A 288358-nucleotide genomic window follows, 5' to 3' on the forward strand; every position below is an offset into this window, starting at 1 on the left:
GTCATCTGGGAATAAAAGACCTTCCAGAGATCTTCTGAGGATAGAAAACCTTCCCCAAGTCTTTTGGAATTGTACAGTTATTTTGACCGATAAAAGACCTTCTTCTGTGTATAGACGACCTTCCACAAGTCTCCTGTAAATAGAAGCCCTTCCAAAGGTCATCTATTGACTGAGGCTTTTCGACAGGTCTTCTGTGGATGAAATACCTTTTCAGAGGTCTTCTGAAGATATTATTCCATTCCACAGTTCTTCCGTGGATGGACGACCTTCCACAGGTCTTCTATGGACAGAAGACCTTCCACAGCTCTTCTATTCATAAAAGATTTTTCACTGATCTTCTACAGGTCATCTTGGAATAAAAGACCTTCCAAAGATCTTATGAGGATGGAAATCCTTCAACAAGCCTTCTGGGAATAAAGGACTTTCCACAATTCTTCTGCTGATAAAAGACCTTCCAAATATCTTCCGTGGATAGAAGGTCTTCCAAAGGTCATCTATAGACAGAGGACCTTCCACAGGTCTTCTATAGACAGAATACCTTCCACAGGTCTTGTATTCATAGAAGGCCTTTCACAGATCTCATTTGGGAATAAAACACCTTCCACAGGTCTTTTGAGAATAAAGGGGCTTCCACAGTTCTTTTGGCTGATAAAATAGTTTCTACAGGCCTTCTATAGAGAGAATACCTCCTACAGCGGTTTGTCTAAGCATAGAACTCCCCTACTGTCTTTTAATGATAGAAGACCTTCCACAGGTCTTCTGAGGATAGACAACTTTCCAAGGTCTTCTGTTGATAGAAGACCTGCTACTGGTCTTCGGTAGACAAAAGACCTTCTGCAGGTCTTCTGTAGAGAGAATAACTTCCACAGGTCTTATGACGATAGAATACCTTCCACAGTTCTTCTATATACAAGAAAGTCACAGGTCTTCTGAGGGTAAGATACCTTCCACCGGGGTCTGTATGGGGATAGAATATCTTCCTCTTGTCTTCTATAGACAGAGCTTCTGCAGGCCTATTACGGATAGAAGACCCTCCAAATGTCCTCGATATAGGGCCGTATACATAGTCTTCTGTAGACACAGGTCTTCTACGGACTGAAGACATGTATTTTATTAATGAAAGACATTTTAAATAAATTCTATGGCTACATGAGATATCATTCCATTTTCCTCCCGAAAATTCCCATACAACGCTCGTGCTGCTGCTGAAAAGTTGAGGAGCTTGTTGTTCAATATTCACTTTTATTAGTGAAACGGTCTTGCCATTTGCCACCGTTGCCAGTCTCAGCTCTCAGCTCAGAAATAAATGCATATTTAAGTATTATTTCCAGACATCAAAACTCGTAGTTGAGTAACTCGGTACCCCGATGATCGTGATGCTGATGCTGATGATGATGCATTGGATCTTCGATTGGTGCAGAACACTCAGTGGCCGGCTGGCTGGTCGTCATGTAACGGCCGTAGTTGTATCTTTTTTTTCGTTATTCACTTTTCCATTTTTTTTTTCATTTTGCCAAGAGTACTTAAGTGAAATTTAAGTCAAGTGTTTTTCTTTCTTTCGTTCGTTCGTTCGTTCATTGTTATTGATGCCTGACCTGTAGCTTTGTAGTTGTTGCTTTTCAATAGCATGCAATTGTTGTTGTTGTAATTTTCTTAAAATACAACAACATCACAATATTTTATATGAGTGTTCTTCCTTGCTCGGATCGGTTGCAACATTCTCAAGCGATCAATGACATGTGTGTGTGTATGTGGAAGTCGCACACACAAATCTACATATGTACCTTCAATCCAGCCGGGCCTGGCTGACTGTTGTGTAGACCATTCCGGAAATTGATTTCCAATTGAATTGCATATTTCTCAGCAGCACTCAAATATTGAAGTGCCTTCCTTTGAAGTGGCAACTGCACTTTGGCCTCCCCTCACATGGTGTCGACGATCAGTGAAGGGGCATCTGTGGAGATTAGGTGAGAGAGCGGCCGAGATGATGCTGGTCATAATTAATGCAATTGAATGAGAAATTGGAAAAACAATTAAAAAGAAATATTAATAGAAAGAAAATAAATAACCAATGGCAGGTTCAAATGTTTAAATTCAACGGAAATCTACAATGACCAGTTTTAAGTGTTTCGAAATAGTATTGAATTTCTATTTTTTTTTCTGGGGAAAATATTTGTGATTCATGATCAGGGCACACACACATGGTTGTGTGCTATTGTGTGTTATTTTTGTATAACAAATATAGAGATTAATAATTTTTTAAAGAATATCGATTATTTAGGAATAGTTTTTTCTCCGACACTCAGACCATAAAACATGGAATTTCAAAGAATATTTTTTGCTGATCCTCAGATCTTCAAAGTTGATTTCTTACAGATTTAGTTTTCACCGAGATTTAGTTTTCACCGATGCCTTGGAATATCGATTATTTAGGAATAGTTTTTCCCCCACCCTCCATTAAATATGGAATTTCAAAGAATTGTTTTACTGATCATCAGACTTTCATAGGTAGATTTTTTTGACATATTTTTTTCGCCGACCCATTGGATGGATGTTTTTCTCCTCCACTGGAAATGAATTACATGACCATGGTGTGCTAAGGAGGACAGAAGATTGGACACTTTTTAGAGGTATCCTATGTTAGGAGGCTTTCTACAAGTCATTTGTAGAGAGAAGCCCTATTAAAGGTCTTCTATAGACCGACGATCTTCGAAAGGTCATTTTTAGAAAGAAGTCTCGAAACAGGTCGTCTTTAGACGACCAAACAAGTTTTTTGCAGACAGTATACCTGTGTCCTGTGAACATCTGCAGGTCTTCTGTCAGGGGGACAGGGGGACAGGGGCTTTTTACGGGTCTTCTGTGGATAGGATACCCTCCCAAGAACTTCTATGGATAGAAGATTTTCCACAGGCCATCTATAGACATAGGCTCTTCCACAGGTCTTCTGGGGTTTAACTACCTTCCAGAGGTCTTGTCAGGATAGAAGACCTTCGCCAAGTCTTCTGGGAATAAAGGACTTTTGAGATATTTTTTCGCCCACCCCGTGGATTGATGTTTTTCTCTTCAACTGGATATTAATTACATGACCATGGTGTGCTAAGGAGGACAGAAGATTGGACACTTTTTAGAGGTATCCTATGTTAGGAGGCTTTCTACAAGTCATTTGTAGAGAGAAGCCTTATTAAAGGTCTTCTATAGACCGACGATCTTCGAAAGATCATTTTTAAAAAGAAGTCTCTAAACAGGTCGTCTTAAGACGACCAAACAAGTTGTTTGTAGGCAGAACACCTGTGTCCTGTGAACATCTGCAGGTCTTCTGTAGACAGGGGGCTTTCTACGGGTCTTCTGTGGATAGGATATCCTCCCAAGAACTTCTATGGATAGAAGATTTTCCATCTATAGACATAGGCACTTCCACTGGTCTTCTGGGGTTTAACTACCTTCCAGAGGTCTTGTCAGGATAGAAGACCTTCGCCAAGTCTTCTGGGAATAAAGGACTACCACAGTTTTTAGCTGATAAAAGACTTTTTACAGGTCGTGTGGGGATGGACGACCTTCCACAGGTCTTCTGTGGATAGAAGACCTTCCACAGGCCTACTATTTATAGAATACTATTCACAGATCTTCTACAGGTCATCTGGGAATAAAAGACCTTCCACAGATCTCCTGAGGATAGAAAACCTTCCCCAAGTCTTTTGGAATTGGACAGTTCTTTTGGCCGATAAAAGACCTTTTACCACTATTCTATTTACGAATAGTTTTTTCCCCCACCCTCAGACCATAAAACATGGAATTTCAAAGAATTGTTTTACAGATCCTCAGACTTTCATATGTAGATTTTTTTTTAGATATTTCTTCGCCGACCCCTTGGATGGATGTTTTTCTCTTCTTCTGTAAATGAATTTACATGAGCATCTATGATGTCACTCTTTTCAAAACCACAACTAAAAATTGAAAACTGTTTAAAGTTATTCAATAAATTTACAATGGAATGGAATGAGACCGTGTTACAGATCAGTGACATTTGATCTTTCCCATTGGAAAGATCTCTAACACAAAAAAATGGAACATTTCATGTGAATGGTACATTTCACTCGATTAGCTTCAGTCAATAGCTATATATTATCAATTCTATGCCCAAAATAATAATGGGTCATTATTTTCCTATCATCAATATTCGAAAAAAAAATTAAACAGTGGTACAAATTAAGAAAAAACAAGTTAAAAAGTATGAATCGGTTCTACAGACAGACGTATACCCTCAGCCAATGTTCGCTTATTTAAATACATTTTGACTTCTGTTATGATTATTCAGATTGTTGACCCTATATGGAGAAGGGTTAATATGGAATGGCCAATATTGTCCATTTCGCATAGGACCTACATAAATTTTATATAAATATTTCAAAGTGGCAGGATTGCCCTATACAGGGTGAAATAAAATGAATGAAAGCAAAAAATGTCGGAAATAGCATAAAATTTTAGAATAAGTTTAGATTTGTTAGAATTGGTCACCTTTGGCATGAATTATGGTCTTCAAACCAAGCCAATGAAACCTCACTCACACGCTGTCCGAATGTTGCTGTGCGGTATTTTGGCCATTCCCGGCGAAGCGCTTGCTTGAGGTGATCGACACCTTGGTATTTTTTAGTGTCAACCTTGCTTTCGAAAATACTCCACTCACAATAGTCCAACGGATTGGTATCCGGAGATTTTGGTGGTCATTGTGCTCTGGAAATGAAGTGAGGAACTTCATTTTGTAACCATTCTTGGGTGGCGCGTGCTGAGTGCGATGGTGCTGAGTACTGTTAGAAAATCCAAGGCCTGCGGCCAAAATTTATGCCTGCCGAAGGCTTTAATACACCCTCCAGAATATTTTCGCGATAATATTCGGCATTTATTCTGATGCCACGGTCGATTAATACGAGCAAAGAGCGACATACACCATCACCATGGCCGGCGCTCGAGTTCTGGTGTCTGGTGGCCAACCGAAGGTGCACATTTTCAGCTGACTTCATTGGCAATTAAACACGATCATTATGTTTGTTTACAAACTGCTGGACAACGAATGTTTTCTCAACGGAGAAAACCAAATTCGGCAGTTCACCACTTTCGGCCAAGCGAAGCACCTCTTTAGCTCTTTTGAGTCTATTTTCTCTCTGTTGCGGTGTAAGGTTCTTGCACTTTTTGGAATTTCAATGGCTTTACCCCGAGCTCATTTTTCAATATTTGCCGAATGGAATATTGCGATATGTTCAGCTCACGAGCCATTTTTCGTCCACTGCAACGCGGGTTTCGATCAAGTCGCTTATTTCTTTTCGAACCATTTCTGCTGATTTTTTCTGGTAAAGTCTCACCAAAATGCTTTTGTACGCTTGTAAACAATATAATGAGCTGTCAATGGAATAATTTTAACAGCTGTCGGACGAGTGGCTTAGCAATTCAGACAGCAGTCTGAATTTGGTTGCAGTTTTTTCATCTTACCTTGTATTATTGATCAGCGTAGAATTCTAAGACGATTAAGCCTTGTCCGTCCGTCTGTTCTAATCACGCTAGAGTCAAACCGATCTTTTTTCCCCTGCAGAAAGGTCAAGTTCGAAGATGGGCTATATCGGTCGGTATAGCCCCCATGTATCTCGATATTCGGTATTTTGATGATTTTAATCACATTTTTCACTTTCACTACTTTTCCCCCTGAAAAATAATTGTCCAAATAGGTCCACGATATCGTTTATCCCCATATAACAGCACCTTCCGATATTCGATATTTTGATGATTTTAGCCACATTTTTCAATGTAATCATCTGAAATTCTACACAAGCAGTTCTTTGTGAGTACTTTACTCCTAAAATAAAATTTTCTATATAGGACCACTATATCGTATATCCCCCATATAACGGCACCTTCCGATATTCGATATTTTGATGATTTTAGCCACATTTTTCAATGGAATTGTCTAAAAATCCGCACAATTAGTTCCTTGTGAGTACTTTATACCCTGGAAGAGAATTATCTATATATATATTTACGATATCAATATGGTATTTTGATGATTTCAGCCAATTTTTTATGGGATTGTCTTGAAATCCACACAAGGGTTCCTTCTGAGTACTTTATCCCCTAGAAGAGAATTGTCTAAATAGGTCCAAGTTTTAGTAAAGACCCCATGCAACGGTACCGCCTGATATTCGCTATTTTGGCCACATTTTTTAATGTAATCATCTGAAATTCTACACAACGACATCCTTGTGAGTACTTTACTCCTTGGAAGAGTATTGTCAATATAGGTCCACGATATCGTACATCCCCCATATAACGGAACCTCCCTACATTTGGTATTTGGATGATTTTAGCTACATTTTTCAATAGAATTGTCTAAAAATCCACACTAGCAGTTCTTTCTAAGCACTTTACCCCCTGAAAGAGAAATGTCCATATAGGTCCACAATATCGTATATCCCACATACAACGGTACCTCCCGATATTTTTGACGATTTTAGGGACATTATTCACCGGAGTTGTTTCAAATTTCGAATTTAGAATTCGTAGTGGGTACTACACTCTATGAATGAAAATTTTCTATCCAGATCCAGGTCTTCGTATAGGCCCCATATATCAGTACCTCCCTATATTCGGTATTTTGAAGATTTTAGGTACAATATTCAACAAAATTGTTTGAAATTTCGCATTTGAAGTTCCTAATAGGTACTACAGCCTATAACAGAAAATTGTCTATGCAGATCCAGGTCTTCGTATTGTCCGATATAACGGTACCTCTATTCGGTATTTTGATGATTTTAGCTTTATTATTAACCTGATCTTTTTTTCTACCTTCGTATTTGAATATTGTAATGGCTTATGACAAAAGTTGTCTATGCAGGTCCACATGTTTGTTTAGGCAATATTGCGGCTATATTCGGTATTTTTAAGATTTTAACAGAATTTGTTAACGGTTTTTTTTTGACATTTTTTAAATTCGCTCCAAATCGTGGAGGGCATTAAATGTTTAGCCATTTTTTACTTGTTTTCGTTACACTGTGCCCCAGCACAGTAATTCAGCGATAATTCGAAAGACCACTACAATTTTTAAAACTGTAATCGAACTCATTCTGAATACCTACTTTGTGGTCGTTTTGTGCGCCAAATATTTCATTGCCTCATTTTAACGGCAGTTCTCTCCAGGGATCAATATTGACTAACTGTTCCGCGTTGCCGTTTGTGAAGGGGGGTTGGGAAGATAACGTTCGATGGCTGGCTGTCTGTCTGCCAGCCAGTCGGTTATCAATTGTAAAAGTAGGTTTCAATTTGAACTCACAAAAACACGACAACAACAACGAAAACTCAAACCAAGACATACCCAAATAGATAGCCCACGGCTGAGCGGGCAGACAACAAAAACGTGTAATGTATAAATAAATACAACAATGTAATCATGAAATGTTTGTATATAACGCAATGTTGACATCCCCCCCTCAAAACAAAAAAAAATAATATTACTACTGTTGCAGCAACAACAACAACAATCCAAAAGGCAGACTAATGAAAAATGTCATAAATTACAACAACAACAGCGAAATATTTTTTATACCTACTTCGTTTCGTTATAATTTACTTTAAACGGGAATTGAATTGGGTCAAACATACACACAAATAGACCAGGAATGGGAAAATGCGACACACATACACCCGGACTTGCATGGAAAATATGAAATATGTCATGCATTCCGAAAGCATCCGATCAGCGGATTTTGGGGGGGAACGATGATGGAACCATTGCAAGTGCAAACATATGTTTTAACGGTACATTGATAACAATGTGTGTTGGCTATAGGTCAAAAGGTGCTCTGCAGCAGGAAACTCAAATAAATTTCGAAAAAAAAAAATATTTTTTACAATATGTAAAAGCGGCGACAGTATCCCCCCACACCATGTAAAAACTTGACTTATGGTCAAATCGCATATCTTTAAAATCCCTTACATTTGGAAGTTCCTTAAACTGCAAATACCAGTGAGATCGGTTGAAGAAATCGGTTAAAGTATTAAAATAAAATAAAGTAGGTGGAATCGCAACCATTTTCTACTGCAAGAATCGATTGCGAATCATAAATGCGAAATACATTATACCGTGAAAAACGTGGATAGGATCATAAAAATACCGAATATTGATGGCTACCTTTATATAGAAATCTTTGACCAATATGAACAATATGTTGACACCGTTGGTGGAACCCACAACTACAAATACTGAATTTGAAACAAATCCGATAGAAAATCTAGCCTAACTCGTAAAAATACCAAATATCGGGAGGTACCGTTATATGGGCGCTATAGGAAAACGTGTACCTATATGCAGAATGTTCTTCCACCGAAACTGGAACCCATTACGAACTACACATACAAACTTTTAATTAAATCGTCAAAATAGCGAATATCGGAAGGTACCGCCGTCATATGGGTTCAGTCACCAGAGGTAGAACCCGTTACAAACTCTAAATACCAAATGTGGAAAAATGTGATTAGAAATAAAAATCCAGGATATCGGAAAAGACCAATCACGAAAACGTTCACCGATATACCTCATTTTTAATTTCCAATACAAATCATTGCGCCAAATTTCAAAGTTCGACAACAAATAATGTGGACTGTATCGCGAAAGGCTGACATCGACTTGGAATTTTATGCCGATCATGAATAAATACTATTTATGGGGTCTACGACGAATATTTAAATGTGTTAGAAACGAAATGACAAATTTTATGTACCCTCCTTTCTAAGGAGGAGGGTATAATTAGGCGATATTGTTGTACATGGTAAGATAAAAAAAACTGCAACGAAGTCAAACGCCATAATTTTTACATTTTTTTCATTTTTATTGAATGAAAGCAAAAAATATCGGGAATAGCATCAAATTTTAGAATAAGTTTAGATTTGTTGGCACAAATTGTGACCTTCAGACGGCCAATGTAACCGTCACACGCTGTCCAAATTTCCGGCGAAGCGCTTGCTTGAGGTGATCAACACTTTGGTATTTTTTAGTGCCAACCTTGCTTTCCAAAAAACTGCAGATACAGCAGTCCAACGGATTGGTTCCGGAGATTTTGGTGACCATTGTGCGCTGGAAATGAAACGAGGAACCTAATCGTGTAACCATTTTCGGGTGGCGCGCACTGAGTGCGATTTTGCTGAGTCCTCTTGGAATGTCCAAGGCCTGCGGCCAAAATGTTTGCGTGCCCAAGGCTTTAATACACCCTCAAGAATATTTTCGCGATAACATTCGGCATTTATTTTGATGCCACGGTCGACTAAAACGAGCGGAGAGCGACCATCGGCTGTTATGGCGGCCCATACCATCACCATGGCCGGCGCTTGAGTTCTGGTGTCTAGTGGCCAACCGAAGGTGCACATTTTCAGCTGACCTCTTTGGCAAGTAAACACGATCATTTTGTTTGTTTACAAACTGCTGGACAACGAATGTTTTCCCCATCGGAGAAAACCAATTTCGGCAGTTCACCACTTTCGAAGCAACTCTTTAGCTCTTTTAAGTATATTTTCTTTCTGTTGCGGTGTAAGTTCTTGCACTTTTTGGAATTTCAATGGTTCGGGGTAAGCTCATTTTTCAATATTTGCCAAATGGAATATTGCGATATGTTCAGCTCACGAGCTCGGCCACTGCGGCACGGGTTTCGATCAAGTCTCTTCTTTACTTTTTGAACCATTTTTGCTGACGTGGCTGTTTTCTTCCGTCCACTTCCTACGCTAGCAGTATCACGGTAACGAGCGATGGTACGAGACACAAAAGATTCATTCACATTTAAATGCTGGAGTGCTCCAACGATAGCCACTTGTGGTTTTCCAGCCAAATATAAAGAAATCACACTATCACGCTTAAATTCCATCACGAATAACTTTTTTTTTGGAAAATTCTCACCAAAATGCTTTTGTGGAATAATTTTAACAGCTGTCGGACGAGTGGCTTAGAAATGACAGTTTGAATTTGGTTGCAGTTTTTTCATCTCACCCTGTAATTAGGCGGTACAGTTAAATGCTCCATTTTCAATAGCCAACTTCATGACCTGAAGAATTTTGGAAAACTATTCATTAAAAATTCCTAATTTCATAGCCCGAATGTCTTTGAAAAATAATCTATTAAAAATCCACATTTCCTGGCCTGGGGTTCTCTAGAAAAAATATTCTTAAAAAATCCGCGTTTCGTGGTCTGGCTGTTATTATTATGTTAATATTCTTTAAAAATTCACAAATGTTGGTGTGATTGCCTTTGAAAAATATTCTTAAAAAGTCGTTTCATGGTCTGAGGGCCGGAGAAAAAATATTCTTAAAAAAATCTGTGTTTTATAGTCTGAGGGTCGAAGAAAAATATTCTTTAAAAAATCCACATCTCACGTTCTGAGGGGGTCGGTGAAATAATATGCTGTACAAACTCCACATTCCATAGTCTGAGGATAGAGTAAAAATTCTCGTTTTATGGTCGGTGACAAAATACTCCATAAAAATTCACGTTTTTGGTGCTGATGGTCTTTGAAAAAATAGTTTTTAAAAATCCACATATCATGATGAAGGTAGGGGAAAAAGTCTTTGAAAAATCTACGTTTTTTGGTCAAAGGGTAGGTGAAAAATATCTAATAAAATATATAAAATATTTAAACGATTGATGGTCTGAGGCTTGGTACAAATATTCTTTAAAAAAAATCCATGTTTCATTAACCTGTTACTGGTTAAAAAATATTATTTGAAAAATTTACAATTGAAATACGATTTTTTTCAAATCACCAAAATACTTACTACATTTCAAATTTCTTTCAAATCGAAAAAAAATTGTTTTTTTTTTTTGTAAATTTTAAAAATTTTGTTTTATTGATTTTTTTTCGTTTTCGCTTTTTGTTTTGTTTGTTTTTGATTGGCATGTAAAAATAAAACTATAATTTAATAATAAACTTAGCAAAATACATTTATGTTAGGATATATACTATATATAAATGTATGTATATTTATAGAGATGGGTGTTTTTTGTTGTTGTTTTTATATATAGAGATAGGTAAGTATTACTAACATTGTTTATGATTTCGTTTTTTAGGGTTTTCCTTTGAAATATAATTTCATTTCATATTTTAGATTTATTGGGATGTAAGTTAAGCTATTATTAAAATATATAATAATAATAATTAAGTTAAATTAAAAGAAAAATGATTTTTAAGAACAGTAAATTTACAGAAGATGTGGGTGGTTTTTTTTTAGATTAAATATATATTTATTGTTAAATATAAACTAAAGTAAATTTAATATTCGCTTGACATTTGTGGAAATTTAAAAGGTAAGAGAGTAGTGAAGGAAACTTGAAATTCATGGACATTTTCTTGTTTTGGGAGGATGGAATTGAATCGGAAATTATCAACAGAAATGAAACTTGAGAATAGGTAGCACATCAAACGCTGTCTTTATATATTGTTTAACTAATTAAATGGAATTTTCTCATTTTTTTATATTTGTAATTATAAATGCTATGGTTTGTAAAAAATAAAAAATATATTTTCTTCCATGTCTATCATTGAATCCACATTTTATCAAAAAATATAGTTAACAATAATTAATTAATTTATTAATGCCTTTTGTTTGGGTTAACTTATTGTAATTTACTTTAGTTTTCTTTTCTTTATTTTACTTTTAGGGGCTTCTTATAAAAATAAATCACCTAAATTTATTTCATTAATAAACGTGTTTTTCTTTTAAATTATAAAAAATCACTTTTCTGTGTAGTTCATAAAAAAAAAACAAAAAAAAAATAATTTCTATTTACTCTTATAAATATTGAAAAAAAAAATTAAATAAAAATTAAACCAAAAAAAAAAATAAATTGTTTATACATTGTTTCTTTTGCAGAAGAAAGACATACTGTGTTCAATAGTTTCTGTTTCGTTTTTTTTTAGAGTACAGCAATACATTTGAGTTTGGGAGCAAAGCTCCCACTCGTTATCAAGTCTTTTTGTTTTCGTTTTCTATTTTTCTTTCTTTCCTACTGTCGATATTTTAAATTACACATTTGTCTTCTAAGATATGTCTGTACATCATAAATTACTCATCTTGCTTTGTTTCGTTTGGAAGATCAATCAATTCCTTAATTACATTTTGTGTTTTGTCTATTGTTTCTGTTCTTCTATTTTTCTTGTCATTTCATTTCGTTCGTTTTGTTCTATGTGGAGGGGGAAACATATATTGCAAGCTATGTGTCTGCGTGTGTATCTTTGTCTTTTTTTCTTTCATTCTTTCGTTACTCATGTTTCGTTTTCGTATCTTGGTGTCTTCCTCTTCTCGTCAATTGCGCTCAGATGCGCCAACCCTGATCGTCATCAACATTTGAATCTGTATCGGATGGCTCTTCACCATACATATCAGCCAATTTACGGAAACGCGGCCCAAAGTTGGACAGATAATCAAAATTGAGATCACCATCATCTGTACAGGAGGCCAGCGAGGAGAGTGAACCATCCGAATTGCCATCACCCTCATAGGCATAGTGTCGTACATCGTCCACGGGGAAGGAGAGTATTTCACGATCACAATTCTCCTTTTTATCGCCCAGGAAACCACCAATGTCCGGTATCTCCTGCGGTTGGCTGGTTGGCATGGCATGTAAACTATGCGGATCTTTGTAGAGCGTTTCGCCATAATACGGTTGCGTGGTACGCAAAACATTCAAATCATAATCGGTATCACGTTCGCCGCCACCTTCATCCTCGTAATTGATGATGGTTTCGCGTATGTCATCAATGTCCTTTTCATGCCAGCCATTCTTCTGTTTCTTCTGCACCACCACAGCCAGCAGAATTATAAGCAGTAGAACTATGCACGATATTATGGCAATCAGGAAATTGCGATTTATACCCAAGGTAACGGCCACGGCCACCGCTCTCTGACATCCGGAATCCACATTTCGGAACACAGCTGGTGTTCCCAGATTGTAGGTATGCTCATTGATGGTCAGATTTTTAATGCAACCAAAGAATCCCTGCTGACCCGGAATATAGGTCCAGTTCAGCTGATGGCCCAAATTCACCAAATCCACAGGAGTGCCACCCAATTGCAGCGGAGAATTAACATTCAAAAACTCATTGGGACCCTGCGGTGCACCCAAACTCATGCAGGTCGATAAACGGCAATTGTCCACCGTCATTTCAATGCTTGACCTCTGCAGCACAATGTCCAGTTGATATGATTTGCCTGCCTGCAGTTGTATATGGCGATGATCAATGCGCACGGCGCCCGAACCATAATCCACCGTCAACACCGGATAACCCTTGACCAATTCCAAAGCCAGAAAGTCCGACAACGGCAACAGGGGATTGTAATTGATGGGTCCCAAGTACATAATCAAACCATGATCGGTTTGAGGTGCAATCTCCAAGCTAATGCGGGTATTATCACAGGCCGATATGGGTTCATAGAAGGCATAACCATTGCCATAGAAACCCACCGAAACCAACTCACAATGGGGTCCCGTAAATCCGTCTATACAGTCGCAGGCATCATCCTCACCAATCTTGGGTGTGCCACCATTCAGACAATACTGCCGGCCCTTGACCTCACAAACACACTGGGCCTCAATGAAGGCATTCACACCCACAAACGAGGTAGTATTCGAGTAGATCATATACGGCACAGATGACTTGTGCAGCGTATTGGTACAGGAACTTTCACATTTGTACTTCTCAATGAGACACTCGTCAATGTTGACCATCAGAATTTGCAAGTCCAATTCATTTTCCAATTCCATTTGATGTTGGGCCACAATACCATTGAGTTTCTCCGGGGCGTAATACGGTGAGCCATGGGCCGAGAAACGGACATCCAAGGTGTTGTTGGCATTTTGCAATACCGTGAATACGTCAACATTTTCCACCGAGGTATTGAACAAACGGGCCAAATAGAACTGTAGGCGATCTTTGAGCGACAGAGCACTATCTCCCTGGGCATCGCGAGGTACACTAATGAAATCTTCTTTGGTTACATTAAAGAAACGTATGCTACCGCTTTTGTCCACAGCCTCTTCGGGCAATTCGCGCACCACCACCGTCACATCGGCATCCACCGAGTGGCGTGGTATAAATGTCGATTCTTCCGTGACCACAAACTGCAGTTCATAAGTACCACCTGGCGTGCCCTCCAAATAGGTTATCATGCCAGAACTGGGATTCAAACGGAAATAATCATGGGGTATACCCTGGGCCCATTGGAATTGTTTGTCATCCAAATCCCAGTCATCCAAGTCGTCAACAAATACCCGACCAATCTCGGTGTCCGGAGCTTCACCCTTGTAATTGTAGAAGGTGATGCGGGACGAACCCTCCGACATGGCATTGTCGTTGACATCACCAATAATCAAATGCAAAATGCTTACTTGACTCATTTTGGGCTGGCCCGAATCACTGATGCGTATCGGTATGAAATATTCCTTTTGCTGTTCACGATCAAACTGGACATTGGCAAAGAGGTAGTCGTTGTCAATACTAAATTTATTCTTAATGTCCATTGAGGCTTCGGAATCAATGCCAAAGGTAAAGGGTGGTCCATTTTGAGGTTCATCATAATCATTGGCCTGCAGCTGGACGACTTGTCCGGGATTGCGATTCTCTTGCCAAATGACGGGCATTTTATTGACCAAGAAGGGAGCATTGTCGTTGATGTCTTGCAGATTGATTGTGACGGGAGTAATTAGCTTCAAACCCGCACCATCTTCATCCACGGCCGCTATGAGCACCTGCCATGACTTGTGACCATTAGGCAAATCGCGATCCAATGGCTGTATCAGCTTCAAACAACCATTGTCATCAATGCTCAACATTTTCTTGTGCTCATCTTTTACCACAAAATATTTGATATGCTGATCTGCATTGCGATCCTTGATGTCCGGATCATAGGCCTCAATGTTCAAAATGCAATGATCAAAGGTCTGCTCTTCGCGTATGGTTATTGAATAGTTTTCCTTGAACATGGGCGGATTGTCATTGACATCTTCCAGTTTTACAATTACCGTGGTGTAATCATCATAGATGCCATCGAATGCCCTGATCTGCAGCATGTATTCGGTGATGTTTTCATAATCCAATCTCGAGTTGACGGTGATCTTGCCCGTTAACTCTTCAATTTTAAAGGCATTGCCCACATTGCCACTTTCAATGGTGTATTTGATTTGCGAGGCATTATCTTCATCCTCGGCCGTCACCTCAATGACAATGAAATTAATGTTGGCATCTTCGGGCAGTTTGTCGGCCACATATTCACGCATTTCAAAATGCGGTTCGTGGTCATTCTTGTCGGCAATTTCAATGCGAAACACCTGGTGGCCACGATTGGGTTCGCCGTTCTTTATCAACGAGGAGGGTGAGTTATCACTGGCAATGACTTTGACATTATAGAAATCTCTGGCTTCACGATCGAAGGACGTCAGTGCGGTAATGTTACCCGTCTGGGGATCAATTGCAAAGAAATCCGTATTATCAGCCAATTCGAAAGAGACAATATTATTGGCCTCCGTGCCATCCATGTCAAAGGCACGAACCTGCATAACCGGTGTACCGGCCGGTTCATTTTCCAAAATAGTACCGGCCTTCACTTCCGTAAAATACGGTATATTATCATTGACATCTTCCACCCTGATTTTGAGAACATGTTCCGCCACCAAATCATAGATATTGCGGGCACTCATGGTCAAAGTGTAGTCCGTGACGGACTCATAATCCAACGATTTACCCAAACTAATTGTCACCGTATTGTTTTTGATTTGATTGAATACAAATGTTTTCTTGCTATTCGTTTGCTCCGTTCGTCCGGTAATTAATTCGAATATAACTTCCGGCTTATCTGGCACATTGGAGACGGCTTTCAGTGTAACAATGGGCGCCGAGTAATTGTTGAAATCTTCCTTCAGGTAAATAACATCGTCGCCCAACTCAATGAACATTGGCGGTTTCTTGGACGATTCGACGACACGTATGCGCACTTCGATTTGGGCATCTTGTGGAGGATCTGGTACAATATTATAGGCTCTTACCGTTATGGTGTAGGTGATGCCAGGCTTACGATCGATTGGACGGGAAAGGGAAATAATACCAGCTGTCTTGTCAATTTTAAAGTAGCTGTAATCGCGTTCCTGCAAAATTTCATATTCGATAATACTGTTGTTGCCATCGTCCAAGTCGCTGGCCGATATGCGCATTACAGCTGCATTGGGCTGGAAAGATAGAAATAAAAAATTGGAATTTTAGTAAATTGTAATTAAATAAAAAGTTAAATAAAAAATAGAAGATTATAACTCTTAAAAGGTCTATTTTTCTCTGGGAGTAACCTCTCTCTCAAGCGACGTGTAGTTTTACAGGCTATCAAATTATCGAAAAATTAGTATTTTAAACTTAAAATTGCGAAATAGGAAAATATACTTCTTAAACCCCTATTTTACTATGAGTGAAGCCACCCTCCTAGGCGAAGTCTGGTTCAACTTACTATCAAAATAAACCACATCCAACACATTTTACTTTCCTTTGCATCAACTTTTGTTTGTTGTTTTCCCCGTTTTCTTTTCGTTTTTCAAATGTATTGATTTTCTTTTTTGCTTAGCGTTTTCTTTTTTTGTTGCGTTGCTAATAATACCGTGTCACGTCCGTTCAAGTGAAACTTATCTATTTCTTAAGAAGAGGTCTAACAGTCTAATAAGTCGACTTTCCTACATGCCAGTTGATTGCACGGCAACGCTTGTGGTGGGCGAGAAAGATACGTAATAAAAACTAACAGTATTAGGGCATTTAACTAAAGGGTTTCAAGGTTCTTCTGTGTTTTCGCCGTCCAAACTGTTGTGCGCCCAAGCGAGCTTTATTGTGAGTGAGTGCAGTGAACTCAATTGGAATGTTGGAACAAAGGAGAATGCGAAATTGGATGGAAATTTATTTACACTACCCAGTAAAAGGTAGGAAGCTACAGAAATCCGGTAGGATTCCACACCCACATTTAATGGGTGTTAAAACTGCAGAAGACTTCACGGAGGTCTTGCAGTTAAAGACGACGCCCAAAAGGTCTGTTATAGATAGAATATTCAAAGCTCTATCTACAGAGATCGATAGATTTTTATACCTCCCACCATTCCTATGGAGGGTATATTGGCTTTGTCATTCCGTTTGTAACTCCCTGAAATTTTCAAGATGGACCCTACAAAGTATTTGTATTCTGGATCAGCGTAAAATTCTAAGACGATTTAGCAATGTTCGTATGTCTGTATTTCCGCCTGTCTATTGTAATCACGATATCTTTCGAATCGAGATAAAATGCTAAAATATTGCACACATGTTTGAAAATGGGTCATGTCGGTCCACGTTTTCTTATAGCCCACATATAACGATACCTGCCAATATTTGGTATTTTGATGTTGTTAGCGATATTTTTATAGGAATTATTTAAAATTTCATTTAATGGGTACTACAGCCTGTGACAAAAAATTACATATGCAGGTCCACGCCTTCGTATAGCCGCCATATAACGATACCTTCCAATATTCGGTATTTTGATGATTTTGGAGACATTATTCATTGGAATTGGTTCAAATTCAAAGTCCACGTCTTCGTATAGCCCCCTTTTAACGGCACCTTCCGATATTCTGTATTTTCATGATTTTTGCGACATCAATCGCCGAAGTTGTTGCAAATTTCGTATTTGAAGTTCGTAATGGGTACTACAGCCTATGACAAATGCAGGTCTTCGTATAGTCCTCATATAACAGTTTTCAGTTATGTGGTGGTCTTCGGATTTTTTTTCTATTTTGAAAAATTTCAAGTTCCTTCCATATGGTGGAGGGTATTAAAAGTTCGGCCCGGCCGAACTTAGCTTCTTTTTTACTTGCTTTCAGCAACATACACTTCTAATGTATATGTTGAAATATGCCTACTCGGAATTCTTTAATTTTTAGAACACACAAAAATACATACATACATAATACAACTGAATTCTCCAAAATCAAATGTAGTTTTTTTATATCAATCCTTTCCGATTTTATTGCAGATTTATTGATTTAACACAGAAAATGTACACAACAACAGAGGAGCAGGTGGGATATAGGGTGAATTCGGAAGTTTTGTAAACTCTGTGAACCTGAGATGGATATAACGTAATTCTTATATTCCTGATCTCATCCAAAATCAAAGAAGCCATATGAACCGAATTTGCCTAAGAAAAGAAAAACCTTGCGAATTCCCAGCAGAAGTAGTTGCCTTCATGAAGGCGGCTTAATTGATGTAAATGCAAGTGAACTTTTCAAATAAAATTGTGGTATTTAAAAAAGACTCATCGCAGGCAAAAACACCTGAGGTGTATGTAGGGTGAATAATGTTCCTAACACTTTGAAAAAAAAAACAAATTTGCACTGCTCAAATGTCCAAAAACGTGACCCACCTTTAAATGAGAAAAGAGAAGAAAAAACTATAGAAATAGAATTCGTGGAAAATTGCTATATTGGAATAATGTAAACAATTTGTTGTTTGTTATTTGAGGTGGCACGCTATGGATACAGTGATTCACAAAAATATACGAAAGGTTTGGTTAAAGATCTGACAATTGAAAGCAAATCTTTACATGAAGAGTAATTGCTAATTTTGAGAGAATATTATCGTCTTCTGGAAGACGTTAATGCAATGTTAATTTATGCCGAATTCTAGCTTTCTTTCGAGGTCTTTTTTCCTGGAGGGTAACAAGTGAAAACAACAAAATGGCTATCATGATAATCTCTGAAATTTGCAAATTGCGTTATATGGGCGCCATTCATACAGTGATACGAATAGCAAGAAACAAAAAATTAAAGGTTCAGTTTGCAATACCTCTAAATATTCCTCAGAGATTCATAAAGTTTCGATTTCCGTCTGTCTGTCTATTGAAATCACGATACAGCCCACATTATTTGACGTAGAGTTTCAAAATTTGGCACAACAATTTGTATTGCGTCTAGGATAGTGGTATTGAAAATGAGATATGTTGGTCCACGTTTTGATATAAACGCAATATAACGGTACCTCCCGATATTCGATATTTTGATGATTTTCGCCACATATTTTCACGGAATTGTCTAAAAATTGGTGTTTGCAGGTTATAATGAGTTCCAGCTCCAGTGGCGAAACATTGTACGTATAGGTCCACATTTTTGTATAGCCCCCAAATGACGGTACCTCCCGATATTCGGTATTTTGATGATTTGGGCCTATTTTGTCCACGGAATTGTCTAAAAATTGGTATTTTTAAGTCAAAATAGGTTCTACCCCCGTTGTATGTGTAGGTCCAGGTTTTGGTATAACACCCATGTACATCTCGATATTTTGATGACATTTGTCGCATTTTTCCACGGATTTTTCTAAAAATTAGTATTTTTCAGGTCATAATGGGTTCTAGTTACGGTGGCGAAACATTGAATATTTTTGATAATCCTAGTCATATTTTAAATTTGGTATTTAAGAAGATTTGGTGGATGACAATCCTCAAAGTATAAAATTGTCTATAGAGGTTCCCGTTTTGATATGGTCCCACCCAATTTATGGTTTTTTTTTTTTTTTGAAAAGGTTAACAGTATCATCCAAATGGTCTTACTGGTATTAAAGTTTAAAGTGGAACACGTTCGAAATTATCCAAAAGGTCTATCTGTAGTTTGTAGTTTATAGTGGAACGCGTTTGAATTCAGAAACTTTTATATAAAAATGTTTTCTTTACCCAATGGTCCGAATGGGCCGAATTTAATGTTTTTTCTTACTTGTTATTCCTATTTTTTTTATCTACATGTATAAGTATGGTCATCCTTGACAAACATTTCTTGATAAATTCACGATTGTACAAAATAAATATCTTTGAAAAATATATATATTTACAAAAATATATATTTTAAAATGTAAAAAAAAATATTTTAGAATGTATGTTTCTATTTGCTACATTCAATACAATTTCCATTAATAACTATTTTTTTAATGAAAAATGAAAAATTCTTGTAATTTACTTGCCAATTCAAATTAAACACTCCTTGTAGAATATTTATAATCATGTAAAACCAATCATTATTATTTTTGAACCCATCAATCATTGAGATAAGAAAATATAGCTTCAGAAATGTGTGTTTACATTTTCAACAACAATCATTCACACAAAGTTCCATAAATATAATCATCTGAATGGACAAGGAAAAATAAAAACAACACTAATATTGATTTATGAGATTTAAGTTCAAACACTGTTAACAAGATAAGTCCATCTTACTATCTGTTGCATGATGCTTTTGTTGCCAATTTCCCTCCTCTAGCAATGAGAGTTTTCATTTAATCAATCACAACCACAGGGGTTTCCATTAAAGTACCAAACATAATAATACCCTTCTTAGGGGAAGAAAAATTTATAATAAACGATCATCATCCATCACAGGGTTATTTTATTGTGGAAAACTAAAACAAAATAGGAAAAAACTACCCTTGATGAAAAAAGAGAATTATGCCTTTGTTGATTCGGAAATTAGTTGCACAAGATAAGAATTTTCTGCTGGAACGCAATGTATCAGAATCCGGGTGGTTATTTCATGGGAAAAAAAGATCATAGCACCTGTGGATTTCTGGGAATTTTTTTGTTTGAAGGTCACAACATTTTTAAAAATGGAAATTAGCATTTTTTTTCTTGTTAGTTATTCTCTGGGAAAATGGAAATTCGTAAAAAAAAGTGTCCTTTGAAGAAAAAATAAATAAAATTCTAAAATTAGTAGAATGTCAATACACAACTTCAGCCACCTATATTCAGGTGAAAAAATAATATGGAATTCACAAGAGAAAACCCCTAACAAGTAAGAGCAGAATTATTGATTGATTTAGCACATGCCACAAGTAAAAAACATTAAGTTCGGCCGGCCGAACTTTCAATAACCTTCACCTTTGATTAAAAGAGATATTTTCATACAAAATTACCTGGATTCAAACGTGTTCCACTTTAAACTACAAACTACAGATAGACCTTTTGGATAATTTCAAACGTTTTCCACTTTAAACTACAAACTACAGTTAGACCTTTTGGATAATGCAGTTAAACTTTTCAAAAAAAAATGGTTGAGGACGTCATATGAGGGGGGGGGGTCATACCAAAATGGGAACCTCTATAGACAAGGATTCAAGGATTCCCATCTAGCAAATTTTCTTAAATATCACAAAAGAACACATTTGTGCCATTGGAAAACGTGGACCTAAATAATCAATGTTCTGCCACCGGAGCTTAGACAAACCCGTGGAAAAATGTCGCGAAAATCATCAAAATAGCGAATATGGGGAGGAGGGCTATACAAAAACGTGTACCTATTCACACAATGTTTAGCCACCTGAGCTAGAACCCATTGCGAACTATAAATACCAATTTTTAGACAAATCCGTGGAAAATGTGACGAAAAATCGTAAAAAATCCGAATATCGTTATATGGCGGCTATACAAAAAACGTAGACCGATATATTTTATTTTCAGTACCAATCATCCTAGGCACAATTCAAATTGTTCTGCCAAATTTTGAGCTCTACGTCAAATAATGTGGGCTGTATGTGATTTCAACAGATAGACAGACAAACTGACATCGTTAAATCGACTTAGAATTTTATGCGGATTATGAATATATATGCTTTATGGGGTATACGACGAATATTTAGATATGTTACAAACGGAATGGCAAAGTTAATATAGCATCCTTTTCAAGGTGGAGGGTATAAAAATTCTGAACAGATCGAGTGACAATTTTTGTGTCGAGGTCTTCACAAAGGTCAAAATTATAGTAGCACCCAGATAGGCATATTTATAAGAAAAGATATTGGGCCATTTAAAACCTGAAATATCAATTAATAAAAAAAATTGTCCCATAATATTAAGAGTACATTAAACTTCTAACTCCGGATTTCCTTGAAATATTTGAAACCCCATTAATTATAAAAATGCACGATTAGCTAAAAATTCTGTCTGTCTGTACTATAGAACTATTACAGATAGTTTTTAGATTTTGAAGTTTTGCATAGACACTGTTATTATTTGATATTAAAAGTGAAAAATATATCGGCGTTTGGGCTTATTGGAACGTAAGTCCACTTTAGGCATAGCCCTAATTTCAAACCAAATCTGCTGTAATTTGATGTTTTGGGCCTTTTTGGTAGAAGCGTTCAAAAGATGTATAACATCCATGTAACAGAACTTTTAAATTTTAGAGATTTTGAATGAATTCTGCCATAGGTAAGAGAGAAAAATTTCGATTTTGCCAAACCTAGCTACCAGCATTTTAGTTTTACTTCAAATGATAAAGCATGAACTTAATATGTTAGTGAAAAGGGTAATTTTCCTTTAACGCCTATTCCAAAATCCTGTTTATTATGAAATTTTCTTAAATGATTCTGAATTCATTCCCGGTTTTAGAATATCTACAATTGAGTTTTTATTTAAAGACTATTTAGTTTTCTATAGGATTAGAAAGGATTAAATCAAAATACAAGAGTATTTTTTTATTAATTTGCCTGCGTCGTATTTATGTATTTGTATTTATGGTTCTTATGACCGTAAGGTACTTGGAATAAAGTTAATACATGTTTTTTGTTACGAAGAATTTCCCAGATTAAGAAGGAAAAATATGTTTTTTTATAGAAACAACTCTATAGTTATGGAAACGCCGCAATATTCTTTACCTGTTAAGAAAAACTCTCCCCAATTAGAGAATTTCCAACACACAAAATTCCTAATAAAAAAGGATTACTTTAAAAAACGATAATCTTATAATTTGGGAAACTCCGTTATGGTATTTTTTAATTGCTACATATATAATCATATTTATGGTTCTAATGAAAGAAAAAATTAACCATTACAGCTGTAATTTTATTTGGGTCATAAATATCGAAAAAATAGATTCTAGATATTTTCGTTACTAAAACTGATTCATATTTCCATATCATTGAAAGGTATGGTAACATTTCTATATTTCAATGAAGAAATCTTATCAAATAAAAAAACTCATATTTTTCAATTTTTTAGGGCATTGTTTTTAAATTAACTCGATACCTACTCGAATCATTTCAGAATAGATTTACTACAAAAACAATAGAGAAAAACAATAAGAAACACGACATTGTTAAACAAAATTTTCGATGGGCGAAGGTAGTCTGGTTTGTTAGGATATCATAACGGAGTCAAAAATGTTTGAGCACACTACACTATACAGGCATTTTTTCAAAATTCGAATTGTCTTTGAATCTGTTTTTTAGGACTTACAAAAGATAAGCGATGGCCACTGACATAAATTTCGGAAATATAATAGCATACAAGGACCTTTGGTGTTCTTCTATCTACAGTGGTTTTCGAAGCTGTTTTCCATTTTTCTTTCTTTAATTGTAGATTTCCTTAAAAAAGAAACATTGAAAACAAACTTGTTCCTCTACTTAAACATGGAGATCTCAAAATATACATAAACAGAATCTTCATATTTCTGGTTTTTTCTCTGGTATCCTAAATTTCATATACACTTGCCCCAAAATATATCCATTGGAAAAAACCATCCAGATAATAAACGTTCTAAAAATAATAAAAAATTTTAAACTACCACATATCTAAACATAATTACCTCAACACATTACGAATTTATTAACCCAAAGAGAACCTTTTCCCACACCAATTAGCAGTAATCCAGGGGTCCGCATAATTGGCCAAGAAAAGGTCTTCCTAATTTTATTTTCTACCAAAAAAATATTCTCACAAAACATAAAAATATAACAAAAAAGTCAACTCACCTGTATGTCTTCCGACATGGATTCATCATAACGAGCCTTATTGAATACCGGCGGATTATCGTTAATATCCTCAATGGTAACTTTGAATGTACAAATATCATCCAAGGGTGGACGACCATTGTCGGTGGCTTGGACAGTAACGTAGACAGCTTTTTCATGAATCGGTTCATCGCGATCGAATGTGTGTTCGGTTGTAATAACGCCCGATATGGGATTTATACGAAATTTTGGTCGCTCCGCAGCCGATTGAACGAGATTATATACGATTTCTTGTCCCGGATCGGGATCTTCAGCCTTGACCGTAATCACAAATGAATTTTCCGGTTGTTCTTCCTTAACCGATGGCTTATAGCCGGCACAGTTTTTAAATGCTGGCTTACGATTGTCCGTGTAGTTTTCATTGGAATTGACATTGTTGTTGTGGGTTTGCTGTACAAAGTATTGAACGCCGCGAGACGATTGGGATGGCAGGCTACCCGAGTACAATGCCGATACGGAATCACGTTTCAAGCGGAGAACATTTTCTAAATCATAGGCGGTTGTTTGATTTGAAACGAAAGCAGCAGCATAGGAGGAATGATGATTGTTGTGATGCTGTTGTTTGTGGCATAAAACATAGGCGGGTAAAGTAGAGGTGAAACAAAATGCTATTAACGCCACAACACATGTTGTTAGAACATTTTGTTGTTGCGGCAGCAATGGCAGGTGGTATTTCCTTCTTCTACTGCTGTAGATATGCTGAAGCTGATGCTGTTGTTTGTTGCGGAGGATGTGATCTGCATGCCTCAAACAAGATCTGGAGGAGGATACTGATGCCGGTGTTTGGAGGGACGAAGACGCCAAGGCGGAGGATTTTGTCTGTGTCGTTGTGGATTTGTCTTCTGTTGTGGGTGGTGGCTGTAGGCGTGCTGCCATTGTGTTCAAGTGATTGTTGTTTGTGTTGTTGGTAGGGTCAGGCGAAGCCATATTTATTGTATTACCATTCTCTTCGAGGACATGTATTATGGATGGAATTGAAGTTGGGTGTCGAAAATTTTCCATAGAAAAACTGGATTTTTCACCGTGGGCGAAGTGTAGATAAATGCAGCTGCTGTGCTTTCTTCTTGTGTCTCTTTTTTAAGTTGTCCGCATTTTGTCAAATCACGGCTTCAATTCGTATGAGTCACCCAGTATTTATGAAACCTTTGGAGTTTTATTATTTTAAGCTTTTATTTTATTAAATAATCACTGATTTTTTCTGATTTTTCAAAAAAAAAATTACTTTGTTCCGATTTATTTTTCCAAGATGGTAGAAAATTTTGTGCTGTTTCGTGTTTTATTCAGACTTTTTTTGTGCACCAACAATTGACGTTTGTTAACGTCATCGTATTTTCATGGCAACCAAACGACCGGTACAAAAAATAAACGGTAATACACACGGGAGAGTTGGAGATAATAGTAAAAAACTATCTTCTTCTTCTTCTTTGGCTCTCACACTCACAATGTTTTATTTTTATTATAAATTGAAATCATTTGTTTATTGTTAATAATATTTTTGTTAATATTTTTTAATTGAAACCAATTGATGTTGCTCTTGCTTCGTTAGGTGGTTTCTTGCTCTTGAGTATTTCGACTTGAATTGCTGCTGTTAACGTATTTTTTTTTTTGTTTCTTTCACAGTTGCCGTTGTAGTGGTGACCCTGTATTGACACAAAGCCACCAAGAAAACAGGTAAATCCAGGTAAAAATAGTGGTTTTACTTCACTCACTCACACTTATCTATGCCAACGTTTTTACAATGGCCGAAAAGCTAGGTAAATGCAAGCCAATTGTTGTTATATGCGGCGTGTTTGTGTGTGTTTAGATATTTTCTCTCAACAATAGCTGGCAGTAGGCTTGTGCATTTGTAGTGGTTACCAATAAAGCAACCAACAACAATGCGCCGTAGATGAATAGATTAAAAACTACAGGTATTTCTCGATTTAGTTTTTAAAAAGGCACAATTTCGTTTAATTTATTTATATTTCGTTTAATTTATAATCCAATATTTAATTTATTTTCTCGTTACTTTTATTTTTCTCTTGTATCAGGTTTTAGTTGATGGAGTAGCAACAAGTTTCTTTCTTGTAACGTTTTTTATGTATGCGATCACTCGATCTTGCTCTCTCTGTCGACACGAACTGAAACTGGTGGCGCGCGCTAACTCCGTCCGAAAACGACAACCAACAACACCAAAATCAAAAACAAAACTAACTGAGCACGCAAACACAGGAGTCCATTGTAGTCGAATTACAGAGCAGCGGCTCGCTAACGCCGTTCTTTTTGGGATTTTGTCGGCGTTGTTTTTGGCAATTTAAAATCGCCGCCAAAGGAAAATAATAAATAAAGTAAAAGTCCAACAGCATGGTCCAATATTTAGAGGCAACATTTTTGTAAAATGTATTCAAATTGTTGTTTTTTAATGTTTATTTTCCTTGGTCCTAAAAGAGTGGTTTTCCAACGAAAAACGTCGCCGTTAAAAAAAAGTTTCCGCTTCGTTGTGTTAATTTTTATCGTAACAATGCAGAGTTGTATTTCATTATATGGTCTATCGGAGACGACAATTTTACGAATATGATTAAAAGGCAAAACCCGCAGAACATGTACAACAGTTATAAATTTGCTTGGATTTCTGCCGTTTGTTTTTTTAATATTTTAAAATAAAAAAGGATGACAATAATTTATAGATGGCTTTATGACGAATGAAGTTCAAAGGGAAAACAGAACGGAGTTTACATTTTCAACGCCATCTGGTGGAATATAGTATTACAACGCACATTATGACTGTCAACAACATTATATGTATATCGTAAATTTATCGTAGAAACAGACTTGTATTTCGTCATGTTGCCTACTGGGTTCGAATAGGAATGAAAAGTTATTGGTACGTAACGAGATCGGCTTTTAAAATGTGGGCTCCATTTCTTCTAATCATTTCTTTAGAAATTATATTGTTATAATTACACTAACATCAAAATTGTCCCGTTTGGTCTTAAATTAAAATATTTTATGGAACACATTAGGACAACTTTGGAGTTGTACTTATATGAAAATGCGCGTTTGAATGTGGTTATAGTGAATATTGAGTGATACGATTTATTCCTTCTGAAATCCAAATATGCCAAAATATCATTAAAATTGAAGCGAATGGATGATACTTAACAATACTAATTATAAGGTGGCTACATCCAATGGAAAAATGTGACTTTGACACTTCCGAGATGGGTAACATTTTATGGGTGGTATGTAGTGGGACTATATTGAAGATATATGTTAACCAAGCTAGAGGAAATAATAATTTCAATAGGACACTAAAATACTATGTCCATTTAAAGTATTGCTAATTGTTCACATAATTGGTTTCTCTTTTACAAGCACCTTGTACCAAAAAACCACTAATAATTTTATAAGGGAAAATGATTCTTTATATTTCTTGAAAATAAAAACCTTCTGTAATATTTTCCGAATTAGAATCAATTGCATATGTTTAAAGTACCATAATTTCCATATGTAAAATATAAAAGATGAGCAAATCCATTACACAATGGGCAAATATTTCCCCATAATTTAATTTCTTTATTTTATTTAAGATGTTAATAGTTCAGTTGTGAACATAGTTTTATTGATTCTACTCACATACTATTTAAGAATCATTCAACATCAGAGCATGGAGGTTTGCCAATCCATTAATGTTCATTTTCCCACAGTAACACCAACATTAACATTTTCTTACTCTAATAACATAAATAAAACGTTTCTCCACAAGCCCTCATTCCTCTTTCTTTGGTGGCGTTAGCATTTGTTGGAACTCCCAAGGAGTCTTGAAGTAATTTTCCAACACCAACGATGTTTTCTTGCCCAATTTATATGTAGATCCATTCCATGGACTGAAGAAATATGTTACTTCTCTCACATCGCCTTGGTCGAAGTGATGATGTGTTATACCGCCAGGAAATTGTGAGTGATACACAGCTAAATATCTAAAGAAAAATCAATCTTAAATAAATAAAAGACTTAAATTGGTTGGCAGGAAGTAAAGAACATACTTGCCCTCGTTGTTTTTATATATTCTCAGGGGGAGTTTGGAAACAACTAAACGCAGCACAGCATTAATGGCCAAAAATCCAAGTGCAAACACATAAATATCCTCAGTGTGCATTACCAAGGTGGTCTCCACCAGCTGAGGGTCCATTAAGGGTGTCTTACTGGCATATTGATAGATTGCAGCACCACCAATCACAGCCGCTGTCAAACTCGAGACGTGCATTGACCAGGCAATATAATTCTCCATTGCCGTCCGATAGATAAGGCTGTAATTTGGAGGAACCCGGTCGTTTTTCATATATTGTTGTTCTTTGGCTTGTGATGTTGCTGAACGCGGCAGACTACTAACGTTTCTTATTTGTTGCAAATTTATTAAGTCTATCCTCCGCGATAAACATTTTGTTGCACTTGGAAGTTGTTTCGTTATTTTTAAAAACGCCGACATTGTTATGTGAGAGGAAACCAACTGTCTTTCTTTTCCCTAAGAGAGTGTCCCGGGAGTGGATTGAGGTTATGCGTCGAGGGGTTTGTTTACATTTTGCATTGAACAGCTGTTCTTCAATAGTAGATGTGGTAAATACAATGAGGACGCATAGCGTTTTGCGTTTCTTTGTCACAATGGGTTAAAAATGAATAATCAAATAAATTGCAATTAAACAGAATTAATCCATGGTACGTACAATAAAAACAAGGTACGCAGACTTGGAAAAAGTTGCACGTAATGATTGTAATCCTGTAAGGATTGCAATGTCAGAATTACTACCAAAATAAATGCAAGTAGTTGCACTGCTTTCGAATAAGTAATGAAAAAAAGAGAAAACTCTACAAAAATTGATTTTTTTCCTTGCACACGTTGAAATAAGAAAGTTCTGCCCATGGTATAATGAAGTTGACCTACCAACTTTGAAAAAATTGTAAATATAGAGGTCTACCTGTTTGGCTTGTAATGTCAAAATTAGTATCAAAACAATAAAAAATCAAACAACTTGTTGCAATTATTTTGAATAAATAATTGAAAACCGCGATAACTGAATGAAAGGTCAACAATTATTTTCAAAATCATGTACTATCTCTAAAGGATTATTTCGCTACAAAACCTCTAGATTTTGTGGATGCATACGTTGAAATAAACATTTTGAAAACATCCGAAGTTGAATATTTTCTGAACATTTTTTTTTTGTTATTGAAAAGAAAACACATACATAAACAAATAAAAATGAAATATTAAGCCAAGAAAATAAACAAATTAAAATCATATGGCATCATAGCCCTACCTTGATATCATTGTACCATGGTTCTGCCCTTCCTTGATTTCATTGTACCATGAATTAATCTAAATATATGGACAACCGTGAGAGGTAAAACATTTATTAATAAATTATAGAATTTTGCATACGATTATGTTAACCCATTGATTTTGGATAAATAGTGAAAAGGAATTAAGAGAGTCAGGCGTTTAACCGTTGGTTAACTGGTTCAGATTCAGATATATTTGATGTCGATGATGACAGCCGCTATTATCAAAATATATTTTTATTTTTATCTGTATATCACTCAGATCTTTTTTCTTCGATGACAATTTTTATAACTAATTTGTGGATTTAATCGATGGTTTCATTTAAAACTGTATTCAAAAAATGAAGCGCAGAGATTTTGCCATGGTAGAAGAGTATAGGTAGACGCATCGACACAGCTGCTGAGACAATGAACTGTCAAACCAATTTTGGAATTGAAAATGTTGAATGAAAAATTTTTTAAATTTATAAACATTGTTGAAAAACACGAATTATAATAACCTCCGAATGACGTCGTATAAGAAAAAATATATAAATCTACTTATATTAAAAAAAAAACATTTAAAATTTTTTGACATATCAATGCTCCCAAGCGTTGATGCATCTACCTGTATACTTCTGCCATGGATTTTGCTTTCAGTTTATTTGTTATCAGACATGTTTTTTTTTTCGTTTCGCCGGGGACGTTTTTTATGTTGGTGTGTCGATTACGTTTTCGATCTAAGGAACAACAATGCTATCGGCCACTCTGTTTTGATTCCACACATTTATTCAGATATCTTTCTGTGTCGTCTTTAGTTTCAGAGTTGCCATGTCGCAGTGTCTTCATTTTATTTCTGTTTCGGCAGCATCTGTTGTTAAACGTCCCGACTCTGGACTCATGCCTGATTCCCAGCATTGGATGGAATGAATGAAGCGTCGTTGTCCAAGAAGTGGCAGCAGATCGACTGGATTACAATGATGCAGTTCTGGGTAAATCAACATCTGTACATTTGCTCATATAGAACAATTCGTTAATTAACTCAACTTTTTACGTTTTCTAAACTTGTTGCAGTTATTGATTTGGAATCTCCAAGAGGACTGTATTTAATATATGTTTAGAATTTGTTTGGTGACTTGTTGCTTTAAAATATATACAGAATAAGTTCTATCAGTACTCTTAAAGTATTATAGCCACACAAATTCAAGGAAATCCCAACAATGTTTCGACAAAACGCTACTGGAAAATAATAGACTCTACCCAGACTCTTCATTGGATTGATTGACAGGGAGAAAAGCTGTTTAAAATGAATCAGCACAATCAATATCCGCCTTGCTGGCCATCATCGTCATCCGGCGGTGGAAGACCTTACTTTTCTAATAATAGAAATTCCCAAAACTCTGGTATGGCTTTTAATTATGCACAAAGGGGTGTTCGTTTTGGGGGATCAAATAATTCGATGGCGTTTGACAACAGTTTTTCCCAACACCCACAACATTATCAAGGCAACACCTTTATGTCAAACCGGTTCCCGTCCTCAAACCAAAATATGCGCTTCCGTGCACAAAACAACACCAGCAACAATCGGAATTTCTCGCCTAGATTTAAATCATCCCAAGCTCCTCTGTGGAATCATAGAAAGTTGCCGCGGAATCCACCGGTTGGCACAGATCCGAAACTAAAGACCTCACCATATCCACCAAAAACCAACAGCTATCGGAATTTCTCCCCCAATGTTAGGTCTGTTAGATCTCCACCAAGAAACCTATCAATATTGACATCAAATTCCACAGTGCCGAAAGGTCCAAGGACGCCGCCATATCCTCCACCAGATTCCCCATCTAATGAAGCTTCATCGTCTCATGCAGAAGGATCGCCCAAAAAGCTTTTGCATAATCAGACGAACACTATACCAAATTCTCACAATGTCAGGAAGAATGTTAAGCAAAAGAAAATCTCTGAAAAAAGCAAATCCAGTACCACAAAATCGAAAAAATCCTCGCCAGAGAAAAAATACAAGCCCAAGACACAACCATCCCCTTTAAATGCTGCAGTTCAGGAGTATTTATTGCAGGTTTTAACTGCTAAACCTCAAAGTGTTTCAACACAACTAGATGTTCCATCACAGTATGCCTTGCCTTCGGCAGCTTTACTGAGTCAGCCACCACCTCCCCTAAATACACCTCCGCCATTGCCACCCACACCTGAGGCTCCACCGCTACCACCATTACCAGCGGAAGAAGAAACGGAGAAAATAGATACTGTAGGATCCTTAATTGCCAATGGTGACCATTGTGATGGAACAAAACCCACATCTTTAGAGGGAGACAATCAACCAAAAACGAGTGTGGACAAATCCAAAATAAGTCAAGAACCTACCGCGGCAACAGAAAAACTGTGTCCAGACAAGCATAAAAAACCAAACACGAATATGGGTAAAACTAGTTTGGATAAATCTAAAATAGATAAAGACCCTGTCGCTGGGGCAAAAGAACTGCCTCAAGAGGTAGAAAACCAAGGAAAAATGAGTGTGGACAAAACCAAAGTAAACAATAGTCATTGCGATTCCACAAAAGCAGCAATTTTGCAGGAAGTCAATCAACCAAAATCAAGTCAGGAGGTGGCCAAAGGTAAAATTTAAATTTTAAAATAAATTAATTTTTTATTTAATTTATGTTTTTCTTTGCAGTTGCCGTTACTAAAATAAAACTAAAAAACAAAAGAAGAAAACTTGCCTTGTCCAAAAATGCCAAAAACGATTGGAATTTTGAAGATGCCCAATTGGCGCTCAAGACAGAAGAAGAATTGTCCAAAGATTACAGCAAAGAAACAGTATTGCATTTACGTTTTCCCGATCCTCCACTTAATCGTGAAATAGTTCAAAACTATAGCGACGCCATAGATTCGGTACATTTTCATCAAAATTCAGCGCCGCGCTATTGTTTTGTTTACCTCAAGGAAGGTGTTGATGTCCAGGAAGTTATGAATACAATTTCCAAAATTCCATTTGGTAATGGCTTTGTTTCTGCTGAGATACGCAAGATAATAAAACCGAATGACCACGAAAACAAAAAAATTATAGACAACATTGATCCATACACATTGTATGTGGGTAATTTGTCGCCAACAGTGATGTGCAAAGTTTTAAAGGAAAAATTTCCCGGTTCAGCACGTATAGACATTGGATACGCTCAACGTTTGAAAAGTACCCGTTATGCCTTTATACGTTATCATAATGTTGCCGATGCCATAGCTGCCTATCGAAACATGGTAAATACTGAGATTGAGGGTCGTTCCTTGATCATACGTTTTCGCCGTTTCGATTCAGTTTCAAAAGAAGATATTTTGGATAATACTTTGCATGAGGATGAAACCAATGCTGATGCTTTTAGTACGATAAGTGATGGTTCGTTACACTCCGTAATATCTGGAACTGTAATAGCTAATGTGAATAATGAGCCAATAGAAAAGGAATTAACTACAACAAGAGAAGGAGAAAGTATCTCACAATTATCGCAGCTAAACAATGATGATGTTGCATTACCCAAGAGTGTAGTTGATCAAAAGGAAACGGAACAAAGTGAGGCTATTGAAAGTGAAATGAGCATCACATCAACGATTATTAAAGTTGCTCAAGAAAAAGAAAATCAAAGCTCGGAAGATTTTCAATCAAATTCTACAGCACCAAGAAATGAATTTATTCCGGAAAGAGAGGAAGATATTCAATCAAATTCTACGTCACCAAGAAATGAATTTATTCCGGAAAGAGAGGAGGATATCTCTTTGTTAAATAACAATGAAATGAATAATTCTGTCAATTTTAGAGCCGATGAAGATCCATATTTAAATCCACAATTAAATAACAAAACGATAGACATTGTAAAAGAAAATACAACAGAATCATCGACAAGTTTAGATGCTCATTTAAATACATGTACAATTGCTTATCAAACAACAACTTCTTCCGAACCCAGTGAAGATCAGGCCTCAACAGAATATTTAAATACTAACCATGATGTTGACAAAGTATTCAATGCGGGTCAAATAAATAAATCTACATCACTAATTGAAAACACAAGAGACACTGATTTAAATGCACAATTAAATTGTTCAAAAACAGATTTTGCTGTGAAACAGCAAAATGAATCCACAACAGTTTCGGAGAATGAAACATTAGATCAACATCAAACATCCAATGCAAAGATTTTGGATTCTAATGATTCTTTGAATGTAGAAGAAAATGTTGATGATGTGACTGATAAGGAATTAAAAGAACCCGATTCGATTGAAGTATCCAAGCAAATTGAAAGCAGATGTGAAACTGATGCCAGCCCATGTTCTGATAGTTCTCAAACACTAGAAAGTCTTGGGGGAAATCAATTAGATTCCACACAGATTACAGAGAATGATTTAAATATCTGTTCCCCTACTTCCCGAACATTAACATCCGAAAATACAGATTCTGTTGTTCAACCAACATTGAAAAATGATAATATAGTTGATGATCAAGTCGCTGATATGGAATTAAGCAAACAAACTGCGGCTAGTGTAGTTCAGCCCATTAAAAATCACACTGTTGATTACGCACCGTTCACAGAGAATCAAAACGAAACAAACAATTCGGGAAGTAATTTAAATATTGAATGTGAAGGCGAAAAAGAATGCTCTTCGATTGAAAACAATATCTCGTTGGACATTGATATGGAAAGGGATGAAAATCGCAAAGAGTCCGGTACTGAGCCAGGTAGTGGTTGTTCCACAAACTTTGGCAGTGATATAGGTAAGATATATTTATAATTATATACTGTATCTGTCTCTAAATCAACAAAATAGCAATATTTTCAAGACAATGGTCCCAGACAGCATTTTATAAACTCTTACTGAGAAATTTAATTATGAGTGGAGAGCGTTGAATTTCCATATTTATTTTTGTCAACCATGTAATATTCGGCCACTCCCATGGCAAGGTCTTGTTAACTTCGACGCACCCCTTTTGAAGCGCCTAGGTATCAATATTGCCCCTGCGTTTGACTGTAACTGTATTAGGACGCTGTGTCTTTATTCTTAATTATAAGAGAATTGATTGATTAGTTTTGGAGCATCAACTCTTCGCCACATTTATTTAATCCATTTTTATGGTTCTTACCATTAAATGTCGCAAAAGTTTTCATATGCCAACAATCACACAAGCCAAATTGGCTGCAAGCACCTCTTCGCTTCTAAAAATAGCTTTCATATTTACGATTACATATTAACATATTCGTTTATTACAGATAATGAAGCAAGGAGCGGCGAATGCATAACAAATAATAAAAATTGTGCGAATAAAGAAACGGAACAGCTGCAAAATCTCCATCAGGGTAAGGCCAATTGTAAAACAAAAAATAGATTTTGTTAAATTATGTTATTTTCCTCTTACAGATAATATAAATCAAACTATGGTCCCCAATATTGAAATGGAAAATATTAAATCGGAACACAATGCCGAGGATGATATGGTGGCAAACAATGTGGAAACACTTGAAGCAAATTGCAATCTTCGTATAAAAGAGGAACCATCTAGATTTGATGAAGATTATGAATTCTATTCGGTGTGTGGAAGTAGTCACAATGAGAAATCATCAACTCATATTAACTCTGCAAATGAGGACATAAATTCAATAGCCTCAGAGAATAGTAATTCCAGCTGTGATTTGAATTATTTCCTACGCTTATGTGAAAGTAGTCATGATAGTGGCGATGAAGGTAGTGATCGACATCCGCCACCTACAAAGAAATTGAGAATTGTAGAAAATAAACAATTAGCAAAATCAATGTCTAAGGAAAAAGAAACTCCCAACGAAGTTAAGTTGGAGAAAAATGCAGATGAAGATCTAACGTTAGTTGGAACTTTAAGGACACAAAGTGACTCAACAAAATCTAGGGGAAATTTTATTTCAAATATTCAACAAGACACTGAAACCCAGATCAAACAAGAATGCTTAGAAGATGCAATTGACAATGATATCCTGACAATAGATTCTGATGATGCATTTTTATCTGCCATAAATATTAAGTCGGAGGATGAAGAGTCAGTAATTAATAATTCCCAATCGATGAAACCAAAAAGCAATAGCAATCACTCTGAAAATAACGAGGATGATGACGATGATATTGTGCCACCAAATGCATTTTCAGTTCCTAGTACACCTTTGCAGAGTAATGTTTTACTGAATCCCTTACAAATTAAAGAAGAATGGGATGTTGATGCCGGAGCTAGGCAGAAAGATTCCAAAATGCTCACAAGGTCTAACAAAGTGGATAAAAAAGAGCTGAAATCAAACATCTTAAAGGATAAGGCAAATAGTAATAAATCAACAACATTCAGCAGAGGGACTCAATCTAAAAAAGAAAGCAAAACACCACAAAGGAATACGCGAGTGGAAAGACCTGTGGAAGATGATGATCTAGTACCTGCCGACAATGCCTTAAATTCCCGTTCCAAATCATTGGGTTTTTGCGATTTGACATGGGATGATGATGACGACAAAACAACGGTAGTTGTTATAAAAACTGAACGTGAAACAGAAGATCTCTTTCTTTTACCTACGACAGCTATTAAGAAGAAAAGTAATGAAAGTAGGGAAAAGCCCACAGAAACCATATCAAGAAAGGAGACAAATATTAAAAAGCCAACACATCGGAGCAAAGGGATTCATAAAAATAGCTGTACAACGCAAAGGAATATTGACCAAGGAAGGAAATCTACAAAAGCTACTATTTCCAATGATATTATAGATTGTACAGATGATGGAAGCGATGACGATGATGGTAAGTGGATTTGTTGGACCGAATTCAGTATAGAAGCAAGTACACTTAATTTGGTGAAAATTGATTCAAATATAGCTATAGCTCCCATATATATGTTTCATCCGATTTGGTGTTTAAGACCCTCACATTCATAATATGCATTCGACAACAATGATATTTGGTACCAGATATCATATACAGACCAGAAATACCTCTGCCAAATTGTATCAAGATCGGTTCAGATTTAGATATAGCTTCAACCGATGTCGGGTTAATTGTGCATCAAATGGCCAATATCAGTCCAAATGACCTGAATTTTAATACATCAGACCGAATTAAGTCTAGAAGTAAGCTTCCATATATATCTTTAATCCGTTTTCAGGTTTATGGTCACATAAATGCTAATATCAACCCAAATAGAGTGAATTTCAGGACCTTCGTTTCCATTTTGTGGAACTCGGCTCGGATATATATTTTTTAATATAATCCTTTTCGAAGTAATATCATGCGCTCTACAGCAATGTTATTTGGTACAAACGATTAAAATGTCACCGTCAAATTTAGTGGAAATCGATTCAGAATTGGATATGCCTCCCATATATTAATTAGTTCCCTCTGAAATCAAACTATAACTGCTCCAAAGCCAAATGCTGATAGGTGTTATTGTCTACTTCAAATAAATTCTTTTGTTACGGGAGCTCTACTAAATATACATAGTGGTGTAGGGTATCATATAGTCGGCCCCGCCCGCCTTTTGGCGTTTCCTTACTGGTTTTAGTGTGTTGGTAACCATATGTGTAATGAGTATTTTTGTTGGGAATCTTCCACAAGGCAACTTTTCTATATAGTGGGCGAGAATCAAACGGACATTATGGTTACAATGTGTGTAGAAGTTGTTTTTTTTATCTCAAAAATTCCGTGGTAGAATTGTGATACTATGTTAAAATTCTAGGTTTATTCCTATCAACATTCTTATTTTCAAACATTCCCTTTCGATCTCATTTCAGATGTCATCATTGTTTCTTGTGACAATGGAAAAGCGGCAAAAACAACATCCTTTCCTAAACCCATGCCATGTTCTCAAACCTTAGTTGGTGAAGTCAAACGTGAAACGTCAACACCAGACTTAAGGACAACAAAAAAGAATTCATTTTTCGGCGAATCTAAAAAGTCGAACAGCCATGGTGATAATCTTGATCGTCTGTTTAAGTTACTCGACTCAGATTCTGATGAAGAGTTATGATATGATCAGGAACATTTTCATTTTTTTTACCAAAGTTTAGACTCAGATTTAAAGTGTTTTTTATTCATTATAATTGATTCGAATATCATGTAAGCACGTTTTAAGCCATATTTTTTATTATTGTACAAAGAAACTAGAAGTTTTAGGACTGAAAATAAAAACATATTAATATCTATTTCAAATATGTGCCGTCTGTGTGTATCTCATTCTTTTTATAAGGTTTGATTTTGATTTTCGTTATCTTATTAAATTCTTTGTCTATGTATATATTATTTAATATATTTGTCTAGCTTTGATATATCTAGCTTTAGCATGGTATTTAAGTTTTAAACTGTCTCGGTTTTAAATAGGCGTTAAGAATTCTATACTACTGTTCGAATAGATTATGACAAATTCTGATATAAAAAATAATATAAAAAAACTGCAACAAAGTTAGGGGTATTTCCACTAAACGTGCATAGTAGTGTAGAGTATGATAAAGTCGGCCCGCACGACTTTTGACCTTTTGTTTTGGTTTTTTAAGATATAATAAAAAGCCTAATTTATGTAATTGTAAATACAAATAAAAAATCTTTCACAAATACCTATATTTCCCAAAACTTGTGTTTTATTTCTAACAGATCTAAACGGTTTTTAAGGAATGCCATAAAGAAAATTAGAGAAACAATGTCCATCCCATCAAAATTGTATTTAAATATTTTTTGTACATTTTCTTTTCAATAACATTTTCAAATCAAAGACCATTTATGTATTTTTTTTCAAATATTTTTTCTTTATTTTTTTTTTGTTCCATTTTTCGTTTTGCAATACATTTTGTATGATATTTTTAATATTTTGTTGTTGTTTTTTATTATTATACACAATTATAATTTAAAATTATTTAGATTATTCGTTACAAAAAAAGAGCGGATTATAAAATAAAAAAAAAATAATAATAAAAAATACATGAATACAATAATAATATTCGGAGTTAAATATTAATTCCGACAATAAAAATTGCGACGAAAATGAGAACTGTGTTTGGCAATTATACATAAACAAAATTAAAAAATTTAAAAATAAAAAAAAAAACACAATGCCAATGACATTTTCTTGACGTTCACGTGGTTTTCGCTACTTCAACGGGGAATTAAATTAACAAAAATGTTTTAAATATTATAATTACAAGCTATTTTACAAAGATCATATTTTGTGCAAGGTTTTTGTTTTTCTAGTTATATTTAAAAAAAAATACATATTAAAACAAAAAACAATCTTTTGAAAAAAATTCTTTGCAATTTTTTTTTAGAGAAAAGGAAATAATAAACTTAAAAACTATTAAATGATTATGTTTTAAAGCTTAACTACGATTTTTTTTCTTTAAAAAAGTCTAAAGCTATACAACAGTTTATTTTTCGCTTTTTTCATTATATTATAAAAATTATTTTGAATTGAATTGTTTCATATAAGATTCGGAAAATTTAGATATGTTTTTTCTTCGATGGTGATGTGATTTTTTAAGAAAGTGGGAATGTTAATTTTTTTTGCAAAAACTGATGTAGTAATAATAAATTGTTTAATTATAATTATCGTAAAAAAGTGTTATATATTTACATTATAGTGCCTATTAAAATTTAACATGTTTTTATAATTATATATAAAGAAGTCACTTTATGTTCTTATTCGTATATGACTAACTGACTTCGTATTGTTTTAAATATGCGCTATGACGTTTGTCCAATTCTGTTTTTTCTCTCATTCTGGTGGTAGATTTTATGGGTTAAGGCACCAATTTTAAGATTTTTACAAGAAAGTGCAAAAGGAAACTTTTTTTATTTAGAATCAATTAAAAAAAAAAAACTTTGGAAAAAAATATTTTTTGCCTAACCAAATTTTTTGCCTCTAATCTGCCCACATGTAATTTATTTAATATTTTATATTGTTTTTTAAAAAATATTAAAAATATTTCTTAAAAAATGTTTGAAAAAAATTAAATTTTTTGTAAATTCCTTGTTTTTATAACAAAAAATTACACAAATGAGCAGAATTTTAAATAGCATTTTTATAAATTATAATTTTCCAATTTTAAAATTCCACAAAAACTAACAAGTAATTAATTGTTTAAAAAAATCACACGGAATTTTTTGTGAGCAAAAGATTTATTTAAAAATTAATTTTTCCCCAAAAAAAAAAGTTTTAAAAAAAATTAAATAAAAATATTTTTTAATAAATAATATTTATAAAAAAATATATTTAAAAAATATATTTTTTTTTATCCAAAAAAAAATATTTTTTCTACAGAATATTTAACAAAAAAATAAAAAAAATATTTCAAAAAAAAAAATGTTTTGTTAATTTTTAAAACTTACACAAGTGAGCCGATTTTTAATACCATTTTTTTCTAAAATTAAATTTTCCCAAATTCTACCAAAAAAAGTATTTTTTATTAAAAAAATATTTAATAAAAAATATTTTTAATAAATAATATTTAAAAAAATATATATATTTTTTTATTATTCATAAAAACATATTTTTTTTCTACAAAATATTCAATGAAAAAATATTTTTAAATAAAAAATTATTTGTAATTGCACGTGTGAGCAGAAATAGAGGAAACTTTAACTACCTTTTTTTCAAAAATTATAATTTTCCAAATTTCAAAATTCCACAAAAAATGAAAATAATTAATTTTTTAAAAATTTAAAAAAAGTTACATGGAATTTTTTTGAGAAGTATTTAAGACAATTAAAATAAAAAAATGAAAATCTAAAAAATATTACAAACTTTTCTAAAAATATATTTAAATATCTTCCATTTTTCAGCAGGTTTTCCAGAATCTATTTCATATTATTCAAATTAAAAAAATTAAAATAGAATATTTTTTTTTTAATAAAATTCTGAATTTTATTTCCACTTGTTTGCCATATTTCTGATTTTGTTTGTTGTTGTTTTTAAATATTTACAGTTTACATAATATTTGCTTTTTTCGTCAATGGTTTTTGGGTTTCCTTTCGCTTGCACTGATGAATGTATTATTATCTATGTATGTATTTATGTTTTTCTTTCTTTCTTGCTTGCTTCTTATTTTATGTTTCCTAGATTTGCTTACATAACAACGCAACAATGCATGATGGATACTCGACCACCACCATCATCTTCATCCACAAAAACAGCAACAACAATAATGAGGATGATAATAAAAATACCCGAAAAAATTTGCTTTTAGCTAACAATGAATTTCGTTATCAAGAACATGGCAAGCGTTGCCAAAATCGGTGCACCAATGTTTATCGATTCCGCTGAATTGGACATGACAGAACGATCGGCTTCGGAGGCTTCATCGTGGGCTTGATGATCATCAACACCTGCAGGGGGGCGGAAGAGGAAGAAACGAAAAGAAAACAGAAATTTGTAAATAAATATTTTTTTTCAAATGGCAAAACATTCAAAATCGAATTTATGATTGAATTGAAACTGTGTGAAATTTTGTAAATAATAAAAAGTTGCATTTTCAAGTGAAAGAAGAAGAAGTATAATAACAATACAAAATACTTGTGAATGTAAACAAATTGTAGATATAAAAAAATTAAATATACAAATAAATATTATGATCCATTTGCTGGTTTATCACACAATAGTCCATAAAAATCATAAAACCAGGGGGTCTAAAAATCGAATCATGTAATTAAAAACGAAAGACCAATTGAAATAACAATTAAAAAAGCCATTAAGTTTTTTTGTGTTTTTTTTAACAATGCAAATAAAACGAAATTACAAATAAAATCGAAATAAATATTTCAATTACAATTTTGTAACAAATTTCTGGTGGAATTGAAGTGATTTTTATGTCCGAAATGAAATATTTAGTGTTGCATTTATTTGTTTTGAAATTTGTCCCAATTCGAAATTCGTTTTTTTTACCCACCAAAAAACAGAAGATGGGGTGGGGATATAAACATATTCAAGTTAATGCCTAAAATTAGTGGCATTAAAGTTAGGCTAAATTGGTCTACATTCAGAGGTGGTCTTTTGTTTTTCGATCCCTGAAAAATTTGGCATATTGTGTTCTAAGTAGGTGAAAACTTTCTCTGCTGATTTTAAAATTTGGTGTAAATGTCAATTCAAACTTGCGCCCTCTACTTAGTTGACTTGGAGAAGAACATTTTTAAAACAATAAGCGGGTCTTTCATTTTTAACTCTACTTTCATAATGGGTTGGATTTTGAATTGTGATGTATATGACATACTTTTTCGACGCATAAGACACACGTTGAGGAAGTCGTAAACCTGGATAAATATTAAGGGTTTTAGGCCGAAACAGGTTGATTGAATATCTCGATTCCTAATCTATGAAATAAAAACTTTAATAAGGGCGAAGATTTCAAATGAATTTTTTATAGAGAAATTATTTTTCATTTCATATTTTCATAGAACAGAAATACAGTCTCAGGTTTTAAGCTCTCTGATTTACAATTTACACAAGGAAACTATCATCACAAGGAAACCATCATCGGCCAGGTTTCAATAATACTATCTAAATGTGAGTTATTACATTATTTTATAAGTTTATGACGTTTTCTACATTTTACACAGGTATATGCCGTTTTCGACGTTTACAACTTTTCGACAGTCGCAAGCCTAAAAAACTGCCAAAGAGACCATCTATGTTAATATTTTTAATAAAAATTCCATCTAGGGCAGCAGGGCCAAGAATATGCAGCTACGCCTGACTTCAATGAAAATAATTCTCACTCACAATCACACCCATTAAAAAAATATAATCAGGGAGTAAGGAAATTGGTAGAACTATGCCCGGACCTGATCGGCGTGCTTGATTTTACTCGTGAGTAAAAAATACTCATAAGCGAATGTACTCAAAATTTCATGAGTTTATAAAAATTTACTCGATTGGAATGAACAAAGCATATTCGTTTGACATGACATCAAAAATAGAATATACTCGATTCTCTTTTCTTACTCGTTGTGAGTTTGATCGATTTTCACTGTTACTCGAATTCGAACGATCATTTTCAACACACTCACAATCGGACGCATTGAAAAAATGTAATCATAATGAAAAGAAATTGGGAGAACCGGGCGATTCTCTGCTCGGCCATGATCGACGTGCACGATTTTACTCGCGAGTGATAAAAATATACTCACGATCGAAAGTACTCAAATTGTATGGGTTTATAAAAGTTTACTCTCCATTCGAATTTTAATTTTATTTTAAAACGAGCAAAGCATATTCGTTCATATTTGAGTGATACAAAAAATAGAGTACACTCGATTTCAAATTGCATGAGTTTTATAAAAATTTACACTCCACTGTAATTTTACTCCCACTCGAAATCGAGCCAAGCATATTCATTCTTATTTAAGTGGCGCCAGAATAGACTTTGCTCGATTTCTATTTTTTACTCGTAGTAGAGTTCCGCTTGAATTTGAACAATTTTCACTCTTTATCTTTGAAATGTGGCATTCTGAAAAGATTTTGATATCTAAAGAGGACCTTGCCGATGCATTGTTTTCCTGCCCGGATGTTATGGGGCCACGTGTTTGGAGTTACTACTTTTTGGATTACATGAAACCCTCAGATTCCATATCTTCCGGGCTTTGAAATTTTTAAGCCAAATAATTTAGAACAAATTCGTGAGGATTTCTCTTCTTCTCTTCTCTTTTTCTCGATGGACTACTCCCACTCCCGCTTTTAAAAGAGAATGAAATTAACTATAATTTCAAAGTTCTACTCACTACCAAAAGGCATGTGAATCTTAGAAATGTTTGCTCTATGGGAGGCAGACCTGAGTGTGATATAAATATTACGACGAGTCCGGTTTGGACAATATCAAGTACTTACGTAAATGTTGCTATGTTCCAGTACCTACAAGAATCTAATAGTTTTGAAATTTTCTTCGATATCGTAAGGGAAAAATCGGTTATTGTTTAAAAAAAATTACATTCTTGCAGTTCTGGAACAGACCATTTATCTGAAAGATATGAGTATAATTTTTGGGAATTGTTGAAATTCTGAGCGATTTTTGGGACCTCTATATTCCCATTGAACTATAATTAATATTTTTTTTTCATTCATTTCTATTTTAGTATCTTTTTTTCAAATTTTTGGCTATGATTTGAAAGAAATTATCCAAACACCACATAGCGTATGATTAACAAAAATAACCCAAGATGCGTATGATTAATATTCATAGTTCAACATATAACGCATACGCCACGCTCAATGTTATTCATAAGTTTGTTGTCTTTTGTACAGAGTTAACAAAATTTTAAAATTAATTTTCAATCTTCTCTTCAAATTAGTTAGATTATGATTGCTTTTGATTATATACAAAAAATATATTAAAATAAAATTTAATGAGTAGAAATTTACAATTGTGTGATAAACCACCTGTTATTAATAAATATGGAAAATAAAAAAAAAATAAAAATAATTTTTTATAATAATAAAAATTAATAACTTTTTTTTAAATAATATACAAAAATAAATAAATATAATTTTTTTACACTAAACCGAACTTCAATGAATCAAGAAAATCTCAAAAAATTATGAAAAAGAAAAACAAAATAAAACGTACTCTTTTCGAAATGTGTTTTGCTGTTTTGGTTGGTAGTTGGTTTGCTAGGCAGTTGTGGTTCGAAGATATGGCAAAGACTTGGACAAGAAACTATTGCATTTAGCTCGGTGACCCCTTGGGGCAATAGTTTCCTTTACAACAGAGTGGTAATGATGCCTTACAGCATAAGCAGCATAGTAAGCGATATATTGTGAGAGAGAGAGAAAGGGCAGGCGGGCAAACGCACACACACGCGCTCAGGACGCAATGGACAAATGACAAATACGGGCTTTGATGATGATTTGATGAAGTTGTGTGTTTTCATTATTTTACATTATTATTACAGATGTCTCGTCTTGATTATCGTTTTTTGTTTTTTTTTTTTGTTTGTTATAAATACATGAACAGCAAGTTTTGAGTTGTCGTTTGTTAAATTATTTACACAAACTGGTCGGGGACTAATTGCAGGAATATCACGCTATTTCCATTTCTTTTTTTCTCTTGTTGGCCTTATATTAGACTACGAAACACTGGGTGAAAAATATTCGTTCGTATTGCTTGGCGGCGGCGGACTGTTCTACATTTAGAACCAAGAACGAGCTATATTCCACATCCAACCGGGTAAATATCTTCGTTCCTTATTTACATCTTTAGTGACATCTTTAGTTGTTGTTTTATATAGTTTCATGTCGGTTAATTTGTTTAATTGTTTTTATTCGTGCGTGTGTATGTGTGTTTGGGTGTAAATGTTTATATTTGGCAAAAAAATCGTTTGTTTGTTTTGTTTTCGTTTCAGATGTGGTTGAAAAAATAACAAAAGAAAAAAAAAATTTTTACAAAATTTAATTTTAAATCAAAATATAATTGAAATTGTATTCAACTACGTGCAGTTTCTATGCAAACTATGATCGGCCACAATATAACAGTTGTATATGCAGAGAAGCAGATTAATAATTTTTTTCAATGCATCACCTTCAATCTCTACACAAAATTTTGGAAATGTAATAAAATATTTAAAGTTTGAAGTGAAAACAGTGCAAATTGAAGTTATAAGACTTGTAAAACGTATTATTTTTAACGAAAATTGAAAAAAAAAATGGTAAAAACATGATATGAGAGTTGTATAAGAGTTGTGTAAGAATAATATAAGAGTAGTATACGACTCATAATAACGGTTTAGATTCGTTTATAGTGTGCGCATGCAAATAAATGTTGCAGTGATGATATTTTCTCTACTTACGGAGAGAATAAGAGAAAGAATATGCTTGTACAGAAGTTTTGCATTGGAAACTCAGGGTTCTATGCTAGCTTCTGTAGGTGGAAATATGTGTACGCAAAAATGCCAAAATGCAAATTACTGGGCATACCTACTTCATTTTTCTATGCATATAAGATCAGTATAAGAGTTGCTTAAATGAAGAAAATACTTATTGCATGCATGGGAAAATTGTTTGAATATTTTAATTAGCACCATAAAAGATAGTCGGAGCTTGGAAAGCGAAATGCCACACTAGACTTTGAAGTTAAATTTCAACTTATTTTATACTATTTAACTAGAGAAAATAGACTCTTTAATTTTTCTAAGAGTTCCAGAGAATTAATAAAAGTGTATAAAATGAATAAAAGGTCACTTCCTGTCACTTTGGATGTGTGTTTTGATGAATTTACAACAGTATAACAGTTTTAATCCTGTGGTATAACACTTTTATTGTGGTGCTTTGCAATAAAATTGCTAAGTTCCAAAGAACGATATGGAATTATAAAAATTTTAACGTTTTTCGGATTTTTTAAAAATTATAACCGTTATAAAAAGGTTGTATAACACTTTTATTCGAGTCCTTTGGTAACAAAATGGTCTTATTTCAAGTAAAATTAAATGAAAGGGGATTATTACTAGATATTTTTATGGGGTTTGGAAAGTATAACAGTTATAAAAGTTTTGTATAACACTTTTTTCGGAGCGGTTTGCCATAAAAAACGAATTAGGAATAATAAAAAGAAATTTGATTGCATTGGGACTTTTATAAAACGCTGAATTTGTAACTTTTGGAAAATATAACAGTTATGAGAGCCTTGTATAACACTTTCATTAAAATGACTTGGCATAAATTTGGAATAATAAAAGAAATTTTAACTGAACTGGGACTTTTATAGATACAGGATTTAAAAAAGTGTAGTATAACAGTTATATAACACGTTTATAAGGGTGATTTGGCAATAAATGGATCAACAAAATCAAATGTTGATCGTATTGTAATGTACGTTTAAGCATCTGAAAAGTATCACCGTTACCTAAGTGTTGTATAACAGTTGTGTAACACTTTTATATCTTTTGGATAAATAGTTCGATCTGTATTAAGGAAAAAAAATTGACCATATTGTTGAGTTTCCAAACACATGCGTTGTATAACACTTCATTTGATTAAAACTACAGATCTCAAAGTTTTTTATAACACTTATGAGTGACATTTTAAACTCTATTGCAGAAAATTTGGTTATATTGATTTAGTTCAGGTTTCATTGTTTCGCTTTGTAGACAAGAGACATATAAGTGTTATATAAAAGAAAAAAAAGCTTTTTGATTATCTATACATAAGGCAAGTCGAAACTCTTATAAAACTCTCTTATGTTATTTTGAGTAGCAAAAATCATGACTACAATGAGTAAAACGTTGTTTTGTCATATAAGAGTATAAGAGTCATTGTCGAAAGATTCTTTTAAACTAAAACATTTGAGGCAAGTTATAATAGTATTCTTTAAACCTATTTCAATTTCCAATATTTTATGTAGAATAATTTCTTTTTCTCTGTATAAGAGTGATACACATAAGCACGACTGCTCTAAAATACACACATTAAAACTAACTACTACATCTAATATAAACTTAAAAAAACAAAAACAAACATTGATTGATTTGCAAAGCGTATAGGTTTTTTTTTCAATTTCTTCTACACAACTACACACATATAACAACAATTAACAATGATGTCAAAAATTTGTTGGCTATGTCAAATGTAGAATTGTTTTAATGTACACATGTAGGTATGTATGTATTTTTATTGTATTGTGTTGTCGATTTGTGTATCGTTTCCTTATAGTATTTTATATTTATAAAAAAATAATTTATTTTTTGTTTTCCTTAAATATTTTATTATTTGAGTGTGTTTGTGTGTTCTGTATGAGTGTATTAACATGTTTATCCACGTTTACGCACGCCTGTAAATATGCAGTTTAATAGAGAAAATAAAGGGATAAAAAAAATCATAATTTTAATTTGTTTTTCTTTTTGTTTTGTTACTAAACGTGTTCACAACAAAAAACATGCAATAAATAATCTGCTAAATCCATGAAAGATTCAAATGTATGCTCATGTCATAACCGAATAAATAAACAGGGAACGTGATGTCTTGACCGTGGAAAATAATGATGGTTTGTTTGCCATAAGAAAGCTACCAACATTTGATAAGCTTTTTAAAGATTTGATGGTGTATAACAGTGATATAATACTTCTATTCTTATATTTTTTGTTTTTTATTTTTGGAATTTTGGAGAGTATAACAGTTATATTTTAATAGTATAACAGTTATATTTTAGCAGTACAATACTTATATTGTTCTCTTGAGCGATTGTTTTATGGTATAACAGTTATGTCGAAATCGTATAACAGTCATGTCTCAATCGAAAAACAGCTGCATAACTCTTTTGTGATGAAATTTGTCTGCTAATGAACCTATGATCAACTGCACGAATCTTGCTAGCATTTTTAAAGAGTATAACGGTTCGTATAACAGTTGAATAACATTTTTTAGATATGATTTGCAAAAATTTTAAGAGTTATTAAGTATGCTAAAGATTTTTTATGCGTATAGCAGTTATAGAAAAACTAAACATGAATCAGAAACAGTTTAAGGAATTTTTGAAGAGTATAGCAGTTGTAATAACACTTTTATTTTGGAAAAATTATGCAAAATTTTGAGTCTCATTTAATTTTCTATGCTATGAGGGAATGTAAAAAGTGAATTAGAAAAGTTTTAAAAAAATGTTTAAAGAGTATAACAGTTACTCAGGTACCGTATAATAATTCTATAGCAATTTTTTAAGAACGATATACAAAATTATTGGGCCCTACAGACATTTCTAAGGATTTTTAAAGAGTATAACAGTTAATAACATTATAAAAACGCTTTTTAAAGAGTATAACAGTTATACAGGGACCATATAATAGTTCTATAGCAATTTTTTAAAACGATATGCAAAATTCTAAGTTTTTTAAGGAGTATAACAGTTATAAAAGTTTTTTTAGGACTTTTGCTGTGCATAATAGTTATGGACGCGTGTATAACAGTTGTATAACACTGTATTAGAAGTGTATTGCACAATAATGACAACTTCATAAATTTTTAAAGGGTAACAGTTAATAACAGTATGATAATAATTTTTAAGAGTATAACAGTTATACAGGGAACGTATAATAGTTCTGTAGCAAGTTTTTTACAACGATATGCAAAATTAATGTGCCCTTCATGGAATTTTTACGGATTTTTACAGAGTATAACAGTTTTAAAAGTTCGTTGGCTATGTATTACAGTTATGGAGGTTTGTATAACAGTTGTATAACACAGTATTAGAAGTGTATTACACAATAATACCTACTTAATGGATGCGTTAAGAATTTTTGGAGTATATAACAGTTATAGAAATTCGTATAACAGTTCTTAAACACATCTATTAGAAGTGTGTTGCAAATTATTGGGGAATTAATGGATTTGATAAGGATTTTGCTGTGTATAACAGTTATGGAAGTTTGTATAACAGTTGGATAACTCCTGATTATGAGTAGTTTTGTAAAGTTTGGGGTATTTAAAGAACATGAGAGTTGTAAACTGTGTCACTCCACTTTGAGAGTGATTTTAAATTACTATTTTTCAGACATCTGTTTCAGAACCTGCAAGAATCTTCTTTTTTCATTTTTTTTTTCGAATCGACTATCGCAGTTAAAACTTTTCCATTCTTGCAGTTCTGGAAAAGACCGATTGTTTTCAGAGTTCTCTTTCTGACAATCTACCTCTATCCTCCTTGGAGGAATATTTGTATTCTTATGGCAAACAAATTTGTGTTTTTTAAAGGTGTATTTGGTTTAGACAAGTGTATGGTTAGTAACAAAAATTAAAATTTAGATTCATTTTTTATGATTTTTTTCTCCAGATATGTTTATTTTTCAAAAATATGTTGTTTTTGTTTCAAATCCGAACCTTTATCCATGGAACGTCGAACCCATGTTAAATGAATCTTTATTTTGGGGATTAATTTCTTTTTCTTTCGAGTGGTTAACGTGCAAACATTTAATAAAAAATACCAAACAAAAATGTTCATGCAAATTTTGAGCCATGAGAAAACATTGCAGGCTTCTCTTATATATAATGCCAAAAAAAGTTTCAATTTATTATACATGCATACAATATTTTTTGTTGGACTACAACTGCATAATATAACAACAATTATTTTTTTCGATTGGTTTGTGCCCAGTGTAATGTGAGAGGGAGTATATTTTCTCAACAATACAAACAGGCATAGAGCATAGTGAGAAAGTGAAGAGAACACATTTGGTGAAAAGTACTACAACTAAGGAGAACGAACAACAAAGAGAGAATACTACATCAACCAAAGGGCTTTGTTGGTGGGTGGTTGGGTGGCAACAAAGAGCAAAAACAAATTACAAAGAGTAATTTTGTTTTAGATAAACAAAAGAGAGGGGGAATGCTACGTTCAGGTTTAGTGTAAAAAATAATAAAAATAAAAACATTATAAACTAAATTAAAATGGGGGGAAAAGAACAACATACAAAAACAATAAAAAATAAATATTTTTTTTACCAAAAATTGATCCCCTATATGATAATTATTTTTGAAATTTAAGAAGGAAATGAAGTGTTATTTTTAATATAAAAAATATTGTTAGTATGGAAATTAATGAAAGTTATTTAGCATTGCTTAAAACCCACAACAAATTTATAAAAATTGTGTTAGAACATTTGTCATGTGTAAGAAAATTTAAAATAAAAAATATTGATCAATAAATTATTATGCATATAAACTTTAAAAGGTTAGTAACATGGTAAGTGGCATTCAAAGTGCTGCTATAATATTTCGTACAAAAATTTCTATATAATATCAGTAATTTGTATCCAATTAGGATTAGTGGAAACCGACCAGTTGACCCGCGACAAAAAACACAAATTCTCCATCTTGAGAGTGTGTTTATTGGTGTGATTGTTGTTGTGGTTTATTATTATTTTTTTAATGGGAAAGGGGGGTAGAATTTGAAAATTTTAGTTTTTAACTTTTAAATACCAAAAATTTCCTATTAGTTTGTTTTTAATATTTTTCTTTTTTTTTGAGGGGGGTGTTGCAGTTTCTCATTGCCAAAACTGTAATGGATGTTTTTAGTATTTTTTTTTGTGGTATAAAAAATTAATATTTGTTTTGTCTTTTATTTTTGTTTGGAAATGTACATGGTATGCTAGATTATGTGTTATATTTATTATATAAACAAGTTTTTTTTATATTCTTAAAATTAAGGTTAAGTTTTATGATTGCATTATGGTATTAATATGATTTTTTTAATTCATATATATTGCGATGATATTAAGAAGAAATTTGTAATGAATTTATTCCCCAAAATTAAAATTAGAACAGGATCTGAAAGTTACTTACCCCATTTACATAGGCACATGAGTTAAGAAAAAAACATGGGAAAAAATAAATATTTACATACATGTAAAGAATGCTAAGCAACACAGGTACTATATCCAAAAATATATATTTAAATTATTTCGAATCTTTTGCTTAGCAAACTTTTGAAATCAGCGATACCTATGGCACATATAAGAAACCAAAACCTCGCATGAAACATTTTATTTTCAAGGATTTTTTCTTTAAATTTCAAAACAATAAAAATGTAAAATGAAACGGAGAGTTAATGCAATTGAGGGATGAGCAAAAAATGAGCCCTCGTTGCGTATAATTAATAATAATAATTATGGTCATGGGTGCGTATGATAGATTTGTAACTACGATTTAATCATACGACTTAAAATCAGAGAAATTTCAATATTTTTACAAAGGCTAGTTGATCCCTAAGAAAATATATGTATATATATATAATATATTTAAGTAATATTTTTCCAAAAACTAGCAGACCCACAATCGTGGATATGAAAAAACATTTCTCCAATTCTCTGAGCTATCGTGGATTACGAAAAAAATTTCCTCCGATTCTCTGAACTATGGTGGATTTGAAAAAATAATAATATTTTCAAAGACTATCACATTGATTTTTAAAATATTAATTTAAAAACTATTGATTTAAATGTTAATTCTTTGACCTTCCGAACTCTCAGGGCTAAAAAATATATTTTTAAAGACTATGGCTGCTATACCGGAAAGATTGATTTTTTAATTTTTCACAGGCTATAAGAGTTATATTCATGATTTTTATACCCTCCACCATAGTATGGTATATTAAGTTATATATTCTTGATGAGCATAAAATTCTATGTCAATTTAGCGATTTAGTGATGTCCGTCCGTCTGTGGAAATCACTCTAGCTTCCGAACGAAATGAAGTAGATTGATACAATTTTACTCAAATGTGTATTATATCTGCAGGACTTTTGGTATTGAAAAAGGGCCATGTAGGTCCACGTTATGTTATATCCCCCATATAACGGTATCTCTCGATATGCGGTATTTTGATGATTTTAGCGACATTATGTATCGGAATTGTTTCAAAATTGGTATTTAAAGTTCATAATAGATACTACGGCTTAAGACAGAAAATGGGTCATGTAGGTCCACGTCTTCGTATATCTCCCATATAACGGTACATCCCGATATTCGGTATTTTGATGATTTTAGCGAAATTATTTACCGGACTTGTTTCAAATTTGGTTTTTGAAGTTCGTAATGGGTACTACAGCCTATGACAGAAAATTGTCTGTGCATGTCCACGTCTTCGTATATCTCCCATATAACGGTACATCCCGATATTCGGTTTTTGATGATTTTAACGAAATTATTTACCGGAATTTTTTCAAGTTTGGTTTTTGAAGTTCGTAATGGGTACTACAGCCTATGACAGAAAATTGTCCAAAGGTCCACGTCTTCGTATATCTCCCATATAACGGTACCTCCCGATATTCGGTATTTTGATGATTTTAACGTCATTATTCACCGGACTTGTTTCAAATTTGGCATTTGAAGTTCGTGATGGATACTACAGCCTATGACAGAAAGTTTTCTGTGCAAGTCCACGTGTTCGTATAGCCCTCATAAAACGGTACCTCCCGATATTCGGTTCTTTGATGATTATTATTCGGTTTTTTAAAGATTTGAACAGAATTTTTAGCGGAAGTTATTTTTGAGAATTTCCAAATTCGTTCCAAATGGTAGAGAGTATTTTAAGTTTAGCCCGGCCTGTTTTTTACTTGTTTTTGGTTATGTAAGATTTCAAAATATCTGATATATTTATTTCTACTTGTTGATTTGAAAAAAAATTTGAAAAAAATAAATAATTTTTTAATTTAATTAAATAATTTAAATTATTTTGGGTATAAACAATATCTTTAAATCTCGATACATATATTTTTTGTAATAAATATACATTTTTTTATTTTATTTTTATAAAAAACATTAATTTAAAAAAAAGATTAATTTTTTAAATAATTTTAATTTTCAAAATATTTTTTATTTTCTTTTATTTTTTTAAGTATTAACTTGATTTATAAAGCTTTAAGAACTCTCTTCCTATGAGGTATATGGAATATTTCACTTCCGGTAATCATACGCACCCAAAATTGAATTGAAATAACTTATACGCAACTCAGGCCTTAACTCAATTTCCTATGACCTTTTATACATATTTTTTATAATTTTCGAATGATGTAAAATGGAGCAAGAACAAAAAAAGAAGAAATGATAAAAATGAAAGAGATCAAATATGAGAGTAAATGAAAAAGCACAACTAAACTCCTTTACAGAGACAAACAGAAAGAGAGAGAGCAGAGCGCGAGAGAAAGAGTAAAGCAAACAAATGTAAAGTATCGAAGAAGAGTTAAACAGGCACAGAGAGCAAAAGAAAAGGAAAACAGTAACAGTGAAAAACATTCGATATTAATTTTCTTTAAGAGAAATTTTTAATATTATTTTTTTCGTTCAGGAAAAATAAATAAATATATAAAAAATGCATAAATTCACTCGTTTTAACATTATTAGTTGGTTTTTTTATGTATAACATCATTATATATATGTATGTATAGTAATAAACATTTATATGTATTTGAATTATGTTATGCTGTTGTATGTTGTATGCTGGGACTAAAATAACAATCTAATACTTATAAAACTTAATTTAACATACCACTTTTTGTTTTTATTTTTGGGGTTTTTTTAAGAGACTGGGATAGTTTTTTTTTATTTTTTTAATTAGCAAGCAATTTGAGAGATCACATTAATTTTTTTAACTTTCTTTTAGAAAAAAATTGGAATATTCTTTTAATATTTTGGCCTAGTTCTAAAGATTTTTTAAATTATCTTTATTTTTATTTGTGTGTGTTTTGTTTTTTATAATTTAGTCCTTGGTCGGTTCCACTCACCTGCATCGAATACATTATCACCGTTATCATAATCAAAGAATGATGAGGCAGACTCTTTTTCCTCTGAGTTATCCACAATATTACCTGTTGATGAGGGCGTGTTCTTGCAGCCGAACCACCAATGGGCCGAGGGGCGGGGGAATGGAGGATCTGCAGAGTCAACCTAGGTGGAAAAACAAAAAAAAAAATATTTAGAAATTTATGTTAAAACCCAAATCTGGAACTTTTTGAAAATCACATCCCCCAAATACTCACTGCAAATGTCCTATCATTAAACCGATAGTATTTATCACCCTTAAAGAAGTAGGTATAACCATTCGTATACTGTAGAGCGGCATCTAGGCTATTTGGCAAACCCTCCCAATTTGAAATGGGTTTGGGATAGCTGGATTTGACCGGTGGTCTCTTAAGGGGATCGAAGCGCCAGAATTTACTGCCCTTGTAGAAATAGATTTTACCATTACCGCCCCAAACCATGGCGGCATCCAGATGGTCGGGTATGCCAGTAAAGCCCTCGCTAATCTCTTTGGGATAGTCACCATCCATTTGGCGGCCATTGTAACGCCAGTATTTGGTACCCTTGAAGAAATAGGTCTTGCCATTTTTATAGGTAAAAGCGGCATCAATGTCACCTGGACAGAAAAAAGAAACAAAAAATTAATAATTTGTTTAAAAAATAATTTTTATTTTTCATTTACCGGGCAATCCTGGCCATCCTTCGGCAATCAGTTTGGGATAACCCTCAGCTATGGAATTCTCCGTCAACTTATAGTATTTGTTACCCTTGAAGGCATATGTCTGACCTTCGGCTGAATTGAAGAGGGCATCAATTTTGGGATCCTTGCAAATCACATCGTCACGTGGTGCCCGCGGTGGTGTGAAAGCCGGTCGCTGTGTTGTCCTTGGGAAGGCACCACCACTTGTGGGATTCAAACCATTGCCGTTCTGTGTGGACTTCTTACCATACAATGCCTGTATGGCCAAAACATCATCGGTATCCAGTTTGAAGACAGGTTCATAGCCACGATAGAATGGAGCCATGAGGGCAGAGCGTACATCGGAATGTGACAAGCCCAAGGAGTGGCCAAATTCATGGGCGGCCACTTGGAACAGATTGGTGCCACGTGGGCTGTTTACGGTCCATTGTTCGGCATCGTCAAAATGAGCATCGCCCCCGAAGACGGGGAAGAAGGCATGGGCCAAGGTACCGCCAACACCATCGAAAGCATCGCCATCACCGTGTTCACTTTCCACAAATCTGAAGAGAGAAAAAAGGGAGAGGGAGAGAAATTGATAAATTAATAAATAAATAATAAAGGCTTATAAACAAAACAGAATTATTAGGAATTAAATAAATAACACTGTGCAACACAAAAAAAAAATCACGGGGAAAATCCTGCAGTATTGAAATCAATAAACATGTATATCAGAATTTTGAAAGTTTTCATCGTCAAGTTTCCCCTCTTCTCCACACTTTTGGAAAATTTCGGATTAAGTTTCCTCGGAATCCGTGCATTTTAGTAGAATTGTGTCTTTGGCAATATTGCTGATAAAAATAGGAGGAATATTGGAAAATATGGTTAAAAATCCATTTAAATGGGTTCGTAGCAAGTCAAAATATTCTACAAAATTATTTGTCATAAAATTCTACTATGGGTCCTAGAGGATGTCAAAAGTCTAAATCTTACCCAAACGCCAGGAATTCAACCCAAAATCAATTTTAGGGTTAAATCTGTACTTTATGTGAGTTTGTGCCAAAATCTCCAACAAAGCATGATTTTAGAATAATGACGTCAAGACAAAAAGATTCTTCATCAATTTTCACTATTAGTTACCAAAGGAAAGATATCTCTATTTTCATTGTATATTTAAAAAACATCGAAGTTCCCATAAAAACCGAAATTATTTCCTAATATTTTTCATCAATTTTCTCTCGACCTTTTTTCGAATAGACGCATGAAAGTGACATTAAATTACGTTTTAGGCAGAAGATATCAAAAGAAGAAATATTCTAGACAAAATTTAATTGTAAATCTCAAAATAAACTATAGGTCTAGGCCCAGTAATTTTCATAAGAATTACATTCGATATTTATGTACTTAAAGTGCAAATTATGCATTTTTTACTCTTAATTTAAGACGTTTCCAATCCAGGTCAAAATCTCCCGTTATACTTCAGTTTTGGAGGAAAGTGTCAAAGGAAGAATTAATCTATATAAAATTTCATTGTGAGTCTCTGAGCAAAAGAAATTTGTGGATACAATATAGGCCATGAAAAAATATCATCAAATCCTCAAACCTTGTTTATTTTTGAAAAAATAGTACTATTTCTTAATTCGCCGCAAAGTTTTTTATAATTTTGCTATGCAAGAACCAGTCTGGATTTTGGAAAATTCCAAGTGGACTTATTGGAACTACTTGGTGGATCAAACATCCAAAGGAGTTTCGGGGTTTTAGGCTATACTTTTTTAAGTCCTTTACATGTTGCTACGAACCCTGTTAAAATGGAGTTTTTAGCCATATTTAAAAAAAACGACCGAAATTAAATAAATTAACATATCAATTTTTCTTTTTGCTATTACCACCCCATTCCCACTTACTTGATTTCAATATGTACGGGTCCCGACGCTTTGGGCGTAAAGGTCAAATCGGTATATTCACTCCACACACTGAACGCCTTGGCAACTTCAGTATCAACATCGGATCTCTTCAAACGTTTAGGATATTTGGAAATTTTATAGGTCAAAGCCTTGACACGCCAGCGGCTGCCCTGGAGAGCGTAACGCTTCGAACGACTATCGGTACCGAAGCCAACCTTGTCACGAACACCGCAACGTGGCATTGACATTAGCCGCATGGTTTCGTCGTCCAATTCACCGGTCACATTTAGGCCGGCAAAACTCTGGAAATCCTGTACAGCTTTGGTCCAGGTGTTGGCATCCAAGAGACCACCATTGGCGGGATTGCGGGCGGAGGCGGGTAGATAACCAAATTGTGATAAATATATCTGTAAAAATGGAGAGCAAAAGAAAGGGGGAATTTATTAGTTTATAATTGAGAAAGTTTGAGGGAGAGAGACAGAGACAGAGAGAGTGTTATGAGTTACAAATTGTGAATGGAGAAAAGGAGTTTTTATCATAAGGAATTCTACGTATATAAGAGATGTGGTAGGTCATAAAAAAGAGCATGGGCTCTCTCGCCAGTCTAATTTCTCTTAGTTTTTTTTTTAATTATCAAAGTAAGTGTTAAAACTTCATTTATACAATTTTTGTATAAATACGTTTTATAAATAATCTTGGACACCATTTATGTTAAAAAAAAACAATTGAAATAAATCGTTAAATATAAAGAAATATATTATTTTTCTTTTCCCTTAAATGATCTCTTTTTTGGACAGTGACACCAGTGGATAGTCGTATCCGCCATTGTTTCAAATGGCCTGATTGTGAGGGTGGAAGGAATTATGCTCAGTGGAGACACGAGTTGGCTGGGCTTGATCTATGGTTCATAGCATCCTTATATTAGGTAATTTCGGTGATCATAAAATTCTCTTTGTTTCCTTCTTCCAATTGAATTCTAATTCAATACCTTTTTCTGTGAACACGTGTAACTGACATTTTTATGATTAACATGATGAATATTGAATATTTTTTTATAGTTTATGTTTGTTCACATTAGAATGTGATAAATCGACTTCATGATGAACGTGAGGTCGGAAGCATTTTTTTTCAAATTGTAATGCTGCACGTTTTTTATTGTAAATTTTATTCTAATTTTATCACCATTAAATAATTTACATTTTTTATCGTAGATTTGTGACAAACGGAACCGGTTTTTTTTTGTAAGGGTGAAAAGGGTATTGGACACATTTGATTAAGCATCTATTTATATTTTATTATTGAATTGAATATTGTCGATATCCAACATGTGGTAAGGTATCAGGTGCATTTGTAGTTTTTCACAAAAACAACAATTTCTATTCTGTTTGTTTCTAACTTCTTATAATAATATAAAAATATTAATAACGTATAATAATTATTTATTAATATTACTTATACGACTCAAAACCGAACATCTTTTTTAGATGTAATTCGAAATATTTCAATTATATTTTGAGAATTCTATTCTTGAATTACAACAAATCATTCGAATTATAATTCAAAAATTACAAATGAAATTCAAATTATTTCAGTTGTTATTTGAGAATTCCAATTTTAATTCGAATTATTCTATTGTAGTTTTAATAATTCGAATTATTTCAATTTTAATTTGGATTATTTCATTCGTAATTCCATTTATTCCTATTCTAAATTGAAATGTTCCATTTAAAAATCGAAGAACAAATTTAGAAAATTTGAATTATAAATTGAATAATTCGAATTACAAATGGAATAATTCGAAATACAAATTGAATAATTCGAAATACTAATGGAATTATTCGAATTACATTTGGGATTCCCGATTTACAACTGAAATAATTCGAATTGAAATGTTACGAATTAAATAAAAAAATATTGGAATAACATCTAAACAAAGGTAAAAGAGCAGATAAGTTCCGCCGGGCCGAACTTTCAAAACCCTCCACCATTTTAAAGGATCTTGAAAAATTCCACAAAAAACATCCGCCGAAAAAGTACCACTTAAATGAATACCATTATATGGAGGCCATACGAAGACGTGGACAAGTGCATAAGTAATTTCATAGGCTGTAGTACCAACTCCGGACTTTAAATACGAAATTTGAAACAAAATGTCGCTAAAATCATCAAAGTACGGAATATATGGGGGGTGGAGGGTCTATTTGTGGAATTTTAGACATTTCCATTGAATCAACAAAATACGGAATATCGGGAGGTACCGTTATATGGGGGATATACAATATCGTATACCTTATGGACAATTGTCTTCCTTTTTAGACAATTCCATTGAAAAATGTGACTAAAATCAAAATATCGAATAACGGGGCTATATTGGTCCACGATATCGTCTAGCCCCCATATGACGGTACTTCCCTATATTCGGTATTTTGATGATTTTAACCACATTTTTCAATGGAATTGACTATTCTACACAAGGAGTTCCTTCTGAGTATTTTAACCCCAGGAAGATAATTGTTTACGATATCGTATATCCCTCATACGGCGGTACCCCCCGATATTCGTTATTTTGATGATTTTAGCAAAATTTTTTTTTACCAGAATTGTTTAAAATTTCGTATTTAAAATTCGTAAAGGGTTATACAGTCTTCGACAAAAAATATATATACCGGACCACGTCTTCGTATAGCCCCCATATAACGGTTTTCCTTTGAGCCGTATTTTTTTGAAATTTTTCAAGTTCCTTCAGAATGGTGGAGGGTTTTAAAAGTTCGGCCCGGCGGAACTTTGCTGCTTTTGTACTTGTTACTTGTTGGAATTTCTCATAAATAAAAAAAATCATAAAATTGCTTGACACAAACTCTCATAAATCGTTGAAGAAATTCAGAAAAATTTATAAAATTGTCTCTCACAAACTCTCAAAAATCGTTGAAGAAATTCCAAGAAAATTCTTAAATTTTCCTAAGTAAAAAATGGAAGTTATAAAAATATGTTTATTAAAAATCCAGAATTTAAGCTTAAGTAAAAAAAATTAAAATCCTATATTTTATCGCTGATTGTTCTTAAAAATTATTTCTATAGATATTATTCAGTTTTAGATCTCAAAAATTCTTAAGAAAAAATTTTCGAAATATAAATTTTAAATTTTGTAAAAATTTGTTCATTCCGATGTCTTATGGTTTTCAATATGGAAGCCACCGAATAAAGATACTTTGTAAACTTATGTAAACTCCCCTTGGTTGGCTTTTCCAAAGCCTCTCAAAAGTCCTATCCTGTCATAGCAACGAGTTAATATACCTCTTCATATCTTATCCATCAATCCGTTGATTCTCCCCTTAATTTATTGCACTCTAAAGTTTTATTTAAAATGGAACATGATCAATTGCTTGACAAAAAACTATGTTTTACATGGAATTCTTTAAATAAATCACACAACGTTGACAAAAAAAAAAAAAAAAAGAATCAGGCTTTACAAAGTAAAACCAAATACGCCTGCTGCTACTCCTTTTTGTGGGGGGAGGGGCAGAGAGAGGGAGAGCGGGAGGGAGTTGTGTATTGTTCATATGAAAGTGAGAATAATTTACGATGATCAGATAACCGAAATAAAATAACAAGCCAAGGAATACGCCAACGAGGCACGCTGTCGGCTGGGCGCTGATTTCAGAATTTAAAGGTGGGGGTATTTTGCGCGCCTTTGGAAAAAACCCAGCACCACAGAGCTACGTTTTCTATATATATGACATTGAAAGGGGCTACACAAATAAGGAGCTGTTACAAGTTTTGTTTTCCTCTTTTTTTTGTTGTTTCTCAAATAAAAGCTAAGAAAAATGCGGCATTTTAGAGAGAAATTTTTGCGGTGCAAACAAAAGGTAAAAAAGGAATAGAACAAAAAAGCCAATCCTTTTTTGATAAATGATTGTGAAATCTGCCAAGGCGTCGTCGTCGCATTTGTGTTTTGCAAATATTCCAAATGTGAACCATGACATGCTTGGAATTTATGTGTTATGAGAAAGGGATTTGTTTTTGTCTGTTGAGGTATGGAATTTTTTTTACGAAAATTCCTTTGGCAATTTTTTCGATTTTAAAAGGAGTCCAAATGTTAAAAAAATAAAAAAAAAAATGTTTTTTTTTGAAAAAATATAGAAAAATTGGACTATAGACCAGAGCTATATACCAATTCTTTTAAGAATTTCCTTTGCTTTATACCAAATTTCTTAGAACTTGATTTTTTAGATATCAATCTGGCCCCTTTGAGTTTCTTCCACAAAATTCTTTTTAAAACAAGTAAGAAAAAGTCAAAAGTTGGACGGGGCCGACTATGTGATACCCTACACCACTATGCATATTTAGTAGAGCTCCCGTAACAAAAGAATTTATTTCAAGTAGATCATACCACCTATCAACATTTGGCTGTAGAGCAGTTATAGTTTGCTATAGAGTGCACGGAATCACTTGGAGAAGGATTATATTAGAAAAATATGTATCGGAGCCGAGTTGCACAAAATGGAAACGTACGTCCCGAGATTCGCTCCATTTGGGCTGATGTTAGCAATTATTTGCACAATAAATCTGAAATCGGACTAAGGATATATATGGGAGCTATATCATATCTTACTCGTTCCCGATAAAATTTGGCAAAAGCATTTCCGAGTTTTATAAGCAATTTGGTACCAAATATCATTGTTGTCGAATGCACATTACGAATGTGAGGGATTTAAACACCAAATCAGATGAAACATATATATATATGGGAGCTATAGCAATATCTGAACCGATTTTCTCCAAATTTGATGTACTTGCTTCTAGACTGAATTCGATCGAATATGCCAAAATTCAGGTCATATGCACTGATATTGGCTATTTGGTGCACAATTAACCCGAAATAGGTTGAGGATATATATGGAAGCTATATCCATATCTGAACCGATCTTGACAAAATTTGTTACACTTATTTCAGAGCTGTATCTGATTTCTGGTACCAAAGATCATTGTTGTGGAATGTATATTACGGTTGTCAGGTACTTTAAACCGCAAATCGGATAAAATATATATATGACAGCTATAGGTATATCTAAACCGATTTACACCAATTTTAAAGCACTGGTTTATTGGATGAATTTAGTCATAATTGCCAAAATTCAGTCCATTGTGGGCCGCCATAACAGCCGATGGTTGCTCTCCACTCGTAATAATCGATCGTGGCATCAGAATGAATGCCGAGCAGAATTAATGATGTCCGATGCCAAATATCATTCTTCTGGAGTGCATATTACGCATGTGAGGGACTTAAAACCGCAAATAGGATGAAGCATATATATGGAAGCTATAGTTATATCAGAACCGATTTTCTCCAAATTTGATGTACTTGCTTCTAGACTAAATTCGGTGGAATGTATCAAAATTCAGGTCATTAGGGCTTATATTGGCCATTTAGTGCACATTTAACCCGAAATCGGTAGAAGATATATAGGATCTATTTCTAACTCTGATCCGATTATCACCAATTTCTAAAGGGTTCGTCCTTGGGACAAACAAATATTTTTTGGAAAATTTCATCTCAATCGAATAGTAAATACGACCTGCATTTTGTTCACAAGAATACATGGACGGACTGACATGCATAAATCGAATCAGAAAGTGATTCTAAGAAGACCCTCAAAAGTAACTATGGGTCTATCTCGCTTGCTTCTCCATGTTACAAACAAATGCACAAGGACATAATACCCTTACCGCGATGTGGTGTAGGGTATAAAAATCGCGGCTATGCTCAATATAATTTCAAAACCTCATTTATGAAACTCCACCATTTTCGCATGATAAACACTTGACACAAAGGCTTCCCCCACCCGACTCAACGAAATGTTCTGGACAATTAAAATGAAAACTGATCTGAATTAATTTTGATTGGTTTTCTCACAATGTAACTGGGTACGCACGCGTGTATCGGCTTTGTTAATAGAATTCTAATTCGTTTTTATAATTTTTTACTACCCTCATCCCCAGATTAATGATGAGCCAGATAGATAGAGCGTTTGGTACGCCAATTGTTTTCACAATTCCAGTTACACACGCACACACAGGCCTTAATACTCCGGTCGCGTTCGATGCCATTCCGTGATTTATCAGCCGCAGTGAAATTAATTAAATAATGTTGATGCTAATTTTTTTTGTGTCTCGTTCTGTTTTTTCTAGGAAGTCATTTTCAATTGTTTTGTGTGTTTTGAAAATTAGAAATCATTTGACGTTTGTTTTGTTTCGGGAAATTAAATTGTAACCAGTCACCGAAAGCGTTTTGAACATTGATTGTAAGGAAGCTCCATTTGTTAAAATGCTGTTTGCTTTCGGCACAAGGTCTGGTTACGGAAGACAGGTGGACAGACAGTCAGACATTTTGTAAGTCGTCGTTTTGTCAAATCAAATGTGTTGGGGCCATTAATTTAATAACGGAATTACTGACACTTTAGAAGTGTGAGCCAACAATGCTTCCCGGAGAATGACAGGTGATTAATTACCGGTATCAGATGCTAATTTGAGATGTTTATGTATTGAAGCGTAAAGATGAGATCGAAAACGAGGATAAGCGATTTTGAAGGAATTTTTTTAAAAATATATCGATATTTATCAATGCCCAGAAGAAATGACTGAAGCCAGAATCAAGAAATTTTGCACGAGACTCATTCTTGGTACGTGTGATATAGCTGGATTTTTAGAAATTCGTACTTAAAGGGTACGAAAACTACTAAAAAAATTAAAACTTTGTATTGGACACGCAGAATTAGCAAGAATTCTGAAATCACTGACGCAGTGCAGGATAAATGTATCAAAGAGTTTTTGGGAAATTCGATCATTAAGGTTGCGAAAAGTTCTAAAATGGTACTAAACTTAAAAAATGGTACCATTATGGTATTATGTAAATGGATAGAGCAAACAACTCGAAATTTTCTATGAAAATCAAGGTTGGAAAGCAAGTTTGATATATGAAGGTGGAGATGTGTACTAAGGGTGAGACCTGTACTAAATAGTATCAAATTTAAAACACATTGGCTTAGGGTGAACGGATGGAGCTAGAGTTTTAACATGTTTTATTGGGGTCCCTGTTGGTGTTAGAAGAAAGAAAGAAAGGCATGCTTATGAAAATGTGTACTTCAAGTGCACGAAAAGTACTAAATTGTACTATATTTGGTACAATTTTGTATTGGGTGAATATCAAGTGCTTGAAGTCTGTAATTTGGTATTAGACTTCATATATAGCCGGGACATTTGGAGGTGGTTTTGGGAATTTGCACTAAAATTGTACGAAAAATATTAAATGGTACTAAATTGAGTACTGGGTGACGAGATAGGGCTAGAAGATCAAAATTTGATATTGATGCTTCTATTGGTACGTGGAATTGAGATATGGAGGTGGTTTTGAAAATCTGCACTAGAATTATACGAAAAGTACTAAACGGTACTAAATATGGCATTGGGTGAAGTGAACGAATGAAGCTGGAGTTTTAGCATTTTGTTAAAAATGGTGTGGTTATGACCATGTGTACTTCAAGTGCAAAGAAAGTACTAAATAGTATAATATTTGGTACAATTTGGTATTGGGTGAAAATATAGTGTTTGAAATCTGAAATTTGGAATTAGAGTTGCTGTTCATGTGTAGCCTGGACATTTGGAGGTAGTTTTTGAAATGTACACTAAAATTATACGAAAAGTTCAAAATGGTATTAAATTGGGTACTGGGAGACGGGAAAGGGCTAGAAGACTCAAATTTGATATCGAGGCCTCTATTGGTATTTGGAATTGAGTTATTGAGGTGGTTTTGAAAATGTGCACTAGAATTGTACGAAAAGTACTAAATGGTACTAAATTTGGCATTGGGTGAAGTGATAGGGCTGAAAGCCTCAAACTTGATATTAAGGCATCTATTGGTATATTGAATTGAGATATGGAGGTGGGTATGGAAATGCTTGTTAACGTTGTACGAAAAGTACTAAATTGTACTAAATTTGGTATTGGGTGAAGTGATAGGGCTGGAAGCCTCCAACTTGATATTGAGGTCTCTGATGGTAGCTGAAATTGAGATATGGAGGTGATTATGAACATGGCTGCTATAGTTTTACTAAAAGTACTAAATGACACTAAATTTGTTATTGGGTGAAGGAATAGAGCTGAAATCCTGAAATTGGACATACATGTCACTATTGGTGTCTGTGATTAAGATATGAAGGTGGTTTTGGAAATGTGTACTACAAGTACACGAAAATTACTAAGTGGTTATGGAAATACCTACTAAAGTTGTACAAAAAATACTAAATGGTACTAAATTTGGCATTGGGCGAAGTGATTAGGCTAAAAGTCTCAAATTTGATATTGAGGCCTCTGATGGTATCTGGAACGTGGTTATGGAAATGCCTGCTAACTTTGTGGGAAAAGTACTAAATAGTACTATATTTGGTACAATTTGGTATTGGACGAACAGATAGTATTTGAAATTTGATATTTGATATAAGGGTCATTGCTTATGTGCAGCCTTGACATCTTGAGTTGTATTTGGAAATGTGTACCATAATTGTTTAAAAAGTACTAAGTGGCTCAAAATTGGGAATTGGATGAAGGAATAGAGCTGAAATTCCGACATGTGATATTTTGGTCTCTGTTGATTTCTGGAATTGAGATGAATAGTACAAAATGTATACCCTGAAATTTGATATGGATGTCAAAATTGGTGGTTGCTGTGCTAAATTTCGTACTGGATGAAGGGGTAGAGCTGAAATCCTGACATTAGATAAGGAAGTCTCTATCGGTATCTGGAATTGAGGTGGCTTTGCAAACGCGTACTATGAGTCTACGAAAAGTGCAAAATGCCACAAAATATGCCGTTAAGTGTTGGGATAGTGATCGATTGGTATATCGTGATCACAGTTGATGTCTAGGGTGGTGAAAAGGAGAGGGTTTTTGACATGTGTAGCATAACTGTATGAAAATTGTAGAGAGAAGGAGGTAAATTTGCTTTTGATTTCGAAAAGTTCTAAATTGTGCTAGACTTCGATGGAGATAAAATTCTGGAATTTGATATTGAGGTCACTTTTGGTTTCTAGGTTTACATATGGAGACGTTGAGAAGATTTTGAAGTGAGAAAAATTGGTTGAGGGTCTATTAAGCAATAGTTTTACTATCATCCTCCTCTGTAAACCTCAAAATGAAAGATTTTCAAGAATATGTTTTAAAAGTTAAAATTTGTGCTTTTATTCCTTTCGAAAAAGGACAAACTTGAATAATACATAAAACCCGATGTATGTCGTTTTGATTCAACAATTTTGTCAAACTGAATAAATGGTGCTGTTTGAGTACTAAACTAATGGAACGAGTCTAAAACTTTAGGATCGATTTTTAAAACTTACGATTGTAGCTGTCGAATTATTGTTTTTTATTTCTAAAATTCTTAACTCTTAATAGTTAGTAAAAAATTCAAAATTAAATAAAGATTTTATAAAACAAATCCACATTTGATGATTTTTCTTTATTCTCCGGAAGACCAAGCATCATCCTGCTTTTGCCTGCCTAAAAATAAAAACTTTCCACAAAGAAAGTGCATTGCATTTGCATATTTTCTCCCCAATTAAGTCACGCTTCTTTTCACTTAATAATGTCCAATAATGTAATCCGAAAAAACTTCTGAATGAAACAACAGTTTCACAACTTAACAACGCAATTTTGTACAACAAAATTCTACAACATCCTCATTTTGGTATAACACCCCCCCGCCAATCGCCGGACACACACAATTTATATTTTGTTGACAACGCCGCTGTAGTGGATGGCCTGTTTTATAAACAAAACTTGACCAAAAACCACAAACTCAGTTCATTGAACTTTATGGTAATTCAACAAATGCGTAAATAAAACAAGTGACCGATTTCGAGCGAAATCCCATTATAAAATAAACTAAGAATTATTGAAAGACCCTAAACGATCAAAATGATAAAGCAGCACACGCTCACCAAATTCGAGCAACTCTCCCTCATTCTCACCCCCAACCACCCCATTTGGTTTTATTGTTGTCCCAAACGCATAGCTGGCTGATCAATAATTCGAGTACATCCCAAAGAAAAACACTTCCTTAGTGAAATAAATAAATAAAACAAAGATTTTTGTTGTTGATGTCGCTGGTGTTGTTGTTATTGTTGTTAGTGTTTTGATGAATATCCAAAAAAAAGGCACACAAGTACGTGTTTCAGTGAATCAATGCGTTCGCTGCTCAAAATGCATGTGTACGTGTACGTGTGTGTGGACGGATGGGCTTTATTTTGTTTAAAGCCAGAAAACCACAGCACAGTTGACTAATGCTTAAATTGGTCAAAACATACTCACACCCACACATACACACATGCAGTAGTATACTCTCGTTCATATTATGGATTATACAACTTTGAATTCTTATCAGCTGATTTTTTGGTTTTGTTGTCTATGATCGGATAGCCCATAATTAGTATGGGCCGCACATCCCATCCGCCCAACACGAGTTAATAATTTTGAAATCAATTTCGGTTTTATCTGAATTCTATTAAACTAGTCTTTAGAGAATTGAAAATGAAATTCAAAAGTTTCAAAGATGTACAATAGAAATAGAAACACAGATACTCTTTTTTCATAGAAAAATTCACCAACGCATGGGTCAAAAATTCGCCGGAACATTAGTACGTGATTTTTCTATAGAAAAGAATCTCTTAGTTTTTTTCTTTAGAAAAAAATGCACAGCCCCAATTGGGGTCTCTAATTTTTTTCTATAGAAAAAAATGCACAGCCCCAACTGGGGTCTCTAATTTTTTTCTATAGAAAAAAATGCACAGCCCCAACTGGGGTCTCTAATTTTTTTCTATAGAAAAAAATGCACAGCCCCAACTGGGGTCTCTAATTTTTTTCTATAGAAAAAAATGCACAGCCCCAACTGGGGTCTCTAATTTTTTTCTATAGAAAAAAATGCACAGCCCCAACTGGGGTCTCTAATTTTTTTCTATAGAAAAAAATGCACAGCCCCAACTGGGGTCTCTAATTTTTTTCTATAGAAAAAATGCACAGCCCCAACTGGGGTCTCTAATTTTTTTCTATAGAAAAAAATGCACAGCCCCAACTGGGGTCTCTAATTTTTTTCTATAGAAAAAAATTCACAGACCCCGCTGGGGTCTCTAATTTTTTTTTACAGATCCCGCTGCGATCTCTAAGTTTTTCACAGAAAAAAATGCACAGTTCCAACTGGGGTCTCTAATTTTTTTACAGAAAAAAAAATGCACATTTCCAACTGGTGTCTCTAATTTTTTCCTATAGAAAAAATGCGTAGCTCCAACTGGGGTCTAAAATTGTTTTTCTATAGAAAAAAAAACACAGCCCCAATTGGGGTCTCTTAATGACAGACTCCAAATGGGTCTCTTGTTTTTTTCTATAAAAAAATTTAACAGATACCTTGGGGTCTGTAGTTTTTATACCATCATCCATATGGCTAGGGAGGGTATATATCATTTGATACGGCCAAAACGTGCCTCATCAAAATAGCGATTGTAGACCATAGGTCGATCTAGCGATGTCCGTCCGTCTGGCTTTTTGTTTGTCTGGCTGGTGGACACGATAGATCTCGAATGAAGTGTTCGATTTGGTCCAAACTTGGTACATCGTAATATTATTATCAAACATAGATCGAGTTCGAAGATGGGTCCACTCCTTCTGGTACCTCCCCCACAAAAGGTCGAAATTTTCAAAGAAAATATTTTACTGCACAGATAGATTAAGGATAATACGATTTTGCTCCAACTTTGCAAATCCTAATATTTGCATCAGTTGCTAGGTGAGGTGCGAACATTGACAATGTCGGTCCACTCAATCAAGCACCTACCCACACAAAGGGTGGAAATTTTGGATATTTATAACTCTTACAAAAGGTGATGTAAGAATTAATAATACACGGTCTTATGTGAACATGGAGTATATCGGCCCACTCCTTCTGGTACCTCCTCCACAAATGGTCAAAATTTTGCATATTCATGAAGCTCATAAAACCCGAAATTAATATCCGTTTCTATTCAGACTAGGTAAATCTCAATATTTCCACCAACACAAGAACTGTTATAAAGATGGAACAGATCGGAACATTCCTTCTGGTACCTCCCCCACAAAGGGTCAAACCAAAACGATTATAAAATCCAAAATAAGCATCCGATTCTCTTCATATTTCACATCTTTCATTATTTCTACTAACACAAGATCTGCTGTGAAGATGGGATATATCGGTTTACTCCTTCTGATAGCTCACCCACAAAGGGTCAACATTTTCAATAACCACGAAGCTCATAAAACGCGAAATTAACATCCGATTCCATTCAGACTTGGTGTATCTCAATATTTCCATCAACACAAGATCTCTTATAAACATGAGCATCGGACCATTTCTTCGGGTACCTCCCCGGCGTAGAGTTCAAGATTTTCAAAAACAAAACGTTCAAAGAATGCGAAATAAGCATCCAAATCTTTTCAAATTTCACACACACAAACATTATTGCTAACACAAGATATGTTGTGAAGATGTTATATATATGCGAACCCCTATCTGGTACCTCACAACCAAAATCTCCGGATACCAATCCGTTGGACTATTGTGTCTGGAGTATTTTCGAAATCAAGATTGGCACTAAAAAATACCGAAGTGTCGATCACATCAAGCAAGCGCTTTGCCGGGAATGGGCCAAAATACCGCAGAGCAACATTCGTTCAGACGGATGCATTGGCCGTTTGAAGGCCATAATTCGTGCCAATGGTGACCAATTCGAACAAATCTAAACTTATTCTAAAAGTTGATGCTATTTCATGATTTATTATTTTTGCTTTCATTCAATAAAATTGAAAAAATGTAAAAATTATGGCATTTGTCTTTGTTGCAGTTTTTTTTTATCTCACTCTGTATCTAAATATATTTCTCTCAACGAGAGACCTAAGTTAAATATGGAATTTATGATTTCGCATAAAATTGGAAATAAATGTTCGATTTTCTTATAATTTTGCCCATACCAATATTTTTTATCTGTATTAGAGGAAATATGAAAATTGATTATGGGTTTTACCTCAAGCAAATTTTACCATTTTCGGGAGAACCCAGAAAAAATCAAAAGTAATTTAAATATTTAAACATGTTTTTTTTTTTGCTCTACCTTTTCTCCTTTCATACCAATTAATTCCTTAATTTGTTTTAAATATTATTTTAATTTCTAATGGAACATTCATAGATCAAATGTTAATTAAGGAAATTAATTTGTTTAGAAATTCAAGAGAAGTCTCGGATGCAGCCACTTTCAAAAGTGATTAGAAAACAATGAGTGGGATCTGTTTTATGTGGCCTTTATTATGCCACCCTGAGATGCCAATACGAATTCCATCTAATTCTACAATAACAATTTGCCTTTGTATTCCATTAAAAAACCTAGTCTGCATATGCCAACTTTTGAGGCGATAGACTTAAATTTTGTTTGTTTCTGTTTTTTTTCTAAATATTTAATTTTTCAATATGTCAATCATAATTAATAACACACCAAATTACTCTCTGTCAATTCCATGTAAAATGACTCATATATATGTATGTTGTTTGAAATCTCTTTCTAATTCTATTCAGTTACAACCAACTGACAATTGTTTTCGAACATCAGTCATGACGAACTTATCTAGCCGAGTAACGAACATGCAATAACATTTACACACACACACACATGTACAGCTAACTAAAATCGTGGCATGCAACATTTCTATGCGATATGGTATAGCTTTGGAGAAGTCCGCGTGACGGACACATTGGCAGTGAGATGTAAAGAGTGAAGAGTCTATTCGAAGAGAATATCAGAATCTTGAAACTATCGGGATGAGAATAATGTCTGTGGATACAATGTTTGTAATTGGCATCGATTCATTGATAGAGGGAGGTTTATACATGGGAAATAATGTAATTAATTTGATAACAGTGGGACGGCGATAAAACGAAATAGTTTTTATTGGATTTATTCGGGGGTGTGTTCTAAAGGTTTTTAAAGGCAAGGAAATATTAATTGTCAAGATAATTTAAATGATATTGGCCTTACTTGTTATGTTGACAATTTTCAGAAATATATATTAAAAAAAAATATTAATTAAACCTCTAACATGGTCATACCGTATATTATGGCCTGTAACAGAACATCAACAACTGTTGCTATGTATGTATGCAGATACATGGCTCAGTGCAGCATTTAATGATACGTTCAACGTCATATCGATAGTAATGAAAGTTATGATATTTATTTTCAAATCAAATGAATTGAAATCATAGAAAACTGAGAAAAATGCAAAAATAGGCCACTGGGAATATGGTGGCTCTTTAATATTCTATGGAAGCCATTGTTTCATAATTTTTTATGGTATTTCATTTTTTTTATTAGACTTGAAAAATTATGTGAGAATTTCTTATGGAATATTTTTTCAAGGGCCATTGGAAAGTAAACATGTTTTTAATAATTTTTTTTTTTTAACATGACTTTTTTAAAGAATATTTTTTAAAGGCTTTATTTTAACGCTGGGATATTTTTAAAGAACATTTTTTCAAGGCGTGGAACTTTGTAAAGAATATTTTAAGAACAATTACAGCGTGGACTTTTTAGAAAATATTTTTAAGGAATATTCTTATATAAAAGGCGTGGATTTGAAAATAATACATTTTTACAGGCTTGGATTTGTTAAATAATATTTCTTAAAGGATTTTTTTTAAATAATATAATTTTTTAGATAATAATAATACTTTTTTTAAATAATATTTCTTACAGGCGTAGATTTTTTAAATAATATTTTTTTAAAGGCTTGGAGTTTTTAAATATTAATTTTTTAAGGCGTGGTTTTTTATTTTAATAATATTTTTAATGGCTTGGATTTTTTAAATAATATTTCTTAAAGGCGTAGATTTTTTAAATAATATTTTTTTAAAGGCGTTGATTTTTTAAATAATATTTTTTTAAAGGCTTGGATTTTTAAATAATATTTTTAAAAGGCGTGGATTTTTAAATAATACATTTTTACAGGCTTGGGTTTTTAAAATAATATTTCTTAAAGGCGTAGATATTTTAAATAATATCTTTTTTAAAGGCTTGGATTTTTTAAATAATATTTTTAAAATACGTGGATTTTTAAATAAAAAATTTTTACAGGTTTTGATTTTTTAAATAACATTTCTTAAAGGCGTAGATTTCATAAATAATATTTTTTAAAGGCTTGGATTTTTTAAATATTAATTTTTTTAAGGCGTGGATTTTTTAAATAGTAATTATAAAGGCGTGGATTTTTTAAATAATATTTTTTAAATAATAATTTTTAAGGCTTGGAATTTTAAAATAATAATTTTTAATATTTTTTAAAGCTTGGATTTTTTAACCATTATTTTCGATAAATTTTTAAATATTATTTTTTAAATACTTGGAATTTTTAAATATTATTTTTTACAGGCGTGGATTTTTTAAGTAATATTTTTAAAATAATAATTTTTAAGGCTTGGAATTTTAAAATAATAATTTTTAATATTTTTTTAAAGCATTGATTTTTTAAACATTATTTTCGATAATTTTTTAAATATTATTTTTTAAATGCTTGGATTTTTTTAAATATTATTTTTTAAAGGCGTGGATTTTTTAAATATTTTTAGGCTTGGATTTTTTAACCATTATTTTCGATAATTTTTTAAATATTATTTTTTTAATTCTTGGATATTTTAAATATTATTTTTTAATGGCAAGAAAATTGTGTTACCGGCGATTTTATTTCTAAAGCAAAAAAATCGTGGTCCCAGGTTCCCGGCGAATTTTTTTCTGTAGCAAAAAATTGTGGTCCCAGTGTCTTGGTCCCAGAACCCGACAAATTTTCTTCTATCAAAAAAAATCTTTGCCCCAGGGTCCCGACAAATTTTTTTTTAATAAAAAAGGCGTGATCAGTGTAAAAATTCTTAGCGATGTCCGCCTGTCTGTCTGTTGTAATCACGTTATCTTTGAAATGAATTGAAGGAGAAGGCAAAAATTCTGCACACATGTTTATTTTGCCAGTAGGCAGGTTAAGTTCGTAAATGGGCCATGTAAGTCAACGTTTTCATATAGCCCCCATAAAACGGTACTTCCTGATATTTGGTATATTGTTAATTTTACCGACACCTTTTTACGGGAATTATTTGAAATTTCCTATTTGAAGTTCGTAATGCAGACTACAGCCTATTGCAGAAAATTGCAGGCTATGGAGGTCCACGTCTTCGTATAGCCCCCATGTAACGGAACCTCCCGATATTCCGTATTTTGATGATTTTAGCTCCAGTACTTATGAAAGACCACGTCGTCGTATAGGCCCCTTATAAAGGGGGTTGTCATTCGGGAGGTATTTTCCTATGGATTGAATATTTCAAGTTTCTTCAAAATGCTGAAGGGTATTAAAAGTTCGGACTAAGCAGTCTTTTTACTTGTTTACTTTGGAAAATGATGTTACCTTTTAGTCATGCTTTCTGTCTCATCAAAAAGGACTTTCCCATGCTATGATTTTTAATAGTTTTAGATTTTTTTAATTTTAATTTTTTTTATTACAAACATCTTCCATAGCCTTTCCAGAGAACTGACCTTATACACCTATTTTTGTAACGTACATTAATATACATTTGAATGGTATATGTGATGACAATGATTTATTAGAATTTACGTTCCAGTTTTGTGTGTTTTTTTTTTTGTGGCCAGTGAATCGTTCTGACACTAATTTTAGAGTCTATTTTTTCTATAACCGACTGACATTTTTAGACCATGTCCAAAGGGCATTAATTACGGCTGACAATTTATAACCCAGAACTTTGCAATCTGCAACAAATAATTACAATAATTACGAAATGCTGAAAGTGACAGCAAAGTTTGTTTTTTTATAAAAATAAAACAAACAATCCTATTTTTAAAAAAAGTACTTCAAAATAAAATTCCACATTTCATTCAAAAAAATGATTTGTGACCAGAAACGAGTTGCACTCTTATCTAACTTAAATTATTAAATTTTGCACCAATGCACGGACATTGTATTCCCCAGAAGGTGGAGAGGGGAGATTGACTTTCTTTCATCTCACGTGCAAATGAGTTGGGTTATAGCCGCATTTTGTTTTTGCGACTAACCCAGTTTTGTTTTATTTGCTTTATTATCCAACAGTAATTTGAAATAATTTATGGAAAGGTATTAATCTTTTTCCGTTTCATTAGGGGAAAATTTTTCATTTACACGTAATTATGGCTGTGGAAAAATCATGTCAAGGGAAAAAACGTAACCAAATTGAGAATTGACACAGTAGCAGTAATTTAATGGAGATTTGTCAGGATTTGAAAAAAAAATAGAACAAAAGGATCTCAAAATTTGTTGTTATAGATAAACAAACGAGCCATGAATTTTCTATTCTTTATTAAAGAAGTAAAATACAGGGTGAGATGAAAAAAACTTATACCAACTTCAGACTGCTGTCATTTCTAAGCCACTCGTCCGAAAGCTGTTTAAATTATTCCAGCGACAGCTCATTATTGTTTATAAGCGTAAAAAAGCATTTTGGTGAGAATTTTCCAGAAAAAAAAGTTATTCGTGATGGAATTCAAGCGTGATAGCGTGATTACTTTTTATTTGGCTGGAAAACCACAAGTGGCTATCGTTAGAACACTCCAGCATTTAAATGTGAATAAATCTTTTATGTCTCGTACCATGGCTCGTTAACGTGATACTGGTAGCGTAGCCCGACTTCAAGGAAGTGGACGGAAGAAAACAGCAAAATCAGCAGAAATGGTTCGAAAAGTAAAGAAGCGACTTGATCGAAACCTGCGTCGCAGTGGCCGAAAAAAGGCTCGTGAGCTGAACATATCGCAATGTTCCATTCGGCAAATATTGAAAAATTACCTCGGGGTAAAGCCATTGAAATTCCAAAAATTGCAAGAACTTACACCGCAAAAGAAAGAAAATAGACTCAAAAGAGCTAAAGAGTTGCTTCGCTTGGCCGAAAGTGGTGAACTGCCGAATTGGGTTTTCTTCGATGAGAAAACATTCGCTGTCCAGTAGTGCTGGTCGTGTATACTTGCCAAAGAGGTCAGCTGAAAATGTGCACCCTCGGTTGGCCACCAGAACTCAAGCGCCAGCCATGGTGATGGTGTGGGCCGCCATAACAGCTGATGGTCGCTCTCCGCTCGTGTTAAACGACCGTGTCATCAAAATAAATACCGAATATTATCGCGAAAATATTCTGGAGGGTGTATTGAAGCCATGGAAACGCAAACATTTTGGCCGCAGACCATCAACAACCATTCACGCGCCACCCAAGAATGGTTAAAAAATGAGGTTCCTCGCTTTATTTCCAGCGCACAATGGCCACCAAAATCTCCGGATATCAATCCGTTGGACTATTGTGTCTGGAGTATTTTGGAAAGCAAGGTTGGCACTAAAAACTACCAAAGTGTCGATCACCTCAAGCAAGTGCTTTGCCGGGAATGGAACAAGATACCGCAGAGCAACATTCGGGCAGCGTGTGACGGTTTGATTGGCCCTTTGAAGGTCACAATTCGTGCCAAAGGTGAACAATTCGAACAAATCTAAACTTATTCTAAAATTTGATGCTATTTCCGACATTTTTTGCTTTCATTCAATAAAATTAAAAAAAATATGGCGTTTGACTTTGTTGCAGTTTTTTTGTCTCACTCTGTATATACAATGGAGGTTTTTATACCCTTTTTTATAGCGGATCAAGAATTTTGATTTTCTATAGAAAAGGGGTCTGTGTGTTTTTTCTATTCAAGGGTATGATTGTTTTCCATTGCAAAAAAAATATCGACACATGGATCTGTGAATTTTTCCGATTTTTTTTCCACAGAAAAATTATTTTTTCTATTTTACTTGGAACTTTTGCAATTCTAAAAAAATATTTCCTTTTCACTTTCTATGCCATGTCCAACCAACAAACCCTTTGGCCATGGCCATCATTTCGATACCATCTTCCGGTATATGTTTGAGAACTTTTTCATTATTTTCTTTTTTAATGTATCGTGAAGAAAAACAAAACCTCTTTTATGTGCCAAGTTAAAAGGGCATGGCTTAAATGCCTGGCTTGGTTTTCACTACAGCTACTGTTGAATTATTTAAATTGCCAACGAGAAGGAGAAAAGAAAAAAATGTCAACAAAACTGTCCATTAACTTTGTTGCCTTTGCTTTGCTTGCTAGCCAGCTATTCAAGACAACAATATTCCGTCCATATCAGTGACAAAAAAAACAAACTGTTTATATTGGCCTCAAACATTACAACAACATCTGCTGTCGTCCTCAGCCAGCCTATACGGAATTATTAAACGGCTAGCAGCCGTAACAGCAAGAAAAACAAACAACGGCTCATTTTCCGTATTACTTTTGAAAAGTCGTTTTTTTCCTTTTGCTTTGCTTTGTGCACGGAGGTACTTTTCTTCCTTCGAGTTAAAAATAGGGTCAAATGTTATGTTTGGCATTTGCGTTTTTATTTTGCTTTTATGTTTCGCTGTTGGTGTTTGTTTTGCCTTTTTTATCAGCGTTAATGGTGGTCATGGGTTTTTGTAAACAAGGCAGGCGAGTTTTTTTGCAAACTGTCTGCAGGAAAACTTAAAAAGGGCATGGAGAGAATATTCTAAGTCTTTAAAGGCTAAAGGCTTGAGGCTCTTCACAAACTCAACTATCATCCCAAAAGCATGCAATGGAAAAGTGTTAAGCCTCAATAGAAGCATTTTTCTATGGAAATTATAGAAAAAAAAACTTGGTCCTAAGGTCCTGCGAATTTTTACTAACGAAAAATCTGGATTCTTAAGTTTTGTGACTTTTTTTCAGAAGAAAAATCTTGGTTTTTTAAGTTCATAATAAGTTTTCCCTCAAAAAAAAATTTGCACTACATCAGGACCCAGATTTTTTCGATACAAAAAAAAAAGTTGTGCCAGTTTTCATACCCTACACCACATAGTAATAAGGGTATTACGTCTTTGTGAATTTGTTTGTAATATGGAGAAGGAAGCGCGGTAGACCCATAGTTACTTTTTGAGGATCTTCATAGAATCACTTTCTGAATCGATTTATGCATGTCAGTCCGTCTGTCCACGTATTTTTGTGACAAATGCAGGTCCGATTGAGATGAAATTTTCCAAACAATATTTGTTTGTCATGAGGATGAACCCTATTGAAATTGGGGAGAATCGGTTCAAATTTAGATATAGCTCCTATATATATATTTTCAACCGATTTCGGGTTAATTGTGCACCAGTTGGCCAATATAAATCTAAGTGAACTGAATTTTGGCACATCCAACGGAATTCAGTCTAGAAATAAGTCCATCAACTTTGAAGAATATCGGTTCAGATATAGCTATAGCTCCCATATATATGTTTCATCCGATTAGGTGTTTAAAATCCCTCACATGCTTAATGTGCACCCCACAACAATAATCTGTGGTACCAGATATCAGATACATCTCAGAAATAAGTGTTTAAAATGTTGTCAAAATCGGTTCAGATTTGGATATACATAGCTCCCATATATATCTTTATTCGATTTCAGGTTTTTTGTGCATCAAATAACCAATATCAGTACAAATGACCTGAATTTTGCCACATCCGACCGAATTCAGCCTAGAAGCAAGTACGTCAAATTTTAAGAACATCGGTTCGAATATAGCTATAGTTCTCATATATATGTTTCATCCGATTTGGGGTTTTAAATACCTCACAAGCGTAATATGCACACCACAACAATGGTATTAGATACCAGGCATCAGATACTGCTAGAAAATACCGCTGCCAATTTTTATGGAGATCGGTTCAGATTTTTATTTAGCCTCGATATCTATCTTCATCTGATTTTACGGTTATTGCTCACTATATATGTAATATCAGCCTAAGTTGAATAGATTCAATCGAATTTTACAATTTGGTGACACTCGGTCCGGCATATCTATTGCTCCAATTAATATTTTTTAATATTATCCTTATCGAAGTCGTATCATGCACTATATAGCAATGTTATTTGGTCCATAGTTGGTAGGAACGACTTTCGAAATTCCCAATATACGGTTAGCTCTTCTAAATACGCATAATGGTGTAGGGTATCATATAGACGGCCCTGTCCGACTTTTGAACTTTCCTTACTGGTTTTTAGTTAGAAAAAAAATCGCAGGAGCTCAGGAAAATCTTCATTTTCATTTCCACATAAAATTGCTTCATTTTAGGCTTAAACATTTTTTATTGCATACTTTTAGGATGAGTGCTTAATTTGCGAAGAACTTCAAACCTTTAGCCTTTAAAGACATAGAATTTATTTTTCTATAAAAAAAATAGTTTCGTGGGCGAGACGATCTTATAGACAAAAAAAAAAAACTCAGATCTGCAATCATTTTTCCGGTATAATTTTTTTTTTCTTGAGCTTACGATCTCGTCGCTTGGGTAAAAAATGTTTTTTGTCATAGAAGTTAATTTTTAAAATAACTTCTGAGGAGAATATCCCAGACAAAAAACAAGGGAATTGATGAGGATTGGTGTTTCTTTCCGAAACCTAGGTATTTCCTGCCTTACCCCCTGGTAAACATTACCATCGTTCTCCACTAATAAACAAACGTTGTTTTTATAAAAACAACAATAAAGGGATTGAGCCTGAACATTTTGCAATAACAAAATACTATGGTATCTATTTTTGCTAAGAAAACTGAACTTAGCACGATAAATTGAAAATTATTCAAATTATTTCTTTTGCAACAAAAACCGCCCACAAAAACAACAACAATATCCTCCCTAGTTCGTGGACTACATGCGGTTAACACAAAGGGTCAAATGTTTTTGACACGGTTTTTTTCCTCTGTGTTGATGTGGCATTTTATCAAAATGTGTGTGTATGTGTGAGGGTGTGAAAAGCTGTTTTTTGTTTCGAGTTCCCGTCAAAACTTTTCATAACAAACTAACCATGACCTTTTTCAACATCATGCAGGCGGCAGGTGTTTAGAAGCTTTGGTTTTTTTCTTAATTTTTTAAAGGTGTAAAACAAACTGGCATTTTTCAACTTCAAACGGATAGTGTTTTAGGATTAAATGAAAAATTTGTATGCATTAGGGGGAAATTAAAAAAAAAGTATTTGAAATTAAACAAAAAAATTGAAAAAATTCCCTTTCAATTATATTTTAACAAAACTTTGATAACTAAAAGATTAAATATGTCAAATTCGAACAATTTAATCTTTTTCTGCATTCCCAATAACCCATAAGGTTCCGTGTTCCATATTTTATTGATTATCTTTTATTAGTATCATATTTAAAAGATCATACGAGCATTCCTGGGAATGAATTTAATTCTGTTTTCAAATAATTCAAAGTCCAAAAAACAAAAATATTCACCTCTCTTCCTTTTACCACAGGATCAACATTTAAATCCCTTAAAATGTCCTCATTTTTACAACTTGCAGTAAAAAGTATATTTTTATCTCCCCTCAATCTCTTTCTCCTCTTACATTTCTTTCTACACCCGAATTCTTAAGTAATTCCTCCATTTCACAAGCCGGAATTTTCTTTTCCATCACGTGTGAATGGGTGCTGTCAGAAATCTGCGTCAACATTTTGACACTAGAACACATCAATTTGTCACTTATGAAATAATTCCGGAATTCCATCACATTCCATTCGTTAAAAAATTGAAAATACATTGTTTTTCCATCAAGATATGAAAATGAAGGAAAGCAACAAAGAAGAAGAAGAAGAACAATTGTTTTATTATTTTGCGCTTTCCATCGATCACAACAATCAGTGACACATAACAGCATAAGAATTATTGACAGCCCCATATTCGACACCTATTGTCCATACTTGAATGCACACACACACACTCAGATATACTCAAGGAGTAATTATATATTAAGTGTTACCGTTATTAAATTTTATTTGGTCAAAATCGACCAAAAGGTACGAATTTGGGAAGGATTTCAAATAAAGAAGAAAATTAATTTTCTATAACAGCAGAAAAGTACATTCTCGTATAAAAGAAGAACTCTGAAAGAAGATCTCAAGATCATCTCGCATAGAAGAAATCCTTTTAAAGGTTTGGAGCTCTCCGCAAATGTTTAAGCCTAAATAAAAGCAATTTTATATGAAAATTACTTATTATATAGAAAAAACTTGGCCCTGAGGTGGTGCGAAAAAATCTGGGTCCTTAAGTTTTGTGAATTTTTCTATAGCAGGATACCAATACCAGTTTTTTGGATGGAAACAAAACGCAGCACCTCAAACCATATAAAATTGCTTTATTTTAGGCTTAACCATTTTCCACAGCATACTTTTGGGATGATTGTTTAATTTGCGAAGAACTTTAAACCTTTAGCCTTTAAAGATTTAGAATTTATTTTTCAATAGAAAAACTTGGTTCTGGGACCCGGCGTTCTTGTAGGAAAAAATGTTAACTCAGATCTGCAAAGAAGAAGTTATCTAGGTTTTTGGTATAGAAGAAGACCTCTACTATACTATATAGTATAGAGAACCATAGTATAGAAGACCTCTGGATCTTCTATATAGTTTAGAAGACCTCTGGGTCTTCTATATGGTATAGAAGACCTCTGGGTCTTCTATATGGTATATAAGACCTCTGGGTCTTCTATATGGTATAAAGGACCTCTGGGTCTTCTATACGGTATAGAAGAACTCTGGGTCTTCTATGTAGTATAGGTCTTCTATATGGTATAGAAGACCTCTGGTTCTTCTATACGGTATATAAGAACTCTGGGTCTTCTATATGGTATAGAAGACACCTGGGTCTTCTATATGGTATAGATACCTATGGGTCTTCTATATGGTATAGAAGACCTATGGGTCTTCTATATGGTACAGAAAACCTCTGGGTCTTCTATATGGTATAGAAAACCTCTGGGTCTTCTATATGGTACAGAAGACCTCTGGGTCTTCTATATGGTATAGGAAACCTCCGGGTGTTCTATATGGTATAGAAGACCTCCGGGTCTTCTATATAGTATAAAAAATCTTTGAGTTTAGAATACGTCCTTTTAGCGACATTTCGACCAAATTTTCGTCCAAAAATTTCCCCATTAACAACATCACCTATTGTCCATAACAATAGTCAATCCCTCAGTCAGTCAGTCAGTCGGCCTGTCAGTCATTCATATTGCTTAGACTGATGACAACGTTCATGATCATGATGTTGATGACGATAATGACAAATGTGATTATCATAAATCTATGTTCGCCCTGTCGCCACACGTTAGCGTTTTAGCCAACACGTTCGGATGATTATTATTCCAAACCTATATTGAAATGTCATTGATTGTGAAAGGGACCATAGAAAGAACACTTTATTGTTGTTTTTGTTGTTGGCAATGGATGTTTTGTTGTTGTAATTGTTACTGACATATTGAACATTGGAAAAATTGCCATCAAATTGCCGGGCACCATACAGTACAACCCAGCAAACTCTTCAAGTCGGACGCCCAGAATATTTAAAAAAAGGTTGAGATTTCATCGGATTAATCTGTCAGACTTCGGTGCGAATTCGGTTAATGTGGTATTATTCAATTTTTTTTCTCTCTTGAAGAGAATTTTTTTTTGATTTTCTGAGAGTGGTATATTTGCAAGGTATTTTTCTCTTTGAATGTTTTTTTCTCTTTAGCTTTTAAATCTGTGAAAAGATATGTTATTTTTGTTGGGATTTTTTTTTTCCGTCCGTTTATGTGTATTTTTGCCTCTAAACATGAACTGATGTATTTTTGTGCACCAGTTAGTAATGCTGATAAATTCAAGAGGTAAATTTATTTAGTGAGCATACAAAATGTGAACCTTTTTCTGCCTGAAGAGATTTAAAACATTTAGCCGACATTTCGACCAGGAAGCACAGCGATTACCCATTATAAATTGCGTTAAAAATGAGTGGAAACTTCTGCCAACTTTTGTGTGGATGTCTCTCCCAACTCGGCCATTTTGGTTTGCTGGGTAATTCTGTGTGCTCTTATGTGTGAGAGAGTGTGTGTCCGTTTTGCTGTGTCTACCGCATAATGTGCAAATAAAAATTGATTTATCGCTGGCATATCCTTTTTATGGCACGCTCACTCACTCACAAACTCAAATCGCTTGATTGCTTGTTTATTAGTATATCGGCTCACATAGAAAAAATGGCGAAAAAAGCCCCAACTAGCGGTTTAGACACTAACCAACCACCAAACTAAACATCAAGTGCAGGTCAATACCCTAGTGGCAGGAAATTAAGCTGTAATCAAAAATAAATTGAAAAACGCGGTCATTTGGGGGACTCACACCGAGAGAGGATTTTTTGCACTTCTCATGGAGATGACAGGCATATTGCCGATATTCCCTCAAGATACCATCGCAAATCAAACACTTGTGTCAATAACAAATATTTGGTATATTAATTTTTAAAATATATACTTAACACATATATATGTGTGTGAGTGTGTGCTTACATTCGGTAAGCCTGCTGTATGTTGTTTGTATTTAAAAATATAAATATATTTCCATAGAATATGTTTTCATAATTCATTTTCCGACAGAGCATATTTATCAATTTTATTGATTTCATTGTTTTATTTCATTTTTATTTGTTTGAATGCGGTGGGTTTAAAGTGATTTCATTTAAAATCAATAATGCTGTCAATAACCAGCTGCCATATTAAAAAAGGATGGAGGGGGGGGAAGGGGTGGACAGGGGGGGAAGGATGGACGGCCCATTTTTAATATCAAATCATCTTTGACATAATAAAAACTATTGTCAAAATTTTTATCAAAATAAAATGGTTTCAATATTGCTTTCAATAGATCAAATACTGGCTTAAAATAATTGACTTGGAGATCTTTCCTGATCAGTTTTTAGACGAATATTCCACGGTGTTGCAAACGGAATGATGAATTCTATATAGCCGTCTTATCTGGCGAGGATTTTCCTTCAAAACCATATTACTAAAAATCCAAAAGCACCAACAATTCTATAAGAAATCCAAAAAAAAAAAAAAACTGTGATATCAGCTGAGCCCTAAATTCAAAAAAAAAAAAAAAAATCCGATGATCCCAGACGATGATCGAAGCGTTTTAGTGGCCCTAAAAATTGCTTCTTTATAGTCCTTTGAAATATATATTCCTAAAATTCAATCGGATGGCAAAAATAGTACTGGAAGTTTTCAAAAACTATCCTTAAAAAATTTACAGACCACATAAATACAAGCATTGGTATTAAAAGAAGTATCAGTCGGTTGTACCGACAGATGGAAAATCCAGGCATATAGTTTACGATTTCAGCATTGATACTCCTTCGAAAAATGTGTCTTAAAAAGTTCAGGAAAATAGCTTTGAAACTCCTCTACCCTTACTTCTTAAAAAATACAGGATTTTAGCTTAAATAGCATACCAGCTATTCTTTGAAAATATGCAAAAATCCTGTCACTTATGAGTATAACTTTCCCCTACACAGGGTTGCCCACATTCGACGGACCCATCTGGCAACGCCATAACTTTTGACAGAGATGTCACATCGCTTAATGACATACCGTTTGAAGCGTCAGTCCAAGCAGATTTTTACCATCAACCAATAAACGCCACGCGAGCGCTCTGTAATAGTTGAAATTTACAAGAAGTCAATTGTGATAACTCAACGTGCTTTTAAAACATTAAAAAATGTGAGAAGTGCGCCTTCTAAGAACACCATTCGGCATGGCTCGGTCCACTTTACAACGGATTATTCGCATTGATTTGCATTTGTTCCCGTACAAAATTCAATTGACGCAAAGAATGTTGCCTGCGGACAAGCCTCGTCGATTGGAATGGGCCCAAAGGTCCGTCGAATATGGGCAACCCTGTATGTATACAGGGTGAGATGAAAAAACTGTAACCAACTTCAGACTGCTGTCATTTCTGAGCCATTCGTCCGACAGCTGTTAAAATTATTCCAGTGACAGCTCATTATATTGTTAACATGCCTACAAAAGCATTTTGGTGGTATCTTCCAGAAAAAAAGTTATTCGTAATGGAATTCGAGCGTGATAGTCTGACTTTTTTATAATTGGCTGGAAAACCAAAAGTGGCTATCGTTGGAGCACTGCAGCATTTAAATGTGAATAAATCTCTTGTGTCTCGTAACATCGCTCATTACCGTGATACCGGAATCGTAGCCCTACGTCAAGGAAGTGGACGGAAGAAAACAGCAACATCAGCAGAAATGGTTCGAAAAGTAAAGAAGCGACTTGATCGATACCCGCGTCGCAGTGGCCGAAAAATGGCACGTAAGCTGAGCAAATCGCAATATTCCATTCGGCAAATATTGAAAAATGAGCTCGGAGTAATGCCATTGAATTTCCAAAAAGTGCTAAAGAGTTGCTTCGCTTGGCCGAAAGTGGTGAACTGCCGAATTTTGTTTCCTCCGATGAGAAAACATTCGTTGTTGTCCAGCAGTTTGTAAACAAACAAAATGATCGTGTTTACTTGCCAAAGAGATCAGCTGAAAATGTGCACCTTCGGTTGGCCTCCCGAACACAAGCGCCGGCCATGGTGATGATGTGGGACGCCATAACAGCCGAAGGTCGCTCTCCGCTCGTATTAATCGACAGTGGCATCAAAATAAATGCCCACTATTATTGCGAAAATATTCTATAGGGTCTATTAAAGCCTTGGGGACACAAACATTTTGGCCGCAGACCTCAGACATTCCAAAAGGACTCAGCACCATCGCACTCAGCACGCGACACCCAAGAATGGTTACAAAATGAGGTTTCTCGCTTGATTTCCAGCGCACAATGGCCACCGAAATCTTCGGATACCAATGCGTTGGACGATTGTGTCTGGAGTATTTTGGAAAGCTAGGTTGGCACTAAAAAATACCAAAGTGACGATCACCTCAAGCAGGCGCTATGCAGGAAATGGGTCAAAATACCGCAGAGCAACATTCGGGCAGCGTGTGACGTTTGAAGGCCATAATTCGTGCCAAAGGTGACCAATTCCAAAAAATCTAAACTTGATCTAAAATTTGATGCTGCTTCCGACATTTTTTGCTTTCATTTAATAAAATTAAAAAAAGGTAAAAATTAAGCCATTTGATTTTGTTGCAGTTTTTTTTTTATCTCACCCTGTACTCCATAGCCACCAAATCCAAAACATCTGAAATCGTTTTAAAAATTGACACAATAGAACTGCTCACATCACTCATTATTCGTGTGAATCTAAATCATTTGACAAAGTGTTGCAATAATGTATTTTTTATTATTATTTTATTGTTTTTTGTTTTATGTATAACATGTGTAATGCAGGAAAAATGAAAATAAAAAACAAAACAAAACAAGTTGTCGATATATAGGTTAAATAGCAGCAACTTTTCTCTTTGCCACACCATAGTGGGGATGAAGAAAAACAAAAGAAAAGTAAGATTTTCCCAAAATGAAAAACGAAAGCCATAATTACGAAACAGGTTCGCTATGAAAACAATACTACCAACAGCTTTAAGACACACTCACACACACACAAACAAACAATGTGATGTAATTCAATGCAATATCTTATGGAGGAATGACAGTTATGGTTTTTAAAGGCAAACTAGATTCATAATAAAATATTTAAGATTTATGTGGGATTTTTTGGAAAATTCGAACTAAACTAGGTTACGTTCTTCATCACTTCACTTTTCCCTTCTAATCTCCTCCTTCCCTTTCTTTCACGGCAACAAACAAAATTGAGACCCAACAAATTGCTGTTAATTAAATATTTATTCTACTGTTAATAACCATCCACTTGTAGTTAACCTTCTACCATTTCACTGTTTGGGGTTAATTTAAATCCATTTGGCCATCCTTACCATCGAAACACCACAGCTACAAATAAACCAAGACTTAAGTCATTGACCCACACTTGAATAAAAATTCGACCTAAATTCACTAGCTTGCTTTTGCTACAGAGGTAAGGGGTGGGAAAGCAGAAGCAGAGGCATTCTAAAAATATTTTACATGTAATTTCGATTCCTTTTGCCTTGTTGCTTTTTGAAGTTGCAGGTAGAGCCGAAATGAGGACAAAAGAGAAGTTCTATGTGAAAGCAAAATTTTCAATTCTTAGTAATTTATATCCTCACGCGTGTATTTGGCCGGAAAATTTTATCAGAAAGACAACAAATACAGAGATAGATAAATAGTGACTCACACACACATATATATAGACAAAGAAGCCGTTTCCACTTGACTCAAAGTTTGAACGTCAATCAGTAGAAAGTTTATGGGTATTGGGGCAACGAGGGGTGGATGGAAAAGATGAAGTAAAGAAATCTGGAAAAATAGAAGGAAATGTAGTTTATGGCCATACGTTGGGAGCCTCTTTAGTGAAAAATACGTTTATGGTTAACTCCGAATACCAAGGGAGAAAAAAAATTAAACGGAAGTAAAACACTATATTGCCACATGTTGGGCGCCAGATATCTAAGTACGTTCTGTTCCCGAGAGAAGTAATTTACGTTGGACGCCCCATAAATAAACTTAACACGATTTTATAATATTTCGAATATTTTGTTTAATAGTAAAATGGACGTCACACACTAGATCCGGAATATGCTCGGAGAAAGAAGCAATTCAAAAATTGGTTTGACAAAAAAAAAAAAAAAAAAAACAAAAAAAAAATGCTCATATTTTTGGCAACGAGGTTGTGAAAGTTCACAAATAATATATTATATTACAATTCCGATTGCACTTACTGAGGTCTGAAATATGCTGGAATAATGCTTTTCAAAAAAAAAAAAAAAAAAAAAAAATAATAATAATATGAAAACGTTGGGCGCCACATATCATTTTCAAAATATTCCTATCGTATTTACCATGCCTTATGCCTCATATAAGTTTCCTAAAAGGATATGAAGCCTTTACCAAGCTAAAAAAAGACTCATAAGAAAATAAAAAGTCACGTTGGGCGCCATATGTTGAATTTAAAAATCCCAGATCTTTTTTGATGAAGTAATGTTATAAATGTTGTGTGTTAGATTAGAGGACATTAAAAGCCATATTCCCGAATTTTTTAAGAATATTTTTCCAGCAGTATCTTTGCTGAAATTGTGTGGATTTTTAAAGAATATTTTACGAATTTTATCCAGGGTATAATTTTGGAAGAATATTTATATTCTGAACAAATATTTGGGGAATAGGCGTGGATTCCTATATGTATGTTTTTTTTTAACATATTTTTTGTGGAATATTTTTCAAAGAATGCCTTAACTCTAATATTAGATTTTTTGAAAAATGTTTGGACAATTTTTATGAGCGCTTGTTATCTTCACTCTATGGAAGGACCAAATAGAAAACGGCTAATAAACAAGTAAAAAAGCTGTAAGTTCGGCCGGGCCAAACTTGAATACTCTCCATCATTTGAAAAGAATTTGGCAATTTTCAAAAAGTAAAATCCGTTAAAAATGCTGTTAAAATCTTAAAAAACGAACGTAGCCGTTATATTAGGGTTTATACGAGGACGTGGACCTGCATCAACATAAAACCGAAGATAGGGAGGTATTATTATATAGGGGCTATACCAAAACGTGGACCTGCACAGCCAATTTCCTGCCATAGGCTGTAGTATCCATTAGAAACATCAAATAACAAATTTGAAACATTTCCGGTGAATAATGTCGCTAAAATCCTCAAAGTACCGATTATTGGGAGGTACCGTTATATGGGGGCTATACCAAAATGTGGACCTAAATGACCCATTTTCAATGCCAAAAGTCCTCCAGACATAATAAACATTTGAGTAAAATTTTATCAATCTACTTCATTTCGTTTTTTATGGTAGTGAGGATATAAACGTCTCAGAAACTATATTTTATATCTTGGACGCCAAATAATTAGGTCTGCAATACTAAGTAAAAGAAATTTACGTTGGGCGCCACGCATGGAATTTATGTTATTTCCAATATTTTTCCCGGTTTTATATATTATTGGAATAGAAAAGTATGTCATGAAAATTATAAGGAAGTTAAGTAAACTCCAAGGCTTAATGGGGACTATTTTCGGGTTGTCCAGCATCTGAGGATGTCATATAAGAAGTTTTTGGCCTGTACTTACTTGATTTAAAATTAATTAATTAATTATACCTTGAATCAAATAAATCTTACCTGAAATGACAAAAAGAGAAGAAAAATTTATTAAATATGTAAATAATAATAATAATAATAATAATAATAATAATAATAATAATAATAATAATAATAATAATAATAATAATAATAATAATAATAATAATAATAATAATAATAATAATAATAATAATAATAATAATAATCATAATAATAATAATAATAATAATAATAATAATAATAATAATAATAATAATAATAATAATAATAATAATAATAATAATAATAATAATAATAATAATAATAATAATAATAATAATAATAATAATAATAATAATAATAAGCAGAAAGAAGAATCTGAAAGAATTGGAAGGCAATAAGCACTTTCTAGGGGAAAATATAGGTAATGAAGCCCAAAAGGGTATTTCAGAGACCTCAATATTCCTTCACCAAATCTGGCATGATATCATGAAAAAAATATAAATTTTCTCTATCATAGTTCTGAAATATCCCTCAATTGTATTTCTCCCCAAACTTTTCCAACCTTTCCCCGGAATAACGAATCTCTCTTCAAATAAGCTCAGCAACAGTCGGTTAGAAAAAAAAAACAAAAAATAATACCGCATAAAATATATAGATCTATTTCATGCCATTCATTTATTCATTCGTTCAATGCTACCAACCGACACCAAGCAACCAACAACAACACTCTTGCCCTGGTTTGCCGAGCAACAACGGCAAGGAATTTCATCAAAGTTAAGGTTCTAGCCCAAATACATAAGCAGCAGGCAAGTTTACGATACGATTGTGTGGTGGTGGTGTTGCACAGGAAACCTAAATAAACGTGAATAAATTTTCAACAGAATGGAATTCTACCCACAAAATTCACACACACACACACACACTTACAACGGCAAAGGAAATGTAAGACCTACAAACACGCACACACACTCAATGATAGAACGTCAATAAATATATATGTAGTTGTTAGGAGCTCCTTTTTAACATTATCACGATGGTGAAAAGCACCGCTTAACAAGCTGGGAGGCATTTTTTTTTGCTTTGGCCAAGCTAGCGCTAACATCGAAGCATTTCTAAGGCAGAACTTATTGGAGTTCAATGGCTTTGAATATTTTTTCGATGCCGTTGCTGTTGTTTTGGTTTCTTCTTTTCAATATATATATTTTTTGAACAAATAATATCCTCCTTAGAGGACATGTGAGGTCCAAACCCATAATCAAAGTGTCTAAATGTGTGGGAATGTGAGTGGATATTTTAGTTTATTGGCGGGTGTTATTGCCGTCTGTTTTTTTTTTTTTTTTTTTTTTTTTGTGGAATTGTGGTAATTTAAACTATAAATTTTGTGTAGTAACAAGTTGTTTTCTTCTATACTGCTTTAGATTGAGATCGTAGAATGATGAAATGGTTGATTGTAGGAAATTGAAGGCATTACTTTCTAAATTTGGGGGAGAACGTTTGTTGGGAAATTGCAGGGGTTAAGAGGAAAGGAGGCCAGTTTATAAAAAGGGAAAGTGAAGTGGTTTTAAGTGACCTAATTTTTTGTTAGTGGTGGAAATTGCTGAAAAGGCAGTTTGATAGAATGCAAGATTTAAGATTATCGGAGCATGGATATATTTGGAGAATTTTAGCAATGGCAAGGATGTAGATAAATGAAAAAAAAAAAAAAAAAAAAAAAAAAATGAAAAGTAGAAGAAATGAAATAGGTTTCTTTATGCGTTGGGCGCCATACAGCTTTGGATTGTTCGTGGCCTGTCTCTTTGTACGAATAAGGGTTGTGTTAACATTGGACGCCATATCATCAACAAAAGAAATTTCTTAAAATGATTCAAGTTCAAATTTGAAATAAAATATGTTTTTTAGCACGTTGGGCGCCATCTATCTCTTTTTTTGTACCTACAAAATCAGTTTGAAATTATTCCCAAAAATTCCCAAATTTTATTTTATTTATAAACTACAATGGGGCATATTATTATAAATACTTTTCTCTGGTTTCTAAAAAAATTACAGTTCATGTTGGGCGCCATATAATCAAGAATATACTGTTCTTAAAATTAATTTAAAGCCTTGGTTATCGAAAAAGTGCCAAAGTGAAAAGTGCTGCGAACTTCAATTTAAAAATTTAAATAAACTACGTTGGGCGCCACTTACCTCTAGTTGACAATTGTATGTTATTATGTGAATATATATTTTGAGAGAAAAATTACATATTGGGCGCCATTATTTTGGAACAAGTGGGTCTCAAAAAAAAAAATCATTTAATTTTTAGATTGCCTTTTACAACCACATTACTCTTCTCCAGTATAAAAAATTTTGCTACGCCTTGGGCGCCACTTGTACAATTATGAGGAAGAGTTTTAAACATTTTTTTTCTGACCAATATCTCGTTTGGTGTGGAAAGAAGTGACCTCAGGAACATTTGTTCTTTCGAAGATCGAAAAATTTTGCTGTTCTTTGGGCTTCATTTTTGTATGATCATTTTTATTTTCTTTAAGATTCTCCATTCACATCATCAATATTTCAATACACGTTGGGCGCCACTATTGCTATTTTTGCAGCCATGCAAATAGTGGAAGATTATTTCACCAGAAATTGTATTTGGTAGCAATTAAAGTATTGGGAATGGGGCTCTAAAAACTTTGTTGTTTTTGAAAAAAAGCTCTAAAAACTTTGTTGTTTTTTTTTCTGACCAATATCTCGTTTGGTGTGGAAAGAAGTGACCTCAGGAACATTTGTTCTTTCGAAGATCGAAAAATTTTGCTGTTCTTTGGGCTTCATTTTTGTATGATCATTTTTATTTTCTTTAAGATTCTCCATTCACATCATCAATATTTCAATACACGTTGGGCGCCACTATTGCTATTTTTGCAGCCATGCAAATAGTGGAAGATTATTTCACCAGAAATTGTATTTGGTAGCAATTAAAGTATTGGGAATGGGGCTCTAAAAACTTTGTTGTTTTTGAAAAACATTTAAAGATTGTGACACATTTTTCAAATGTTTATTCAAGGACCGATATGGACTTTGAAGAGAGCTGGATGCTTATTTCGCTTTCTTTGCGAGTTTTGTTTGTCAAAATTTTGAACCCTTTGTGGGGGAGGTACCAGAATAGATGGTCCAATCTCTACCATCTTTATACCAGATCTTGTGTTGTTGGAAATATTGAGATGTCTGAATGTTAGTTTCGAGTTTTAGGAGCTTCAAGGATATTTAAAATTTTGACCCGAGCAGATCTTGTGTCAGTAGAAATAATGGGATGTGTGAAATATTAAGGAGAACAGGATGCTTATTTCAGATTTTATAATTGTTTTGGTTATTCAAAACTTTGACCCTTTGTGGGGGAGATACCAGAAAGAATGGTCCGATATCTACTATTTTTAAACCAGAACTTGTGTTGAAAGAAGTATTGAGATATGAATGGAATCGGATGTTATTTTCGAGTTTTTTGAATATTCAAAATGTTGACCCTTTTGTGGGGGAGGTACCAGAAGTAGTGGACCGATATATGCCATATTTACATCAGACTTTGGGTTAATAAAAATATTATGATCTCTGTTATTTCGAGACAGTCGGGCTCTTACATCCCATTTTATAACAGTTATAATTATTCAGAATATTGACCTTTTGTGGGGGAGGTACTTGATGAAGTAGACCGATATTGTTCATTTTGGCACCTGGTTAGGATGAGGCACGTTTTGGCCGTATAAAATGACATATACCCTCTTTAGCCATATGCCTGAGGATATAAAAATATAAAGTTTCTTCTACACCCTGCTCTTTACTTAACTCTGCAACAATTATCAAAGAGGGTTTCGAAATATATTCTGCTTGCATACATAATTTGCTTCTGATACAACATTTTGCCTAAGCGTTTAATTCTTCAGCGATATTTTCAATTCATACATTTCAAAGTTTTTTTTCCGGAAATGTCCCTTCTTTATGCACGTTGGGCGCCAATATTTCCTATTATGAATTATTACGATTTATTTTGCCGTATCTTTCTTTTTCGAAAGAATATCTTATTTTGGAATAATATTTGCGACAATGTTTTGGTCCTTAAGGTTTTCCACGATCAATAATATTAATTATTATGAAGCAATCAAATTGGGCGCCACTTCTCATTTGAAAGAGAAAATATTTATAGACGTCCTGAAAGGAAAAATAATTTATTCCACTTGGGGATAATTTTACGGCAAATAATTCAAACGTCCACAAATATATTCTTAAATTTTTACGGGATTACATTTTTTTAGTACTTCGATATAAACAAAAAAACATTTTCCCATGTCCTGCGTCATGAAAATTAGGAAAAAATAAATAAATTATACAATATTCCCTTGCAGGGTGGCTGGTCAACCATCTGCCATTCAAGGGATTAAAGAAATGCGTGACTCACGCAATTTATGAAAAGTTCAACCTCTTCAAATTATTTTAATATGGAAATTAAGAAAACGACTACCACAACAACAAAAAACAATAATAAGTATAAGAAACGCACATTCCCAGTCACATAACTAAATAAAAAAATAAAAAAACGCTTGGACGTCCGAATCATTATTCATTGTTTTTTGTGGGCCTGTTTTTTTTATTTTTTGGTGTTGATATGTCATTGTGGCCCTCATCATCGCTCATTTTCTACCACCCTCCCCCCCAGAATGGTGTGTGGAAATAAATCTTGCTGCCAAAGTATGAAAGGTAAGGAAATGAATAAAAGGAAAACAAAAAGATTTCCTTGACTTTTCTCCGGCTTTGTTTATTGGTTCAGGTGTGGTGGGTCTTGTGTGGAGATCCATAGCAGAAAGGAAGCTTAAATTAATAAAAAAGGCACATTACGCATGGCATTATTAGTCATTACTTTTAAGTGAAATAAATATTGGATTCATTTTTCTTTTCACTTCAATCAGAACGCTATTGTGGTTGTTGTTTACGATAAATCTAAAATTCAAATGTGAATGTAATGGAAATATAGCTATAAAAGGGAGAAAGAAGGAAGTATGGTTATCAATAGCCGCCATTTAATGATTGTAATTATTTTTTATTTCAAATGACTGCAAAATGCCATGTTTTATTTCCAATTTAAACTAGATTTTCATAGCTGTTCTAAAATCACGATTTCCATTGGTGAATTGGTGTAACTTGTTGCCCAGTTGTGATACACGAGCGGTTGTTTTTTTCTGTTTTTAAAATAGATTTTTCAGATTAGCCAGAACAAAGTCATAAAAGAAATGTGACTGTGACAGACCCATGACAGTTATTTATGAGTTTTATGCTCATTTTTAATTGTCTGGACTGTGAAATGAGATGTGTCAGTGTGTTAAATTGTAAAGTGGGAGACACGCTTTTTGTAGAGGGAGTTATGCGAAGTTTGGTTTTCCAACACTTTTTAATGCTCTTAGCATCTAGTGAAAATATAAACACACGTTGAGCGCCACCTGTTATTAATACCAATTAAAATTAACTCATATTGGAGAGTTTTTTTTTTTTTTTAATTGTTCTACATGTTGGACGCCATTCCCATCTATGTAGAACCTACTCTTTTTAATGTTTCTAGAACCTAGTGAAAATATGAATTCACGTTGGGCGCCAGCTGCTGTTAATATCAATTAATATAAAATGCTATGGGAGAGTTTTTTTAAGAAAATTGTTCTACATGTTGGACGCCATGCCCATCTATGTAGAACCTACTCTTTTTAATGTTATTAGAACCTAGTGAAAATATGAATTGACATTGGGCTCTAGCTGCTATTAATTCCAATTAATATATAATTTAATATGAAGTACTATCGGAGAGTTTTTGTTTTAAGAAAATTGTTCTACATATAGGGCGCCACGCAAGCCCTTCTCTCCGTAGAACCTATTAAAAAATTCTATAAAAAAACTACAGTTTTAACAGGGCTTTTTATAATAATTTTTCCTAGGTTCTACGGATAGGAATACTTTTCCCCGTAATTTATGCTGTATTTCAATAAAAATAATATTTTAATAGACAGCGTTTTATATACGTTGGGCGCCACTAAACAAATTTTCAAGTAAAGTAAAAAGAAGGACGACCCCTTTTGAAATTGGTGAGAATCGGTTCAAATGTACATATAGCTCCCATATATATCGTCAACCGATTTCGGGTTAACTGTGAACCAAATGCCCAATATCAGTCCAAATGACCTGAATTTTAGCACAACCGACCGAATTCAGTCTAGACGCAAGTACATCAAATTTGGAGGAAACCGTATATATGATTCATCCGATTTAGGGTTTTAAGTCTCTTACATGCGTAATATGCTTTCCACAAGAATGATATTAGGTACCAGACATGAGATACTGCTCGAAAATACCTCTGTCAAACTTTACCGAGATCGGTTCCAATTTAGATATAGCTCCCATATATATCTTCAACCAATTTCGGGTTTATTGTGCACAAATGGCTAATATCGTCCCAAAATGGACTGAATTTTGGAAATTCCGACCGAATTAAGTGTAGAAGCAAGTGCATCATATTTGGGGAAAATCGGTTCAGATATAGGTATAGCTCCCACATATATGTTTCATCCGATTTGGGGTTTTAAGTCCCTCTCATGCGAAATATGCGCTCTACGACAAAAATATTTGGCACCAGATATCAGATTAAATATAGTTCCCTTGTATATCGTTATCCGATTTCAGGTTTTTGTTGCATCAAATGGCTAATATCAGCCCTGGACTGCATTTTGGCACTTCACAGGGAATTTAGCCTATATACAAGTACTTCAAATTTGGTGAAAATCGGTTCAGATATAACTATAGCTCCCATATATATGTTTCATCCGATTTGGGGTTTTACATCCCTCACATGCGGAATATGCACTCTACAAGAATGATCTTTGGTACCGGGCATTAGATACTGCTCGAAAAGCCTCTGCCAAATTTTATCGAAATCGGTTCAGATTTTTATATAGCTTCGATATATATCTTCATCCGAATATTACGTTTATTGTTCAACATATATTCAAACGAATTTTACCATTTGGTGAAACTCGGTCCGGTATATTTTTTGCTCCAATAAATGTTCTTTAATATAATTCTGATGGAAGTCATGTCATGTACTATACAGCAATGTTAATTGGTTCTCAGTTGGTATGATCCATTTCACATATATTCCCAATAAAAACTTTTTGTTACGGGAGCTGTACTAAATGCTGATAGTAGTGAATGGTATCATATAGTCGGCCCCACCCGACTTTATTCCTTTCCATACTGGGTTTAGAAAAAAAATGATGGGCGTTAATAACCCAAAAAAAAAAAAATAAATAAATAAATAAAAAATTGGTAATTTTTTGGCAAGATTTCCACAAATCAAAAATTAATTTAAGAGAAGAATGGTGTAGCACACGTTGGGCGCCATACGAAGTTTCTACTCTAGAAACTATTCCCGTAGAAGACATTATTATGTTTTATGAATTAACAACAACGTTATATGAATTTACAACACGTTGGGCGCCACATTTTTTATTTATGTCTCAGAGAGTTTTTCTAATAGTAGGCTATGATTTTGATAGGAATTTCCCAGTGCTTACTATTAAAATACCTTTTTTTTTTGCATACGTCAAATAAAAATACTCCCTGTAATTGCAAATTATTTTCTCTCGTAACAATTGTCGTAATAATGCCCGTTTGTTAACAACATATAAAACAAAATATGAAGCCGAACTCCCAAACAAATATGTTTTTTTTTTTGCTTTTATTCTAAATATTTCATTAAAGTGTGTATAAGCGTATGTCAGAGGCATAAGCTTGATTCAACAAAGCAAAAAAAAAAAAAAAAAAAAATCGATTAACACGTTCATAAAGCGGAAATAAACCTTGATGGAAATTTTAGTGAAAAAAAGCCAACAAAAAACAATTGAAAACAAAAATCCATACACACGATTGACTGTTATGGCAAAACGAACGGAGTTGAAAACAATGCAAATGTAATAGAGTGGATGGGCTTACTTTGATAAGAAATTTTTCCATTCATTGAGTGAAACTAAAACTCAGAGAGTTTCTGGGTATTTGCCCAGTGCAGGTCGTCGAAAACCAGGAAACAGAAAAGAAGATTTTATTTTTTCTCTTTTGCCCTTTCTACCATAAGCTTTATGCCTTTTCGTCTTTGCAAAATTTTAATTTAGATGGCGTGGGTTATATCAGTCGGAATATAAGACAATATTAAGCCTCAAAAGCCAGCCTTTTCGCTTAGTACAGATTTTACTTCCAAGCGGGCAATTTTTCACTTATTATTATCTTAAGTGTCAAATGTTTTGCCATGTTTGAGTTTCTCTCAACAATATCAGTAGGTAATTCGCAAGCAATTTAAATTAATTAATTTAATAAATTGTATAAATATATATTTTAAGAGACATATTGAGCGCCATTATTTTCAATTGAACAAGTCGGGTCTTAAAAAAAAGTATATCATTTAATGTTTAGGCTATCGTATACAGCGACATTTCTTTTCTTAATTATCATTATTTTCTTATGCATTGGGCGCCACTTGCTTATGAGGGAGAGTAATGGGGAAGAATTTTATAAAATTTTATTTTGTGACCCACTTCTCGTTTCGGGTTGGAGATTTTGACCTCAGTAACATTTGTTCTTTCGAATATGGAAACATTTTCTGTTCATTAGACGCCGTTTTTTACATGATTTTTTTTTTATTTTCTTTAAAATTCTCCATTCATTTCATCAACATTTCAATACACGTTGGGCGCCACCTTTGGCATAATGCAGCTATGCAAATAGAGGAAGATTTTTTCTTTTGAAATAGTATTTGATAGCAATTAAAGAAAAGGGAATGGGGTTCTAAAATTTGTTGTTTTTGAAAAACCCTTTAGGATTGTGACACATTTTTTAAATATTTATTCAAGGACCGACAAGGACCCTATTCTTATTCCTTCGCAATTTAGACAGTAGCTTTCTAGGGATTTGATATCCAATGTGGTATTCGGAAAGAGATTTAATAAAAAGTACCAGCCCCACTCTCCCCCTAGCACTGAGCCTTCTGTATAACATCAGTTTCCTGCCGGCATTTGCAATAGGAATCCGTAGATCCATGAGGCAGCTACAATTGTTTCAGGTATCCGATACAAGGTTTTCGATTGATTCTCCCGTTGTCACCTGTAAACTTTTTTGATGATTTGTAACGTGGTATTTACTTATCCACTCGTCCGTGGGTCTGAGGCATATGGCCGCCTCGTACCGTATCTGAATATCTATCTCTAAAACTCTAGTTGGTGTTGTCCTCATTGCACCGCAAATGCTTAAGCAGCACATTTGTTGGACTTTTGCATAATTTTTACTTTTTTAAATTCTTAATGAATGGCAGCAAAAAATTGCGGAAATAGCTTGAAATTTTGAATAAGTTTAAATTTGTTAGAATTGGTCACCTTTGGCACGAATTATGGCCTTCGAACGGCCAATAAAACCGTCACATGCTATCCAAATGATGCTCTGCGATATTTTGGCCCATTCCGGCGAAGCGCTTGCTTGAGGTGATTGACACTTTGGTATTTTTTAGTGCCAACCTTGCTTTTCAAAATACTCCAGACCCAGTAGTCCATCAAATTGATATCCGGAGATTTTGGTGACCATTGTGCGCTGGAAATGAAGCGAGGAACCTCATATTGTAACTATTCTTGGGTGGCGCGTGCTGAGTGCGATGGTGCTGAGTCCTGTTGGAATGTCCAAGGTCACCCTCCAGAATATTTTCGCGATAATATTCGGCATTAATTCTGATGCCACGGTCAATACAAGCCGAGAGCGACCATCGGTTGTTATGATGGCGCACACCATCACCACCATGGTGTGGTGGCAGTTTTTTTTTATCTCACCCTGTATTTTGGTATTACATGTTTTATCCATTGCTGTCCACCAGACTACTGATGCATATGTTAGAACAGGTCTAACTACGCTTTTGAATAGCCAGGCTGTCATCTTTGGATTGAAACCCCATTTTGAGCCCCTAGCCCTTTTGGACGTTGCCCAGCATCTATGAGTTTTGGTTTGCTCTTTCTTGGATGTGGTCAAAGTTAAGATGTAGGTGGCACTCGTAAGTGTTAACTTCGAAATCCGCAGATTTAACTCTAAGAATGCGGCTGGGCACACTGAACCGTCTTTCCGCCGTTAAAAAAAATCTTTAAAAGTCAACTCATCCTTCAAGCGGTCACAAAAACACTACATTTTAAATATTTTAACTGAAATGTAGGTGGCGTTCGTGTTAACATTTTGGGCAATATCAGAACTATTTTTGCAACTCTTGTAGCATTATCTGATGTATGTTCTCGTCTGGATCTTTGCACCAAAATAAATTCTCCCCAATTCCGCGGTACATCCCAATAAGTATGTAAATTCTATATCGAAAATATGAAAAAAGATTGTCCAAAAAATCCCATAATTAATTTTTAAACCATTTTTCAGACACTTAATGGGAGAAGTACACGTTGGGCGGGAGGAACTAATTGAATATGCTATTAACGTAGACGAAAGCAAAAAAAAGAACTATGACAATATGCTTGTCTCTTTTTCTGGGTAAGTGAGTGAATTCGGTAATGAAATTATGTGAATAAATGTAAAATTTAAAAAAAATTGGTCATAATTTATTTCATTTCATTTCTACGAAACCATTTATGATGCAACTTTAACGATGCGACTGGCCACAGCAATAAAATAGCATTTAGTTAATTGTCATTTAATGTCTAGATTTCAAATAGAACTGTCAACACACAACATAGACCTACAACGTTGTAAAGACTTCCAAGAAGTAGGACCACAAGAAAAACCTGAAGTAATTGTTGCGACGATTTGAGCGCAAAGTACAATCTTTGCGAGTCGGGGGAATTTATGTATAATCTGTCTTATTCATACAAATTGGAATATTGGTTAGATGGGCGCTCAAGTGGTAATCAGTGGTAGCACCACTAACCGAGCAACCAAGCCAGCTAGCCGGCCAGCCAATAATGTTGCTGTTCATTCAGCAAATCAATAACAATTCGAAATTAGCATAATATGTATTTAGAAGCGTGATATATTTGAAATCTTCATATGTATGCAGGTTTGTTAGTCAGTCAGTAATTCTGTCTGTCTGTCTGTCTGTCTGCCCGCCTGTCGCTATGTATTGTTGAGAATTTTTTTTTGTGAATTCAAAGTTTTTTAATCGCCTGGAAACGGCCAGCACTTTGTTGAATTGTTTGTATTTTCATGGATAATTCCAAAACCACTCCCCCAGCCAACCTTTCGAATCTGAATGTTAGCCATTCTATGCAACCTTTCACTAACCCACTCGAATAGAACAAAAAAAAACTCCCAACAGACTGTGATCAATCGTTAAAATAAATTGCACATTCAAAATGTGCGTAATTTTCTAATCATTCTATGAATATTGATAGTCATTTGATTAGGGTAGGTAGGTTTATTAGGGTGGAACGAGGGGAAACAAAAAAGGTAATGTTTTATTAATAACACCAGATTTGGCAACTCATACTCTCTGGAAAAGACCTCATATATGAGAAGCTTACCGATGTGATACATAAGTGGTGCATACTTTGAGGCGAAACAGATGATTTGAGTTTTGTTGGAGCACAGAGGGCGTTATAAATAGTTTTTGATTCTATAATATAATTTTCAGCTTTACAGGAGCCCAATAATTTGGATTTCAATTTTTTTTACAGAAATAAACATCGAATGTATAACTGATTCTATGGTAGTAACGTATTATATAGAATTAAAATAGATGGCGCTCTCCAATATAATGTAAGTGCAAAATATCAGGAATAAAACACTATTCTTGTTTAAGTTTAAACCCTTTCGTGCAGGGATTCAGATTCATTCAGTAAAATAGTCAAATAGTCTATTAGTTCCTTGGTTTCAAAATTAAAGGTATAGTATTTTTGCATGGGAATTAATAGATCTGCAACCACTCAATGAAATACTTAATAGATCGAACATGCAAAGCTTCTATTTTCTACCATCCTAGAATTTGAATGTAGATGGCTTTCACCAAAAGTAAATCGAATGCCCAATTTTAAGATCTCCGCTTCAGCTTTTTCGGGTGGTGAATAAAATGTAACAAAAGGGGAATATATTTGATGTATGGATGGCGTTAATAAATTTCATTTATAGACAAGGCACGGTCGACGAAGGGGTTTTTGTTGTAACAGACAAAACCAACTTACATGGTTATGCTACTTTGTTCAGGTTGAACGAAAGCATAACAAGTGGAGAAAGATGAAAATGTTTATAAGTGCGGTTGTAAGATTTAGAAGACTTTCCAAAAGAATTTTAGTTTTATATAATTCTTTGGTTCCTCTTCTATTGAGCATACGATCTCGTCACTTGGATAAAAAAAAAAAATGTTTTTTGTCATAGAAGTTATTTTTAAAATAACTTCTGGGGAGAATATCCCAGACAAAAACAAGGGAACTGATGAGGATTGGTGGCTCTTTCCGAAACCTAGGTATTCCCTGCCTTAACCCCTGGTAAACATTACCATCGTTCTCCACTAATAAACAAACGTTGTTTTTATAAAAACAACAATAAGGGATAAGCCTGACCATTTTGCAACAACAAAAAAAAAAAGTTAATAAATTTCTCAATCCTGTAATGAATTGAAATTATATTTTCTTGCCCCCACGAGTATGCTCTATCTGCAATAACGGATTATAATTGTATACTCCAAGTTCAGAAAAAGTGTCGAAATTAATCGGTTACTGATTCTCTAAAAATGACATTGAAGTATATTTCAAAGTAAGACCGTCAAAGTTGACACAAATTTTTACTGCAGACATGAGTAAGCTATATAACTTATCGTTGAACGATAGATGGCGTTCAATGAAGCTCGAATGCAAAATTTCAAGATTCCAACATTTCAGCCATTTCTCATGAGAATCCGCTCATCCCTTTGATTCTGTAATATACAGAAATTCGTTTCTTAAGGGCTCACAAATATGTTTTACCTAAGAATGTTTTTATAACAGACATGTAGATGGCATTCACCTAAAATTTAACGAATAATAAAGTTAAAGATAGTGTGAGTCGCTCTGGTGTGAATTATTAACTTGTTACAAGAATTAAAGATTTTTTTTCGTTTCTTAAGGGAATAAATATTCGGTCTGTCTTTCGATACCGTAATAAACTGAGATTCGTTTTCCACCTGACAAAATTCTGCTGACTTATAGATGGCGTTCAATAAAAAAGCAAATAGTGAATGCAAAATTGTAAGATCCCACGGAATTTGTATTTTGTCCGCCTTTTAATCCCGCAAGATACTGAGATTAGTTTCTATAGCACTTAAAAATATGTTCTACAAGTTGTTTTTGATCCCTCAATAGACTGAGATTAATAACGTAAAAACGTGTTCTCATATAAAAAGGGATTGTTTCTGCAATGTAGGTGGCGTTCACCAAAAATAACTTGAATGAAAAAATTCAACTGATCAGAATTACGGCCTTTTTTGGTGGGAATTTTTATGTGACTTCGATTCCCCAATTAATGGAGATTCGTTGCTCTGGGGCCTAAAAATATGCCATCTGCACTTCACGTCGTCTATTCAAAATCAGACCCTCTGACAGGCCATCTAAAGAGTTTTTCGAATAATCACCTAAAATCGATGCAATGCATCTCATTGTTGTTGTTGCTGCAATTTTGTCATCATTATGGTTATTGCTATATTTGTTATTGTTGTGTGCACAAAATATTAATTAATTATTTATTTATTACAACAATGCCAAACATATCGTCACTATATCAATACCGAAAATAAAACAATGGACGGAAAAAATCGAAACAAAAACTTGTCAAACACCAAAAAGCCTATCGAATAAATAACACCATCTATGGACGTGCTGCGGCCGAACTGAATGAGATGGGCCAATTTTCAAAGGTTAGATGGAACATAAATGAAATAAAAATGAAATGTGATAAAATTTCAAAAACACAATGCTAGCAATGCCAACAATATGCATAATAGCCATAAATGAGGAGGATATACATGTCATTGGGGGTTTTAGAATTATTTTTCTAATTTCATTATTTTTGGCAAAGAAAGCAGTTGGAGCGTAAAAATGTTCAAACAAATTAAATTAACAAAGAAGTGACCGTGAAATAGACCTTGCCAAGGGAACAGGGTCACAAAAAAACGCAAAAACAAATAATTCTGACAATTGTTTAATAGGTCAGGATGACTAGTCATCAGTATGTGATTTTTGAAATAACTAAAACCAAATGCCCAGATATAGTGGCCTTTCAACCAAGTCTGGTGCATACTTTGAGGCTTCATAGTTAAGAATGAAGAAGTGACATAGAAACATCGTGTGAAGTAGGCCTTGTGAAGAGAATAAAAGTGAAAAAAAAATAATATTTTATAAGTCAGGATGACTAGGCCTCATCGTATGCTTTTGGATATAACGCTGAAGCAATTGCATAAAATTATGTTTTGGAAACCAATCAAATTTGGTTCATACTTTCAGGATTCATTGGTATGAAGGTAAGTAGATCAAGATGACGAAGCACCTGTAGATGATTTTGAATATAACTTTAAATCAGTGGCAAACAAACTATGATGTGTTAACAGTTATCAAGTTTCCTTTTCTCATTTAGCCATTTGTGGTGCATATTTTTAGGCTTTACTGTTAAGCATAAATTTAAAGAGATATTTTCGCCAATAAATTTCGCAAAAAATGGACATTTTAACACTTTCTACCTAAACCTTAATCATGAGCTTACAAGAGATGAAATCCGGTTTCTCTTTTTCACAATTAATTTTTGTTTTTCAGTTGTTTTTTCTATTACGAATGTCAGTTATTTTGCTGTTAACTAATTCAAATAATTGCGCATTTTTTACTTAAAAAAATTTCCCTTAACAATTAAAGTGATGTGAATTGACAAATTAGTGATTTGACAATTTTTTTCTCTAGGCTTGTAATTACTTTTGATAATTATTTTAGTCACGTGTCATTTAGAGGTCAATGTTGGATGGGTCTTAACGCGCTACACCGCCACATGTAATATAAGCTAGCTGTAATTTGGTGTTAAGGTTATTGAACTGGTCAAGAATGTGGGGTTTATGTAAATATGGTAGTTAATAAATATTATTTTCCAAGATTCGGGTAAATTTGTAAGAGCTTTTGAGCCAAATATTAAAATTGGACCTTCGATATGCCCTCGAAAACAAAAAATAATTGCAAATTTCAATTTTTTGTAAAAAGTTTTTTTTTTTTAGGAAAATTTTACGATCGTCGGAATATTTTCCATGCAAATTTTGTTATTCACAATTTTTTATTTACACTGTGCAACACAAAAAATAATTACGAAGAAAATTCAGCAGACGGTGAAAGTAAAGTTGAAAATAGAAGACACGTGTATTGAATGAAGGATCAAGGGAGATTTTGACTCGGATTGGATACGAATTTAATTAACTTTAAACAAAAAATTTAAATGTAATTTTCATAACAACTATTGCACTTAGACATATGATTTACTCTGAGAATTTTGTGTATTTCTTCTTTTGAGACCTACCGCCTAAAATAAAATGTATAAGCCCTTCAGAAGTCAACTCGAAAAAAGTGTGAAGAAAATTTACCAAAAAAATTAGGGAATATTTTCGAATTTTTTTTTATACCCTCAGCCATACGGTTGCAGAGGGTACATATCATTTGATACGGCCAAAATGTGCCTCATCGAAATAACGATTTTATACCCTATGTCTCTTTGGACCAAATCCATTTCAGGACATTTGAAGTCGGTCTAGCGATGTCCGTCTGTCTGGCGAAAATGGACAACATTTGCGCACTGCATCAAAAATTTTCGTCAAATTTTTGAATGATTATAACTCTTATAAAATGCGATGTAATGGTCCGATTGTCGTCAAATTACATTCATCCTTCTGGTACCTCACCCACAAAGGGTCAACATTTTGAATATTCATGAAGCTCATAAAGCAAGAAATTAACATCCAATTCCATTCATACTGGACATATTTCATTATTTCTATCAACACAAGATCTTTTCTAAATATGGTAGAGATCGGACCATGTTTTATTTTGGCACCTGACCCACAAAGGGTCAAAGTTTTGAATAACCAAAACTATTATAAAATCCGATATAAGCATAAGACTTGATCGAAACCGGCGTCGCAGTGGCCGAAAAATGTCTCGTGACCTGAACATATCGCAATATTCAGTTCGGCAAATATTGAAACATGAAAAATTAGCACGGGGTAAAGAAAAAGAAAATGGACTCAAAAGAGCTACAGAGTTGCTTCGCTTGGCCGAAAGTGGTGAGCTGCCGAATTTTATTTTCTCCAATGAGAAAATATTCGTTGTTCAGCAGTTTGTAAACAACAAAAAAAAACAAAATGATCGTGTTTACTTGGCAAAGAGGGCAGCTGAAAATGTGCACCTTCGCTTGGCCACCAGACCTCAACATAACAGCTGAGCTCTCCGCTCGTATTAATCGACAGTGGCATCAGAATAAATACCGAATATTATCGCAAAAATATTCTGGAGGTTGTATTAAAGCCTTGGGCACGCAAAGATTTTTGCCGCAGACCTTGGACATTCCAACAGGACTCAGCACCATCGCAGTCAGCTCGCGCCACCCAAGAATGGTTACAGAATGCGGTTCCTCGCTTCAATTCTCGCGCACAATGGCCACCAAAATCTCCGGATATCAATCCATTGGATTATTGTGTCTGGAGAGTTTTTTGAAAAGCAAGGTTGGCACTAAAAAATGCCAAAGTGTCGTTCACTGCAAGCAAGCGCTTCGCCGCTTGTGGGCCAAAATACCGCAGAGGATCATTCGGGCAGCGTGTGACGGTTTCATTGGCCGTTTGAAGGCCATAATTCGTACCAAAGGCGACCAATTCGAAGAAATCAAAACTTATTCTAAAATTTCCGACAATTTTTGCTTTCATTCAATAAAATGCGATACGATTCCATTTAAAGGAAATTTTTAATTATATTTTAAAAAAGGACCTAGAAGACCCTTTTGTTGAATCGATTGAGGGTTAACATTTTCTACCGAAATATTTCTCGTATTGCCGAGGACACTATATACCTAAAATGTAGGGATCCCGGGGCATCATAATACGAAAATTTCCAAAAGTTTGGAAAAGGAAGGAACTGATTACTCTTCGGTGTAATCTTTCAAAACGCTCTGCTTTCATAGTCTGCTGGATATGCCCCGGAAATTATTAAAAAAAAATAATTTTGTCGCACAGTGTTATTTTTATACCCTTCACCATAGTATGGAGGGTATAATAAGTTTGTCATTCTGTTTTAAACACTTCGAAATGTACATTTTAGACCCCAGCATAAAATTCAATGTCGATTTAGCGATGTCCGTCCGTCAGTCCACCTATACGTCTGTGGAAACCACTCTAGCTTCCGAACGAAATGAAAAAGGTTGCTAAAATTTCACTGAAATGTATATTATGCCTGCAGGTATTTTGATATTGATAATGGGCATGTAGGTCCACGTTTTGGTATAGCCCACATACAATGGTACCTCCCGATATTCGATATTTTTATGATTTTAGCAACATTATTCACCGGAATTGTTTCAAATTTGGTATTTGAAGTTCGTAATGGATACTACAGCCTATGACGGAAGATTGCCTGTGCAGGTCCACGTCTTCGTATAGCCCCCATATAACGGTACCTCCCGTTATTCGGTATTTTGATGATTTTAGCGATATTATTCACCAAAATTATTTCAAGTTTGGTATTTGAAGTCCGTAATGGATACTATAGTCTATGAAAGAGAAGTGTCTGTGCAGGTTCACATTTTGGTATAGCCTCTATGGTACCTCCCTATATTCGGTATTTTATGATTTTAGATACATTATTCATCGATTTTTTTTTCAAGTTTCGTATTCGAGTATTATAATGGCTTATGATAAAAGTTGCCTATGCAGGTCCACGTCGTCGTATAGACCCTAATATAACGGCTACATTCGGAATTTTTAGATTTTAAAAGCATTTTTAAGGGATTTTATTTTTTTATTTATTTATTTTTTCTTTTTTTTTAATTTTAAAATTCGTTCCAAATGGTGGAGGATATTCAAAGTCCGGCACTGCTGAACTTACAGCTTTTTTTCCTTGTTTTTAATTTATTTGTTATATATTATTTCATATATATTCAATGTTACTTATTATTCCTTTGCAAAACATATCAACACTAAAAAATTGTTCTCCTTTAAATTTACTATTTGTAACTTAAATATATATCTCATCATTGGTTTGAGTTTCAAATACTATATCAGATTTCACGTAGGCTTTGCAGAGATTATATTACCAAAAACCATAAAATTTATACTCTAACATTAGACACGAATTTACCCTTTGTTCTATTTTAAATAATATTTACTCATGAATTCATTCACTAAACAATTGTTGGTTAATATTTTCTTAACGATTAACTCGATATTATCCCAAATTAAATAAACGACATATGTTATATGGAAAACAGGTTATATTTTCTAGAGAATGATGACAGGGCTAATTTTTATCAGATTAATTGGTGACTTGGAAGACCCAAAGATAATTATTTTAAAATTAGCACAAATGTCTCTCAACCAAAACAAAAAAGAAAATAAATAAATAAACTGTAAAGCAATTTGGGCGAGAAACAAACAAACATTTTCGAATACCGCCGTTCGCAGATCTCCACCGTTTCAATATTGTCTTATATGAATCATAAAGATGAATACATTTTGGAAGAGGATTTTTCCCCGCTACCATACCACAGATGATAAAGCTGCCTATAATGAGGCTTATGATGATCACAATAAAGTCGGTTTGCCAAAACAACAACAATAACCACCAAACGATGGCTAATAATAATTTGTTTATTTAAAATATGACTAAAGTCACATTCAGTATTAATTATTATTGTTATTGGCATTAGTATTGTTGTTGTTGCTAAATTTCATTTTATACTCCGCTGTAGCGGGAAAACGAAATTTGTCAGAAAACACCTCAATTTGATTCGCATTCGCTTGGTACGGTGTTGCTTCTAATCGAATTTTATCAGTTACAATTACTTCCGATTGTTGTTAATGTAATGACAGAAACTGAACAACAACAACAAAGAATGAATTATTAAATGTAATAAAAAACGTTGATTACCGGTGCATGTTTGTAATGATTTTGTTTGTTCAATGAAATGACCCAGACTCAACCGTTTCCCATGAAATGAGTCAAAATGTAATTTTTATGAAAAACAAGTAAGCAAAGGCTACAGTCGAGCGGGGCCGACCGTTGAATACCCTACAACACTATAATAAACCATACAATTTATATTGGCGAGATACTCGAAAGAATTCCACAAGATATTGTGACAAATAATAAAAGAAAACCATCAGTTTCCGTTCTCTAATTTTCGAATAATAGCAACTTAAACTAATTTGCTCATTTCCAATTTATTGGTAGATGTTGCAATTTATTGTGTGTTGTTGTTCCTAGATCTGGAACCAATATTTCCCAAAGACCTATAATCTCTCAGAAGTGGCAACAGATTAAAATTTATTATTGGTTTTTGACTGAAACGCATCTATATGAGATACAGTCATTTGACTATAATCTTCAACGAAATCAGCGTTAACGAAATAGTCAGAAGTGCGTCTTTCCTGTATTTGTGAATTCTCCAAAAAGTCTCTGGAATGGACATTTTCGTATTTTGTCTACAAAAGTTGGCAAACTATTTCACACATTGAATATTTTTGGATGGCCATCCAAAACTGCTTGGCTTTTGTAATGTCCGGTAACCCCCATTCAAATGTGCGTGAGAATCGGGCGATAATTACGACCTGCAGACAATTTTGCAGTTTTTTGGTCCATTTTAACCCCTAAATATATGGCGATCATCTCCAAAAAGAGTAAGCTTCTATTCTGACCCTCATCTTATCTCCATGCAAACTTTCGTAAGGATCGGGCCATAAATGCGATCTGTATATGATATCCTGATATCCTAACTACTTAGTTTTGTTAGCTGTAAAAATATTACCAAATGTTTAATTCAAAATGAAAATATGCCAAAAATATGACAAAATTGAAAAATTATGAGAAAATTTTACAAAATCCATACTTTCATCTTTAGAGAGATATTTTTATGCGATTTTTTTAGACGTTTTTTCTTTCTTGTCAAGAGGCCATTCTGAATTAATGAGAACTGTGGAAATCAGTTCAGCCGTTCTCGACATATAAGAGATTTTTCAAGCATATCTTCTTTGATAAACGTATATATCGCACATATTTTGCTATATATCCGTTTTGTTGGATGTTAACATCAATGTAAAGATCAGAAGTAACCTTGTCATGGCTTTGTGATTTCGCCGGGATTTAAAGTATTCGCGGTTTAATGAAAAATTTTGAATTTTTTCAACACAAAAGATATGGTCTATTTTACCCGCTAAATATTATCCGATGACCACCCAAATTGGTAGGCCTCTTCCCCGCCCTAAACTCTAGCTACATGCGAAATTCCGCGTCGATTGGTCTATAATTGCGACCTGTATAGCTACTGCAAAATCCGAAATTTTTTCAGTATTTGGTCCATTTCAACCCCTAAACATTTGGCGATCATCTCCAAAAGAAATAGGGTTCTATTCTGACCCCAGACCCACCTCCATTCTAAATTTCGTGAAGATCGGGCCATAATTGCGACCTGTAGAGTGATTACAAATTAACATTGACAGACGGACAGACGGACGGACGGACATACATTGCTAGATCGACTCAGCTCGGCGAGCTAGGAAGATCCATATATACTTTCCTATGTGGGAAACCAATATTTCGAGGTGTTACATAATTTTTGGGCCAATCAAACTTATAATACCCCCAACACATAGTGTTGTAGGGTATAAATATGCCAAAAAATATGAAAAAATTAAAAAAATATGAGAAAATTTTACAAAATCAATATTTTCATCTTTAGAAAGATATTTTTATGCGTTTTTTTAGACGTTTTTTCTTTCTTGCCAAGAGGCCATTCTGAATTAATGAGAACTGTCGAAATCAGTTCAGCCGTTCTCGACTTATAAGAGATCTTTCAAGCATATCTTCTTTGATAGACATATATATCGCACATATTTTGCTATATATCCGATTTGTTGGATGTTAACATCAATGTAAAGGTCAGAAGTAACCTTGTGATGGCTTTATGATTTCGCCGGAATTTAAAATATTCACGGTTTAATGAAAAATTTTGAATTTTTTCAACACAAAAGATACGGTCTATTTTACCCGCTAAATATTATGCGATGACCACGCAAATTGGTAGGCTTCTTCCCCGCCCTAAACTCTAGCTACATGCGAAATTCCGCGTCGATTGGTCTATAATTGCGACCTATATAGCCACTGCAAAATCCGACATTTTTTCAGTATTTGGTCCATTTAACCACTAAATATTATGCGATCATCTCCAAAAGAAATAGGGTTCTATTCTGGCCCTAACCCCACCTCCATTCTAAATTTCGTGAAGATAGGACCATAATTGCGACCTGTAGAGTGATTACAAATTAACATGGACAGACGGACAGACGGACAGACGGACGGACGGACATACATAGCTAGATCGACTCAGCTCGGCGAGCTAGGAAGATCCATATATACTTTCATATATGGGAAACCAATATTTCGAGGTGTTACATAAATTCTGGCCCAATCAAACTTATAATACCCCCAACACATAGTGTTGTAGGGTATAAAAATTATCGTAGATTTTTCTACTAAAATATTTCTTTTGAAATTAATTTTGTTTATATGGAAAATGTTACGAAGATCGTAAAAAATTCTGTATTAATAACAATATTACTATGATCGTAAAATTTTCTATCTGGAAAATTTCTTTAGATGTCTTCTATTCTATAGAGGACCCCTTCAGAGGTCTTCTATTCTATAGAGGACCCCTTCAGAGGTCTTCTACCCCATAGAGGACCTCTTCAGAGGTCTTCTACACTATAGAGGACCTCATCAGAGGTCTTCTACACTATAGAGGACCTCATCAGAGGTCTTCTACACTATAGAGGACCTCATCAGAGGTCTTCTACACTATAGATGACCTCTTGAGAGGTCTTTTATTCTATAGAGGACCTCTTCAGAGGTCTTCTATTCTATAGGGGACCTCTTCAGAGGTCTTCTATTCTATAGAGGACCTCTTCAGAGGCCTTCTATTCTATAGAGGACCTCTTCAGAGGTCTTCTATTCTATAGAGGACCTCTTCAGAGGTCTTCTATTCTATAGAGGACCTCTTCAGAGGTCTTCTATTCTATAGAAGACCTCTTCAGAGGTCTTCTATTCTATAGAGGACCTCTTCAGAGGTCTTCTATTCTATAGAGGACCTCTTCAGAGGTCTTCTATTCTATAGAGGACCTCTTCAGAGGTCTTCTATTCTATAGAGGACCTCTTCAGAGGTCTTCTATTCTATGGAGGACCTCTTCAGAGGTCTTCTATTCTATAGAGGACCTCATCAGAGGTCTTCTATTCTACAGAGGACCTCTTCAGAGGTCTTCTACTCCATAGAGGACCTCTTCAGAGGTCTTCTACTCCATAGAGTACCTCTTCAGAGGTCTTCTATTCTATAGAGGACCTCATCAGAGCTCTTCTATTCTATAGAGGACCTCTTCAGAGGTCTTCTATTCTATAGAGGACCTCTTCAGAGGTCTTCTATTCTATAGAGGACCTCTTCAGAGGTCTTCTATTCTATAGAAGACCTCTTCAGAGGTCTTCTATTCTATAGAGGACCTCTTCAGAGGTCTTCTATTCTATAGAGGACCTCTTCAGAGGTCTTCTATTCTATAGAGGACCTCTTCAGAGGTCATCTATTCTATGGAGGACCTCTTCAGAGGTCATCTATTCTATGGAGGACCTCTTCAGAGGTCATCTATTCTATGGAGGACCTCTTCAGAGGTCATCTATTCTATGGAGGACCTCTTCAGAGGTCTTCTATTCTATGGAGGACCTCTTCAGAGGTCTTCTACTCCATAGAGGACCTCTTCAGAGGTCTTCTATTCTATATTTTCTAAGAGCAACATCTTCAGAGGTCTTCTATTCTATATTTTCTAAGAGCAACATCTTCAGAGGTCTTCTATTCTATGGATAAACTTTTCATCTGTTTTCTATTCTCTAGAGAACCTCTTTGGAAGTATTCCGCTTAAAACTCGACCTCTTCCGATGAGGACTTCATCAGAAGTCTTCCATTAAATAGAGCATCTCAATCAACGGTCTTTTTTATTGATAGCCTCCCCAAAGGTTTTATATTCCATATAGGACTTTGCTGAGATTATCTGTTCTAAATACGGCTTCTTCTGAAATTTACTTTTGTAAATAAAAATTCTTCAAATAAGTTATATTCTCTAGAAGGCTTCCTTAGTGGACTTCTTGCTTGTAGAGGACCTCTTCTGAAGTCTTCAAGTATTAAGACAACCATCTCCAGGTTTTTTCCGTTCTAAAAACGAATTCGTCAGATATCTTATTTTCTAAAGAATGTCTCTTCCGTTTGGTCCTACTTTCATTTTAGGACTTTCTCTTCTGTGCGTCTCCTGTCCGATAGCTGTCTTCTGGGAACTCTTAGTTTGCATATATGTTATCCACTGCATTTAGTAACACTCTCCATTGCGTGTTCCAATATTATACCCTTCATTCGTATAATTTTTTGTGTGTCCATCCATGAATGGTCAGTCAGCTATGTGACATTGCTACCACGTAATATCTGGTATTGTAAACTAAAAATTTTAACCCCTACGTTAGATCGACAAGATTTCCCCTTGGCCAGTCTATTCTGTCCCTTTTTCGTCATGCGCAGTTTTTTTTGCAGATTCCAAACAATGGCTTGCGGATAATTTACACAAAAATTGCATGTTTTATTGTGCACACAGTTCATGTGCGGGTGCTATTGGCAGATTCTGTTAACAATTTGTGATAACCATTAGAAAATCTAACCGTTTGTTTTACTGCCGTCCCCTCCCACTCTCTGAGTTTTGCTTAATTATTTACACACACACGGCGAGTTGTGACCTTAGCCTTAACATTTGTTGGATACAGGCGAGCTGATAAAAAATATATTTTTTTTTTATTTTCAGAATTATTAAAAAAAAAAAACTTCCATAATAATAGCCAGTCCCCAATGGTCGTGGTTGGATGCACGTCTGACTGTGGGGCTTGAAATAATTATGGAAAAAAATATTTCGTTGGATGGCCATAAAAATCGAATGGGAGTTTCAATGGTTAAAAATTATTGTTTTGAATATTAGTGGCTTTAATAATTGGAAAGTCGGGATTGGGAGAACCTTTTGTTTTCTAATCTATGTCCCTTCCCTTTTGTTTTAAATCTTATCACAGAAGATAAGAATGGAAATTCCTCCTTCTATCATCATTTATGGTTTGCCTGCATTGGCTTAGAAATTTTCCAAAATCGTGCTCACAATAATCAATTGTTTGTTCGCATTTGATTGCTATTTCGCTGCATTTAATTCCGTCAATTATCGTTTTTTTGATTCTAATCATAATTGTCGTTTTCATCGCGCCTTTACTTTTATAGCTGCTGCTTCGTAGAGAATTTTCTGTTGTTAAGGCCTGCCAGAGGAGGATCATCCATCCATCGATTGATCGATCGATCGATTGATGGCTAGATCCATTGCTTAATGCTATTGTTGTTGGCTTGATCGTATGTTAATCGATGCAAGGTTGTCACGTTCTTATGTTTTAATATCTCTATATGTACACACAGACAGCCAGTGTTGTCCGGCGGACAGACGACGTCGGACAGAGAGACAGACAGACAAATGTGTCTATACCCAGTGCGGCCCCAAAAACCATCATCAACCTGTTCTCACATACCAACTGAATTGTTTGCTGTGGAAAAAAAGGCTTAAACTCCTCCGGTTGGCCGACAGTGGCTTTATTTGGTAATGCCACGAAGAGGCAGATATACTTCTCCAAACACTCCCCTGCCTTTGTCGTGGCTGGACAATAGCTGGCCATTACTGGCAAATATCGTATTTGGAAATCACGTGTCCCCTTTGTAATCGAACGTCACATTGCAAAGCAAACAAAAGAACAATAATTTTTAAAAATTATCTTTTGTTGTTGATGTTGTTGTCTGTATAACAACAACACTCCTACTTCATTTGAATAAACAACAAAGTGAGAAGGAAAGTACAAAAAAAAAAATGGTTGACTTTGTTTGCCTAGTGTTCTACACAAAAATTGACCTTAGAATGATGGTTAATTCTACAATTATTTGCTAATGATGACAATTGTTGCTTGGTTGTTGGGAAATTCGAAACAAAAAATAAATAAATAAAAATATTGATAAATAAAAAGGTCGGAATTTTTACTTATAATTTGGGAACCCCATTTTTAGGTTTTTCTACTAAAACATTTCTTTTGAAATTTATGTTGCTTATATGGAAAATATAACGATGATCGTAACATTTTCTAAAGGGAAAATATTACGAAGATCGTAAAAAAAATTCTGTATTAATAGAGGACCTCTTCAGAGGTCTTCTACTCCATAGAGGACTTCTTCAGAGGTTTTCTCCTGCATAGAAGACCTCTTCAGAGGTTTTCTCCTCCATAGAAGACGTCTTCTACTCCATAGAGGACCTCTTCAGAGGTCTTCTACTCCATAGAGGACCTCTTCAGAGGTCTTCTACTCCATAGAGGACCTCTTCAGAGGTCTTATACTCCATAGAGGACCTCTTTAGAGGTCTTCTATTCTATAGAGGAACTCTTCAGAGGTCTTCTATTCTATAGAGGACCTCTTCAGAGGTCTTCTATTCTATAGAGGACCTCTTCAGAGGTCTTCTATTTTATAGAGGACCTCTTCAGAGGTCTTCTATTCTATAGAGAACCTCTTCAGAGGTCTTCTATTCTATAGAGGACCTCTTCAGAGGTCTTCTATTCTATAGAGGACCTCTTCAGAGGTCTTCTATTCTATAGAGGACCTCTTCAGAGGTCTTCTATTCTATAGAGGACCTCTTCAGAGGTCTTCTATTCTATAGAGGACCTCTTCAGAGGTCTTCTATTCTATAGAGAACCTCTTTAGAGGTCTCCTATTCTATAGAGGACCTCATCAGAGGTCTCCTATTCTATAGAGGACCTCTTCAGTGGTCTTCTATTCTTTAGAGGACCTCTTCAGAGGTCTTCTATTCTATAGAGGACCTCATCAGAGGTCTTCTATTCTATAGAGGACTTCTTCAGAGGTCTTATATTCTATAGAGGAACCCTTCAGAGGTCTTCTATTCTATAGAGGAACCCTTCAGAGGTCTTCTATTCTATAGAGGACCTCTTCAGAGGTCTTCTATTCTATAGTGAACCTCTTCTATTCTATAGAGGACCTTATCAGAGGTGTTCTATTCTATAGATTACCTCTTCAGAGGTCAAGATCGGTTCAGATTTGGATACAGATGCCGAATATATCTTTAACCGATATCAGGTTTTGTGGTGCACCAAATGGCTAATATTGGCCCAAATGGACAGAATTTTGGCATTTTCAACCGAATTCAGCCTTAAATCAAGTGCTTCAAATGTAAGTGTAAATCGGTTAAGATATAGCTATAGCTCCCATATATATATATGTTTCATCCGATTTGGTGTTAAAGTCCCTCACATGCGTAATTTTCACTTCACAGCAATGATATTTGATACCGGACACCAGATACTGCTCGAAAATACCTCTGCCAAATTTTATAGAGATCAGTTCATATTTTTATATAGCTGCGATACACATCCTCATCCGATTTTACGGTTATTGCTCACCATATATGTAATATCAGCCCAAATTAGTTTTTTTCATATGCAATCGAATTTTACTATTTGGTGAAACCCGGTCCGGTAGTCATTATCGAAGTTATATCATGCACTATACAGCATAGTTAATTGGTACTAGAGGTACAAAAGCTTCCGTGAAAATTGTTAAAAATCGATTCAGAGTTGGATATAGTTCCGAAATGGTGAATATTCCAAATCCATGATATGCATTCAAATGAGGTTCATAGGTGGTATGATCGATCTACTTCACCTAAGTTGCCATTACAAACTTTGTTGTTACGGGAGCTCTACTGAACACGCGTAGTGGTGTAGGGCATCATATAGTCGGACCCACCCGACTTTTGACCTTTCCTTACTGGTTTTATCTAGACAATTTTGTTATTTCCCAAGAACTGCGATACGACAAATAGGAGTTTCAACTTCTTGACTATTTCTCAAGGCAAGAGAGTTTTCCCAGAAAATGTATATTTATCAAAAATTCCGAATTTATCTAACATTTTAATTTAAATTCTAGGATACAACTTAAAATTAAATTATCTCCCGCTTGTACTCACCTCAGCTTGTGTGGTCGTTGAGACGGGTCCCGATTGGACCGTGGCTACAATTGCTAACAATACGGCTAAACCTAAGAACACATAATTTTGGCGGGTAGACATTTTTGCGGAGGTGGTCTGGTTTCGACTCGGAACAATTGTCGATGTTGATGATGTGTTGTTGTTGTTGGTTGAAATATTTCGTCGCTTTGTTGTTGGTGGTGGTAATTGTTCTCTATTTACCATAATTTGGATTGGGTGGAAAAAATGCGTTTGTGTGTTTAACGACGTCTTTGTCTCTTGGTTATTTACAAATTACGAGTGAGTGTGTTTTTATGATAATTATATCTGCAACGAGAGAGAGAGAGAGAGAGAGAGAAAAAGAAAACGATTAGTTGTAATGAAATTTTTTAAATTTTTAATTTTATTTTTTATACCCTCCACCATATATAGTATGGAGCGTATATTAAGTTCCTCATTTGGTTGTTTGTAACTTAGACCTATAGTATACCAGCCCTAAAATTCTATGACGATTTTGCCCCTTCCTTCCGTCCGTCCGTCTGTTGTAATCACGCTAGAGTCAAAACGAATTAAGATAGGAAGCTAAAATTTTGCATAGATCTGTCTTTTTTCTAGATGTCAGGCAGGTCAAGTTCGAAGATTGGCTATATCGGTCCACGATATCATATAGTCCTCATATAATGTTACCCCCGATATTCGGTATTTTGATGATTGTAGCCAAAATTTTCAATGAAATTGTGTGAAAATCCACACAAGGAGTACCTTCCAAGTACTTTACCCGCTGGATGAGTATTGTCTATATAAGTTCACGATATCGTATAGCCCCCATACAACGGTACCACCCGATATTCGGTATTGATTTTAGCAATGTTTTTCAATGGAATTGTCTGAAAATCCACACAAGCAGTTTCTTCTGAGTACTTTAACCCCAGGAGAAGTGTTGCCCATATAGGTCCACGATATCGTATAACCCCCATACAACGGTACCCCCGATATTCGAAATTTATATGATTATTAACCGCAATTATTTCAAATTTCGTATTTGAAGTTGCTAATGGGTACTATAGCCTGTGACAGAAAATTGTCTATGCACGTCCAGGTCTTCGTATAGACCCCATATAACGGTACCTCCCTATATTCGGTATTTTGATGATTTTAGCGACATTATTCACCGGAATTATTTCGTATTTGAAGTTCCTAATGGGTACTATAGCCTGTGACAGAAAATTGGCTATGCAGGTTCAGGTCTTCGTATAGACCCCATATAACGGTACCTCCCTACCTCCCTATATGCGGTATTTTGATGATTTCGTATATTTGTATTGGGTTATTGTAATGGCCTATGACAAAAGTTGCCTATACAGGTCCACGTCTTCGTATAGCCTCCATTATAATGGCTATATTCGGCATTTTTAGGAATTTACAGAATTTTTACCGGATTTATTTTTTTTGGAAAATTTCCGAATTCGTTCCAAATGGTGGAGGACATTCAAAGTTCGTATAGGCCCCATGTATCGGTACCTCCCAATATTCGGTATTTTGATGATTTTAGCGACATTTTTTACCGGAATTGTTTCAAATTTGGTGCTTGAAGTTCGTAATAGATACTACAGCATAAAACAGAAAATGGGCCATGAAGGTTCACGTCTTCGTATAGCCCCCACATAACGATACCACCCGATATTCGGTATTTTGATGATTTTAGCGATATTTTTTACCGGAATTGTTTCAAATTTCGTATTTGAAGTTCCTAATGAGTACTAAAGCCTGTGACTGAAAATTGTCTATGCAGGTCCAGATCTTCGTATAGCCCCAAATATATCGCCACCTCCAATATAACGGCTATATTCGGTATTTTTTTTAAGATTTTTACAGATTTTTAAGGGATTTTTTTTTTTTCAAAAATTCCGAATTCGTTACCAATGGTGGAGGGCATTTAAAGTTCGTCTCTGCCTTACTGCTTTCCACTTGTTTTCAGTATAAACTATTACCTAGCCCATAGGGCCAAAGACGGTTCATAGATTTGAGATTGAGATTGAGGTACGATAGATTTGAGATTTTTTGTAAGTTGTAGATAATACTATTTAATCCCAGCTAAGTAAATTGAATATGAACATTGTGGCGAGCACCTAAAAGTATGCTACAAATAAATAGGGGAAACAGTCAATTTACACATGATCCTTACACAATGTGTAAACTGGCCTTGACCATTTCCTCCCTGGCATTTAATGTCCTAATTTTAATTAATTAACCTTTAAAATTTGTGCAAAAATTCGAAACAAAGTTCTGACTTCGTTTTTAGTTGCCACCAAAATAGATAAAAAATATTCCACACACATGCAATGAAAAAAAAAAAAACGAAATTAGAAAAAAAGAACTAAACCAAAAAAGAAAAAATATCAATAAATCCTAAAATTGCTGTATTTGAAAAGTTTTCCGTTTCAGCGGAACTCAACAGCGAAAAAAAAAATCCTTAATTATAACTTTTCACTTCATTTAGTGGCAGAAACATGCAATTTGGCATACATGGGAGAGGAGAAGTGGAGATAGAGAGACAGAGAGATAAATGGAAGGAACAAATAGCAAATTAAGCTTATTATAAATATCTATGTTAAACCCCCCCATCAGTTTGGGTAACTATGGATTCGTGTTGTTTGGCATTTTTTTGCAACATGCCACACAACAGACACATCAGTCGTGGCATTTCGAAATGTCTAACTCTCTAGGGGCAGGGCGGCGGTAAAGGCCAACAGGTTGAAGTTATGGCCAACACAAATGCCAGGAATTTAAAGGCTGCTAAAGACACAAAACCAAGACGACAAAAATAACTTTGTATTTGTATTAACTTCCTGTTGTGGCCTTAAAATACTTTTGAAATAACATAAAGTGGCTGAAACCAGCGCGAACCATGTTAACCTTGGTCAACTGGCACTTGTGGTATTCTTTTGCACATTCTTTTGGGCCAACACACATGAAGTTTGTGACACTTCCTTTCTTTTGCGCTGTAAGGCCGTAAAGTTGTCATAAATTGTCTCATATTCATGTTTCATTTGAAAAAAAAAAAAAAAAAAAAACAAATGGCGCCCAGTAATTATTTTCGTGAACCTAATGGTTACAAGGCCAAATTCCAAAACTGATGTAACCAAATATTGAAAGGGTGGTATGTCACAAATTAAAAATACGGATTTTTTATAAACCAAAATTGATGGCATTTTTAAGGTTTATGATCAGACACTCATAATGAAATTAATTTTAGAATAAAATAAAATTAAGTATTATGGGAGACTCATGACTCAAAAACGTCAAAACGGAGGACACATAATTTTTACATCTATGGTAATAACAGAGTAAAGTAATTGACTCATTGAATGCTCTAGGGATTCATTAACGCCCAAACGAAAGGGCTGAAGCTAGAATCTAGAAATTTCGGGTGAGGTTCACCCATGGTCCGAAGGAGTCAGATATGGCTGGGTTTTTGGAAATTCGTACTAAAACCGTACGAAAAGTATTAAATTGTACTAAATTGGGTACCGTTTGTATTTGAGGAAACAGTAAAGCTAGACCTCTTAAATTAGGGATGAGGTCACTGATGGAGCGTATGATAGATGTACCAAAGGATTTTTGGAAATCCCTATTATAAGTGTACGAAAAATACTAAAGTGTACTACATTTGGTACCATTTCGTATCATGTGAAAGGAATTTGACATTTGGAAGGAGAATCAAGGTTGAGGAATAGAGTTGATTTAAGGAGGTAGTTTTGAAAGTGTATGCTCTTGTATACGAAAAGTACTGAACGGTACTAAATTTGGTACAATTTGAATTTGCAGGAACGGATGGAGCTGGAATCCTGAAATTTGAAGTTAACATTGCTGACGGAGTACAGGATTGGGATATGGAGAAGTTTTCGAAATTTGTGCACAAAAATACTAAATGGAACTAAATTTGGTACGATTTCGATTTGGGTGAACCGATAGAGCTGGAATTCTAAAAATTAGAAACAAGATTCTAGAACTGAGGTTGTTTAGGAACTTTATACTTGTACTTATGTGCACAAAAAGTATTGAATGGTGCTAAATTTGGTACAATTTCGATTTGGGTGAACCGTAGAGCTGGAATTCTGAAATTTAGGTTGTTTAGGAAATTCGTACTAATGTGTACTAAGTGGTACTAAATTTGGTACAATTTAAATTTTGGGATAACCTATAAAGTTGGAATTCTGAAATTTGAAAATAAGATGTAAGTAGTTATGAAAATTTGAACGTAAGTGTACAAAATTTGGTACAATTTGAATTTGCGTGAACCACTTCTGTCGGAGTGTAGGATTGGAAAGTGTAGGTAGTTTTGGAAATTTCTACTTATATGTACTAAAATGTACTAAATAAAGTACAATTTGTATTCGGGCAAACCAATAGGAATGGAGTCTAAAATTTTGACTTGGGATTGCTGTGGGAGTGTAGGATTGGAGTATGTAGGAAACTTTGGAGATTCGTACTTATGTGTACTAAAGGTACTAAAATTATTACAGAAAATTTGGAATTGTGATGAGTCGATGGAGGTGGGATCCTGAAATTTCGAATGAGTGACACTGATACATGCACCAAAGGAGTTTTGGATTATTCCAACTTTAAATTTAAAATTTTACAAAATTTCGAAAATGGTACCATTTGGTATTTTGTGAACGGATAAATCTGAAATTTAGCATTAAGGTCGTTGTTCAAGCGTAGCCTGGACATATGACAGTGATTGCGGAAATGTGTACTTTAATTGTAAAAAAAGTGCTGAATGTTACTATATTGTGTATTGGGTGAAGGGTTAGATATATATTTTTGCTTGAGATCTAGCGGTGGTGTGGAAATGTGTCCCATATTTGTTCGAATAGTACTAAATTAGGTATTGGTTGAAGAGATATGGCTGGGATTCTCAAATTTGATATTGAGATCTCTGTCGGTATATGGAATTGAGAAATGGCGATGGTTTTGGACATGTCTACTATAATTATACGAAAAGTACTAAGTGGTACTAGATTTGATATTGGGTGAAAGAATTGGAAACAAATTTATGCAATTTAATATTTAGGTTATTGATGGTAGCTGTGATTTGAGATTTGGCGTTGGTTCTGGAAATGCGCCCTATATTTGGACAAAAAGTACTATTACTTGGTATTGGGTGAAGGATAGGTCTGGAATCTCTATATTGATATTGAGCTCTCTGTTGGCACATGAAATTGAGATATGGCGATGGTTTTGGACATGTGTACTATAATTGTACGAAAAGTACTAAATTGTACTGAATTTGGTATTGAGTGAAGGAATTGGAAAAAATATTAAATTTAGGCTACTGATGTTAGCTATTTTTGAGATTTGGCGTTGGTTTTGATAATACGTCCTATATTAGTACGAAAGATGCAAAATGGTACTAAATTTGGTATTGGGTGAAGGTATGGGTCAAAAATCCTCAAATTTAATACTGCGGTCACCGTTGCTATCTGGAATCCAAATATGGAGGTGGTTTTCCAAATGCGACCTATATTTGTACGAAAATTACTTAATGGTACTAAATTTGGTAATGGGTGAAGAGATATGCCTGGAATCTTCGAATTTGATATTGATTTCTCTGTTCGTATCTGGAATTGAGCTATGGCTGTGATTTTTGAAATGCGTCCTATATTTGTACGAAAAATACTAAATGGTATTAAATTTGTTAGTGGGTAAAGGGATAGGTCTGAAATCCATAAATTTGATACTGAGGTCACTGTTGGTATCTAAAATATGGCGGTGGTTTTGCAAATGCCTACTATAATTTTTCAAAAAGTACTAAATGGTACCAATTTTCGATCAATGTCTGTGGGAGAAGGGATAGAACTGAAATTCTTGGACTTACAAAGGGAGAAGTTAAAACAGTTTTGGAGAGAAAAATTGGTTTTTTGGTTGGGTTTTTCCTAATATCCTCTTCGGTAAACTTTAAAATGTAAGATTTTGAAGATTTTTTGGAAAAAAGTAAATATTTTCTTATTATTCCTCCCGAAAAAGAAAAAATCTGAATAATACATGTGAAACCTTGGAAGTCTGAGGATTTAGTACTGTGTATAAAGTTTGGATTAAAAATGTCCTAAAAATGAAAAAATTGTGAATTTTCAGTACTGTAAAGCACAACACGAACTGTTGAAACGGATCTACAAATTTAAGGTGGACTTTTCGCAAATGAAGTACCTTGAATTTGCTTGAGGGTCTAATTTCATAAAAATGTATTTAAAATCATCTTTCTATCCTCTCGATTTTATCCACCCGGTTTTCCTCCCCCTTGAGAATATATTTTTCATAGCATTATATTCTCCTGAAACAATGTTAAAAGTGTGAATATTATTCTGTTCCTTGTGTTTTTTTTTTTTAAATTGTGATATTAAATAAATATTTACTTCCTTTCAAAATGCTGACTAAATTGACGAGTAATGAACTTGACATTATTCACAAAAAAAAACCATTGTAAACGAGTGGTCATTATCAGTTGCGGAACAACAAAAATATCGATTCTTATTATGTTGTTGCTTTTGTTTACTTTTTTTTGAGTATTTCACAGCGTTTTTTGTCGCTCACAAAAAGTGCATAAACTCATAAAACAAACTGTTCTTATCTTAGAGCAGTCGCGTTCAATCGAATGCCATCGGAGCGATGTGTAACAAAAAAAAAAAAAAAAAAAAAATCACATTAGACCCTGAACATGGTCATATTTAGAAGAGGAAGCATGGCCCATGTGAGTAAATTGCCGTGAGGAAACACCTTTGTGCGGGGGCATTGTAAATAAATTATTAACAAAATATTATATTGACTTATTATCTATAAGGTCAAGTTCCTGGCGGCTAAACAGAAATGTGTAATTCAATTTCGGTGTTGTTGTTGTTGCTGATTTTAGGTTGGAAATCCCTTACCAAGCCAAACTAACCAAAGCACCTGTATTTGAATAGAATTTTTGTTTCCCAAAAATTTTCGACACCATTGAATCATATCTTGGAATTTTCGAATCTTATCTTATCAAAAGGTTTAGACATGGCTACGAGAGGGAAGCAGCCACAAAATACGTTTACGAAATTTACTCGTAATGACAGTGGAACTCATATAAATGGAAAAATTCTTCAATGCAATAGCGTATTATGAAATGAACGTAGAGGTCCGCGATATTGAGCTATTTTTTTAAATAAATACTAAAGGGGTATCTTATGTATGCTGAAATTCTCCAAACAAACAGGTGGTGGGGAGGGGAAGGATTACCAGACAGGGTGGATGGATATTTTCGAATTCAATACATAATATTAAGAAAAAACAATGAAAATCAGAAGTGGGCCGACATATCCCACATTTACATAAGATACAGATTGAGATAAAAAAAACTGCAACAAAGTCAAATATCATAATTTTAAAATTTTTCTAATGTTTTGAATGAGAGCAACAAATGTCGGAAATAGCATCAAGTTTTAGAATAAGTTTAGATTTGTTGGAATTGTTCACCTTTGGCACGAATTATGGCCTTCACATGGTCAATGAAACCCTAACACGCCGCCCGAATGTTGCTCTGCGGTATTTTGCCCCATTCCCGGCGAAGCGCTTGCTTGAGGTGAGGCCAACCTTGCTTTCCAAAATACTCCAGACACAATAGTCTAACGGATTGGTATCCGGAGATTTTGGTGGCCATTGTTCGCTGGAAATTAAGCGAGGAACATAATTTTGTAACCCTTTTTGGCTGGCGCGTGCTGAGTCCTGTAGGAATGTCCCTACACCCTCCAGAATATTTTTGCGATAATATTAGGCTTTATACTTATGGCCAAGGCCTGGGGCCAAAATGTGCCCAAGGCTTTAATAGACCTTCCAGAATATTTTCGCGATAATATTCTGGCATCAGACATTGGTGATTAATACGAGCGGAAAGCGACCATCGGCTGTAATGGCGGCCCACACCATCACCATAGGTGGCGCTTGAGTTCTGGGGGCCAACCGAAGGTGCACATTTTTAGCTGATCTCTTTGGCAAATAAAAACCGCTAGACAACGAATGTTTTCTCATCGGAGACGAGAAACCAAATTTTGCAGTTCACCACTTTCGGCCAAGCGAAGCAACTCTTTAGCTCTTTTGAGTCTATTTTCTTTCTGTTGCGGTGTTAGTTCTTGTACTTTTTGGAATTTCAATGGCTTTACCCCGAGCTCATTTTTCAATATTTTCCCGAATGGAGTATTGCCATTTTTTCCATTTTTCGGCCACTGCGAAGCGGGTTTTAATTAAGTCGTGATGTTGCTGTTCCGTCCGTCCACTTCCTTGATATTGGGCTACACTACCAGCGTCACGGTAACGAGCGAGGGTACGAGACACAAAAATTTTATTCGCATTTAAATGCTGGAGGGCTCTAACGATAGCCACTTGTGGCTATCCAGCCAAATATAAAGAAATCACACTATCACGCTTGAATTCCGTCACGAATAATTTTTTTCCCGGGAAATTCTCACCAAAATGTTTTTTGTACGCTTGAAAACAATATAATGAGCAGTCACTGGAATAATTTTAACATTTGTCGGACAAGTGGCTTAGAAATGACAGCTCTCTGAAGTTGGTTGCATCTCACCCTGTATATACTTTTTGAGGCCTCCGACAAATATTTTGAGGTGTTGATAACGAAACCACAAATTTAATATATCCTCCATTCTGTGGTGGAGGTTATAGCAATTTTGTAGAATATTTTTTTGTTATTTTTACAATTTTGTTTAAATGGGTTTTTGAACCATGCTCTGATAAATAGACCAAAAAGACTAAATTGGTGACTCGTCCGAGGATTAAAATTTCTAAATCTAAATCTAATAAATTTTTAGGTTTTTTTCTATTTTTAAAATTATTTTTTTTTTAATATTACTATTCATTAATTCAAATGGAGCCAAAAATCGAATGAAATAAATTTTATATAATTTTTTTACTACTCCCAATATTTCACTTCATAAAAATCACAAAATAAACTTTATTGGACTTTAGCTTTGGAATTTTTTTCATTTAAAAAAAAAAATAAATTTTTTCCACTTTTTGTTAATCTCAAATAAATTGTTATAATATAAGCGGATACTAGAATTGGTGGATGGTGTATTTTTGGCCAAGCCACAAAAAAAAAAAAAAAAAAAAAAACAAAATTAAATAAAAAATAATTATTTAGAAATTTTCAACACGTTTTCAGGCCGACCAGAATAAAGCAATGTTTAGAACAGCAAATAGAGGAATCCGTAATGTGTCACCGGGAGATAGATACATATAAACACACACATATGTACATACATATGTACAAATGAATGTAGATGATGGTCAGGTATTTTTTTTTTGCCAAAAAAGATCAATTAATGACTCTGAACGGATGCCTGGATGAATGTGATGGCTGGCTGACTGACTGATTTGCGGGATAGGTGGCTTTGCCATAAAAACAAATATAAACTTGAAATAAAAGAAGTACCAACTTTATAAATATTTATTTAACGTAAAATGCATTATTGCTTTTGTGAAATTGTTAAATTCCAGCTCCTTATACATAAATAACAATGTGATGAAGATCGCAATAATATTTGGCCAATAACAACAACAACAATAATAATGCATTGTTGTTTTGTCTCTCCATCAAAATTCAAATTTTAAAATATTTTGTTGTTTTCTTTGATTGTCATTGTTTTTTTTTCTTCGCTGTGTTTTTAAATATTTTTTAATGTTTTTTTTTTCGGGCATAGACACACACACACATGAGAGCGGTCTCATTAGAAGTAAACGAATGAGTCATTTGAAATTTCGGGTAGTTTACAGACACGTCCACTTCATTTCTAACGAATTTCTTTGGAAATGCTAATTTAGTTATGACACCTCCTCCCTCCTCTTGACTTTTAAGAAAAAAAGGGAAATTAATAAAGGGTTTATTTATTTAATTTTTCTTAAATTACTGTTAATTGTTTTTATTGAGAACTGTGTTATTTTACAATTATTTCCCATACATTTCTCCATGATTTTTATGATTCTATGGAAAAATATTTTTTTGTCTGTGGAGAAATGGGAACCACATAACCATGGTTACCTGGAAAACTTATTATGGACTGCAACCAGACAGACGGTTGGTTGGGCAAAAAATAAATATTGATTTAACAAGGGTTTGAAATTCAGGGCGATTTTTGAGAAATTTTAGATGGAGCCTTAAGATGCGACCCATAAATACAAGCAATTTTTTCAAAATTCACAAAATTTCGAAACAAAACTTTTTTTATGAAGTTTGAAATTTATTCATATTACACTGTGCAACAGGAAAAATATTATGAATTAAAGAAAAACTCAGTAGATTTTGAAAGTAGAGCTAAAAACTAAAGACATGTGTATGGGCTTTTTTTGAGAGCTACACAATGTTATCTAACTGGAGGTGGAATTTCACACACCCCCTCCCCACCTTCAAGATTTTTTTTTGAAATATTTGGATTAAGATTACCTGGAATCCTTGGATTTTAGGTCTTCTTACTGTTTACAATACGAGAATTATTTTGCTCAAACATTTTAACCCACAAACAAATCATCAAAGAGGTTTTTTAGGTACTTTTTTAAAATATGATAAAAAAAACTCAATTTAAGCGGGATCGTAGCAAGTCAAAATATTCTACAAAATTATTTGTTATAAAATTGTACGATATGTTCCAGAATATAAGAAATGTCTAAATCTTACCTAAATGCCAGGAATTCATAAATACTTTATAGATATTTTAGGGTTAAAACCACACTTTATGTGAGTTTATGCAAATATGTCCCATAAAACATCATTTTACGAGGATGACGTCAAGGACAAAAATATTCCTCATTAGGTCTATTTTCCTCTTTAGGTCTCTATATCTCTATTTCCATTATATATTACGAAAATATTTCCATTAATGTTGCCCAAAAAACGCGAAATTAATTCCTAATTTTTCGATCAATTTTTCCTCGGACTTTTACCGTGTTAACGCCTGAAAGTATCGTAAAACTTTACTTTAGGCAAAAAAATTCAAAAGGAAAAATATTCTGCACAATATTTCGTTATAAATCTCAGAATAAATAATATATCTAGGTCTAATAGTTTTAGAGAAAATTACATTCCAAATTTACGAATTTTAAGTGAAAATTATGTTTCATACATTTAAGGGTTCAAATTGTACTCCATGTGAGTTTATCCAAAATTCTCCTACAAAATGTTGATCTACAAAAATGCAGTCAAAGACAGAAATATTCCTCACGAAATTTCACTATAGGTCACCAAAGAAAATAAATCTCTATTTCCATTATATATTACTAAAATATTTCCATCAATGTTGCCTAAAAACCCCGAAAATATTACCTATGTTTTTTTATAAATTTTCCTCGGACCTTTTTCGAGTGAACGACTGAAGGTAGCATAAAATTTAATTTTAGGCAAAAAGTGTGAAAACAACAAATATTCTGCACAAAATTTAACTATAAATCTCAGAATAAATAATAAATATAGGTCTAATAGTTTTTAGAGAAAATTACATTCCAAATTTATGTATTATAAGTGAAAATTATGTTTAATAAATTTTAGGGTTCAAGTTGTGCTTTATGTGAGTTTATGCGAATGACGTCAATGTCACAAATATTCCTCATCAAATTTCACTATAGGTCGCCAAAGAAAGAAAATATCTATTTCCATTATATATTAAGAAAATAGTTCTATCAATGTAGGCCAAAAATATTCCTCATCAAAAGCAAAAATATTTCCTAATTTGTTTTTTTTTTTTATCAATTTTTCTCCTTTTTTCGAGTTAACGCTTGGAAGCACCCTTAAATTTCATTTCGGACAAAGAGTGTCAAAAGAAAAAATATTTTACACAAAATTTCATTATAAATCTCAGAACAAATAATGTATCTACGTTTAATAGTTTTTAAGAAAAATACAATCCAAAATTAAAGATTATAAGTGAACATGATGTGCCATAAAGCCGTACTTATTGTGAGTTTATGTAAAATTTTCCCACAAAGCGTCGTTTACAAATAATGACGTCAAAGACAAAAATACTCCTCATCAAATTTCACTATAGGTCACCAATGAAAATAAATCTCTATTTCCATTACATATTATGAAAATATTTCGATCAATGTTGCCCAAAAAGCACGAAAATATTTCCTAATTTTTTTAACTTATTTTAATTTTTTTCGAATTAACGCCTGAAAATGTCGAAAATTCTCATTTAAGGCGAAAATTGTCAAAAGAAAAAATATTCTGCACAATATTTCATTATAAATCTCAGAATAAATAAAATATCTACATTCAACCGTTTTAGAGAAAATTACATTCAAAATTTATGTATTATAAGTGAAAATTATGTTTTATAAATTTTTGGGCTCAAGTTGTACTTTATGTGAGTTTATGCAAAATTCTCCTACAAAACGTTGGTCTACAAAATTGACGTCAAAGCCAAAAATGTTCCTCATCAAATTTCACTATAGGTCATCAACGAAAAGAAATCTCTATTTCCATTTTATATCAAAATAAATTTTCAATCAAGGTTGCCCAAAAAACCCGAAAATATTTCCGAATTTTTTGAAAAAAAAATTTCTTCGGACCTTTTTCGTATTTATTCATGAAAGTATTGTAAAATTTCATTTTGGACAAAGAGTGCCAAAAGAAAAAATATTCTACACAAAATTTCACTAAAAATCTCAGAAAAAATAATGGATCTTGGTTTTATAGTTTTAAAGAAAATTGCATTTCAAATTTATATACATAACAAGTGAAAATTATGTGTTATATTTTTACTGCTAATTCATCATGTTTTCCTCCTAAGTCAAGGTCTCCCATAGCTTCATTTTTAGGGGGAAAATTGTCCGAGGAAGAAATATTCTAGATTATATTTCGTTATGTGTTTGTGGACAAAAGATAATTGTAAACTTAATATGTACCATGGAATACAATAATCAATTTTGGTTTATAAGGAACGTTTTTAGAGTTTCGACAAATTTAGCACTTTTTCGAATTTTCACATTTCTTAAAATTCTAGAATTAGAATTAAGATCCAGGAGCCAACATTTTATGGGAGCTATAGAAAGTATAGAACATTTTCTGATACCTATTTAAAAAATAATGGGTCCACAAGTCATTACTTAAAAGAAGCGTAATTCGATTCTGCTCATTTCAAAAAAAAAAAAAAAACAAAAATACTATTTTTGACCTTGACTTATAGACACATTTGGAAAACAAAACAAAATTCTAATCAAATAAATTGATTGAGAACTAACTACCTTGTTCTGAAAACTTCCCTTGATGATAGTGGGAATTCCTCCAGCAATTGTGTAGTCAGAGGTGTTCGAAAGCCTCATAGATTACAGGATTGATTATTAAACCTATAATGAATGTTTGTATATTTTTTTCTTAACAAATAATTAACCATTGCGCAATATTAATATATAAATTTTTTGTTGATTAAAAATCAAAAGAAATTCATAAGAATTTAAAAAGAAAAATGCATTTTATCAGTTTATAACAACAAAAAAAAAAGGTTTTTGAACTTTACACATAAAGAGTGTGTGTGTGTGTGTGCGTGCGTTTTTGTTATTTTGAAAGGAAAATCGAAACATGTGGGTAGTTATAAAAAGTGAAATAATTAAAACAAAAAGAGTAAAAATAAATAAAAAATAAAACAATAACAAAAATCTTGATATTACCAAAAATAAAAAAAAACTGAAACAATTTGCCATTTAATTCACGTCTACCAAATCACACATAAAAAATATATGCTGCCCGACCGCCCGTGTGAGTCTTAAACGTTTGTCATAGTGTCGTCTGTCTACTCACTTACTGGCTGTTTGGTATGCCAGAGATAACAAAAAATCACAATTGAACGTAAAATAAAAACATACATAGACACAAATCAATATGTGACATCACCAGCAGTATACACTTTTATTTTCAAAAAAAAAAAAAAATAAATAAATAAATAAATAATAATAAAAATAATAAACAAATAATAAAACAAATTGATTGGTGTAAAATTAGAACATTGCCAAAATTCCAGTAATGGGGGGAGGGTGGAAGGGGTGCTCGAGATAGTATTTTCCTCTGTCCAACCTATTTTCTTGCATGATTCATAAGAAGAGTAACATTGACGTTTCAGCACCCAAAAGCCCACAGGAAGTTCGTTGTCCACGACAAGACAAGACAACTAAACAGATAACAGCAAATACTGGCGATAAAAAAAATTAAATAAAATTTAAATTTTAACACCCTCCACATTTGCAAAACCTTAAAATATTTGTCGGAGATCCCAAAAAGTGTATATATTTCTGATTAGAATAAAATTATAAGGCGATTTAGTGATGACCGTCTGCCTGTCTATTGAAATCACGATAGAGTCCACATTATTTAGAGCAAGAGAAATTTGACTTTATATTATATGCAGGTCGATTTATATTGAAAATGAGCATTATTGGTTCACGTTTAGGTATAGCACCCATTTAACGTGCCTTCCGATTTTCGGATTTGTTTGAGGTTTCTGCCACAATGTCTAAACAAATCAGCTGAAACTTGACAATGGGGGTTCTCTATAGCTATGTTATCTCACTGCAGAAAATATTCGCCACAGGCCTACCAATTGGTATAGCCCCCATATAACGGTACCTCCGGATTTTCGATATTTGGAAGGTTTTTATCATAATTTCCAACTAAATTAGATTAACCTTTTCATGTGAAACTTGACAATTGGGGTTCTTGGTAGGTGTGTTCTCTCCTTGCGAACAATTTTCAATTAAGTATACGAATTGGTATAGGCCCCATATAACCGTATCTCACGATTGTAAATATTTGGAAGGTTTTTGTCACAATTTCCAATCAAATTAGCTGAAACTTGACAATTGGGGTTCATGGTAGGTCTGCTCTCTTCCTGCAGAAAATATTCGTTACAGGTCCACTAATTGGTATATCCAACTTGACACGGGACCTGCAGATTTTTGGTACTTGGAAGCTTTTCGCCACAATTTCCAACCAAATTAGATGAAACTTTAAATTTGGGGTATTTGATGGGTGTATTCTCTCCCTGCAGAAAATTCTCGCTACAGGTGTACTAATTGTTATAGCCTCCATATAACGGTACCTTCCGATATTCGGTATTTGGAAGGTTTTTATCACAATTTTCTAACAAATTGAAATGAAACTTGATAATTGGGGTTCTCGATAGGTCTGTTCTCCCGTTGTAAAATTGTTGGATTCGGATTCATTAATAGGTATAGTTCCCATATAACGTTACCTCCCGATTTTCCGTTTTTTGAAGATCTCTGCCACAATTTCCTAACAAATTAGGTGCAACTTGACAATTGGGGTCCTGCAAAACCTGATCGGTAAAGATCTACTGATTGGTATAGCCCCCATACAACGGTACCTCCAGATTTTCGGTATTTTGAAGGTTTCTATCAAAATTTCCAAGCAAATTAAATGATAACATGGCTTTCGTCCATTTGGGTTATTTTTATACCCTCAGCCATATGACTAGAGAGATATCATTTAATAGGTCAAAACGTGCCTAGTCGAAATAACGGTTTTAGACCGTAGGTCTCTTTGGACCAAATCCGTTTCAGACCATTTGGAGTCGATCTAGCGATGTCGAAGGGAGTATCCGATTTGGTCCAAACTTGGTACATCGAAATATTTTCATCAAACTTAGATCGAGTTCGGAGATGGACAAATATCGCTCCACTCCTTCGGGTACCTCCCCCACAAAAGGTCGAAATTGTCAAAAAATATATTTTCTGCACAGAAAGAAAAAGGACAATCCGATTTTGCTCCAACTTTGCAAATCATAATATTTGCGTCAGTTCTAGGTCATATGCAAAAATGTATAATATCGGTCCACTTGATGGATCAAGTGCCTCTCCCACAAATGGTCAAAATTTTGAATAATTATAACACTTTTAAAATATGATGTTAGAGTCCGATTGTCTTTAAATTTCACACATCCTAATATTTTTATTAGCCGAAGATCTGCTGTGAAGATGAAATATATCGGTCCACTCCTTCTGGTACCTCCCTCACAAAAGGTCGAAATTTCGAATATCCATTAAGCTAATAAAACGCGCAATTAAGATCCGATTCCATTCACACTTGGCACATCTGAATATTTCTATCAACAGAAAATCTGCCGACTCACAAACTTCAGCTAGGTAATTAGACAAACATACTCTTCCACATAGTAACCCATTACTTGGTAAGGTGTAGGGTACGTTATTTTTTTAAACAAAAATAATCAATAACATTTTTTTCATTTTTTATTATTTTTTTTGGAAAATCAATCATTTTCTGTTATTTTCAAGGTTACCAGTTTAAACTGCTTGAAATTGAAGTGGACAAACTCTCAAAATTTCATTTCGTTTGGTTTTGATTTTTTGTATCGTATGTATTTCCTCCCTCCCTTTATGTCCGGTCAAGTTCTTTCAAGTTCATATAATATTGATCGAAAAAAAACGAACGAAACTTATTCGAATATTCCAATCACGTTGCGGGTTCAATGTTCGTATTTAGTTTTTGGTTTCGTTGCGGTAAGTTTGATCAAACAATTTTTATACCGTGGTTCCGTGATGTTTCCTCAAACAACAGTGGCCAACAATGTTTGTTTGGGTGGCCAGTATGGGGTGACAAAGAACAATCAATTTTGGAAATTTTTAAAATATTGTTATAAAAAGAATATTAAATTTAAATAGAAACTAATTGGAATACTTGGAGAGCCATACATTTATTGAAAATTTAAATAAGTAAGCAAAGGCTATAGGCTATAGCAGGTTCGATCATAGGTATATGATGGGTATTCAAAAGAAAAGAATGACCTCAAACTGTCCTTAATTTCCATGAAAAAGAAATCTAAACTCTTCGGCGATACCTGTCAAACCTCCAATGATGCTGGTAATACCTCATTTCAGCTGTGGTCAAAAAAAAAATGCCCATTTACTTCTCAACATGCAATTATGTTGCAGAGATGAGATGAGAGGGGATTTTTTGTTTTAATTCATGTCTCCAGGTCTGGAAAAACGGCCATATGAAAGCTGTGAAAATACCACACAATGCAGTGACATTTATTCCTTTGCCCTTAAACGTGATCAATTTTTTTAGTGACTTTTATTTTTTTTGCCTCCTATCATGATCAAGTTTGCCATTAACTAAATGTAAGAATGGTAGATAGGGATGAGCAAAAAAAAGAAACACATCTTTAGAATTAAATCCCAGCAGCTCCTCGTAAATGGCGACCAGTTTAAGTCTGGCCTGAGACACGGCTTGACAGGCCATCACCAATTAAGTCAAGACAACAAGGCAAGCTAAGATCTCAGCTTGGGGGGCTTTTGAAACTGGATGTTGGCTAAAGCGCAGGAAAAACAGGATTGGGGAAGATTGCTGGCTGCTAGACTAGGTAGGTACAGCATTTAAGGTTCCCCAAGAGGCTTGGTTGGCAAAACACAAAAAATGTAAGAATCTTATTCGAGGTATGAGGTGAAAGTATGGGCAATAGATATATTCGTCGGCAAAAGCTATCACAACAAACAAAAATTAAATTTGCAATACGAGGTATGAGCTAAAAGTTGCGTGGGGATACCTACATACCCACATGCAAACCAAACCAGATGTGGGCCAATAAATCCCATATTTACGTCAGATCTCTGTTGATATACGAACTATGAAAAATATAGGAATTGTGACCGTTTTTTGTGGGGAAGCTATCAGAAGGGGTGGACCGATATCTATCATCTTCACTGCAGATCTGGCGTTGATAAAAATATTGGGATGTGTGAAATTTGCTGAGAATCGAATGCTTATTAAGCATTTTTTGAGAGATATATTTATTCAAAATTTTGACCCTTTGTGAGCGAGGTACCAGAAGGAGTGGACCGATATCTGAAATATTGGGATGTGTCGAATTGGAAATGATTGGGATGTTAATTTTGCATTCTATGAGGGTTATGGGTATTCCAAACATTGACTAGTTGTGAGGGAGTAATTAGAAGCGGTGGACCGATATCTATCATCTTCACAGCCGATGTTGTGTTGATAAAAATATTGAGAAGTATAAAATTTGAAAAGAGTTTCGAATGTTTATTAAGTATTTTTTTTGAGAGATATATTTATTCAATATTTTGCCTCTTTATGGGAGAGGTATCAGAAGGAGTGGACCGATATCTATCAATTTCTCTCTAGATCTGGCTGTGATAGAAATATTGGAATGTGCCGAATTGGAAATGAATGGGATGTTAATTTTGCATTCGATAAGGGTTATGGGTTTTCCAAATTGTAACCCGTTGGCGTCACATGCTTATTGAGCATTTTTTGAGATATATATTTACCCAACATTTTGAACCCTTCTGGAGGAGGTACCAGAAGGAGTGAATCAATATATTTCATCTTCATAGCCTATCTGGCTTTGATAGAAATATTGTGAGGTGGCGAATTTGAAATTAATCGGATAGGGTTATGGGTATCCAAAATTTTGACCCATTGTGGGGGAGTTACCCGAAGGTTAAGATTATTGAAGGTTAAGATTATTGAAAATTATGACCGCTTGGAGAGGGAGGTACCATAAGGAATGACCTGATGTAACCCATCTTCAGAGCAGAACTTGTGTTGATAGAAATGTTGGAATGTGCTGAATTTGGAAGGAGTCGTATGTTAATTTTGCAGTCTTTGAGGGCTATGGTTATTCAAAATTTTTACCTGCCGTAAAGGAGGTACCAGAAGGAATGGCCTTATCTATCCCATCTGCACAGTAGTTCTTGTGTTGGTAAAATTAATGGGATGAGACGAGTTTGAAAAGAAATGCATGTTAATTTTATATTCTACGAGGGTTGTGGGTTTTCAAAATATTGACCCGTTGTGGGGGAGGTAGGAGGGAAGGTATGAGGAAGGAGCGGTCCTACCAATCTAATCTTTAATCTTCATAAACTAGAGTTAGTTTGTGGCAAATTTAAAAATACATTTTAAAAATACAATTTACATCAGGTTGTGTAATACTAAATATATAAATATGTGTGAATTCTAATGAAAATCGGATGCTTATTTCGCATTTTTTAAGGGTCGACATCATCCATCATCCGTTTTTGGAGATACCAGGAAGAGTGCACCATCTTTACGCGAGATCTTTTTATAATAAAAATATAAAGTTGTATGAAATGTGTTAAAGACAATCGGACTCTAATTTCACAATCGGTTCTTATTTTTCATTCTATGAGCCTCGTGGTTATTCAAAATTTCGACCGGTTGTGGGGGAGTTACCAAAAAGGAGCCTGCCTGATGTAGCCATCTTTCTACAATTTCTAGAGTTGGAAAAAATATTGGAATATGCGAAATATGAAGATAATCGGACTTTTCATTCATACTTTTATAAGCATTGTGATTATTCAAAATTTTGACCCCTTGTGGGGAAGGTACTAAATGGAGTGGCAGGATATTGCTTATTTTCCCACCCGACATAGCTCTGAAAAAAATATTAGGTATTGCAAAGTTTGCACAAAATTGGATGACTCTTTCCTGTTCGGTTAGCTAAACAATTTTAGGAAATTTTGTGGGGAAGGTACCAAAAGAAGTGAACCGATTTTACCCATCTCCGAACTCAATCTAAGTTTGATAATAATATTAAAATGTAGCAAGTTTGGACCAAATCGCATACTCCCTTCGAGAGTTATCGTGCGCAACAGACACTGAAAACTGAAATTTGGCCCAAAAAATAGACCCATTCTAAAACCTTTATTTCGAAGAGGCCCATTTTTTCCTATCAAATGATATATTCCTTTTGTAGATATATGGCTGTGGGTATAAAAAGTAATTAAATTTGCAATACGAGGTATGGACTGCAAGTATCGGGGGTAGATTATTGATTGGCGAACAATGAAATCTCCTTTATTAAATAATTTTTTTCCTGCAATTCTTTAATAAAAGAAAAGTCTTTGTTTTCATTTTTATTTCTTCAAAGAGAAAAATAAAAAAAATGAAAATATAAGAAAATCTCCCAAGAAATTCCCTTTTGTGAACTGTCAGTCTTTGTGTGTATTAAATAATTTATATGACTCTAACTAATGATGCCATGAGGAATGCCACGAAAGGGGTGAGGGCTGAGGGGGGCGACATACACAGATGAATGATTTGTTCATTTTATGTCGCTTATAATTTATGCAGTTTTTTTTGTCGTTGTTGCTATTTTAGTTAATTTCAGTTGCTGCTATTGTCTTAATGTTGTTGGTTTGAGAGGCTGGGTATGTCGGTCCGTCCGTCCGCCCATCTATGGGGGAATTATTTGTGGGACAGACTTGGGGGTTGGTTGGCTGGCTGGTTGGTTAATTGAAGATAATTTTGAAATGACTTTCTACACTTGGTGGCTATGAACTCAAATTCTTTGTGTGACTTCTCAGAGCAGTCTTTTAAACATTTTTGTTGCTTTTTTTTTAATTTTAATTATTAATATTCTTACATGGTTGTTGTTGTTGCAAATGCAGCTGATCTTTGTTCCGTTGTTCTTCTACACAATATTCGTTTCAATCGTTGTTATAATTTTTTGTTTTCAATTTTTTTTGTAAGGGCTAATTATTTTAATCGCATTTCATTAACTTGTTATTGTTGTTTTATTTTATTTCATTCTTTTTTTTCAAAAAAATACACAATTTACGTTTTGCAACTGTTTCAGTTTTGAAAAAGATTTCCAATTTTGCCAGTAATGTCAATTTTTCTCAACACTGATAAAACACTTTGCACGCACGTTTCAAATTTTCTTAATTATTTGGATAATTTGGTTTTAAAAAAAAATTATTTTTTTTTGTCAAAGAAAAAACTCGTAGATATTCCAAAATAAAATTTGTTTCAAATAAAGTTCGTTCGGCTCAATTTAGTAAAACGAATGCATGAAATGCTTTTTATTATTAATTATTTCTTAAAATTCAAAACCCGCGTTTATTTGGTTATTAATGAATGGGAGGGCGAGGCTAAAGTTGTTGTGCTTCTTCGAGTAGAGCTATCAACAACCTCCTGCTAAGGCGAGACAAATTCAACTGATCTGTGGTGGAGACAACAACTTAACACAACAACCCATCCAGCCAAACATTTCCCCATTCGCACGACTCTTCGTTGAGTGGCGCTCTCCCACCCAAAACAAAAAAAAAAAAAAAAAGAAAAAAATTCTCCACAGCCAAGATCTCTGAATGGAAGCTTTTTTTGTTTGCTAAAATCTTTGAGCTTTATATTTTGCATTCTCACTGAAAGCTTTTGTGATAAGCCCCACAAAGAGAAACAAAAAACAAATCAACAAAGCGGAAGAGAATTGCAAATGTTGGAGCACCGAATTTCGATGTTGTTGTTTTTTTACGGCACGAGAGCCCATGATTGCAGGTGTGTGAGTGCCATCAACGATGAGTAACGTTTGTTTTGAAAACAATGCGTTGATTTGTTTGTTTACATTTGCGGTGTTGCCACATGTGATTGGGGGTAGAGATATGGAATTTTTTTTTATTTGGGGGAGAAATAATGGAATGAATGGGTTGGAATTCAATACTTTCTATTGGACAAACTAAATGAGTTAGAATTCTGAAATTTAGAATGAGAGTTACTAATGTAGTGCAGAATAGATGTGCCAAAGGGTTTTTGGATATTCGAACTAGAAGTTTACGAAAAGCTCTAGAATAGTGAACGGATAAGGCTAAAAACTTGCAATTTTCTGTTGGGAAGTAATTTGGAACATGATCTGACAAAAATCTGCCCAGATATGGTATTAAAGTTGACCAAACTGGAAGCCGTTATATATTTGTGATATCAATGATAGCACAAGACATAATATACAGAATTGCCACAGTTTGTTACCGGTTTTCTTTCGAACTTTAAGTTTACGAAAAGTTCTAGAATGGTTACGAAAAGTTCTAGAATGGTACTAAACTTCTAAAATGGTACCATTTGGTATTATGTGAACGGATAGGATAAAAACTTCGAACTTTTTGTGACAATCAAGGTTTGGAAATAAGTTTGATATATGAAGGTGTTTTTCGAACTTTACTAAATGGTACTAAATTTGGATCATGATCTGCCATAATCTCAAATATAGTAGTGGTGGTGACTTGAATGTTAACCAAACTGAAAGCCGTAATATATTCGTGATATCAATAATATTTGGCGCAAGACATAATATACAAAATTGCCGGCTCTTATACCCTTATCCGTATCATCATTTGGTACGTGCCATAGCGTGCCTCATTGAAATAAAGATTTCAGATCCTAGGACTATTTGGACAAAATCCGATTCAGGACATTTGGGGTTGACATATGGGGATGTCCAATCGTCCTTCGCAGAGAGTATCCAATTTGGTCCAAACTTGGTACATTGCAATACTATTGATGAACTTAGATCGAGTTCGGAGATGGGCAACATCGGTCCACTCCTTTTGGTACCTCTCTCAAAAAAGCCCAAAAGTCACATAAAATGCGAAATAATATTTCGATTGCCTTCAAATTTCAAACATTCCAATATTTCTATACCCTCCACCATACTATGGAGGGTATATTAACTTTGTCATACCGTTTGTAACTCCTCGAAATACTCTTATCAGACCCAACAAAGTATATATATAAGTAGATTTAGCGATGTCCGTCTGTTGTAATCACGCTATCTTTCGAACGAATTGAGATAGAAGGCTAAAATTTTGCACACATGACTATTTTTCCAGTAGTCAGGTTAAGTTCGTAAATGGGCCAAGTAAGTCCACGTTTTCATATAGCCCCCATATAACGGTACCTCCCAATATTCGCTATTTTGATGATTTTAGAAACATTATTAACCGGAATTGTTTCACATTTGGAATTTGAAGTTCGAAATCGATACTACAGCCTATGACAGAAAATTGTCTGTGTAGGTCCACGTCTTCGTATTGCCCCCATATTTTGATGATTTTAGCGACATGATTCATCGGAATTGTTTCAAATTACGTATTTAGAATTCGTAATGGGAACTACAGTCTGTGACAGAAAATTGTCTATGCAGGTCCAGGTTTTCGTATAGGCCCCATATATCAGTACCTCCCTATATTTGGTATTTTGCCGAGTTAAGATACAATACTCACCAAAATTTTTTGAAATTTCGTATTTGAAGTTCGTAATGGATGCTACAGCCTATGACAGAAAATTGTCTATGCTGGTCCAGGTCTTCGCACAGCTCCGATATAACGGTACCTCCCTATATACGATATTTTGATGATTTCAGTTACATTATTCACCGTTTATTTCAAGTTTTTGAATTTGAATATGGTAATGGCTTATAACAAACAATGTCTATGTAGGTTCACGTCGTATAGACCCAATTATAACGGCTATATTCGGTATCTTTAAAATTTTAACAGAATTTTTTAAGGATTTTATTTTTGTTGCTGCAAAATGGTCAGGCTTATCCCTTTATTGTTGTTTTTATAAAAACAACGTTTGTTTATTAGTGGAGAACGATGGTAATGTTTACCAGGGTTTTTGGATTTTATTTTTTTGAACATTTCCAAATGGTGGAGGATATTGATATTGAACTTACTGCTTTTTAACTTGTTATTAACACAAAATCGGGTGTGAAGATGATATATATCGTCCCACCGCTTCAAAAGTAAAGTACTCAAAAGCTAATTTTTAGACAATTCCATTGAAAAATGTGGCTACAATCATCAAAATATTTACTAGTTATATGGGCGCTATAAGAAGACCTGCACGGACCATTTTCAGTCATAGACGGTACCTATTAATGGTGGATATACAATATCATGGACGTATATAAACAATTATCTTCCAAGGGGTAAAGTACTTAGAAGGAACTCCTCGGGTTAATTTTTAGACAATCCCATTGAAAATTGTGACTAATATCATCAAAATACCGAATATCAGGACGTACGGTTATATTTAGGCACTTCTCTTCCAAGGGGTAAAGTACCCCAGTAGAAACTCTTTGTGTTCATTTTCAGACAATTCCATTGAAAAATGTGACTTAAATCATCAAAATACAGAATATCTATCGTTGTATGGTGGCTCTACGATACCGTGGACCTATATAGATAATTCTCTTCCAGGGGGTAATGTACTCACATGGAGCTCCTTTTGTGAATTTTAAGACAATTCCATTGAAACAAGTGGCTAAAATCGTCAAAAAACCGACGGAACAGACGGATATATGAACAGAAGGACGGACAGAACTAAATCATCTTAGAATTTTACGCTAATCAAGAATATATATATGCGTTGTTAAGTCTAAATTAATTATTTCGATGAGTTACAAATAGAATGACCAACTTAATATACCCTCCATACTATGTATGGTGGAGGGTATAAAAATGACTCATCGCTTTACGCAACAAAAAGTAAATACAAACCCATTTCATTGAAACATCCATAAGATCTGGCATCTATCATACCATTTAGATGAATCAAAACAAATCTATTTGTTAATTACTCTCATTAGCTGTGCTCTTCTTCAATTGCTTAGAATAAAGAGCAGACTTCTTTATCACTCTCTCTCTCTCTCTCTCTTAACAACTCAGCAGCCTCTCACCCTCACTATGTGGTAATCGGCAGCTACTTGTGGTACTTGAAACCCTGTTAACGAAATATATACTACCGGAATCTCCGGGATCTCTGTGAGGTGTTCTCACTTTGTTCAGATATCTACAGTCAATAAAACTATTTGTTGTTATTGTAACAATATTGACAAAAGATATTTTATTGTTTTATAAAAAAAAGTAAAAAAAAAAAAACACAAAGACAACACAGAGACTCTAGTAGTAACAACAACTACAACAACAGTAACAACCAGAAGTTCAGCAAAAGAAAAAAAAAACTGCGAACAGCATAAAAAATGAATTAACAACGAATAGCGATCGATGAATAATGCGGCAATTCTGGGAATTTGAAAACTTCGTCATTCCAAAAACCAACAACATCGGCAATTCTGACACAACACAACAACAGTAGCGTCGGCATCAGCTATAAAGCCACCAGCATTACTGCCGGCATTCAAAGCTGACAAGAAATAGCTACAATGGTGATGGTGAAAAGCGGGAAAGGTGGCAAAGGGGAAGGGTGACAAAAGTTCATGCACAATGATCATACACATTGCTAAAAGCCGTTTGGGTTCTGGCTGCAGGTCTGCGCCGGAGTTGGCTGTGATTCTCAATATGTTGTTTTATTGATTGTCGGTGGCTGCTACAGCAACCACAACTGGGGCATTCATGAATAATTTCTTTGTCATTGTTTCATCTTAAGATTGGGTGCCAGTCAGTTCAAAGGAATTTAAGTTTTTTTCTCCTTTCGTCGTTCTACTAAAGAAAATTGATTTTTCTTAAAAAAAAAAAAAAAAACGTTTTGTTGTGTTTCTTTTTTATACCCTACATCACAAGGTGATCAGGGTATTATGTCTTTGTGCATTTGTTTGTAACAGGCAAAAGGAAATGAGATAGACCCACAGTTCCTTTTGATGATATGCATAGAATCACATTGTGAGTCGATTTATAGATGTCCGTCCGTCCGTCTGTCCGTCTGTCCATGTATTTTTGTAAACAAAGTACAGTTCGCATTTGCCCTATCCAGATGAAATTTTGCACAAATCATTTGTTTGGCCCGAAGACGAACCCTATTGAAATTGGAGATAATCGGTCAAAATTTAGATATAGCTCCCATATATAACTTCGTCCGATTTACCTTTGATTGTGCACCAAACGTCTAATATTTGTCCAAATTGGATGAAATTTGGCACTTACGACCGAATTGAGTCTAGAAGCTAGTATGTAAAATTTGGTGAAGGTCGATTTAGATATAGCTATAGCTCCCATATATACTGTTCATCCGATTTGTCATATTTGTTACCCACAGCCGTAATATGCACTCCGTAACAACGATATTCAGGGAAATATATCAAATACAGCACAGAAATATCTTTGCCAAATTTTATCGAGATCGGTTCCGATATAGCTCCCATATATATCTTTATCCGATTTCAAATTAATTTTGCACCAAATGGGCAATACAAGTCCGAATTTAAAAGATACAAGTGCTTCGGCATATTTAGTCCTTTGAACTTTAAATTATAATTATAATCATAGGACGTATGATTGAATTCTCCCATAAAAACTTTTAATTGTTATGCGCAGCTCTACTAAATTAGCGAAGTGGTGTAGTGTATCATAAAGTCGGCCCCGCCCGACTTTAAGTCTTTCTTTACTGGTTTATACCTCATAGTTGTAAGGGTATTATGTCTTTGTGCATTTGTTGAAAGCTGGGGGAAGCAAGCGAGATAGAACCATAGTTAGTTTTGAGGATCTTCATAGAATCACTTTCTGAGTCGATTTATGCATGTCAGTCCGTCCGTCCATGCAGCTCGCATTTACTATTCGATTGAGATGAAATTGTTCAAAGAATATTTGTTTGGCCCAAGGAAGAACCCTATTAAAATTGGTGAGAAGCGGCTCAAATTTAGACGTAGGTCTCATATATATACAACCGATTTCGGGTTGATTTTGCGTCAAATAACCAATAAGAGTCCAAATGACCTGAATTTTGGCACATTCCACCGAATTCAGTCTAGAAGCAAGTACATTAAACTTGGTGAAAATCGGTTCGGATATAGTTATAGCTCCCATATATATTTTTTATTCGATTTGGGGTTTCAAGTCCCTCACATTCGTAATATGCACTCTACAATAATTATCTTTGGTACCAGATATCAGTTACAGCTCTGAAATAAGTATATCAAATTTGTCAGTCTAGAAAGAAGTACATCAAATTTGGTGAAATTCCGTTCAGATATAGCTTTAGCTCTTATATATATGTTTCATACGATTTGGTCTTTAAGTGATAAATTATATTTGGTACCAGATATCTTATAGAGCTCGGAAATACCTCTGCCAAATTTTATGGAGATCGGCTCAGATTTGGATATGGTTCCCATAGATATCCTTAATCCAATTTCAGGTTCATTGCCCAAATAATGGCTAATATCAGCCCAAATAATATAATATTCTATATTTTAATATAATCCTCCTCCAAGTGATATCATGCACTCTATAGCAAACTATAATTGTTCTAAAGCTAAATGTTGATAGATGGAATGATCTACTTGGAATAAATTCGTTTGTTACGGGAGCTCTACTAAGTATGCATTGTGGTATAGGGTATCATATAATCGGCACCGCCCGACTTTTGATTTTTCTTACAGGTTTATATATTTTTTTGGATAGGAAGACCACCTCTGCTGAAAATTTTCAAGACTTTTCGAAGACTATTAGGAATATTAGGAAGACTATAGGCATATTTTGGACTATCATCGGAGAATTTTTATGAAATATTTTTGGAGAAATATCTGAGCGATAGAACTTTCGAGGTCCAATTGAGCTGTAATCCTGATTTTTTTTAATTTTTGGGTTATAATCATGAATATTTTTCAAGAAATTTTCTGGATGATCTTCTAAGCTATAATAGTCGATCATTTATAGATTTTTTGGGGGTCATCTAAGATTTAATCGTGGATTTTTTAAAGAACATATTTTGAAGGCCATGTGAGTTATAATCTTGGATATTTAAAAAAAAAAATTGTGGACTATCGGAGCCATGATTGATGATTTTTCCACAATATTTTGGGAGGACTATCTGGGCAGAAATTGTGGATTTTTTTATACAATTTTTTTGGAGGGCCATGTCATCAATAATCGTGGATTTTTTTAAGAATTTTTCACGTCATCAATAATCGTGGATTTTTTAGAATTTCTGTTTGGAGGAGCATTTAAGCTGTAATCATGATTTTTTTACATTTTCTTGGAAGAAGTCGTTCATTTGATATGAGAGACACCTTCCACAGTTCTTGTATGGTGAGATGAAAAAACTGCAATCAATTTCAGACTGCTCTCATTTCTAAGCCACTCGTCCGACAGCTGTTAAAATTATTCCAGTGACAGCTTATTACATTGTTTGGACTATTGTGTCTGGAGTATTTTGGAAAGCAAGGTTGGCACTAAAAAATATCAAAGTGTCGATCACCTCAAGCGAGCGCTTCGCCGGGAATGGGCAAAAAAAAAGCAGATCAACATTCGGGCAGCGTGTGACGGCTTCAGTGGCCGTTTGAAGGCCATAATTCGTGCCAAAGGTGACTAATTCGAACAGATCTAAACTTATTCTAAAATTTGATGCTATTTCCGACATTTTTTGGTTTCATTCAATAAAATTAAAAGAAAAAAAAAACTAAATTAAAAATGATGGCGTTTGACTTTGTTGCAGTTTTTTATTTCACCCTGTATCTATCTCCTTTAACGAAAGTTTAGACAAAGTTCAATTTTATTACACCAATGAAGCTCTAATATTTTTTAGGAATATTTTTAGCAACAAGTAAGCAAAGGCTACAGTCGAGCGGGGCCGTCCGTTGAATACCTTACAACACTATAATAAACGATACAGTTTATATAGGCGAGATACTCGAAAGAATTCCACAAGATATTGTGACAAAAACAAAAAAAAAAAAAAACATCAGGTTTCGTTCTCTAATTTTCGAATAATTGCAACTTAAACGAATTTGCTCATTTCCAATTTTTTGGTAGATGTTGCACGTAAATGGTCTTCCTAGATCTGGAACCAATATTTCCCAAAGACCTATAATCCCTCAGACGTGGCAAAAGATTAGCATTTATTATTGGTTTTTGACTGAAACGCAACGAAATCAGCGTTAACAAAATATTCAGAAGTGCGTCTTTCCTGTATTTGTGAATTCTCCAAAAAGTCACCGGAATGGACATTTTCGTATTTTGTCTACAAAAGATGGCAAACTATTTCACACATTGAATATTTTTGGGATGGCCATCCAAAACTGCTTGGCTTTTGCAATGTCCGGTAACCCCCATCCAAATGTGCGTGAGGATCGGGCAATAATTACGACCTGCTGACAATTTTGCAGTTTTTTTGGTCCATTTCAACCCCTAAATAAATGGCGATCATCTCCAAAAAGAGTAGGCTTCTATTCTGACCCTCATCTTATCCCCATGCAAAATTTCGTAAGGATCGGGCCATAAATGCGATCTGTATATGATATCCTGATATCCTAACTACTTAGTTTTGTTAGCTGTAGAAATATTACCAAATGTTTAATTCAAAATGAAAATATGCCAAAAATATGACAAAATTGAAAAAAATATGAGAAAATGTTACAAAATCAATATTTTCATCTATAGAGAGATATTTTTATGCGATTTTTTTAGACGTTTTTTCTTTCCTGCCAAGAGGCCATTCTGAATTAATGAGAACTGTCGAAATTAGTTCAGCCGTTCTCTACATATAAGATATCTTTCAAGCATATCTTCTTTGATAGACATATATATCGCACATATTTTGCTATATATCCGATTTGTTGGATGTTAAAATCAATGTAAAGATCAGAAGTAACCTTGTCATGGCTTTGTGATTTAGCCGGGATTTAACATATTCGCGGTTAAATGAAAAATTTTGAATTTTTTCAACACAAAAGATATGGTCTATTTTACCCGCTAAATATTATCCGATGACCACCCAAATTGGTAGGCTTCTTCCCTGCCCTAAACTCTAGTTACATGCGAAATTCCGCGTCGATTGATCTATAATTGCGACCTGTATAGCTACTGCAAAATCCGACATTTTTCAGTATTTGGTCCATTTCAACCCCTAAACATTTGGCGATCATCTCCAAAAGAAATAGGGTTCTATTCTGACCTCAACCCCACCTACATTCTAAATTTCGTGAAGATCGGGCCATAATTGCGACCTGTAGAGTGATTACAAATTAACATGGACAGACGGACGGACGGACGGACGGACGGACATACATAGCTAGATCGACTCAGCTCGACGAGCTAGGAAGATCCATATATACTTTCCTATGTGGGAAACCAATATTTCGAGGTGTTACATAATTTTTGGCCCAAGCAAACTTATAATACCCCCAACACATAGTGTTGTAGGGTATAAAAATATTATATTAAAATATAACCCCCCAAAATAGATTCTGAATTCCAATGGTGTATACGTTATTCTTTCTATATTTATTACAGTTAATGCGCAAATGTCGGGTGACACGTAATATGAAATATAGTATTCTTATACCGCATTTAAAAACCCGCTCCAATTACCACCAAAATCCCATCTGTATCAAAGTACAGAACACAAAACTTATGAATGAAATTTTTATGGGAATTTCCGATTCTGTGTTGTGTTTTTCTTCTTTCTCACCAGAAACAGAATACGTTCAGAATTTGTTGTTGTAGCTTTTATGCTATGGTGTTTCCAGTTTCTGATTAATATGAGATATTCAAGAGGAGAGTCTCTGTAGTTCAAATGAGCAACAATAATCTGTTTTATTTATTAAAATTTTAATTTATTTAATTTTGTTTTTTGGTTGATATTTTATTGAAATGGCACACGTCTGCTGTTTCTTTCATTGTCGTCACGATAATAATGATGACGATCATCATCATTAACAGCAACATCATTAACAGCATGTTGTGTCCCACCGCCAGGCAGACAAACAGACATTTAGCCATTGTGTGTATGTTTATTTGACTGTTCTTTTTGTTTGTTTGTCATCCAGTGACCGACCAGCCAGTTCGGTCATATGGACTTTACTTGGCTGGTCCGTCTGCATTGCGGGGGGAAATAGACAATTTGCTCCGGCTCACAGTGCAATATAGACAGTTTTTAGTATGCGTCATAAAGTTATGGGCCAAGCCCATATGATTTAATAGTGTGAGAGTGTGTGAGTTTTTCTTTGCACAGCGGGAATGCCCCCTACAGTAGGCCTAAAAAATATGAAATTAAATAGTAAAAAATTGTGTTGGCGTTAATCAATTGTTACACCACCACAACCACCAACGTTGACCGCCATTGGGAAATTTTGTATGGGGAATGGTTATAAAACTTATGATGAGATTAAAGAAAACTTTGAAGAGAATATTCGTCATAATTGGTAGGCAGGTCTGATCTATTTACGAATGACCTGTAACAGGTCTTCTAAAGGGCCAAATAATCGAGGATTTTTTTAACGGATTTTTTTTAATTTGTTGAAAACAATAATTTTTTGGAGAATTTTGGCTTTTTAAAGACTATTTTTGGAGGATTAAAAAAATTTTTTTTTTTTTGAAGCACCAAAAATCGCGTAAATTTTAAGAAATATTTTTGGAGTATTTTGTAAAGAAATTTATTGGAGGGGCATCTTTATGACCCGCGGTCGTGAATATTTTAGAAAAAAAAATTATTGTAGGAATTTTAAAAATTTTTATACCCTACACCACAGTGATTATGGTATTATGTCTTTGTGTATGTGTTTGTAACAGAGAGAAAGAAGCGAGATAGACCCATAGTTAATTTTGGGATCTTCATAGAATCACTTATTGAGTCGATTTATGCAGTTGTCAGTCTGTCCATATATTCTTCTGAACAAATTGAGGTCGCATTTATTATCCGATTGATATGAAATTTTGCAAACAATGTTTGATTGGCCCAAGCTAATATCAGTCCAAATGACCTGCATTATCAATCCAAATGACCTGCATTTTGGTACATCCCACCGAATTCAGTCTAGAAGCAAGTAAATCAAATTTGGACAAAATCGGTTCAAATATAGCAATAGCTCCTATATATATGTATCAAACAATTTGGGGTTTTAAGTCCTCACATGCGTAATATGCACTCCAGAAGAGTGATATTTGGTACCGGATATCAGATACAGCTCTGAAAAAAGTGTATCAAATTTTGTCGAGATCGGTTCAGATTTGGATATAGCTCCCATATATATCCTCAACCGATTTCGGGTTAATTGTGCACCAAGTGCCTAATATCAATCCCAATGAACTGGCATATCCGACCGAATTCAGTCTAAAACCAAGTACTTCAAGTTTGGTGAAAATCGGTTAGATATAGCTATAGCTCCAATACATATATACGATTCATCCGATTTTCTGTTTAAGTCTCTCAAATTCGTAATTTCCATTCGAAAACAATGATATTTGGTACCAGATATTTTATAGAGCTCGGAAATATCTCTGCCAAATTTTATAAAGATGGGTTCAAATTTGGATATAGGTCCCATATATCATCAACCGATTTCGGATTAATTGTGCACCAAATGGCCAATATCCGTCAAAATGACCTTAATTACATTAAATTCGGAGAAAAGCGGTTCAGAAATAGCTATAGCTCCCACATATATGTTTTATCCGATTTGGTGTTTAAATCCCTCACATCCGTAGTATGCATTGGACAACAATGATATTTGGTACCAAATATCTTATAAAGCTCGGAAATACCGTCAAATTTTATCGAGAACGGAAAAGATTTGGATATATCTCCCTCAATCCGATTTCAGGTTAATTGCGCAAATAATGGCTAATATACCAGCCCAAATGGAGTGAATTTCGGGACGTACGTTTCCATTTTGTGCAACTCGGCTTTAATACATTTTTTTAATACAGGGTTGCCCATATTCGACGGACCTTTGGGCCCATTCCAATCGACGAGGCTTGTCCGAAGGCAACATTCTTTGCGTCAATTGAATTTTGTACGGGAAAAAATGCAAATCAATGCGAATAATCCGTTGTAAAGTGGATCGAGCCATGCCCAACTGCTGAGAACGGCGTTTTTGGGAAAGGTTTTAACCTTTAATCGTGGATTTTTTTATGCTTTTTGAGGACCACTTGAGCTATTCTCCTGGATTCATTTTTTTGGAGGACAATCTAAACTGTAATCATGATATTTTTAGGCTTTTACACATTTTCTTGAAAAAAAAAACGCTTTCATTTGTTTTACGGGCCTCATATATGAGAGACACCCTACCACAGCTCTTCTATATATCTGTCTCCTTAACTGCCTATTAACCTATTTTGTTGAATCTAGAAAATTTCCTAATCGTCTCAATATGACTAATTGCCACTACCTTGGTATTTACAAACACACACATACGTAATTATTCCCTTCACACACATACACACACACCACAAATAAAAAACTTAAACAAATATTAATTTTATTTCACTAATTAATTGTTGTAAAATAGAGCTCCTTTGTTGATTTTTTCGACGCGAAAAAAAAGAATTACAGCACCCCCAATGGAATATTTTAACAATGAAATGCAATTAAACAAGAAAAACTTGTATTACCAAATAGGTAACAAAGTTCGTAATGGAAGACAGCAGAAAAACTCGCGCAAGGTATTGAACGCACTTCAGATCACTGAGTCACCGAAAAAATCCCCTATTTGAGTACCTTTCAAAAAAAAAAAAAAGTATGAATTGCAGAAGATGAGGCTAATGAAATGATCCCTCCAAATAATTAACAATCTATTCGTTTTAAAAAATGTCATGTTAATGAGAATTATAACCTCAACTTTTCGCTTTATGTAAAAAAAATATATAATTCTTCAAAATAATGTCCAATTCGATTTTTTCAAAATTTGAGTACTCTCCTTAGGTGGTCTCCTTTTCCAAACATGAATTTTCTATATTTAGATGTTGAACGCTTGCAGTTTGTGTCAATCACATTCGATTTTGAATTGTTAATGACCTTGAACCCATAATCATTTTCTAATTTAGGAAAGTGATATTTTCAAGGAACCTATGAGTGCTATGAACTCCCCCTAATTAGTTTTTAAATAGCTCGAAATTGAAAAATATAATTTATTTCGAAAATTTGAGAAAGTCATTTATATATTTGACAAAAAAGGCCAATGACCCCTTCTATGACCGACAATTCTTTCGATTTTAGAAGCATTAAATCGGGTATTGGCCTTTATCTTGTCATAAAACCTTTTTGAAGTGCATTTTTAAGAAAAAAAAATTATAATTGCAATTTTTGTATAGAACGTTTTAGGGTAGAACCATCTCTGCTTAATCGTGGATATTTTAAACAATATTTTTTTTGAGAATTTTTTTGAAGTGTATTTTGGCAGGACCATCTGAGCTACATATCCGGATCTTTTATACATATTTTTTGAGAATTTTTTAGAATCATTTTTGGTGGAATTTTTAATGGAATTTTTTGAGGGAACTTTTGATTAATAATCTTGGATTTTTGAGGACCATCTGAACTATAATCCTAGATTTTTTTGCGAAAATGTTTGGGGATTTTTTATGTTATTTTGTAAAATATTTTAAGGACCTTCTGGGCTTTAAGAAAAGTTTTAAAGGACTATTATGGATTTTTTTTTTAATTTTTTGAGCATCTTTAGAGAAGCCTTGTATATTTTAAAGAATATTTTTGGTTGAATTTTTTGAAGGAACCTCTGAATTATAATCATGGATTCTTGGGGACCAGAATATTTTAGAGGACCATATGGAGGATTTTTTATAGAACATTTTTCAAGAACCATCTGATCTATTATCGTAGATTTTTTGAAATATTTCTTTGAGGATGTAATTTTTTAGAGGACCATTTGGACTCTTATCCAGGATTTATAAAATTTTTTTCGGGGACCATCTGGGCTTTAGTAGAGGATTACTTTTTTGTTTATTGAAGAATTCATTTAAAAAATAATCCTGATTTTTTTGATATTTTTTTATATAATTTTCCTTCTGAGCTATGATCCTTAACTTTTTCAGAATATCGTTTGAAAAAAAATCAGAAAATTTTCGGAGGACCTTCTGGGTCCAAAATATAATCCTGAAATTTTTATAGAATATTTTTAAAGACGCTTAAGGGAATTTTTGGAGGGTCATCTGAGCTATATTTCTAGATTGTTTAAAGAATATTTTTGGAGGATATTTTATGAAATGTTAAGCTATAATCCACATTTTTTTTAAAAATATTGTTGGAGGATTTTTTTAAAGAAATTTTTAGGAAGACAATTTTAGCTGAAACCCGAATTTTTTATACCCTCAGGGGGTATATATCATTTGATACGGCCAAAACGTGCCTCATCGAAATAGCGGTCTAAATTTCTCTTAAACTTTGCAAATCCAGATATTTGCTAGGTCAGGTGAGAAAATGGACAATATCGGTTTGCAAGTACCAAAGGGCTAAGATTTCGTATAATTATAAGAAAATGTGATATAAGAGTCCGATTGTCTTCAAATTACGTACACCACAATATTTTTATTAATCCAAGGTCTGGTGTGAAAATGGATTTATCGGCACACTCGTTCTGTTACCTCCCCCACAAAGGATCAACATCTTAAATATACGTGAAGAAAATAAAACTCGAAAATAACATCTAATTCAGACTAGGTGCATTTTAATATTTTCATCAACACAAAATCTTTTATAAAGATTGTAGAGATCGGATCATTTCTTTTAGTACCTGTCCCACATAGGGTTCAAGATTTTGAAAAACAAATCGCTGAAAGAAAGGGAAATAAGCATCCAACTTTCTTCAAATTTTGATTTTAGAAGAAAACAAGTAAAAAATCTGTTAGTTCGGCGGGGCCGATCTTTGAATACCCTCCACCATTTGGAATGACTTTGGTGATTTTCAAAAAAATAAAATCCGTTAAAAATTCTGTTAAAATCTGAACAATAACGAATGTATCTGTTATGTTAGGGTCGATGACGTGGACCTGCATAGGCAACTTTTGCCATAAGCCCTTACAATATTCAAATGCGAAACTTGAAAACATTTAACCTGCACGGACAATTTTATGTCATAGGCTGCAGTATGCATTACGGCCTTGTAATTCGAAATTTGAAACAATTCAGGTGAATAATGTCGTTAAAATCATCAAAATACCGAATATCGGGAGGTACCGTTATATGGTGGCTATGCCAAAACGTGGACCTACATGACTCATTTTCAATACCAAAAGTACTGCAGATATAATACACATTTGAGCAACATTTTATCAACCTACTTCATTTCGTTCGGAAGTTAGAGAGATTTTCACAGACGGACCGACGGACATCGACACAGAATTTTATGCTGATCACGAATATATATATATATATATATATATATATATATATATATATATATATATATATATATATATATATATATATATATATATATATATATATATATATATATATATATACTTTGTGGGGTCTAAGATATGTACTCTCCATACTATGGTGCAGGGTATACACATTTGAATGACCTTTATGGCAATAATTGTGGACTTCTTGAAGAATATTTTTGGAGGACCATCTGCACTGTAATTTTTGATTTCTTAAAGAATATTTTCGGAGGATTATTAAAGAAATCAGATGAAGAAAAATCTGTGGATCGTGCATGTTTTTAAAGAATATTTTAAAGGCATTTTTAAAGGACCATCTGATCTATGATCGTTTTTTTCTTTATCTTTAATCGTAAATTATTTAAAGAATATTTATGGGGGATTTTTTAAGACATTTAGTTGAGGACCCTTTGATCTATAATCGTAGATTTTGTTAGAAATATTCTTGGGGATATAAAAAAAGTTGGAGCAAAAATCGCGCACTTGTTAAAGTTTATTTTAAAACACTTTTTCGGAATATTTTTAACGAATATCTGAGGTGTAATCGCGGATTTTTTAAGCATTTTCTTTGACAAAGAAACATGTGAGCTTTAGTCGTGGATTAAATTTGGATTTTTTAATTAAATCATTTTTGATCATAAAATAAAATAGAACAAATCCCCTTCTATTCATGTAGTCTCGTAGGGCATTCAAACAACCACCCTCAACTTTCTTGCTTCTAACGACACAAATTTCAAAATCTTTAAAAGATTTTGATTGGATCATCATTCAAATACAACAAAAAGAAAACAAAATCACAGAATAAAACGATGAATGAAAGTCAATGAATAGTCAAATGAATGAATACAGAAGGACCATGACTCATCCATTTCGCCTGCCGGCAAGAAAGCGAAACAATACGCACATATTTCAATATTTCTTATTCATATATATTGTATTTCATTTTGTATCCAAGTCAATTTGAATATGCAAACTTGAATGTAAACAAATGTTTTTTAATTTGAAATGAGCAGTGGCAATTTGTTGAATTTTTTTCGGTAGAAAAACTGGTTTTGCTAATTAGTAACCAATTTTACAACAGCGAACATTTTTATGAATGGAATATTGAGGTAGGAAAATGAAATCTGAGACCATAGAGTAAAAAGAAAAAAAATTAAAAAATGGAAGATATTTGAGGTATTATCATGGATTTTTTTAGAATGTATTGGAAAGGTTATCTGAAGAATATTATTATTATTCTGGATATTTAAAAAAAAAATGTGCAGGACAATCTGAGCTATAATCGTGGATTTTTTTTAAGACACAATTTTTTAAAGAAATTGGGAAATTTTTAAAATAAAATTTTAGGGAAACCGTTTGCTCCATAATGGCGGATTTTCGTAAAATATTTTATGCGACCATTTAAGTCGTGGATTTTTAGAATATATTTATTGAGCGCTTTTTATTTTTTTATGTTTTGTTAAGGACCAGCGAGGATTTCCGAAGAATATTTTTGGAAGTTTTTTTTTAGGAACAAAATTTGGAGGGCCATCTGAGACGAAATTGTGTACATTTGAAGAAGCCTCCATCATCTGGTCGTGAATTTTTTTGAACGATTATTTTGGGGCACTCTCAGCCCAAAAATCGTATTTTTAAAGAGGTCATTGAAGGACTCTCATTGTGATTTTTTTAGGGACTATAAGATCGATAATTGTGGGTTTTTAAGTTTTTTTTTATGAATACCTTAATCGACTAGATTTTTTTTGTGGACCAATAATCCAATAATTGTGATTTTTGTCCGATTTTTTGTGCGCCGCTCAAGCCACTAACTGCATTTAAAAATAACGAGTAAGAAATCTTTAAATCGCCGGGCCGAACCTTGAATACCCTCCACCATTTGGAACGAATTTGGTAATTTTCAAAAAAATAAAAACCGTTCAAAAGTCCGTTAAAATCTTAAAAATACTGAAAATAGCCGTTATATTAAGGTGTACACGACGACGTGGACCTGCTTAGGCAACTTTTATCATAAGCCATAACAATATTCAAATGAGAAACTTCGAGAAAATTCGCTGAAAAATGTAGCCAAGATAATCCAAATACCGAATATCGGGAGGTACCGTTAAATGGGGGCTATACCAAAACGTGGATCATAGGCTGTAGTATCCATTACGAACTTCAAATACCAAATTCCGGTGAAAAATGTCGCTAAAATCATCAAAATACCGAATATCACGAGGTACCATTATATGGGGGCTATACGAAGACCGGGAACAACATAGACAATTTTCAGTCACAGGCTGTAAGACCCATTAGTAACTTCAAAGATCAAATTTGAAACAATCCCCTTGAATAAGGTCGCTTTAATCGCCAAAATACCGAATTTAGGGAGGTACCGTTCTATGGGGGCTATACGAAGACGTGGACCTACACTGACAATTTTCTGTCTTACGCTGCAGTACCCATTACGAACTTCAAATACCGATTCCGGTGAATAATGTTGCTCAAATCATCAAAATACGGAATATCGGGAGGTATCGTTATATGAGAGCTATACGAAGCCCTGGACCTGCACATTTTCAATTTCAATTTTTTTAGAGATTTTTTCCATGAACTTTTAGGAGAAGAATTTCTGGATTTTTTGTGTTTAATATACGTGAATTTATTAAATATTTTTTATTTAGAGAATTATTATTTTTGCCGCGGATTTTTTTTATTATTTTCAAGTTCTTTGTATACCACAATAGAGTACTTTTCTTCGTTACACCCCAATATATGTTTCCGTTTAGAACCATAAAACATTTAATAATTATAAAAATAAAACATTTATCCAAATTTCCAACGAAAAGTTTCTGTTCCATCGATTACTAACGCCACCACACAGACAGATGCCCACTTCCTGGTGGCTCTCAAGCTGGAGAATGTGAAATGCATTTTGTTTAAATTTTTCCGTTTTTTTTTTGGCAGACACAATTTATGGCTTCTTAGTTTACTATATGACAAATCTTAATGACAACAACAACAAAAAAAAAATAAAATAAAATATGAAGAATATTTCAAGTGCCAGACTATTTCCAGAAATTCCCTCACAAATGGGAAACACAACCATTCATCTATTTATAGAGCGGATTTTTTTATCTAGATCTGCATTGTTGGTTGCAGATGCACTGGACAAAATAAAGCTGTGTAAAAGCTTTTTTGTGACACCCCAAAATATTATCTATAAAAAAATAATAACGATGGAATGGTCAGTTCTTGTGATACCCTACTTATGAGAGCTAATATTTTCAAGATTTCTTATGATAAGATCATTGATGTCCTTGATGTTTTATATTTTTTTTTTGGAATAATGGTCTTGAAACGTTATTGTTATTGTTAATATTTTCCACAATTCGAATGGTATATCCAATTTTACCATTCCATTCGTATCCCTCTCTCTCTCTCTTCCCTCTCTCTGACGCAAGCATTAAATAAATTTTATTTCAATAAATTTACTTTCAAATTCCCATAAAAAATTCCTGACACATTTTTTTCGAAAACATCAAACCACACTAATTATTAAATAGTTTTTATGGAAAAATAATTCCAAAAGCCCCTGCTGACTAGAAATGTGTTTAGAACAGGTAGACAGATATTCAATAAATAATCGCCACGAATCGCGACGACGGCTAGATTGACAATGAATTGTCGCCAAATGTCGATGACGTGAATGCGTGATTTGAAAAAAGGCAAACATAAATTAAATAATGACTTTAAAAATTGCAAAACCCCCCTCCGCCTCTTGGCAGTCTAACAGCATAAAATTGAAGTGAAGCTTTGAAAAAAATTAAATTAATCTAAAATATGTTGAGCCTCCATTTAGAAGCACCGTTTATAACTCCGTTGGCAGGTGATCCAATGATTATCAAAACAAAGGTTAAACCAAAGCGTTTTGAAAATTATTTAATAATGGTTTTACATAATTATAGCATTTTTTTTTGAAAAATGGAAAAAATATTTCAAAAACGTTTTATTGATAAAAATCATAACCACAAGTGTTTGATAGTTTTTTTTCGATTTTTTTTGGATTTTTTCCTTAGGCGTCGAAATGAGTTTAAGTTCAATGCCGGTTAATGTGAACACTAAAAATACACATTTTATACCGCAATTTGGCCAATATTTGTTGGCTTTATTGTTTTGTTTATGCAAAGCGTGCTATTAAAGCTTTAGCCAAAAATACTTGATTAGAATAATCAAAAAAACAAAAAGGAAAAAAAAACGCAAGAGAAAAACAAAAGCGTTAAATCGGCGTTTTGTTTTATTTTTACGGGCTACGGCAACCCCAAATATTTTGCAATCATCTCCAAAAGCAAGAAGCCCCTCTGTACCTCCAATTTTAGATTCATCTATATGATTTGCTTTTCTACGATATTTGGCTATATTCGTCAACGAAATCAGCATAAAAAGCCAGAAGTTCGCCTCTTGTGTATTTCGGATATTGCCTGTAAGTAATGCTGGTATTTTTTTCACACAAAATTAGTGGTGTATTTTACCCGATGTCCTAAACTCTAACTTCATGCGAGATTTCGTGTCCTTTGGTTTCTATTTGTGACCTTAATAACGGCTGCAAAATCAGGAACATTTTTATTTGTTGGTCCACTTTAATGCCTAATATATTGCGGACATCTTTGAAAACAATAGGCCTAGCCCTTCTGAGCCCAACCCTAACCTTGTGAAAATTTTCGTGAGGATCGGACGATATTTGCAATATGTACTCTTATATAATATCCCCAACCTGTGTTGTAAGGTGAAAAAATATTACAAAATATACACATCAATATTATAAGTCAAATTGAAAAAATCGCATGCTATAAAAATATGAAAAAATAAAAGATGTCACAAAATACTAAAAAAAGCTATATTAACATCATTATTGATATCTTTCTATGAGATTATTGTAGATTTTATTCCTTTATGTCAAGAGGGCATTCTGAATTGACAAAATTTGTCAAAATCGGTCCAGCCCTACTTGAGATATAAGCATTCTAGCTAACATCCCCTTCCTTTGTATATATACATCGTATATATTTCGCTATATATATCCGATATATTTACTATCGGCATCTACGTAATGGTCAGAATAGACCCGTTCGTCTATTTGTGATTTCGCCGGGATTAAAAATATACGCGGTTTAATGGAAAATTTGACTTTTGTTTAGTACAAATGTTATGGTCTATTTCACCCACTAAATATTACCCGATGACCATCAAAATGGGAAGACATCTGCCCAGCCCTATTCTCTAGGCCCATGCGAACTTTCGCGTCGATTGGTCTATAATTGCGATCTGTAGAGCAATGGCAAAATCAGGAAATTTTTCAGTTTTTGGTCCACTTCAACCCCTAAATACTATGCGATCATCTCCAAAAGTAATAGGGTTCTATTCTGACCCTATCCCCACCTCCATTCTAAAGATCGGGCCATAATTGCGACCAGTAGAGCGATTACAAATTAACATGGACAGACGGACAGACGGACGGACGGACATACATACATAGCTAGATCGACTCAGGAAGATCCATATATACTTTCCTATGTGGGAAACCAATATTTCGTGGTGTTACATAATTTTTGGCCCAATCAAACTTATAATACCCCCAACACATAGTGTTGTAGGGCTGTAAGATCGGCCGAACTTTGAATAACCTCCACCATTTGGAATTTTCAAAAAAATAAAATCCATTAAAAATCTATTAAAATCTTAAAAACACAGCAAGTAGCCGTTTTATTAGCCGTCGTATAGACGACGTGGACCTGCATAGGCAACATTTGTCACTAGCTATTACAATATTCAAATGCGAAACTTGAGAAAATCTGTTTATAATGTACCTAAAATCATCAAAATGTGGGTTACAAAACGTGGACCTGCGCAGACAATTTTCTGGCATAGGTTGTAGTATCCATTACGAACTTCAAGTACAAAATGTGAAATAATTCCGGTAAATAATGTCGCTAGAATCATCAAAATACCGAATATTGGGGGGTTCCGTTATATGGGGGCTATAAGAAGACGTGGACCCGCACAGATAATTTTCTGTCATAGGCTGTAGTATCCATTACGAACTTCATATGCGAAATTTGAAACAATTCTGGTAAATAATGTCGCTAAAATCATCAAAATACCGAATTTCCGAATGATTTCCACAGGCGGACAGACGGACGGACATCGCTAAATCGACATAGAATTTTATACTGATCAAGAATATATGTACTTTGTGAGGTCTAAAATGTATATTTCGAGGTGTTACAAACGGAATGACAAACCTAATATATCCTCCATTCTATGGTGGAGGGTATAAAAAGCTATAAGATAGATCGGGCCGAAATTTGAATACCCTCCACCATTTGGAACGAATTTGGCAATTTTCAAAAAAAAAAAAAATAAAATCCGTTATATTAGGGTCCATACGACGACATGGACCTGCATAGGCAACATTTGTCATAAGCCATAACAATATTGAAATGCGGAACTTTAAAAAAAATCGGTGAATAATGTCGCTAAAATCATCAAAATACCGAATATCGGGAGGTACCTTTATATGGGGGCTATACGAAGTAGTGGAATTGCTCAGACAAACCTAAATTGAATAGATTTTTTTCATATTCAACCGAATTTTACCATTTGGTGAAAGTCGATCCGGTGTATGTATTGGTCCTATGAATATCATGCACTATCAATGTCATATCATGCACTATACTGCTATGGTATTTGGTACTAGGGGAACAAAAGCCTTCATCAAATTTGTTGAAAATCGATTCAGAACTGTATCCAAAGTTCCCAAATTGTGACTACTCTAAAGCCATGATACGCATTTAAATAAGGTTCATAGTTGGTATGATCTACTTCACATAAATTCCCAATTTGCTTTCTATATTTGACAACTTTGCAATGTATGCTTCTAAAATGCCTATGTACGTCTTTTAGATTTTTTTTTTCATTTCTACTCTTGTTTGTTTGTATTTTAGTTTTGTTTCGCACAGGGTTACGTTTAGGCCACCAATCATTTTTCTGAATTATGTCTAGAAATTTATAAACCGTACTAAGACAGTGTCGTGTTTTTTTTTTCTTCAGGAGAAACACAGATCACAGATACAAACAAATTACATGCACATACCACTGACATAGTCAGGTGTTATGGGGGTTCAGGTCCCCACTCCGATATTTTCAGATAATCTTTTGCATGAAAATCCAATTTTTGTCGGTTGGGACCCCTTGAAATGGTTTCGAAAGTCATTTCTGGCTATGTCGGTGAACACATACATAAGTCTTAATTTTGTCAGCCTTTTTTTTCCGAACTTACCGTAACTTTGTAAAAATGGAAATATTTCACTTTGGAGAGGGTCACTCGAAATTTGTTTCAGACGCTCGTTTCGCTTTTGTATCCAAGAGCTGGCAAATATTACATTGCACTTTCGTATCGGCTTTTTATCTGAGTTGAGAATTTTTCTTCTGTTGTTCCACTAACCGACCGATAACAATAATGGGAATATTTGCACTGTTATTTGTACGTTTTTTTTTTGGTTTCAAATGCGGGAGAATATATCTTCTGGGGTGCAGTTGCTTAGATAGCGCTTGGGACACATAAAAACGCTTTTATTTGAGTAAACATGGAGTGAGCACTACTATAGAACTTATTTCGTATTTTTTGAGGGCAATTTTTTTTTGAAGAGCGTTTTGCAAAAGGTGGGAAATGGGGGGTATTTGTTTAAAGAATTGCCGATAAGATTACAGCAGCGCAGATACGATGACGATGGTATTCTTGACAAACACAACACACTCTCAGGGGAACGCGCGCGGTAGTGGGGCTATCGGGGAACACAAGAATAAAAACACACCGTGATTATTTCGAAAAAAAATTGCAAAATTATTTTTTGGACCCGTTGTTAGTTTGTTTTGTAATTTTTAATATTTTAATTTTTTTTTTTTTTTTGACAGAGTGTCGGCTTAATCCTTGTTTTTGGGTAGCGATATATTTCAGTGGTTTATAAATATTCCACTTCAAATTTGTAATTCTAATTAGATTTCCAATTTTAGGTTTTCGAATTTATTTATTTATAGATAAACAACCTTTTTCACCTTCGTCCTTTTGATTTATATATTTTTTTTTTTTTTTTTTGTTTTTTAATTTTTATTTGCTTTTTTTATCAATGTTAAGCTTTTGTGAGAGAAAAACGTTTGTGTTTTCCTTTTTTATTTTATTTTATTATTCTTTCTTTCATTGAATTTTATGGAAAATATTGTTTCACTTTCGTCCTTTTTAATTTTTTTTATAGAAATCCTTTTTCAAATTTCGTCCTTTTGTATTATGTTTATCTAAAGGATATTTTTTTTAATTCACTTAATGGCTATTGCACAATTTTTTTTTATTTGTATTTTTTAAATAAATAATTTTTCAACTTTATTTATTATGTTTTTTTAAAATCCTGGCTTAGTCTCTAATAATAATATATTTTTCTAAGTTCATTGTTTTTTAATTACGTTAATTAATTAAAGTTTTTATTATTTTTATTATTATTATTTTCTTTACTAAATAGGTTTTTCTTCTGTTCCTTTGTTGTGTGAAAACAACTCAACCTTTTCTGTTCACGTTTTGTTTTCGACTCATTGTCGTTGTTAACGTGAATTTTACTCTTAACTTGTCTTTATTGCTGCTGGTTTTTGAATAAAAGCCTATTCTACTGACGGCACTGACGTTGTTGGAGTTGTCGTTGTTGTTGTGTTGGTAGTGGTAATGCCGTACAGCATAGTTGCTGTTATTATTACTGCTATTCATTTGATAGCGTTTGTAGAGTAAATTTCTTAGAGCGTAGATTTTTTTGTTTGTATGTGTCATATGTCTCGGCTTGACTACGGCTATGTGTGTGTGTGTGTGTGTGCTGTACTCTAGGTCTAGTGATGAGTCTAGTACTAGAAGGGTACGCTACAAAGTACATGGAGATGTTTCCATTTACATGGAACTTGAGAATGATTTTATAAGGTGAAGCAGTAAGGAAAGGTCAAAATTCGGTCGGGGCCAATTATATGATACCCTACACCACTCTGAGTATTTAGTAGAGCTCCCATAACAAAACAAGTAAAAATGCTGTAAGTTCGGCCGACCTTTAAATACCCTCAACCATTTGGAACGAATTTGGCAATTTTCCAAAAAATACTGAATGTAGCCCTTATACTAGGTTCTATACGATGACAAGGACCTGCATAGGCATGTTTTGTCATAAGTCATTACAATAATTAAATGCGAAAAAAGGTGAATAATGTCAAAATACCGAATATAGTGAAGTACCGTTATATTGGGGCTATACGAAGACGTGGACCTTCACAGGCAATTTTCTCTCCTAGGCTGTAGAATCTAGTACGAACTTACGAACACCAAATTTAAAACAATTCCGGTGAATAATGTCGCTAAAATCATCAAAATACCGAATATAGAGAGGTACTGCTATATTGGGGATAAACGAAGACGTGGGCCTGCACAGACAATTTTCTGTCATAGGCTGTAGAACCCAGTACGAACTTCAAACACCAAATTTGAAACAATTCAGGTGAATAGTGTCGCTAAAATCATCAAAATACCGAATATCGGGAGGTACCGTTATTTGAGGGCTATACAAAGAGTTGGATCTGCGCGGACAATTTTCTGCCATTGGCTGTAGTATCCATTACGAACTTCAAATACCAAATTTTAAACTGAATAATGTCGCTTAAATCCACAAAAAATCACGGAATATCGGGAGGTAGCATTATATGGGGGGCTATACCAAAACGTGGACCTACATGACCCATTTTCAATACCAAAAGTTCTGCAGACATAATACACATTTGAGTAAAGTTTTATTAACCTACTTCATTTCCTTCGGAAGCTAGGGTGATTTCCATAGACGGGCAGACGGACGGACATTGCTAAATCGACATAGAATTTTTATGCTGATCAATGGTGGTAGCGGAGGGTATAAAAAGTTTTTATTGGGAATTTATGTGAATTAGATCATACCACCTATGAACCTTATTGGGGTGCGTATCATGGCTTTAGAGTAGTCACAATTTCGGAACTATATCCAACTCTGAATCGATTTTCAACAAATAGCAAGGAGGCTTTTGTATCAAAAAACATTGCTGTATAGTACATGATATAAATTCGATAAGGGTTATATTAAAAAAAATATTTGTTGGAGCAATAGATATACCGGACCGAGTTTCACCAAATCGAAAAATTCGGTGGAATATGAAAAAAATCCATTAAATTTGGGCGGATATTACGTTGGTGAACAATAACCATAAAATCGGATGATGATTTGTGCGGATATTATATAAGTGAACAATAACCATAAAATCGGATGAAGATGTACATCGGAGGTATAAACATCTGAACCGATTTCGATGAAATTTGGCATTGGTATTTTCGAGCTGTATCTGATGTCCGGTGTCAAATATTCTTGTAGCGGAGTGTACAGGGTAAGATAAAAAACTGCAACAAAATCAAACGAAATAAAATTTACATTTTTTTTGTTAAATTGTATTGAATGAATTCAAACAATTTCGGAAATAGCATCAAAATTAAGAATACGTTTAGATTTGGCACGAATTATGGCCAATAAAACCATCACACGCTACCCGAATGTTGCTCTGCGCTATTTTGGCCCATTCCCGGCGAAGCGCTTGCTTGAGGTATTCGACACTTTGGTATTTTTTAATGCTGTTCAAATTTCTCCAGACACAATAGTCCAATGGATTGGTATGCGGATATTTTGGTGGCCATTGTGTGCTGGAAATGAAGCGAGGAACCTCATTTTGTAACCATTCTTGGAGTTCTGTTGGAATGTCCAAGGTCTGCGGCCAAAATGTTTGCATGCCCAAGGCTTTAATACACCCTCCAGAATATTTTCACGATAATATTCGGCATTTATTCTGATGCCACAGTCGAATAATACGAGCGAAGAGCGACCATCGGCTGTTATGGCGGCCCACACCATCACCATGACCGGCGCTTGAGTTCTGGTTTCCAACCGAAGGTGCACATTTTCAGCTGACCTGTTTGGCTCTCATTTTGTTTGTTTCCAAACTGGTGGACAACGAATGTTTTCTCATCGGAGACGGAGAAACCGAAATTCGGCAGTTCACCACTTTCGGCCAAGCGAAGCAACTGTTTAGCTCTTTTGAGTCTATTTTCTTTCTGTTGCGGTGTAAGTTCTTGCACTTTTTGGACTTTTCAATGGCTTTAACCCGAGCTCATTTTTCAATATTTGCCGAATGGAATATTGCGATATGTTCAGCTCAAGAGCCATTTTTCGGCCACTGCGACGTGGGTTTCGATCAAGTCGCTTCTTTACTTTTTGAAACATTTCTGCTGATGTTGCTGTTTTTTTCCGTCCAATTCCTTGACGTCGGTCGGGCTACGCTACCAGTATCACGTTAACGAGCGATGGTACGAGACCCAAAAGATTTATTCACATTTAAATGCTGGAATGCTCTAATGATAGCCACTTCTGGTTTTCCACGAAATCATACTATCACGCTTGAATTCCATCAAGAATATTTTTTTTTCTGGAAACTTCCCACCAAAATGCTTTTGTACGCTTGAAAACAATATAATGAGCAGTCACTGGAATAATTGTAACAGCTATCGGACGAGTGGCTTAGAAATGACAGCAGTCTGAATTTGGTTGTAGTTTTGGATTGATATTGGCCAATTGGTGCACAATTAACACGAAATCGCTTGAAGATATATATATGGGAGCTATATCCAAATCTGAGCCGATCTTGACAAAATTTTAGGCAATTATATCTGAGCTGTGTCTGATATTTGGTACCAAAGATAATTGTTGTGGTGTTCATATTGCGCATGTGAGCGACTTAAAACCCCCAATTGGATGAAGCGTATATATGGAATCTATAGCTATATGTGAACCGATTTTCAATAAATTTTACGTATTTGCTTCTAGACTTTATTCGGTTGGATGCGTGAAAATGCAGGTAATTTGAACTGATATTCGCCATTTGGTGCACAATTAACCCGAAATCGGTTGAAGATATATTGGAGCTATGTAAATTTGAACCGATTCAATGGGGTTCATCCTTGGGCCAAACAAATACTGTTTGGAAAATTTCACTGGAATCGGATAATAAATGCGACCTGCATTTCGTTCAAAAAAAAAAAAAAAAAATACATGGGCAGAAAAGCGAACGGTCGGGCGGACGGACTGACATGCATAAATCGACTCAGAAAGTGATTCTATGAAGATCCTCAAAAGTATATATGAGTCTATCTCGCTTCCATCTCCACGTCACAAACAAATGCACGAAGACATAATAATCCTACCACTATGTGGTGTAGGGTATAAATGTTGTCGGGAAAATTTTGAATGAGATTCGAAGTTACAGAATGTACATATATACGAGACAAAATTTTCTACGCTCACTGTAGGAATGTTTGGGGTTGTAATAGTCGAAATTTACACTAAAAGGGTACAAACGGTTCTAAAAAGTACTCAGGGAACATAAGAATGGTTTCCTAAGGCGGAATATTGTTGGGGAAAAATTGAATGAGATTCGAAGTAAAACGGCACACTAGTGGTACTTAAAGGTACAAAATGTACGAAATGTAACAATTTTTTTTCTTCGATCCCTATTGAGATGTTTGCTAGTTAGGTTTATCGAATTTCGAGCTAAAAGGGTACAAAAGGTACTAAAAAGTATGCATGAAACATAGGAATGGTTTCATAAGGTGAAATATATTCGGGGAAAATTTGAATGAGATTTGAAGTTAAAGAGTACACTAATGGTACTGAACAGTATAAAATGTACGAATTATGAGTTAAATTTTTTCTACGATCACTGTGGAGGCATTTCCGGGAGAGCCAAACTTGGGTTTGTAAAAATTTGAAATAAAAGGGTACAAACGGTACTAAAAAGTACACCATGTACTGAATGGTGCACCAACTTTATAGGCCCTTTATATATGTTTCTACAATCAATATTTTAGTTTAGGGGTAAGGTTTTGTCGAAATTTCAACGTAAAGGGTACAAAAGGTACTAAATTGTACATGATGCTCGAATTTGATTCAACTTTTTTTACGATCACTGTTGGGTAGTTTGGGGTAAGATAAGTTCGAACTCATAGAAATTCGAACTAAAAGGACACAAAGCTACGAATAGAGTACAAAATGGTATGTAATGATGTTGGATTTGTCAAGACTCAAACTAAGGGGGTACAAAAGGTACGAAAGGGTACATAATGTACAAATTATGCGCTAACTTTCCACACATTCATGTCTCTTTCTTTAATCAGAGATGAGGAGTAAGGTTTAGATCAGGGATGTGCAGAAATTTGTAAGTGTGTACTAAAAGGGCACAAAATAGTACCATTTGTGCCATTTTAGTACAAAGTACATAATGCACAAATAATGTGCCAACTTTATGTCTGTGTTTATTTAATAACGCCGTTAAGGTGTTGGGGTGAGATAAAAATTAAACATAGTATCCCTGCCAAATTGAACATAGCGCTCTGAAATGTCGTTGCTAACCCTATAGAATTTCCCCTGGAGACTCTCATAGAGTTGCACTGCTCAACAACATATCCACACCAAGCATGCTAATGTATTTGTAGCCTAAGCTAGTAGATTTTTTAGTACTTTTGTTTTTGGTGGTTGATTTGTATGGGTGGCGGATAGTTGGTTGCGTTTTTGTTAGCAGTTTTATTGCTCTTGCTGTTGTTGTTGTTACCACTATATCAACATTATTAAGGTATCAAACGCCAACACTATTAGCGCAAAATTTAGCTATTCTATATAGCTTCCACAATTCTTCTACCACTACAACACAGCTGAAGATAAAGAGAGCGAGAGAACCGCCAGCGAGCCAGTCTATGACTGTCATAGTCACGCGAACTGTAAATATTGCCTCAAAGACCTTTATTTGCTGCCAAATGGGGTTTGTTATTATTATTTATATTTGTTGTTGCTGTTGTTATTGACATTGTTGTTGTTGTTGTGGTTGTTTTGGGTTGGGTGGTATATTTGTTTGGTATGAAGGCAGTACTAAAACTGCCAACAAATACCATGACAATACTATGACGCTCATATGCATTCGTCAAACATACAGCATGGGGGCCAATGAATTGGGAAAGCGGGTCGCATGTAGCCAGATATCGGAGATATGGCTATTGGGGGTTTCCCTTATATGGTGGAGTTATTAGTTTAAATCAATGATTTTTGCAGAAATATCGCTGAAATAATCGGATGCCTTTGGTAAAGGTGGTATATAAAGGCCTTTAAAATTGGGAACAAAAAATTGGAGATTTGATGGAGATTTTGACTCAGATTGAAAAAATTTAAACTAACAGCCATCTACAGTGAGATGAAAGAAACTGAATCCAACTTCAGACTGCTGTCATTTCTAAGTCACTTGTCCGACAGCTGTTCAAATTATTCCAGTGACAGCTCATTATATTGTTTACAAGCGTACAAAAGCATTTTGGTCAGAATTTTCCAGAAAAAAAGTTATTCGTGATGGAATTTAAGCGCGGTAGTGTGATTTCTTTATATTTGACTGGAAAACCACAAGTGGCTATCGTTAGAGCACTCCAGCATTTAAATGTGAATAAATCTTTTGTTACCGTGATACTGGTAGCATAGCCCGACATCAAGGAAGTGGACGGAAGAAAACAGCAACATCAGCAGAAATGGTTCGAAAAGTAATGAAGCGACCTTATTGAAACCCGCGACGCAGTTGCCGAAAAAAGGCTTGTGAGCTGAACATATCGAAATATTCCATTCGGCAAATATTGGCAAATATTGAGCTCGGGGTAAAGCCATTGAAATTCCAAAAAGTGGAAGAACTTACACCACAACAGAAAGAAAATAGACTCAAATGAGCTAAAGAGTTGCTTCGCTTGGCCGAAAGTGGTGAACAGCCGAATTTGGTTTTCTCCGATGAGAAAACATTCGTTGTCCAGCAGTCCAGCGTTTACTTGCCAAAGAGGTCAGCTGAAAATGTGCACCTTCGGTTGGCCACCAAAACTCAAGCGCCGGCCATGGTGATGGTGTGGGCAGCCATAACAGCCGATGATCGCTCTCCGCTCGCATTAATCGACCATGGCATCATAATAAATGTCGAATATTATCGCGAAATTATTCTGGAGGGTGTATTAAAGTCTTGGGCACACAAACATTGGACAGACCTTGGACTTTCCAACAGGACTCAGCACCATCGCACTCAGCACGCGCCACCCAAAAATGGTTACAAAATGAGGTTCCTCGCTTCATTTCCAGCGCACAATGGCCACCAAAATCTCCGGATACCAAGCAAGATTGGCAAAAAATAAAAAAGTGTCGATCACCACAAAAAAAATACCACAGAGCAATATTCGGGCAGCGTGTGAAGGTTTCATTGGCCGTTTGAAGGCCATAATTCGTGCCAAAGGTGACCAATTCTAACAAATCTAAACTTATTCTAAAATTTGATGCTCTCTCCGACATTTTTTGCTCTTATTTAATGCAAATAAAAAATGTAATAATTATGGCGTTTGACGTTTTTTTTATCTCACTTTGTGTATGTGATCTATTTTCAAATGTCAACCGATCTTGACAAAACTTGAAAGATTTGTTTTAGATCCGTATCTGATATTTGTTACCAAAGATTATTGTTGTGGAGTGCATATTACGTATGCGAGGGACTTAAACCCCCAAATCGGATGAAACATATATATGAGAGCTATAGCCGAATTTGATCCGATTTTCATCAAATTTGAAGTACTTGTTTCTAGAATGAATTCAGTCGGAATTGCTAAAATTCAGTCAGAATTGCTAAAATTCAGTATATTTGTGCTGATATTGGGTGTTTGGTGCACAATAAACCAGATATCGGATTAAGATATATATATGGAAGCTATATCCTTACCTGATTCGATTTCGATAGAATTTGACAAAGGTATTTCTGGGCTGTATACGTTATCTGGTAACAAATATAATTCTTGTGGAGGGCATATTTCCCATGTGAGGGAATTAGAACCCCAAATCTGATGAAACATATATATCGGAGGTATAGCTATAACTGAACCAATTTTCTCCAAAATTGATGTATTTGCTTCTAGGCTGAATTCGGTCGGATGTTCCAAAATTCAGTTAATTTGGACTGATATTGGCCATTGGGTGCTCAATTATCCCGAGATCGATTGAAGATATATATGGGAGTTATATTTAAATTTGAACCGATTCTCATCAATTTCAATAGAATTCGTCCGCAGGCCAAACAAATATTATTTGGAAAATGTCATCGCAATCGGATAATAAATGCGACCTGCAAAAATACATGGACAGACGGACTGGAATGCATAAATCGACTCAGTGATTTCTAGTGATTCTATGAAGATCCTAAAAAGTAACTATGGGTCTGTATCGCTTCCTTCTCTATGTTACAAACAGATTCACAGACATAATACCCTTACCACTACGTGGTGCAGGGTCTAAAAATAAATTTATCGCACAGTGTATTTTTCTTAGGCTGTTCTGAGGCATAGTAGACGTGCTGAGGGGCTTCCAAGCATTGGATTCCATTTGATAGTTTTCTAAACATATAATACATCCATAGAACATAGGAGAGCTGTGGATCTTTGAGATCTTCTGCACAGAAAAGACCTTCTGAGAGAGTTGTAAACGTCAAAAAAGAACTGTGGGTCTTCAAAAATAGAATAACTTTCTCATGGCCTTCTAGACATTGAATATCTTTTGAGGGTCTTCATAACATCGAATACTTACAGAAGGGTGTCTGAACATAGAATTCTTCCAAAAAGTATCGTAAACATATAAGTCTTTTTAAGGGTCTTCTAAACACAGAAATATAGAAGACCTTCTGATAGTTTGCAAAACATAGAAATGCTTCTGAGGTGTTTCAAGATACGAATATCCTGGAGCCCTCTATTCCTCTTCTAAACATAGATGACCTATTTATATACGATTTTCTGAGGATCTTTTGAAGGTTATTTTTGGGGTTTTATTTAAAAAGAAGAACTTTTGAAGACCTTCTAAACATAGAAGACAATTTGAGTGCCTTCAAAACATAGAAGCATTTTTGAGGGTCTTCTAAATATAGAAGGCATTCTCTTGGTCATCTACACATGGAATTCCTTTTGAGGTTCTTTTAAACATAGAAAACCTTCTACAAGAATCTAAATCATGCAAAGTCTTCTTTAGATCCTCCTAACATTACAAATCTTCTGATTTCCTCTTTTGAACTAAAAACAATGTGTATTTGAACCGCGTATTAATTCCCTGACCGATGGCTGTGTGAAACCACCTACTTTACCAATTTTTTTTTTGTTTTTTGGTAACAAAATTCAACCAAATTCACTATGCATTCTTTATATAACTTCATTATCCCTTTGTGAAAGAGAGGCAAAAAACAAAACGAAAAACTACTCAAAGTTCCTCACATGTGAAGTTCGAAGTTCAATTAAGTGAGGGTGTGAGCTTTTCCATTGTTTTTTCCGCTGATAACTGAGAATTTCCCTTTTGTTGTTTTACCTAGAATTACTCAATTTTTCCATTATTGTTTTTTTGTTTTATTACCAAGAACTAGGTGCGCCTCATTACGCTTGTGGCGGTGGTGTCCCTTGGCCAGACTAGGACAAGGAAAGCCACTCGTCGACGTCAGCGTTGTCGTTGCTAGTCTTCAAGCATTTAACCCCTATTCTTACGCTTTTGTTAAGGCAAGCAAATGGAATAGTGAGTGAGTGAGTGAGTGAGTGAGTGAATGACGTTAATTATACCAGACACTCCACAATGTATGACGTTTAAATTGTTATAAACAATTTGTTGTTGTTGTCTGCCACTGTTTGGTGTGTATGTGTGTGTGTGTGTTCAAAGTGCAACAAAATGTGGAAATGTTTTCCAGCATTTTAATGTTATTTTGCTGTCATTATTACGAGGCGGCATTACAAAGATGATGCTATTCAATAATGAAAACCTGTTGCCCTTCGCCGCCTGGCGCTTTAGGGGTTGCAATTGACATGAAAAGACAATTGCAGGCGTTATGGGGTGGGGTTTGAATATTTGAATATTTGAAGCTGTTAATATTTTTATACTTATTGTGGGTGGGAATTGTCTGGGATAGTTAATGAATAGGAAGACACATTTGAGGAGTGCAAGGGAGCTATAGAAGGACTGTGAAAATTCCGACCCTTCATGGGGAGGGGGGGTACTTGATGGAGAAGGCCGATATCATCCATCCGCACCGGACCTAGCACTGATGGAAATATTAGGATTTGCATGGGTTGGACTAAATCGAATAATCCTTTCTCCCTCTCTCTCTCTCTCTCTATATATATATATCTCTCTTTTCTTGCAGGTATAGAAGGACTGTGAAAATTTCGACCCTTCATGGGGGAGGTACTTGATGTAGTAGGTTGATATCGTCCATTTTCGCACCTGGCCTAGTACTGATGGAAATATTATGATTTGCATGGCTTGGACAAATTAGGATAATCCTTTCTCTCTCTCTCTTTTCTTAAAAATGTTGTGGGGAAGGTAAGCGAGGAAGTGGCCATCTCTAAAGTCGATCTAAGTTTCGTAAAAATATTTCGATGTACCAAGTTTGGACCAAATCAGATACTCCCTTCGAGAGTTATCGTGTCAGACAGACATAGGGACGGACATCGCCAGATAACGATAATAACGGCTTTCGGCCCTAAGTATCTTTGGATCAAATCCGTTTCAGGACATTTAGAGCCGATGTCGTCCGTCCATCCGTCTGTCTGACTGGTGCGCACGATAATTCTCGAAGAGAGTATTCAAATTGTTCCAAGCTCGTAATATTATTATGAAACTTAGATCGAGTTTGGAGATGGGAAAAATGAGTCTACTTCTCCTGGTAACTCCCCCCCCACAAAAGGTCTGAATTAAAAAAAAAAAAAAAAAAAAAAAAATATTTTACAATTTGGCTTCAACTTTGCAAATCCTCATATTTGCATCAGTGCTAGGTAGCTTTAGTTACCCAAGGTCTGCTGCGAAGATGCATCATATCGGTCCACTCCTTCTGGTACCTCCCCCGCAAAGGTTTAACATTTTGGATATCTATGAAGCTCATAAAACGCGCAATTAACATCCGATTCCATTCAGACTTGGTACATCTCAAGATTTCCATCAACACAAAATTTATTGTAAAGATGGTAGAAATCTGACCATTTCTTCTGGTACCTCCCCCCCAAGGGGTCAAAGTTCTGAATAACCAAAACGATTATAAAATCCGATATAAGCATCGGTTTCTCTTTATATTTCACACAGTCCATTATTTCCTGTAACATACGATCTGCTATAAAGATGGAATATATCGGACCACTCCTACTGGGACCTCCCCCACAAAAGGTCAAAATTTTGAATAACCAAAACTATTATAAAATCCGATATAAGCATTGGGCTCTCTTTATACTTCGCACATCCCATTAATTCTACTAACATTAGATCTGATTTGAAAATGGGATAAAACGGTCCACGCCTTCTGGTACCTCCCCCACAAACGGTCAAAACTTTGAATACCCATGAAATTATTTAAATAATCAAGCATTGGCTGAGGGTATACATCTGTCGGCAAAATCGGTTGATACTTGTTAACTTGTTTGTTTTTTTTTAATAATATTTATTTATTATTTTCGATATTTCGTCCTCCGACGGAAGAAATCATGAGGAACAATATTTAAACATATAACAAAACAAGTAAGCAAAGGCTATAGTCGTGCGGGGCCGACTATGTTATACCCTACAACACTACGATATGTTAGAAGCCCCCCTATGTCCAAATCCATATCGGAAGATTTCGCTTTTGAAATTAGGATTTTGACTAGGGACATTTTCCCAATATTTATGCACTCCGTCGGGCTGTTAGTTGTTGTAGTCCATGTTACAGCTAAATATAATCCAATGGTCATCCAAAATGTTAGAATTCTTACAACACTATGTGTTGGGGTTATTATAAGTTTGATTGGGCCAACAATTATGTAACACCTCGAAATATTGATTTCCCACATAGGAAAGTATATATGGATCTTCCTATCTCGCCGAGCTGAGTCGATCTAGCTATGTATGTCCGTCCGTCTGTCTATAGGCCTATTGTTTTCAAAGATATCCGCAATATATTTGGGGGTTGAAATGGACCAACAATTAAAAATGTCCCTGTACAAATAGAAACTAAAGGACACGAAGTCTCGCATGAACTTAGAGTTTAGGACAGCGGGTAGAATGGACCACTACTTTTGTGTGAAAAAATACCAACATTACTTACAGATAATATCCGAAATACACAAATACGCTGATTTCGTTAACGAATATAGCCAAATATTATATATATGAGTCTAAATTTGGAAACACGGAGGGGTCACTTGCTTTTGGAGATGATCGCAAAATATTTAGAGGTTCAAATGAACCAAAAACAGAAAAAATTTCCTGATCACACAATTGAAGCCAATCAACACGCCTGCGCAGAAAGTTAAGGACAGGGAAAAATTCCAGCATTTTGGATGCCCATTGCAATATATTAAGCTGTAAAATGGACCACTACAACCAACAGCACGACGGACTGCGTAAATATTGGGCAAATGTCCCAGGCCAAAATGCTAAGGGTAATATCTGGGCAGTGCTCTTTGACATAATTTCAAAAGCGATAAAGCTTCTTATATATTGTAGTGTTGTAGGGTATCACATGGTCGGCCACGCACGTATATAGCCTTTGCTTACTTGTTGGTATTGAAAATGGGTCATGTAGGTTCGTAATAGATACTACAGCCTATGACAGAGAAATGTCGGTGCAGGTCCACGTCTTCGAATAAATTTTAACAGAAATTTTAACGGGTTTAATTTTTTTGAAAATTGCCAAATTCGTTTAAAATAAGGGGTGTATTCAAAGTTTGGCAGGGCCTAACGTACAGCTTTTTTACTTGTAATAATATTAAGATATATCAAATTTGGATAGAAGTTTAGAAACTCTTTTCGAGAGTTTTCGTGCCAGACCGTCGGATCGACATAGCTAGGTCGACTCCAAATGTCCTGAGAGTTAGGGTCTTAAACCGTTTTTTCGATGAGGTATGTTTTGGCCATTACAAACGATATATACCCTCTGTACCCATATGGCCAGAATAATGGGGCATAATTTTGATTTTTTATATTTCGTAAATGATTTAAACGATCATCGATTTTCAAAAGAATTGTAGGTAGGCCTAACAGGGCTATATTTGCAATATTTTCGACCGTGGATTTTTAAAGAAATTTTAGGGAACACCGATTTTTTTATATCCAGGGAAGACTTTATGTCCCAAGTGGTTGGCTCCAAACCCGATTATTACATGGAAAACATATGATTTTAACACTGACACGGACAGCGAGGTAGATCGATATTTACTAAATCAATAAACGTTTTTTATGGGATCTGAGATGAATATTATGAAGTATTAGCGTAACTGATATGCCCCCACATCGCCTTCGTATTCAAGACGGCGTATTATAAAGAATGATTTCCTCCATGGAAATCCTTACACCAAAGCTTCTTCAAATTACACAAAATCAGGATATCAAATTTCAAGTAAAAGTTTCCGTTATTCCTAAAAAAGTCAACACCAAAAAACAAAGAAAAAAAAAACAAAAAACAGTTTTTCCTAGTCTATTAATTAAGGAGAATAAAATTATTATTGAAAAAAAAAAAAAAATAAATCACAGCGATTAAAAACAACACTATTTGCAATTAATTTAATTAAATCCATACTTGGCAAGAAATTAACAACAACAACAAAAAACCGTTTTATTCCAATTTCATTGTTTATTTGTTTGTTGTTTATTTTGTTGTAATTGCTCAAATCAATCACCCAGCATTTCAATGATTTATTTCGTCGTGCGACTGCTGCTGTTGCTTCTGGACATCAACAGAGCAATCAACGACTGACTACCTCCGTTAATCTGGCCACTACTTTGTTAAACAACAGCAATAATTGTTAAATGGAATTTATTTACGCTACTTAATTTTGTTTTTTTAAAACTGTTTTTTTCTTTTCAGTGGAAAAAATGTCCCGAAACCAAATAAATATTCAACAGAACTGTCCGAACATGTCAACCACCCAGAGCAGGGCAAATAGATTTCTTCATAACAACCATTCGCCGATTAAATATTTACAAGTTGTGGTAATTTTTTTCTCCTTTAGGATTTTTGTTGAAACTCACAGACAGTCGGTGATTGATTTCATCGAAAATTTCAAATTCTACCACAATATTATGAAAGGGATTCCGACGTTGTTGGTATTTACATTACCAAGGTAATGTATTCGACCGGTAATTATCTATCTGTGGTATAATAAATGACCTTGATATAATAATTTCCCCAATGACTTACTTAACTTTGAGTGCAGGTAGAGGGTGGGGAGTTGAATCACATTTCCATAGAAATGTAAAGCAACAATTTCTATGGATTATTCAATTTGATTGGGGAAAAATGGAGAAATTCTGTGGATATTTTTTTAAATGACTTTAAATTGGTCCATAAATTCCATTAATTCTGGGAAATGTTTCAGAACGTCATATGATTTTTGCGATGAATGGATGGTTGGGTAATTAGGTGTTCTTCGATAACCAAGTAATTTAAGGAAATTATTATAAACAAGTAAAAAAGCTGTAAGTTCGACCTGACCGCACCTTGAATACCATCCACCATTTGGAACGAATTTGGCAATTTTCAAAAAATAAAAACCGTTAAAAAAACGACGCCGTGCACCTGCATAGGCAACTTCAATCATAGCATTCAAATGCGAAACTTAAAAAAATCGGTGTATAATGTCGCTAATATCATCAAGATTCCGAATATCGGGAGGTACCGTTATATGGGAGCTATACAGATATGTGGACCTGCACAGACATATGTGGACTCCTGTCATATGCTGTAGTATCCATTACGAACTTCAAATACCAATTTCGAAACAATTCCGGTGAATAATGTCGTTAAAATCATCGAAATACCGAATTCGGGAAGTACCATTATATGGCGGCTGTACCAAAACATGAACCGATATATCTCATTTTCAATACCAACCATCCTAGACATAATATAAATTGTACTGCCAAATTTTAAAGCTCTAAGTGAAATAATGTGTGCGTTAAATCGACTTAGAATTTTATGCTGATCATGTATCATATCATGATCAATATACCCTCCTTCTTAAGGTGATGGGTATAAAAATATTGTTCGACAACACTGTGGAACATAACATATAATTGAAGAAAAAGAATTCTGTAGAATATGAAAATATAGTTAAACAATGAAAAAACATGTATCGGCGTTTCAAAAATCTACAACGCAAAATAACCTAAGTAGTAAGGAGAAATTCTCCCCTACTCCAATTTTTTTTGACATTTTTAACTAATAGTCCTCGGAACAAGTAAAAAAGTATCAGTCGGTTTTCCCGACAGATGCATACCCTCATCCAATGTTCGATTGTTTAAATAAATTTTGACTTCTGTTATTATTATTCAAATTGTGGACTCTCTATGGAGTAGGCTTCAAAGGAATGGGTCAATATTGTTCATTTCGTATCGGACCTAAATAAATATGATACAAATATTGTGGAGTGCCAGGTTTGAACTATATCGACTACTTCCTTCGCTTTAAATGGGATATGCGATAATTTTTAGAAAATGTTGAAAGTGTGTGAATTACCACCGAAGTATTCCATTATGGTATGAAACCTCATCTAATGCAGATGGGCAAAATAACAAGAAATTCGAACATTTATATCCCATTTTTGGGAAATCATAAATTCCATATTCATCTCAGGTTTCTGGTTGAGAGACATATATCTAGATATAGCAAGTTGTGACGGATAAAAGTATTAAAAATTATGACCATTTGTGGGTGACGTACCAGAATGGGTTCGCAGATATATATCATTTTCAAAACAGATCTTGTGTTAGCAAAAAAGTTTGTATGTGTGAAATTTGAAGGGATTTGGATGCGTATTACGCTTTCTTTGAACGTTTTGTTTTTCAAAATCTTCAACCCTATGTGGGGGAGGTACTAGATAAATGGTCCGATCCCTACCATCCTTATCACTGATCTTGTGTTGATGGAAATATTGAGATGTGCCAAGTCTAAATGGAAGCGGATATTAATTTCGCGTTTTATGAACTACATGGATATTCAAAATTTTGACCCTTGGTGGGGAAGGTACCAGAAGTAGAGGACCTATATATCCCATCTTCAAAACAGATCTTGTGTTAGTAGAAATAATAGAATGTGTGAAATATAAAGATTGCCTGATGCTTATTTCGGATTTTATAAACGTTTCGGTAATTCAAAACTTTGACCCTTTGTGGGGTAGGTACCAGTCGGAGTGGACCGATATATTCCATCTTAACACCAGACCTTGGGCTAATAAAACTATTGGGGTGTGTGAAATTTGAAGACAATCGGACTGATACACCACAGGAGTTTTATTTATTCAAAATTTTGATCCTTTGTGGGGGAAGAACATGATGGAGTGGACCGATATTGTCCATTTTAGCACCTGACGTAGCGCTGATGGAAATATTAGGACTTGCAAAGTTGGAGCAAAATCGGATTATCCTTTCTCTTTCTGTGCAGTAAAATATTATTTTGAAAATTGAGCCCTTTTCGGGGCAGGTACCAGAAGGAGTAGACCGATTCGAACCCGATCTAAGTTAAACAATAACATTGCGATGTATCAAGTTAGGACCAAATCGGATACTCTCTTTGAGAGTTATCGTGCGCATCAGCCAGGAGACAGACAGACGGACGGACGCAGCTAGATCGACTCCAATTATCCTAAAATGGTTTTGGTCCAAAGAGACCTTGGGTCTAAAACCGTTAATTCGATGAGGCACGCTTTGGCAGCATCAAATGAAATATACCCTCTTAAGCCATGTGGCTGAGGGTTTAAAAATACATAAAACCAGTGAGGAAAAGACAAAAGTAGGGCGGGGCCGACTATATGATACCCTAGATTATGAATATTTAGTAGTGATGCCGAAATAATTTATTTCAAGCAGATCATATCAACTTTTTGATTTGGAGCACTTATAATTTGGTTTCAGAAGGAACAATTCTGAATCGATTTTCACTAAATTTGACAAAGACATTTTTATCTTTTATACCAAATTACATTGCTATAGAGTTTAGGATACAACTTGGAGAAGGATTATATTAAAAAAGTATATATTGGATGCGGGTTCCACCAAATGGAAATATACGTTCCGAAATTCACTCCATTTCGCCTAATAATAGCCATTACTTGCACAATGAACTTCAAATCTGATCCGATCTCTCGCAAATGTTTTTCCGAGCTCTATATGAGAGCTATAGCTATATCTAAACCAATTGTTTCCAAATTTAATGTACTTGCTTCTAGACTAAATTCGGTCGGATGTGCCAAAATTCAGGTATTAGGACATTGGCCATTTTGTACACAATTAAGACGAAATCGGTTGAAGATGTATTTGGGAGCTATATTAAAATCTGAACCGATCTTGTTAAAATTTGGCAGAAGTATTTTTGAGCTCTATCTGATATCTGGTACCAAATCTCATTTTTGTGGGGTACGTATTACGAATGTGAGGGACTTAAAACCCCAAAATGGATGAAACATATATATGAGAGCTATAGCTATATCTGAACCAATTTTCACTAAATTTGATGTTCTTGCTGAATTCGGTCGGATGTGCCAAAATTCAGGGCATTTGGGCAGATCTCGGCCATTTGGTGCACAATTAATCCGAAATCGGTTGAAGATATACAAACCTAAACTGATCTTGTTAAAATTTGGCAGAAATATTTTTAAGCTCTATCTGATATCTAGTACCAAATCTCATTCTTGTGGGGTGCGTATTACGAATGTGAGGGACTTAAAACCCCAAATCGGATGAAACGTATATATGGGAGCTATAGCTATATCTGAACCAATTTTCACTAAATTTGATGTTCTTGCTGAATTCGGTCGGATGTCCCAAAATTCAGGTCATTTGGTCTGTTATTAGCCATTTGCTGCACGATAAATCTGAAATCGTTTGAAGACACATATATGGGATCTAATTTGAGCCGATTCTCACCAATTTTAATAGGGTTCGTCCTTGGGCCAAACAAACATTATTTGAAAAAATTCATCTCAATCGGATAATAAATGCGACCTGCATTTTGTTCGCAAGAATACATGGACGGACGGAAGGACTGACTGACTGACATGCATAAATCGACTCAAAAAGTGATTCTATGAAGATCCTCAAAAGTAACTATGGGTCTATCTCGATTCCTTCTCAATGTTACAAACAAATACACAAAGACATATACCCTTGCCACTATGTTGCGTAGGGTAAAAAAATGAAATAAATTGTCACAAGTTCGAGTGTCTTGTTCAGGAAGTATTTTTAATATTGATAGTTGTGAATTCAACACCCTTGAAAAGGCCTAAACTTAACATTATTTGTTCCGTTCTTTTATTTATTGTATTTTTTATTTAGACACAAGAGAGAAACGGAGAGGACTACCGTTATCGGCTATCAATACATTTCACTTTAATCAGTTTCATAATTAGTACTTACCTCTTTTTCTAAAATCCTTTGAAATACTTCCTCTCAAAATTATAATCCTTGATATTGTCAGAGAATATCAGCAAATATGGCAGGAAACTTTTTCTTGGTTCACAAAAAAAACACTACCGGTATACAATTTTGTAATAAGCGATAGCTTTTCGTAGGCTTTGTTTTAATGCGATCTTAATGCAATTCTGTTAACTAACCCTGTTATTAACAGTGTCTGTTAATAAAATTAACTGTTGTTGGTGTTTGTTTTCTTTGAAAAGCTTTTCAATTTATCTTCTATGGCAATGAGCGCAATAACTTCTTTTTCCGTTTGAGTTCTCTTAAAACACTCACTCTCTGGCGGGACGATATGGACACTTTGTTTACTTTGTCTTGACTTGGCAATCAAAAGGGGTTGGGAACACTTTCAGACACAAAAATTAACTTTTTCTTGATTGGTTCTATTTTTTTATTTGAAAACAGAAACAAGTACCGTTAATTTCTATTCCAACGAAAAAATCTGTTTTGAATAGAAAAGACTAAAGCCTTTTTTGCGAACAATGTTCCTCGGTGATTTGAGATCGCGTCTAGACTGAACCTGATCACAGCCAGTTTAGATACTTTTATACCCTGCAGGCTCAACAAAAACCGATATCCCGAACAGTGAGAGTTGTTGTTAGTTCAGATGCAGCGTTCGGGCATTATAACGGCATAACGACATTTACGTTGTCGTCGTCGTCGTCGAACACTCTCCCTCCATTTTACAAGCAACTCTATCTTAATTGGGGATAGATGATGATGAGCCACTGACGTTGGGCGCCACTGCTGCGCCAGCTATGATCCGTATGGTGTGAAACATGTTACGGATGCTTTGCGTTGCTACATCTCTGCCTGTCATCATCTGCAGCGACTGCGGCATCGCTACTCAGTCAAGTATTTTGGCAAGTTCCGTTCTCACTTGACGTGGTTGGCTGGCTGGCTGCCTTTGTATCTATCAGTATTATATCGCAAACTTGTCACTGGCGATTTGTTCCGTTGCTTCCTTCCTTGGCTGGTGTCGCTGCCTCATGTCCATATTAATGTGATTTAGATTCGCTTCTTTGTTTTGTTTGGGGTTTCTCCTCCTGCACAGTGTTGTTATTGTTGTTTTCAAGCTGAGCTTTCTTTGTGTTCATGATCGGCTGGCTAACTGACTGACTAGCTTACTGTCTATTAACTGATCTTGGGGTAACATCTTCCTTTTGTTGCCTGGCTTTGTGTTGTGTCTCTTTGTTGTTGTTGTTGTCGTTGTTTCTAAGCTCTTGATTCGGTTTCAATTGTTTTTATACCCTCCACCATTCTATGGAGGGTATATTAGCTTTGTCATTCCGTTTGTAACTCCTTGAAATTTTCATAATAGACCCTAGAAAGTATATATATTCTGGATCAGCGTAAAAATCGACGACGATTTAGCGATATTCGTCTGTTTGTGTGTCTGTCCGTCTGTGTGTGTATCTGCCCCCTGTCTGTTGTAATCACGTTAAATTTCGAACGAATTGAGATAGAAGGTTAAAATTTGGGACCCAAATACACATTGTCAGTAGGAAGGTCGAGCTCGTAAGTAGGCCCGATAGTTTCACGTTTTCATAGAGCCCCCATATAATGGTACCTCCCGATATTCGGTATTTTGTTGATATTAGCAACATCATTCACCCAAATGGTCTCAAATTTCGTATTCGAAGCTTGTAATGGGTAGTACAGCCTATGCTTAAAAGTCTCGAATACAGGTCCTCGCCTTCGTATAGTTCCCCTATATTATGGTACCTCCAGATATTTGATATTTTGATGATTTTAGCGATATTAGGCATCGGAATTGTTTCAAATTCTGCATTTAAAGTTAGAAAGGGATACTACAGCTTAAGACAGAAAATTGTCTATGCAGGTCCACGTCTTCGTATAACCCCCATATAACGGTACCTCACTATATTCGGTATTTTGATGATTTTAGGGACATTATTCACCGGAATTGTTTCAAATTACGTATTTAGAATTCGTAATGGGATCTACAGTCTGTGACAAAAAATCGTCTATGCAGGTCCAGGTCTTCGTATAGGCCCCATATATCAGTACCTCCCTATATTCGGTATTTTGACGAGTTTGGGTACAATACCCACCGAAATTGTTTAAGATGTCGCATTTGAACTACGTAATGGATGCTACAGCCTATGACAGAAAATTGTCTATGGTGGTCCAGGTCTTCGCACAGCTCCGATATAACGGTACCTCCCTATATACGATATATTGATGATTTTATCTACATTATTCACCGTTTATTTCAAGTTTTCGAATTTGAATATGGAAATGGCTTATGACAAACAATGCCTATGTAGGTCCACATTGTATAGACCCCAATAAAATGGCTATATTCTGTATTTTTCAAATTTAAACAACATTTTTTAAGGATTTTATTTTTTGAAAACTTCCGAATTCGTTCCAAATGGTGGAGGGTATTCAAAGTTCGGCCCGGCCGAATTTACTGCTTTTTAACTTGTTTTCTTTTTTTTAATTTTTTTGTTCCTTCCAAATGGTGGAGGGTATTAAAAGTTCGGCCCGGCCGCACTTAGCTTTTTGTTTACTTGTTGCTTTTTAATTGGGATTTTTCGTTCATTCGTCCGTCCGTCCATTTCGTTTAGGGGTTGAAGGTGTTGATTAGTTGCTGTTATTGTTTTTTTTTTTGGCGAAACGTGACATGCGACTAGTTTTGTCCGTGTGTCATTCGCAACGAATCGCAACATTTTCATTAACGGTCACTTGACAGCCGAGTAAAACAAAACGCGGACGGACATCACTAGTCTTGATCAGTGATTAATGTTCAATATTGATGTGTTTTTTTTCTATTTTGCATACGGGATACAACATTCGAACATAACATAACCTATTGATGTCTCAAATCAACTGCAGAATATTTAACGGAATTTCAAGCAATTTCTTAAAATTAATTGGAAAAACTACCACACAAAATAGATCAGGGTGGTCCTAAAAAACCTTCCGTCCATTTCTAGGGTAACAGCAAAAATTATAAGATCACCAGAAGCAGGGAAGACGGCAAAACTTCAAAAGAAGAAAAATAACTTTTCGCTTTCACATGTTTCCGGCTTGCAACAAAGGAGTAACACACAGGGAAAGAGGAGGAAGAAGTGATCTGTGGTCAAATGTTTCTCTTTTCTTTATACCCTCAGCCATATAGAAAAGCAATAAGGAAAGCTCAAAAGTCGGGCGGGCCGATTATATGATATCCTACACCACTATGCATAATTAGTAGAGCTCTCGTAAAAGAAAGGTTTATATTGGACATTTCTGAGCTCTATGAGGTATCTGGTACAAAAAATTATTATGGTAGAGTGCATGTTCCGAAAGTTGGCGATTAGACACCAAAATCGGATGAAAATATATGTGGGAGCTATATGTAAATTTGGACCGATGTTCACGAATTTCAATAGGGTTCGTCCTTGAGCCAAAAAAAAATTATTTGGAAAATTTCATCTCAATCGAATAATAAATGCGACCTGCATTTTGTTTACAAAAGTACATGGACAGACGGACGGGCATGCATAAATCGACTCAAAATATGATTCTATGCTGATCACCAAAAGGAACTATGGGTCTATCTCGTTTCCTTCTCCATGTTATAAAAAATGCACAAAGACATAATACCCTTACCACTATGTGGTGTAAGATATATATCATTTGATTCGACTAAAACTTCATAATAACGGGATTAGACCCAAGGTCTCTCTGTACCAAATCCGTTTCAGGAAATTTGGAGTCGATCTAGGGACATCCTCCCGTATGTATGTCTGGCTGGTGTGCCCGGTAACTCTCGAAGGGAGTATCCGATTTGATGCTAACTTGGTACATTGAAATATTTTTTTCAGACTTATATTGAGTTTGGAAATGGACAATATCGGTTCACTCCTATTGCTTCACCTTCCCCACAACGGGTCAAATTTTTCACAGAAAATAATTTACCTCACAATAAGAGAAAAGATAACTCGATTTTGTGCAAACGTTAATCCAAATCCTAATGTTTTTTCAGTGCTAGGTCAGGTGGGAAAATGGGCAATATCGGTCCTCTCCATCAAGTACCTCGCTCATAAAGGTCAAAATTTTTAATAATAACAAGTTAAAAAGCAGTAAGTTCGGCCGGGGCGAACTTTGAATACCTTCCACCATTTGGAACGAATTTGGAAATTTTCAAAAAATAAAATCTTTAAAAATTTTTGTTAAAATCTTAAAAATACCGAATATACACGTTATATTAGGGTCTATACGACGTGGACCTACATAGGCATTGTTTGTCATAAGCCAAAACCATTAAAACTGAAACTTGAAATAAATGGTGAATAATGCAGCTAAAATTATCAAAATATCGTATATAGGGAGATACCGTTTTATCGGAGCTGTGCGAAGTTCTGGACCAGCATAGAAAATTTTCTGTCACATCTCAAAAAATTTCGGTTAGTATTGTACCTAAAATCAAAATACTGAGTGTAGGGAGGTACTGATATGTGGGGGGCGGTGGAGGGTATAATAAGTACTATAAAATGTTCCTATCCTTATATTTTTCCAACACAAGATCTGGTATAAGGGACATATGGAAGGGATCACTCCTTCTGATACCTGCCCCACAAAGGGTCAACATTTTGAATAACCGCAAATTTCATAAAACACGAAATAAGCATCCAATTACTTTCAAACTCGGCATATCCTAATATTTCTATCAACAGATTCCATTTTGATCCCTTTATTGGAAGAGGTACCACAAGAAACCGGCTGATACAGCACTGTTTTGGACAAAACTGTTCACAATATCTTAGTAGCGGTTCAGTTCACGTCACTATGGCACGGTGTGTGCCTTTTACTAAGATTTATCTTTAAAAATATTTTTCTTTGATTCTGAAAGCGAGCTTTCATACAATTTTTCTGTCCAAAAATATTTCAATGTCTCCACAAATTTCGGAATTTTCACTCAATACTAAATTTAGTAAAGTTTAGTACGCATATTCAAAACTTTTCAATATATCAAATATCGGAATTCCAGAACTATTCCCTAACCCAATATCAATTTTAGAAGTATTTAGTACTTTTCGTACTTTAGAGTAAAATATTCCAAAACCACCTCCATATATCAATCACAGAACAAACAGTGTCCTCAATATCAAATTTCGAGATTTCAACTCTATACATTCACTCAATACCAAATTTAGTACTTTTCGTACAAATATTGGAGGGGTTTCCAAACAACCGCCAAGTCTCAAATACACATATCATCAAAAATCTAAATATCAAATTTCCGAATTTTATCTCTATTCCTTCAACCAATACCGAATTTAGTACCACTTGGTACATGTCGTAGAAATATAGTACACATTTCCAAAAACCATCTCCATATCTTATCACAGACACCTACAGGGAGAGGGAGTGATAAAAAAAATCTGTAACAAAGTCAAACGCCATAATTTGTACATTTTATTGAATAAAAGCAAACAAGTTTAAAAAATCATTAAGTTCGGCCGGGCCAAACTATTAATACCCTCCACCTTAGGGTAAAGGAAACATAAGAAGAAATGTGGCAAAAATGCCGATTATCGGGAGGTACCGTTATATGGGGGCTTTACCAAATCGTGGACCTACACATGCAATGTTTCGCCAACGGAGCTAGAACCCATTATGACCTACAAATACCAATTTTCAGACAAATCTGTGAAAAAATGTGACAAAAATCATCAAATTACCGAATATCGGGAGGTACCGTTATATGGGGGCTATACCAAAACCTGGACGTATAATTACAATAACTCGCTACACGAACTGGGACCCATTATGATCTACAACTACCAATTTTCAGTGAAATTCGTGAACAAATGTGTCAAAAATCATCAAAATACCGAATATTGGGAGGTACCGTTATATGGGGACTGTACCAAAACGTGGACCTATATATACAATGTTTCGCCACACGAACTAGGATCCATTATGACCCACAAATACCAATTTTTAGACAAATCAGTGAAAAAATGTGACAAAAACCATCAAAATACCGAATATCGGGAGGTACATTTATATGGGGCTATACCAAAACGTGGACCTATACATGTAATGTTTTGCCACTTGTACAGTGACCCGTTATGACCTACAAATACAAATTTTCAGACAAATCCGTGAAAAAATGTGGCATAAATCATCAAAATACCGAATATCGGGAGGTACCGTTATATTGGGACTATACCAGAACGTGGACCAATATATCTTATTTTCAGTACTTGTAAACAATGTAATGAGCTGTCTCTGGAATAATTTTGGCTTAGAAATGACAGCAGTCTGAAGTTGGTTGCAGTTTTTTCATCTCACCTTTTTTGTGGGTGATGTACTAGAAGGAGTGAACCGATATTGCCCATCTCCGAACTCGCTCTAAGTTTGATAATAATATTACGATGTAGCAAGTTTGGACAAAATGGGATACTACCTTCGAGAGTTATGGTGCACCCCAGCCAGATAGACGGACGGACGGACGGACATAGCTAGATCGACTCCAAATGTCCTTAAACGATAAGGCGCGTGTTTGACCGTATCAAACCCTTTCTAGCAATATGGCTGTGGGTATAAAAAATTGACAAAGTGCAACTTCTTCTAATAAAACAGATCTTCAAGCCGTTGTTCATTTTTGGGCGGTACCCCTTTTTATTTTAATGGACTTACAGATTTCAAAATATCAAATTCGTTGTTGATAAAAGCAAAATGCAACTCATTGGTCGCCAAAAAATCGCCAATTGTTGCGAGAAGCGATAAGGAAACCCCTGTAAGCATTAGTATGCTCTGCTACATTTCTTTTACGATTTCCTTATCGAAATACAAATTACATAATTGAATTATAAAAGTAAAAATGTTGCTACATAAAAATATCACGTGTCGCGGAATGCAATTAAGTTTACTTTAAATGGACGACGTCCAAAATAAACGGATTTTGGTGCATTTTCTCATCATCAAAATGTTTGTTTTGTGGTTTCCAAAAAAAAATCTTTGGCAGATGTTTGGGCAGTATTGTATGACAGCCCCTTTTTGATTTGATTTAAAACGAGATCAAAAGTTATCATTCCGCCTCTACTGTGATTAGTATGCAGACTATGGCCAAGTCATTAAAAGTTGTTTGTTTCGATCTCCAACGAAGAGAGCAATGACGAATGCCATCACACGAAGAATTGATACATTGACATTTGATGGGTAACACGTCAGCCCTTAAGGAGATCACTGAACTTTGAGTTGTAATAAAAAAGGATGACGGAGACAAGGGTTGCGGAAAATAAACATATCTCCAATGACAATTGACATTCAAATGAATTGCCAACTAATCGCTGCGAATGAAAGTCCAGCGAAAGCATTTAATATTCTTTGCTGTGGGTTCGATGGCAAAATGACGCCACACACACAGTGAGTAACTGTTTCCAAGCATAAGTGACTCATGGCATGCCTTGAGATATTTTTTCATATTTATCTGCAATTGAAGAAATTTTACACCATCCCGCCACTCAAACACACACACACACAGTGTAAACTTCAGGGCGCTTGATTGCGCCAATTTTTTAGATTCTCAGTCATATGGCCAGAGAGGGTATATATCCAATAGGGCCAAAGCGCGCATCAACGGGCTTAGACCCTAGGTCTCTTTAGATGGGACGATATCGGTCCACTCATTCTGGTACCTCCCCCACAAAAGTTCGAGATTTTCAAGGAAAATATGTTACTGCACAGAAATATTTTCCTAATCCTAATATTTGCATCATTGCTAGGTCAGGTGTGACGATGAGCTAGATTCACTCCTTCTGCTACTCCCACACAACAGGATCAAAGTTTTGAATAACCAAAACGAATATAAAATCCAAACTAACCATCCAGATCTCTTCTTATTCCACACATCACAGATTTGCTGTAAAGATGGGATATATTGGTCCACTCCTTCTGGCACTTCCCCCACAACGGGTCAAAATTTTGAAAATCCGTGAAGTTCATAAAACCCGAAATTGACATCCGATAATAATTAGACTTGGTACATCTCAATATTACCATCAACACAAAATCAGTTATAAAGATGGTAGAGATCGGATCTTTTCTTCCGGTACCATCACGAATAACTTTTTTTCTGGAAAATTCTCACCAAAATGCTTTTGTACGCTTGTAAACAATATAATGAGCTGTCACTGGAATAATTTTAACAGCTGTCGGACGAGTAGCTCAGAAATGACAGCAGTCTGAAGTTGGTTGCAGTTTTTTTCATCTCACCCTGTATATAGTACTGTTAATCGGTTTCTACTGAATTAGGCGGATGGTTTTGTGACTAAGATGATTTTCACCAAAATCCATTCTATCGGATGGATATATGTCGTGAAATTGGATTATGATATGATATGTGATACTGGTAGCATAGCCCGACGTCAAGGAAGTGGACAAAAAAAAAACAACAACATCAGCAGAATTGGTTCTAAAGTAAAGTTGCGCCTTGAGCGAAACCCGCATCGCAATGGCCGAAAAATGGCTCGTGAGCTGAACATATCGCAGTATTCCAATCGGCAAATATTGCAAAATAAGCTCGGGGTAAAGGCATTCAAATTCCAAAAAGTGCAAAAACTTACACTGCAACAGAAGGCAAATAAACCCAAAAGAGCTAAAGAGTTGCTTCGCATGGCCGAAAGTGGTGGACTGCCGAATATGGTTTTCTCCGATGAGAAAACATTCGTTGTCCAGCAGTTTGTAAAGAAACAATTTGATCGTGTTTACTTGCCAAAGAGGTCAGCTGAAAATGTGCACCTTCAGTTAACCACCAGAACTTAAACGCCGGCCATGGTGATGGTGTGGGACGCCGTAACAGCCACTGGTTGCTCTCCGCTCGTATTAGTTGAACGTGGTATGAAAATAAATTCCGAATATTATCGCGAAAATATTCTGAAGGGTGTATTAAAGCCGTGGACACACATATTTTGACCGCAGACCTTGGATATTCCAACAGGACTCAGCACAATCGCACTCAGCACGCGCCACTCAAGAATGGTTACAAAACTAGGTTCCTCGCTTCATTTCCAGCGCACAATGGCCACCAAAATCTCCTGATCCGTTGGAATGGAGTATGTGTGTCTGGAGTATTTTGGAAAGCATAGTTGGCACTAAAAAATACCAAAGTGTTGATCACCTTAAGCAAGCACTTCGCCGGGAATGGACCAAAATACCTCAGATCAACATTCGGGCAGAGTGTGACGCTTTCATTGGCCGTTTGAAGGCCATAATTCGTGCCAAAGTTGACCAATTCGAACAAATCTAAACTTATTCTAAAATTTGATTCTATTTCCGAGGTTTTTTGTTTACATTCAATAAAATTAACAAGTTAAAAAGCAGTAATTTCTGCCGGGCCGAACTTTGAATACCCTCCACAATTTGGAACGAATTTGGAAATTAAAAAAAAAAAAATCCTTAAAAAATGCTGTTGAATTTTAAAAATACTGAATGTAGCCGTTATATTGGGTTCTATACGACGCGGACCTACATAGGCATTGTTTGTCATAAGCCCGTACCATATTCAAATTCGAAACTTGAAATAAACGGTGAATAATGTGGCTAAAATCATCAAAATATCGTATATAGGGAGGTACCGTTACATCGGAGCTGTGCGAAGTCCTGGAACAGCATAGACAATTTTCTGTCACAGGCTATAGCATTCATTACTAACGTCAAATACGATATCTCAAATCATTTCGGTGGGTATTGTACCTAAACTCGTCAAAATACCGAATATAGGGAGGTACTGATATATGAGGCCTATACGAAGACCTGGACCTGCAGAGACATTTTTCTGTCACAAATCGACTTAGAATTTTACGCTGATCACGAATATATATGCTTTGTTGGGTGTGACATGAGTATTTCGAGGAATTACAAACGGAATGACAAAGTTAATATACCCTCCATAGTATGGTGGAGGGTATAAAAAAAGGAAAAATTATGGTGTGCGACTTTGTTGCAGTTTTTCTTATTTCACCCTGTATATGTTTTATCCAATTTGGTCTCTAACTCTCTCATATTCGTAATATGCACTCCTCAACAATGATATTTGGTACCATATATCTTATGGTGGACACAAATACCTCTGGCAAATTTTATCGATATCGGTTCAGATTTGGATATAGCCCCCATACATATCATCATCCTATTTCACGACATATATCCATCTGATTTGGTTAAAAACGGTTTAATAACAAATCTCTCCGTCTAATTTAGTGGAAACCGATTCACAGCAGGATATATTTTCCATTCTAAACAGCTCTAAAGTCATAATATGTATTCAAAAACGATAATAGTTGGTATGGTCAACTCCTCATACATTCCCTGTAAATTTTTGGTTATATTGCGAATAGCTCTAGCATAGTCGTGTAGGGCATCATAAAGCCGGCCCCTTCCGACGTTTGACCTTTCTCCACTGGTTCAATGTTGGGATTCCGCAGCAACTCTCCTCACTCAAAAGGGCATTGAGGCATTATCCTTTGAGTTTCCATAATTGATGATTTTGTTACGAAAAATTCCAATTCCAATTCCAAAAAATCTGGCTGATAAAAGAATGTAGTGCCCCATGTAACTAACTTTATTCTGAATTCGAATTAAGCCAATTGATGCCTTTGCAAATTCCTTGAATATTTCAAATATTTTGTGATTTTCATTGAAGCTCAACGGCAATAACAACAATAACAAAGTCTTATAAATCACGCCTCGGCCTATTGATTTCGAAACAATGACAGTTTTGTTGACTTTTTGTTGTTGTTGTTTTTATTATATTTGTTGTTGTTTTTGTTAATGCCCACTTTGAGTCCTTCTTTGTCAAAAATTGTTTTGATATTCATATAAAAAATGGACATTTAATAATGAGAATTGAGAAAAACGACAACAACAATGACAGCAATAACCAGTAAAGAAAGTCTTCAAGTCGGGCGGGGCCGACTTTATGATACCCTACACCACTTTGCTAATTAAGTAGAGCTCCACATAACAATTAAAAGTTTTTATGGGAGAATTCAATCATACACGCTATGATTATAATTATAATTTAAAGTTCAAAGGACTAAATATGCCGAAGCATTTGTATCTTTTAAATTCGGAATTGTATTGCCCATTTGGTGCACAATTAATTTGAAATCGGATAAAGATATATATGGGAGCTATATCCAAATCTGAACCGATCTCGATAAAATTTGGCAAAGATATTTCTGAGCTGTATTTGATATATTTCCCTGAATATCGTTGTTACGGAGTGCATATTACGGTTGTGGGTAACAAATATAACAAATCGGATGAATAATATATATGGAAGCTATAGCTATATCTGAACCGATCTTCACCAAATTTGACACACTAGCTTCTAGACTCAATTCGGTCGTAAGTGCCAAATTCCATCCCATTTGGACAAATATTAGACGTTTGGTGCACAATAAAAGTAAATCGGACGAAGTTATATATGGGAGCTATATCCAAATCTGAACCGATCTCGATAAAATTTAGAAAAGGTATTTCTGAGCTGCATTTGATATATTTCCCCAAATATTGTTGTTACAGAGTGTATATTACGGCGGCGGTGGACAAAAATAACAAATCGGATGAAAAATATATATGGGAGCTATAGCTATATCTGAACCGATTTCGATCAAATTTGGCACACATATTTTCAGGATGTATATAATTTGGATGTATATGCAAAATTCCATACAATTCGGACTGATATTACACGTTTGGTGCACAATAAAAGGCAAATCGGACGAAGATATATATGGGAGCTATATCTAAATTTTGACCGACTATCTCCAATTTCAATAGGGTTCGTCCTTGGGCCAAACACAAGATCTTTGCAAAATTTCATCTGGATCGGGCTATAAATGCGACCTGTACTTTGTTTACAAAAATACATGGACAGACGGACGGACGGACAGACGGACGGACAGACGGACGGACGGACGGACGGACGGACGGACGGACGGACGGACATGCATAAATCGACTCAGAATGTGATTCTATGCAGATCATCAAAAGGAACTATGGGTCTATCTCGTTTCCTTCTGCCTGTTACAAACAAATGCACAAAGACATAATACCCTGACCACCTTGTGGTGTAGGGTATAAAAATGCAGAACAAAAACAAAATGAAACAAAACAAACAAAAAAAGACCTATAATTGTTCCCGCGCGTTACACCAAATCTTTTTTACACTTAACGTTGATTTATGAAATTGAAAACGTGTTGGAATTTTCCTGCTCCTTGTGACAGTTGAACAAAAAAAAAAAAACAAAAAGATTTGACAGACCCGTTGCCATTGTCATTTGCGCGAGCGCGCGCTCTCTCTCTCTCGTGATGCCTTATTATTGATGGGGGCTTTTGTAAGCTTGGGGTTTCCTTGGCATTGAGTCTGTCTCCAGACATTTGGCCTTCTCTCCGATTGAGAAAGAGAGAGAGAGTGAGAGACGTGACATTATAAATTACTTTGTGTTTCAAACAACCCAGACAACTGCACTTGTGCTGTAAATGTGATTTTCGACCTTTTGCTCCAATGATTTTTCAAAATTAAATGCAAATAAGGAAATTATATTCCACGGAAATGCTTACAAAGGCATTTCACTCACTCGATCACGGCACTTGATTTGATCGATACGCACTCGGAATTACAATATTCTGTAAGTTTTGAATGTTTCACCACTTTGTGCAGTGTGTGGTTTAATTGTTGCTGTTGTTGTCGCAAACTAACAATTAAATTGGCAAACAAATTTGTTTTTGTATGGCCACAACAAATGGGGTATTGTGGGGTGGGAGGGGTATATTTCGTTCTAGTTCCTAATTTCGCTAGTTTCTTGGTGGCTGTTTTATGGCTAGAACAACATTCACTCGTTGCAATCGAACGCAAGTTGTCGTGTAATCTAGGGAATCTTCGTCCTAATTTGGAGCAATGTTTGCAATGTTAATTATAGGCCAGCCGGTTGAGTGTTTGAAGTACAACAATATAGCCATGTTTGAAGCGGTTGTGGTATGGAAAATTCCTAGTAATGTAATTATCCTCGAGCCTCCATCACTTCCTTGAGAGGTTTGTTATAAATTTGGACTGGTCAACCATTTCCTAATAAATTTGTCTTGATTTGGAAATCTCCCTTTTCTCGGGCTTCTTCTATGTACGGAAAACAATCTGTCTTAGAATAAGAATAAGGAAGATATTTTTATAATAAAACAAGTGAGGAAAGGTCAAAAGTCGGGCGGGGCCGACAATATGATACAGCCATCCACTTTGAGTATTTAGTAGAGCTCCCGTACGAAAAAATTTTATATTGGGAATTTAGGTGAAGAAGATGATACCAACTATGAACTTTATTTGAATACGTATCATGACTAGAATATTCACAATTTCGGAACTATATCCAAATCTGAATCGATTTTCAAGAAATTTCAATTCGTTCCATTTGGAACGATTTTGGCAAATTAAAAAAAAAAAAACAAAAAAAAAAAAAATAAATAAATAAAATCGGTTAAAAATTCTGTTAAAATCTTAAAAATACTGAATGTAGCCGTTATATTAACTACTATACGACGGTGTTAACTTTTGTCATAAACCATTGTAATATTCAAATGCGAATCTTGAAAAAAAAAATTTTTCTGTAAAAGGCTGTAGTATCCATTACGAACTTCAAATACCAAATTTGAAACAATTCCGGTGAATAATGTCGAATATCGAGAGTTACTGTTATATGGGGCCATACGTAGACGTAGACCTGCACAGACAATTTTCTATCATAGGCGGTAATAATATCTTACGAACTTCAAACACCAAATTTGAAATAATTCCGGTGAATAATGTCACTAAAATCATCAAAATACCGAATATCGGGAGGTATCGTTATATGAGGGCTATACGAAAGCATGAACCTGCAAAAACAATTTTCTGTAAAAGGCTGTAGTATCTATTCCGGTGAATAATGTCGAATATCGAGAGGTACTGTTATATGGGGGCCATACGTAGACGTGAGCCTGCACAGACAATTATCTGTCATAGGCTGTAGTATCCATTAGAAACTTTAAATAATAAATTTGAAACAATTCCGGTGAATCTTGTCGCTAAAATCATCAAAATACCGAATATAGAGATGGTAACATTAAAGGGGGGGGTGGTAGCTATACTAAAACGTGGAACTGCACAGAAAATTTTCTATCATAGGCTGCAGTATCCATTACAAACTTCAAAAATCAAATTTGAAACAATTCCGGTGAATAATGTCGCTTAAATCACCAAAATACCGAAAATAGGAAGGTACCATTGTATGGGGGCTATACCAAAACGTGGACCTATACATTTTCCCATTTTCAATACCAAAAGTCCTGCAGACATAAATACATTTGAGTAAAATTTCATCAACTAACTTCATTTCGTTCGGAAGCTAGAGTGATAAATCGACATAGAATTTTATGCCGATCACGAATATATACAAACTACTATGGTGGAGGGTATAAAAATATTTATTGGAGCAATAGGTATACCGGACCGAGTTTCACCAAATGGTAAAATTCGGTCGGTGAGAAAATCTATTCAATTTGGGCTAATTTACTTATATGGTCAGTGAGAACCGTAAACTCGGATGAAGATGTATATCGGAGCTGCATAAAATCTGAACCGATCTCTATAACATTTGACAGAGTTATTTTCGAGCAGTATCGGTATCAAATATCATTGTTGTGGAGTGCATATTATGCATGTGTGGGAATTCAGCACCAAATCGGATGGAACATATATATGAGAGCTATAGGTATATCTGAACCGAATTTTACCAAATTTGAAGTACTTGTTTCTAGGCTGAATTCAGTGGGAAGAGCCAAAATTCATGTGTCATTTAGGCTAATATAAGTCATTTGGTGCACAATAAGCCAGATATCGGATAAAGCTATATGTATGGGAGCTATATCCAAATCTGATTCGATCTCGATAAAATTTGTTGGAGATATATTTGCGCTTATCTTGTACCAAATATCATTCTTGTGTAGTGTATATTACGCATGTGAGGGACTTAAAACCCCAAACCCGATGAAGTATATATATTGGAGCCTTAGTTATATCTGAACCTATTTTTACCAAATTAGATAAATTTGGTCGGATGTGCCGAAATTCAGCTCATTTGGACTGATATTGGCCATTTGGTGCACAATAACTCGCAATCGGTTGAAGTTATGTATTGCATTTAAACCAATTCTCAAATTCAATAGGGTTCGTCCTTGGGTCAAACATATCTTGTTTGATGGAAATATTGATCTGTCCCAAGTTTGAATGGAAACGGATGTTATTTTCGCGGTTTATGAGCTTCATGGATAGTATTGACCCTTAGAGGGGGAGGTACCAGAAAGTACCCATTTTCAAAGAAGATCTTGTGTTAGTAGAAATAATGGGATGAGTGTAATATGAAGAGAACCGGGTGACTAGTTCGGATTTTATAATTGTTTTGGTTATTCAAAAATTTGACCCGTTGGGGAAGGTACACGAAAGAGTATACCGATGTATCCCATCTTCAAATCAAATATTTTGATAACAAAAATATCGGTATGTGAGAAATTTTAAGGCAATCGGATGCTTATTTTAAATTTTTATTTTGAAGGAGTTATAATTAGTCCAATTTTTGACCTTTTGTATGGGTGGTACTTGACCATGTATTCCATCTGAATTGATATATTCAGATCTTTTACACGAGTTATAATTATTCCAAAATGTGACCTTTGGTGGGGGAGGTACTTGATGGAGTGGACCGACATTGTCCATTTTGGCACCTGATCAAGCACTGACAAAAATATTGGGTTGTGCAAAGTTTGCACAAAATCGAAAGATCCTTTCTCTTTCTGTCCGGTAAATTATTTTCTTTGAACATTTTGACCTTTTGTGGGGGAGGTGCCAGAAGAAGTGGACCGATTTTGCCCATCTCCGAACTCGATCTAAGTTTATCAATAATATGACGATGTATACAGTTTGCAGCAAATCGGATGCTTTGTTCGCAACAGCCAGCCAGACAGACGGACGGATTGACCTTAGATCAACTCCAAATGTCCTGAAACGGATTTGGTCCAAAGAGACCTAGAGCAAAAATTATTATTTCGTTGAGGCACATTTTGGCCATGTCAAATGATATACACCCTCTCTAGCCATATGCTTAAAATAAATGTAGAAAAAGTAGCATTACACATGGCTCTAACATGTAGCTTTAGATATGTGTAGATTAGCCTTAAAATATAGCATAGATATTGCCATCGATTATTTATTTTTATTGTTATCGATTATTTGTTAGCTTTACTCCGATACCTGTCGAAATTGTTCCTATAGTCTGTAGTATCTATTTCATTCAAGCTATTGTTCATTGTTATGTGAAAATAGGAATATTTATTTTAATTTTTGTTTTTTCTCCGAAATAATCAATTGAATGGATTGCTAAAATTAAGACGGCTGATATTTGAAACATCAGTGAATTTCCAATGACTCAGACTTTGGTTGTTGGACTAGACCAGACAGTCATGCAATAAATAAATATGGCCATAAAATGTTCATTGCACTTAAGGCGCAGTGTGGCTAAGGAAGGGTTCTCAATAAAAAACAAAAAAATATTCATAATTAATGATATGATAAAAAAACCAACCACAATTGTTTAAAGAAGAAAATTGAGTTCAATGGTTTAATAAAGTTAATTTGATGCCATCCGATGATTTAACATCTGCTGTTAAATGAAGACACAGTAACTTTTTGTAGAGTTGATATTAGAATTTTGAATAAACTAACATGGGACAACTAGAAACAACCTAATACTACTCAAGATTTACTATGGGGATATGATATAACGGTCCACTCTTTCGGGTACCTCCCCCACAAAGGGTCAAATTTTTGAATAATTATAACATGGGAAATATGTCAACGATTTTTATTTCAAACCTTGTATATAAAAACCAGTAAGGAAAGATCAAAAGTCGGGCGGGGCCGACTATATGATTCCCTACACCACTATGCATATTTAGTAGAGCTCTCGTAAAAAGGTTTATACAGGGCATTTCAGAGCTCTATGAGATATTTGGTACAAAATCAAAATCTATCTAATTCTATCGTGAATTTTACGAACTATAGCTATCTCTGAACCGGGTTTCTCCAAATTTTACGTATTAGCTTCTAGACTGGTGATTTGGGCTGATATTGACCATTTGGTGGTCAATTAACCCGAAATCGGATGAAGATATATATGGGAGCTATATCCAAATCTGAACCGATTTCGATAAAAATTTAAAACAGCTATTCCTGTGCTCCATCTAATACCTGGTACCAAATATCACGGTTGTGGAGTGAATATTACGAATGTATGGGACTAAAGCTCTAAATCGGATGAAACATATATATGGTTGCTATATCTATATCTGAACCGATTTTCACTAAATTTGATATACTTGCTTCTAGGCTGAATTTGGTCCGATGTACTAAAATTCAGTTCATTTGGACTTATATCGGCCATTTGGTGCACAATTAACCCGAAATCGGATGAAGATATATATGGGAGCTATATCCAAATCTGAACCGATTTCGATAAAATTACAAACAGCTATTTCTGGGCTGTATCTTATATCTGGTACCAAATATCATTCTTGTGGAGTGCATATTACAAATGTGAGAGGCTTAAACACCAAATCGGATGAAAGGAGCTATAGCTAAAAAGGAGCTATAGCTATATCTGAACCGATTTTCTCCAAATTTGATATACTTGCTTCTAGGCCGAACTCGGTTGGGTGTGCCAAAATTCAGGTAATTTGGACTGATAGTGGATATTTGGTGCACATTTAACCCGAAATCGGATGAAGATATATATGGGAGCTATAGCTGTTTCTGAACCGATTTTCTCCAAAGTTGTTGTATTTGCTTTAAGGCTAATCTCGGTCACATGTGCCAAAATTCGGGCCATTTGGGCTGATATTGGCCATTTGGTGGTCAATTAACCCGAAATCGGATGAAGATATGTATGGGAGCTATATCCAAATCTGAACCGATTTCGATAAAATTTAAAACAGCTATTTCTGTGCTCCATCTAATACCTGGTACCAAATATCACGGTTGTGGAGTGCATAGTAGGAATGTGAGGGACTTAAAGATCAAATCGGATGAAAGATATATATGGGAGCTATAGCTATATCTGAACCGATTTTCTCCAAATTTGATATACTTGCTTCTAGGCCGGACTCGGTTGGGTGTGCCAAAATTCAGGTAATTTGGACTGATAGTGGATATTTGGTGCACATTTAACCCGAAATCGGATGAAGATATATATGGGAGCTATATCTAAATTTGATTCGATTCTTACCAATTTCAATAGGGTTCGTCCTTGGGCCAAAAAAATATTGTTTGGAAAATTTCATCTCAATCGGATAATAAATGCGACCTGCATTTTGTTCACAAGAATACATGGACAGACGGACGGACGGATAGACGGACTGACATGCATAAATCGACTCAGAAAGTGATTCTATGAAGGTTCTCAAAAGTAACTATGGGTCTATCTCGTTTCCTTCTCCATGTTACAAACAAATGCACAAAGACATAATACCCTTACCACTATGTGGTGTAGGGTATAATAATTTTTCCCAACTGGAATTTGAATATGAAATTTTGGATCCACTCCCCCTGGACCTTCCCAAATTTTTGAAACATTATGAATAATTATAACTCTTATACATGCGAAAAAAATCAGCGATTCACTCCAAAAATCTGATATATGTTAACCCACTCTTTCTGGTAACGTCCCAAAAAAGATGAGCATTATTCAAACCTGCCTCCTCCAATGATTATATCAGACTAAGGTCATAAGTGAAATGGACAATATTGTTCTACTTCATCGGTAGCTTTTTTTTATAGAGGGTCAACATTTTGAATAATAGTAAAACATGTCAAAATATATTTTAATAGACGGATAAAGGCTGGGGGTATCAATGTGTCGTCAAAACGGACTGCCACTCCTTAACTTGTTTCTAATAAATTTTGACTTGCGTTATGATTATCCAAACTCTTGACTCTTTATGGAGTAGGTTCCAAAGGGTCATCTAACCTAAGTCTGATATAAATGTACCATATTTGGGCTATATCGACTACATCATTCACCTTTATATGAGAAATGTTATATTTTTTGGGGAGTTACGGAATGTGCGAGAAGTATCAGATATAATGGACCGAAGTATTACACTTCCATCTAATACTGAAAAAAAAAATATTGGGATGGCCATCTAACATATATGTACAAGTTTATGCGAATAATTGATGAACATTTAAAACTTTGTGGGTGATCAGATCTCAGATCTCAAGTTACCAAATTTTTAAAAGAATCGCTGACTAGTTTTGGTATTTATTAAAGATATAAATATTGAAAATTGTGTACCTTTGTGGGGGAGATACCAAGTGGGCAGATATCTATTATCCTCCAACCAGATCTTGTGTTAATGTAAATACTGAGACGTGTGAAATTTGAAGGGAACCGGATGCTTTGCACGCATTTATAAGCTTTTTGATTATTCAAAACTGTTATACCTTCAGTCATATGGCTCGAGAGGGTATACCATATCATTTGATGCAGTCAGAACATGCCTCATCGAAATATCGATTTTAGACCCTAGGTTTCTTTGGACCAAATACGTTTCAGAACATTTGGAGTCGATCTAGCGATGTCCGTCCATCCGACCGTCTGGCTTTCTGTCTGCCTGGCTGGCTGGTGCACACGATAACTCTCGAACGGAGTATTAGATTTGGTTCAAACTTGCTACATCGTAATATTATAATCAAACTTAGATCGAGCTCGGAGTTGGGTAATATCGTTCCAATCCTTCTGGTACTCCCTCTACAAAAGGTAGAAATTTTCAAAACAAAAAACAAAAAAAAAAAAAAAAAAAAAAAAACTGCACATAATCCGAACTAAGCCTAATATTTGCATCAGTGCTAGTTTGGTTGCTAAAATGGACAATATCGGTCCATCTCATCAAGTACCTACCACATAAAGGGTCAAAATTTTGAATAATTATAACTTTTATAAAATGTGACTCTTACGTCCGATTATCTTCAAATTACACACATCACAATATTATTATCAACCCAAGTTCTTGTGTGACGATGGAATATATCGGTCCACTCCTTCAGGTACCTTCCCCACAAAGGGTAACGATTTTGAAAAATTATAACTCTTATAAAATGTGATCTAAGAGCCTGATTGTCTTCAAATTTCACACATCCCAATATTTTTATTAACCCAAGGTCTAGAGTTTAAATGAAATATATCGGTTCACTCATTCTGGTACCTACCCCACAAAAGGTCGAAATTTTCAAAAAAAAAAAAAAAAAAATATTTTACTGCACATAAAGAGAAAGGATAATCCGATTTTGCTCCATGTTAGCAAATCCTAATATTTGCATTAGTGCTAGGTCAGGTGTGAAAATGGACAATATCGGCCCACTCCACCAAGCACAAAGGGTCTACATTTTTAATAATTATAACTCTTATGCACTATGATGTAAGAGTCCAATTGTCTTCAAATTACACAGTTCACAAGCTCTGGTGTGAAAATGGGTTATATAGGTCTACTCCTTCTGATACATCCCCAAGGGTCAAAACTTTTAATATCCATGAAGCTCATAGAAAGCGAAATTCAGATCCAATTCCATTCAGATTTGGTATATCTCAATATTTCCATCAACACAAGATCTGTTATAAATATTCTGGAGATCGGACTATTTCTTCTGGTACCTCCCCCACAAGGGGTCAAAGTTCTAAATAACCAAAACGATTAAAAAGTCCGTAATAAGCATCCGGTTATTTTCTTATTTTACACATTATTTCTACTAACATAAGATCTACTGTGAAGATGGGATATATCGGTTCACACCATCTGGTATCTCCTCCACAAAGGGTTAAAAATTTGAATATCTATGTAGCTCATAAAACGCAAAATTAACATCCGATTCCATTCAGACTTGGCACATCTTAATATTTCCATCAGCATAATATCTGTTAGAAAGATGGTGGAAATTGGACCAATTCTTCTGGTACGCTGAAAGAGCGAAATAAGCATCCGACTCTTTTCAAAATTTCACACTTACAAACATTTCTTCCCCTTCTGGTACCTCACCCACAAAGGGTCACAAATTTCAATTCTTTTATCTGTCAGAAACAAGTCAGCGATTCTTTACAACTTGTCATATCTAAATATTTCTCTCAACCAGAGACCTGAGATGAATATGTAACTTATGATTTCTGTCTGTGCAGGTTCATCTCTTCTTACATCACCCTTGTAACGGTACCTCCCCATATTCGGTATTTTGATGATTTTAGCGACTTTATTTACCAGAATTGCTTCAAATTCGGTATTTGAAATTCGTAATGAATACTACAGCCTATGACAGAAGATTGTTTGTGCAGGTCCACGTTTTGGTAAGGTCCCCATATTCAGTATTTTGATGATGCAGGTCCACGTCGCACTATGTCGCGAGTTCATACAAACGGCGGCCAAAAATAGAAAGAGTTGTCGTAGGTGGATGAAATTTTGTACAGATGCTTATTATTGGGCTAAAAAGCAAATTACAAAAATTTGGATAGATTGGACCAAAATTCGGTATACCTCCCATATATAGGGTCTTCCAAATTTCACTCTTTTAGCCTATAAAATCGTTAATATTCAACCAAATTTGATGAAAATTGGCATGTAACTTCTAATTGGGCCTATAAAACAGTTGACAAAAAATTGGATTGATCGGACCATGATTTGGTATACCTCCCATACAATGGGGCTTGAAAATTTCGATTTGTTGGCCTATGAAATCGTATGTATTCAACCATATTAAATGAATATTTGCAGTTTACTTCTTATTTAGTGAAATATTAAAATTGTCTGTAGGTTTACGTTTCAGAGTATTTTATATTACAAAACCCTCTTTTCAATAAAACACGTTTTATTCGTATTTAATTTTTATTAATAACATAAGCTTTGAAATACACTATTCACTACATACCTCACTGCAATCATCAGATTCATCTTCTGAACATATTTCCGGAATATTTAAGTTATTTTCTTCACAAATATATGATTTAATGTCTTCCATGTTATAATTTCGGGCCAATATATTATGACTGTTCAAGGATATTACAGGGTCCGATTGTAGTATCAAATACTGAATTAAATCCCTATTTGACTCGACTCTACCACATTTTCGGGTGTGTTTCAAACGGTTGCTCCTAATTATTTTATGGCAAATTTGTAGTTTAGTTAGAATGCTCTTCGCGGTATTATCCAAAAGTCTTTGTAGAGGTACATTCATTGATGTTTCCGTCACTTCTATATTTTCTGGAATCAATTTTTTCTTAGCTTCTGCTATAGCATAATACGATGGGAAACAATTTTTATGTATAGCATTTACAGCATTTCTCATCATGTTATACTGTCTAACTGATAAATCCATATCCACGTAGAGCGCCAATGCTTTTTCCACTGAAATAATGTCCATTTCCTTTACATTCGAAAATCTTTTTGCAGCTGTTGTTATGATGTCCGCCGAAGTAGATGCAACAAGTTCACCTACACGTCGCCTTTTTGTTCTACATGAACTTTCCTCAAAGATAATGCGTGGTCGATCTCTTGATGTAGACTTATCAGGTTCCTAAATATTTAAAAGTTTTTAAATAATTGGTTTAATAAAAATAATCTTCAAATGTACCGAATCAAATTTAAACGTATCCATAAGAAACCAATCTTTTAAGACCATTTCTACTTTATCCCTCTTTCGATAGTATTTTTTCCACGTAGAAGACAATTTGTAGCAAATATTTTTAACCTTTATGTGTTCTTCGCCCGTCATTTTCCTTCCAATTCGATCCTCAATAAATTCTTTAAGTTTTGCCAGAACATATGACATACTTTGATCCTTTACTTCTAACCATTCCAAAAATATGTCACAGTTTTTTAAAGAGGTGGTCACTAAAAAAAGCAAATAACTCTTAGGACCGCAGGTTTCCGCAGCTAATTTTTTTATAGGTTAAAAATACATACTTTTCACAACTAAAATCAACAAAAATGTAGACTAAACTTTTTTAACCTTTTTTTTTCTACTCCACTAATTTCAAGATTTGCTTTACAAAATAGATGAACTAAGTACAACAGGTGTTTGTAACTGTAAACACCATATGATCACTATTTACACCCAAACAAAGGTGAAGCCAAGTTTTTGACATCCCAAGTAACTAAAATAAACACTTTTTTTATAACCGTTACTTTTAATATTCAAATTTTTGAACATATGAAAAAAGTGTCAATTTTCCGAAAAAAATAGAAAAATGCCGATTGCCAAAAACTATCAGATTTGAACCCTCGTACAGGCAAAACTACTTGACGTATCACTACCAAAATTCATATTATTCCTAACTGGAATGTTTTCTATCAATTCTCATCAATAAATTTGTGCTCTTATGTACTTGGTTTTTACCATTTTTGGCCGCGGTCGTGACACTGTGCGTCGTCTTATAGACGATACTATATCGGCTACATCCGGTATTTTTAAGATTTTAACATTGCCAAATTCGTTACAAATGGCCCGGCCAAACTTACTGTTTTTTTTACTTGTTTTTACACTATCTGTCTTTGGAGAATATTTCCTTCACTTCAGAAGCGACCAAAAAAAATATAATTCAAATTTCGACTGGTGACTCAAACATAACATTTCAAACGGTTATCAATTTTTCTCAACTCTTGAGAAAATATAATATCTCTGTGGGCTGAAAAATTCCCCACCCGATGGGATTTTAGTAAATTAATTTTCAGTTCTCCATAATTTCAATTTAAAAGAAATAATGATGACAATTCCATTAAGAATATTATGCCGCAGTCACATATCACATAAGTACAATTCAGGCGAACAAGTTATGATGATTCGTAGGCACGTCGATATGTACTCAAACTCTTCCATTGCCAGGTTGGGGGAAATGTCCACAGTTAAATGCCACAAATATCGTTGGTCAATGTCAATACCGCAAACAACTTCAACGCCAATGCCATCCATCACCGCCACCATCATCAACGCTGCACCAAACATCTTCATCATCGTTGCCGTCGTCGTCGTCGTCGTTACCCAGAAAAACCGCAAGACGTGTGCCCATAAATTTAAGCTGCGCATTTCAATGAAAATTTATAGTTTTAATGAATCTTTTATTTTTAATGATATCGCAGCAATGATGACCAGAACAACAACAGCAACAAAACCGACAACAACAACAACAAGTGCAGCCACAAGTACAAAGTAACAAATAATCATCAATTGGCCATTAATTCTACATTGATATTGGGTGGAGTTCAAAGCGAAGGCGTGCCTCATTTTTGGCAGGTCCAACGAACATCTGTGTTTTCAAGTGAATATTTGTGGGCGGTTATATGTGAAAATAGATTAAGTCCAGTTTTTTATTTTGATATTTGAAGAAGAACTTTTATACCCTCCACCAATCATAGTATGGAGGGTATATTAAGTTCGTCATTCCGTTTGTAACTCATCGAAATAATAAATTTAACCTTAACAATATATATTCTTGATCAGGGTTAAATTCTAAGACAATATAGCCCTGTCCGTCCGTCAGTCCATCCGTCTGTTGTAATCACGCTAGAGTCAAAACGTACAAAAATAGGAAGCTAACATTTTGCACAGATCAGTCTTTTGTCTGCAGTCAGGTCAAGTTCGTAGATGGGCTATATCGGTCCACGATGTCGTATAGCCCACATATAACGGTAGCCCCCGATATTCTTTGATGGTTGTAGCCAATGTTTTCAATGAAATGTTTAGAAAACCCACAAAAAGTGTTCTTTCTGAGTACTTTACAACCTGTCAATATAGGTCCACGATATCGTATATCCCTCATATAACTGTCCCTCTCTATATTCTGTCTGAAAATCCACACAAGAATATCTTTCTTAGCAATATACCCCCTAGAAGCGAAATGTATATATAGGTCCACGATATCGTATAGCCCACATACAACGGTACACAGGTGCGAACTTTTTTGAAATTTGGTATTTGAAGTTCGTTATGGATACTACAGCCTGTGACAGAAAATAGTCTATGCTGGTCTAGGTCTTCGTATGGCCCCGATATAACGGTACATCCAGATATTCGGTATTTTGACGAATTTAACCGGATATTTTTTCAGGTCCACGTCTTCGTATACACCCCAATATAACGGCTATATTCAGAATTTTTAAGATTTTAACAGAATTTTTAACGGATTTTATTTTTTTTTTTTGAAATTTTCCAAATTTGTTCCAAATGGTGGAGGGTATCCAAGTTCGGCACGGCCGAATTTTTTTAGTTTTTATACCCTGAGATTTAGATGGGTCCAGACTAAACATGAACATCGACCCTGATCACAAATTTCAGATTTTAAGCACTATATGTTCACTCAAAGCTAAATTGTACCGAACGTAGTACTATTTAGTATTTTTCGTGTACTTATAATATACATTTCTACCACCACCTCACCTTATTACAAACTTACTACCAACAGGGAAGCCAATACAAAATTTCGAAATTTTAGCTTCATCCGTTCACACCAAACCAAACTGTTCCAGATTTAGTACCATTTAGAACAGTTCCCTCACTTAGTACACATTTGCAGAACCACCATCATATATCAAACATACCTTCCAACCTCAATTCTCATACAAAATTTTAAATTAAAGTTCTAATTTCCAATTTCACTTGGGTGCATCTATCCTGCACGCCATCAATGACTCCCATTCCAAATTTCCGAATCCCTGCTCCATTGGTTCATCACAATTCGCATTTGTACCAAATTGAGTACCATTTAGTGTAGAAAAGTACGAATTTCCATAGCTTCCTACATAACCCAATCCTACACTCCAACAATAATCTTAATTTCAAATTTCCGGATTCCAGCTCCATCGGTTTACCTAAATCCAAATTGTACTAAATTTAGTACCTATTAGTACTTATAGTTACATATTTCAAAAACCAGCCTATATATCCCAATCCTATTCTCAGAGAGTAATCTTATTTCCAATGATCAGGATATAATTTGGATTTGGGTGAACCAATACAGCGGTTCACCCAAATACAAATGATACCAAATTTAGTACATTTTGGTACATGTAAGTACACATTTCCAAAACAACCTATATATCCAATCTTACACTCTGAGAGAAATCTTATTTCCAATTTTCAGGATAGTAACTCTATTGGTTCACCCAAATACAAAATGTACAGGGTTGCCCATATTCGAAGGACCTTTGGGCATTTTGGGCCCATTCCAATCGACGAGGCTTGTCCGCAGGCTACATTCTTTGCGTCAATTGAATTTTGTACGGGAACAAATGCAAATCAATGCGAATAATCCGTTGTAAAGTGGACCGAGCCATGCCCAACTGCTGAGAACGGCGTTTTTGGGATGTTCTTGGGGAACTCTCAACACTGGCTCGTACGGCAGCGATATTCTCGGCTGATCGCCTTGGTCGACTTTTATATGGCCTCTTCGTCTGTCTACATTCCTCAGGCCCAAAAAGCAATAGTAATCCTAATTTCAGAATTCCAACTCTATTGGTTCACCCTAATCGAAATTGTACCAAATGTAGTACTATTTTGTACTTTTCGTGTACATAAATACAAATTTTGAAAACTTCGTCCATATCCCAATCATATACTCCGCCAGTAATGCTAATTTAAAATTTCAGGATTCCAGCTCCGTCCTTTCCTCCAAATTCAAATTGTACTAAAGTTGGTACCGATTAGTACTTTCGTATACACTTCCGAAACTACCATTTTACATCGACAATATTTCTCAACCTTGATTCCGATTCCAAATTTCAAGGTTTTAGCTCTAACCGTTCACATGATACGAAATAGTACCAAATGTAGTACATTTTAGTACTTTTCGTATACTTATGGTGCAAATTTCCCAAAACCCTTCGGTACATCTATCATACACTCCATCAGTGACCCTCATTCCAAATTTAAGAGTAACCAGTAAAGAAAGTCAATTAACTTGAAATCGGATAAAGATATATATGGGAGCTATATCCAAATCGGAACCGATCTCGATAAAATTTGGCAAAGATATTTCTGAGCTGTATTTGATATATTTCCCGGAAAATCGATGTTACGGAGTGCATATTACGGCTGTGGGTAACAAATATAACAAATCGGATGAAGAGTATATATGGGAGCTATAGCTATATCTGAACCGATCTTCACCAAATTTGACATACTAGCTTCTAGACCCAATTCGGTCGTAAGTGCCAAATTCCATCCCATTTGGATAAATATTAGACGTTTGGTGCACAATAAAAAGTAAATCGGACGAAGTTATATATGGGAGCTATATCCACACCTGAACCGATCTCGATAAATTTTAGCAAATGTATTTCTTAGTTGTATTTGATATACTTCCCCAAATATAGTTGTTACAGAGTGCATATTACGGCTGCGGATGACAAAAATAACAAATCGGATAAACAATATATATGGGAGCTATAGCTGTATCTGAACCGATTCGATCAAATTTGGCATACTTATTTTCAGGCCTAATCTGGTTATATGTGCAAAATTCCATACTATTCGGGCTGATATTTCAAGTTTGGTGCGCAATATAAGGCAAATCGGACGAACATATATATGGGAGCTATATCTAAATTTTTACCGATTATCTCCAATTTCAATATTGTTCGTCCTTGGGCCAAACAAATGATTTATTCAAAATTTCATCTGGATAGGGCAATAAATGCGATCTGTACTTTGTTTACAAAAATACATGGACAGACGGACGGACGGACGGACAGACGGACGGACGGACATGCATAAATCGACTCAGAATGTGATTCTATGGGTCTATCTCGTTTCCTTTTGCCTGTTACAAACAAATGCACAAAGACATAATACCCTGACCACCTTGTGGTGTAGGGTATAAAAAGTGTAATGTAGTAGAAAGAATTTCCGAAAACCCAGTCATATCCTTCTTGACCAAGATTGACCCTCATCCAAAATTTCAATTTCGTCTGGGCGTTGATGCATCGTTAAGTCAGTCAAACAGTCCGTCAATTACTTTACTTTTTTATTTATATAGATATTTGCTCTTATACCATTTCCAACCACAACCACCCCTTCCATTTGACATTAATTGAAATAATTAATTAGATATTATAAACATATCGAAAAAGAACCCTCAGTCCGGTCTGTCTCTATAACGTCGTGGTAGTATTGAATGTTTGCCAAAAATCATGTCAACATTTGTCTAAGCCTTCTTTTTTTTTTGGTTTAATTTAGTTGTAGACACGATTGCTTTTTTTGTTATTTTTGTTGCCTAAATACAAAATTTAACCCTCCAAAGTGACCAGACCTGTCAATCAAATCATTCCGTCAGTCAGCGATGAAATGAATGTTCATCGGTTCGACTCTCGGTATGTCCGTCAGTCTGTTGAAAGCACAAATTAGCGTTGTTCATTATTTGTCAAATCTGTTCTTAACGGGTAATGGACATTAAGTCCGCATGAGGTGGATGTGGGCAAAAGGGAAAAGAGGGAGAGGGGTAATATGGCAATTTTTGCCATTTGTCTCTGCCTATTTGAGGTGTACATACGCTTGAGTTGGGTAGAGAGGTTTAGGCTTAGTTCAGTTTTTTAAAGCCATGTTATTTGTTTGTTGTCATGTTTTGTTGTTATTATTGTTGTAATTATTAATTTATTAAAATATTTTATTATTTTCACACATTACGATTTACATGTGTATGTTTGACAGCAATGATCAGCATGTGGCATCGTAGGTACCCTACAATGTGGGAACAGCTTTGGTAGCGGATTTATTAATGGGCTTATTTGTAGTGGTGAGATGGTTTCTAGAGGTATTTAAAAATAGGTGTGGGTTTTAAGCCGAAGGGTGCCCAGTAACTCTACTCGGGGATAATGTTGACCAATTGCATGATCCAAATGCTCAAAAGAGAGAAAAGCATGATATTAAAATGAGAGAGTAGGCCGCTTTTGCCGACAGATATATCCACCCGGCAATGTTCGATTAATTGAATATATTTCGAATGCTGTTGCATAATTATTCAAATTGTTCACCCTCTATGGAGTAGGTTCCGCAGGAATGAGCCAATATTGTCCATTTCGTATCGGACCTAATTAAAAATGACATAAATATCGCGACGTACCAAGTTTGGAGTATATCGACTATTTTCCTCACTTTTTATGAGATATGTGAGTATTTTTAGAAAATGTTAAATTATATCAGGTAAATAGTCGACCCAAGTAATCCAATTTCTATACCATCCACAATACATAGCATGGAGGGTATATTAAGCTCGTCATTAAATTTATAACTCATGGAAATAATGCTTTTAGACCAAAAAAAAAGTATATCTAAAGGATGAGATAAAACTAGTTTAAAAGCAGTAAGTTTGCCGGGCCGAACTTTAAATACCCTCCACCATTTGCAACGAATTTGGAAATTTTCAAAAAAATAAAATCCGTTACAAATTCTGTTAAAATCTTAAAAATGCCGAATATATTCGATATATTGAAGTCTATACGACGTGGACCTACATAGGCTTTGTTTTTCATAAGCCATTACCATATTCAAATTCGGAACTTGAAATAAACGTTGAATAATTTAGGTAAAATCATCAAAATACCGCATATAGGGAGGTACCGTCATATCGAAGCTATACGAAGACCTAGAACTGCATAGACACAGTCTAGACACAGAACCTAAAATACGACATCTCAAACAATTCGGTGAGTATTGTACCCAAAATCGTTAAAATACCGAATATTGGAAGGTACTGATTTATGGCGTCTATACGAAGACCTGGACCTGCATAGACAATTCTCTCATAGGCTGTAGTATCCTTTAAGAACTTTAAATACCAAATTTGAAACAATTCCGGCGAATAATGTCGCTAAAATTATCAAAATACTGAATAGAGGGAGGTACCGTTATATGGGGGCTATACGTAATAAGATAAGTTTAGGTTCGTTCGATTTGGTCACCTTTGGCATGAATTATGGCCTTCAAACGGCCAATCCCTAACAAGCTGCCCGAATGTTGCTTTGCGGTATTTTGGCCCATTCCCGGCGCAGCTCTTGCTTGAGGTGATCGACGCTATGGTATTTTCTAGTGCCAACCTTGCTTTCCAAAATTCTCCAGACACAATAGTACAACGGATTGGTATCCAGAGATTTTTGTGGCCATTGTGCACTGCAAATGAAGCGAGGAACCTCATTTTGTAACCATTCATGGGTGGCGCGTGCTGAGTGCAATGGTGCTGAGTCCTGTTGGAATGTCCAAGGTCTGCGGCCAAAATGTTTGCTTGCCCAAGGCTCGAATACACCCTCCAGAATATTTTCGCTATAATATTCGGAATTTATTCTGATGCCACGGTCGATTATTACGAGCGGAGAGTGAAGATCGCCTGTTATGGCAGCCCACACCATCACCATGGCTGGCGATTGAGTTCTGGTGGCCAACCGAAGGTGCACATTTGCTGCTGACCTCTTTGGCAAGTAAACACGATCATTTTGTTTTTTATTTGTTTACAAACTGCTAGACAACGAATGTTTTCTTCGGAGAAAACCACATTCGGCAGTTCACCACTTTCGGCCAAGCGAAGCAACTCTTTAGCTTTGTTGAGTCTATTTTCTTTCTATTGCGGTGTAAGTTCTTGCACTTTTTGGAATTTCAATGGCTTTACCCCGAGCTCATTTGCCGAATGGAATATTGCGATATGTGTTCAGCTCACGAGCCATTTTTGGAATTTCAATGGATTTATCCCGAGCTTATTTTTCAATATTTGCCGAATGGAATGTTGCGATATGTTCCAGCCATTTTGCGGCCACTAAGACGCGGTTTTCGATCAAGTCGCTTTCTTACTTTTCCAAGCATTTCTGCTGATGTTGCTGTTTTCTTTTGTTCACTTCCTTGACGTCGGTCTACGCTGCCAGTATCACGGTAACGAGCAATGGTACGAGGCACAAAAAGATTTATTCACATTTAAATGCTGGAGTGCTCTAACGATAGCCACTTGTGGTTTTCCAGCCAAATATAAAGAAATCACACTATCACGCTTGAATTCCATCACGAATAACTTTTTTCCGGAAAATTATTATCAAAATGCTTTTGTACGCTTGTAAACAATATAACGAGCTGTCACTGGAATAATTTTAATAGCTGGCGGAGTGGCTCAGAAATGACAGCAGTCTGAAGTTGGGCGCAGTATCTTCATCTCACCCTGTACGTGATGGAGTGGACAGATGTTGTCCATTTTCGCACCTGATCTAGCACTGATGCAATTACTAAGTTTTGCAGAGTTTGAGCTAAATCGGATTATCCTTACTCTTTTTGTGCAGTAAAATATATATTTTTTTTTGAAAATTTTGAAGTTTTGTGAGGGAGTTGCCAGAAGGAGGCGACCGATATATCTCATCTTCACAGCAGATCTAGTGTTAGTAGAAATAATGCGTGAAATAAAAAGAAAACCGGAAGCATACTTCGGATTTTATAATCGTTTTGGTTATTCAAAATTTGTTGCCATTTGTGGGGGAGGTACCAGAAGAAAAGGTCTCTACCATCTTTATAAGGGATTTTTGTTGATGGAAGTATCGAGATTTACCGAGTCTGAATGAAACCGGATGTTAATTTCGCGTTTTATAAGCGTCAGGATATTCAAAATGTTGACCCTTTTGTGGGGGAGGTACCAGAAGGAGCGGACCGAAAAAGAATATGGGGATGTGTTATAATTATTCAAAATTTCGAGCCGTTGAAGGTACTTGATGGAGGGGACGAATATTATCGATTTTTCCACCTGACATAGCACTGGCCCAAATATTAGAATTTGCAAAGTTGGAGCAAACTAGGATTACCCTTTCTCTTTCTGTGCAAAATGCCGACCTTTTTTGGGAGACGCACCAGAAGGAGTGAACCGACATTTTCCATCTCTGAGCTCGATCTGAGTTTGATAATAATATTACGATGTACGAAGTTTGGACCAAATCGGATACTCCCATCGAGAGCCAGCGTGGGCACCAGCCAGACAGACGGACGGACATTGATATAGCGATTTCCTAAAACGAATTTGATCCAAATAGACCTGGGGTCTAAACCAGTTATTTCGACACGTTTTGATCGTATAACATGCTTTATACCCCTCTCTAGCCATATAGCTGAGAGTATAAAGACATTTTTGCCGAATTCTCTCATTTTCTGGATTTTGTGGATATCTTTACGAGTGTAGGGTGTATTTTGCTAATCACATGCTGCATATTAATAACATTGCTTAGACTAGCTGAGGTCGATTTGACATTTATTTTATGACGTTGAAGGCGTTGGCTGCGAACAAACGTTCGATCGATGGTTCTGACGATGTTGATGGCATAATAAAATAAGGAAATCTATCGATCTTTCTTTGTTTTTTTTTTTTTTTTTTGATCGCGTATTAAACTTGAAGTGTTAATAATTGTGAATAATTGTTAATAAGCCTAGTCCATGGAGTAGCGGTTATGGGTGTGTACGTCCACACACACACACACCCTTACACAGTTAACTACTGACCTAGCAATCGACAAGTTGGAGTTCTTCAATCTACCGCCTCTGATAGCAGCCACATCTTAAAGTTCAAAGACTTGCAGAAATTCCAAACACTAACCGTCGTTATGGTTTTGCCACCCTCCATTATTTGGCGTGTGGATTTAATAATCAATAGATTTTGTTATCAAAATTTTTTGATCGAAACCCATAAACGCGATAATCATTATTCTTTTGCTTCTTAAATAATTGAATATGGGATTTTATTGCCATTTCGAAAAAATTGTTTGGCTTTGAAATAACAATGGATATCTTTTTGTTGTTGTATTTCATGGAATTCAATATTTGTTTTTGTTTTTTTGTAAATTAGAGAAATTGAGAGATTCTGTGAAATGATTTGCATGGTTTATTTGAGAAAAACAATAGAATATGTTGTTGTTATTTCTTTTTTTTGAAAATTCCCCAAGATGGAATTGAAAAAAATTTTACAAAAATTGTGAGAATCTATGAACATTAATTATTTTTCAATTTAATTTGAAATTCTTTAATGAATATTTTTCAGTTACAAAGAAAGTCATAATCGCGGATTTTAAAGAAAGGATTTCTTAGAACATTTATGTTGGGCTTGGCCTTCTAAAGATTTTTCAGGGGAACGTTGTGAATTTTTTCATTTTTTTTTCAATTAATTTATAAGGATTTTGTATTAAAAAAAAAAAAACAAGTGAAAAGCAGTAAGTTCGGCCAGGCCGAGCTTTGAATACCCTCAACCATTTGGAAAGAATTTGAAAATTTTCCAAAAAAAAAAATTAATAAATAAAAAATAAATAAATAAACAAGTAAAAAAGCTGTATGAACGGATAATTTGGCAATTCTCAAAAAAATCTATTAAACATTCTATTAAAATCTTCATAATAACGAATGTAGCTGTTATATTAGGGTCTATACGACGACATGGACCTGCATAGGTAACTTTTGTCATAAGCCATTACAATATTCAAATGCTAAACTTAAAAAAAATCGGTAAATAATGTACCTAAAATCATCAAAATATCGGGAGGTACCGTTATATGGTATATATACCGTTATATGGTATATACGAAGACGTAGGATTGCACAGACAATTTTCTGACTTAGTATCCATCTGGCTGTAGTATCCATTTCGAATACAAATACCAAATTTGAAAAAAAAATCCGGTTAATAATGTCGCTAAAATAATCAAAATACCGACTATCGGGAGGTACCGTTATATGGGGACTATACTAAAACGTGGACCTACATAGCCCATTTTCAATACAAAATGTCCTGCAGACATAATATACATTTAAGTAAAATTTTATCAATCTATTATTTCGTTCGAAAGTTAGAGTGATTTCCACAGACGGACGGACATCGCTAAATCGACATAGAATTTTATGCTGATCAAGGATATATATACTTAAGTGGGTCTAAAATATATTTATTTCAAGGTGTTACAAACGGAATGACGAAATATAATGTACCCAAATAAATAAAAAAAGAATTCCTTAAAAATGCTGTTAAAACCTTAAAAATACCGTATAGGTAGTTACCGTTATGGGGTCTATACGAAGACGTTGATCGGCAATTTTCTGTCACAGGCTATAGTACCCATTACGAAGTGCAAATACGAAGTTTTAATAATTCCGGTTAATAATGTAGCTTAAATCATCAAAACACAGAATATAGGGAGGTACCGATATCTGGGGGCTATACGAAGCCCTGGACCTGCATAGACAATTTTCTGTCATACACTGTATTACTTGTTAGGAAATTCAAATACGAAATATGAAGAAATAAAACCGGTGATTAATGTCGCTAAAATCATGCTCATAAAAAGCAAAATTAAAATCCGACTCCATTTAGGCTGTGCATATCTCATTATTTCTATCAACACAAAATCTGTTATAAAAATGGTAGAGATCGGAACTCTCCTTCTGGTAGGGTCAAAATTTTGAATAAGCGAAACAATAATAAAATCCGAAATAAGCATCTTTTCTAAAAATTATCTCAGATTTCATATAAAGTCAAGGAAGTGGTCGATATCATCCAACCCGGGCACGTTGCAATTATTATAGCTTATTGCTTGAGATCCGATATGAAGTGGACAATATTAGCCCATTTATTAAGCGTAAATTTTTGAAAGAGATTTATTGAAAGACTTTCTGAGCCTCACCTATATTTCTTTGAAATTTGAAACATTTTCGAAAGATTTTTTTAAATATATACCTATATATATTTGAAATGAATTCGAAATTAGAAATATTTATACCCTACACCACAAGGTGGTCAGGGTATTATGTCTTTGTGCATTTGTTTGTAACAGGCAAAAGGAAACGAAATAGACCCATAGTTCCTTTTGATGATCTGCATAGAATCACTTTCTGAGTTGATTTATGCATGTCAGTCCGTCTGTCCGTCCGTCCGTCCGTCCGTCTGTCCATGTATTCTTGTGAACAAAATGCAGGTCGCATTTATTATCCGATTGAGACGAAATTTTGCAAACCACATTTGTTTGGCCCAAGGACGAACCCTATTGAAATTGGAGATAATCGGTAAAAAATTAGATATAGCTCCCATATATATCTTCGTCCGATTTGCCATTTATTGTGCACCAAACGTGTAATATCAGCCCGAATAGTATGGAATTTTGCACATACAACCAAATTAGGCCTGAAAATAAGTATGCCAAATTTTATCGAAATCGGTTCGGATATAGCTATAGCTCCCATATATATTGTTCATCCGATTTGTTATTTTTGTCCTCCGCAGCTGTAATATGCACTCTGTAACAACAATATTTGGGGAAATATATCAAATGCAGCTCAGAAATACCTTTGCTAAATTTTATCGAGATCGGTTCAGATTTGGATATAGCTCCCATATATAACTTCGTCCGATTTACCATTTATTGTGCACCAAACGTCTAATATTTGTCCAAATGGGATGGAATTTGGCACATACGATCAAATTTAGTCTAGAAGGTAGTATGCCAAATTTGGTGAAGATCGGTTCAGATATAGTTATAGCTCCCATATATATTGTTCATCCGATTTATTGTATTTGTTATCCACAGCCGTAATATGCACTCCGTAACAACGATATTCAGGGAAATATATCAAATACAGCTCACAAATATCTTTGCCAAATTTTATCGAGATCGGTTTAGATTTGGATATAGTTCCCATATATATTTTTATCCGATTTCAAATTAATTTCGCACCAAATGGGCAATACAATCCGAATTTAAAAGATACAAATGCTTCGGCATATGTAGTCCTTTGAATTTTAAATTATAATTATAATCATAGCGTGTATGATTGAATTCTCCCATAAAAAACTTTTAATTATTAAGTGGAGCTCAACTAAATTAGCAAAGTGGTGTAGGGTATCATAAAATCGGCCCCGCCCGACTTTAGGACTTTCTTTACTAGTTTTATTAAAGAACTATGAGACCAAAAGACCAGAAGCGTGAATTTTCTTAACTTATTATTTGAATAACAGACCCAAAATTCTGGATTTAATTTATTTTTGGAAAGACCTTAAAATCCAAGACCATAGAGTTTTAAGAAATATTTTTGAAGAACAATATGAATTTTGGAAAAAATTAAATTTTTCGGCTTAAAATCAAATTTAATTTTGACAAATGTTAAGATTAAAATCGTATTTTTTTTTTCAATGTAAAGTCAATTGTATTTTTTAATATATCAAAAGTTGAACTTTTTACAATTTTGTATTATTATTACCTCACGATTTCAAAAGACTACCCGACATAAAAATTGAATTTTGAATTTTTTAACAAACATATATTACGTTTTTTTATAACAAATTTAAAAAATCTCTATGAAACTGAGATACATTTCTAATTAAACCAATAAAATGATTCATTTCATCGATCGTGATAAAACTTGCAATGCATTTTATTACTGGAAGGTTGTGAAAAAAAAACATATGTACAAATCAAAGAGATAAAAAAAAAAATCACCCTGCAACATGAACTGTCATGATTATTGAGAAAATTATTTAAATTCTGGAAAGGAAGTGTAATTCGACACCATTATTGCAACAACAACAGCAGCAACGATGAGGGCAACAACAACAGCAAAATGCTGGCTAATTTGCGATAAATCAATGGCATTGTCACCTTTGGGGGGTGATTAATGCATAATTTGTCACCGCGACTGTCTATGGGCGATCGTGTAAATGTGTCAATAAATTAATGTTTTGTGCATGTTAGGATTGAAGACACACACATACATACACATTCACATGGGTATTTATGTATGTAAATGTGTCGTTATGGTCAGTGTTTTGGCATTCGAACGATTTGTCAAAGTTGCAACTCTCAATGATAGACTATCGATTACAAATTGACTTTGTCAATTTTCACTCAATTACAATTGGATTAAATGCTCGTACACACATACATTGTGATATTAATAAATAGATTATGATGCATCATTATCACCAATTCGCAAGTAATCAACATTTAAGATAATATTATTCTTAACATTTATTCCGTCATCATTTAACCACTTAATGTGAATGGCATAGCAAGTATAAATCTAGGCTTCGAAAATATTCTTGTAAAAGTCTATCACAGGCATTAAAATCGCGGTCCGAGAAATATTGTTAAAAAATTCCTGTCTCAGAAAAACATTAAAAAAATACATTCAGAAATTCTCGCTCAGAAAATATACTTCAAAAATGTAATCCAAAAATATTCTTGAAACTCGTCAACCGGAAAAAAATATCAAAATATATTCAAAAGAAAAATAGACATTAATTAAAAAAAAACAAGTAAGCAAAGGCTACAGTCGAGCGGGGCCGACCTTTGAATACCCTACAACACTATAATAAACGATACAGTTTATATAGGCGAGATACTCGAAAGTATTCCACAAGATAATAAATAAATAATAAATAAACAATAAATAAATATAACAATAATAAATAATAATATTTAATAAATAATAATAATAAAATAATAAATAATAATAATAAATAATAATAAAATAACAATAATAAAAATAAACAATAAATAAACAAATAATAAAAGAAAACGATCAGGTTTCGTTCTCCAATTTTCAAATAATAGCAACTTAAACTAATTTGCTCATTTTTCCCAATATTTCACAAAGACCTATAATCTCTCAGAAGTGGCAAAAGATTAACTTTTATTATTGGTTTTTGACTGAAACGCATCTATATGAGATACAGCCATTGACTATATTCTTCAACGAAGTCAGCGTTAACGAAATAGTCAGAAGTGCGTCTTTCCTGTATTTGTGAATTCTCCAAAAAGTTTTCACAAATTGAATATTTTTGGATGGCCATCCAAAACTGCTGGCTTTTGCAATGTCCGGAAATCCCCTTTCAAATGTGCGTAAGGATCGGGCGATAATTACGACCTGCTGACAATTTTGCAGTTTTTTTTTTTGGTCCATTTCAACCCCTAAATATATGGCGATCATCTCCAAAAAGGGTAGGCTTCTATTCTGACCCTCATCTTATCCCCATGCAAAATTTCGTAAGAATCGGGCCATAAATGCGATCTGTATATGATATCCTGATATCCTAACTACTTAGTTTTGTTAGCTGTAGAAATATTACCAAATGTTTAATTCAAAATGAAAATATGCCAAAAATATGACAAAATTGAAAAAATATGAGAAAATTTTACAAAATCAATATTTTCATCTTTAGAGAGATATTTTTATGCGATTTTTTTAGACGTTTTTTCTTTCCTGCCAAGAGGCCATTCTGAATTAATGAGAACTGTCGAAATCAGTTCAGCCGTTCTCGACATATAAGAGATCTTTCAAGCATATCTTCTTTGATAGACATATATATCGCACATATTTTTCTATATATCCGATTTGTTGGATGTTAACATCAATGTAAAGGTCAGAAGTAACCTTGTCATGGCTTTGTGATTTCGCCGGGATTTAAAATATTCGCGGTTTAATGAAAATTTTTGAATTTTTTCAACACAAAATATATGGTCTATTTTACCCGCTAAATATTATCCGATGACCACGCAAATTGGTAGGCTTCTTCCCCGCCCTAAACTCTAGCTACATGCGAAATTCGGCGTCGATTGGTCTATAATTGCGACCTGTATAGCTACTGCAAAATCCGAAATTTTTTCAGTATTTGGTCCATTTCAACCCCTAAACATTTGGCGATCATCTCAAAAAGAAATAGGGTTCTATTCTGGCCCGACCCCGACCTCTATTCCAAATTTCGTGAAGATCGGGCCATAATTGCGACCTGTAGAGTGATTACAAATTAACATGGACAGACGGACAGACGGACAGACGGACGGACGGACATACATAGCTAGATCGACTCAGCTCGGCGAGATAGGATGATCCATATATACTTTCCTATGTGGGAAACCAATATTTCGAGGTGTTACATAATTTTTGGGCCAATCAAACTTATAATACCCTCAACACATAGTGTTGTAGGGTATAAAAACAAGCATAAAAGCAGCTAAGTTCTGCAGGATTGAACTTTTTATACCATTCACCATTCGGAAGGAACTTACAAAAAAATCCATCGCAAAATACCGCTCAAATGAAATCTTTTGTCAATTTTTTTGTTATATTCTGTAGTATTTATTCTGAATTTCAATCATAAAATTTGAAACAATTCCGGTGAATAATGTCGCTGATATTATCAAAATACAAGTAAGCAAAGGCGATCATGTGATACTCTACAACAATACAATATGTTAGAAACCCCCTTATGTCCAAATCAATTTAGGAAGATTTCGGTTTGGAAATTATGTCATAGAGCACTGCCCAGATATTACCCTTAGCATTTAGACCAAATACATTTGCCCAATATTTACGCACTCCGTCAAATATAATCCAATGGTCATCCAAAATTCTAGAATTCTTCCCTGTCCTTAACTCTCTTCTCATGCAAAATCCCCTCTCGATTGATTTCGATTGTGTGATCAGGAAAAATGTTATGTTTTGGTTAAATTGAATCCCTAAATATTTTGCGATTATCTCCAAACGCAAGAGGCCCCTCTGTTTTTCCAAATTTTGACTGATCTACAGGGTGAAATGAAAAAAACTGCAACCAACTTCAGACTACTGTCATTTCTAAGTCACTCGACCGACAGCTGAAACATTTTATTCAAAATTATTCCAGTGACAGCTCATTATATTGTTTACAAGCGTACAAAAGCATTTTGGTGAGAATTTTCCACAAAAAAAAGTTTTTCGTGATGGAATTCAAGCGGGATAGTGTGATTTCCTTATATTTGGCTGGAAAACCACAAGAGGCTATCGTTAGAGCAATCCAGCATTTAAATGTGATCAATCGTTTTGTCTCGTACCATCGCTCGTTACGTGATACTGGTAGCGTCGCCCGGCGTCAAAGAATCGGACGGAAAAACAGCAACATCAGCAGAAATAGTTCGAAAAGTAAAGAAGCGACTTAATCGAAACCCGCATCGCAGTGGCCGAAAAATGAATGGCTCGAGAGCTGAACTAATCGCAATATTCCATTCGGCAAATATTGAAAAATGAGCTCGGGGTAAAGCCATTGAAATTCCAAAAAGTGCAAGAACTTACACCGCAACGGAAAGAAAATAGACTCAAGAAAGCTAAAGAGTTGTTTCGCTTGGCCGAAAGTGGTGAACTGCCTTGTCCAGCAGTTTGTAAACAAACAATATGATCGTGTTTACCTGCCAAAGAGGTCAGCTGAAAATGTGCACCTTCAGTTGGCCACCAGAACTCAAGCGCCGGTCATGATGATGTTGTGGGCCGCCATAACAGCCGATGGTCGTTCTCCGCTCGTATTAATCGATATTCTGGAGGGTGTAATAAAGCCTTGGGCACGCAAACATTTTGGCCGCAGGCCTTGGACATTCCAACAGGACTCAGTACCATCGCACTCAGCACGCACCACCCAAGAATTGTTACAAAATGAGGTTCCTCGCTTCATTTCCAGCGCACAATGGCCACCAAAATCTCCGGATACCAATCCGTTGGACTATTGTGTCTGGAGTATTTTGGAAAGCAAGGTTTGCACTAAAAAATGCCAAAGAGTCGATCACCTCAAGCAAGCGATTCGCCAGGCAGCGTGTGACGGTTTCATTGAATTGAATGGTAAAATTTAAAAAAACAAGTAAAAAAACTTTAAGTTCGGCCGGGCCAAACTTTTAATACCCTCCACCTTAGGGTAAAAGAAACATTAGAAGAAATGTGACAAAAACCATTAAAATGCCGATTATGGGGAGGTACCGTTATATGGGGGCTATACCAAAACGTGGACCTATAATTACAATGTTTCGCCACCGGAGCTGGAACCCATTATGACCCACAAATACCAATTTTTAGACAAATCAGTGAAAAAATGTGGCAAAAACCATCAAAATACCGAATATCGGGAGGTACCGTTATATGGGGGCTATATCAAATCAAGGACCCACGCATGCAATGTTTCGCCACCGAAGCTGGAACCAATTATGACCAACAAATACCAATTTTCGAACAAATCCCTGAAAAAATGTGGCAAAAATCATCAAATTACCGAATATCGGGAGGTACCGTTATATGGGAGCTATACCAAAACGTGGACCTATAACTACAATGTTTCGCCACCGGAGCTGGAACCCATTATGACCAACAAATACCGATTTTCAGACAAATCCGTGAAAAAATGTGGTAAAAAAACTAAAATACTAAATATCGGGAGGTACCTTTATATGGGGGCTATACCACAACGTGGACCTATACATGCAATGTTTTGCCACACGCTCAGGGACCCGCTATGACCTACAAATACCAATTTTAAGACAAATCCGTGAAAAAATGTGGCATAAATCATCAAAATACCGAATATCGGGAGGTACCGTTATATGGGGACTATACCAGAACGTGGACCGATATATCTCATTTTCAATACCAACCATCCTAGACACAATGCAAATAGCTCTGCTAAATTTTGGAGCTCTACGTCAAATAATGTGGGCTGTATCGTGATTTCAACAGACAGACAGACGGACAGACAGACAGACAGACGGACAGACAGACAGACGGACATTGTTAAATCGACTTAGAATTTTATGCTGATTATGAATATATATACTTTATGGGGTCTAAAACGAATATTTAGGGATGTTACAAACGGAAAGACAAAGTTAATATACCCTCCTTTCCAAGGTGGAGGGTATAAAAATGTGAGAATTATGGCGTTTGGCTGTTATATGGTGGCTATATCAGAACGTGGACCGATATATCTCATATTCAATACCAACCATCCTAGACACAATACAAATTGTTCTGCCAAATTTTGGAGTTCTATGTCAAATAATGTGGGCTGTATAGTGATTTCAACAGACGCACGGACATTGCGAAATCGACATTGAATTTTATGCTGATTATGAATATATGTACTTTATGGGGTCTACGACGAATATCTCTAAATAGATGTCACAACAGAATGCTCAGGGTGGAGGGTATAAAAATAGGCTTTTATTCTGGCAATGAAAAATTTCTTGAAGATCGGATCATAATTGCGATATCTAGCATGATTACAAATTAACATGGACAGACGATATCCCATATCCTGGACCAGTATTGCGAGGTGTTATATAATTTTTCCCCCTCAAACTTATAATATCCCCAACGCAGGGTGTTGTAGGGCATAATCCCAAAACATATTCTGAATTCAAATAAGGTTCTGAAGTGTAATAATAGGTTATCCCATAACAGTTAGCATTTTTATTATCCTCCCAAAAATAAAATAGAAGTATATTTTTCCCCAACAGCCTCCATGTAGCAGTGCCGAAACCAAAATGGAATCTGATATCGCAGACAAATTACGCACATTGCATTGTAAACATGTCTGTATAATGATTTACACGCTGCTACTCACCATAAAATTATTGTTTTTTGACAAATGCCATTGTTTTTGTTATTGTTGTAGAGAACAAAAACATGGCAGTTACTCTGCTTGCACAAATGGCTGGAGTTCGAAAAGAATCTGATTTGTTTTGAAGTACTTTTGGTTGTGGCCAGAACCCCCCAAAAGAAACACAACAAAAACAACAGCGATTTCGGCATATAAAGGGTCATTAAAACGTGAAGCGGTGTTCAGATTGTGCTTTGAATATTAACAACAAAAAACACCAAAACACTGGCTGACAGGCTGGCTGGCTGCTTGACTAACAGGCCGATATGCCATTTATGCCATGTAAACGAATTTGGAAATAAATCCAACCGAAATACGTTATATTGGCGTGTCGACATGCCGAAATTCTGAAAAAAACGAATCGAAAGAGGCCATAAAGCCGCTCTCGCCTGGCTAAGTCAAACATCTTACGGCTGCTTTTCAGGCTGTAAGCCATTGCCATTTGACAGTCGATGAAAAATTTCAAACTTCTTTTGTATTTGGCAATGGGTCTTAAGACCATAAATTTTGCGTGAAAATTACTTCTTGAAATTGAAAATTTGTCAATGCACCCAGAGGGTTCGATTGCCTGGATCGATGATCATAACCGATGATTGGCAGCTTTCGTACCGGCTAAAATATTCTCCGCCTCACTTGTTTATAGTTTTCCTCAAAGAATTTCAATGAGTTCCAAGACGTCCAGACGTCCATTACACAACCGTAATGCCTTTTTTCAATAGTTTTATAATCCCGTTCGGATTGTTATTATTTCACCGTTTTGGCAGCCAATCCCCTTTGCAGTTTTGCAGGCGTTTTTTGGCAGCAGCAGGAGTATTGACCTTCACCGCTGTTGATGTTGATGGCCAAAAAGGTATTGTTTATTTTTCTCAATACAAATAATTTGAATATTTTTCTGTCTTTTTTTTTTGATTTCGTTGCACAAAAAAGGTGCAATACATTATTCGAAATTACCTCTGAAAAGAAATGCATATAAAATATTACATAAAATGACATGAGAGGAATCGTAAGGAGACACGTGTCATTGAAGGAAATCATCAACACAGCGACATCTTATATTTTTAATATATTTCATAGAGTAAGAAACCCAAACCTGTATATGCCAAATGAGAACTATTGATGGTAACGATGGAAAAGACAGAATAGTATAAGGAACCTGGAGCAAAGCGAGGGTAGATTCAACAAGTAAAAAAACATTAAGTTCGGCCGGGCCAAACTTTTAATACCCTCCACCCTAGGGTAAAAGAACATTAGAAAAAATGTGGCAAAAAACATTAAAATGCGAATATCGGGAAGTACCGTTATATAGGGGCTACACCAACACGTGCACCTATAATTACAATGTTTCGCCACACGAGCTAGGACCCATTATGACCCACAAATACCAACTTTTACACAAATCAGTGAAAAAATGTGGCATAAATCATCAAAATACCGAATATCGGGAGGTACCGTTATATGGGGACTATACCAGAACGTGGACCTATACATGCAACGTTTTGCTACACGCTCAGGGACCCGTTGTGACCAAATACCAATTTTCAGACAAATCCGTGAAAAAATGTGGCATAAATCATCAAAATACCGAATATCGGTAGGTACCGTTATATGGGGGCTATACCAAAACGTGGACCTATACATGCAATGGTTTGCCACACGCTCAGGAACCCGTCATGACCTACAAATACCAATTTTCAGACAAATCCGTGAAAAAATGTGGCATAAATCATCAAAATACCGAATATCGGTAGGTACCGTTATATGGGGGCTATACCAAAACGTGGACCTATACATGCAATGTTTTGCCACACGCTCAGGGACCCGTCATGACCTACAAATACCAATTTTCAGATAAATCCGTGAAAAAATGTGGCATAAATCATCAAAATACCGAATATCGGGAGGTACCGTTATATGGGGACTATACCAGAACGTGGACCGATATATCTCATTTTCAATACCAACCATCCTAGGGACAATACACACACTTGTGCCAAATTTCAAAGGTCTACGTCAAATAATGTGGGCTCTATCGTGATTTCAACAGACAGACAGACAGACAGACAGACGGACAGACAGACAGACGGACAGACAGACAGACAGACGGACATCGCTAAATCGTCTTAGAATTTTATGCTGATTATGAATATATATACTTTATGGGGTCTACGACGAATATTTAGAGGTGTTACAAACGGAATGACAAAGTTAATATACCCTCCTACCCATGGTGGAGGGTATAAAAATATATAGTCTTCCTTGAAAGAATGAATTTCTACATTCACGGCAGTCTTCAAACCACAAAATGTCGAAAAAAAACGTAAAGAAAGTCTTAAAGTCGGGCGGGCCGACTTTATGATACCCTACACCACTTTGCTAATTTAGTAGTATAACAATTAGAGGTTTTAAGGGGAGAATTCAACATACACGCTATAATTTTAATCATAACTATAATTATAAATATCATTATTTAGTCTAGAAGCTATTATGTCAAATTTGGAATATATTATTAAAATTATAATTATTGTAATTATAGTTACATTATATAATTATTATAATTATTATTATTATTAATTATAATTATATAATAATGATAATTATAATAATTATATAATATAATTATAATCATAATTATATATATTTGATATAATTATATTATATAATTATTATATAATTATAATTAATGATAATAATTATATAATAATAATTATAATAATTATATAATATAATTATATGCCGAAGCATTTGTATCTTTTAAATTCGGACTTGGGCAATACCATTTGGTGCACAATCAATTTGAAATCGGATAAAGATATATATGAGGGTTATATCCAAATCGGAACCGATTTCAATAAAATTTGGCAAAGATATTTCTATATCTGAACCGTCTTCACCAAATTTGACATAATAGCTTCTAGACTAACTTATAATACCCTGAGCACCTTGTGGTGTAAGGTATAAAAAAGAGTAAAAAAGCTGTACGTTCGGCTGGGCTGAACATTGAATACACTCCATTTGAAAAAAAATCCGTTAAAAAACCTATTAAAATCTTTAAAATACCGAATGTAGCCATTATATTAGAGTCTACATGACGACGTGGACCTGCATACTCAACTTTTTTCATAAGCCATTACAATATTCAAATGTGAATCTTGAAAAAAAAAAAAATGTGAAAAACCAGGCAAAATCATCAAAAAACGAATATAGAGGGGTACCATTATATGGGGCCTATACCAAAACGTGGACCTGCACAGACAATTTTCTGTCTTAGACTGTAATATCCATTACGAACTTCCAATACTAAATTTGAAATAATTCCAGTGAATAATATCGATAAATCATCAAAATATCGAATATCGGGAGGTACTGTTATATGAGGGCTATACGAAGACGTGGACCTGCAGAGACAATTTTTTGTCATAGACTGCAATATCCATTACGATCTTCAAATACCAAATTTTCGGTGAATAAGGTCGCTTAAATCACCAAAATACCGAATATCGGGAGGTACCGTTATATGGGGGCTACACCAAAACGTGGACCTACATGACCCATTTTCTATACCAAAAGTCCTGCAGACACAATGCACATTTGAGTAAAATTTTATCAACCTATTTCGTTTCGTTCGGAAGGTTGAGTGATTTCCACAGCCGGACAGACAGACAGAATATATGTAATTAGAGTTTAGGCTGGGCAGAAGCCTACCAATTTGGATGATTGTCGTAGCATATTTAGTTTACCCGCTAAAGACCATAACTTTTATGTAAAAAATGCGAAAATTTCCAAAAACCGCGAATATAATCCTGGCGAAATCACAAATACAACCTTACAACACAGGTTGCAATTATTGTTCGATCCTCAAGAACATTTTGACAAGGGTGGGGTTAGGATCAGAAGGGCTAGGCCTATTGTTTTTAAAGGGTGGGGTTAGGATCAGAAGGGCCAGGCCTATTGTTTTTAAAGATGTCCGCAATATATTTAGTGGTTGTAATGGACCAACAATTAAAAATTTTCCGTATTTCGCACCCGTTATAAAGGTCACAAATAGAAACCAAAGGACGCGAAATCTAGCATAAAGTTAGAGTTTAGGAGAGCGGGTAGAATAGACCACTTCTGGCTTTTTTTTCTGATTTCGTTGAGGAATATAGTCAACTATTGCAGACAAGCACATCTATAGATGGGTGTAAATTTGGAGATGGTCGCAAAATATTTCGGGGTTCACATGAACCAAAAACAGAAAAAATTTCCTGATCACACAATTCAAGCCCAGTGACACTCCTGAGAAGAGAGTTTGAGACAGAGGAGAATTCTAGCATTTTACATATTTAGCTGTAGAATGGACCACAATAACTAACAGCTCGACAGAGTGCGTAAATATTGGGCAAATTTCCCTGCTCAAAATGCTAAGGGTAATATCTGGGCAGTGCTCCGTGACATAATTTCAAAAGCGAAATCTTCCAAAATGTATTTGGACATAAAGGGGCTTCTAACATATTATAGTGTTATCAGATGGTCGGCCCCGCACGACTATAGCCCTTGCTTACTTGTTTTAAATGCACACTAAATGTTATTAAATTTGGTAATGGGTGAAGGGATATAGCTGAAAGTCTGAAATTTGATATTGAAGTCATTGTTGGTTTCTAGAGTTTATTTTTTTTTTTGTCCTATTTCCCAATGGTCGTACTAAAATTGTTCTGGGTAAACCATAAAATGAACGATTTTGAAGACTTTTTTGTGTTAAAGGTAAACATTTTCCTATTATTCTTTCCGAAAAGTGAAAAGCTTCAACCATATATAAATTCTTGAAAGTCTGGAAATTGAATACGATTTACAAAGTTTTGTTAAACTGAATAAATGGTACATTTTGAGTACTAAAAGTCGAACTGTTGTAATGAATCTCAAAATGTTAAGGCGGACTTTTCGCTGACAAAGTAGCTGGAACTTGCAGGTAGTTTAATAAATTTTTGCTCCATGCTCCGCAGCTTATTAATATAATCCAGCTTAATTTCCCCTTCCAAGGTAGGCGAATTTAATTACATTTCCCTGGACAGAGATACCTTCTCAGTGCCATGGCCAATTTACTCCCAACGATGCATTCAAGTGAAGTGGTTAAGAGACGTGAATTAAGATTTTATTTCCGCACAACACGGATGAATGATAAGAACAACAATCGGACAGATGTTGGAATATCCCTTTCAGCGAGAACAAAACGAACGAGAACACCCATAAAATTACGAGTGGACGGACATACAATCTTCAAAACAAAGGAGTCTCGAACCAACAATGCCTCGGAATGAGGAAGATGCCACCACAGAATAAACAAACGAACAAATTGAACAAGACAAGTGTGAAACAACTTGACCTTGCGTCGTGGTGAGACACCTTAAATGGGGAAACTTCTGTTGTGTTGTCATAAAAAAGATAAGCACTTTTGGGCTGCGAAGACAATGCGAATGGCTCTTTTAAGGAACTGAAGTAAGAGGAAGATGCATTCATCATAGGGGGCATCGTTGACATGATCGGCTGCCTGGACATGTCCGCTGCTGACTAAGATTTTATCGACTTGGGTGGTGGTGGTGGTAATAGCCCGCAACTTTAACATATTTCATCGATATTCATGAGAATTTTAAGGCTATTCAATTGAAGAGTTCTGAAAATGTTTTCGGATGTACGTGTTGTTGATGTTGTTGTCAGGCGATGAGCCACTTATGTTGGGCATCCAAGTCAATGATGAGTGGGCATTAAACTGTATTCATGATTCAAGCAGAGTTCAGGGTAATCGAAGAGTCATTCTGATAATCTTTTTTATTTTATGATGAACAGAAGAAGAAGGCATAGTCTGGAGGAGAAATAACAGTCTGTCAGTGATTGAGGTATTATTTCTATAGAATGAAAGTCTTAAGCGAATTGAAGCCTGAGAAAAAAATTCTATAGAAAAAAATTTGCTCTAAGCACTTTGAGGCATTGTTTTATAGAAAAAAATCTGACACCAGGTTAACAGAGGCATTTTTCTTACAGAAAAAATTTGACCCTAAGTACACGGAGGTATTTTTCCTATGGAAAAAAACTGAGGTATAAAAAAATATTCGGAGGCCTCAGATCCACTGAAGCATTTTTTTTTTCGTTTAGAATAAAATTCGGAGGCCTCAGATACACCTAGGAATTTTTTTCGTTTACACTGAGGCATTTTTTGGTATAGAAAAAAAAAATCGGAGGCCTCAGATACGCTGAGGCATTTTTTTCGTACAGAAAAAAATCGCAGGCCTCAGACACACTGAGGCATTTTTTTCGTATAGAAAAAAATTCGCAGGCCTCAGACACACTGAGGCATTTTTTTCGTATAGAAAAAAATTCGCAGGCCTCAGACACACTGAGGCATTTTTTTCGTATAGAAAAAAATTCGCAGGCCTCAGATACACTGAGGCATTTTTTCGTATAGAAAAAAATTCGCAGGCCTCAGATACACTGAGGCATTTTTTTCGTATAGAAAAAAATTCGCAGGCCTCAGATACGCTGAGGCATTTTTTTCGTATAGAAAAAAATTCGAAGACCTCAGATACACTGAGGCATTTTTTTTCGTCTAGAAAAAAATTCGGAGGCCTCAGATACACTGAGGCATTTTTTGCGTATAGAGAAAAGTTCGCAGGCCTCAGATACACTGAGGCATTTTTTGCGTGTAGAAAAAAAAATTCGCAGGCCTCAGATACACTGAGGCATTTTTTTCGTATAGAAAAAAATTCGGAGGCCTCTGATACGCTGAGGGAATATAGGGAGGCTATACGAAGCCGTGGACCTCTACGGACAATTTTCTGTCATAGGCTGTAGTATCCATTACGAACTTCCTCCATACTATGGCGGAGGGTATTCAATTCAGAGGCCTCAGATTCGATGTGCCATTTTTTTCAGTTTCACTAAAGCCTTTTTTCGTTACTTATTAATTTTCCACAGTCAGTAGCTGAGGCATCTTTATTCGCTGCGATATTTTTTCCATCTTCAAATTTCTTAAATTTTATTATTAAATTATGCAAATGCACATTTTCAAATTCCAAATATTTATTTTAGGAATTAGCAATTAAAACCAACGAAAACAATGACATATTTTATGTGCGTTTCAACATCTAAATTTCGGCTATAAAGTTCAAGATCCTACTAATATCGTAACTGTATTTTTTTATTTGGCTCGATTATAATCTTTAATTTCAACAAATTCCGAAAAAATTCGCAAAAAAAAATATTCATATTTGTTTATTTAAAAAATTCTAGATAAGCAAAAGGCAAAGTGCAACCAACCAACCGCCAAATTGACTAACGAATGCCTTAAGGAGTGAAATGTTCATTGACCATCGGACGTGCTGGGAATTTTCAATAATGTCCAGCAAGTTGCAATTAAATAAACAATTGTTGAGTTTAACAAAAACAAAAAAAAAAAACGAAATTCCAATTTCAGCCAAAATTTTGATGGAATTTGTGAAACTTTGAAAAAAAATTAAATTTGGGTATGATTCACAATTAAGAGGAAAAATTCGTGGAGATGAAGAAAATTTGGGAATTTTCAGTCAGTATTTTAAAATTTCAAAATTCATTTATTAAAAGTTCTTAATAAAATCATGTCTAACAAGTTAAAAAGTATCAGTCGGTTGTGTCGACAGATATATACCTTCAGCCAATGTTCGATTATTAAAATATATTTTGACTTCTGTTATGATTATTCAAATTGTTGACCCTCTATGGGGTAGGTTCCGAAGGAATGGGCCAATATTGTCCTCTTCGTATCGGACCTAAAAATTGGTTACTTCCTTCAATTTATATGAGTGAGTGAGCGTGAGATATCAGATATGGTCGACCGAAGTAGTCCATATCATATAACGCAGGTAAAACATATTGGTATGAGCAAAATTTGAAGGAAACCGAACATTTATATCCAATTTTAGGCGATATCATAAATTTCGATAATATTCATATCAGATATCTTGTTGAGAAAAATATTTAGATATAGCAAATTCTGAAGAAAAAGTATTGAAAATTGTGACCCTTTGTAGGTGAGGTACCAGAAGGCGCTGTGGGGAAGTACCAGAATAAATTGTCCGATCCCTACCATCTTTATACCAGATCATGTGTTGAGAAAAATATTGAGATGTACCAAGTCTGAATGAAATCGGATGTTAATTTCGCGTTTTATGAGCTTCATGGATATTCAGATTTTTTACTCTTTTTGGGGAAGGTACGAAAAGGTACCCAACCTTGGGTTGATAAAAATGTGTAGTGATGTGTGTAGTTAGAGCTTCATGGATATTCAAGATTAAGAGCTTCATGGATATTCAAAATGTTGACCCTTTATGGGGGAGGTACATGTTAGAATGGACCGATGTTCTTCATTTTCGCACCTGACCTAGCACTGATGATATTAGGATTTTCGAAAATGGAGCAAAATAGGATTATCCTTTCTCACTGTATGAGGTAATTTATTTCTATTGAAAATTTTAATCTTTTGTTGAGGAAGGAGTGCATCGATATTGTCCATCTCCGAACTCGACCTTGATAATAATATCGGATACCCCATTCGAGATTTATCGTACACACCAGCCAGCCAGACGGACGCATAGATGGACGGACATCGCTAGATTGACTCCAAATGTACTGAAACGGATTTGGTCCAAAGACACCACTTTCGGCCTAGTGAAGCAACTCTTTAGATCTTTTGAGTCTATTTTCCTTCAGTTGTGGTGTAAGTTCTTGCGCTTTTTGGAATTTCAATTGCTTTACACCGAGCTCATTTTTAAATATTTGCCTAATGGAAGGTACACTGAGGAATTTTTTTCGTCTAGAAAGAAATTCGTAGGCCTCAGATATACTGAGGCATTTTTTTTTCGTCTAGAAAAAAAAATCGGAAGCCTCAGATACACTGAGGCAGTTTTTTTCGTCTAGAAAAAAAAAAAATTCGGAGGCCTCAGATACACTGAGGCAGTTTTTTTCGTCTAGAAAAAAAATTCGGAGGCCTCAGATACACTCAGGCATTTTTTTTCGTCTAGAAAAAAATTAGGAGGCCTCAGATACGCTGAGGCATTTTTTTCGTATAGAAAAAAATTCGGAGTCCTCAGATAGGCTGAGGCATTTTTTTCGTATAGAAAAAAATTCGGAGGCCTCAGATAGGCTGAGGCATTTTTTTCGTATAGAAAAAAATTCGGAGGCCTCAGATAGGCTGATGCATTTTTTTCGTATAGAAAAAAATTCGGAGGCCTCAGATACGCTGAGGCATTTTTTTCGTATAGAAAAAATTGGGAGGCCTCAGATACGCTGAGGCATTTTTTTCGTATAGAAAAAAATTGGGAGGCCTCAGATACGCTGAGGCATTTTTTTCGTATAGAAAAAAATTGGGAGGCCTCAGATACGCTGAGGCATTTTTTTCGTATAGAAAAAAATTGGGAGGCCTCAGATACGCTGAGGCATTTTTTTCGTATAGAAAAAAATTCGGAGGCCTCAGATACGCTGAGGCATTTTTTTCGTATAGAAAAAAATTCGGAGGCCTCAGATACGCTGAGGCATTTTTTTCGTATAGAAAAAAATTCGGAGGCCTCAGATACGCTGAGGCATTTTTTTCGTATAGAAAAAAATTCGGAGTCCTCAGACACGCTGAGGCATTTTTTTCGTATAGAAAAAAATTCGGAGGCCTCAGATACACTGAGGCATTTTTTTTCGAATAGAAAAAAATTCGGAGGCCTCAGATACACTGAGGCATTTTTTTTCGAATAGAAAAAAATTCGGAGGCCTCAGATACACTGAGGCATTTTTTTTCGAATAGAAAAAAATTCGGAGGCCTCAGATACACTGAGGCATTTTTTTCGTCTAGAAAAAAATTCGTCTAGAAAAAAACACTGAGGCATTTTTTTTGTATAGAAAAAAGTTCGGAGGCCTCAGATACACTGAGGCATTTTTTTCGTTTAGAAAAAAATTCGGAGGCCTCAGATACACAGAGGCATTTTTTTCGTTTAGAAAAAAATTCGCAGGCCTCAGATACACTGAGGCATTTTTTTCGTTTAGAAAAAAATTCGGAGGCCTCAGATACACTGAGGCATTTTTTTCGTTTAGAAAAAAATTCGGAGGCCTCAGATACACTGAGGCATTTTTTTCGTTTAGAAAAAAATTCGGAGGCCTCAGATACACTGAGGCACTTTTTTCGTATATTGCGATATATTCCGCTCACGAGCCATATTTCGGCCAAGTTGCTTCTTTACTTTTCGAACCATTTCTCCTGATGTTACTGTTTTCTTCCGTCGACTTCCTTGACGTCGGGCTGGTACGAGACACAAAAGATTTTTTCACATTTAAATGCTGGAGTGCTCTAACGATAGCCACTTACGGTTTTCCAGTCAAATATAAAGAAATCACACTATCACGCTTGAATTCCATCACGAATAAATTTTTTTCTGGAAAGTTCTCACCAAAATGCTTGTGTACGCTTGTAAACAATATAATAAGCTGTCACTGGAATAATTTTAACAGCTGTCTGAAGTTGGTCCCAGTACAGTCCCAGGTATACATTCTCACCCCATATATATAAGAAATGGCCAATATCAGTCCAAATGGCCTGAATTTTGGCATATCCGACAGAATTCAGTCTTAAATCAGTTACATCAAATTTGCTGAAAATCGGCTCAGATATAGCTATAGCTATTGCATTCGATTCGGTATTTAAGTCCCTCTGATTCGACAACAATGATATTTTGCAAAAGATATCTTATAGAGCTCGGAAATTTGTCAAATTTTATTGCGATCGGCTTAGATTTGGATATAGCTCCCATATATACCCTTAATTTGATTTCAGGTTTATTGTACAAATAATATTTTCGTAAATTTTCATTTGGTGGAACTCGGCTCCGATATATATTATACCCTACACCATAGTATGGAGGATATATAAAGTTTGTCATTCTGTTTGTAACACATAGAAATATACATTTAGGTCCAACAAATTATATATATTCTATGTCGATTTAGAGATGTCCTTCCGTCCGTCCGTGGAAATCACTCTAGCTTCCGAAGGAAATAAAGTTGATTGATAAAATTTTACTCAAAAGTAAATTATGACTGCAGGACTTGTGGTATTAAAAATGGACCATTTTGGTATAGCCCCCATATAACTTTATCTCCCGATATTCGGTATTTTGATGATTTTAGCGACATTATTTAACGGAATTGTTACAAATTTGGTATTTGAAGTTCGTAATTAATACTTCAGCCTATGACAGAGAATTGTCTGTGCAGGTCCACGCTTTGCTATAGCCCCCATATAACGACACCTCCCGATATTCCCGACGACGTTATTCACCGATTTTTTTCCCAGTTTTACATTTGAATATTGTTATGGCTTGCGACAAAAGTTGCCTGTGAAGGCGACGTGGCCGTATAGACCCTAATATTACGGCTACTTTCGCTGTTTGTAAGATTTTAACAGAATTTTTAACGGATTTTATTTTTTTTGAAAATTGCCAAATTCGTTCCAAATGGCAGAGAGTATTCACAGTTCGGTCCGGCCGAACTTACAGCCATTTTACTTGTTTTTTTTTAATTTAATCCTTTTCGAAGTGATATTAAAAATAAAAATGTGTCCATAAAATTTGCTGAAAATCGATCAGAACTGGATATGCTATCCATATATTAGTTCCCTCTGAAACCAAACTATATCTGCTCTAATGCCAAATGTTGTTAGGTGGTATGATCTTCAAAAAATTCTTTTGTTAGGGTAGCTCAACTAAATATGATCAGTGGTGTAGGGTCCCGCCCAACTTTTGACTTTTCCTTACTTGTTTAAGATCTTCTAAAGGAGCTAGAAGTATTGTTTCCCTTTTTCTGAAAATTTGAAAAAATCCACTGCATATGACCCAAAAAGGATTTCAAATTCAATATTTGAATAATTCCTAAGAACTCTTAAAAAATTCCCTAGAAAGTATCCCCTCTATTTCTTGACTTCAATTTCCCAAATATCTTTTCATACAATGACTCGCAATAAACGATGCCTCTTTGTCTCTTCCAGGTAATGACGATTGTTAACATGGCCATAAAAAAACAATAAAAAAGAACGAAGTGGCAAACAAATTTTTTTTATTTTTTTTTTTATTAATATATTTATTAATGCCTTCTATCTTAATTTGATATTTACATTAATTATGAAAATTATCAAAAATTATTTAATTCATCAGGGTTCACCCAGTGGTTTGCCCTTAAAATATTACTGGAGTTCTATGATTCATATATAGTATAATAGTTCTTACAAATTTTAGGTATAATTGGCTAGAGTCATTAAATTAAATCTTGAGGGGCCCTTCTTCTCAATCTTGTGAAAGTTTCAGAGCTTGCCATTAAGTTTGCAGCTAAGGGGTTGGGATGTGATTCTATTCTCAGTTTGTAGTTTTGAAGTTGGTGTACTATTTCTTCTTGCACGGTTTTCATGTTCAGTTCCTCGTGTAATCTTTTATTCGTTACGAAGTATGGCGCTCCGGTAATTTTACGCAATGTTTTTGATTGAAACTGTTGCAGTACTTTGATTGTTGTATTGGAAGCAGTTCCCCATAACTGGATACCGTATGTCCAAATGGGCTTTATGATACATTTGTATATTAGTAGTTTGTTTTCGAGACACAGTTTTGAGTTTGAGCCAATTAGAAAATGCATTTTATGAATTTGCAAGTCAAGGGCTTTTCGCTTTGTTTTTATATGTGTGTGCCATTTAAGTTTATTGTCTAGATATAGACCGAGGTATTTAACTTCTTTCTCCTGAGGTAGTGTTATTTGATTCATTTGTACCGGTGGACATATTCCCTGGTTGAGGGTGAATGTTACATGGTTGGACTTTGTTTCATTTGTTTTTATACGCCAACGCTTAAACCATTTACAAAGTATGATCAGATATTTTTGGAGCAAACTGCTGGCCATGTCAGGATTTTTGTGCACTGCAAGAACAGCAGTGTCATCCGCGAAAGTTCCAATAACAGCAGTGTCAGATTGCGGAAGATCTGATGTAAACAGAAGGTATAATATTGGACCCATAACACTACCTTGAGGAACACCAGCTCTTATACACTCAAGGTTGCTGTTTTCGTCAATCTCGTGTACATAGAAGAATCTGTTTTGTATGTAAGATTTTATAAACAAGTAGAAATTGATGGGAAGAAGTTGTTTTGCTTTGTACAGTAAACCGTCATGCCATACTTTATCAAATGCTTGTGATATGTCTAAAAAGGCCGAAGTGCAATATTGCTTTGATTCGTATGCAGCATTTATTGTTTCGACTAGCCTATGAATCTGCTCAATAGTTCCATGACTTTTTCTGAAACCAAATTGGTGTGGTGGAATAAGTTTGTTTGCCTCAATAATAGGTGTTAATCTTTTAAGAAACAGTGATTCTAAAACCTTGGAGAGAATAGGCAATAAACTGATTGGCCGATAGGATTTAACTTGGTCTGCCGGTTTTCCAGGTTTTTGGATCATAGTAATTTGGGCTACTTTCCATTGAGGGGGAATAAAATTGCGTGTTAAACAAGCGTTGAATATGTACGTGATAAGGTTAATACCATCTTGTGGAAGTTCTTTAAGAACTTTTGGAGTAATTAGGTCATATCCAGGTGCTTTACCAAGTTTTAAGGACTTTATCGCTTCCGAAACTTCATTTTTCGAGAACTTTTTTATGGGTAAGTCGAGTTGGTGTGGCTGATTTAGGTAATTTTTAATATAATCAGGTGTTTCTTCAGAGTTATTAGGCGTGAAGACGTCAAATAAGTGTTTTGCAAACACTGTTGCTTTTTCCAAGTTACTTTTTGTCCAGCTGTTATCAAATTTCCTAATTGGATAGCTTGTTTTAGGCTGGTTTTTGATATTTCTGGTTAACTTCCACAGGGAATAGTCTGTACTCATGGTTGTACCCAAATTTCGAATATCTCTTTCAGTGTTCCTTTCGTTTATACTTTTTAACATTTTTTGAAGATCAGATGTGGCTTTATTGAGTATTTTTTTGTCTTCTGGCGATTTAGTTTGTTGCCACCTTTTTCTAGCCTTTCTTTTTTCTGACAGCTTCCTTTCTAATGAAATATTAAAATTTGAGGGTTTGTCAAAGCTGCACTTAGGCGTGGAGTTCCATGATGACATTTGGATGACTTGAATTAGATGTTCAACAGCTACTGTAATTTCTTCGTCGGTTTTTAGGGAAAGCTTTTGATTTATAGTATTGCTGATTTGATAACGAAATAGGTGCCAGTTTGTTTTTCTATTGTGCAGTTTACACATTTGGTTTTGGTTTACATGTTGTGAATGTAGCACTAGAGACACTGGAGAGTGATCAGATGACAAGTCATAGCTAGTTACACATGTTTCTGAGTTTTCTGGAATGCCCTTGGAGACACAAAAATCTATGAGGTCTGGAGATTTATTTAGGTCAGTGGGCCAGTAAGTAGGCGAATTGGGAGAAATAGTTCTTAAATTTAGGTCTTTTATAGCCCAAAAGAGTTGTCTTCCTTTTGGTGTTGTGAGGCGTGATCCCCAATGGACGTGTTTTGCGTTATAATCTCCGCAAGCTATAAACTTGTTTCCCAGAGTTTTGAAGTAACTAACGTATACATCTTTTTTTACGTTGTGCCTTGGAGGACTATAAAGTGATGAGACTGTAAGAGGCCCATGTATAGTTTGGACAATAATACTTGTCGCTTGTATTTCAGGTGTGCAGTAATGTCTTCCTTGGTGATGTTTTATTGTGTTTTTTATTAATATGCCTGAACCACCACGCGCCTTCCCAGATGGATGCATGACGTGATAGAAGTTATATTTTGGAATGGATAAATGGTTTTTATCAGTAAAATGTGTCTCAGATATAAGAAATATATCTATATTATTAGTTTGTAAGAAATTTGAAACTTCTAAAGTATGTTGTGATAATCCATTTGCATTCCAGAATATAACTTTTAAAATTTCCATTCTTTAGATGTGGGAAAGTTTTTCAGAGATACTCGTAAGAAGGTTTGACATTTGTTTCATTAGTATATTTAAACCACTCAGCATTTCATGTATTTCTGGAAGTTTATTAGTTGTTGTCTGTTGATTTTGTGGTTGTGTTCCGCTAGGTATTTGATTGTTTTGTATAGCGTTTCTAGCTACACTTGAATACTGGACGTTCTCCCTTCGCTCAGCTGAAGTGGAAGGATGCTGCGGCTCTAATTGCTCATTTATTGTTTTCCTTAGAGAAGGGTAATGGTGAGTATAAATTTGTTTGTAAACAGAGCAACCTTTGTAATTTGCAGGGTGGTTGCCATTACAGAGAGCACACTTAACTTCATTTGCCCAGTGTTTTTTAGGACAAGACCTACTTTCATGGGGTCCTGCACATTTTACACATATCGGTTTTTTTCGACAGTATGCCTTTGTATGGCCATGTTGTTGACAATTAGTACATTGTGGAATAATTTTCTTAGGACGTGGTGGTTCAAATTTAATTATATTTGACATTAGTTTTGTTATTGAGTATATATCCTTATTGTTCGGCTTACTTACCAATACCAGTTCAAATAGAGGAAGAGGCTCTTTTTTGTAACGGCTTTTTATGTTCCATATATTAGTTACTTCATGGCCAAGGCGAGAAAGTTCATTTTTGAGGCATTGAGTGTCTATTGAGGGATGCATGTTTCGCATAATTACTTTAAAACCTCTTTCACACTTTGGTTTGTAGGTGTAAAACTCAGTATTCTTCTGTTCTAATTCGCTGACAATTCTTTTGTATGTTTCATGTGTTTTTGGTTGGATCTTGACCTGCTGCTTACGAAGAGTTTTGATCTCGTACTCATTTGGGACAGTCTCTGACAATAGTGCAATCAGAGGTTGAATATTTGAAACTTTGTCAACGAATATTGGCGGTGGTTTAAAAACCTTTTCAGGGGGGTTTGAAGATGGTAATGGTTCATTTTCACTATCAAGGACAGCAAATTGATTAGTATTTTTTGGGGTTTTACTTAACCAGTAGTTATTCCCAGTTGCTTGTTTTTTCTTATTTTTGCCACTTTGTGGGCTTTCTTGTTTTCTTTTCTTGTGTGTTATTTTTTGCCATTCATTGTCTGGCTTGGCATTCTTGTTTTCATCTTCAACGAAGTTCTGAGTTTGCTTTTCAAAGCGACCTACTTCTTCTTGAAGTTCATCTTCATCCGTTTGATAGGAGTCAGGTTTTTTGTTTAATTGTAGTTTCAAAAATTCTACATCTTTTTTGAGTTGACTGCAAAGTTTCTCATATTTCTCATTCCGTTCAGTAAGTTCGGCATTAGCTTTCTCCAATTGTTGCAATTTATTTAATCGGAAAGAGCCAATGCTGTTGCGTGGGGTTACTTCATAAGGTACTCGATCGGAAACAGGGTGACTCATGTCGATTTCGCTATAGAGGTGTTTATCTTAGACACACACCACATAAGCACGACATTACCGACCCAACACAAATTCCGTACTTTACTTTTGGAAGCAACTCTGTGTTGTAAGGTGTAAAAAAAATACAGCTCCACAACCACTATTTTGAAAGAAGCGACCAGCTGATGTTGTAAATTTGATAAACAAATATTCAGCTGACTCCAATATTATTTGTCTCTTTCAAGTTAAATTTTGTTTGTTTTGCCAATAAAACAATTTATTGGAAATTTTAAAACTTTGATTTGCGAAACACTCACCGTCGACGATGACTAAACGTGGGTGAAATTGTGTTCCTGAGGAATTACTGCTCCAATACAACAACAATCCGCCAACTATAAATCGCTCTGAACGGTGAAAATTTGAAGATTTGTTGCAGCAACGATTAACACGTCCGTCTGGTAAGCAATGTTAGACCATGCTATATCCTCCAATATCAGAACGTAGACCTCGTGGAAAATGTTAGGCAGATCTGGGTGAAATTTGGGAAATTAAATATATCGTTGGGACAATAATTGAGAACACATATTTTCTAAAACCCTTAATTTTATGCGATCCCAAAATTTGTAATAATAAATAATTGCCTTGTTGCAGAACTTTTGAACTTTTGAACAAATGAATAACAATTGTTCCATAACTGGAGAGTACGTTCAAAAATTAAGGAAATATTGAAGATTGAAAAAAAAGGAAAACAAAAGACTAGGTGAATCAATCAAGCGATGAATAAAAATTCTTCTTTGAAATCGGAGAGGAAATAACATGGAATTTCTTCCTCATGCTTAAATTCTTGATAAAAAAAACTGCATATCTGATTTTGAGTTTTTATTAGGGATATTTAATTGAATCCAAAAATGATTGCCTGGAAGACAAAAGAAATGGAAACCGTTTTAAAAACCATTCAGTCAGTTCGCCAGCCAGCATCTGGCAGGTGTAGATAATTCCACAGACAATGGAAATCCATCTCCCACCCACGCAGACATCAAAGGATGAGCAGCACAACGGCACATTCATCATCATCGACGTCGCCGATATCGTTATCCCCATTATCATTGTGCGGATTAAAAAAAATATAATTTAATTACGGCAATACCTCTTTAGAAACTTTGCTTTGTGATTTCTGATGCATATTTTCTGGTGACTGATTTATTTGCATTTTTTTTCGTTTGTTTGTTTTACTCGCTCTGCCCTCTCCGCTGCTTCTGCCACTGCAGAGAAGCCAGAAGTTCAAGTTCAATAAACAAATAATTATTAAAACAATCTGCTGGATAAATACTTTGGCATTAAAAGGTGTAAAAAGCTAATAGGATTACACAGTGTGACGGAAATCTTGTCAAATCGATTTTATTAATTGAATTTAGATACGAATTACGAGTTACGATTACGAATTACGAAATACAAATGAGAATATTCACAAAACGCATAGGAAAGCCTATAACAGAGCTTTTAAGGGAACAAAGCCTTTCTAATGACAATGATCCAGAAGACAAGTTTTATCTAAATAAGACCAATTAGAAGCTTTCCAACTAGATGAGAATTTTAAACACATTTTGTGTAGGTATCTCATCTAATCGGAACGAAATGGTTTAAAAATTTCTTTGGTCAATAGAAAAAAAGTTCTTTATATAATTTATATATAGTGAAAAGTCCTTGATCCAGAGAACATCTTTAGAGGTATTCCATTAATAAGGTTTTCGAAATGTTCTTCGGTTTATAAAAGGCTTTAAGAAGATTTTTTTCTTTTTTTTAAGCGCTCTAGAACACCTGTTGGTCTTTTATCGAATATAGAAAACTTGGAGGTCTTCTATCGGCTATAGAAGACCAGGAGGTCTTCGGTCAAATTTTAAAGAAATCTTGAGGTCTTCTGTGTGCTATTAACGTTCTTGAGGTCCCTCTGATATAGAAGACATTGAGAGCTTCTATCAGACCTGGTGGTCTTCTATAGCCTATAGAAGACCTCCTGGCATCGGCTAAAGAAGATCGGGAGGACTTCTATCCGCTGAAAAAGATCAGGATTCTGAATAGCAGGTATTCTACCGGCTTGAGAATATTAGAGGTCCTCCATCGCCCAAAAAGAACGGGAGCTATTCTGTCGCCTGCAAAATAAACCACAGGTCGTCTACATCATAAACCACAGGTCTTCTTTAGTAACACTACTTTGCATAGGAGAGCTACAGGAGCACTCCTGTCAATAGAAAAACTTCTGACCATAAAAGAGCTACAGGAGCTCTTCTGTCCATAGAAGAGCTACAGGAGCTCTTCTGTCCATAGAAAGGCTACAGGAGCTCTTCTGTCCATAGAAGAGCTACAGAAGCTCTTCTGTCCATAGAAGAGCTACAGGAGCTCTTCTGTCCATAGAAGAGCTACAGAAGCTCTTCTGTCCATAGAAGAGCTACAGGAGCTCTTCTGTCCATAGAAGAGCTACAGGAGCTCTTCTGTCCATAGAAGAGCTACAGAAGCTCTTCTGTCCATAGAAGAGCTACAGGAGCTCCTCTGTCCATAGAAGAGGTGCAGGAGCTCTTCTGTCCATAGAAGAGCTACAGGAGCTCTTTTGTCCATAGAAGAGCTACAGGAGCTCTTTTGTCCATAGAAGAGCTACAGGAGCTCTTCTGTCCATAGAAGAGCTACAGGAGCTCTTTTGTCCATAGAAGAGCTACAGGAGCTCTTCTGTCCATAGAAGAGCTACAGGAGCTCTTTTGTCCATAGAAGAGCTACAGGAGCTCTTCTGTCCATAGAAGAGCTACAGAAGCTCCTCTGTCCATAGAAGAGGTACAGGAGCTCTTCTGTCCATAGAAGAGCTACAGGAGCTCTTTTGTCCATAGAAGAGCTACAGGAGCTCTTCTGTCCATAGAAGAGCTACAGGAGCTCTTCTGTCCATAGAAGAGCTACAGGAGCTCTTCTGTCCATAGAAGAGCTACAGGAGCTCTTCTGTCCATAAAAGAGCTACAGGAGCTCTTCTGTCCATAAAAGAGCTACAGGAGCTCTTCTGTCCATAGAAGAGCTACAGGAGCTCTTCTGTCCATAGAAGAGCTACAGGAGCTCTTCTGTCCATATAAGAGCTACAGGAGCTCTTCTGTCCATAGAAGAGCTACAGGAGCTCTTCTGTCCATAGAAGAGCTACAGGAGCTCTTCTGTCCATAGAAGAGCTACAGGAGCTCTTCTGTCCATAGAAGAGCTACAGGAGCTCTTCTGTCCATAGAAGAGCTACAGGAGCTCTTCTGTCCATAGAAGAGCTACAGGAGTTCTTCTCTCCATAGAAGAGCTACAGGAGTTCTTCTCTCCATAGAAGAGCTACAGGAGTTCTTCTCTCCATAGAAGAGCTACAGGAGTTCTTCTTTCCATAGAAGTGCTACAGGAGTTCTTCTCTCCATAGAAGAGCTACAGGAGTTCTTCTCTCCATAGAAGAGCTACAGGAGTTCTTCTCTCCATAGAAGAGCTACAGGATTTCTTCTCTCCATAGAAGAGCTACAGGAGTTATTCTCTCCATAGAAGAGCTACAGGAGTTCTTCTGTCCATAGAAGAGCTACAGGAGCTCTTCTGTCCATTGAAGAGCTACAGGAGCTCTTCTGTCCATTGAAGAGCTACAGGAGCTATTCTGTCCATTGAAGAGCTACTGGAGCTATTCTGTCCATTGAAGAGCTACAGGAACTCTTCTGTCTATAGAAGAGCTACAGGAGGTCTTCTGTCCATAGAAGAGCTACAGGAGCCCTTCTGTCTATAGAAGAGCTACAGGAGCCCTTCTGTCCATAGAAGAGCTACAGGAGCCCTTCTGTCCATAGAAGAGCTACAGGAGCCCTTCTGTCCATAGAAGAGCTACAGGAGCCCTTCTGTCCATAGAATAGCTACAGGAGCTCTTCTGTCTATAGAAGAGCTGCACATCCAACCGAATTCAGTCTTAAAACAAATACATCAAATGTGGTGAAAATTGCTTCAGATATAGCTATAGCTCCCATATATATGTTTCATCCGATTTGGGGTTTTAAGTCCCTCACATGCGTAATATGCATTCGACAACAATGATATTTGGTACCAGATATCTTATTGAGCTCGGAAATACCTTTGCTAAATATTATGGAGATGGGCTATGATTTCGATATAGCTTCCATATATATCCTTAATCCGAATGGAATGAATTTCGGGGGATACGTTCCCATTTTGTGGAACTCGGCTCCGATATATATTTCTTATTATAATCCTTCTCGAAGTGATATCATACATTCTATATCATTGCTATTTGGTATAAGAGGTTAAAATTTAGAGAAAATCGATTCAGAATTGGATACGCCCCCCCCCCCCCCCCTCCTCTATTAGTTCCTTCTGAACTAATATATAACTGCTCTAAAGCCAAATGTTGTATGATCTACTACAAATACATTCTTTTGTTACGGGAGCTCTACTAAATATGCATAGTGGTGTAGGGTATCATATAGTCGGCCACGCCCGACTTTTGAGTTTCCTAACTGGTTTCTTCATGGATTTAAAGAGAAAGAAGTCGCGGTCTGCGAAAGTATTAATCGTGGATTTTTTAAGAATAATTTTTCAAGAACTAATCTTAAGGTTTTTTAAAAACCAATCGAGTATTTTGAAAGATATATTTTGCAACATCTTCAAAAAATAAGTTTTAGTGATAAACCTTTAAAGTATATTTCTTTATTTTAAAGTCTTCCTTTTTACGAAGTCCTCTCCAAGGTTATGACTTTTTATCTCAATTTATGCAAATCGTATTCCAGGATAATGATTCTTAATATTTACCATCCCTCCACTGGCCCCAATACAAACCCCTCATAATCTAGCCATAAGTAAAACACCACTTCCATCTCTCGAGGTTCTCCATTGATTTTTTTTAATATTTATTTTACGTTTCCATCCATCCAATTGTTGCTAATTTGATTTGCTTTACTTGTTTTGTTTTTGTATTTCACCGAACCGTATCCCCATCGAAGGAATATTGACTTAATTTTATTCCACCAATTCAATGATATTTTGTTTTTGTGTGTAAATGTTATTGCAGCGCTTTGTTGTTATTGTTTGTTTTCCACAGATTTTCCCCCACCAAGCATATGCTCGATCCGCCTCCTTCGTTTCCATTTGCTGCCTCCCCCTCAATAACCAAGAAAATTAAAGCCGCATAACAATTTATCTGGTCGTCGCATTCGCAGGATACCAAACTGAAAGACGGACATATCGTCGGCCACATTCATATCCAAGGCCATTAATTTCTCAGCGGCGAGGGGATGCCAGGAGCCAAATGTGCAGGCCGAATTAATCTATGAAATTGAGAAGAAGAAGCAAAAAAAAGAAGGAAAACGAAAAATAAAAACGTTATTCCAATGAAATTGTGTTTTAATGTGTTGCGAGTTTCGATTTGCGATTTTGGTTTTTGATGTTGGTTGAGGTCATAAGTTTAAATTTTTGGCCAAGTCAATAACGGAAAATATATTTTTAACTTGGAAGGATAATGTGTTTTTGTTGCTGTCTTTTGAAGTGTTAATTGAACCCACCTCCTTGCTGTAGTAATGGCATCGTCCATTTAGACGTGTCGATGGCATATATTCGATGAAATCCACCACTGGACAATGAGGTAGTAGAAGGGCCAAACCTGTGAGGAAGAGAGAAAGAGAGAGATAAAATTGGTAAAAGATTTGTTGTTTTGCCAGTTTTTGGTGATGAGGCGGCTACAACATAAATTTCTGCGAAACAATTTCCAAATTGATAATTAACTTAAGTGTTGGGCTGGTTGGTATTGAAAAACGATCTGTGGAGATAGTTGCTTATAGATTAGGACGTGATTTATGTTCGACATTTGGGATTACAAGGAGAGGGGGCTTTAACAAAGAGAAAACAAAAAAGGTTGAATTTAAGATCAGTGATGCCATATTTCTCCATGGGGAGAGTAGATTGAATCATTAGAAGAAGAGAAGAAGAGCTACAGGAGCTCATCTGTCCAGAGAAGAGCTTCAGGATCTCGTCTTTCCATAGAAGAGCTTCAGGAGCTCATCTGTCCATGGAAGAGTTTCAGGAGCTCTTCTGTCAATAGAAGAGCTACAGCTTCAGGAGCTCTTCTGTCCATCGAACAGCTTCAGGAGCTCTTCTGTCCATGGAAGAGCTTCAGGAGCTCTTCTGTCCATGGAAGAGCTTCAGGAGCTCTTCTGTCCATAGAAGAGCTTTAGGAGCTCTTCTGTCCATAGAAGAGCTTCAGGAGCTCTTCTGTCCATAGAAGAGCTTCAGGAGCTCTTCTGTCCATAGAAGAGCTTCAGGAGCTCTTTGTCCATAGGAGAGCTCAGGAGCTCTTCTGTCCATAGAAGAGCTTCAGCTCACCCAGAGCTCGATTAGAGTTTTACTATATCTCAACTAGAGAAGGACTAAAGCTCGAGTAGAGCTTGACAAGAGATCGACAAGAGCTCAACTAGGTTACAATTGGAGTTCAGCTTCTGTCAATAGAAGAGCTACAGCTTCAGCAGCTCTTCTGTCCATCGAACAGCTTCAGGAGCTCTTTTATCCATCGAACAGCTTCAGAAGCTCTTCTGTCCATCGAACAGCTTCAGGAGCTCTTCTGTCCATAGAAGAGCTTCAGAAACCCTTCTGTCCACAGATGAGCTTCAGAAGCCCTTCTGTCCACAGATGAGCTTCAGGTGCTCTTCCGTCCATAGGAGATCTTCAGGAGCTTATATGTCAATAGAAGAGCTTCAGGAGCTTTTCTGTCTATAGAAGAGCTTCAGGAGCTTTTCTGTCTATAGAAGAGCTTCAGGAGCTCTTCTGTCCATAGAAGAGCTTCAGCTCACCCAGAGCTCGATTAGAGTTTTACTATATCTCAACTAGAGAAGGACTAAAGCTCGAGTAGAGCTTGACCAGAGATCGACAAGAGCTCAACTAGGTTACAATTGGAGTTCAGCTAGAGCTGACCAAGAGCTCACTAATAAATCACCTAGATATCAACAAGAGCTCAACCCAGAGCTCAACCAAGACCTCAATTAGAGCTAGCTAACTAGAACTAAACCAGAGAACACCAAAAAACTTAACTACACCGACAGCTTAGCTAGGCCTCATCTGGAGCTCGGTAAAAACTCGTCTAGACCTTGCCTGGAACTCGTTTAGACCTCACTTGGAGCTCATCTGCAGTTTACCTGGAGCTCATTCTACTAATGTAGGATTCACCAGCTAATATACATATTCCACCTTTATTTAAGAAAAAAATGAAATAGAGATATTTTAGTTGCAAAGACCCCACTTCAATATGTTGAGCCCAGATTCTCCACCTGTCTCAATTCTCTCTTCCCACCCTCACTCACCTATAAATCCCGAACTGGGTGGATTTTTCCTCAACGGCCTGTTGCCGGCAAACATTTGCAAACTTTGCCACAGACGCCAAATCGAATGCGGATCGATGAGAAAGGCACGTGATTTCGGATAACGACGCCTATAGATTTCATAATTGGTGAATAAGTCATAATCCGATGTGGTCAGCCAATCTTCCAGGGTGCCATTATATTTGCCGGGATCCCAAGCGGCGATGGTGACATTTTGAAAAATGGGTGCATGGGCGAAATCGAATTCAGGCTTTGTGACAACCTAAAAGGAAGTGAAAAATAAATCTTGTTTTACTTGAATGCACGGTATCTGGCGATGACTTGTGGTGGGTGGGTGGATGAATGGGTGGGTTGGTCGGCCGGTAGGCTGGGCATGTTGATGGCAAACCAGCAATGCGGTTGTTTATTTACCGCAATATTGTTGTTCATCATCATTCGTTCATTCGACGGATGGCAGAAAATAATATTCATCACCAGAGTGACGGACGGTGACGACGATACGCAGTGAATACACAAAGGAAATAAATCGAGCGTGCACTTCAACATCAGATATCGAAACGAAAAATAATAATAACAACAAGAATAATAACAAAAACATCAAAAATCATAAAGATATTTATTTGCGTATACAACAGGCGTTTTTTCCTCCTACCTTCATATTTGTGTACCGTTCAGCTTCATACATTCGCCAAGCCAACTTCGCCATGACTACACCACCCCCCCAACAATCCACCCATCCATTACCGTGCAAATAATTCCCATTGCGCCCGTTCCGAGCATTTCGTGGAATACTTACTTGCGAATTCACCACACGTATTGTCGTTTTACTGCCCACATCGACTTCGAATCCCCGCGTCGGAGCGTGATTAAATCTCATTACGATGTCATGACTATCTAAATAATGAAATTAGAGTAAAATTTCCATTATTAAAGTATTTATTTCTCCTCTCGTATCGCTCTGGGCATCTTTTTCACCGAAAGGAAAACAACAACAACAACAACAACAACCTCAAGGATATTTTATTCGAAATAAAACGACAAAAACCAGACGTGAATATTTTAATATTTTGTTTAGCTTCTGAAGAACAGAAAAAAAATTATGGCAATGCTTTCGAAATTTATGACAGGAAGTTAGGATAGTCAGGGGAAAAAAGTTAAAAAAAGAGGCCACAATACTTTAAATTGTTAAAAACAATTATTCAACTACAGCTCATCGAGAACAAAACTAGAGATCAGCGAGAGCTTACGCAGAGCTCAATTAAAACTCATCGAGTATTTACCTAGACCTCGTCGTGAGATCAGCTAAAGCTCCAAAAAAGTTCAACTATAGCTCATTTTCAGCACGACTAGAACTCAACTAGAGCCCATTTTCAGCTCAAGCAGAGCTCAACTAAAGCTTAAATAGAGCTCAACTAAAGCTTAAATAGAGCTCGACTAGAGCTCAACTAAAGCTCAAGTAGAGCTCAACTTAAGCTCAACTAGGGCTCAGTTAGAGCTCAACTAAAGCTTCAATAGAGCTCATCTAAAGCTTAAATAGAGCTCGACTAGAACTCAACTAAAGCTCAAGTAGAGCTCAACTTAAGCTCGAATAGAGTTCGACCAGAGCTCATGTAGAGCTCAACCTAAACTCAAATTAAGCTTAAATAGAGTTCAAGTAGAACTCGACTGGAGCTCAACTTAATAGAATTGAACTCAACTAAAGCTGCAACAGAGCTCCACTAGAGCGCAACTAGGATTTGAAATCAACCAAGACTAGACCAGAGCTCAGCTAGAGCTTGCCTAGATCAATTTGAGTTTGAGTAGAGATATAGTCGATCTTCAACTAGAACTCAACTAGAACTCGAATAGAACACAACAAGAGTTTAACAAGTCTTCAACAAAAGCTCAAGTAAAGCTCGGGTACAGCTTGACTAGAGCTTAACTAGAGCTCAACCAGAGCTCAACTAGAGCCCAACTTCAGCTCAACCAGAGCTCAACTAGGGTCCAACTGGCTAGAGCTCAACTATTTGTAATGTAGAGCTCAACTAAAGCTCAAGTAGAGCGTGACTAGAACTCGACTTGACCTCAAATAAAGCTCGAGTAGAGCTCAACTAAAGCTAAAGTAGAGATCGACTCGAGCTTAACTAAAGCTCAAATAAAGCTTGACTAGAGCTCAACTATAGGTCATATGGAGCTCGACTAGAGCTCAACCAGAGCTCAACTAGAACTCGACTCGAAATCAACTAGAGCTCGACTAAAACTCAACCACAACTCGACCAGAGATCGTCAGGTGCAATTTGATTTTGAGTAGAGATCAACTAGACTTCAACTAGAACTCGACGGCAGCTCAACAAGAGGTCACAAAAAGCTCAAATAAAGCCCGACAAGAGCTCAATCAGAACTCAACCAGAGCTCTCCTACAGCAACTTAAGTTTGAGTAGAGATAGCCAAGACTCCAAATAGAGCTAAACCATAGCTCGACTAGAACTCCAATAGAGCTCGACCAAAGCTCTACTTTAGGTCAACTTGAGATGACTAGAGCTCGACCAGAGCTTAAGTGATTTTATGTAGAGCTCACGAAGAATTTGTCTGACCAAGAGTTCACTAACAAACCACCTAGATTTCAACAAGAGCTCAACTAAGAGCTCACCAAAACCACAATTAGAGCTTAACTAGAACTCAATCAGAGCTCAACAAGAACTTAACTACACCAACAGCTCAGCTAGAGCTTACCGACAGCTTAAGTAGGGCTAATCTAGAGCTCACCTGGAACTCTTCTAAACCTTGCCAGAAGCTCATTTAGACTCCATCTGGAGCTCGACTCGAGTTCAACTAGAGCTCGACTAAAACTCAACCACAACTCGTCCAGAGATCGTCAGGTGCAATTTGACTTTGAGTAGAGATCAACTAGACTTCAACTAGAACTCGACGGTAACTCAACTAGTACTCGACTAGAGCTCAGCAAGAGGTCGCTAAGAGCTCATATAGAGCCCGGCAAGAGCACAACCAGAACTCAACCAGAGCTCGCCTACAGCAACTTGAGTTTGAGTAGAAATAGGCTAGATTTCAACTAGAGCTAAACCTTAGCTCGACTAGAACTCCAAAAAAGCTCGACCAGAGCTCTACTTCAGGTCAACTTAATTTTGACTAGAGCTCGATCAGAGCTTAACTGATTTTACGTAGAGCTCACTAAGAGTTTGTCTATAACAAGACTAAAGCTACCCCTAAGCTCACCCAGAGCTCGATTAGAATTTTACTATAGCTCAACTAGAGATGAAGAAAAGCTCAATTAGAACTAGAGTAGAGATCGACAATAGTTCAACTAGATTACAATAGGAGTTCAGCTAGAGCTGACCAAGAGTTCACTAACAAACCACCTAGTTTTCAACAAGAGCTCAACCAAGAGCTCACCAAAACCATAATTAGAGCTTAACTAGAACTCAACCAGAGTTTACCAAGAACTTAACTACACCGACAACTCAGCTAGAGCTTAACGACAGCTTAGGTAGGCCAAATCTAGAGCTCACCTGGAACTCTTCTAAACCTTGCCTGGAGCTCATTTAGACTACATCTGGAGCTGACCAAGAGTTCACAAACAAATCACCTAGATTTCAAGAAGAGCTCACCAAAACCACAATTAGAGCTTAACTAGAACTCAATCAGAGATCACCAAGAACTTAACTACACCGACAGCTCAGCTAGAGCTTAACGACAGCTTAGGTATGCCAAATCTAGAGCTCACCTGGAACTCTTCTAAACCTTGCCTGCAACACATTTAGACCTCATCTGGAGCTAATCTAGAGTCTATCTGAAATTCATCCTACTAATGTAGGGTTTACAAGCTCACTTGAGGATCACCATTTCACTTAAGGCTCCAGTTCAAGTAAAGTCTTCCTTCCCTCTCTCGGCTTGCTATTTCACATAAGATTATTTATGGGTAACCATTTCAATTGACGTTCACCACTTCAGATAAGGTTCAAAATTCACCAGTTTGCCCAGGACTCTCCAGTTCAACTTCGTTTCTCTAGCTCACTGGGTTCACCAGCTGACCTGGTTTCCTAGTTCAATCCTTCAAGACATCTAAAAGACTATCTTATGGACGTCTATTAACACTTATTCCTAGTCGTCAGTAAAGATCCTTTCCTAATCGTCAGCCAAGTTTAGTTGCCTATAAAATATACTTTGGTTCGGGCTTGAAGACTTCCTATTGAACGTCTATAAAGATTCATTCATAGCCGTCTATAAAGACTCCGGCTTCATGGAAAAAATGAGCGATTTTCTCATCGTTGACTTCAGAGACCTTCTCACCTACCAAAACTTTTCAGTAGTCGATTTTCCACTGTCTCGATCAAAGACCTCTTCATGCTTACCTATACAGCCCTTATGAAGATTTCATCCATTTCCCTTCAAAACGTCACTAAAATTTCCTTTAATAAAAAAAGTCCTTGATATTCTGTACTCACCAATAAATCTGCCCAACTTCGAACCGGCCATCGATCCGGCACTCGACACAATGGCACACGTCTTAATGTTCTTCTTCTGTCGAAACAATTTCTGCTTGGGAAACAATTTTCCAAACTGCAACTTATTAAACGGCGGATCTTTGCGCTTTAGAACCCTTACACCAGCCTCCATAACCAGACACGTCGAGGGATAGTATTGCTCCTCAAAACTATCCCCGAAGACAGGTTTAAAATCTACATTATAGAAATTCGATTCGTTGACCGACTCCATTAATGACTTTTCGAAGATTTTCAAAACTCGCTCCTTGAAGGCCTGCGTTTTATTCGCACACACCGGCGATAGTTTGTCGTGGCAGAGATAATGTTTGGCATTTAAATTCAGTTTTGTCGTCTTGGACACCTTCAAGCGGGGATGAGGTGCAAGTTTGGAAGAATTGATGGCTGGATTTTCATTCGATTCGACGATGAAACGTTCATTGGGATTCCAGCGTACGTGAAAGACGCTGCGTCGTTTGCGGGAACCTGTGAAGGGAAAGAGACAGGGGGAGAGAGAGGTAGGCTTTAAAATTACCTTTCTAGAAAATTAAGAAATCTCTCCAAAGTCTATAAGGACGATATCCATGTCATCTGATGGTCTATAAAAAATACCCCGTTAACCATCCATTAATACTACGGTCTATGCATAGACTCCTTTTTGGGACTCCTTGAAGCTGTCCTAGGTACTTATGAGACTACAAAGACTCATTCTAAGTAAGTATAAAAACTCTCGGCTGGGTTTCGTCTACCTAACTTCTTCTTGAGGCTCACCAATCCTCTCACATGGGAGTCTGTAAAACCTTATTCCCGAAAGTTTGTACTCTGAAAAGGGAAGGATTGTAAATTGTTTCCCAGGAGAGAGTTTTCACAGAGGGTCTTCGTAGGCACCATTCATAAATATCCAGGAAACGATCTGAAGAAAGTCTTAATAGATTCATATAGTACAGTCTAATATTCTCTGAATATGAATCTATTAACACTTTCTTCAGATCGTTTCCTAGATATTTATGAATGGTGCCTACGAAGACCCTCTGTGAAAACTCTCTCCTGGGAAAAAGTTTATAAACCTTCCCTCTTCAGAGTATATGAAGATCTTCGAAGAGTACCCCGGGGGGAAGAAAGAATCTCCAAGAACTTGCACCTGGACTTTCTGTTCTGAAATTCTATAAACTATTCCATGAGGTACTCACAAGATTATTATTTAGAGACATTATAATGTAGGTCTACAACAACTCCTTCCTGGTACTCATTTAACACTGGGTGGACCTTAAAGTGGCTCCCTGCCTGAATCTTTAGAGTAATCATAAATTTCAGGAACTTATTTTTATTACAGTTTTTAAAAAGAATGGGTCGACCAAAAACAAGTATCTGAAGGCTCCCAGAAGTGATCCTCTATACTCTTTCCTAGAATCGTAAAAAAAAGTTTCCACAGACTCAACATAGAAAAAGGGCGGTCCAAAGGGCTCCCTAAAGGTATTCGCCGTAAACTTCTAAAAAAGATAGCAACCATTGACTTCCAGAAGAGTCTCTCTATAGACTTCCAAAAGGGGATTCTTCATAGACTTTCAAACTAGAGTCTCCATGACACTAAAAAAGGAGTCTCGAAAGCCTTCCAAAGGGGAGTGTCTATAGATTTTCAAAATAGACTTTAAAGGGTGTTTCCAAAGGACAAAGGGTGTCTGCAAATACATTCACAAAGGAGGTTTTATAGTCCCGAAGGGACTACCCAAAAGGAAGTCTCCCAAGTCTTCTGAAAGAAAGTCTCCAAACTACCCAAAAAGAGAATCTCTAAAGTCTCCCAAAAGGAAGGCATTAAAGACTCTCAAAGAGAGTCTCCAATGACTTCAAAAAAGCGAGTCTCCAAAGACTTCAAAAAGATTGTCTGCAATTGACTTCCGAAAGGGACGGTTCAAAGACTCCCAAAAATGAGTCCCCGGAACAGAGTTTCTTTAGTTCTAAAAAGTTAATCTGTATAGACTTCACAAGGGGGAGTTTTCATGGACTCTCAAAAAGAATCTTCATGTACTCCCAAATCGTAGCCTTCAAAAAGGATCCCCCATAGACTCCCAAATATAAATCTCCACGAATTTCCGAAAAATATAGTCTCATATTGAATCTCCATAGCCTCCCAAAAGAAATTCTCCATAAATTCCCCAAGTAGAATTTCCATAGACTCCAAAAGAGATCCCTCACAGACTTCCTTCAGGGAATCTCTGTAGATTCCCGAAAATGAGTCTCCATAGATTTCGAAAGAAAAATCCCAATGTGGACTAACTTTTAATAGCCTTAGAAGGTTTTCGCTTGAAACCGTAAAGACCCCTCTTCTAATGGTGCGTCTTCTTGGTCTCCCACAAGGGATACTCCAAAGACTCCCAAAGAGAGTTTTCATAGACTTCCAAAAGGAAATCTCCATAGACTCTCTAAAAGAAGTCACCAAAGGCTCCCTAAAGGAAATCTTCATAAACTCCCAAAAGGAGTCTCAATTAACTTCCAAAAAGTGGAAGTGTCCATACAATTGCAGAAACCCCAAAAGGAAGTCACCATAGATTCCCGAAAGGGATTGTCTAAAGACTCCCAAAATTGAGTCCCCAAAACAGAGTTTCCATAGATTCCAAAAAGTTAGTCTCCATAAATTAGTCTCCCAAAAGCGAAAACTCTCTAAATAAGTCTCCATAGACTATCAAATCAAAGTCTAAAACGGCTGCAACAGGTTGACCTCATAATCTCCCAAATTTAAATCTCCATGGAGTTCCAGAAAAAACTATATGTAGCTCTCAAAAATGAGTCTCCAGAGACTCCCCAAAGGGATTCTTCACAGTCTCCAAAAGGAAATCTTCATCAGGATTTTTCGTAGACTAAGGAGTTGTCTCCAAAGACATCCACAAAGGAGTTTACATATGAAGTTAGTCTCCATAAAAAAATCCAAAAAATCCGTGTCCACAGACTTTTAAAGGGGACTCCACATAGACTCCCAACAGGGAAGTCTTCATAGATAACCGAAAGGATGTCTCCATAAATATCAAAGAGAAATCTCCATAAGACTTCAACAGACAGTCTTCGTAGAATTGCAAAAGACACTGTCCATAAAATGCCAAAAAAAGAATCTCCATAGGGTCCCTAAAGTGAATTTCCGTAGACTTCCAAAACAGAGTCTCCAAAAACTTCCAAAAGGAATATCGATATACTCTGAAAAGGGAGTCCCAATAGAGTCCCTTCTAAGAGCCTATTAATACTTAATTCTAAGAGAATTGGTAGGCTTTGTTGGTCTGTAACAAGGCTGTGCAAGGAGAGTCCCATGGGATATCTCAACACAATTTTGAATTTCTTTTTTTTTGGAATATAAAGACTCCTCCCGACTGTTCCTATTTTATTATAAATAAACCATTTTGATTTCATCTCAAAACACCCACTTGGCTGCTTATAAAATCGCCTCCTAGGTCGGCTATATATGGATTCCCATCTGGGCCCTTCTGTACTGTTTTTATTGAATCTCAAATCGTTGTAGCAGCTCGGTTATAATGACTCTCTCTCTCCAATTCTGTAAATCCTGCCTGACTCATTCAGTTCATCTTTATATAGACTCACTGAGCTATTTAAGTCAAATCTAGCAGAATTTGAGACCCATTTAAATAATCTCTATATGGAATTAATTTGAACGGGCCCATTCCGCTCGTTTTTATATAAACACTCTGACCCATGTAGAAAGTCTATAGAGACTTTCTGATCCATGCAAATCTTCTAGTTCTATTCATCTTTTCTATGCAGACATTGCGACCTATTAATTCCATCTCTATAGAGACTTCTTGACTCTTTCATTTAAGAGTCCCCCAACCCATTCAGCCTGTATAGACTTTATATCCCATTCATCTCGTTTATCTTGGCATCGCGACCCCAAGTTGACCATCTCTCCAATTCGGCTTCCTTGTCCATTATATCCTCTATTAATGCTACCACCTCTTCAGTTCTTCCATGAATTCTTAAACTTGTTGAATGCTTAACATTATCTCTCATTACACCCTGAGCCATATGACTACACAGGGTAATAGCCGAAATAGCCGTTTTAGAACCTACGTCTCTTTGGACCAAATCCGAGTATCCAACTTTGCAAATTCTAATGTTTGCTTCAGTGCTTGGTCCTGGTGCTTGGGAAAACAAGTAAAAAAGTATCGGTCGGTTTTGCCGACAGATGACAGATGAAAATATTGACAATTGTGTCCCTTTGTGGGTGAGGTACCAGCAGGTGTTCGCAGATATATAGCATCTTCACAACATATCTGGTGTTAGGAAAAATGCTTTTATGTGTGAAATTTGAAGAGAGTTGGATCCTTATTTCGCTTTCTTTGAGCGTTATGTTTTTCAAAATTAGATTATTGCTTCCCTTTCTGTGCAGAAAATATATATTTGTGGGGGAGGTACCAGAAGAAGTGGACCGATATACTCCATATTTACAGCGGACCTTGGGCTAATAAAATGATTAGGATGTGTGAAATTTGAAGACAATCCGACTCTTACATCACATTTTATGAGAATTATAACTCTTCAAAATTTTGACCAATTGTGGGGAAGGTACTTGAAGGAGTGAACCAATGTTGTCCATATTCGCACCAGACCTAGCACTGATGCAAATATTACGACTTGCAAAGTTGGAGCAAAATCGGATCGTCGTTTCTCTTTCTGTGCAAAAAATATGTATTTTTTTGAAAATGTCCACCATTTATGGGGGAGGTACCAGAAGGAGTGGACGGATATATTCCATCTTAACACCAGAGCTTGGGTTAAAATAAATATTGGGATGGCCGACATTTGAAGACAATCGGACTCTTACATCACATTTTATGAGAGTTGTAACTGTTCAAAATTTTGACCATTTGTGGGGGAGGTACTTGAAGGAGTGAACCGATATTGTCCATTTTTACGCCTAATGTAGAACTGATGCAAATATTAGGATTTGCAAAGTTGGAGCAAAATCGGATTATCCTTTCTCTTTCTGTGCAAAAAATATATTTTTTGCAAATTTCGGCCTTTTGTGGGGGAGGTACCAGAAGGGGTGGACCGATATGGCTCATCTTAACACCAGACCTTGGGTTAACATAAATATTGGGATGTGTGAAATTTGAAGACAATCGGACTCGTACATCACTTTTTATGAGAGTTGTAACTCTTCAAAATTTTGACCATTTGTGGGGGAGGTACTTGATGGAGTGGACTGATATTGTCCATTTTCACACCTGACCGAGTACTGACGCAAATATTAGGATTTGCAAAGTTGGAACAAAATCGTGCGCACCAGCCAGACAGACAGACAGACAGACAGACGGACGGACGGACGGACATCGCTAGATCGACTCCAAATGTTCTGAAACGGATTTGGTCCAAAGAGACCTAGGGTCTAAAACCGTTATTTCGACTAGGCACATTTTGGCCATATCAAATGATATATACCCTCTGTAATCATATGGCTGAGGGTATAAAAAGGTTCAAAATTTTGAATAATTACAACTCTATAATATGTGATGTAAAAGTCCGATTGTTTACAAATTTCACACACACCAATATGTTTATTAACCAAAGGTCTTCTATGAAGATGGAATATGTAGGTCCACTCCTCTTGGTACCTCCCCCACAAAAGGTTTAAATTTTCAACAAAATATTTTTGGCACAGAAAGAGAAAGGATGATCCGATTATGTACCAACTTTGCAAATCTTATTATTTGCATCAGTGCTAGGTTAGGTACGAAAATGAACAATATCGGTTCCCTCCTTTGGATATCTCCCCCACACAAGGGGTCAAAATTTTGAATAATTATAACTCTTTTAAAATGCAATATATGAGTCCGATTGTCTTCAAATGTTACTCATACCAACATTTTTATTAACCCTATGTCTGCTATGTAGGTGGAATATGTTGGCCCACTCCTTCTGGTACCTCCCTCGCAAAGGGTCAAAATTTGGAATATCCATGAAGCCCATAAAACGCGAAATTAACATTCGTTTCTTTCCACACTTGGTACATCTGAATATTTTCATCATCACAAGATCTGTTATAAAGATGGTAGAGATCGGACCATCCCTTCTTTAAATTTCACAATATAAATATTTTTGGTAACACCATATCTGTTGTAAAGTTGATATATATCTGCAAACACCTGATGGTACCTCACCCACAAAAGATCACAATTTTCAATACTTTTATCTGTCATAACTTGGGAAATAAGTCAGCGATTCTTTACAGTTTGTTACATCGAAATATTTCGCATAAAATTGGATATAAATGTTCGATTTCCTTCAAATTTTGCACATACCAATATTTTTATCTGTAGATGTAGATGAAGTATGAAAATGGAATGCCTCGGTCGACTATACCTGGTACCTCAAGCACATGTTAACATTTTCTAAAAATTATTACATATCTTATAAAATTAAAAATTATTAAAAATTAAAAAATAAATTGATAATATTGGCCCATTCCTTCGGAACCTAAGCCTTAGAGGGTCAAAAATTTGAATAAACCTAACAGAAGTCAAAATATATTTAAATAATCGAACATTGGCTGAGGGTATACATCTGTCGGCAGAACTGACTTATACGTTTTAGCTTGTTATTTCCACCACCTTGGAAAGGAGGGTATATTAACTTTTTCATTCCGTTTGTAACATCCTCAAAAATATTCGTCGTAGACCCCATAATGTATATATATTCATAATCAGCATAATATTCTACGTCGATTTAACGATGTCCGTCTGTCTGTCTGTTGAAATCACGATACAGCCCACATTATTTGACGTAGAGCGTAAAAATTTAGCAGAGCAATTTGTATTGTATCTACGATGGTTGGTATTGAAAATGAGATATATCGGTCCACGTTCTGGTATAGCCCCCATATAACGGTACCTCCCGATATTCGGTATTTTGATGATTTATGCCACATTTTTTCATGGATTTGTCTGAAAATTGGAATTTGTAGGTCATAACGGGTCCCAGTGAGTGTGGAAAAACATTGCATGTGTAGGTCCACGATTTGGTATAGCCCCCATATAACGCTACCTCCCGATATTCGGTATTTTGATGATTTATGCCACATTTTTTCACGGATTTGTCTAAAAATTGGTATTTGTTGGTCGTAATGGGTCCACGATTTGGTATAGCCCCCATATAACGGTACGTCCCGATATTCGGTAATTTTATGGTTTTTGCCACATTTCTTCTAATGTTTCCTTTACCCTAAGGTGGAGGGTATTAAAAGTTTGGCTCGGCCAAACTTAATGTTTATACCCTACAACACTATGTGTTGGGGGTATTATAAGTTTGATTGGGCCAAAAATTATGTAACACCTCGAAATATTGGTTTCCCACATAGGAAAGTATATATGGATCATCCTAGCTCGCCGAGCTGAGTCGATCTAGCTATGTATGTCCGTCCGTCCGTCTGTCCGTCTGTCCGTCTGTCCGTCTGTCCATGTTAATTTGTAATCACTCTACAGGTCGCAATTATGGCCCGATCTTCATGAAATTTAGAATGTAGGTGGGGCTTGGGCCAGAATAGAACCCTATTGCTTTTGGAGATGATCGCCAAATGTTTAGGGGTTGAAATGGACCAATGTATCTAGAGTTTAGGGCGGGGAAGAAGCCTACTAATTTGGGTGGTCATCGGATAATATTTAGCGGGTAAAATAGACCATAACTTTTGTGTTGAAAAAGTCAAATTTTTTCATTAAACCGCGAATATTTTAAATCCCGGCGAAATCGCAAAGCCATGACAAGGTTACTTCGGATCTTTACATTGATGTTAACATCCAACAAATCGGATATATAGCGAAATATGTGCGATATATATGTCTATCAAAAAAGATATGCTTAAAAGATCTCTTATATGTCGAGAACGGCTGAACTGATTTCGACAGTTCTCATTAATTCAGAATGGCCTCTTGGCAGGAAAGAAAAAATGTCTAAAAAATCGCATAAAAATATCTCTCTAAAGATGAAAATATTGATTTTGTAAAATTTTCTCATATTTTTTTCAATTTTGTCATATTTTTGGCATATTTTTATTTTGAATTAAACATTTGGTAATATTTCTACAGCTAACAAAACTAAGTAGTTAGGATATCAGGATATCATATACAGATCGCATTTATGGCCCGATCCTTACGAAATTTTGCATGGGGATAAGATGAGGGTCAAATAGAAGCCTACACTTTTTGGAGATGATCGTCATATATTTAGGGGTTGAAATGGACCAAAAAACTGCAAAATTGTCTGCAGGTCATAATTATCGCCCGATCCTTACGCACATTTGAATGGGGGTTACCGGACATTGCAAAAGCCAAGCAGTTTTGGATGGTCATCCAAAAATATTCAATTTGTGAAATAGTTTGCCAACTTTTGTAGACAAAATACGAAAATATTCATTCCAGTGTCTTTTTGGAGAATTCAGAAATACAGGAAAGACGCACTTCTGACTATTTCGTTAAGGCTGATTTCGTTGAAGAATATAGTCAAATGTCTGTATCTCATATAGATACGTTTCAGTCAAAAACCAATAATAAATGTTAATCTTTTGCCACTTCTGAGAGGTTATAGGTCTTTGGGGAATATTGGTTCCAGATCTAGGAAGACCATTTACGTGCAACATCTACCAATAAATTGGAAATGAGCAACTTAACTATTTTTCGAAAATTAGAGAATGAAACGTGATGGTTTTCTTTTATTATTTGTCACAATATCTTGTGGAATTCTGTCGAGTATTTCGCCTATATAAACTGTATGGTTTATTATAGTGTTGTAGGGTATTCAACTGTCGGCCCCGCTCGACTGTAGCCTTTGCTTACTTGTTTTTACTTGTTGTATATATACATTGTATATATTTCGCTATATATATCCGATATTTTTACTCTCGGCATCTATGTAACGGTCAGAATTGACCTGTTTGTCTCTTTGTGATTTCGCCGGCATTAAAAATATTTGCGGTTATATGGAAATTTTTTTATTTTATTTTATACAAATGTTATGGTCCTTTTCACCCACTAAATATTACCCGATGTCCATCAAAATTGAAAGACTTCTGCCCAACCCAATGCTCTAGCCCCATGCTAACTTCCGCTTCGATTGGTCTATAATTGTGACCTGTAGAGCAACTGCAAAATCAGGAAATTTTTCAGTTTTTGGTCCATTTTGATCCATTTCTGACCTTAACCCCACCTACATTCTAAATTTCGTGAAGATCGGGCCATAATTGCGACCTGTAGAGTGATTACAAATTAACATGGACAGACGGACGGACGGACATACATAGCTAGATCGAATCAGCTCGGCGAGCTAGGAAGATCCATATATGCTTTCCTATATGGGAAACAAATATTACGAGGTGTTCCATAATTTTTGGCCCAATCAAACTTATAATATCCTCAACACATGGTATTGTAGGGTATACAAATTTGTAAAAATAATGACTGTTTTATTCCTGATTTAAACAAGCAAAGAGAAATCTGATTATATCCTCTATTAATGCTTCCAGCTCTTCAGTTCTTCCATGAATTCTTAAACTTGTTGAATGCTTAGCATTGTCTCTCACTATACCCTACACCACAAGGTGGTCAGGGTATTATGTCTTTGTACATTTGTTGGTAACAGGCAAGAGGAAACGAGATAGACCCATAATTCCTTTTGATGATCTGCATAGAATCACATTCTGAGTCGATTTATGCATGTCCGTCCGTCCGTCTGTCCGTCTGTCCGTCCGTCCGTCCGTCCGTCTTTCCATGTATTTTTGCAAACAAAGTACAGTTCGCATTTATTGACCTATCCAGATGAAATTTTGCACAAATAATTTGTTTGGCCCAAGGACGAACCCTATTGAAATTGGTCATAATCGTACAAAATTTAGATATAGCTCCCATATATATCTTCGTCCGATTTGCCTTTTATTGGGCACCAAACGTGTAATATCAGGCCGAATGGTATGGAATTTTGCACATACAACCAGATTAGGCCTGAAAATAAGTATGCCAAATTTTATCGAAATCGGTTCAGATATAGCTATAGCTCCCATATAATATATTGTTCATCCGATTTGTTATCTTTGTCCTCCGCAGCCGTAATAGGCACTCTGTTGTTATTTGGGGAAATATATCAAATACAACTCAGAAATACACTTGCAAAATTTTATCGAGATGGGTTCAGATTTGGATATAGCTCCCATATATAACTTCGTCCGATTTACTTTTTTAGTGTGCACCAAACGTCTTATATTTGCCCAAATTGGATGAAATTTGGCACATACGACCGAATTGAGTCTAGAAGCTAGTATGTCAAATTTGGTGAATATCGGTTCAGATATAGCTATAGCTCCCACATTTACTCTTCATCCGGTTTGTTATATTTGTTACCCACAGTCGTAATATGCACTCCGTAACAACGATTTTCAGGGAAATATATCAAATACAGCTCAGAAATATCTTTGCCAAATTTCATCGAAATCGGTTCAGATTTGGATGTAGCTCCCATATGTATACACTGGTGGCCAAAACTAAAGCAACTGAAATTAGAAGGAGAATGAATGCCCTGTAACTTTTTCAAAAATTAAGAAAATGAGAAAGTTTTTCTTGTTTTAAATCAGGTACTTTATTCACTTTAAAAAAAACTAAAACCTAAAGCCAAAATTCATTTTTATATAAAAAATAATGTTTGGTAAAGTCAATTAACCCGAGTTTGGCTTGGACAAAACAAAAGCAACTCTGTTGTACATTCATATGACCGCTGCAATTTCAGTTGTTTTTACTGTTATATTTATCGCTTTTTGCTTCCTTCGACAATTTCGCTTGTCATAAATCCTTTTTGAGAAGTTTTTTACAACAGTATGTGTTTTTCTATTCTTTTTTAAGTACTGCCCAAAAAAATTTTAAAAATGGCTAGAAGCAAATACAGTACCTGAATAAAACAGCAAATTATCAGTGACTGTCAAAACAACATATCACAGAAAATTATTTCCGAGAAATATTTCATAAATATTTATGTGATTTCATAATTATTTCTGTATACTAAGTCGGTTTTTTGAAACTGGATCAGTAGTAACAGTCTATAACGGATGAAGGCCGTGAAAAACTTCAGCCCATACTGATCCACAAATTGTGAGAGAAATAAAAAACAACTATTTAAGAGTTCAACTGGTTGGTGAGAGAGCAATCATTGGATATAAACTCGAGATCAGTGCATAGACGAGTAGTGGCAGATGGTCTGCATGCCCGTAAGACATCAAAAAACCATTTATATCTGAAAAAATCAAAAAGGCTTTCGGAAACGATAATATTAAGTGGAATCAAGCTCAATGGAAAAAACATTATTTCTGGGATGAGACTACGTTTAATATTAAAAGCTCAGACGTGAAAAATTTTACGGTGAGAAGACCAAAAAATGAAGGACTCAAGCCGCAGTGTTGCAAAGGTACAGTGAAGCATGAGGGAGGGTCAAAAATGGCGTGGCGCTGTTTTTCTTTCTATGGACTTGGGCCTATCCATAAAATAAAGGAAGTTGTGGATCGGTTTGTTTACAAAGATATGTTGGACATCACGTTGTTCCATTACGCTGAGTAAAATATTCGGCTGATTTGGGTGTTTCAGCATGACAATGATCCCAAACTTGTATCAAAACTTGTCAAATATTGGTTGAGGGAGTCAAAAATTCATGTTTTGTTATGGCCGGCACAATCACCTGACCTAAACTCCTTAGAAAACCTTTGGAGTATCGTAGATAGGAAGATCAAGAGAGATTCGGAAATAAATAAGCACAACATTTTCTAAAGAATTCGGGGTGCCTGGGAAAGCACACCCAAGGATCAAATTGAGCATGTTATATATTCAATGCCTCGTAGGTGTGCAGCTGCTATCAAAAATAATGGTTATGCTATCGGCTACTAGCCAAAATTTAATTATTTTAAAATAATAAATTAAAAGTTGCTTTAGTTTTGACCAAGCAAAAATTGGGTCATTTTAATTTTCCACATATTACTTTTCGTTCAAAATTATTTTTGTATTTTTATTTTTAGTTTCTTAAAAGTGAATTGAACCCCTCATTTAAAACTGGAAAAATAATTACGATTTGTTTGTTTTTGTAAAAGTTACAGGACATTTATTGTCTTTGCGATTTAAGTTGCTTTAGTTTTGGCCAAGAGTGTATATTTATCCGATTTCAAGTTAATTGTGCACCAAATATGATACGGTATATTCAGTCCTTTGAACTTTAAATTATAATCATAGCGTGTAGGATCTTTTAATTGTTATGCGGAGCTCTACTAAATTAGCAAAGCGGTGTGGGGTATCATAAAGTCGGCCCAGACCGACTTTTAAGTCTTTCTTTACTGTTTTTTTTTTTTTTGTTGCAATGATATATTAGATGCTAATGTATAAATTTGAACCACCCTTCACTTCTTGTTTTTGTTTATGTTTCGTTTATTTACTCACCTCTCCCATGGTGTTTGAATTTCAACACACCTCTGTTATGTTCGTGGTTTGATGTAAACGTTGTTGAAATGTCATGTCGCTGAGGTTGGGAACTTGGCTGAGCTTTAATGAAATAAAAGAAACATATTAGGCATTGATGGATATGTTAGGAAATATATGTGCCTAAAAGTATGCAATGATAGCTGCCTACTCAGAGACGTTGATGGTATTGGATGAGAGTATTCAGTTTCCACACAACTGAACTTCTAAGTAATTTACGGTTATAAAATATTTGTTGACCATTTTTGCATAAATACCTTAGCATACTTTAAGGCATAAATGAGATTGTGTGATTAACATTTTCACCACCCAATGTTAACTCACTTTTATCAACATTCCACTGGAATGCTAAACCTCTGTCGCTGTATTTGAGGTCACGTCTGTTAAGTTGTCGCTTGATTTCGTTGATTGTTTTGGCGCAATTTGGCTGTATTTGAATCTGAAGTACGGCAATTAGCAATGTTAAGTATTTAAGCGTTTTTATCATAGACGGTCTTAGCATTTTAAGCGTTTCTAAGCACTTTAATGGCAGCTTTAGGATCTTTGGTTTTATTGTTGTATTTTTGGTTGTTTGTTAATTATTTCTATAAAAGGTCACATTTAATTAAAGTTTTGCTCGTTTTTTTTTTCTATTTTAAGTAATTACGTTTTGTGACGTTTGTAGTGTTTTTGGTTTGGGTTTTGTACTCTAAACGTTTGTTGTTCTGTGTGCTGAAAGGGAAAACCGGTATGATTTGTTAAACAAAGTTAAGTACTCGTACATTTGAGTGATATATTTGAAACGGAAGCATTAAAATTTCGTAGATCAGTTGTGAAAGTGGAAAAATGTGTGAGGGACGGGCGAATGGAGTTGAGACATCATGGCAGTTTTCTTTGGAATATTTATTTACAGAGATCCTATTTTGACTATTTTAGGTACAATATTCATAGAAATTCTTTAAAATTTAGTATTAGAACTTTCTTTTACGGAATTACCACCTAAGACAGAAAATTGTCTCTGCAAGTCCAGGTCTTCTTATGGCCCCGATATAACGGTAGTTCTTCGCTATTTTGATGATTTTCAGCTACATTACTCACCGGGGGTTTTTCAAGTTTGATATCTGAATATCGTAATGGCCTATGACAAAAGTTGCCTATGCAGGTCCAGGTCTTCGTATAGATCCCAATATAAGAATTTTTAAAGGATTTTATTATTTTTTTTTAAAGTATTAAAATTCATTCCAAATGGTGGAGGGTATTCAAAGTTCGACACGGCTGAACTTACCGCTTTTTATACCCTCCACCTTGGAAAGGAGGGTATATTAATTTTGTCATTCCATTTGTAACATCCTTAAATATACGTCGTAGACCCCATAAAGTGTATATATTTATAATCAGCATAATATTCTAAGTCGATGTCCGTCTATCTGTCTGTCTGTCTGTCCGACTGTGTGTTGAAATCACGATACATCCCACATTATTTGACGTAGAGCGCCAAAATTTAGCAGAACAATTTGTATTGTGTCTAGGATGGTTGACATTGAAAATGAGATATATCGGTCCACGTTCTGGTATAGTCCCCATATAACGATACCTCCCAATATTCGGTGTTTTTATGCTTTTTGCCACATTTTTTCACTGATTTGTCTAAAAATTGGTATTTGTTGGTCATAATGGGTTCCAGCTCCGGTGGCGAAACATTGCGTGTATCGTTTCACGGTTTGGTATATTCCCTATATAACGGTATCTCCCGATATTCGGAATTTGGATGGTTTTTGCCACATGTTTTCACTGATTTGTCTAAAAATTAATATTTGTGGGTCATAATGGGTCCTAGTTGGTGTGGCGAGTCATTGTAATTATAGGTCCACGTTTTGGTATAGCCCCTATATAAAGGTACCTCCCGATATTCGGTAATTTGATGATTTTTGCCACATTTTTTCACGAATTTCTCTGAAAATTGGTAGTTGTAGATCATAATGGGTCCCAGTTCGTGTGGCGAGTCATTGTAATTATAGGTCCACGATTTGGTATAGCCCCATATAACGGTACCTCCCGATATTCGGTAATTTAATGGTTTTTGCCCGGCCGAACTTAATGTTGTTTTACTTGTTTACTTGCTATTTTTCATCAGAAACCCTATTCCCACCTCTATGCCCGGAAAATATTTTAACGTCATAATGTCATTGCGTAAACTACCGAAGAACAAACGTGTAACAAATTCAAATAAAATTGTGCGAATATTCATCATTACATACCCTGAGGCAAAAGAGCGCTCACACACCAACTCATATGTAAATATGTAAATGGATTTTTGAACATATTGTGGAAAGTGTATGAAAATATTTTATTTGTAAATAAATGCAGAAAATAACTTTTCTGGGAAAACAGCAATCATCGAGAGGAAGCTTCATTAATTGTTAGCGATTATGTAAATGTCAAATTTGCGATTCTAAATAAAAAGTAAATGTTCGAAGAAAATTTTGGCGAAGTGGAAACACTTTTATTTATTGGGAAATCATTACCAAAGACCTAAAATGGTAAAGACTAGACAAAAGGCATTCTGAGCAAATGGTTTGTGGCTATACTACCTTAAATAACAGTTCATGACAAAGGCATGTTAATATAAAAAACACAATTATATGAAAGAATGACAAATAAAAGTTTGGATAATCCAAAATATTAGTTTCAAAATTCTATTCCATATACCTTCCCAAATAATTGCATACTGCCTCGGCGGTTTAAATTGCTTAACATTGGTAACTATGTTGTTACGATATCATAACAACAGAGGTATTTTTCACAGGGTTGCCATATTTTAATCTGTCTTGTCCTATCTTTATACTTCTATGTCTTTGTCATTACCAAAGACATAGAAGTATAAAGATAGGACAAGACAGAGTAAAATATGGCAACCCTGTGAAAAATACCTCTGTTGTTATGATATCGTAACAACATAGTTACCAATGTTAAGCAATTTAAACCGCCGAGGCAGTATGCAATTATTTGGGAAGGTATATGGAATAGAATTTTGAAACTAATATTTTGGATTATCCAAACTTTTATTTGTCATTCTTTCATATAATTGTGTTTTTTATATTAACATGCCTTTGTCATGAACTGTTATTCAAGGTAGTATAGCCACAAACCATTTGCTCAGAGTGCATTTTGTCTAGTCTTTACCATTTTAGGTCTTTGTCATTACTCAAAGAAGGGATCGGCAATCTACATAAATAAAAGAGTAGAGCAATAACTGAATAATTGACATATAATTAAGGCTCAGTCGAAACGATTGAAGCTAGAATCTTGAAATTTTGCACGTGGGTCTGGCTGTGTAGGCATGTGATAAGGTCTTTTTTTTGGAAATTCGTACTAAAATGTACTCAAAATTGAATATTTTGTACAGAACAAATGGAAAAAGATAGAATTTTGAAATTCTGGAATGATCGTCGCTGATGGAGTGCTGGATATACAGAGATAAAAAACAGCAACAAACTCAAACGCCATAATTTTTACATTTTTTTTTTGTTAAATTTAATTGAATGAAAGCTAAAAATGTCGGAAATATCATACAATTTTAGAATAAATTTAGATTATGGCCTTCAAACGACCAATAAACCCGTCACACTCTGCCCGAATGTTCCTATAATTTTACTAAATGGTACTAAATTTGGAATCTAAATCTGAAATCCTGAAATTTGATACTAAAGTCTTCCTTGGCAACCCTTGGAATTGTGATCTAGTGATGGTTTTTGGAAATGTGTTCATTATTTTACGAAAAATACTAAATGGTACTAAATTTGGTATTGGGTCAGGGGATGGAGCTTGAATCCTAAAATATGATACTGAGGTCACTGTTGGTATCTGGTGTTGACATAAGGAGGTGTGTTTTGGAAATGTATACTATAAATTCTCTCTATTCATTCGGAACCTACACATATCATAACATAAGTCAAAATATATTTAAACAAGTAAGCAAAGGCAATAGTCGTGCGGAACCGACCATGTGATACCCTCCAACACTGCAATATGTTAGAAGCCCCCCTATTTTGGAAGATTTCGCTTTTGAAATATTTCACGGAGCACTGCCCAGATATTACCCTAAGCATTTTGACCGGGGATATTTGCCCAATATTTACGCACTCCGTCGAGTTGTTAGTTGTTGTGGTCCATTTTGCAGCTAAATATAATAGAAGAGTCATCTTCCCTGTCCTTAACACTCTTCTCAAGCGTGTCGATCGAAATATTTTGCGATTATCTCCAAATGCAAGAGGCCCCTCTGTATCTCCAAATTTATATATGATTTGCTTGTCTACGTTGTTTGGCTATATTAGTCAACGAAATCAGCATAAATGTATGTATGTACTTTTCCACCCAAACATAGTAGTCTATTCTACTCTAACTTATGCCAGATCGCGTATCCTCTGGTTTCTGTTTGTAACCTTTCCTACGGCAGCAAAATCAGGAACATTTATAGTAGACCCCTAAATATATTGCGGACATAGGCCAAGCCCTTCTAAGTCTAACCCTTCCTTTGCGAAAACTTTCGTGAGGATCGGCCGATAATTGCAATTTGTACATAATAAACCCAACCTGAGTTGTAAGGTGAAAAAATATTACCAAATATAGACTTGAATATTATAAGTCAAATTGAAAAAAATAGCATGAGATAAAAAATATGAAAAAATAAAAAATGCCACAAAAACCTACAAAATCTATATTAACATCGTTATTGGCACCTCTTTATGCGATTTTTTTAGATTTTATACTTTTTTTGCAAAGAGGGCATTCTGCATTGAAAATATTCGTCAAAATCGGTTCAGTCATTCTTGAGATATAAGCATTCCAGCTAACATACCCTTCCTTTGCATATTTCTTTTGGAGATGATCGCATAATATTTAAGGGTTGAAATGGATCAACAACTGAAATAATTCCTGATTTTGCAGTTGCTATACAGGTCGCAATTGTAGACCAATCAGAGAAGTTAGCATGGGGCAAGAGCTTAGTGCTGGACAGAAGCCTTCCAATTTTGATGGACATCGGATAATATTTAGTGGGTGGAATAGGCCACAACATTTGTGTTAAATACAAGTCAAATTTTCCATTAAACCGCGAATATTTCTAATTCCGGCGAAATCACAAATAGACGAACAGGTCAATTCTGACCGTTACGTAGATGCCGATAGTAAATATATCGGGCATATATAGCGAAATATATACAATGCGTATATACAAAGGAAGGGGATGTTAGTTAGAATGCTTATATCTCAAGAATGGCTGGACCGATTTTGACAAATTTTCTCAATTCAGAATGCCCTCTTGGCATAGAAATCGCAGAAAAATATACCAATAATAATGTTAATATAAGAATTGCAAATATCGTCCGACCCTCACGAATATTTTTACAAGGATAGGATTGGGCTCAGAAGGGCTAGGCCTATTGTTTTCAAAGATATCCGCAATATATTAGGGGTTGAAATGAGCCAACAACTAAAAATTTTCCTGATTTTGCAGCAGCTATAAAGGTCGTCAAATATAAACCAAGGGACATGAAATCTCGCATAAAGTTAGAGTTTAGCACAGCGGGTACCATGGACCACAATATTTGTGTGAAAAAATACCAACATTACTTAGTGGCGATATCCGAAATACACAAATGGCGAACTTCTGGCTTTTTTATGCCGATTTCGTTGACGAATATAGCCAAATATCGTAGCCAAGCAAATCATATAGATGAGCCTAAATTTGGAGATACAGAGGGGCTTCTTGCTTTTGGAGATGATTGCAAAATATTTAGGAATTCAAATTAACCAAAAAACAGAAATGTTTTTCCGATCACACAATTGAAGCCAATCGACACGCCTGTGAAGAGAGTTGTGGACAGGGAAGAATTCTAGCATTTTGGATGACCATTGGATTATATTTATCTGTAAAATGGACCACAACAACTAACAGATGGACGGAGTTCATAAATATTGGGCAAATGTCCCTGGTCAAAATCCTAATTTTAAAAACGAAATCTTCTAAAATCGATTTGGACATAAGGGGACTTCTAACATATTGTAGTGTTGTAGGGTATAACATACTCGGCCCCGCACGGCTATAGCCTTTGCTTACTTGTTTTTGTTTTTATACCCTACACCACAAGGTGGTCAGGGTATTATGTCTTTGTGCATTTGTTTGTAACAGGCAAAAGGAAACGACATAGACCCATAGTTCTTTTTGATGATCTGCATAGAATCACTCCTCAACTCCTTGCTATGTAATCCCTTCCCCTTAAAACTCAACCGCACACATTACTTCGTAGAGAGTTCAGGAATAATTTATTAATTTCCTCATTCATTTCCATACGAGTATCTGTACATCTCATTATAGACCTCAACACTAATAGACACGTGTTTAAAAATGCGGTTAAATTTAATGAAGACGCCTTTTACTGGCTTTTCTGACATCAGCACCAAAGGAGAATAAATAGAAAACCACACGAGTACGAGGGTATATTTCATTTACCTACACATGTATGTGTGTGTGTGTGTGTGACTTGTGATTGAATATGTATGGATGTTCGTATGATGTACAATATATTTACCATTTGTACAATGTTGAACTTTAAAATAAATGATTTATAACTAATTATCATCGCCAGCGACAGCGACAGTCACGGCACAAATGGTAAGGCATAAATTTTTCTCAATTCGTTGATTTTCTGGTATCTTTTTTTAAAGGGGGGGGGGATGGTGTTGAACACATCGTAGAGGGATATATGTTTAATATCACGGAGTACTGGAACACAAGGTCGTGGAGAGATTTACTTTATTATAGTAGCCGACATATGACAGCTAAATTAGGCTAATATATAACAAAATCTTATAAAAGGAAGCTATACCTTAAGACGCCCTCCACCATATATGGAGTGTATATCAGTTTCGTCATCCCGTTTGTAGCTCATTGACATAATAATTTTAAACAATACAAAGTAAATACATTCCTGATCAGCGTAAAACTCTAAGACGATTTCGCACCGTCCGTTCTATCGTCTGGCCGTCTGCATGTATGTAGTTTGTCCGCAGAAAGGTCAAGTTCGAAGATAGGGTATATCGGTCTACGATATCGTTTAGCCTACATACAACGGTATTTTTATACCCTCCACCATACTATAGAGGGTATATTAATTTTGTCATTCCGTTTGTAATTCCTCGAAATACTCATGTCAGACCCAATGAAGTATATATATTCTTGATCAGCATAAAATTCTAAGACGATTTAGCCATGTCCGTCTGGGTGTCTGTCTGTTGTAATCACGTAATCATCTTCCGAACGAATTGAGATAGAAGGCTAAAATTCTGCACACATGTATATTTTACCAGTAGGCAGGTTAAGTTCGTAAATGGATCATTCAGGCCCAAGTTATATAGCCCCCATATAACGGTACCTCCAGATATTCGGTATTTTGATAATTTTAGCGACATTATTCACCGGAATTGTTTCAAATTTGGCATTTGAAGTTCGAAATGGATACTACAGCCTAAGACAGAAAATTATCTGTGCATGTTCACGTCTTCGTATAGCCCTCGTACACCGTACAAACCCCCCCCCCCACACCCCTCCCTTCAGTATTTTTATGATTTTAGCGACATTATTTAACAAAATCGTTGCAAATTTGGTATTTGAAGTTCGTAATAGATACTGCTGCATAAAATTGAAGATGGGCCACGTAGGTCCACGTCTTCGTATGGCCCCCATATACCGTACCCCCCCCCCCCCCCCCCGATATTCGGTATTTTGATGATTTTAACGAAATTTTTTATGGGGATTGTTTCAAATTTCGCATGTGAAGTTCGTAATGGATACTTCAGCCCATGCCAGAAAATTGTCTGTGCAGGTCCACGTCTTCGTATAGCCCCCATATAAAGGTACCCCCTTTATTCGGTATTTTGATGATTTTAGCTACATTATAAATAGATTTTTCTTCAAGTTTCGCATTTAAATATTGTAATAACTTATGGAAAAAAGTTGCCTATGCTGGTCCACGTCATCGTATGCTTGTACGACATTTTTAAGATTTTAACAAAATTTTTAACGGATCTTATTTTATTTATTTTTTTTTGAAAATTGCCAAATTTGTACCAAATGGTGGAGCGTATTAAAAGTTCCGCACGGCCGAACTTACAGCTTTTTTAGTTGTTATGATTGTAATCAATTTTTTAAATGAAATTGTCTAATAATCCACACAAAGAGTTCTTTCTGAGTAATTTAACCTCTGGAAGAGCAATGTCTGTAAAGGTCCACCATATCGTATAGCCTTCATACAACGGTATCCCCGACATTTGATATTTTGACGCATTTAGGGACATTACACACCGGAGGTGTTTCGAATTTCGTATTTAGAATACGTAATGGGTACGATAGCCTATGCGCCTGCATACGCCCACGTCATCGTACAGGCCCTATATACCAGTACCTCCCTATATATATTGGTAATTTGACGATTTTAGGTACAATATTTACCGAAATTGCTTGAAATTTCGTATTTGAAGTTCAAATAGGTACCACCACCTGTGACAGAAAATTGTCTATGCAGGTCACGGTCTGCGTATTGCCCCGAATAACGATACCTCTTTCCTATATTGGAAATTTTGATGTTTTTAGCTAAATTATTTGCCGATTTTTTTTAAGTTTCGCATTTGAATATGGTATTGGCTTATGACAAACAATGCCTATGTACGCCCACGCCACAATAACTGCTATATTTGGTATTTTTAAGTTTTTAATAGAATTTTTAATGGATTTTATTTTTTTAATAACTAAATATCTTGCGGACATTTTTTGAAAAGAACAGGCCTAACCCTATGAAAATTTTCGTGAGGATTGGACGAAAATTGCAATCTGTGTATAATAACCCCAACCTGTGTTGTAGAGTGAAGAAATATTACAAAATATACACTTCAATATTATAAGTCAAATTAAAGAAAAAAATCGCATGCGATAAAAAATATGAAAAAATAAAAAATATCACAAAATACTATAAAATATTTACTAACATCATTATTGGCATACTTTAATGCGATTTTATTCGATTTTCTACTTTTATGCCAAGAGTGCATTCTGAATTGACAACATTTGTCAAAATCGATTCAGCCATTCGTGAGATATAAGCATTCTAGCTAACATCCCCTTCCTATGTATATATACAATGTATATATTTCGCTATATATATATATATATATCCGATATATTTACTATCGGCATCTACGTAATGGACAGAATTGATCCGTTCGTATATTTTTTATTTCGCCGGATTTAAAAATGTTTGCAGTTTAATGGAAAAATTGACTTTTATTTAACACAAATGTTATGGCCTATTTCACCCACTAAATATTACCCGATGACAATCAAAATTTGAATGCTTCTGTCCAGCCCTAAGCTCTAGCCCTATGCCAACTTCTGCTTCGATCGGTCTTTAATTGTGACCTGTAGAGCAACTCCAAAATCAGGAAATTTTTTCAGTTTTTGGTCCGTTTAGACCCCTAAAAATTATGCGATCTACTCCAAAAGAGCAACTGGAAAATCAGAATTTTTTCAGTTTTTCGTCCATTTCAACCCCTAAATATTATCTCCAAAAGCAATAGGCTTTTATTATGTCTCTGGCCCCATCTCCCTTCAAAATTTCGTGAAGATCGGGCCATAATTGCGACCTGTAGAGTGATTACAAATTAACATGGACAGACGGACAGATGGACGGACGGACACATATAGCTTGATCGACTCAGCTCGGCGAGATAGGAAGATCCATATATACTTTCCTATGTGGAAAACCAATATTTCGAGGTGTTACATATTTTTTTGGGCCAATCAAACTTATAATACTCCCAACACATAGTATTGTAGGGTATAAAAAAATATGAGAGCCCTTATGGTTTTGGAGACTATTTACAAAGTTTTATTTGAAAATCCCCTACTATGGCTCCGGAGGTGTTTGAAAAAGTGTTCATTAAAAAACCATGTTTATGTCACTCAGAATATACATTCTTAAGAAATCGACGATTATGGCATTGCAGATCCTCAAAATATATTCTTTAAAGAATTCACGAATAAGCCCTGTAGGTCCTTAAAAACTTCTATATAGATCGAAGTGTCGACGATTATGGACCTGGACGTCCAGGAAAAAGCTCTGATGAAAGCTTCTAAAGCGACGATTATCGTTTTGTTATTACTTGAAGAGTATTTTTTTTTAAAAATACGGTTTTGTTTTTACTTCAAAATAAAAAAAAAAAAAAATGCTTTTTAAACATTAACAATTATATCTCTGCATGTCCTTACGTTTAAGAAAAATCTTCGATTATGTCTTTGCATGTCCTAGATATATCATTAAAACAATTTCCGAAATTCTCGGATGTTATTGAAAAATATTCTTTGAAGAAATCATGGATTATGGCATATGACCCTTAACGTCCTTCGAAAAATAATTTTTAAAAATAAACAAGTATGACTGTAAGGGTCCTTTAAACTTTCTCCATTTCTCATACGCCGCAGCCCTTAGAAAAAATTTGTACATATCCATGATCGTGGTCCTTGAGAAAATATTATTAAAGGAGTCCACATTTATGCCCAGGTTGATCCTTGAAATAATATTTTTTTTTAATCCGTATGGATCTGGAGGTCCTTGGGAAAATAAACTGTAAAAATCCACGATTGTGCTTGGGTAATTCCTTAAAATATTTTCTTTAAGAATCTTCCCGATATCCTTAAAAATCCACGATGATTGATCAGGAAGATTTTATTTTCCAAAATTTCACGATTATTGCTCTAAAGGTCCGTGGAAATACAGGGCGAAATAAAAAACCGCAATCAACTTCAGACTGCTGTCATTTTTTAGCCACTCGTCCGACAGCTATAAAAATTATTCCAGTGATAGCTCATTTTCCAGAAGAAGAGTTATTCGGTATGGAATTCAAGTGTGATAATGCGATTTCTTTATATTTGGCTGGAAAACCTCAAGTGGCTATCGTTAAAGCACTCCAGCATTTAAATGTGAATAAATCTTTTGTGCCTCGTACCATCGCACGTTACAGTGATACGGGTAGCGTAGCCTGACGTCAAGGAAGTGAACGGAAGAAAACACCAACATCAGCAGAATTGGTTCGAAAAGTGAAGAAACGACTTGAAACAAAAAGTGCAAGAATTTACACCCCAACAGAAAGAAAATAGACTCAAAAGAGCCAAAGAGTTGCTTCGCTTGGCCGAAAGTGGTGAACTGCCGAATTTGATTTTCTACGATGAGAAAACATTCGTTGGCCAGTAGTTTTTAAACAAACAAAATGATCGTGTTTATTTGCCAAAGAGGTCAGCTGAAAATTTGCCCCCTCGGTTAGCCACCAAAACTCAATCACTGGCCATGGTGATGGTGTGGGCCGCCATAACAGCCGATGGCCCAGAATAAATGTCGAATATTATCGCGAAAATATTCTGGAGGGTGTACTAAAGCCTTTGGCACGCAAACATTTTGCCGCAGACCTTGGACACTCCAACAGGACCCAGCACCATAGCACTCAGCACACGCCGCCCAAGAATGGTTACAAAATTAGGTTCCTCGCTTCATTTCCAGTGCACAATGACCACCAAATTCCCCGGCTACCAAGCCGTTGGACTACTGTTCCTGGAGTATTTTGGAAAGCAAGGTTGGCACTAATGAATCCCAAAGTGTCGATCACCTCAAGCAAGCGCTTCGCCGGGAATTGGCCAAAATACGGCAGAGCAATATTCGGGTAGGGTGTGACGGTTTTATTGACCGTTTGAAGGCCATAATTCGTGCCAAAGGTGACCAATTCGATCAAATCTAAACTTATTCTAAAATTTGATGCTATTTCCGACATTTTTTGCTTTCATTCAATAAAATTAAAAAAAAAGTAAAAAAAGTTCGGACGGGCCGAACTTTGAATACCATTTACCATTAGGAACGGTACTCAAATGCGAAACTTGAATGAAATAAAATCGGTGAATAGTGTAGCTAAAATCATCAAAATACCGAATATCGGAGGTACCGTTATATTGGGGCTATACGCAGATGTGGACCGGCACAGACAGTTTTCTGTCATAGGCTGTATTATCCATTACGAACTTCAAAACTAAGTTTGAAACAATTCCGGTAAATAATGCCGCTAAAACCATTAAAATATCGAATATCGGAAGGTACCGTTATATGGGGCTATACGAAGACGTGGACCTTCATTGACAATGTTCTGTCTAAGGCTGTAGTATCTTTTACGAACTTCAAATACCAAATTTGAAACAATTCCTGTGAATAATGTTGCCAAAAACATCAAAATACCGAATATCGGAGGTACCGTTATATTGGGGCTATGCGCAGACGTGGACCGGCACAGACAGTTTTCTGTTATAGGTTATATTATCCATTACGAACTTCAAAACTAAGTTTGAAACAATTCCGGTAAATAATGCCGCTAAAACCATCAAAATACCGAATATCGGGAGGTACCGTTATATGGTGGTTATACCAATACGTAGACCTATATGGCCCATTTTCAATACCAAAAGCAGACATAACATACATTTGAGTGAAATTTTATCAATCTACTTCAATTCGTTCGGAAGCTAGAGTGATTTTCACAGACGGACGGACATCGGTAAAAATCGATATAGAACTTTATGCTGATCAAGAACATATATATACTTTGTGGGATCTGAAATGCATATTTCGAGGTGCTACAAACGGAGTGACAAACTTAATATACTCCCCATTCTATGGTGGAGGGTATAAAAATGTAATGTTTTTTATCTCATCCTATGTATTCGATAAAATCCTTACGTTTCTGGAGATCCTTTCAAAAATCTTTTTAAAAAATCCATGATTGTTGCTCGACAGATCTTTGAAAAACTATTCATTAAATATATTCTGAAGATCTTTGGAAATCCGGGATTAATCCTGCGCAAGTCAATATTCTGTGCAAATCCCCTGGATGTCCTTAAGACATATATTGCTTAAAATCCTTGATTAGAAATCTGGGGGTCCTTGAAAATTATTTTCATAGGTTAACACATTTTTGAAACTTTTCTGAGGATGAGGATGTCTAATCGAGCCCACTTCCTCCTGGCTACTTGCAATGTCCGTAATAAGACTTCAATTGAATTATAGAACTCTTTGCCATTAACTTGGCCCTTTTTAAGCCTAAAGACATTGCTGCTGCTGCTGATGATGATGTATTATGATGGTAAGAAAGACGAAAAAATAGGATTCTAAAACTGAATTCGAATGAGAAATGTTGCCATTGACACACGTACGAATGTAGGCTTAACATACATACACACATGTTTGTAATGGCAAAACACGACTAACATAATAAACAAAACGAATGTGGACCCACAACCACACACTGGAAAATAAACACAAATACAGAATCAAAGAATGGGTAGAGGATAGAAGGCTTCGGTCGTCCTCTGTGTGTCATATTCATTCAATTCATACAATGTCAAATGTCATTTAACCGAACATCTATCACAAAATAATGATGACGACGACTACGACAACGATGATGACGACAATGATGATAATGACGTTGTTGATGATGACATTAGGGATTGACACGGAGTTCTAATGAAATTCCAAATATCCATAAGTTATTTGCAGAGGTGTGTACGTGTGAAGTGAGAGTATGAGTGTTTCTGGGTGCGTGTGTGGTGTGTAAATGAACATGTGTTTGTTTTACATGTATCATTGTTTTCCGAATCCCTTTTATTATCACCAACTCTTTAAGGGGTAGCTAGCTGGTGGGAGAGATAAAAGCATCCGATTTGGTTTGTTTGCTTAAGGAAATTAGGTTATTTAGAGTCTTAAGGGACCTGCAGGTAATTGTTGTTAAACAAAATTTTATAATTGAGTTTGTTAATAAATTTAATTTAGATTGATAATTGAAGGGTAGAATAAACAAGAAAAAATTGAGAAACGGGGAGGGAAAGTAAGGGGCAATTTGTTTCTCTCAAGGGTAGATAAGGTAATTTATTTAAATGAGATTAAAAGGATATGAAATTGTATATCATTATAATTAACTTAACGGCAGGTAAATTCAGATGAATTGGATTATTGATTTGTTGGTTCTGGAAAAATGGTCCTTGAAAAATATTCTATAAAAATTCACATTTGTTTCTTGAAAAATATTCTTTAAAAAATCTACATTTGCTCCCTAAAAAATATACTTTCGATACTCAAAGTTTGGTAGTCTGTTGGTCCTTGAAACCTATTCTTCCATAAATTCAAGTTTGGTCCTCGAAAACTATTCTTAAAAAAATCCAAGTTTGGTCCTTGAAAAATAATCTTTAAAAAATCCAAGTTTGGTCTTTGAAAAATATTCCTTAAAAATCCTCGTTTGGCTTTTCAAAATATTCTTTAAAAAATCCACGTTTGGCAGTCTGTAGGTCCATGAAAAATATTCTTTCATAAATCCCCGTTGTAAGTGCGTTGGTCCATGAGAAATATTCTTTAAAAATTCACGTTTGACAGTCCGTAGGTTCTTGAAAACAATTATTTAAAATATCTACGTTTGGTCCTTGAAAAAGATTTTACGAACTTCAAATTCCAAATTTGAAACAATTCCTGTGAATAATGTTGCCAAAAACATCAAAATACCGAATATCGGAGGTACCGTCATATTGGGGCTATGCGCAGACGTGGACCGGCACAGACAGTTTGCTGTTATAGGTTATATTATCCATTACGAACTTCAAAACTAAGTTTGAAACAATTCCGGTAAATAATGCCGCTAAAACCACCAAAATACCGAATATCGGGAGGTACCGTTATATGGGGCTATACGAAGACGTGGACCTTCATTGACAATATTCTCTCTAAGGCTGTAGTATCTTTTACGAACTTCAAATACCAAATTTGAAACAATTCCTGTGAATAATGTTGCCAAAAACATCGAAATACCGAATATCGGGAGGTACCGTTATATGCTGGCTATACTAATACGTAGACCTATATGGCCCATTTTCAATACCAAAAGCAGACATAACATTCTTTAAAAATTCACGTTTGACAGTCCGTAGGTTCTTGAAAACAATTATTTAAAATATCTACGTTTGGTCCTTAAAAAATATTTATTTAAAAAATCCACGTTTGGCAGGTCGTAGGTCCTTGAAAAATAATTTTTTAAAAAATCCACGTTTGGCAGTTCGTAGGTCCTTGAAAAATATTTTTTTAAAAAATCCACGTTTGGCAGTTCGTAGGTCCTTGAAAAATATTTTTTTAAAAAATACACGTTTGGCAGTTTGGCGTAGGTCCTTGAAAAATATTTTTTTAAAAAATCGACGTTTGGCAATTCGTAGGTCCTTGAGAAATATTTTTTAAAAAATCCACGTTTGGCAGTCCGTAGGTCCTTGAAAAATATTTTTCAAAAAATCCACGTTTGGCAGTCCGTAGGTCCTTGAAAAATATTTTTCAAAAAATCCACGTTTAGAAGTCCGTAGGTCCTTGAAAAATATTTTTTAAAAAATCCACGTTTGGCAGTCCGTAGGTCCTTGAAAAATATTTTTGAAAAAATCCACGTTTAGAGGTCCGTAGGTCCTTGAAAAATATACTTTAAAAAATCCACGTTTGGTCTCTAAAAATATTCTTTAAAAAATCCACGTTTGGTGCTTGAAAAATATTCTTTAAAAAATACACGTTTTGTCTTTGAAAAATATTCTTTAAAAAATCCACGTTTTGTCTTTGAAAAATATTCTTTAAAAAATCCACGTTTTGTCTTTGAAAAATATTCTTTAAAAAAAATCCACATTTGGTCCTTTAAAAATATTCTTTAAAAAATCCACGTGTGGTACTTGAAAATTATTCTTTAAAAAATTGAACTTTGGTCCTTGAAAAATATTCTTTAAGAAACCCAGGTTTGGTCCTTGAAAAATATTCTTTAAAAAATTGAAGGTTAGTCCTTTAAAAATATTCTTTACAAAATCCACGTTAGGTCCTTGAAAAATATTCTTTAAAAAATCCACGTTAGGTCCTTGAAAAATATTCTTTAAAAAATCCACGTTAGGTCCTTGAAAAATATTCTTTAAAAAATCCACGTTTGGTCTCTAAAAAATATTCTTTAAAAAATCCACGTTTGGTCCTTTAAAAATATTCTTTAAAAAATTGAAGTTTGGTCCTTGAAAAATATTCTTTAAAAAATTGAAGTTTGGTCCCTGAAAAATATTTTCTAAAAAATCCACGTTTGGTCCTTGAAAAATATTTTCTAAAAAATCCACATTTGGTCCTTGAAAAATATTATTTAAGAAATCCACGTTTGGACCTCGAAAAATATTCTTTAAAAAATCCTCGTTTGGCAGTCCGTTGGCTCCTGAACATATTATTGAAAAGAACCACGTTTGTTGATCTGCTAGTCCTTGAAAAATGTATGCCTATAAATCCCCCATTATACTACCTCAAAATCTGCGTATACGTAATATTATTTTGTAATATTGTTCCCATTACTCATACGCCCCATTACTCGCTACAACATGACATGATGTTAATGTCATTTCAAATCACGCACGAACGACTTTCACTCATTCACTTTCACTTGCCTTAACACCCGTTGCTTAAGGCATTATTCCTTTTTTGCTCTTTTTTGTGCTATTTTGGTTTGAACGTCGTCAGGTTCTTAGCTTTGTTCTGCTAATTAAATTTACAAGCGTTTCATTGTTGTTGTTTCTGGTGCTACCATTTTACACTTTCACATTTGCTTTGCTTTGGTGTTAGGGTTTCCATTTCACTTTCTTTGTTTTTAAAATTTGTCCGTTTGTTTCCTGTTTTTTTTTTAATTTACATTAACCTCTTCTCTGCACATTAGCGTAGTACAGCGGTCACAGAATACAAAGTCGGGCAACAAGGGATGTAGGGATGAACGGGGGCAACTGACACACCAACACCCCCACAAAATCGTTTGTGTTATTATTTGAGCAGGGTGTTCAGGGGAGGGGGGGCGCAGTGGAATAACAAATAAAAATGAACAAAACAAAGCAAACAACTAAATCGTTAGGACTTCTCCGAAAATCCTTTTTTCTGTTGTTTGTTTGTTTTTAGGTTCGACCCATTGTGATGTTGGTCTTACTCGTGTTGTTGTTGTTGTTGTTGCAAGAAGAAATGTATCATAGTTCAGGTATGACGATGCCATCTTTACTTTGACATTGTCAAGAATCTTCTGGTATCCTCAAGCGCCCCCGTAACCCTCCCAGTTGGCCTGGCCTGTGCTCTGCTTTCATTTTAGTTAACATTAATTATTTATTGGAAGAACTTTTGTTTTTTTTCTGTTGCCATTCAAAATGCCTGCCCCCCGCCGCTTCGCTGCCGTTGTCGTTGATGTTGTTGTTGATATTTTGACATTATTTTAATGCAAACATTTATTTCCCTTAAAGGCCTTTTTTCGACAGATTTTTTGTGCATGAGGATGTAGGCACACACACACACACATCTGTACATACATGTTTAAGTTTCTCTGTTTGTGTCTCTTTGTGTGTGCATTTTTATATTAGAACCATTTTTTAAACAATCTGCCCCATTAAATTTTTAAAGAATTTATTTTGCAACACCCCCACAGAAGTCGTGGGATGTTCCATTTCCCAAACAAAATAGAGCAGAAAATAAAAAAAATAATAATAAAAATGACAGTTTTGTAACTGACATAATTAATGATATAAAAGTGATTAATCATAATTAGCCGAAGTTTGTGTGTGTGTCTTTGTTTTGGCGAAAAGTGATACACACGCTAATTACAGGAAACGTAAAAAAATGAGAAAAGCAAGGTGGATATAGAGCTTATATATAGTTACATACAATATATGTGGGTATAATACTAAAAATATACAAAAATCAAGGGATGTGAGAACCCGATACAAATATTCTTAAAAATGTCGTAGAGTCCAAGAAAATAATCTATTTTGTCGTTACGGCGACAAAAAAAATATATATATATTAACAAAATCCATCAATTCTTATGGTGGTAAAATGTACTATTTTTTTTAATCCAGGAAATCTTTCAAAAGTAAAAAAAATCCCTCAGAGTTCCAGGAGTACTAATGGCACTTTAAAAAATAATTTTTTAAAATCCACGATATTATTGGTGCTTTCACAAGTATATTTAAAAAATAATAATTCTAGAGCTGTAATTGTTCAAAAAAAAAAAAAAAAAAAAAAAAAAAAAAAAAAAAAAAAACTATGAGCTCAGGTGGTATCCCAAACAAACAAGCCAACACTGTTCTAAAAAATATTTTAAAATCTGCAAGATTTGATATTCCATAAAAAAAAATACAGAAACACTGCTGGCCTCAAAAAAAAAAAAAAAAAAATATATATATATATATATATATATATATATATATAAAAAGCAAAGATCATTGAAGTTATCCTTAAAAAATATTATTAAAAAAAATTCAAGATTTCTAATCCCAAAAAAGAATATTTAAAACTTCTAATGGTGTTAGAAAATATTTTTTCCAGAGTTTTGAAGCTCCTTAGAAAATAAAAAAAGAATCCACAGGCTCCGATGTTTGTAGATATATTTTTATACAAATTTAAGGAGTTTGATGGTGATAAATAATAAAAAGTAAATACCATCAATCCTTTTAGTCCTTGAAAAAATATTCTTTAATAAATCCACGATGGTCCGTTGGTGCTTCCAAAAAAATATATTTTATATTTTTTTATGTTTTAATAAATCTACGTTTGGAGGTCCGCTGGTGTTTGAAAGCGTTTCCACGTTTGGTGGTCTGTTAGTCATTGAAAAATATTTTTTTTTAAATCCACTTTTAGTGTTCCGTAGGTCGCAGAACCATAACGCACCCCGTGGACCATAACGGAAAAAACATCGAATTTTTTACAAATTTGATAAAAAAAATGTGACCAAAATCGTAAAAATGCCGAATATCGGGAGGTACCGAAATATTAGGGCCATAGAAAAAGCTGAGGCTATGGGGGAAAAATATGGGTAATATTTTCAAAATACATATATTGGGAGGTACCTTTAAATACGCGCTATAGGAAAACGTGGATCTATATATATGCAATGATCTGCTAGAACCTATTACTAGTACCAAATTTCATTTAAAAAATTCCGTAAAACCTGAAACCATTTTTTTAAACAAATCCTATAGAAAATGTGGGCAAAGTTGTTAATATACCGAATATCCGATAGTAAACCATGGACCGATAATGTCCTGCCACCTGAGCAAGCGCTGGAAAAAATGTGGCTTAAATCATTGAAATATCGAATATTTGGAGGTACGGTTATATTGGCGCTATATGTGAACCGAAATACCATTATTTTCCATTTTTTACCAACCACCTTAGATAGAGTAAAAGCTAATGTGTCAAATTTCAAAGTTCTACATGCGTGAAGACCGAAGTATTTAATTTTCACACTTCGTCTCGTAAAAATACTGGTACGGACAAAATTACAAGAAAATCGAACATTTATATCCAATTTTATGTGAAAACATAACCTCCATTTAATATCAGGTTTCTGTTTGAAAAAAAAAAAAAAAAAAAAAAAAAAAAAAACTAGATATAGCAAGTTGTAAAGAATCGCTATATTGTTTGGCGAGTTATGACAGATAAAAGAATTGAAATTGTGACCATTTGAGGGTGAGGTACCAGAAAGGGGTTCGCCGATATATATCATCTTCACAAGAGATCTCGTGTTAGCAAAAATGTTTGTATGTCTGATATTTGGAGAGAGTTGGATGCTTATTTCGCTTTCGTTTAGCGTTTTGTTTCTCAGAATCTTGAACCCAATGTGGGGGAGGTACCAGAAGAAATGGTCCAATCTCTATTACATTTATAACAGATCGTTTGTTGATGGAAATATTGAGATGTATTAAGTCTGAATGGAATCGGATGTTAATTTCGCGTTTTATGAATTTCATGGATATTCAATATGTTGACCCTTTGTGGGGGAGGTACTTGAGGGAGTGGACAGTTAGTGTCTGCTTTGACTGCGCATCTGACCTATAACTGATGCAAATATTAGGATATCCTAAGTCGGAGTAAAATCGAATTATTCTTTCTCTTTCTGTGCAGTAGAATATTTTGTTCAAAATTTTGACCTTTTGTGGAGGAGGTACCACAAGGAGTGGACCGATAGAACCCATTTTCACAGCAGATCTTTTGCAAATAGAAATAATGAGATGTGTGAAATATGAGGAGAACCGTATTACTATTTGGGATTTTATGATCGTTTTGGTTATTCAACATATTGAACCTTTATGGGGGATGTACCAGATGGAGTGGACCGATGTTGCCTACCTCTGAACTCGATCTAAATTTGGTAATAATTATACAATGTACTAAATTTGGATCAAAACGTATGCTCCCTTCGGGAGTTATAGTGCACACCAGCCAGACAGACGGACATTGCTAGATCGGCTCAAAATGTCGGGAAATGGATGTGGTCCGAATAGACCTAGGGTCTAAAACCGTTATTTCGATGAGGGGCGTTTTGATATATATCCTCCCATGCCATATGGCTGAGGGAATATAAAATGCACAGACTCTTATAGTTTTTCACTTTTTTAGCTTACACAGTCCTCGAAAAATACCCTCCTAAAATTACCGTTATAACTCAGATAGTCCACGAAAAAATATCTGATATTTTACACTTATTGCTCAAATAGTTTTTTTAACTTAACGACTCCAGATCAATTAGTTCTTCCTTAAAAAATCCTTTAAAACAATTAAAAAATTATGAAGACCTGGAAAAAAATCCTCTACAATTTCATTTTTAGCTCATCCAGTCCTCGGCAAAGTTATATCTTATAGCTCACATAACCCCCGAAAAAATATTCTCTAAAAAATCCATGCTTATAGCTCAGATAACCTCTGAAAAAAAAATCTTTAAAAAATTCACGCTTTTATCTCAGACATTTCTCGAGCGTATTCGTTAAAAAAATCCACGCTTATAGCTCACATAACCCTCTAAAAATATTCGTTAAAAAAATCCATGCTTATAGCTCACATAACCCTCTAAAAATATTCGTTAAAAAATCCACGCTTATAGCTCTGATAACCCTTGAAAAAATGTTCGTTAAAAAATCCACGCTTATAGCTCTGATAACCCTTGAAAAAATGTTCGTTAAAAAATCCACGCCTATAGCTCTGATAACCCTTGAAAAAATGTTCGTTAAAAAATCCACGCCTATAGCTCTGATAACCCTTGAAAAAATGTTCGTTAAAAAATCCACGCTTATAGCTCTGATAACCCTTGAAAAAATGTTCGTTAAAAAATCAACGCTTATAGCTCTGATAACCCTTGAAAAAATGTTCGTTAAAAAATCCACGCTTATAGCTCTGATAACCCTTGAAAAAATGTTCGTTAAAAAATCCACGCTTATAGCTCTGATAACCCTTGAAAAAATGTTCGTTAAAAAATCCACGCTTATAGCTCTGATAACCCTTGAAAAAATGTTCGTTAAAAATCCACGCTTATAGCTCTGATAACCCTTGAAAAAATGTTTGTTAAAAAATCCACGCTTATAGCTCTGATAACCCTTGAAAAAATGTTCGTTAAAAAATCCACCCTTATAGCTTAAATAACCCCTTAAAAATATTCGTTGAAAAATCCACGCTTATAGCTCATATAACCTTCGAAAAAATATTCTTTAAAAAATTCACGCTTATAGCTCTGATAACCCTTGAAAAATATTCGTTAAAAAATCCACACTTATAGCTCACATAACCCACTAAAAATATTCGTTGAAAAATTCACTCTTATAGCTCATATAACCTTCGAAAAAATATTCTTTAAAAAATTCAAGCTTATGGCGTATTCTTTATAAAATCCACGCTTATAGCTCTGATAACCCTCGAAAAATATTCGTTAAAAAATAAACGCTTATAGCTCACATGACCCCTTAAAAATATTCGTTAAAAAATCCACGCTTATAGCTCACATAAACCCCTAAAAATATTCGCTTAAAAAACCACGCTTATAGCTCTGATAACCCTCGAAAAATATTCTTTAAAAAATTCACGCTTATGGCTCACATAACTCCCGAAAAATATTCACTAAAAAAATCATGCTTACAGCTCAGATAAAAAATTTACGCTTATATATCAGACATTTCCCGAAAGTATTCTTTATAAAATCCACGCTTATAGCTCTGATAACCCTTGAAAAATAGTCGTTAAAAAATCCCCGCTTATATCTCATCTATCTGCCAAAACAAGTTAACAAAGGCTATAATCGTGCGGGGCCGACCATGTGAAATTAGTCCAAATTAGTAGGCTTCTGTCCAGCCCCAAACTTAAACTCCATACAAAATGTCGCTTCGTGGCCAGTTGCAAAATCAGGAACTTTTTCTGTTGTTGGTCCATTTCAAAAGTTAAATGCGATCATCTCCAAAAGCAATAGGCTTCTATTCTGACCCAAACACAAACCCCATCTCCATTTTCAATTTCGTGAGGATCGTTCCAATGGCGACGTGTCTTACTAATTTATTGAGTATACAGGGTGAGATTAAAAACTGCACCCAATTTCAGACAGCTGTCATTACAAATCCACAAGTCCGACAGCTGTTAAAATTATTCTAGTGACAGCCCATTGAATTGTTTACAAGCGTACAAACGCATTTTGGTGACAATTTTCCAGAAAAAAAAATCATTTGTGACGGAATTCAAGCGTGATAGTGTGATTTCTTTATATTCGACTGGAAAGCCACAAGAGACTATCGTTAGAGCACTCCAGCAAATGTGAATAAATCTGTCTCGTCTCGTACCATCGCTCGTTACCGTGATATTGGTAGCGTAGCCCGACATCAAGGAAGTGGACGGAAGAAAATAGCAACATCATCAGAAATGGTTCGAAAAGTAAAGAAGCCACCCGCGTCGAAGTGCCCGAAAAAATGGCTCGTGAGCTGAAAATATTGCAATCTTCCATTCGGCAAATATTGAAAAATGAGATCGGGGTAAAGCCATTGAAATTCCAGAAAATTGCAAAAACTTACACCACAACAAAAGAAAAAAGACTCAAAAGAGCTAAAGAGTTGCTTCGTGTCGAACTGCCGAATTTGGTTTTCTCCGATGAGAAAACATTCGTTGTCCAGCAGTTTATAAACAAACAAAATGATGGTGTTCACTTGCCAAATAGGTCAGCTGAAAATGTGCACCTTCCGTTGGCCTCCAGAACTGAAGCGCCGGCCGTGGTGATGGTGTGGATCGCCATAAGAGCTGAGGATCGCTATCCGCTCTTATTAATCGACCGTGGCATCATAATAAATGCCGAGTATTATTGCGAAAATATTCTGGAGGGTGTATTAAAGCCTTGGGCACGCACACATTTTGGACGGAGACATTGGACATTCCAACAGGACTCAGCACCATTGTATTCAGCACGCGCCGACCTAGAATGTTTAAAAAATTGGGTTCCTCGCTTTATTTCCAGCGCGCAATGGCCACAAAAATCTCCGGATACCAATCCGTTGGACTAGCTGGTGTCTGGAGTATTTTGAAAAGCAAGGTTGGCACTAAAAAATACCAAAGTGTCGATCACCTCAAGCAAGCGCTTTGCCGGGAATGTGCCAAAATACCGCAGAACTGCATTCACGCAGCGTGTCATGGTTTCATTGGCCGTTTGAAGGCCATAATTCGTGCCAATTTGAACAAATCTAAACTTATTCTAAAATTTAATTTTTTGCTTTCATTCAATAATTTAAAATAAAATAAAAATTATGGCGTTTGACTTTGTCGCAGTTTTTCTTATCTCACTGTATTTTTCAATTGACTATTTCATAAATATGTATATCCTCCACCTTGGAAGGTATATTAATTTTGTCATTCCGTTTATAACATCCTTAAATATTCGTTGTAGACCCCATAAAGTATATATATTCATAATCAGCATAAAATTCTAAGTCGATTTACGATGTCCGTCTGCCTGTCTATCTGTCCGTCAATCTGTTGAAATCACGATACAGCCCACATTATTTGACGTAGAGCGCCAAAATTTGGCAGAGCAATTTGTATTGTGTCTAGGATGGTTGTTATTGAAAATGAGATATATCGGTCCACATTTTGGTATAGTCTCCATATAACGGTACCTCCCGATATTCGATATTTTGATTATTTATGCCACATTTTTTCACGGATTTGTCTAAAAATTGGTATTTGTTGGTCATAACAGGTTGCAGCTCCGGTGCCGAAACATTGCCGGTATGAGTTCACGATTTGGTATAGCCCCCATATAACGGTACCTCCCGATATTCGGTATTTTGATGGTTTTTGCCACATTTTTTCACGGATTTGTCTCAAAATTGGTATTTGTTGGTCATAATAGGTTTCAGCTCCGTTGCCGAAACATTGCATGTATGGGTTCACGATTTGGTATAGCCCCCATATAACGGTACCCCCCCGATATTCGGTATTTTGATGGCTTTTACCACATTTTTTCACGGATTTGCCTGAAAATTAGTATTTATAAGTCATAACAGGTCCCAGTTCATATGGCGAGACATTGCATGTATAGGTCCACCCTTTGGTATAGCCCCCATATAACGGTACCTCCCGAAATTCGGTATTTTGATTATTTTTGCCACATTTTTTCACTAATTTCTCTAAAAATTAATATTTGTAGGCCATAATGGGTCCTAGTTCGTGTGGCGAAACATTGTATGTATAGGTCCACGTTTTGGTATAGTCCCCATATAACGGAACCTCCCGATATTCGGTATTTTGATGGTTTTTGTCACACTTTTTCACTAATTTGTCTAAAAATTAATATTTGTAGGTCATAATGGGATCCGGCTCCTGTGGCGAAACATTGAATGTATAGGTCCACGCTTTGGTATAGGCCCCATATAACGGTATCTCCCGATATTCGGTGTTTTGATGATTTTTGACACATTTGTTCACGAATATCTCAGAAAATTGGTAGTTGTAGGTCATAATGGGTTCTAGCTCCTTTGACGAGACATTGCATGTATAGGTCCACGAGTTGGTATAGCTCCCATATAACGGTACCTCCCGATATTCGGCATTTTAATGTTTTTGCCACATTTCTTCGCGGATTTGTCTAGAAATTGGTATTTGTTGGTCTTAATGGGTTCTAGCTCTTTTGGCGAAACACAGTGTGTGTATAGGTCCACGTTTTTGTATAGCCCCATATAGCCGTATTTCCCGATATTCGGTATTGTGATGATTTTTGGAACATTTTCCCATAAATTTGTCTAAAAATTGGTATATGTGGGTCATAATGGGCTCTAATGTTTCCTTTACCTTAAGGTGGATTGTATTATAATTTTGGCCAGGCCGAACTTAATGTTTTTTTACTTGTTTTCCACTCTCCATTAACTTTTCATAGAATTCCAAATATGAACTGAATTGTTTCACAAAAAAAAAGATATACATCCAACGATTTAATAGAATTCCAAAATAAAAAGTACATCATCATTGAGCTGAGCATTTTTATATATGCCTCTGGTACATTTTTCCACTTTCGCTGTGAATAGATTTGAAATGTAGGTTTTGAGTGGAGCTCAACAGAGAGCAAACACACACACACACACATACACACTTAAGATGAGTCCATGAAAATCACAAAACAAAATGGGCTTCATTAGCTTTAGTAAGGCTTGTTGTTGTTGTGTGTGTTTTAATTCAGATTTGCAAGGTGGCACTGGAAGCAAATATCGTTTTTTTTTTCATTTCACACAACTTCACATCTACTTATATTTGAAATATAATTTTCTTTATATAAATCCACATTCACATCAACACCGGCACTCTTTTTTCTTTATTTGACTGTATGTGTGAGTGTGTGCTTGGAAATTTGATTTTATAATTAGCATCGCGTGTTGTTTCGTTTGCCGTTTTCTGTTTCGTTTCGTTATCAAAAGTAACTGAGATTTCTATATGTTTGTGTACATGTGTGTGAGTGTGTGTGTGTGTTCGCTTCTTTAGATTTTGGCGCAATCAAGTACTTGACCAAGTCTCAATTAAATTACCAACAACACAACGTGACTTCTAAACGATTCGTGATGCCGTTTTCTATTTTATTTTAATGTTTGTTTTCTTAGCGGTTTCCGTTGCGTTTTTTTTTTCGTTTTCTTTTATTCTCGCATTGCGCTTCACGTTGTTTTTTTTTATTTTTTTATTTCGGTTTACCGTCGCTCGTTTTTGTAACACTTTTTCTAGGATGCGTAACCAACAACTTTCCCTTTCGGCAGTCGAAACGTATCTGTGAATGGTGTAAACTTGCTATGGAATCCTTAGCATGACATTTTGAAATCTGTTAAAATAACATGCAACACAAATACAGAGAAAAGTTATGTTCTGTTAAGTTAACATTAACACGAATTCATGGGCAATTGTTTCGACCACAACAAGTGTAATTAGCAGAAATTTAAGAACGGAAATAGTCCCCAGAAAAAAAAAAAACAATCCAAAAAACCATTAAAAAATCCACGCTTATGGCTCTGATAATCCTCAAAAAAATTGTTAAAAAATCAACGCTTAAGGCTCTGATAATCCCCGAAAAAAATTCTATAAAAAGATCCACACTTATGGCTCTGATAATCCTCAAAAAAATAGTTAAAAAATCTGATAATCCCCGAAAAATCCACGCTTATGGTTCAGCTAATCCTCAAAAAAAATCGTTAAAAAATCAACGCTTAAGGCTCTGATAATCTCCGAAAAAAAAAATCTTTAAAAAATCCACGCTTATGGCTCTGATAATCCTAGAAAAAAATTCTTAATAAAAATCCTCGAAAAAAATTCTTTAAAAAATCCTCGAAAAAAATTCTTTAAAAAATCCAAGCTTATGGCTCTGAAAATCCTCGAAAAAAATATTTAAAAAATCCTAAAAAAAAAAATTCTTTAAAAAATCCACGCTTAAGGCTCTGATAATCCTAGAAAAAATTCTTTAAAAAATCCATGCTTATGGCTCTGATAATCCTAGAAAAAAATCTTTAAAAAAAATCCCCGAAAACATTCTTTAAAAAATCCATGCTTCTGATAATCCTCGAAAAAAAAAAATCTTTGAAAAATCCTCGAAAAAAATCTTTAAAAAATCCACGCTTATGGTTCTGATAATCCTCGTAAAAAAATCTTTGAAAAATAAACGCATAAGGCTCTGATAATCTCCGAAAAAAAATCTTTAAAAAATCCACGCTTATGGCTCTGATAATCCTAGAAAAAAATTCTTAATAAAAATCCTCAAAAAAAATTCTTTAAAAAATCCACGCTTATGGCTCTGAAAATCCTCGAAAAAAATATTTAAAAAATTCTCGAAAAAAAATTCTTTAAAAAATTCACGCTTATGGTTCTGATAATCCTAGAAAAAAGTTCTTTAAAAAATCCATGCTTATGGCTCTGATAATCCTAGAAAAAATTCTTTAAAAAAAAAATCCCCGAAAACATTCTTTAAAAAATCCATGCTTCTGATAATCCTCGAAAAAAAATCTTAAAAAAATCCTGAAAAAAAACTTTAAAAATCCACGATTATGGCTCTAAAAAAATAAAAAAAAAATTCATGCTTATGGCTCTGATAATCCTAGAAAAAAATTCTTTAAAAATCCTCGAAAAAAATTATTTATAAAATCCATGCTTATGGCTCTGATAATCCTAGAAAAAAATTCTTTAAAAAAATCCTCGAAAACTTTCTTTAAAAAATCCACGCTTCTGATAATCCTCGAAAAAAAAAAATCTTAAAAAAATCCTCCAAAAAATACTTTAAAAAATCCACGCATATGGCTCTGATAATCCTGGAATAAAATTCTTTAAAAAAATCCTCGAAAACATTCTTTAATAAATCCGCGCTTCTGATAATTCTCGAAAAAAATCTTAAAAAAAATCTTGGAAAAAATCTTAAAAAAATCCACGCATATGGCTCTGATAACTCTCAAAAAAAATATTTAAGAAATCAAAGCTTATGGCTCTGATAACCCTCGAAAAAAATATTTAAGAAACCAACGCTTATGGCTCTGATAACCCTCGAAAAAAAAATATTTAAGAAATTAACGCTTATGGATCTGATAACCTTCGAAAAAAATATTTAAGAAATCCACGCTTATGGCTCTGATAATCCTGGAAAAACTCTTTAAAAAATCCACGCTTATGG

General features: G+C 35.1%; 6 protein-coding genes across 14 annotated transcripts; 1 reads left to right on the forward strand and 5 right to left on the reverse strand.

The window, feature by feature from the left end:
* Nucleotides 1-11242: 11242 nt before the first annotated feature.
* On the reverse strand, nt 11243-26060 carry LOC101889970 (DE-cadherin). 2 transcript variants are annotated; one of them, XM_005179296.4, is made up of 2 exons: nt 23814-26060; nt 11243-16243 (listed from the first exon to the last, which is right to left on the reverse strand). In XM_005179296.4, exons 1-2 carry the CDS (start codon nt 24852-24854, stop codon nt 12338-12340), a joined length of 4947 nt encoding a protein of 1648 aa, XP_005179353.1. In that variant the 5' UTR covers nt 24855-26060; the 3' UTR covers nt 11243-12337. The 2 variants fall into 2 exon arrangements, with proteins under 2 accessions (XP_005179353.1, XP_058981820.1); XM_059125837.1 differs by lacking the exon at nt 23814-26060 and adding an exon at nt 16513-16823.
* Nucleotides 26061-27364: 1304 nt separating this feature from the next.
* Nucleotides 27365-28420, reverse strand: LOC101889799 (uncharacterized). The gene is made up of 2 exons (XM_005179295.4): nt 27878-28420; nt 27365-27811 (listed from the first exon to the last, which is right to left on the reverse strand). The coding sequence occupies exons 1-2, from the start codon at nt 28318-28320 to the stop codon at nt 27601-27603; spliced, it is 654 nt and encodes a 217-aa protein (XP_005179352.1). The 5' UTR covers nt 28321-28420; the 3' UTR covers nt 27365-27600.
* A 1408-nt stretch (nt 28421-29828) lies between these two features.
* LOC101889630 (uncharacterized) lies at nt 29829-37781 on the forward strand. Its single transcript, XM_005179294.4, has 6 exons — nt 29829-30142; nt 30225-31780; nt 31840-33930; nt 34424-34510; nt 34572-35960; nt 36947-37781. The coding sequence occupies exons 2-6, from the start codon at nt 30457-30459 to the stop codon at nt 37180-37182; spliced, it is 5127 nt and encodes a 1708-aa protein (XP_005179351.1). The 5' UTR covers nt 29829-30142; nt 30225-30456; the 3' UTR covers nt 37183-37781.
* A 2167-nt stretch (nt 37782-39948) lies between these two features.
* On the reverse strand, nt 39949-158561 carry LOC101888990 (matrix metalloproteinase-14). 5 transcript variants are annotated; one of them, XR_009342807.1, is made up of 8 exons: nt 134928-135503; nt 114457-114783; nt 55986-56392; nt 54085-54644; nt 53642-54018; nt 53471-53549; nt 43757-44395; nt 40386-40526 (listed from the first exon to the last, which is right to left on the reverse strand). XR_009342807.1 is itself a non-coding variant. In XM_005179291.4 (7 exons), exons 2-7 carry the CDS (start codon nt 114679-114681, stop codon nt 40384-40386), a joined length of 1791 nt encoding a protein of 596 aa, XP_005179348.1. In that variant the 5' UTR covers nt 114682-114783; nt 134928-135503; the 3' UTR covers nt 39949-40383. The 5 variants fall into 5 exon arrangements, 4 of the variants coding, with proteins under 4 accessions (XP_005179348.1, XP_058981645.1, XP_005179346.1 ...); XM_005179291.4 differs by lacking the exon at nt 43757-44395 and having other exon boundaries at nt 39949-40526; XM_059125662.1 differs by lacking the exons at nt 43757-44395; nt 134928-135503 and adding an exon at nt 157730-158561 and having other exon boundaries at nt 39950-40526; nt 53387-53549.
* Nucleotides 158562-199065: 40504 nt separating this feature from the next.
* On the reverse strand, nt 199066-200569 carry LOC131803914 (uncharacterized). Its single transcript, XM_059125822.1, has 3 exons — nt 200115-200569; nt 199783-200042; nt 199066-199725 (listed from the first exon to the last, which is right to left on the reverse strand). Coding segments are annotated over exons 1-3 (921 nt in total). The 5' UTR covers nt 200116-200569.
* A 40252-nt stretch (nt 200570-240821) lies between these two features.
* On the reverse strand, nt 240822-286466 carry LOC101891865 (beta-galactoside alpha-2,6-sialyltransferase 1). Of its 4 annotated transcripts, XM_059125783.1 has the most exons (9): nt 286245-286466; nt 260931-260995; nt 260609-260868; nt 260246-260347; nt 247755-248276; nt 244109-244206; nt 243295-243574; nt 241507-241604; nt 240822-241272 (listed from the first exon to the last, which is right to left on the reverse strand). In XM_059125783.1, the coding sequence occupies exons 3-9, from the start codon at nt 260784-260786 to the stop codon at nt 241108-241110; spliced, it is 1443 nt and encodes a 480-aa protein (XP_058981766.1). In that variant the 5' UTR covers nt 260787-260868; nt 260931-260995; nt 286245-286466; the 3' UTR covers nt 240822-241107. The 4 variants fall into 4 exon arrangements, with proteins under 4 accessions (XP_058981766.1, XP_058981768.1, XP_058981765.1 ...); XM_059125785.1 differs by lacking the exon at nt 260931-260995; XM_059125782.1 differs by having other exon boundaries at nt 260609-260995.
* Between the last annotated feature and the right edge of the window lie 1892 nt (nt 286467-288358).

Source organism: Musca domestica, unplaced genomic scaffold, assembly GCF_030504385.1.
Source record: "Musca domestica strain aabys unplaced genomic scaffold, Musca_domestica.polishedcontigs.V.1.1 35, whole genome shotgun sequence".
NCBI lineage: Eukaryota > Metazoa > Arthropoda > Insecta > Diptera > Muscidae > Musca > Musca domestica.

Excerpts from the sequence above, each read along its gene's own strand:
- LOC131803914 (XM_059125822.1), bottom strand. Across the intron at positions 199,726-199,782 it reads ATACGTTTAAATTTGATTCG|GAACCTGATAAGTCTACATC; the intron begins GTACATTTGAAG and ends TTAAATATTTAG.
- LOC101889970 (XM_005179296.4), bottom strand. The coding sequence starts at position 24,854 with ATGGAAAATTTTCGACACCCAACTTCAATTCCATCCATAATACATGTC. Across the intron at positions 16,244-23,813 it reads CCATGTCGGAAGACATACAG|CCCAATGCAGCTGTAATGCG; the intron begins GTGAGTTGACTT and ends CTATCTTTCCAG.
- LOC101888990 (XM_059125662.1), bottom strand. The coding sequence starts at position 114,681 with ATGGTAAATAGAGAACAATTACCACCACCAACAACAAAGCGACGAAAT. Across the intron at positions 56,393-114,456 it reads CAACGACCACACAAGCTGAG|ATATATTTATCACAATTTGG; the intron begins GTGAGTACAAGC and ends CCATTTTTACAG. Across the intron at positions 40,527-53,386 it reads TGATAATGTATTCGATGCAG|GTGTTGATGATCATCAAGCC; the intron begins GTGAGTGGAACC and ends GCCCCCCTGCAG.
- LOC101889630 (XM_005179294.4), top strand. The coding sequence starts at position 30,457 with ATGAATCAGCACAATCAATATCCGCCTTGCTGGCCATCATCGTCATCC. Across the intron at positions 33,931-34,423 it reads AAACTTTGGCAGTGATATAG|ATAATGAAGCAAGGAGCGGC; the intron begins GTAAGATATATT and ends CGTTTATTACAG. Across the intron at positions 34,511-34,571 it reads GCTGCAAAATCTCCATCAGG|ATAATATAAATCAAACTATG; the intron begins GTAAGGCCAATT and ends TTCCTCTTACAG.
- LOC101891865 (XM_059125785.1), bottom strand. The coding sequence starts at position 260,786 with ATGCTAAGACCGTCTATGATAAAAACGCTTAAATACTTAACATTGCTA. Across the intron at positions 241,605-243,294 it reads ACCCAGTTCGGGATTTATAG|GTTTGGCCCTTCTACTACCT; the intron begins GTGAGTGAGGGT and ends TCTTCCTCACAG. Across the intron at positions 241,273-241,506 it reads GCCATTACTACAGCAAGGAG|ATTAATTCGGCCTGCACATT; the intron begins GTGGGTTCAATT and ends TCAATTTCATAG.
- LOC101889799 (XM_005179295.4), bottom strand. The coding sequence starts at position 28,320 with ATGTCGGCGTTTTTAAAAATAACGAAACAACTTCCAAGTGCAACAAAA. Across the intron at positions 27,812-27,877 it reads TATAAAAACAACGAGGGCAA|ATATTTAGCTGTGTATCACT; the intron begins GTATGTTCTTTA and ends ATTTTTCTTTAG.